The 214238-nt window shown below is 47.0% G+C and overlaps 1 protein-coding gene and 1 long non-coding RNA gene across 5 annotated transcripts; one reads left to right on the forward strand and one right to left on the reverse strand.

The window, feature by feature from the left end:
* Positions 1 to 57521: 57521 nt before the first annotated feature.
* Positions 57522 to 80655, reverse strand: LOC134935062 (uncharacterized). The gene is made up of 7 exons (XR_010179871.1): positions 80516 to 80655; positions 75612 to 75755; positions 71610 to 71753; positions 67606 to 67749; positions 63602 to 63745; positions 62104 to 62153; positions 57522 to 59378 (listed from the first exon to the last, which is right to left on the reverse strand). It is a non-coding gene; the product is annotated as an uncharacterized LOC134935062 (long non-coding RNA).
* Positions 80656 to 87181: 6526 nt separating this feature from the next.
* On the forward strand, positions 87182 to 196434 carry LOC134936741 (PH and SEC7 domain-containing protein 4-like). 4 transcript variants are annotated; one of them, XM_063931959.1, is made up of 16 exons: positions 87182 to 87219; positions 135883 to 136960; positions 149014 to 149086; positions 158475 to 158997; positions 159089 to 159220; positions 160659 to 160739; positions 162141 to 162253; positions 162364 to 162422; positions 168690 to 168779; positions 170612 to 170655; positions 170785 to 170963; positions 172652 to 172722; positions 173000 to 173145; positions 193189 to 193333; positions 194028 to 194171; positions 194311 to 196434. In XM_063931959.1, the coding sequence occupies exons 2-16, from the start codon at positions 136013 to 136015 to the stop codon at positions 194563 to 194565; spliced, it is 3003 nt and encodes a 1000-aa protein (XP_063788029.1). In that variant the 5' UTR covers positions 87182 to 87219; positions 135883 to 136012; the 3' UTR covers positions 194566 to 196434. The 4 variants fall into 4 exon arrangements, with proteins under 4 accessions (XP_063788029.1, XP_063788028.1, XP_063788031.1 ...); XM_063931958.1 differs by lacking the exon at positions 87182 to 87219 and adding an exon at positions 87689 to 88218; XM_063931961.1 differs by lacking the exon at positions 87182 to 87219 and adding an exon at positions 87689 to 87924.
* Positions 196435 to 214238: the final 17804 nt, after the last annotated feature.

A 214238-nucleotide genomic window follows, 5' to 3' on the forward strand; every position in this document is an offset into this window, starting at 1 on the left:
TGCGATCACTTCAGCCTGTCCGGGGCCGGAATTGACGTCAGACACCCGCCCTGCAAACGCTTGGACACGCCTGCGTTTTTCCAAACACTCCCAGAAAACGGTCAGTTGACACCCACAAATGCCCTCTTTCTGTCAATCTCCTTGCGATCAGCTGTGCGAATGGATTCTTCGTTAAATCCATCGCTCAGCAACGATCCGCTTTGTACCTGAGCGACCCGCCTGCGCATTGACCTGATCGCAGCGAATAAACCTTGCGTGCGATCAGGTCTGAATTACCCCCTATGTGCACTGCAGGGGAGGGGGGGGGGGGGCAGATATAACATGTGCAGAGAGAGTAAAGGTGTGTACAGACGGTACGATATACACTTAACTTTCCTTATGATTTTGACTATATAGTCAAAATCGTAAAGAAAGTTAGCGCATATAATAATAATAATAATAATCATTTTATTTATATAGCGCTCTTTCTCCAACAGGACTCAAGGCGCTTTACAGACATCAAAAACAATGCACATAACTGGTCATTCCGAGTTGATCACTAGCTGTTTTCGTTCGCTGCGCAGCGATCAGGCAAAAAAAGGCACTTCTGCGCATGCGTATGCGGCGCAATGCGCACGCGCATCGTACTATTACAACGAACTATGTAGTTTCACACAAGGTCTAGCGAAGCATTTCAGTCGCACTGCTGGCCGCAGAGTGATTGACATGAAGTGGGCGTTTCTAGGTGTCAACTGACCGTTTTCAGGGAGTGTTCGTAAAACTGCAGGTGTGCCAGGAAAAACGCAGGCATGGCTGGCCGAACGCAGGGCGTGTTCGTGATGTCAAAACAGGAACTGAATAGTCTGAAGTGATCGCAAGCGCTGAGTAGGTCTGGAGCTACTCTGAAACTGCACAAAGGGGGTAATTCCAAGTTGATCGCAGCAGGAAAATTTGTAGCAGTTGGGCAAAACCATGTGCACTGCAGGGGGGGGGGGGGGGGCAGATATAACATTTGCAGAGAGAGTTAGATTTGGGTGGGTTATTTTGTTTCTGTGCAGGGTAAATACTGGCTGCTTTATTTTTACACTGCAAATTAGATTGCAGATTGAACACACCCCACCCAAATCTAACTCTCTCTGCACATGTTATATCTGCCTCCCCTGCAGTGCACATGGTTTTGCCCAACTGCTATCAAAATTCCTGCTGCGATCAACTTGGAATTACCCCCAAAATTATTTTGTAGCCGCTGTGCGATACTTTCGTTTGCACTTCTGCTAAGCTAAAATATCTCCCAGTAGGAGGCGGCATAGCGTTTGCACGGCTGCTAAAAACAGCTAGCGAGCGAACAACTCGGAATGACCACCATAATACAGAGGATTTAAGTAATACAGCAAAAGATAAGCCACACAGACATAAAAGAAAACCTTAAGCACACAGAAAGTATAATGCAGGATTGGTGTAGGTATTTTGGGTAGAGATGAGCGGGTTCGGTTCGTTGAGATCCAAACCCCCCCGAACTTCACCTATTTTACACGGTTCCGAGGCAGCCTCGGATCTTCCTGCCTTGCTCGGTTAACCCGAATGCGCCCGAACGTCATCATCCCGCTGTCGGATTCTCGCGAGATTCGTATTCTATATAAAGAGCCGCGCGTCGCCGCCATTTTCACTCGTGCATTGGAGATTGAATGGAGAGGACGTGGCTGCGTTCTCTCCCTGAAAAGCTCCGTATCTGTGCTCAGTGTGCTGCAAATATCTGTGCTCAGTGTGCTGCAAATGTCTGTGCTCAGTGTGCTGAAAATATCTACGTTATCTGCCTGAAAACGCTCCATATCTGTGCTCAGTGTGCTGCAAATATCTGTGCTCAGTGTGCTGCATTGTGGGGAGCACCAGTATATAATTATAGTAGTACAGTACAGTAGGCCATTGCTGTATATTGCAGCTCTGTGTCAAGTATACTATCCATATCTGTGCTGCATTATTGTGAGCAGTATATAGTAGGACAGTGCAGCATTTTGGTTACCAGCAGTATACATATACAGTAGTACAGTACAGTAGGCCATTGCTGTATCTTGCAGCTGTGTCAAGTATATTATCCATATATGTGCTGCATTGTTGTGAGCAGTATATAGTAGGACAGTGCAGCATTTTGGTGTCCAGCAGTATAAATATAGTACAGTACAGTAGGCCATTGCTGTATCTTGCAGCTGTGTCACTTCTAGTATCCTGATCAGTGCTCAATATCTGCTGCATTGTAGTGACCAGTATGTATACTGTACTGTGCGACGTGTTATACACCTGGTGATTTTATACATCCTGTAATCTGTACTGAGCGATGTGTGAGATACACCTGGGGATTATACACCCTGTATACTGTACTGTGCGGCGTGTGATACACCTGGTGATTATACACCCTTTATACTGTACTGTGCAACGTTTGTGATACACCTGGTGATTATACACCCTGTATACTGTACTGAGCGATGTGTGAGATACACCTGGGGATTATACACTCTATATACTGTACTGTGTGATGTGTGAGATACACCTGGGGATTATACACCCTATATACTGTACTGTGCGATGTGTGTGATACACCTGGTAATTAATTATACACCCTGTATACTGTACTGTGCGACATGTGTTATACACCTGGTGATTATACATCCTGTAATCTGTACTGAGTGATGTGTGAGATACACCTGGGGATTATACACCCTATATACTGTACTGAGCGATGTGTGAGATACACCTGGGGATTATACACCCTATATACTGTACTGAGCGATGTGTGAGATACACCTGGGGATTATACACCCTATATACTGTACTGAGGGATGTGTGAGATACACCTGGGGATTATACACCCTATATGCTGTACTGAGCGATGTGTGAGATACACCTGGGGATTATACACCCTATATACTGTACTGTGCAATGTGTGAGATACACCTGGGGATTATACACCCTATATACTGTACTGTGCGATGTGTGTGATAAACCTGGTAATTAATTATACACCCTGTATACTGTACTGTGTGACGTGTGTTATACACCTGGTGATTTTATACATCCTGTAATCTGTATTGAGCGATGTGTGAGATACACCTGGGGATTATACACCCTGTATACTGTACTGTGCGGCGTGTGATACACCTGGTGATTATACACCCTTTATACTGTACTGTGCAACGTTTGTGATACACCTGGTGGTTATACACCCTGTATACTGTACTGAGCGATGTGTGAGATACACCTGGGGATTATACACCCTATATACTGTACTGTGTGATGTGTGAGATACACCTGGGGATTATACACCCTATATACTGTACTGTGCGATGTGTGTGATACACCTGGTAATTAATTATACACCCTGTATACTGTACTGTACGACGTGTGTTATACACCTGGTGATTATACATCCTATAATCTGTACTGAGCGATGTGTGAGATACAAATATCTGTGCTCAGTGTGCTGCAAATGTCTGTGCTCAGTGTGCTGAAAATATCTACGTTATCTGCCTGAGAACGCTCCATATCTGTGCTCAGTGTGCTGCAAATATCTGTGCTCAGTGTGCTGCATTGTGGGGAGCACCAGTATATAATTATAGTAGTACAGTACAGTAGGCCATTGCTGTATATTGCAGCTCTGTGTCAAGTATACTATCCATATCTGTGCTGCATTATTGTGAGCAGTATATAGTAGGACAGTGCAGCATTTTGGTTACCAGCAGTATACATATACAGTAGTACAGTACAGTAGGCCATTGCTGTATCTTGCAGCTGTGTCAAGTATATTATCCATATATGTGCTGCATTGTTGTGAGCAGTATATAGTAGGACAGTGCAGCATTTTGGTGTCCAGCAGTATACATATAGTACAGTACAGTAGGCCATTGCTGTATCTTGCAGCTGTGTCACTTCTAGTATCCTGATCAGTGCTCAATATCTGCTGCATTGTAGTGACCAGTATGTATACTGTACTGTGCGACGTGTTATACACCTGGTGATTTTATACATCCTGTAATCTGTACTGAGCGATGTGTGAGATACACCTGGGGATTATACACCCTGTATACTGTACTGTGCGGCGTGTGATACACCTGGTGATTATACACCCTTTATACTGTACTGTGCAACGTTTGTGATACACCTGGTGATTATACACCCTGTATACTGTACTGAGCGATGTGTGAGATACACCTGGGGATTATACACCCTATATACTGTACTGTGTGATGTGTGAGATACACCTGGGGATTATACACCCTATATACTGTACTGTGCGATGTGTGTGATACACCTGGTAATTAATTATACACCCTGTATACTGTACTGTGCGACATGTGTTATACACCTGGTGATTATACATCCTGTAATCTGTATTGAGTGATGTGTGAGATACACCTGGGGATTATACACCCTATATACTGTACTGAGCGATGTGTGAGATACACCTGGGGATTATACACCCTATATACTGTACTGAGGGATGTGTGAGATACACCTGGGGATTATACACCCTATATGCTGTACTGAGCGATGTGTGAGATACACCTGGGGATTATACACCCTATATACTGTACTGTGCAATGTGTGAGATACACCTGGGGATTATACACCCTATATACTGTACTGTGCGATGTGTGTGATAAACCTGGTAATTAATTATACACCCTGTATACTGTACTGTGTGACGTGTGTTATACACCTGGTGATTTTATACATCCTGTAATCTGTATTGAGCGATGTGTGAGATACACCTGGGGATTATACACCCTGTATACTGTACTGTGCGGCGTGTGATACACCTGGTGATTATACACCCTTTATACTGTACTGTGCAACGTTTGTGATACACCTGGTGGTTATACACCCTGTATACTGTACTGAGCGATGTGTGAGATACACCTGGGGATTATACACCCTATATACTGTACTGTGTGATGTGTGAGATACACCTGGGGATTATACACCCTATATACTGTACTGTGCGATGTGTGTGATACACCTGGTAATTAATTATACACTCTGTATACTGTACTGTACGACGTGTGTTATACACCTGGTGATTATACATCCTATAATCTGTACTGAGCGATGTGTGAGATACACCTGGGGATTATACACCCTATCTACTGTACTGAGCGATGTGTGAGATAGACCTGGTGATTATACATCCTGTAATCTGTACTGAGCGATGTGTGAGATACACCTGGGGATTATACATCCTGTAATCTGTACTGAGCGATGTGTGAGATACACCTATATTATAGTAGTACAGTACAATAGGCCATTGCTGTATCTTGCAGCTCCGTGTCAGACTCAGTTCTAGTATCCTGATCAGTGCTCAATATATGCTGCATTGTTGTGACCAGTATATAGTAGTACAGTGCAGCATTGTGGTGACCACCAGTATATAGTAGTACAGTACAGTAGGCCATTGCTGTATCTTGCAGCTCTGTGTCACTTCTAGTATCCTGATCAGTGCTTAATATCTGTGCTCAGTGTCAGTGCTGCATTGTGGTGACCAGTATACTACAGTACAATAGTCCAGTGCTGTTCTCGCTGCTCAGTGTCAGTTCTCCGTAGTATCATCACTGATCAGTATAATCAGTTCTCAGAATAATCAGTGCACTGTTAGACGTGTGCCCGTTTTTCGCCATTAGTGCAGTGGGATTTAGAAAATTGATGAAGTTATTGTGTCCCCTGTACAAAATCCCATCTAGATTCCACTTCACTAGGCAGGCGATAGCAAGATTTTACCAATTAATATCAGTGATTTATAATTATTAATTACAGTGATCTTGCCAAATAATTCCAGTGATTTTGTCATTTTCTTCCAGTGATTTGGACCAATAACACCATTGATTAGAACAAATAATTCCTGTGATATTGAGGTGTTTGTGACGCTTAGCTTAGCCATCCAGCGACCACAGTGCACCTCTTTTTCTCTTTTCTTTGCATCATGTGCTGTTTGGGGCCAATTTTTTTAAGTACCATCCTGTCTGACACTGCAGTGCCACTCCTAGATGGGCCAGGTGTTTGTGCCGGCCACTTGGGTCGCTTAGCTCAGTCATCCAGCGACCTCGGTGCAAATTTTAGGACTAAAAATAATATTGTGAGGTGTGAGGTGTTCAGAATAGACTGGAAATGAGTGGAAATCATGGTTATTGAGGTTAATAATACTATAGGATCAAAATTACCCCCAAATTCTATGATTTAAGCTGTTTTTGAGGGGTTTTTGAAAAAACACACCCGAATCCGATAAAAAAATCTCAGGGAGGTTTCGCCAAAATGCGTCCGAATCCAAAACACGGCCGCGGAACCGAATCCAAAACCAAAACACAAAACCCGAAAAATTTCCGGTGCACATCTCTAATTTTGGGTAATAACTTCTAAGGGTTGTGTATTCCACCCTCACACGGTACCAGGTGCGGCAGCCATTTTGCACCACGGGATCGGCATCGCAAGGAAAAATAAACTGTGCAGGCAGCCCAACATTAACTATATCGGCGGGGCCAGGCTCCGGCCCCGAGGTATAGTCAATGTCGGGCTTACGGCGCATCGCGCCGTGTGTACACACCATTAGTTTTGGGTGGGTTATATTGTTTATATGCAGGGTAAATACTGGCTGCTTTATTTTTACACTGCAATTTAGATTTCAGTTTGAACACACCCCACCCAATTCTAACTCTCTCTGCACATGTTGTATCTGTCCCCCCTGCAGTGCACATGGTTTTTGCCCAAATTTGCTGCTGCGATCAAGTCTGAATTAGGCCCTTAGACAGATGCACAGTTGAAAAAACGTGAATATCAGCATTGCGCCTGACCCAGAATCATGCCCCAAGTGACAAAATGGGCAAAATAAGAGCTACTGGGGGTAATTCTGAGTTGATCGCAACAGCACGTTTGTCAGCAATTGGGCAAAACCATGTGCACTGCAGGGGGGGCAGATATAACATTTGCAGAGAGAGTTAGATTTGGGTGGGTTATTTTGTTTCTGTGCAGGGTAAATACTGGCTGCTTTATTTTTACACTGCAATTTAGATTGCAGATTGAACACACCCCACCCAAATCTAACTCTCTCTGCACATGTTGTATCTGCCTCCCCCCCTGCAGTGCACATGGTTTTGCCCAATTGCTAACAAATTTGCTGCGATCAACTCAGAATTAGGCCCACTGAGCATGGTATTCCTGCCATGGTACAGGCAACAGCCAGAGCTGTGTATAAGAATTATGGGCCCCCTGTCAAATTTTGATCGTGAACACCCGCACCCCCCCCCCCCCCTTGCCATTTTATCCAAACTGTAGTCATGATGCACCTGTAGAATATTATTTAAAACCATGCATCAACAGGTCTGCATTGTAGCATTGTCCACGTTACCATTCTAGCATCAGGTCCTCCCGCTCTCTAGTGGCAACAGAGCCCCCAGAGTCCATAGGCAGGGGCAGATTTAGGGGTGAGGGTGCTCCTAGGCACAACAGTAACGCCCCTCCCCCCTGCCTAATTGTATTAATTAATTGATTGGTTACAAGCCCTCAAGTCAATTTAATAGAATAATACAATTACTATTTTTTTTTTATATGTATACATACAGTATTTACTAAGTAGAAGAGCTTACAGGGGCAGCATGTGCATGTCTTACCTGTTTACACTCCATTAAAGATGTCACATGGTCCAGTACAGTGACAATATTTTGCAGTTACTGGTACATTTCGGTTTGACAGTGCAAAGACAAGCATATCAGTGCTGCCCCGCCACAGGTGCTGCCCCTAGGCACGTGCCTCACGCCTATAATGGGAAATTCACAACTGTCCATAGGTCCCCATACTAGCATTACTCCTACCAGTGGCTATAGATTTCCACTCCCCAGTGATCACACATCAGCCCGCTCTGGCTGCAGAGATCTGCAGAATAGCGCTCAGAGGGGAATGTCAGATCATTCTTTGCACTTGTTGAAGGAGTGCGCTACTGCGCAGAATCTAGTATCTCTGTTCTCCAGGGAAGCTTCATGCACAATCCTAAGGTTGCACCAAAATCTCTACTGAGCATGTACAGGGGCCATCTTGTCTTTACTGTGCAGTGAGACATGGCGGGAGACAGAAGTCATATGCTTAGCTCATATGAGAAACCTGGTAAATACCTGCTGTAAAGCTGTTCCAGCATCTCTGCCCGGCTACGTGTTTGCAGCATACACTCACTGGCTGGTGAGCTGTATGAAACCTCTGCTCAAGCTCTCCTCCATCACCAGTGTACATGTAACAGTGAGTACGGCTGTACCTGCTATCTGTCAATAAACCAGCATCACTGGTTCAGTAACTGGTCTGTTCGTAGTTTTAATCATCCGCTGGCATCTGCAATATCAACAGCTGCACACATCATTTCCAACAGCACTTTCAATATTTGGCACATGCACTTCAGAATAATGAACGTATGGCATTCTGGTGCGCAAAATGGGCATGTGATGACAGTGGCCACAGCCTCAGAGCAGTCTACATAAGAAAATCAGGGCTGAACCATACCTCCCAACATTTCTAAATCGGTCCACGGGACAAATGCCCGCATGCAAAAAAGGGGTGTGAAAGTGGCGTGGCTTCACAGGAGTGCCATGATCGTGAGCAACGCCCTCTGTTTTCATCACTGAGGGGGCATGCCCAGAGCTCTGTGAGCTGCTTGAATGCCCACATTGTCTCCCGTGAATAGAGGCTATGCGCATGCAGTGACAGAAGCCTCACTACTGCATACCTCCCAACTGTCCCGAATCCAGCGGGACAGTCCCGCTATTCTGATTCTGTCCCTCCTGTGGGCAGCAGTGTCCCGCGGGCAGGGGGCAGATAGGGAGGCTTTGATCACCCGCTGCTATGCTCTGCAATGCAGCGACTGATCACTAAATAGATGCTGTGCGCACAACATCTGTTCAGTGCTGAGAGGTGAGCAGGGGGTTGCCCAAGTGCTCTGGGGGCCCTGCCCCCCCCCCCCCCAAAAAAAATGGCGCACCATGGGTCAGTGCAGCAAGGCCACGTCCACTCTGTCGCCCACTCAAGGTCACATGCGGCTATGCCACGCGAGGGTCCCGACCAGCAAGTCATAGAAGTTGGGAGGTATGCAACTGCCCCCCCTACCGCTGGACACTGTGGCCCATGGGTGGGACAGCGGGACAGTCCTATTAAAACGGGGCTGTCCTGCGAAGATCGGGATACTTGGGAGGTATGCAGAACTTATTTCCTACTCATAAATCTGGGGGTCGGAGGAGTGGGTGCATTTGCATGGGACGCGTTTGAGACAAGTAAAGCCTATCTGGTAACTGTCATACCCCATGCATGGTTAGAGCAACTGATAGAGCCAGCCTTGCGAACCCTGAACTTGCAGGGTCCAGAACATATGTCCACAGCTATGGGCAGGCTGGCCACTACCACACAGTACTGGCCATACCATAATGACTTCTTACAATAGACCCTGGATCATTTTAAGCGCTCATTACTTTGGCCCTGTCCGATGCCTGAGCACTGAGCGTTGTTGTGTACATTGCATTTCACCTTACAGTCCTGATGTGGCAATGATGAAACAATAAAATGGGTTGAGTAATATATATTGCTGTTATGTGGGCATGTAACAAAGTAAGTTATTTCCAAAACATTTTTTTCTTGAAAATAGAATAAGAGGGAAAAGAGCGCTATCTAGTGCTCATAATTGCTAACTACTACTATTATTTATTATTGTTTGCGGGAACCTTCACTACACTGTAATTTGTTAAAGAGACATCTACTGTCACAAAATATGTACTGCAACAGAAAAAAACAGTTACACAATTTACTGTGCTTAGCTGGACATTGCAATAATCCCCAGCAACACACAGCTATTAACTCATCTCATCCCGAAAGCCCCTTCACATGTTCCATAAAAAGACATGTATTTTGTAAATATTTCTGATTGTAACATGCACATTTGTTATTATTGGTAAATATTCACATTTTATTACAATTTTTAATTTTAATGCACTGTAAAATATAGGTGTTTAAACACACGACTTTAGAAAGGTAGGATGTGGGCCTTTTCCTATCCGGATTTATAACTGCACGTATACAGAGCCGGCCACAGGCATAGGCAAACTAGGCAATTGCCTAGGGCATTTGATATGCCTAGGGGCATCAGCAGCTTCTGCTGATTAAAATGATATGCAGCATGCCTATATTCTGTGTGTAGCATTTCATATGCAGATACAGCCACAGTCTCACACAGTATATAGGCATGCTGCATATCAGTTTAATCAGCAGAAGCTGCTTGTGTATCCTAGTCACATAGAAATGCAAAGAAGATGCATTTTCATAAAAAAAGGTGCCCGATGTTAGTACTGAGGCAAGATTTATGAGGACACTGTATCCAAGCAGAGGCAGAAGTCACAGTGTTAGTGGCAGTGTGAGTGCTGTGTGCATGTGAGTGGGTTGGTTGTGCAGTAGTGTTCGGAATATGTGTAAGGAACATTATGTGTGTCATGTAAAAATGCATTAATAATGTGCAACATATGTGTAAAGGGGCACTATGTGTGTCATTATGTGTATAAGGGCATTAATAATGTGCGGCATATGTGTAACCAGGTACTACTGTATGTGTGTCATTATGTGAATAGGGGCACTAATAATGTGCAGCAAATGTGTAGGGGGCACTATGTGTGTCATTATGTGTATAAGGGCATTAATAATGTGCAGCATATGTGTAAGGGACATTATGTGTAAAATGGCATTAATAAAGGTTGTCATAATGTGTAAGGCGCATTATGTTTACAAGGACATTATTGTGTCTCATATGTGTAAGGGGCATTACTGTGTGGAATTGTGTATAAATGCATTACTAATGTGTGGCATTATGTGTATAAGGTGCTCTATGTGGCGTTGCAAATAGAAAGGGCACTACTGTGTCGTGTAATGTGAATAAAGAGCAATAAGGTGTGGTGTAATGTGAATAAGGAGCAATTCAGTGTGATGTAATGTGAATAAGGGGCTCTACTGTGAGGAGTAATGTTTATAAGGTAAAGTAATACTACTGTGGGATGTAATATGAATTATGGACACTATCGCAAGATAAAATGTGAATAAAGTTGCAGTACTGTGTGGCGTAATTGGAATTGGGGTTACTATTATGTGGCCATGCCCCTTGCCAGCAAGAAGATGCCCCTTTTTGGGCTGTGCATCAAATGTGCGAACTGTTCCTATTTAAAATATAGGGGGTACAAGGACTGCTATGGGTGAGGGGTGATGGTGCTGGAAAAGAGGTGCAAGGTCAGAGGCAGAACCAGCGTTGGTGCTAGGGGGCACCAGCCAAAATCTTGCCTAGGGCATCATATTGGTTATGGCCGGCTCTGCACGTATAGCTGTAAATATGCTCATGAGCTCATTCACATGTGCCTTTTGCACGGTTGTAAAGTGCTGATTAATACTAAATTCATGTTTTTCACGAACTGCGACAGACTCTGGGAAATGTCTCTGTTGCATAATGAGCTCTGCTGTCCAGGACGTCAGGAAATGAAACGTCATTGTAACGCAGACTTGTGAGAAGGGAAGTCTCTGCTTACTTCCAGTTACCACATCCCTATAACCCTGTCACCAGTATAGGCGTCTGCTGAGCAGAAAAAATGTATTGCAGCACAAATGTCTCTCTGTGCTAATTATCTGACTTCTACATGTCATCCATTGGCCAACATAATTTCCATCCGATGATTAGGAACCTGTCATATAAACTCTACAGGGCACCCAATAAATATCTCAATATGGGGTCTATTTACTAAGCCTTGGATGGAGATAAAGTCAACGGAGATAAAGTACCAGGCGATCGGCTTCTAACGGCCATGTACCATACTGTGTTTTGATAAATGACAGTTAGGAGCTGGGTGGCTGGTACTTTATCTCTCTCCAAGGCTTCTAAAAAAACACACTTTACATATTCTACAGCAACTAAATTTAAGGGGATGTCCTTAAGAAAGATTATAGGGACTTAAAAAAAAAAGGACATCCAAGGTAATATTCTCTGAAATATTACCAGTGGCAGGCGCTAGCCCAGGGAGACAGAGGGAGATTAGGGAGGTAAATGTGTGGCTTAGGGACTGGTGTAGGAAAGAGGGGGTTTGTGTTCCTGGAACACTGGGCGGACTTCTCAGTCAGGTGCCATCTTTTTTCTCACAATGGATTGCACCTGAATGAGGAAGGGGCTGCGGTGCTGGGGGGAAGGATGATTAGTAGGTTGGAGGAGCTTTTAAACTAGGAGCCTGGGGGGAGGGTTTAGCTAGAGACTATGTGTCATGCAGCGAGAATAGTAGGGATGGTGGTAGAGAGATAAAAGGGGGTGGAGAAGGGGGAGGGAAAGTGCAGCCGGTAAGGGTATTTTATTTACATGGGTTCTTCTAATAAGGGTATCAAGAAAGGTATTGCCAAAGCATTAACTAATAACAATTATGTGTCATCTTTACAGCCTATAGAAAATGATGGGTGTACTATGGTATGCCAGCAGCCGGGCTCCCGGCGACCAGCATACCGACAGCGTGGCAAGCGCAAAAGAGCCCCTTATCTATTCTCCCTCCAGGGGGGTCGTGGATCCCCACGAGGGAGAAAAACTGTCGGTATGCAGGCTGTCGAGATTCCGGCGCCGGTATACTGTGCGCCAGGATTCCGACAGTCGGCAACCTGAAGACCACCCGAAAATTATGTACGGGACATAAGGGAAAATACTCATGTCAGGGTGGTAAATTTAGACTGGAATATTGGGTTCATCAAAGAGAAAAGTAAGGTGGGCAATACTAAGTACGGTAGGGTTGGTGAGGGAGTGAGAAGGACAGTCTGTATCAGTAACTCAAGGGATGCACTAATAAAGGATAGGATATCTTTAAAAAAACAAACGAATAAAGGAACCGCTAAACTAAAATGTATGCTTGCAAACGCCGTAAGTCTAGCAGGTAAAAGGGAAGAATTGGAATTGTTAGCATCAAAGGCTGAGTATGACATCATAGGTATTATGGAAACATGGTGGGACGACTCTCACGACTGGGTTGCAAACTTGGAGGGGTATTCTCTTTTCAGGAGGGACAGGGCAAGAAAAAGAGAAGGAGGTATATGTCTTTATGTTAAACCATCACTTAAACCATACTTAAAGGAGGTTATCTATGAGGAGACTGGCGATAATGTGGAGTCACTATGGGTAGAAATCTCAAGTGGGGGTATTGATGCAAAAAAACTAGTCATAGGCACGTGCTACAAACAGCTGGATATTCGCATATATGAGGAAGAACAACTCTTGCAGCAAATCGAGACGGCTGCGGGATTGGGGGACATCCTTGTGATTGGGGATTTCAATTACCCGGATATAAACTGGAGTAACGATTCATGTGCTAAAACGAGGGGCAACAGGTTCTTAAATATGTTAAAGGATCAGGGGTAAAACTACCTTGGATCTAGTAATTACTAATAATGTGGATATTATATCAAACACTAAAGTTGGGGAGATTTTGGGTAACAGTGATCACTATATAATCACATTCGACATCAGTTTCAGGAAACATAGCTACAGGGGTTCCACCAAAACTTTTAACTTTAGGAAGGCTAATTTCAGTATGCTGAGATGTGCACTTAACAACATAGAATGGGAGATTCTGTTTAATAACAAGAACACTTCGGAAATGTGGGATGTTTTAAAGGGGTTGCTGAATAGCAATATTCATAAATTTATTCCATGGGCAGTAAACGCAGGAGTATTAAACTCAAACCGATGTGGCTTAACAAAAAGGTTAAGGCAGAAATAGATTAAAAAACCCACAAGTACCAGCATGCGGGGGGGGGGGGGGGGGGGGGGAAGCGCTGGTACCTTTAGTTCTACTGCAAAAAAAATACCCAAATAAAAACAGGACACACACACCTTGAAAGTAAAACTTTATTACATACATGCCGACACATACACACTTACCTATGTTGACACGCCGACTCTGTCCACGTCTCCAATGTCGACGTCCGGGGTACCTGAAAATAAAATTATACTCACCTGATCCAGTGTCCGGTTCTTTTATTGTAATCCACGTACTTGGCAAAACAAAAAAACGCATACCGGATCCAGACGGACTGAAAGGGGTCCCATGTTTACACATGGGACCCCTTTCCCCGAATGCAGAGACCCCCTGTGACTACTGTCACAGAGGGTCCCTTCAGCCAATCAGGAAGCGCCACTTTGTGGCACTCTCCTGATTGGCTTTGCGCGTCTGAGCTGGCAGACAGCACATCGCAAAGCACCTCCATTATCTTCAATGGTGGGAACTTTGCGGTCAGCGGTGAGGTCACCCGCGGTCAGCGGCTGACCGCGGGTAACCCCACCGCTGACCGCAAAGTTCCCACCATTGAAACTAATGGAGGTGCTGTGCGATGCGCTGTCTGCCAGCTCAGACGCGCATAGGGAATCAGGAGAGTGTCAGGACGTGGCGCTCCCTGATTGGCTGAAGGGACCCTCTGTGACAGGAGTCACAGGGGGTCTCAGCATTCGGGGAAAAGGGTCCCATGTGTAAACATGGGACCCCTTTCAGTCCGTGTGGATCGGATATGCGTTTTTTTTTGCCAAGTATGTGGATTACAATAAAAGAACCGGACACTGGATCAGGTGAGTATAATTTTATTTTCAGGTACCCCAGACGTCGACATTGGAGACGTGGACAGAGTCGGCGTGTCAACATAGGTAAGTATGTGTGTCGGCATGTATGTAATAAAGTTTTACTTTCACGGTGTCTGTGTCCTGTTTTTATTTGGGTATTTTTTTTGCAGTAGAACTACAGGTACCAGCGGGCCCGTTTTACCCTTGCTGGTTCTCCAAGTACCAGCTTGCGGGGGAGGCTTGCTGCAAAAACAATATTCTTTCATTTCACAAAAGGCTATCAGCCTCCCATCCGCAGCCCATGGATGGGGGGGACAGCCTCGGGCTTCACCCCTGGCCCTTGGGTGGCTGGAGGGGGGGGGGGAGCCCTTGATTGAAGGGGTCCCCACTCCTCCAGGGTATCCTGGCCAGGGGTGATTAGTTGGGGTTTTAATGGCACGGCCGCAGGGACCGATATAAAAGTGTCCCCCGGCTGTGGCATTATCTCCCCAGCTAGTGGAGCCCGATGCTGGTTCCAAAAAATATGGGGGACCCCTACGCTTTTTGTCCCTCGTATTTTTGGCACCAGGACCGGACGCAGAGCCCGGTGCTGGTTCTAAAAATACGGGGGATCCCCTGTCATTCCCCCCCCTTCGTATTTTTACAACCAGGACCGGCTCAAAGAGCCCGAGGCTGGTTATGCTTAGGAGGGGGGACCCCACGCATTTTTTTTCTGATTTTTAACCCATTCCATTAAAAAAAAAAAAAATTAAATATATAAATAATACTTGTGCCTCCTAAATAGACAAACCAAGTACCTAATCCCTTCTAATATAAATAGATATGCTATTAGCAATAAAAAAAACACAAAAAAACATGTTTTTAAAATTTTTTATTAGATTCCGCCAGCAAAGTGAGGCGGATTGAAAATTACGAATTTACTGTCGAAAAGCACTGTTGTCGAATTTACAATCTTCAATTGAATATACTTTTGTCGAAAAGCCGCATTAGTACCATTGCAGAAATGTCGAATTTGTCAAATGTCGAATTTCAAAAAGTCGAATTTGAAAAGTCAGTTTTTTTGACGAAAAGTACTGAATTGCATTGTGGATTATTTTTTTTGGCGAAAATGTCCCGTTTTTCGACATTTTCGGGAATTCGACCGCAATTGCATATACCCCATAAACGGAAAAGGGTTAAAAAAAGGTGAATATAGGTCCATTAAAAGATGAATTTGGAGAATTGATAAATGATGACGAAATAAAAGCGGAAATACTAAAAAAATTGGAAGAACTGATGGTGGGAGTAGAGCATAACAGTTGTGACAGTAATAATTCATGGTTAGATACTTGTTTAAGTGAAGAAGTAATCCGAGAGAGACTAAGCAAAATTAAGGTCCTGATGGACTTCACCTGAGGGTTCTTATGGAGCTTAGGTCACAACTAGCATGACCCCTATACTTTATTTTCAATAGTTCAATTAGATCAGGCATGGTACCGAAGGATTGGCGTAAAGCTGAGGTAGTGCCATTATTTAAAAAGGATCCAAAATTCTTCCGGGTAACTATAGACCAGTTAGTTTGACGTCTATAGTGGGTAAAATATTGGAAGGAATTCTAAGGGACAGCATACAGGAGTATCTACAGACCACTAGGATTATTAGCAAGAACCAGCATGGGTTTGTGAGGGACAGGTCGTGTCAGACTAATTTAATTTAATTAGCTTCTATGATAGAGGTGGGCAAAATACGGCCCGCGGGCCGGATGCGGCCCGCAAACCGATCCTACCCGGCCCACTGCCTCCCACCAGCGAGCAATGACAAGCGGCCCAACCGGCTGAGCTGCTTGTCATTGCTCTGCACTGCAGTACCTCCAAGCTGCCAGCGGCGCCTCTCTCCCCTGCTGCTGCGTTGTAGCAGTCTCCTCCAGAGTCCCCAGTGACAACGGCTGTGTTAAGCCGAGAAGGGGGCGGGCTACGTGCCGGTGAGGGGGCGGGGCTACACGGAACCTCAGGGGGCGGAGCTACATGGGACAAGAGCCAGACTGCTACAGATCCATCCTTCCGGCCACTGCCAGCCAGATCAGTAAGTTAATGGGAAATGTGAAAGAGAGTGTGTGTGTGTGATAGTGTGCATATATTTGTGTGTGCGGGCAGTGGCGTCAGACTGTTTTTAGGTTTGGGGGAGAGATCTTTAGCTCTCGCTGTACCAACCCCTCCCGTGTTCTGTCACCATGTCACCCCCATGTTCTGTCACTATGTCACCCCCCCCGTGTTCTGTCACTGTGTCACCCCCCCGTGTTCTGTCACTGTCACCCCCCGTGTTCTGTTACTGTGTCACCCCCCCGTGTTCTGTCACTGTCACCCCCCGTGTTCTGTTACTGTGTCACCTCCCCGTGTTCTGTCACTATGTCACACCCCCTGTGTTTTGTCACTATGTCACACCCCCCGTGTTCTGTCACTATGTCACACCCCCCGTGTTCTGTCACTGTGTCACCTCCCCGTGTTCTGTCACTGTGTCACCTCCCCGTGTTCTGTCACTGTGTCACCCCCCCATGTTCTGTCACTGTGTCACACACCCCCGTGTTCTGTCACCGTGTCACACATCCGTGTTCTGTCACCCCCACCGTGTTCTGTCACTGTGTCACACCCCCCGTGTTCTGTCACAGTCACCCCCCTCCCCGTGTTCTGTCATCGTGTCACCCCCACCATGTTCTGTCACTGTCACCCCCCCTCCCCGTGTTCTTTCACTGTGTCACCCCCCTGTGTTCTGTCACCGTGTCACACATCCGTGTTCTGTCACTGTCACCCCCCCTCCCCGTGTTCTGTCACTGTGTCACCCCCACCGTTTTCTGTCACTGTGTCACACATCCGTGTTCTGTCACCCCCACCGTGTTCTGTCACTGTCACCCCCCCCGTGTTCTGTCACAGTCACCCCCCTCCCCGTGTTCTGTCACCGTGTCACACATCCGTGTTCTGTCACCCCCACCGTGTTCTGTCACTGTCACACCCCCCGTGTTCTGTCACAGTCACCCCCTCCCCGTGTTCTGTCACCGTGTCACCCCCACCATGTTCTGTCACTGTCACCCCCCCCTCCCCGTGTTCTTTCACTGTGTCACCCCCCCATGTTCTGTCACCGTGTCACACATCCGTGTTCTGTCACTGTCTCCCCCCCTCCCCGTGTTCTGTCACCGTGTCACCACCGTGTTCTGTCACCGTGTCACACATCCGTGTTCTGTCACTGTCACCCCCCCTCCCCGTGTTCTGTCACTGTGTCACCCCCACCGTTTTCTGTCACTGTGTCACACATCCGTGTTCTGTCACCCCCACCGTGTTCTGTCACTGTCACCCCCCCGTGTTCTGTCACAGTCACCCCCCTCCCCGTGTTCTGTCACCGTGTCACACATCCGTGTTCTGTCACCCCCACCGTGTTCTGTCACTGTCACACCCCCCGTGTTCTGTCACAGTCACCCCTTCCCCGTGTTCTGTCACCGTGTCACCCCCACCATGTTCTGTCACTGTCACCCCCCCTCCCCGTGTTCTTTCACTGTCACCCCCCCCGTGTTCTGTCACCGTGTCACACATCCGTGTTCTGTCACTGTCACCCCCCCCTCCCCGTGTTCTGTCACCGTGTCACCCCCACCGTGTTCTGTCACTGTCACCCCCCTCCCCGTGTTCTGTCACCGTGTCACCCCCCCATGTTCTGTCACCGTGTCACCCCCACCGTGTTCTGTCACTGTGTCACACCCCCCCGTGTTCTGTCACCCCCACCGTGTTCTGTCACCGTGTCACCCCCACCGTGTTCTGTCACCGTGTCACACATTTCCCCAGGGGCCATAACACACTGGATAATTTGCTTGCTGCACAATAATTATCCTAAATAAAATGTTAATGTGTAAAAAGGATCTCTACCTGCCGTAGTGTGTGTAAAAGGGGCTCTACCTGGTGTAATGTGTGTAAGTGGCGCTGTGTGGTGCAATTTGAATAATGGAGACTATTGTGCAGCCTAATATGAATCTGTATTATTTTTTGCCCACACCCCTTCCACATGAAGCCACGTCCCTATATTTTTGGCAAGTGGGGTGAGCTGCTATTTTGTATGTGGCCCTCGGATACTGACAGGAAATGTCAAGTGGCCCCTCAGCTGAAATAATTGCCCACCCCTGTTCTATGAGGAAGTGAGCAATAATCTTGATCAGGGAAAAGCAGTGGATGTGGTCTTCCTAGATTTTGCAAAAGCCTTCGATACAGTGCCTCACAGGAGACTGATCATCAAATTAAAGGAGCTTGGCCTAGGAAAAACTATTTGCACATGGATAAGCAACTGGTTGGATAGCAGGGTACAGCGAGTAGTGGTCAACGGGAAGTCCTCAACCTGGTCCCCAGTAGTCAGCGGAATACCACAAGGGTCCGTACTCGGACCACTACTGTTCAACATATTTATCAATGACCTAGAAATAGGCCTGGAAAGCACAGTGTCAATCTTTGCAGATGATACTAAACTGTGTAAGGTAATTAACTCGGAATTGGATGTGGAGTCCTTGCAGAATGATCTAAACTTGAACTCTCGGCGTCTAAATGGAAAATGAGGTTCAATACAGACAAATGCAAGGTTATGCATTTCGGGACTAAAAACAAACTCGCAGATTTGGAAAAAGATTTGGGGGTATCACACCATCACAGGCTTCTATTCTCCAATCCCTTGGCATTTTAAAAAGAAAACACAGGCGCATTCGTGGGAAGCGAGCAGGCCGGAAATGTATTTCCCCCGGTAACCATCTAAGTCCTTTGCCCACCTGCTCACCCCCATACTCAAAGAACAATCAAATAGAAGTGATACCCAAAAGACGGCCCTGTGTTTGGAAGGACAGAACTGTCAACTCTCACTTTGTGACCCCCATACCCAGAGCTCCTGCACTTAACATAAAGAAAACTGAAGGCCCTCTGGTATGCCCAATCAGGTCAGTCCTTTGTAATGCCAGATCTATAAGAAACAAGACTGCAACAATTGCTGACCTTATTGAATCTGCAGATCTAGCCTGTATTACAGAGACCTGGCTAGATGAAAATGCAGCACCTATATTGGAGGCTGCAGTACCAACAAACTACTCTGTCATCCACAACCCAAGACTGGACCGCAGGGGTGGCGGGGTGGCTATCTGCTTCAAAAAAGAACTTAAACTTAGGGTCCAACCTATTGAAACTACTCGCTTATTTGAGTGCATTGCTGCCCGGAGTTCGACAGGATTAGGTTTCAGAGTACTTCTCATTTACCGGCCACCTGGAGATGGAAAGATATTTCTACAAGAAATTGCAGACACTGTTGCTGGCCTGGTTCTGGAACATCAAAGATGGCTCATCCTCGGGGATTTCAATGCATGGGTGGATGATGAGCTCTCACGCCTTGGCCAAGACCTCCTGTGCACAATGAATGGTCTGGGCTTCACACAGGTCATTCCCTCTGCCACACATAAAAGTGGTCACACTCTCGACCTTGTCTTTCAGATTGGATTAGAAGTCACTGACCTAAAAATAAACCCAGTCATCTGGTCAGACCACTACTCCCTCTGGTTCTCAGTTGCAACCCCTCAATTAAGATCTCTGCCAGTGGAGTTGACCAGGTATCGTCCAAGGAGGGGTATGACTCCCCAGGCTCTTGCAGCAAATCTGGATCTCTCTGCTATACTGGGTGCCTGTGAAGATCCCTGTTCCCTAGTCCGTTATTATAATAGGGATGTTATGGCTGCAATTGATATTATCGCCCCTGTGCGTTTAAGACCTCGTAAACCACAACGTCAAGCTCCATGGTTCGACAACAGTGTTAGTGAGCTCAAGAAAAGGGGGCGTAGACTGGAAAGACGATGGAGGAAGACTAACCTAGTGGATGACAAAATAAAACTAATAAAGCATAACGAAGAATATCAATCGACAATCACTCGTAAGAAAGCACAGTTCCTGTCAAATGAGATCACAGCAGCAAACAATAGGCCAGCTCAACTTTTCCGCACAGTGGAGAAGCTTTGCAAGCCAGCATGCCTGCAGACTGATGAGACCCTCTCCCAGGCAAGATGCAACGAGTTTGCAAACTTCTTTGCAGATAAAATATCCACCATCCGGGCTGGAATCTCCACAGTGCCATCAAAGGAGTGTCAAACTACAAAGCCTGCCAAAATAAGCTACCTGCCTTCATGGACCAGCTTTGATCCAGTGGATGTAAAGGACACTGCTGAAATTGCTCGGATTTTGCGTCCCACCACCTGTGATCTGGACCCAGCCTCAACCAAGCTTCTAATAGGTTGTATGGATATAATTGGTCCTGTCTTTACAAAAATTGTTCAATGCTCTTTGCAGACAGGCATTTTTCCTGGACCCCTAAAGGAAGCAATTGTTAAACCGCTTCTTAAAAAACCTAATTTAGATCCCGACTGCATGACCAACTACAGACCGGTATCAAACCTTCCTTTCCTAGGAAAGGTTATTGAGAAAGTCGTTGCAAATCAACTGGAAACCCGCCTGACAACCCATGATATTTATGATCCATTTCAATCAGGATTCAGGAGAAGACATAGCACTGAAACAGCCCTGGTGTGTGTGTTAAATGATCTTCTGATGGCAAAAGACAGAGGTGACTGTTCAATATTAATCCTTCTGGATCTCTCGGCAGCATTTGATACCGTGGACCATGGGCTTCTGATTGAGCGACTGATACATTTCTGTGGTCTGGATGGCACAGTCCTAAGCTGGTTCAAATCATTTCTCACAGGCAGGTCACAGAGAGTATCATCTGGATTATACTCATCACCACCAGTGCCATTGCCATGTGGTGTCCCACAAGGTTCTATACTATCCCCCATGCTTTTTGCAGTATACATGCTCCCATTGGGCGAAATAATCAGGCGCCATGGCCTGGTCTACCACTGCTATGCAGATGATACACAACTGTACTTGTCCTTTGCTCCGGGCACTGATAACCCAATAGCAACCCTAAATGGCTGTCTAGCTGAACTACAGGAGTGGATGAGCGCCAGTTGGCTGCGACTGAACCCGGATAAAACAGAGGTCCTTATGATACGACCGCAACATCAAAGGACAAGACTGCAGCATAGCCAACCAACTGGACTTACACTCGGGGATTCAGAATTACAGACCAGTGATCATGTGCGGAATCTTGGCGTTGTCCTGGATGGTGGCTTGACACTTAAACATCAGATATCAGCCACAATCAAATCCTCATTCTTTCACCTGAGGAACATAGCCTGAATCAAGCACTTAATTCCCTCAGATGATATGCCAAAAGTCATACATGCATTTGTATCATCTCGTTTAGACTACTGTAATGCCCTCTACCTTGGTCTACCAGCAAAAGAATTGCAGCGCTTACAGCTGGTGCAAAACACAGCTGCCAGGCTATTAACCAACCAGTTAAAATATATTTTTCACTGCGCTTGTGTGATTTTTAGCAGCTTCTGTAAAGATAAACAATACTGACTATAAAAAATAGAAGCGCTTGTAATTTGTTTAAAAAATGCTCATACCTAAAAAAAGAAAACTGTTAATTAGTTATAATGAATACAGCCCTTTTGGGTAATATGTGGAGGTATTTTGTAGGTTTTTTAATTGCTGGGGGTTCCGTATTAGTGATCCAGGTTTTACTGTCCAGTAATTGACTGACCCTGGCTCTCCCTACCTTTTGTGAGCCGCCAATCGCGGCTCACTAGTGGCGTCCCGGCTCTGGTTCCCTTCTGCAATGAGTTGCGGTATCCGTTCGTTTTGAGATCGGCGCTTGGTGATGACGTCAGATCCCGCTTCCGCTACTCCTGCCTCCGTCTCTCTCCAACGCGTTTCGGGCCTTCCGCCCTTTGTCAAGGATTGAGATTAGATCAAAGTACTTGCTATTTATTGCTAAAAAAACTTTATTGTTCTCTAATTAAAAAACAGGAAGTGGTCATACGGGAAGTTACTATTCCAGCGGCAACCACATGCTCCATGTTATCCTATACTATAGGTTATTAATCATTTAATATTTTCAGACAAAAATATAGGTATGGCATTTCAGTTGATAAAAATAAATAAAGGTTATATATAAGTATCAATTATAAGAATTTGGTATTTGTTCTAAAAGTTAATTTAAATAGTGTTTACATGTATTAAAATAAAAACATGATTTTTCAGTACAGGTATCACTTATTATGTCACTAAAAAAGAATTAATATCAATTTCTACATTCAAGCCTTGTGGTTGCATCGTTTGCATTAAAAAAATCCATTTTGTTTCCTTTCTTCTTAAGTCCAAACATATATCTCCTCCTCTCCAGTTGTTCCAGATTTTTTGTATCCCCATGAATTTTAACATGGAGGGATTTCGTTGGTGATGGTCTTTGTAGTGCTTTGAAACACTATGGGTTTCCAAACCTCTTTGTATATTATATAGGTGTTCGGAAATCCTAATTTTCAATTTCCTTTTGGTTTGACCGATATATTGATATCCGCAGGGGCACTCCAATAGGTAGATCACTCCTTCAGTATCACAAGAAATTTTCTCTTTTACTGTGTATATCTTGTTTGTCATATTTGATTTAAACTCTATAATTGGTTTAGTAGATTTATTTCCCATATTTTTGCAGGCTTTACAGTTCAAGCAGTAATAATGCCCTTTGTTTTCTGTTCTGTGAGGAAATTCGTCTTGTAGATGACTTGTAACTAGATGTTGCTTTATATTTTTAGCTTTTTTATATATGATTTGAGGTTTCTCTTTAATGTGGGGTACCAGTTGTTTATCCAGTAGTAGAATTGGCCAGTGTTTCTGTAAAATATTTTCCAGTTGGTAATGCTGACTGTTAAATTGAGTAATGAATGCTGTACTGTAATTGTAATCTCTAGGTTTATGTTTATATTGTAGCATGGCCTTTCTGTCCATGGTTGTCACTTTTTCTATTTCTCTGTTTAGTTCTCCTTTATCATATCCTTTCTCCACGAATTGGTCCCTCATATTGGTACTTTGCTGAAGAAATGTATCTTCCTGTGCACAATTTCTTTTAAGGCGTCGGAATTGGCCTCCCGGAATGTTTCGAAGCCAATTCTTATGATGATTACTCGTCCTATCCAGCATGGTGTTTCCGCTGACCTCTTTAACATGGTTCTTTGTTACAATTTTGTTTTCGTGGATGTGGATTTCCAGATCTAAGTACGTTACCATCTGTTTACTGTATGTAAAAGTAAATTCCAGGCCATATGTGTTATTATTCATATATACCAGAAATTCTTGAAGTATTTGTTCAGGACCATTCCAAATAATTAGCAGATCGTCAATATATCTTTTCCATATGACTATGTATTGTCCATATGGATTTGCATTCCAAATTTTTTCCTCCTCCCACCTAGCCACAAATAAATTAGCGTAGCTAGGTGCGAAGGAGGAACCCATAGCAATTCCTTTAGTTTGATTATAGAATACACCCTGATCCCAAAAATAATTTTTGTTCAGTATGTACTCTATGCAACCAATGAGAAAATTGATTTGTGCATTTGGTAGTTGTGTTCCATTAGAGAGAAAGAATCTACTTGCATCGCATCCGATGTCGTGGGCTATGCAAGTATATAACGAGCGGACGTCACAAGTGCATAGGATGTAATCATCCTGCCACTCAACTTCATCTCATATTTGTAGCACATGTATAGTGTCCTTTAAATAACTCTTTTGTTCTTGGACAACATCTTTCAGGAAGAAATCCACATATTTGGATAAATTTGATGACACTGATCCTATTCCTGAAACAATCGGACGTCCCGGTGGAATGGTTGGGTTTTTATGTAACTTAGGGAGTTGGTAGAATGTCGGAATCTTTGGATATTTAATATATAGAAATCTTTCTCTTTCTCTGTTAGAATCCCAACATTCATTCCTTCTTCCAGGAGTTCTTCCAGTTCTCTCTGGTATCTTGCTGTTGGATCTTCTTGGAGGACTGTTGGATCTTCTTGGAGGTCAATTACTGGACAGTAAAACCTGGATCACTAATACGGAACCCCCAGCAATTAAAAAACCTACAAAATACCTCCACATATTACCCAAAAGGGCTGTATTCATTATAACTAATTAACAGTTTTCTTTTTTTAGGTATGAGCATTTTTTTAAACAAATTACAAGCGCTTCTATTTTTTAGAGTCAGTATTAACCAACCAGCCCCGTTCTAGCCACATAACACCCATCCTCTACTCCCTTCACTGGCTGCCTGTACGATGGCGAATCATCTTCAAGATTGGCTTACTGAGTTTCAAAGCATTACATGACCATGCCCAAGGTACCTGAAACAACTTCTGACCCCATACTGCCCCACTCGATTACTGCGATCTGAAGATGAAGGACTTTTAGCAGTACCTAGAATCTACCGTAATTCATCTGGGGGTCGAGCTTTTAGTCATGCGGCTCCGTCTCTATGGAACTCACTTCCCCGCACAGTGCGAGAGGCCCCAACTATAGAATCCTTCAAAAGTAGACTCAAGACTTTTCTGTTTACTCAAGCATTTCCATAATGTCCCTTTTAGTATCTTCATGCTTCTGTATTTTATGAAATTGTACTTTATTATTTTCTGTACTATATTATGCTATGTATCTGTTAAGCGCCTTGAGTCCTATTGGAGAAAGAGCGCTATATAAATAAAATTATTATTATTATTATTATTATTATTACTCATTGATAATAGACTTAATAACCATACACAATGTCAAAGCGCAGTAAAGAAGGCAAGTAAGGTGCTAGCGTGCATAAAACGGGGAATTGAGATAAGGGACGAGGATGTAATTCTGCCGCTGTATAAAGCATTGGTACATCCGCACCTGGAATATTGTTTTCAGTTTTGGGCACCACTGTATAAAAAAGATATCGGTGAACTCGAAAGGGTTCAAAGGCGAGCTACTAAATTGATTAAAGGCTTAGAGGGACTGGATTATGATGAGTAAAGGCTCACTAGGTTGAATATGTATATACTAGAAAAGAGGCGTCTAAGAGGAGATATTATTAATAACTTTAAATATGTAAAGGGACATCACAAAGAGTTATCAGAGGAATTATTTATTAAAAGAACACAGTTTAGAACACGTGGGCACTCGCTGCGGCTGGAGGAGAGAAAGTTCAGAACGTGACGAAGGAAAGGGTTCTTCTTCACTGTTAGGGCAATCAGGATGTGGAATTCCCAGCCAGGGAAGATGGTAATGGCGGACTCTGTAAATGGAGTTAAAAAAGGAATGGATACATTTCTGAATGAAAATGATATCCAAGGTTATAATATTTAAAATATCACCATGGTTAATCCGCGGGTTATATGAGTTATAGTAGTTAACTAGTCATAAAACATTATTCAGTGGGTATATAGAATCATCATAACTTAATACAGGTTGAACACGATGGGCAATTTGCCTCTTTTCAACCTCAGTTACTATGTTAAACAAAATCTTAAGTGGAAGTCTACAGGGCCCTACACATTAATAGATTTTACTAAACGATATGAACGTTCTCGTTCATTAATGAACAGGAACTCATTCATATCGTTCAGTGTGTAGGCACCAATGATGAACGATGCCCGGCCCGCGCTCGTTAATCGTTTGTGCCCAGTCGCTTATGCATGCAGGCAGTGGTGCAAGTAGAAAAAATGTGTTACAGGTACTGTGTGCGCGCGCCTAAATGGGTGTGGCCAAATGCCACATGGTGCGTGGCCAATGAAAATGGGGGTGTGATACACATATGGGGGGGGGGGGGGGGGCAGATACACATATGATCCCAATAGTGCCAGATATACATTGCCCCACAGTGCCAGATATACATTGCCCCACAGTGCCAGATACACATTGGCCCACAGTGTCAGATACACATTGCCCCACAGTGTCAGATATGCCACCAGTGCCAGATACAGAAATGCCCCCAGTGCCAGATACACATGTTCCCCCCAGTGTCAGATATGCCACCAGTGCCAGATACAGAAATGCCCCCAGTGCCAGATACACATGTTCCCCCCAGTGCCAGATATGCCTCCAGTGCCAGATACAGAAATGCCCCCAGTGCCAGATACACATGTTCCCCCCAGTGCCAGATATGCCTCCAGTGCCAGATACAGAAATGCCCCCCCAGTGCCAGATACAGAGATGACCCCAGTGCCAGATACAGACATGCCCCCAGTACCAGATTTGCCCCCAGTGCCAGATATACATGTCCCCGCAGTGCCAGATATGCCCCCAGTGCCAGGTACACATGTCCTCACAGTGCCCCCCCCCCCTTCCCCTGCTGCTTACCGCACTGCTGCTGTCCTGTGTGTTAGGGGAGGAGAGCGCAGCGTACGCCTCTCCTGCCCCTCAATCTCCGGCGGCGGTGCAGGTGTCTACCTTCAATTAGGCGCTGATCCATGAGCCAATCAAAGCTCGCGGCCCCGCAGCCAATTGGGAGCCTTAACTGCCGGTCCGCGAGCTCTGATTGGCTCACAGGCCGGCGCCGAATTGAAGGTAGACACTGAGGGGCAGCAGAGGCGCACGCTGCGCTATCCTCCCCTCAAGCAGCAGCGGTGCGGTGAGCAGCAGTGGAGGGAGGGAGCGGTGACCCGGAGGCGGTGGGTACGGTGTACCCACGGCTAAATTCTTAAGGGTACGCCGTACCCACCCGTACCCGCCCACTTGCACCGCTGCATGCAGGCCAATATGGACGAGATTGTCCATATTAGCATGCACTGCTATGGAGCCGGGTGGCGGGGGGAGTGAAGAAACTTCACTCGCCCCGTCACCTGCCCCTGCTGTAAGGTCACCCAGCGGCCGTATCCGCCATCGGGCAGCTCGGCGGCATATCGCCGGATGTGTAGGGGGCATAACATCGAGGGAATTCTAGGAAAGCCCAGCAGAGACTGTAATTCCTGCATCAGCTTAGGAAGTTCAAACTGCCGCAAGAACTTCTAACCCTCTTCTACTCGGCAATCATTCAATCCATCCTCTGATCCTCGATAAAAGTGTGGTTTAGCTCTGCCTCAATCCACGACAAAAATAGGTAACAGCGGGTTGTAAGGTCTGCTGAAAAAATCATAGGAACAAATCGAAGCTATCTATCGGGCAGGGGTTATGAAGAGGGCGGGGAGGATTATTGACGACCATTCTCATCCTGCTCATGATATGTTCCGACTGCTACCATCTGGCAGACGGTACTGCTCGCAACTAGCGCAAACTGCTAGACACAGGAACAGCTTCTTTCCTCAAGCAATCACACTGTTCAACTCGACACTCGCTTAGCATTACTCTCATATTCAGATCCCTACTTGTATATTCTAGTCATACGTCACATGTTCTTCTTCCTCTATGTTTTTTTGTTGTATATCATATGCTGTATGGGAGCTGTAGCTATTGGAAACCAATTCCTTGTGTACTGTGTATTTTGTACTGATATACTTGCCAATAAACTGATTCTGCTGATAGTACAATATGTAGAGGAAGCTGAGCTCTTTATTTCTATAGTACCTTGGATGTTGGATCAGCTCTGTTTAAGCAGAAAATAATTTATGAGTTGTTTGCTACATGTTGACATATTCACTAAAGCATAGTTGCCGACTTTTGGGCTGCTCTCTCCGGGAGAGAGCAGCCGGTCGGCTCAGCAGGGGGACGGGCAGTGAGGCGGGCAGTGAGGTGAAGTGAAGAGGGGGGCGGGTCGGAGGCAGGGCGGGGGCGGACCAGAGGTGGGACGGGGGCGGACCAGAGACAGGGGTGTGGCTGCTGGATCGAGTCATGTAAGCCACGCCCCCCACTGTGTAATGCAGCAATTACCGGCATTATACAGCGGGGGCATGGCTATGATGACGCGATTCAACAAGAATCGCGTCATCGCCTGCCCGGACCACCCACTTCACTCGCTAAGTGGGCAGCCGGGCAGGGGGTGACCCCTGAAATCGGGAGACTTGCCTGCTCTTCCGGGGTGCCGGGAGGGTCACCCAATTTTCGGGAGCCTCCCGGCCATTCTGGGAGGGTAGGCAAGTATGCACTAAAGTTCATCTGACATCTATAGCAAAATTATGGATGGCGAACAATTGGCCTAATTCAGACCTGGACGCAGCCGTGCGGTCGCTCACAGAGGCGGCATCCAGGTGGTCTGCGCACACACACCGGCTGTTGTGCGTTTATGTGAGCGACCTTACACATTGCGGCCGCATCCAGGAAGGATGCGGCCACAGTGTGATCGACAGCGGTGGCTGTCAGGGGCGGGGGAGGCGCGGGGTCACGGCATGGGGGGCGGGGTGTCCCAAACGGGGCAAGGCAGGACCGTTTTCGAGGCGGCTGTGCGACATCACATGCAGCCGCTCCAAAAAAAAAAAAGCCCGCTGTCCGCCTGACGTACTGTCAGGGGTTCATCTTAGTTCCTATGGGTCCGCAATCTAATTGGGGATGCATCGGGAGGCGGCCTCACACAGATGAACGCAGGTCTGGCTGCGTATACAGCCATCTGCATTCATCTATGAATAACTCCCTTTGTTCTTGTTTTTCTTGCAGCAACATCATCTAGACTGGTCTGACACACAGCCTCAGGTTTCCCAGTTAGAGAGGTTTCCTACTCGGACTTTGCAGCATCTGTGTATTTGCCTTCTGCTGGTATTGCTGCTGTGACTTTATGCAAATACTACTACAAGACCTTCCCTGGTGTACAGCTGTACGTCTGAATGTGTAAGGACTGCGACGCCCACTTTCAGCGTCATTAGATGGTCAAATACCATTTAGTGCATTTTTACCACTAACCATCTTTACTGTATATGGGGCTGCCAGGCTGCTGCCCCTCACCCCGGCAGCGGTCAAGCCCCGATCCACTACTCATGTGTGAAAAAAAAAACCCACACAATCAAAACCCCATGCTGATAAAAAATAACTTATGATAGGGCCTGCATCAGCTGCAGACCCTATAAGCCGAACAAGGCTGTCAAAATAAAAAGAAGAGGCTTCCCATTGGAAGTGCTCTATCTGCCAATGACAGGGGAGAAAACACCTCCCCCTGGGACTGAAGTGTGATTAGCAGAAAGAACTTATGCTGGCCGGGTGTAGTACATACTTGCCTACTCTCCCGGAATGGCCGGGAGGCTCCCGAAAATCGGGTGACCCTCCCGGCCCCCCGGAAGAGCAGGCAAGTCTCCCGGAATCAGGGGTCCCCCTGCCCGTCCGCCCTCTTAGTGTGTAAAGTGGGCGGTCCGGGCAGTTGATGACGCGACCCTTGCTGAATCGCGTCATCATAGCCACGCCCCCCGCAGTGTAATGCCGGGGATCGCGGCATTACAGAGCGGGGGGTGGGGTGGCTTAAAGGATGTGGCACGGTAACTCCGCCCCCGTCCCGCCCCTGCTCCTTCCCCCTCCCGCCTCCGGTCCACCTCCTCCCCACCTCCTCCCCATGTCACAGCCCTCCCCTGCCCCCCTGCTGAACCGACCTGGCTGCTCTCTCCCGCAGAGAGCAGCCAGAATGTCGGCATGTATGGTGTAGTATGGTATGCTGGCGGCCGGGCTCCCGGCAACCAGCAAACTGGCGCCGGCATCCGACAGCTGGGCGAGCGCAAATTAGCCCCTTGCGGGCTCGCTGCGCTCGTCATGCTACGGGCAAGGTGGCGCGTATCTATTCTCCCTCCAAGGGACCCCCAAGAGGGAGAAAAGATGTCGGTATGCCGGTGGTCGGGATTCCGGCGCCGGTATGCTGGTCGTCGGGAGCCCGGCCGCCAGCATACAGTAGATCACCCATGCTGGCCATACACTAGGTCGATATCTTGTACAAATACACAATATTGACCTATCATTCGACCTACTGCATGCACAAACGGTCCGGACACACTTCCGTTGTCCAGACCGCGCCCCCCCCCCCCCCCCAACGCCATCTGAATGCCGCTGGCACGCCCTCTCCAGCCCTGCAACTGCCTCTGCCTGTCAATCAGAATTAGACCCTGGTAAACAGGCAGAGGCGATTGCACCAGCGAGATGCCTTTGCATGCTCATGCGCACACCTCACTGGGCTTCAGCCTGCGACCGCTGTCGCTGCAGCGACCAGGTCTGAATTAGGCCCACAATGCGATGCATTGCCCCATGAGTCGACGTTGCATCACCTGATCATATGTGTGCTGCACATATGATCAGCCGATCCTGGCCCCCGGCAATTGCGGAGGTACGATAGATTGTACTGTGCGAAAGCGTTACCTGTGCTCCAGTGTTCCCATTTTATGATCCTGTGTCTGTCCCAGCCAGTTCCTGATGTTCCCTTTGCTTACTGTTATTGATTCTGTAAACAGATGGCCTCACTCAACTAGCTGGTATACTATAGATCGGAGAGAGGTTACTATATTCATAAGCAACCCGAGGTGTAAGGATATAGTGGCATTGTCAGCGCTTGGCGTAGTTAACGCCCATCTTAGGCCCGCAAAGCCGTTTGTTCTGGCCCACCCACTGCTGTGTGTCAGCGAGACATGCCGCCGCACAGTACAGTCCGGCGGCGGCGGCGTGTCTCAGCTGTCAGGACAGGGAGGAGAGCGCAGCAGCAGCTATGTCTGGTGGCATCGGCGGGTAGGATCTCAAACTAGCCCCCGGTATGTGAGCCAATCAGAGTTTGCGGACCGGCAGCCAATCAGGAGCCGCCGCTGCCGGTCCGTGAGCTCTGATTGGCTCATGAACCGGCGGCTGGTTTGAGGTCCTACACACCATCGCCGCCCTACATAGCTGCTCTCTCCTCCCTGCCCTGACCCCTGACAGCTGAGACACGCCGCAGATGCCAGACGGAGCACTAAGGGGCAGAAGAGGTGCATGCTGCGCTCTCCTCCCCGCATGTGTGGGGGCATTTGTGTATCTGGCACTGTGGTTCAGTGTGATTCAGACCTGATCGCTGCTGTGCATTTGCTGCTGTCCGCAATGCGCACATGTGTCGGACAACAGCAAAGGGCATTGCTGGTAAGCGACAGTATGGTGCGAAAAACAGATCACACAGGCATTCGCAAGGTGATTGACAGGAAGAGGCAATTTTATGGGTGGTAACTGACCATTTATTGGGAGTGTCCGGTAAAACGCAGGCGTTCCCAAGCGTTTTCAAAGAGGGTGTCTGACGTCAGCCCCGGCACCGATCAGAATGTTGTGATCACACTGTAGGAGCAAGTCCTGACCCTTGCAGAGACTGCACAAAGTGAATTTTAGCAGCTCGGCGTACACATAGGATCACACACTTGCAATGCAAATTTACACTCCCCCTGGAGGCGGCAACTATCTGAACGCAGGACAGCAAAGTTTGCAGCCCGGCGATCAGGTCTGAATTACCCCCTATATTTTCTACCACATGTACATGCACACACACTCACACTAGAGTTAATTATTGTTGGGAGCCAATTAACCTACCAGTATATTTTAGGGTTGTGGGAGGAAACCGGAGTATCCGGAGAAAACCCACGCACGAGGAGAATATACAAACTCCACACAGTTAGGGCCATGGTGGGAGTCGAACCCATGACCTCAGTGCTGTGAGGCAGTAATGCTAACCATTACACCGTTCGTGCTGCCCCTGCATATGCCCACTCATACACCTTGCTCTATATGACAGCATGTGTACTTGTTATTATGTAATTAATGGCTGACCTTCCCCCTTATATATCAGAGCCCCCGCATGCACAGCCTTATATGCTATCACTTCCCATTAGAGTGTAGCCCCTGCACCCTTGCCCTTGGCTTACGTTGTATACACATTACTGGCACAGTGACAGAAAGACAATCTGAGGTCTCAGTCTCACTATGACTCAGTATCCTGGGCGGTAGGTCAGTTCTGCAACTACTGAGCAACACTACTGAAGCTCCAGCTCATCCTGCCAGTGTTGAACTAGCGCATAAAGGTCCCACAGAAAGAAAGCAATGGTATGGAAGGGAGACTCTGAAATACTGAATAGGTGTGGCCATCCGATTGACGGTGTGTGGCAGAGAGCGTTGCAATTCCTGCCATATTATATACATAGCATTGCAGTGACCACCATATAAAGCAGAGAGCAGTGCAGTGACCAACATATAATACAGAAACCATAAGTGACTGCTATATAATGCAGGGAGCATTGTAATGCACACCATATAATGCAAGGAGTCACACAATGGGGGTCATTCCGAGTTGATCGCTCACTGCCGATTTTCGCAGTGCAGCGATCAGGTGAAAATAACTGCATTTCTGCACATGCGTATGCCCCGCAATGCGCCCGCGCGACGTACGTGTACAGAGCCCTTTGTGGTTGTGCTCAGGTTCTAGTGAAGTTTTTCTTCATACTAGCGGCCGCTAGAAGATTGACAGGAAGGGGTACGTTACTGGGTATCAACTGACCGTTTCCAGTGAGTGTTTGCAAAAACGCAGGCGTGTCTTAAAAAACGCAGACGTGGCTGGGCGTTCACTGGGTGGGTGTATGACATGAAATCCATACACAAATAGGCTGAAGTGATCGCAAGCGTTGAGTAGGTTCAGAGCTACTCTGAAACTGCACAAACTGTTTTTGCAGAGCTCAGCTGCACATACGTTCGCACTTCTGCTAAGTTAAAATACACTCCCCAGTGGGAGGTGGCATAGCGCTTGCACGGCTGCTAAAAGTAGCTAGCGAGCGATCAACTCGGAATGACCCCCAATGACTGCCATTTAATAAAGAGAGCATGACAGCCATATAATACTGAGAGTGTCACAGTGACCGCTATATAATGCTGAGTGTGTCACATTGACTGCCAAATAATAGAGCATTGCAGTGACCAACATAAAATACAGTGACCAACATATAATAAAAAGAGTGACTACTATATAATGCTATGAGTGTCGCAGTGACCGCCATATAATAAAGAGAATATGGCAGTGGCAGCCATATAATAGAGTGTCACAGTGTTTACCATATAATAAAATGTCACAGTGACTGCTATATACTGCTGAATGTGTCACAGTGACTGCCATATAATACAGAGCATCGCAGTGACCACCATATAGTACAGAGAATGTCACAGTGACTGCTATATAATGCTGATAGTGTTACAGGGATTGCCATATAATAAAGAGAGCATGGCAGTGACTGTCATATTATATATAGAGCTTTGCAGTGACCACCATAGAATACAGAGACTGTCACAGTGACTGCTACATAATGCTGAGTGTTGCCACTACCACCATATAATACAGAGAGCATTGCAGTGACTGCCATATAACACAGAGACCATCAGTGACCCAAATATAACACAGATAATATGTATACACCCCCTCTCCCTGCCACACACACACCATTAATGCATGACCCCCACCAAAGACAGTATTGAGACACGCACCAACCCCACCAGAAAAAGAAAACAAACACACCTCCCCCCATTGTATGTATGTGTGTGTGTGTGTGTGTGTGTGTGTGTATATATATATATATATACACACACAAACACACACACACACACACACACAGCTAGGTTGGCCAATCCTGTGCCATTTTTTCAATCCTGGGCATTGGGGTTAAAAATGGTCAATCCGGGATTCCTGGGCTTGGCTTGTTTCCTGTGTGGACACCCCGCCCCGCACACATAGCTCACCATACCACATGGGCGGGAGGGTGGGTCACTTCCTCCGGGTGCGGCAGGTGACGGGCGGCTGGCTGTGCACACTTCCCAGAGGTTCGGTGATGTCCGTGCGTCGGGTGGTGGGCGGCTGGCTGCGCAGGGGAAGCTGGGCAGCGACTGAGCCTCCTGAGGACGCTCAACGCTGCCTGACACTAAACAAAACAAGCACAGAGCTTTCTAATCCCGAAATCCCCGGAATTGGAAGCTCCAATCCCGGGATTGAATCCCAGTCAATTTTAGGCCTAAATCCCGGAATCCCACCGATCCCAATCCCGGGATTGGCCACCCTATATACAGCATTATGGGGTAAATGTATTAATTCTCGTTATGTATTAATCCTCATTATGTGCACTGATACCGCTTCTCCCCCATGTATTACAGTGGCAGAGTCAGGGCCGGATCTTGCCCTTGTGGCGCCCCGGGCAAAAATAGGGGTGTGGCTTCATATGGGGGCGTGGTCAGTTACGCCCCCATTTGTGCCCCTGTAGCGCAGCTGGAAGAAAAAAAAAAGTATACTTACAATCCCCGCTCCTGATTCCAGACCTCCTCCTCCGCCGGCGCCGCTCTTCTCCTGTCCTCGGATGTATGGGAGAGACGTCATTACGTCTCTCCCATAGCACAGCATTAGACACTAGAGGTCAATTATGACCCCTAGTGTCTGTGCCACTATGCTGTGCGGTGCGCGATGACGTCATCGCGCACCGCACAGCAAAGGTCCTCTCCATGAAGAGAAACTAGACGTAGCGTCTAGTTTCTCTTCATGGAGAGGACCTTTGCTGTGCGGTGCGCGATGGCGTCATCGCGCACCGCACAGCACAGGTCCTCTCCATGAAGGGAAACTAGACGTGTAGCGTCTGGTTCCCTTCAAAGCGGGGGACCAGCGGCGGGCACAGCGGGGGGCACAGTGGCGATCTTGCCATGGTGCGGCGCCCTCCGGAAGGCAAGATCCGCTACTGGGCAGAGTGTGCACCTGTCCATAATGGCGCTGCTATCTAAAAGATAGCAGGCCGATATACGTGCTGGCAATGTATGAACGGTCAGCATCGATTTCGACAGCTGCAGGTGGCGATCCCCATTCACCACAGAGCTGTCCATGCCTGCGGCGGGTGCCGACTCCTGACTGCGCTGGGGATCTCGCATGAGTAGCGAGATCCCGCGTATGCGCAGAGGAGCTGACCGGGACAAGGAGACACAGTGCTTCAGCACTGTGTGCTCAAGGGGACATCACCTAAAAGCTCCTCCGCCTCGGCAGACAAGATGTTCTTACATCTTGTTGATGTCCCTTCCTGCTCATTACCGAGGCGAAGCAGGAAGTGTTACAGCAGCACGATATGTGCCGCTATAATACAGTTATCCCTTTTTAATATATATATGTCACAAAACTGAGGTATTCAGTGCTCCCCAGCCATGCTCTTTCTTACCTGAGCCGCTCTCCAAGGCGCTGCCCATCATCTGCTGGTCCATCAGGCGTCCTGCGCTGTCTGCCGCTACGCTGTGCTTCCATTCCCAGCACTCATAGGTCCGGCATCCATTGCTAGTCTCTACTGCACACACCATGCTGGCAGTTCCCTCCAAAACCAGTCATGGGCGGAGCCATGACAGGTCTGATTAGATGACCGTCCAAAGACCAATCAGGAACAACTTTACAGTCATGTGATCTTCACCACCAATCAGCAGCTAGCCAGGGGTGTAAATCCTGAATCCCAGTACGGTTCGTGATCAGGACCTGGAAGGGACATAACGAGAGGACAGTAGAGAACTTTCGCCCTTACAGCACCTAAATGTTTTCTCCGTTCTCCGTTCGTTTGAGGGTTTTTTTTCTATGAACCATTGGACCCTCGCGGGCTCTGTGTCTAGCTCCGCTTCGCTTGCCACAGGTTACTATTACAAATAGTTTGTGACATGGACCCAGGGGCTTATGGGAAAGGTCATCTCCACAAAGGGAAACTAGACGCTACCATCACAGCAAATGCAAATCGTCAGTGCTTTGTTGTCTATCAGACTGCTGTGAGCTCCTGATTCTCCTGTTGGATATTACACAAAGTGTAGTTTCCATCTCTAGCCCTCCCTGACTCCCTGAGTGATCCTGAAGGACTGCTCTTGCAACTTTATTGCAGCATTTCCTAATTCACTGGTACAGTCAATCCCAGTGATTCAGAAAACCTGCTCCTGCAACCCCATTGCAGCATCTCCTAATTTGCTGGTACAGCCTATCCCAGTGATTCAGAAAACCTGCTCCTGCAACTCCATTGCAGCATCTCCTAATTTGCTGGTACAGCAAATCCCAGTGATTCAGAAAACCTGCTCCTGCAACTTCATTGCAGCATCTCCTAATTCACTGGTACAGTCAATCCCAGTGATTCAGAAAACCTGCTCCTGCAACTCCATTGCGGCATCTCCTAATTTGCTGGTACAGCCAATCCCAGTGATTCAGAAAACCTGCTCCTGCAACTCCATTGCAGCATCTCCTAATTCGCTGGTACAGCCAATCACATGTGATTCAGAAAACCTGCTCCTGCAATTCTGTTGCAGCATCTGGTGTGGCTCATGTTTGTTTGTGTTTCTATGTATTAGCACACCTGTTTGGGAATGCTTCATTAGCTGACTCTAGTCTGTTTCTTGTTAAAGTCAGGAGCCTGGTGGATGTGCAGCAGCACAGCTGCAGAGAGTTGGCAATTAGGGGAGGCTGGCTGTGCTGTGACTATCATTGGCTCTTTTCTCCTATATATGTGTTCTCTGTCTCTCACTCCCTGTTGGTTCTAGTTCTTGGTTGCAGCGGGAGCCCTTGTCTCTAGGTTCTATTACTAGTCGTGGACTACTTTGGTTATTTTGCTACTGTCCTCTGCAGTATTTCTGTGTTCTTTAGCTCTGTGTTAGTTATGTAATTATCAGAATCCAACTCAGTTGTACCTGTATCTAGCTCTGTGTCAGTTATGTAATTATCAGCATCCAACTTAGTATTCGTGTGTCCAGCCCTGTGTCAGTACATACCGTAATCATCAGCTTCCTACTCCTGTGTCAGTTGCATTATCTGTCTTGATTGCTTTTGTTATTTCCGCTTATAGTACTCCTCATCTTTTTCCTATACGGTCTTGTGTTTCCTCAGTTATCTGTCCCACCCGCATACCCTCAGTACTCTCAATGCCAGTGGCTCTGTATTTGTTTTGGTCTAACTTATTTCTGTAGTGTATTGTCTGTGCATGTACTTTATTTTCTCCTCATCTGAAAGCTGTCCAGAGTGTTGGAGAGTTCTCTGTTTAAGTGTCTATTGTTTGTTCTCTAGTCCCTTGTCTTAGAGCAGCTCCTATCCTCTTTTGGTCTTTCACTTCCACCGGCATTGATTCAAGGCACTCAGGGGTTGAGTTCATAATACTGCCAGTGGCGTACGACCTGGTGGGCATCCCAGTACCAGTAGGTGCATCAAGCCTTATGGAAAAAGCGGCTTTTATAGGCATGAAGACCTGCTGGTAGGTTCTATGCGTCTCAAACCCAGGTGTACAGTGGTCACTGCCAGAAGACCTTCAAGAGAGGCAAACCCTTCGGCGAAGAGGATCCTCCAGTTATAACACATCTCCCAATACGCTGGCAGTCAATCCTAGTGTTCCTGAAAGAACTGATTGTCGAATCTCCAGTCACTGGTCACTTCCATCCCAGTGACACTCAGTTACAGGTGATATCCCAGCTATCCTATTGCACAAGTGATACAATTCTCCATTCCAGTTCCCACATAGCTGGTACTCCATCACCATATCTGTTCTCGTGCTATAGCACCTATCCAGATGTTCCCTCAAAGCCAAACTGCCACGTCTGTGAATGAGGGGGGTCTTATAGTAAGCCTGCCCTATTCTGTTCTAAGACCTCTAGCCAGAACCCAGTAGCTGAACCTCGTGCGGATTCACAAATAACTTAAGTCTATCTATCTATCTCTCTATTTCTCCCATAGATAACATTAACATTTTCACACCTCCACTGGCACTTACATGTCCAGAGTGAGGATCTGTCTAGTCGTGCGGAACTCCAGAGTACCCTGTGTCTGCAATGCTCTGTGACAGGAAAGGAATAGGCCTACACAAAAACACTGGCTACAGGAGAGGAGGGGCGAAGAGACAGGAGGGACCCATAGCAGAACATCCAGTTCAGGATCTGGGAGCTGGTTCTTCACAGTAGGAACCAGCTGAAGCTGATTAATCAGTTTACCAGTGGGACTGGCTGCTCCTAGATGCACCCATGTTCTGACACAACCAGAACATGCTGGGCAGCACGCTCCATCCACCCATCCATGGACCGCTAAGATCGACCCTCGCAAAAAAGGAAGGTGCTTTGGAGTGTCAGTCCGAGCCTGTATCCTGCCATCTTCAAACACTTCTTTCTCGTTGACTGGCTCCAGCTTACATCCACCAGCACTCCCCGACACTTCCATAATCCTAGACTAGCGAGTTCTTCACAGCTGGCCACTCTGGTGTGTGATATACAGTATAATCACAGCAACTGCCTAACAGGGGCGAAGGGGGCAGCAATGGCGCCGCAGCAGGATAAGGAGGAGGGGTGCCGGGCGGCCCGAAGGCGCGAACGCCGGGGGAAGAGGGGTTGGCTGCAGGGAGGCGGGACCTCCTCCCCTTTGCATCACCTGCAGGGAGCCTGGGCCAGTAAAACGTGCGGCCCAGAGGCGGGGGGGGGGGGGGGGCTGAGGAGGGAGAGGCAGATAAAAGCAGCAGCCGGGGGGAAGGGAGTTAATAGCTCCATTTTCCCCACACAGGAAAGGAAGTACCTGTGTCTGTCCGGTGGCTGCTGCAATTCCAGGGATCCAGGCATGGCATCCACAGTGACCGGAGGCAGGTCACCATCACAGCAGGGAGCAAGGGTCGGGCAGCGCTTGACAGAGCGGCCAGAGAGGAGAAGGGAGCTTCCAGCACGATACAGAGGCCGGGAGGTCAGCATTTCTGGCCAGCAGCTGCAGGGCCCATCCGTTCGTTCCTCTCCAGAAAGGCAGCACAGGAGCAGTGAAAATGGTGCTGGGGCGCCATCTGGTGGCCGGAGGACACATAAGAAGAAACAACCAGGGGAAAAAAGAAAGAAGGCAGGAAAACCAACTGCTAGATCCGGAAGGCAGCAGCGACCAGCAGCCCTGCGAAAGGAGCAAGGGCAAGAGGTGGGTGAGTACCAGCCGGGGCAAGAAGGCATAGGAGAAAGGGGGAATGGGGCAGCCATTTTAGGCCCAAGGGGGGAGGGGCAGAGCGGCTATGGCCCACTACAGTCCAAGGGAACCCCTATTAACGTTGCAGCACAACGGTTGCAGAATACCCCAACACAGGCTAGGAACGTAGGAGCAGCATGCCAGGAAGGGGGAGTTATTCTCACCGACACAGCTAGCGGGGCAGGGTCACCCGAAGTGAGGGGGAGATGGGTATTCCTGGCAGAGACACAGCAATATAATAGCCCGGCTAGGCAGCCAGAGGGCACTCCTAGGCAAGGGGGTAACTGGGGACAGGGCGCAGGGAGCGCACAGGACAGGGACATTACACTAGGGTTGCGAAACCAGCTTGCCCGCTCCCCTGCGTTTATATCCCCGCCCAGGAGAATGTACCAGCAGACACCAACGCCAGTCACAGGACAGAGCAGGGGCCACGAAACACCGCAAGCAAGCAATCGGGAGCAAGGAGCCACATCGCAAGATTTCACATCACAATCGCAAAATTTCACATCACAAGCGCAAAATTTCACATCACAAGCGCAAGATTTCGCATCACAATCGCAAGATTTCACATCACAACCACAAGCGAGAATCCAAGACAATTACAGCAGTTACAGAGACAGTGCGGTCCTCGCCATGCCCAGCGGCCCGTCAGTGCAGCATCTTGCCGCTGCAAGAGCGGTGGAGAAGAATACAGCGGAGGCCGGTGCCGTGACCAGCCCGGCCAGAGAAGACGTCTCCACAGCATCACTCAGGAACGGTGAGATGAACCATGTGTTTAATATGCAGAATGTGAATGTTATGCCGTTGTATAATAGCAATACACAAAGTGTGAGGGGTGGTACTGAAAAGGGGCAGAGGCAGGGGTTGCACCAAAACAGCGCAAATGGCAGGGGGGCCAACTTAAACGAGGTAGCGAACACACAATGGGAGGGTAACAGCGCCGCAGATAATCAGGCGGGCAAGCGGGGCAATAGCAGCGCGTCCGAGTCAGACGACGACGAGGCATGCAAGGTATTGAAAGAGCTACTGCGGTTGGCCAGGGCCAATCACAAGAAGAAGAAGTTGTCAGCCCCAGGGGCAGATACAGCGTGGAGTAAGCTAGGTCAGACCGGAGCAGCTAAGCCAGTTTTCTTACAGCAGGGAGGCGCATTGGATCACGAGCTAGGCGCATTGGCAGGGCATTTGCCTAAAGAAATTAGGAAGGAAATTGTGAAGGGGGATTTCATCGACATATGCTCCCTTACAGAGGAGGGTCTCAGGGACAAGGAGAGGGGCAGCGAGAAGGGAGTAGGGCGCGGGGAATCCTACAAGACAATTGACAATTGGATGACCGGGATGTTTGCATACTCTGGTTGCTACATAGAAGCTTACCCAAATATGGCAATGAACATGATGAAATACATCAATCTTGTTTATTCAGTGTACAAGGATTATGGGGGAACTGCGTGGCGCAGATACGACGAGTCCTTTAGGTTAAGAGCGCAAGGGCAGCAACCCATCAAGTTTGGGACAAAGGATATCGAGCTGTGGCTCAAGGCGCAGGCAAGAAGGGCTAGCGATAAAGAAGCGACAGCGCAAAGGCAGGGGGCAGGGAGGCCTGGCACGCATAGACAAGATATGCTCAAATGCTACGCCTTCAATGACACCCGGTGCACACGGGCATTCTGCAAATTCAAGCACGCATGCACGCACTGCAGCGGAAGTCACCCGGCAAAAGATTGCTTTAGAAAAAAAGGCCGACAGGGAGAGAGAGGGGAAAAGGTATCCGGAGCGCTTGTGCCTGTCAAAGGCAAGTAGCCCAGTGAGGCTGGAGGGTATGCAGGCATGGCTAGCCAGGTACCCAAAGCGTTTAGAGGCCCAGCGGTTGCAGGAGGGTTTTAGAGTAGGGTTCAAGATCCCAGTAAGACGGGACGTCCTTCCGGGCGACCGCAATAGGAACCTTCATTCCATCAGGGAGCAGCCGCAGGTGGCGCGACAGAAAATTGGAAAAGAATTGGAGATGGGCAGGATGGCCGGGCCATTCGCGGCCCCTCCAATTGAAAATTTGGTAGTGTCACCGCTGGGGTTAGTTCCCAAGAAAGCACCGGGAAAGTTCAGACTTATTCAACACCTATCTTTCCCGGAGGGGGCATCGGTTAATGATGCCCTGGACGTGGAACAGTGCTCGGTGCAATATCAGTCGTTTGACCATGCGATAAAAATGGTTAGGAGGCAAGGGAAAGGGGCCTTGTTGGCGAAGCTGGACATCGAGTCAGCGTTCAGGCTACTCCCCCTGCATCCGGACAGTTTTTACCTTATGGGTTTCCAGTTTGAGGGCCAATATTTCGTGGACAAATGTTTGCCTATGGGATGCGCAATATCTTGCGCGTTATTCGAAATTTTCAGCTCCTTCTTGCACTGGTGCTTGGAAGCACGGACAGGCTGTAGGGCAGTAGCGCACTACCTGGACGATTTCTTGCTGGCAGGCCCAGCTCAGTCTGGGCAGTGCGCGCAGTTGCTGCAAGAGCTTACAAAGATGCTGAACGAGTTCGGAGTCCCCATTGCGGGGGAGAAAACTGAGGGCCCAAAACAGGTCATCTCTTACCTAGGTATAGAGATCGACACAGAGAAGATGGAGTGCCGGTTGCCAACAGAAAAAATCGAAAAGTTGGAGCGAGAGATCAGTGCATGCGCCCAAGCGAAGTCAGTTACCTTGGGCCAGTTGCAGTCATTGCTAGGGTCGCTGAATTTTGCTTGTCGCGTAATCCCTATGGGGCGGACTTTCAAGCGACGTATGGAAAGGGCAACAGCGGGAGTGAGGAAGAAACATCACTTCATCCGCATCAGCGGGGAATTGAAGGAAGATTTGTTAGTATGGCAGGATTTCTTGAAACAGTTTAACGGGGTACGCATGTGGCCGAGCAAGATATCGCCAAACCATGCACTGCAGCTGTTCACAGACGCAGCAGGAGCCATAGGCTTCGGAGCGTACTTGCAGGGAGAGTGGTGCGCAGAAGAATGGCCGCGCAGGTGGAAGGACAGCGGTTTGACTAAGAACTTGGCAGCTTTGGAGTTGTTTCCTATAGTGGTAGCCGTAGAGGTTTGGGGCCGCAGGCTAGAGAATAAGTTCATACAGTTTTGGTGCGACAATATGGGTGTGGTACAGGCCATAAACAGCCAATCTGCCTCGTCCGCACCGGTGATTAGGTTGCTGAGGTGGTTGGTAGCGGCATGCTTGAGGCACAACATCACATTCAGGGCAAAGCATGTGCCAGGAGTCGAGAACGTTATCGCAGACGCACTGTCATGTCAGAAATGGGAGGTGTTTAGGGCGGCAGCGCCGTTCGCGCGGGGCCAAGGTTTAACATGCCCTTCTCATCTTTGGCAGATAGCCGAGCCTGTTTGAACGAGCTGGTGGAAAGGTCCCTGGCGCCAAAGACCTGGAAAGCGTACGTGGCAGCATGGGAGAAATGGCAGCAGTTCCAGGGGAATGTAAGCTCAGAGGGCCAGACGCCCCTGCAGCAATTGTTGGAATTCTTAGGCAAGAGTAAGGAGGAGGGAGCATCAAGGGCAGTGGCAAATACCAGGCTGGCAGGGGTATCTTTCTTTTCAAAGTTGCTAGGGAAAGAGGACCTAACTAAGGCATTCGTAGTGCGCACAGTGATGAAGGGATGGGCCAGAGCGGAGATACGGAGACCGGACTCCCGGGAGCCAGTAACCATAGAGAGGCTTAAGAGCATTATTCACATAGTGGCGAAAGTATGTAGCGGAGAGTACGAGGAAACACTGTTTAAAGCAGCGTTTATCATGGCGTTTAGCGGAGCATTTAGGGTCGGGGAGCTGGTAGCGCAGTCAAAAACGGCCACCGGAACAGGCCTGTTGGTAAAAAACGTAGCGGCCTCGCAGGGCGCGGTCTTGTGCAAAATTCACAAGTCAAAAACGGACCAGATAGGGAAGGGAAGATGGGTCCAGTTGGGCAGGCACCCGGACACAACAGTCTGTCCAATCGAGGCGGTACAAACATTTTTGGAGGTCAGGCCAAAAGGGGGCGAGAATTTCCTTATTCATGTGGATCAGGCGGCACTTACCAGGTTCCAGTTCACAGCCATATTTAAAAAATGCATCAAGGAGTTAGGCTGGAACCCGAGGAAGATCGGCGCGGCAACATCCGCCGCAAGCCAGGGATGCTCAGCCGAAGAGATAAAGGGGAAAGGGGGGTGGAAGTCAAACAGTTACAAATCTTACGTCAGGCCGGTGGCCAGGGCGCCGCCGCAATAGAAGGAATTGACACCTGTCCTAACACCCCCCCCCCCCCCCCCGCTTCCTCTAATCTTCGCAGGGATCGCCGGGAAGCGGTGTTGGATCTTCGGCCATTCATACATATTCTGGGCAGCGGCACGGGCCGCAAAAAGACCATACGGGCGCCAGCTGGGGATGAGGCGAGAAGAGGCAGCAGTTTTTTGGCTGGGCAACAGGGGCATGGTATGGGAGCAGGCCAGGGAGGCCTGGCTCAAAGCCGAGCGGGCATTGGGAAAGCCCGACGTGTTGGTGTTGCACCTTGGGGGAAACGATATCGGGAAAACAAAGTCGCTAGACCTGATCAGGCAGGCCAGGGAGGACATTGCCTGGATAAAAGGGCGGTGGAGCAACGTGCGCATAGTCTGGTCAAAAATTATCCCGCGACTAGCCTGGAGGGGGGCTAGGTCAGGGCACGGAATAGACAGAGCTAGGAAGAAAGTCAATGCGGCCATCGGTAAAGTGGTCACAGCCAACGGGGGAAGCGTTATACACCACAATGACCTTGCAGGGAGATGTGAGGGTTTTTACAGGCACGATGGGGTGCACCTGTCGGACATAGGCCTTGATATCTTCAACAATGCGTTGCAGGATGCGTTGGAGGGTTTGCGGTGGTAGCGCAGGGTGGGGCTTCGGTCCGCAGGTCGCTGGGACCTCGTGTGGCGGGGAAGGAGCGGTGCACAAGGCATGGTAAGGGGGGATTGTCAGAATGCCTCGCATAAGTCACCAATTAGTAGGCCGTACGCTTGGTTCCAGCTAAATGCGGCAGGGGCCATACGGGTTGCGCGCCGTGGTAGGGTGTTATGCGCATGGTAGCTGGTCCCCCAGCGCAGGGGGCGTGGTCCGTCGGCCCACAAGGGCGGGCCGGGTACGCCTCAGGCGGGGAGGGGGCGTGGCCGTTGCCGGTAAGGCGGCGTAAGGCACGCCCCAGGCGTTTCTCTAAACAGCGGGAGAGCCGTGCACCGCTTCCTCTCCTTTTTACCCTGCAATGGTGTGTTTTTGGTATTAGGTGGAAATAAAGCTGTGACCATTTATTCTTTGCACAAAATTACAAGTCTCGTTTCCAGTTATTTGATTAGAGCAAGCCGGTGGGGCACCAGAAGGTCACCCTCTCCATCCTTACAGGGGCGAAGGGGGCAGCAATGGCGCCGCAGCAGGATAAGGAGGAGGGGTGCCGGGCGGCCCAAAGGCGCGAACGCCGGGGGAGGGGGGGTTGGCTGCAGGGAGGCGGGACCCCCTCCCCTTTGCATCACCTGCAGGGAGCCTGGGCCAGTAAAAGGTGCGGCCCAGAGGCGGGGGGGGGGGGGGGGGGTGAGGAGGGAGATGCAGATAAAAGCAGCAGCCGGGGGGGAGGGAGTTAATAGCTCCATTTTCCCCACACAGGAAAGGAAGCCCACCCACCCGCCCTGAGTTGGCAAGGAACAGGGTCGGTAGTAGCTAGGACAGTGGTATGGGCCAAGGGAGCGCAGGACTTAGGCAGTTTTTTTTTTTTTTTCATCACTTGCTTACAAATGACACGTTGTGAAAAGTTATTACGGTGTTTTGTTTTATCGCAATAAACATGGTTTGGTGTAAATCGTTTGTATTTTCTTGTCACAGCGGGTTGCGGGGAAGGAGCGGTGCACAAGGCATGGTAAGGGGGGATTGTCAGAATGCCTCGCATAAGTCACCAATTAGTAGGCCGTACGCCTGGTTCCAGCTAAATGCGGCAGGGGCCATACGGGTTGCGCGCCGTGGTAGGGTGTTATGCGCATGGTAGCTGGTCCCCCAGCGCAGGGGGCGTGGTCCGTCGGCCCACAAGGGCGGGCCGGGTACGCCTCAGGCGGGGAGGGGGCGTGGCCGTTGCCGGTAAGGCGGCGTAAGGCACGCCCCAGGCGTTTCTCTAAACAGCGAGAGAGCCGTGCACCGCTTCCTCTCCTTTTTTCCCTGCAATGGTGTGTTTTTGGTATTAGGTGGAAATAAAGCTGTGACCATTTATTCTTTGCCCAAAATTACAAGTCTCGTCTCCAGTTATTTGATTAGAGCAAGCCGGCGGGGCACCAGAAGGTCACCCTCTCCATCCTTATGCTGCAACACAGGAGGAGGGCAGTGGGCAGAACAGAGCAGACGAGCCACAGCACTCATAATCAGAAGCTAATGGGTGTGGGGGAAATTTTATTCTGGACTCTGCCCATATGGGATAATGTGCACACTGGACAGATCCTGGGCTCAGGGCCTATCGTGACTAGGAACCACTACTTCAAGAATATAAGTCACATGAATTTAATTGAGGCAGTGTCAAAGTCATGTCACGGGTTCCTAGGAAATTGACAGGCTACATACTGCTTGATCAACAAAATGGATGTCATACCTGTGGATGCCTTCACTTTAAGGGGCATATGTATCAAGCCTTTGAGAGTGATAAAGTACCAGCCAATTAGCTCCTGTGATTTTGCAGGCCATGTTTAAAAAAAATGTCTAAAGCTGAATGGTTGGTACTTGATCTCTCTCCAAGGCTTGATGCATCTCCTCCTAAGTCTGTAAAACACAGGTGCCAGTTCACTGAAAAGCAGTCAATTATAGCAATGGTAGAGAAAGTGCTGGAGCACTGTATGCCCTATGGGAGTCATTCCGAGTTGATCGCACGTAGCAACTTTTTGCTGCCCGTGCGATCAACTAGATGCCGCCTATGGGGGAGTGTATCTCTGCATAGCAGGACTGCAAACGCTTGTGCAGCCCTGCTATGTAAAAAAAGTTTCCTGTAAAAAAAACCAGGGTAAGAGTTACTTACACTGTGCGATCGATCCAGCAATGCAGGTCCCGGAATTGACGTCAGACATCCGCCCTCCAAATGCCTGGACACGCCTACGTTGGACTCACCACTCCCTGAAAACGGTGAGTTGCCGCCCGGTTCCGCCTTCCTCCTGTCAATCTTCTTGCAGACACCGCTGCGACCGCTTTCCTCGCTGGCGGTGTCACTGCCTGGCAATGGGCATCGCCACGCCTGCGCAATGTGGCAGCCGCGCATGCGCAGTTCCGACCAGATCGCACGGCTGCGAGGAAGAGCAGCGTGCGATCATGTCAGAATGACCCCCAATATTAGCTGCCAGACATTACCCCTTCTCTAAAACTCTAAAGATGTTTCATTGCTGACGTGAGTCTGTACTGAAACAAAGGACAAATGCTTGTTATTTTCCACTACCACACTCTGGAGGAGGTTTATCAAAACTTGGAGAGAGATAAAGTTATTACCTTGCAGTTATCAATGCATTATCACTTTTCCAAGCTTAATACATCTGCCCCTGTGTTTGAAAAATTACAGGAACTGATTGGTCGGTACTGTAGCTCTATCCAAACTGAAAAAACTCCACCTCTGCAATTTCGACGTGTGAGCTAAATCTCAAAACAGTGTGTGGTTATCATGAAGGGAGTGGTGTGTGTGTGTGTGTGTGTGTGTGTGTGTGTGTGTGTGTGTGTGTGTGTGGGGGGTCTTGTGTTAACTAGGGCAGCCTCATACATTTCAAAATGTATCTGTTATGCTGTGAAACAGAAAGAAAGAAAACAAACAGGACAGCTCTGTCACACAAGCCCACAGAAGTCCTCCATTTTGTAGATACGGTTATTGCTGTTGTTTGTTCATAACAATGGCCCTCATTCCGAGTTGTTCGCTCGCTAGCTGCTTTTAGCAGCTTTGCACACGCTAAGCCGCCGCCTACTGGGAGTGAATATTAGCTGTGCAGAATTGCGAACGAAAGGTTCGCAGAATTGCGAATAGAATAGCGATTCGAAATTTCTTTGCAGTTTCCGAGTAGCTCGGAAAAGTACCTTTTCGTTCCTGGTTTGACGTCACACACACGCCCAGCGTTCGCCCAGCCACTCCCCCGTTTCTCCAGACACTCCTGCGTTTTTCCCTGAAACGCCTGCGTTTTTTGACACACACCCATAAAACGGTCAGTTTCCGCCCAGGAACACCCACTTCCTGTCAATCACACTCCGATCACCAGAACGATGAAAAAACCTCGTTACGCTGTGAGTAAAATTCCAAACTTTTGTGCAAATTTACTTAGCGCAGACGCACTGTGAACATTGCGCATGCGCAGTTTGCGACTTATCGCACCGATGCGAAGAAAAAGAACGAGCGAACAACTCGGAATGAGGGCCAATAAGTGGTATTTTGCTAAGGTTTAACAAGATTACTCTTATCTTAGATAAACAGAAGTGTAGGGTAATTTACCAGCCTATGTAAATAGAAAGTAAATACATGTGCTCAAAAGTAAACATTAATGGTAAGCAATTTATTTGCAATGTTAATATAGTGAAACCCTTAATAAAATGATGCTGACAGGAGAAACTCTACAGTTACACTGACATGAGCTTGGAATGAAGGCCTCAAATGCACAAGAGATTCCTCTCCTCGCAATGGGGACAATGGCCTAGCATGCCGGGACAGAATACAGCAATGATATGCATGGCATCTGCACTATTTTCCTGCAATAATCTCCATGCATGTCACTGCTGACTATGTGAACATCTGTCCTCACAGAATACTGACACATACCCAGGGCTGGCAACAGAAATCTTTGGGCCCGGGTACAGCAGTATCTTTGGGGCCCCCGCACCATCTTTGGCCCACTCCAGGCACAGGGCAGCTCTCCCTCTGGCTCAGAGGGGGTTACAGGGCTCGCCCATCCTTAGAGTGACACTCGGGGCAGCAGACCATCAGGCAGGGGGTAGTACAGTGCTCACGAAGGAATACAACCAAAACACAAGTGAGAATCGCTCCAGGGGGGAGATGTACTAAGCCTGAAAAGTGATAAATATCACTGTGATAAAGCACCAGCCAATCGGCTCCTAACTGCCATGTCACAGGCTGTGTTTGAAAAATGACAGTTAGGAGCCGATTGGCTGGTGCTTTATCACCGTGATATTTATCACTTTTCAAGCTTAGTACATCTGGCCCCAGGTCTCTCTTCTCCAGTGTTCGCCGCTGTTCCTGAGGTGCCAGTGTCTTTCCCAGTATCTGCCGCCACCATGGCTGTCCCCACCCACACTCACAGCCAGGGTGTCTTATTTGTAGGGCGCGGAGGAGCTGCAGGCAATTTTAATCACCCTTCCACTTATATACATTATGCCTTTATGCCAATTACCTTAACCCACCTCTTATATATTCAAAGCTCATGAGGGGAGGTACTGTTTCTACTTTATTTACCTGATTGTGGCTGTTCATCCACAATGTTATCTGCGGCTGTTCCTGCAGGATGTCACATTCCCTGGCAGGCAGCAGCGCTCCTCTCTACTCTGAGCTCTCTTCTTGTAGGGGCAGTAGGCGGAAGCGGTTGGTGTTAATAACACCAGCCGGGTCAACGTGCAATGCTAGCGGTTCACATGGTCCCAGCTCTACCTAGCTCCCTTTTACCTGTATAGCTAAAACAATGGAAAAATGATAGTAAGCAAGTTATTTTCTGCAAACTAAGGAGATTATTCAGAGTTGGTTGCAGATTTTGCTATTCTAGCAAAATTTGCAACCATCAAAATCACACAGGGAAGGCCACCCAGCATGTGTGGTGCCTACCCGTGATGCAATCGCAATTCAAAAAGAGGTTGACCCCTACCTATGCAGCATAACTGCATAAGCAGGGGCACTGCCGCCATGTTTCCAATTGCATAAAATGCAGGCGAAATCATTTACCGCCTGCATTTACCGTGACACTCCCCCACGATGCCGTAACGCTGCCCCCGGACACCCGTCTCCTGTCAATTGTGATGCGATCGCATCGTGATAGCATACGCAGGTGGCTGAAAATCAGTTGTTTGCGATTATTTTTGCACGTCTGTGTCATGGTCTGAGAAAGGCCCATAATGTCTACCACAGACTGGAGGGGATGTAGTTAACCCGGCTGTCGGGTTCCCGGCATTCAGGATCTTGAAGCGAAATCCTGACAGACGGGAATGCTGACAGCACTCACCACGGGTTTTCCCACTCGTGGGTGTCCACAAGACCCAGAGAGTGGGAATAAAACCTGTGGTGAGTGCAGCAAGCCACCGAGCTTGCAAGCGGATTCTTTGCGCTCTCATCGCTGGCTGCCGGGATTCCGCTCTTGGTATATTGACAGCCAGCATCCTGTCCGCCGGGATATCATTATCATCCCGACTGGAGAAACAGATACCAGAAGAAAAAGTTCAAGAAACTGAAAGCTATCCACTTGACTTCAAGTTCCAGAACTTGTCTTCAGTCCATCCAGCAGCACCTGAGATAACACTGAGTAGTAGCTAGACATAGCACTTATAATTATATGTATTTTAATTAGAAAAACGAAAAACTTAAGTTGGGCTTTTTGGGGCGCTTTTTAGGAATGGTTTGTGCTTGTTTTGGGCTTATTTCTCTAACGTCCTAAGTGGATGCTGGGGACTCCGTAAGGACCATGGGGAATAGCGGCTCCGCAGGAGACTGGGCACATCTAAAGAAAGCTTTAGGACTAACTGGTGTGCACTGGCTCCTCCCCCTATGACCCTCCTCCAAGCCTCAGTTAGATTTCTGTGCCCGACGAGAAGGGTGCACACTAGGGGCTCTCCTGAGCTTCTTAGTGAAAGTTTTAGTTTAGGTTTGTTATTTTCAGTGAGACCTGCTGGCAACAGGCTCACTGCATCGAGGGACTAAGGGGAGAAGAAGCGAACTCACCTGAGTGCAGAGTGGATTGGGCTTCTTGGCTACCGGACATTAGCTCCAGAGGGACGATCACAGGCCCAGCCATGGATAGGTCCCAGAGCCGCGCCGCCGGCCCCCTTACAGAGCCAGAAGAGCGAAGAGGTCCGGAAAAATCGGCGGCAGAAGACGTTCCTGTCTTCAATAAGGTAGCATACAGCACTGCAGCTGTGCGCCATTGCTCTCAGCACACTTCATACTCCGGTCACTGAGGGTGCAGGGCGCTGGGGGGGCGCCCTGAGACGCAATAAAACAAGATAAAAATACCTTACATGGCAAAAAAAAATACATCACATATAGCTCCTGGGCTATATGGATGCATTTAACCCCTGCCAGAATATACAAAAAAACGGGTGATGAGGCCGCCGAAAAGGGGGCGGAGCCTATCTCCTCAGCACACTGGCGCCATTTTCCCTCACAGCTCAGTTGGAGGGAAGCTCCCCTGGCTCTTCCCTGCAGTCACTACACTACAGAAAGGGTTAAAAAAAGAGAGGGGGGCACTAATTAGGCGCAGTATTAAAACATACAGCAGCTATAAGGGGAAAAACACTTATATAAGGTTATCCCTGTATATATATATAGCGCTCTGGTGTGTGCTGGCATACTCTCCCTCTGTCTCCCCAAAGGGCTAGTGGGGTCCTGTCCTCTATCAGAGCATTCCCTGTGTGTGTGCTGTGTGTCGGTACGTTTGTGTCGACATGTATGAGGAGAAAAATGATGTGGAGACGGAGCAGAGTGTCTGTAACAGTGATGTCACCACCTAGGGGGTCGACACCTGAGTGGATGTACTGTTGAAAATTACGTGACAGTGTCAGCTCTGTATAAAAAAACAGTGGTTGACATGAGACAGCCGGCTACTCAGCTTGTGCCTGTCCAGACGTCTCATAGGCCGTCAGGGGCTCTAAAGCGCCCGTTACCTCAGATGGCAGATACAGACGCCGACACGGATACTGACTCCTGTGTCGACGGTGAAGAGACAACCGTGATTTCCAGTAGGGCCACACGTTACATGATTGAGACAATGGAAAATGTTTTATACATTTCTGATAATACGAGTACCACCAAAAAAGGGGTATTATGTTCGGTGAGGGAAAAACTACCTGTAGTTTTCCTGAATCTGAGAAATAAAATGAGGTGTGTGATGATGCGTGGGTTTCCCCCCGATAACAAATGTATTCACACACATACTGGTGTTATACTGCGACCAGCAATCGCCTCAGCCCGAAGGTGCAGTGCTGGGTTGGCATGGTCGGATTCCCTGACTGGAAATATTGATATCCTAGATAAGGATAGTATATTATTGCCTATAGAGCATTTAAAAGATGCATTTCTATATATGCATGATGCACAGCGGAATATTTGCCGACTGGCATCAAGTATAAGTGCGTTGTCCAATTCTACCGGTAAAATGGTCAGGTGATGCGGATTCCAAACGGCATTTGGAAGTATTGCCTTTGAAAAGGGACATTTGGGGTCGGTCTTTTAGACCTGGTGGCCACGGCAACAACTGGGAAATCCACGTTTGTACCCCAGGTCGCCTCTCAAAATAAGACGCCGTATTATCAGGCGCAGTCCTTTGTTGGCAAGCGGACAAAAGGTTCCTCTTTTCTGCTCGTGACAGAGGGAGAGGAAAAAGGCTGAAGAGATTAGCCAGTTCCCAGGAATTGAAACCCTTTCCCGCCTCTGCCAAGCCCTCAGTATGACGCTAGGGCCTTACAAGCTCAGGCACGGTGGGGGCCCGTTCTCAATGAATTTCAGTGCGCAGTGGGCTCACTCGCAAGTAGACCCCTGGATCCTTCAGGTAATATCTCAAGGGTACATATTGGAATTCGAGACGTCTCCCCCTCGCCGTTTCCAAAAGTCGGCTTTACCGACGTCTCCCTCTGACAGGGAGGCAGTTTTGGAAGCCATTCACAAGCTGTATTCCCAGCAGGTGATAATCAAGGTACCCCTCCTGCAACAGGGAACGGGGTATTATTCCACACTATTGTGGTACCGAAGCCAGACGGCTCGGTGAGACCGATTCTAAATCTAAATCTAAAATCTAAAATCTTTGAACACTTACATACAGAGGTTCAAATTCAAGATTGAGTCACTCAGAGCAGTGATTGCGAACCTGGAAGAAGGGGACTACATGATGTCTCGGGACATCAAGGATGCTTACCTTCATGTCAAAATTTACCCTTCTCACCAAGGGTACCTCAGGTTATGGTACAGAACTGTCACTATCAGTTCAGACGCTGCCGTAGGGATGGTCCCCGGCACCCCGGGTCTTTACCAAGGTAATGGCCGAAATGATATCCCTTCGAAGGAAGGAAATTTTAGTTATCCCTTACTTGGACGATTCCCTGATAAGGGTAAGATCCAGGGAACAGTTGGAAGTCGGTGTAGCACTATCTCAGGTAGTGTTGCGGTAGCACGATTGGATTCTCAATATTCCAAAATCGCAGCTGGTTCCGACGACTTGTCTTCTGTTTCCTAGGGATGTTCCTGGACACAGTCCAGAAAAAAGGTGTTTCTCCCGGAAGAGAAAGCCAGGGAGTTATCCGAGCTAGTCAGGAACCTCCTAAAACCGAACCAAGTCTCAGTGCATCAATGCACAAGGGTTCTGGGTAAAAATGGTGGCTTCCTACGAAGCAATCCCATTCGTTAGATTCCACGCAAGAACTTTCCAGTGGAACCTACTGGACAAATGGTCCGGGTCGCATTTTCAGATGCATCAGCGGATAACCCTGTCACCAAGGACAAGGGTATCCATCCTGTGGTGGTTGCAGAGTGCTCATCTTCTAGAGGGCCGCAGATTCGGCATTCAGGACTGGGTCCTGGTGACCACGGATGCCAGCCTGCGAGGCTGGGGAGCAGTCACACAGGGAAGGAATATCCAGGGCTTAGGGTCAAGCCTGGATACATCACTTCACATAAATATCCTGAAGCTAAGGGCCATTTACAATGCTCTAAGCTTAGCAAGACCTCTGCTTCAAGGTCAGCCGGTGTTGATCCAGTCGGACAACATCATGGCAGTCACCCACGTAAACAGACAGGGTGGCACAAGAAGCAGGAGGGCAATGGCAGAAGCTGCAGGGATTCTTCGCTGGGCAGAAAATCATGTGATAGCACTGTCAACAGTATTCATTCCGGGAGTGGACAATTGGGAAGCAGACTTCCTCAGCACGACCTCCACCCGGGAGAGTGGGGACTTCACCCAGAAGTCGTCCACATGATTAAAAAACTCGACAGGTATTGCGCCAGGTCAAAAGACCCCCAGGCAATAGTTGTAGACGCTCTGGTAACACCGTGGGTGTACCAGTCAGTGTATGTGTTCCCTCCTCTGCCTCTCATACCCAAGGTACTGAGATTGATAAGATGGAGAGGAGAAAGCACTATATTCGTGGCTCCGGATTGGCCAAGAAGGACTTGGTAACCGGAACTTCAAGAGAGGCTCACGGAGGATCCGTGGCCTCTACCTCTTTGAAGGGACCTGCTCCAGCAAGGACCCTGTCTGTTCCAAGACTTACCGCGGCTGCGTTTGACGGCATGCCGGTTGAACACCGGATCCTGAAGGAAAAAAGGCATTCCGGATGAAGTCATCCATATCCTGATCTAAAGCCAGGAAGGATGTAACCGCAAAAACATTATCACCGCAATTGGCGAAAATATGTTGCGTAGTGCGAGGCCAGTAAGGCCCGACGGAGGAAATTCAACTGGGTCGATTCCTACATTTCCTGCAAACAGGAGTGTCTATGGGCCTGAAATTGGGGTCCATTAAGGTTCAGATTTCGGCCCTGTCAATTTTCTTCCAAAAAAAAAGAACTAGCTTCAGTCCCTGAAGTTTAGACGTTTGTAAAAGGGGTACTGCATATACAGCCTCCTTTTGTGCCTCCAGTGGCAATTTGGGATCTAAATGTAGTTTGGGTTCCAAAAGTCACATTGGTTTGAACCACTTAAATCTGTGGAGTTAAAATATCTCACATGGAAAGTGGTCATGCTGTTGGCCCTGGCCTGGGCCAGGCGCGTGTCAGAATTGGCGGCTTTATCCTGTAAAAGCCCTTATCTGATTTTCCATTCGGACAGGGCGGAATTGAGGACTCGTCCTCAGTTTCTCCCTAAGGTGGTTCCAGCGTTTTCACCTGAACCAACCTATTGTGGGCCTGCGGCTACTAGGGACTTGGAGGAATCCAAGTTGCTGGATGTTGTCAGGGCCCTGAAAATATTTCCAGGACGGCTGGAGTCAGGAAATCTGACTCGCTGTTTATCCTGTATGCACCCAACAAGCTGGGTGCTCCTGCTTCTAAGCAGACTATTGTTCGTTGGATTTGTAGTACAATTCAGCTTGCACATTCTGTGGCAGGCCTGCCACAGCTAAAATCTGTAAAAGCCCGTTCCACAAGGAAAGTGGGCTCATCTTGGGCGGCTGCCCGAGGGGTCTCGGCTTTACAACTTTGCCGAGCAGCTACTTGGTCAGGGGCAAACACGTTTGCTAAATTCTACAAATTTGATACTCTGGCTGAGGAGGACCTGGAGTTCTCTCATTCGGTGCTGCAGAGTCATCCGCACTCTCCCGCCCGTTTGGGAGCTTTGGTATAATCCCCATGGTCCTGACGGAGTCCCCAGCATCCACTTAGGACGTTAGAGAAAATAAGAATTTACTTACCGATAATTCTATTTCTCATAGTCCGTAGTGGATGCTGGGCGCCCATCCCAAGTGCGGATTGTCTGCAATACTTGTACATAGTTATTGTTACAAAAATCGGGTTATTATTGTTGGGAGCCATCTTTTCAGAGGCTCCTCTGTTATCATACTGTTAACTGGGTTCAGATCACAAGTTATACGGTGTGATTGGTGTGGCTGGTATGAGTCTTACCCGGGATTCAAAATCCTTCCTTATTGTGTACGCTCGTCCGGGCACAGTATCCTAACTGAGGCTTGGAGGAGGGTCATAGGGGGAGGAGCCAGTGCACACCAGTTAGTCCTAAAGCTTTCTTTAGATGTGCCCAGTCTCCTGCGGAGCCGCTATTCCCCATGGTCCTTACGGAGTCCCCAGCATCCACTACGGACTATGAGAAATAGAATTATCGGTAAGTAAATTCTTATTTTTTTAGTCATCAGTTGCTTGTTTTTCATTTCATAGTTGGCAACACTGGCCGGGACCATGCGCATTGCTAGCATTGCAATTTTCATAGCAAGCGCCCAGTTTGTGACAACTGGTGGTGGCTAAACATGTTGGCGTGGGGGCAGTGACCGCACCAACCTGACTGAGGGGGACCATGAAGCTCGGTCACCATGGCAGCAGGCAAGCAAAGGGAGGAGGAGGTGACCTAGCAAGCCAGGGAGGAGGGAGTAGACCATGCTGCTGTCTGCCCAGCATGGTACAGACTTCACGAGTCAGGATCAAGTGACGGGGTAATTGACATGTGGGGGAGAGCCTGATCCTTGGGGCCCCCTTGTGCCTCGGGGCTCTGTACGAGTGTCCCCTTTGACACCCCCCCTGTCGCCGGGCCTGCATATACCTCCCAACTTTACCATGGGAGGAAGAGGGGTGTGGTTCCAGAGAAGGGGGCGTGGTTTCACAGTAATGCCGCGATTGCGAGCCACGGCCCCCATATCTGTCACTATGGGGGAATGGCCAGTGCTCTGTGAGCTGCTGGCATGCCCCCTCTACCTCAGTGAATAGAAGCTGTGTGCGCATGTGCACAGCGTTTATTCACCGCTGCTCTACAGCAGAGCAGCGAGTGCGGACCGCGGGTGGGACAGCGTGACAGCCCCAAAAAAATGGGACTGCCCCGCGAAAATCGGGACAGTTGAGAGGTATACTGACAGTGGCATCCTGACACACAGGATCCTGACACCTAGTTGGTGAGGTTAGTAAGCCTAACCTCCTACCTCTCTGACCCTCCCTCCCCGCAGCCTGACCCTAACCCCCCCCAACCTTAACCCTCCCCAGTGGTGCCTAAACCTAACTCCCCCCCCCCTTCCCCCATAGCGGCCTATACCTAACCCTCCCACCCCTGCAGCCTAACCCTCCCTGGTGGTGCCTAACCGTAACCCTCCTTTCCCGCAGCCTAACCCTAACATCCCTCACCCCTGCGGCTTAACCCTATTGAGCCCCGGATGCTTACGTTCAGGATGCCGGTAGTCAGGATTACAGCGCCGACATTGCGATCGATGGGATCCCGGTGTCGGTATTCTGAACAGTATCGGGATTCCAGTGTCAGTATCCCAATACTATCCCCTCTGGGGGCTGCGCAGGCGCTTCATGCTATTATGCCCCGTTCCCTTCGCTGCAAATTGCAATGAAAAGTGGGTACCCATGAAGGGGGCGTGGCTAAAGTTATATAAATCATGTCATATTATCAGGTGAGTTCATGCCCTGGACAGAGTTGCACATCTGGCACAACATGACCAACCGCTCACGGAGGAAGTGTGGCAAAGTCTTATGCTAGCGACCACAACTGAGCATTGCGCCATTGGTCAGCTGGGTACCCTGATGACCTTGATTGACAGTGGTCCTTTTATGGCACGTGTTGCTAGAGGTGCCTAGAGAACCCAGTTATCAACATTTCAGAATAGTGTAACAATGATTAGAACGTATATAACAATGTACAACATCTCATTACAAATGGGCTTGAGCCTAGCACCCTGCTCTTTCCACAGAGACCTTTAAGTGGGTGATATATTTGAATGCACTTTTGGGAGCTGGTCATTGAGGGCAGCATTAGAATAAAGGAGCTATTTCTTGAAGCTGACAATCTAGGTGTAACATTGAATACCTTTGTAGTTTATATTATATTGCTCTCATAAGAATCTCATAATCATCAGCAATGCATGGTCTCCCAAGGCAAAACCATTTGGCATTAAAGGTGTAGAAAATCTTTTAGCCCAGGATGACCTCCATGCTGTTTTATAATATTAATGATTATGATGCTCCTGCCCTGTAATTGGCAGCAGTTGCTTGGTACTGCATGTTCTAGTGCGCTGCTCAGAGTGGTCAACTGGACAAAGTATTACTAATGATCAGCAATTTGTTAGGATGGGAGAGTTCCAAATCTTCACAGTTCTAATAAATGCAACATTACTTCCCGTTTCCCAAGGAAGTTCTACAAAACAAGATTTATATGATTAGGGGTCAGCAGTGAGTTGCCGCAAAAGGAAAAAGTAGACAACTTTTTATACTGTATCATTTATTTTTTTATATTATTTATGTATGGTAAGTCTCTTGCGTGTTATTATAGATACCGTCCAAAACATAAAAGAGTATAAAATGTATAAGCAGCCCTTTTAGAGAGATGAAGCATACCTTTATTTTAACCGATCAGCCTCAATATTAGTTAATGGTTTCAAGGCTGTCCCCTTTCACATGGTACAATCCGCCACTCCCATATCATATGTATAGACCAGTGGTTCTCAAACTGTGTGCCTAGGCACCCTGGGGTGCTTCGGAGCAGTGACGTGCGGTGGGGTGAGGCAGACCCTTTCCTGTCATACTAATATTTGTACCAGAGTTTTGATTGCGTAAAGAATATGAAAAATACAAAGAATATGTTTGAAATATCTTCTTTGCATTATTCTAATAATTTTTATAGCCAAACCTCTAGAGTAAAAAGTCTATGGCAGGTGAGGCAGTGCCTCACCTGTGTATCCTTTCCACACATCTCTGATCAAAACTCACCAGATTTCCAGGAGTTCATACTGCTGCACCTGTGTATCATGACCAGATTTACGATTTGGCTCATATATTGCATGTAAACCTGGCTCTGGTGCTAGCCAGTGCCTCCTGAGCTATTTAGTTCACCTCACGTCCCTGCCTCGGAGTACTTGCAGGGGTGCCTTTGATTGGTGTTCTAGGACCAATTCAAATTATTTACGGTCAATGTAATAGACAAAACCAGTGCTTGTGACTTCCAATCATAAAGTTTGTGGACAAAGTGAATCCTGTCCCTCACCACATAACTGACCCTAAAGGGGGGTACACACCAAGAGATGCATACCTCCCAACTGTCCCGCTTTCAGCGGGACAGTCACGCTATTTGGACCCTGTCCCGCTGTCCCACCCGCGGGCAGCAGTGTCCCGCGGGTGGGGGGGGCAGTTAGGGGAGGCTTTGATCACCCGCTGCTCTGCTCTGCAAAGCAGCCGGTGATCACTGAATACATGCTGTGCGCACGCGCACGGCATGTATTCAGAGCTAGGAGGGGAGCGGAGGCTGCCCAGCTGCTGGGAGAGCGTTGGGCACGCCCCCAAAATGAAAAAACCGGACCATTTGGGGAGGTCACGCCCACTCGAGTGTGGCCACGCCCATCACGATCGAGGCCACGCCCCCTTTTTGGATCCGTGTGTACCCCCTTAAGGATGATATAAAAACACAATTTACTTAATTCAATATATTTTTTTCTGAATTTTTCAATAGGAAACTTGTGGCCTAGGGGTGCCGTGAGAAAAATTCTGATACTCTAGGGCGCAGTTACTCAAAAAAGTTTGGGAACCACTAGTATAGACATTGGATTAATATTTCCTTACTCATTTCCTTTTTATAATTTATTTTATTTATTACCAGTTATGTATATAGCGCACACATATTCCGCAGCGCTTTACAGAGAATATTTGGCCATTCACATTAATCCCTGCCTCAGTGGAGCTTACAATCTATATTCCCTATCACATGTACACAACGACACATTCTCGCTAGGGTTAATTTTGTTGGGAGCCAATTAACCTGCCAGTATTTTTTGGGATTGTAGGAGGAAACCAGAAAGGGCCTGGTGGGAATCAAACCCATGACCTCAGTGCTGTGAGGCAGTAATGCTAACCATTACACCAATAGTGGCCTAAGATCAACCTTTCTGACAGTGTTTAAATCAGTGGAAATGCCAGTAAACTGTATTACTGTACCCATGTACATTGTCAGAAGAGATTGCTAACCAGTTTTCCAAATACTTTTCCTCTCAGTTGGAGAGCAGGTGTATGGATCTGCGGGTACTCCCCACACACCTGGCGGTCATATCCCATAGTAGTCTTTCTGTGGACAGTGGGTCACTGCCTGATTGAGACTGTAACCAGGACACAAATTCTGGACAACCTGCAATGGTAAAGTTGGGAGATATGTGTCAGTATTCTAGATTGTTAAACACACACAAACTTATTTGCTTCATGCTGTAATTCTTCCTGGGAAATATTATTTACATTACCCACTTTACTATTGTAGCAGACAGAGGACATTGCTGAAAGGACCTATCACAAATTGCAATTTTCTGATTGCTGCTAATGATTGGTCCTCTCGCTCACATTCCCCAGGATATTGGATGGGACTGTAACAAGAACTAAAGAAGCCCCAGGAAAATTGTCTGTTTACAGCATCCCCATAGCTTCAGTTAGGGTAAAAGTGTTAGCAAAATTACTAATAGCTGGTTACGGTGTGGTGTTTGTATAGTCTCTCCATGCTTGCGTGGGTTTCCTACTCCGGTTTCCTCCCACACTCCAAAAATATACTTGTAGGTTAATTGGCTCCCACCAAAAATTAGCTAGAGAACTGGCTAACCTTGAGCAAGACCCGGGGAGGGTCGGAACGCATGGGTGCCCCTGGACAGACCCCTTTTTGCAGATGGTGGTATGCTTGGACTGATCCAGTGTGTGAAAGAGTCCTGAGACCAAAGGATCCCCGTGCTGCAGCCGGGAGGAATACTGGAGAAACATGCTTTTAAGAACTGACGATAGCCATACGACTGCCAGTCTTTTTCGGATATTACAAATGGAGGAACAGTATACGAAACAGGAGGAATTGCGTTGTAAATTAAGCCACAGTGATGTACAGCAGTATTTTACGTATTGTCTGTACATGAATTGTGGTGGAGGTGGGAAAAGCCTCTTTTAGAATGACTGCACCTCTAGCAGCTGTGCGCGCTATTGGTATTTCTAACTTGTGTTTTAAATTACACATCTGTATCCTTGCTTTTGTGCTTGCCATTCTGGGGTTTTAAGCAGACCGCTAGATTACGTGCAGCTACGGTGTAGTATTATATATATACTAGCTGAATACCCATGCTTCACTATGGCATGATGATGGTAAATAAGAATTATAGTTGTTCGTTAATTTACGTTGGTTGGAGATCTAGTATATAGGCATATCTTGCTTCCCTGACCCACTTTGTGTAGTGGCCGAACCCCTTTTTGGTCCCCTAGGGACCCTGCTCTTCCCACTATACAACTCTCAGTCTGTAGCTTCTTGTTGCCTCCATTCCCCTCCTCACATCATGTCAGTGCCCCTGTGAAATGATCAATTTATTTACAGTTTCTTATATAGCACAGCACATTATGTATCTCCTGATATACTCTGTGCTGCTGGGGGACCCTGCTACTTCCACTATATAACTCTCAGTGTGTGGGTTCGTGCTACCTCCATTCCCCTCCTCACATCATGTCACTGCCCCTATCACATGCAGCCCTGTCCTCACTGACATATCATGCATCGCCTAATATACTCTGTGCTGCTGGGGACCTTGCTCCTCCCACTATATAATTCTCAGCGTGTGGCTTCCTGCTACCTCCATTCCCCTCCTCACATCATGTCACTGCCCCTATCACATGCAGCCCTGTCCTGCCTGACATATCATGCATCGCCTAATATACTCTGTGCTGCTGGGGACCCTGCTCCTCCCACTATATAATTCTCAGCGTGTGGCTTCCTGCTACCTCCATTCCCCTCCTCACATCATGTCACTGCCACTGTCACATACAGCCCTGTAGTCACTGACATATCATGCATGTCCTAAAATATAGTGTGTGCTGCTGGCCCACCCCTAGGGGTGATAGGGGTGTCTTACGCCCACAGTGTTTGTTCCAAGATTGTAAATCATATGTGTACCAAGTGTGGTGTAAATTGGTCCAGACATTCCGGAGTTATGCTGTCTCCTGATATACTCTGTGCTGCTGCCCTTTCCCCCTCGCTAGGGGTGTCTTACCCCCACAGTGTTTGTTCCCAGATTGTAAATCATATGTGTACCAAGTTTGGTGTAAATTGCTGCAGGCATTCCGGAGTTATGCTGGAACATACATATACACATACATATACATACATACATACTTACATACATACATACACACATACATTTTTGGTGATTTCTGTGGATGGACAGTGACATTTGTAAAACCGGTTCTTAGCAAGCACCTGGAACCTAAGGAGAAGCTAACTGCTAAACTTCAAGATTATAGGCCTTGTGGTAAGAGATTTTGTGATGAGTCAATCTCCTTTTTTGCCTATATCACTATTATATCTAACCAATTAGTGCCAGGAGTGGTAGTGCTGGCCACTACCAATGTTTTTCCCAACAAAAAATAACCCTGGTGTGTAACTGTGTGCCTGTGTATGGGCACAGTGGTTCTTAACTGCTGCCAAATTCTATGTTTCTATGGTAGCGCAGATCTGATCCATGTATACTTACTCATACTTTCATATGCAATCATGTTAGCTGGCTCTTTGGGGTGTATTCAGTTGTTTTTTATTGGATACCTGTAAATAATGGGCAGCCAACGGGGCTTTTAAATTGCTTTTCCGATGGACCCAAGCACCGTGGGCACCCAATACTTATTGAACTTGACGTGCCTAAATGCACTAGGTTTACCGGGTACAGAAGCTAAATCCGTCTAAATTATTGGGCTTGCTGCTGAAACTGCAGTTTGGCCTCCGAAAAGCACAACTTTTTTGCGCGCCACCTAAGGAGTGTGCAAGCAGAATAAATGGGTGAATGCAGCACTCGCGCCTGATCTACAAAGCAATTGGATAGCTCTGCCGGGCACCCATTACTTACCGACATGTAAAAAAAAACTATTAAGTTCTCCCCTTCAGATCTCATGTCCCCTACAATAAAAAAAAAAAAGAAGAGTATTGGTGTCCCTCAAGAGCAGCCATGTCAAACTCAAAATCCCAAATGGGCCGAATTATCGGGGTCAAAGTCTTGTGTGGGCCGTAAGAAAGAGATAGATTTATATATATATATATATATATATATATATAGACGACAGATGGGGGTCCGGCACAGCCACTGAAAACGAATATAGGACTGGGTGCCCTCACAAGAAAATGTATGCACAACGAGTTGGTGCGGCACTCCAATAAACCAGTCGTGAAACCTCCGTAAATATCAACGTTTCAATGCCGTTTATTAGATAGGCATTTTCATCAGGATACAAAGAAAACATAAAAACATCCTACCTTATATATAGCAGATATCACCCTGTGAGGCGCAAACTGCCGCAACGGGACTGCCCACCCGGCGGAGGCGCCTGAAAGATGACGTAATGGCGTCCTGTAAGAGGAAGCCAAGCGTCGTGTGAGAAACCGTCACCATGACAACAGATAATAACGAATTTGCCAGCACCCAAGCGCAGGCGCAATGCGATTACTGACATACAAAACGATACAGATAGCTAAATAACAATGTATCAAAGAGTAGCATATTACAAAAAATAGATCAATGCCTAGATATTAACAGCAATGGACTCATGATCACACAAGCACTGAAAATTGCCAAAGTTGTATTTTTGGTGGCAATTTTCAGTGCTTGTGTGATCATGAGTCCATTGCTGTTAATATCTAGGCATTGATCTATTTTTTGTAATATGCTACTCTTTGATACATTGTTATTTAGCTATCTGTATCGTTTTGTATGTCAGTAATCGCATTGCGCCTGCGCTTGGGTGCTGGCAAATTCATTATTATCTGTTGTCATGGTGACGGTTTCTCACACGACGCTTGGCTTCCTCTTACAGGACGCCATTACGTTATCTTTCAGGCGCCTCCGCCGGGTGGGCAGTCCCGTTGCGGCAGTTTGCGCCTCACAGGGTGATATCTGCTATATAAGGTAGGATGTTTTTATGTTTTCTTTGTATCCTGATGAAAATGCCTATCTAATAAACGGCATTGAAACGTTGATATTTACGGAGGTTTCACGACTGGTTTATTGGAGTGCCGCACCAACTCGTTGTGTATATATATATATATATATATATATATATATACACACATACATATATATATATATATATATAAAACATTTGTACCGGCACTCCAAACTACAATGAGTTACTTAGCTGCGGTGCCCTCCAGGTCAGATGATGACTAAAACAAGCTGGAAATATCGGCGGCACTCAAGCAGGCTGGTAAGAAGATGCAAAATAGTGTCCCTTTATTAGCCTACATGTTTCGGGGAAACTCCCCGTCCTCAGGGCTAAACAACAGTGAAGATCCACATACAAAACATTTATATACATCACAAACAAAGACATCAGTGTAGTAATTGTACTCACCTGTCCTCACGGCGCTGCCGCCCGCCTGCACACGCTGCTCGCTTCCGCGTCGCCGGGCTGTGACGTCACGGTGCGCCGCGGGACGGGGAGGTTGTCATGGTAACGAGTGAAACAAGATCGCAGGCTCCCACATCTCTGTAGAACCTGTAGAAAACATACAGATATGACATTAAGCAGCACATTTAAAATACATAAATATCACCCTCAGGGAGAACATCGTAACAGCCCCTGTCAATCACTATATTAGTGTGTAAATATATCATATGCAAGAACTATCTCACAAACTAGCTAGATTGTTAGCCTCTCTATAACGGTATAATACCCTGATGATGGAGACACAAAATTATACCAGTGTTGCGCTACCTCCCAGGTAAAGAATATGTGCATCATAAAGGCAAAATTAAACAAGTAGGTACTCACCTAATTGGGTTAAAGAAAACACTGTAACCCCAAATTTTCATTGAGACCACCAGGGGACAGTGTTCCCAATCTAAAAATCCAACGTGACTCCTTTTGCAAAAGTAGCTTATCCCTATTGCCACCCCTCAACATGATAGGGGTATGGTCAATAAGGATAGCTCGAATGCTGGCCACCCCATGTTTTGCCAACAGGCAATGGCGAGCGAATGGCTGGTCACTGGATCCCTTCTCAAGCGCTTTTTTGATTGCACTCCTATGGAGTGCCATCCTTTCCCTAAATTGTCGTATGGTCTTGCCCACATAGGCAAGACCACACGGGCATGTAAGCAAATGTATCACGTGAGTAGTGGTACATGTAAGCCGATATCTAATGGGTATTTTCTTGCCTGTTTGTGGATGATTAAAGGTAGTGCCAGTCTGCAAGGTATTGCAGGTGGCACATCCCAGACACCTATAGCACCCCATCTTGGGTCTAAGAAAACGAGCTTGATCAGATCTAGTCATGTTAGTAGCATCAAGACGAACCACATGATCCCCTATATTATTACCCCTAGTGTGGCTAGGTAATAATCTAGTATTTGATAAGCTACCTCCGTTTGTATAATAGGCCACAGTTGTTTAGCTTTTCTAACTGTCCGCTTTGAGCACGTAGTAAATCTACTTACCCATGGTAATCTATCTGTTTTAGTATCCTGGCAGGCCCTGGGGCTTATCAGTAGCTCCCTAGGTATACAAAGTACTGCCTCCTTAGATTTCTCTAGTTCCCTAATCGGGTAACCTCTTTGGGCAAACCTCAACAGCATTTCATCAACGGCCCTAATGGTGTCTTGAGGATCAGACGTAATTCGCCGTACCCGCAAAAACTGTGAGTACGGCAGTCCTTTCTTTAAAGCAAGTGGGTGAAAACTTTGATAGTTCAAAAAGGTGTTCCTATCTGTGGCTTTAACAAATAAGGAGGTACTGAGTTGGCCGGAATTAAGGGTAATAGTAACATCCAGATAGTTAATTTGTTTATCATCAATCACATACGTAAATTTCACCACATGATCTGTCGCATTGTGTTGGTCCCATAGCTGTATAAGATCTTCCCTGGGGCCACTCCAACACACTATAAGATCATCAATATAGCGCCTGTAATAAACCACATAGGGGCTGACTAGAGGATCAAGGTGGAACATAGTATTCTCAAGATGGTACATAAACGCATTAGCGTACGATGGGGCCACAGCGGACCCCATCGCACACCCCGACGTCTGTAAATAAAAGACCCTATTAAATACAAAATAATTTCTTTTCAAAACCAAACTCAACAAATGTAGGAAAAAAGACAACTCTGGGCCCTGATATGTCACGTTGCCTTCAATAAGTGTTCTTACCGCCTCCACACCTGCATCATGTGGGATGCAGGTGTAGAGGCTGGTAACATCAGCACTACATAATAACGTATCAGTGGGTACCGGTCCCAACCGCTGCAATTGCAACAAGAGGGACGACGTGTCCTTTAGGAAGGAGGGCAAAGCCTGAACACAGGGATTAAGATAGGCGTCCAGGTAGACCGCAATAGGTTGATAAAGTGAACCTTTCGCCGACACAGTTGGGCGGCCTGGGGGGTTCACCAAGGTTTTATGCACCTTAGGCAAGGTGTAAAAGAGAGGTGCTACCGGGAAGTCTACCATAAGGGCAGTACAAACTTCTTGTGGTATGATACCTAAACCACTAGACTCCCTTAAATAAGTATCCAACTCTTTCTTAAAGTCCTTAGTAGGATCTTTCTTAAGACATGAATAAACAGTGGAATCACTCAACTGCCGATCACACTCAGCTATATAAGCCCAATATCTTGAACAACTATAGAACCCCCCTTATCCGCTTTACGGATTATAATGTCAGTTCTACTTGACAAGTTCCTGAGGGTGGTGCGCTCTTCCCAGGTAAGATTAAAATGCACCGGCTCATTCATGGCCTGAAGGCCTTCCCTCTCCACCATACGAACAAATGTCCTAATGGACGAGTTCTGACTCGGGGGGTCAAATTTAGATTTAGGGGCTATTTTCGAAAGTTGTAGAGGTATTCCTGTAGGGGTCACCTCCAGAGGTGTCTGCGAAGAAGCTCTACAGTTGAAATATTCCTTTCGCTTCAAAGTCCTGCTAAGGCGATAAACTTCGGCTTTCCATTCCAATGGGTCTGGGATTGTTGTAGGGACAAAAGAAAGTCCCTTGGCTAAAAGTCCATATTCTTGATCAGTAAGAGGAGTTGATGAAAGATTAAATACAAGTTCTTTTAAGGACGTGGCGGTCTTAGCTCGTATGATCCTTTGATTTTGTTGGTACCTCCTCGTCCTCTGCCGCGTCCGCTTGTGGGATTGCGGTTGGGATGTGTTCGTGCACCCGATTTTGGCTGCCCTAAAGGGACCGCTCTCTCCGTTGATGTCGAGGGTGCTGAGGTCGCATCAGAGTCACTGGCAGAAGATGACATGCCTGGCTGGTCCCTACGTCACCAGTTTTGCTGTCGGCGTCTAAATAAATTTTGATGCTGATTGGGTCTTGAACTACCCAACCAAGGGTAAACCTGCCTTTGTGCATAGTCTCTTTGGACTTTAGTAAGTTTGTCCTTCTTAAATCGTATAAGATCTTGTCGATATTTTTCGATCTGGGCATTCAATTTATTCATCCAATCTGCCTGTGTATCAGCACACATGTTAGCTTTGTGCTGCTGCTCAAAGGTTTGGATCTGCTCTTTTACCAAATTCAATTCGCGGGTAGACTCCTCCACCACTAGTAAGATAAGGTCCATCGAGCATTTATTTAAAATAGCCACCCACCGACGACAAAATTGGGCATTGTAGCGGCCTATCGTCGGCGAGTTGGCAATCCTAAAGCCACGGGGAATTAAATTACTGCGGTAGTAGTCAGATAATGTTATACCATGATAGGTATAATCACATTCCCTTTGCTTTAATTTAGTCCATTGTCGATAAAGCTGCTCATTCGTATTGGATACTGATTCATCCATCAATCTCCTATCCACCAGAATGGCATTAGCCTCTGCATCTGAAAAGCTCAGACGTTCACGTGCATCCTGGTGCACTAATTCAAGTGTGGCATCCATATCAGGGTTAGTTTCCATGATCAAACAAACTTGCAATTTTCAATAATGCTGAAGTCAGGTCGGGGCTGCCAACATACTCTCCTAAATCGGTGATATGACTTTAAAAAGCTGCCAGTGAGTACAGCAACAACAGATATCTTAGTCCTGAGTGAAAACTTCTAATAACCGGGTGCCATGATAGGGAAAGTCACTCCAAAGTGTCTATCCAATAATAGATAAAACAGTTGTACCGGCACTCCAAACTACAATGAGTTACTTAGCTGCGGTGCCCTCCAGGTCAGATGATGACTAAAACAAGCTGGAAATATCGGCGGCACTCAAGCAGGCTGGTAAGAAGATGCAAAATAGTGTCCCTTTATTAGCCTACATGTTTCGGGGAAACTCCCCGTCCTCAGGGCTAGACAACAGTGAAGATCCACATACAAAACATTTATATACATCACAAACAAAGACATCAGTGTAGTAATTGTACTCACCTGTCCTCACGGCGCTGCCGCCCGCCTGCACACGCTGCTCGCTTCCGCGTCGCCGGGCTGTGACGTCACGGTGCGCCGCGGGACGGGGAGGTTGTCATGGTAACGAGTGAAACAAGATCGCAGGCTCCCACATCTCTGTAGAGCCTGTAAAAAACATACAGATATGACATTAAACAGCACATTTAAAATACATAAATATCACCCTCAGGGAGAACATCGTAACAGCCCCTGTCAATCACTATATTAGTGTGTAAATATATCATATGCAAGAACTATCTCACAAACTAGCTAGATTGTTAGCCTCTCTATGATGGTATAATACCCTGATGATGGAGACACAAAATTATCCCAGTGTTGCGCTACCTCCCAGGTAAAGAATATGTGCATCATAAAGGCAAAATTAAACAAGTAGGTACTCACCTAATTGGGTTAAAGAAAACACTGTAACCCCAAATTTTCATTGAGACCACCAGGGGACAGTGTTCCCAATCTAAAAATCCAACGTGACTCCTTTTGCAAAAGTAGCTTATCCCTATTGCCACCCCTCAACATGATAGGGGTATGGTCAATAAGGATAGCTCGAATGCTGGCCACCCCATGTTTTGCCAACAGGCAATGGCGAGCGAATGGCTGGTCACTGGATCCCTTCTCAAGCGCTTTTTTGATTGCACTCCTATGGAGTGCCATCCTTTCCCTAAATTGTCGTATGGTCTTGCCCACATAGGCAAGACCACACGGGCATGTAAGCAAATGTATCACGTGAGTAGTGGTATATGTAAGCCGATATCTAATGGGTATTTTCTTGCCTGTTTGTGGATGATTAAAGGTAGTGCCAGTCTGCAAGGTATTGCAGGTGGCACATCCCAGACACCTATAGCACCCCATCTTGGGTCTAAGAAAACGAGCTTGATCAGATCTAGTCATGTTAGTAGCATCAAGACGAACCACATGATCCCCTATATTATTACCCCTAGTGTGGCTAGGTAATAATCTAGTATTTGATAAGCTACCTCCGTTTGTATAATAGGCCACAGTTGTTTAGCTTTTCTAACTGTCCGCTTTGAGCACGTAGTAAATCTACTTACCCATGGTAATCTATCTGTTTTAGTATCCTGGCAGGCCCTGGGGCTTATCAGTAGCTCCCTAGGTATACAAAGTACTGCCTCCTTAGATTTCTCTAGTTCCCTAATCGGGTAACCTCTTTGGGCAAACCTCAACAGCATTTCATCAACGGCCCTAATGGTGTCTTGAGGATCAGACGTAATTCGCCGTACCCGCAAAAACTGCGAGTACGGCAGTCCTTTCTTTAAAGCAAGTGGGTGAAAACTTTGATAGTTCAAAAAGGTGTTCCTATCTGTGGCTTTAACAAATAAGGAGGTACTGAGTTGGCCGGAATTAAGGGTAATAGTAACATCCAGATAGTTAATTTGTTTATCATCAATCACATACGTAAATTTCACCACATGATCTGTCGCATTGTGTTGGTCCCATAGCTGTATAAGATCTTCCCTGGGGCCACTCCAACACACTATAAGATCATCAATATAGCGCCTGTAATAAACCACATAGGGGCTGACTAGAGGATCAAGGTGGAACATAGTATTCTCAAGATGGTACATAAACGCATTAGCGTACGATGGGGCCACAGCGGACCCCATCGCACACCCCGACGTCTGTAAATAAAAGACCCTATTAAATACAAAATAATTTCTTTTCAAAACCAAACTCAACAAATGTAGGAAAAAAGACAACTCTGGGCCCTGATATGTCACGTTGCCTTCAATAAGTGTTCTTACCGCCTCCACACCTGCATCATGTGGGATGCAGGTGTAGAGGCTGGTAACATCAGCACTACATAATAACGTATCAGTGGGTACCGGTCCCAACCGCTGCAATTGCAACAAGAGGGACGACGTGTCCTTTAGGAAGAAGGGCAAAGCCTGAACACAGGGATTAAGATAGGCGTCCAGGTAGACCGCAATAGGTTGATAAAGTGAACCTTTCGCCGACACAGTTGGGCGGCCTGGGGGGTTCACCAAGGTTTTATGCACCTTAGGCAAGGTGTAAAAGAGAGGTGCTACCGGGAAGTCTACCATAAGGGCAGTACAAACTTCTTGTGGTATGATACCTAAACCACTAGACTCCCTTAAATAAGTATCCAACTCTTTCTTAAAGTCCTTAGTAGGATCTTTCTTAAGACATGAATAAACAGTGGAATCACTCAACTGCCGATCACACTCAGCTATATAAGCCCAATATCTTGAACAACTATAGAACCCCCCTTATCCGCTTTACGGATTATAATGTCAGTTCTACTTGACAAGTTCCTGAGGGTGGTGCGCTCTTCCCAGGTAAGATTAAAATGCACCGGCTCATTCATGGCCTGAAGGCCTTCCCTCTCCACCATACGAACAAATGTCCTAATGGACGAGTTCTGACTCGGGGGGTCAAATTTAGATTTAGGGGCTATTTTCGAAAGTTGTAGAGGTATTCCTGTAGGGGTCACCTCCAGAGGTGTCTGCGAAGAAGCTCTACAGTTGAAATATTCCTTTCGCTTCAAAGTCCTGCTAAGGCGATAAACTTCGGCTTTCCATTCCAATGGGTCTGGGATTGTTGTAGGGACAAAAGAAAGTCCCTTGGCTAAAAGTCCATATTCTTGATCAGTAAGAGGAGTTGATGAAAGATTAAATACAAGTTCTTTTAAGGACGTGGCGGTCTTAGCTCGTATGATCCTTTGATTTTGTTGGTACCTCCTCGTCCTCTGCCGCGTCCGCTTGTGGGATTGCGGTTGGGATGTGTTCGTGCACCCGATTTTGGCTGCCCTAAAGGGACCGCTCTCTCCGTTGATGTCGAGGGTGCTGAGGTCGCATCAGAGTCACTGGCAGAAGATGACATGCCTGGCTGGTCCCTACGTCACCAGTTTTGCTGTCGGCGTCTAAATAAATTTTGATGCTGATTGGGTCTTGAACTACCCAACCAAGGGTAAACCTGCCTTTGTGCATAGTCTCTTTGGACTTTAGTAAGTTTGTCCTTCTTAAATCGTATAAGATCTTGTCGATATTTTTCGATCTGGGCATTCAATTTATTCATCCAATCTGCCTGTGTATCAGCACACATGTTAGCTTTGTGCTGCTGCTCAAAGGTTTGGATCTGCTCTTTTACCAAATTCAATTCGCGGGTAGACTCCTCCACCACTAGTAAGATAAGGTCCATCGAGCATTTATTTAAAATAGCCACCCACCGACGACAAAATTGGGCATTGTAGCGGCCTATCGTCGGCGAGTTGGCAATCCTAAAGCCACGGGGAATTAAATTACTGCGGTAGTAGTCAGATAATGTTATACCATGATAGGTATAATCACATTCCCTTTGCTTTAATTTAGTCCATTGTCGATAAAGCTGCTCATTAGTATTGGATACTGATTCATCCATCAATCTCCTATCCACCAGAATGGCATTAGCCTCTGCATCTGAAAAGCTCAGACGTTCACGTGCATCCTGGTGCACTAATTCAAGTGTGGCATCCATATCAGGGTTAGTTTCCATGATCAAACAAACTTGCAATTTTCAATAATGCTGAAGTCAGGTCGGGGCTGCCAACATACTCTCCTAAATCGGTGATATGACTTTAAAAAGCTGCCAGTGAGTACAGCAACAACAGATATCTTAGTCCTGAGTGAAAACTTCTAATAACCGGGTGCCATGATAGGGAAAGTCACTCCAAAGTGTCTATCCAATAATAGATAAAACAGTTGTACCGGCACTCCAAACTACAATGAGTTACTTAGCTGCGGTGCCCTCCAGGTCAGATGATGACTAAAACAAGCTGGAAATATCGGCGGCACTCAAGCAGGCTGGTAAGAAGATGCAAAATAGTGTCCCTTTATTAGCCTACATGTTTCGGGGAAACTCCCCGTCCTCAGGGCTAGACAACAGTGAAGATCCACATACAAAACATTTATATACATCACAAACAAAGACATCAGTGTAGTAATTGTACTCACCTGTCCTCACGGCGCTGCCGCCCGCCTGCACACGCTGCTCGCTTCCGCGTCGCCGGGCTGTGACGTCACGGTGCGCCGCGGGACGGGGAGGTTGTCATGGTAACGAGTGAAACAAGATCGCAGGCTCCCACATCTCTGTAGAGCCTGTAAAAAACATACAGATATGACATTAAACAGCACATTTAAAATACATAAATATCACCCTCAGGGAGAACATCGTAACAGCCCCTGTCAATCACTATATTAGTGTGTAAATATATCATATGCAAGAACTATCTCACAAACTAGCTAGATTGTTAGCCTCTCTATGATGGTATAATACCCTGATGATGGAGACACAAAATTATCCCAGTGTTGCGCTACCTCCCAGGTAAAGAATATGTGCATCATAAAGGCAAAATTAAACAAGTAGGTACTCACCTAATTGGGTTAAAGAAAACACTGTAACCCCAAATTTTCATTGAGACCACCAGGGGACAGTGTTCCCAATCTAAAAATCCAACGTGACTCCTTTTGCAAAAGTAGCTTATCCCTATTGCCACCCCTCAACATGATAGGGGTATGGTCAATAAGGATAGCTCGAATGCTGGCCACCCCATGTTTTGCCAACAGGCAATGGCGAGCGAATGGCTGGTCACTGGATCCCTTCTCAAGCGCTTTTTTGATTGCACTCCTATGGAGTGCCATCCTTTCCCTAAATTGTCGTATGGTCTTGCCCACATAGGCAAGACTACACGGGCATGTAAGCAAATGTATCACGTGAGTAGTGGTACATGTAAGCCGATATCTAATGGGTATTTTCTTGCCTGTTTGTGGATGATTAAAGGTAGTGCCAGTCTGCAAGGTATTGCAGGTGGCACATCCCAGACACCTATAGCACCCCATCTTGGGTCTAAGAAAACGAGCTTGATCAGATCTAGTCATGTTAGTAGCATCAAGACGAACCACATGATCCCCTATATTATTACCCCTAGTGTGGCTAGGTAATAATCTAGTATTTGATAAGCTACCTCCGTTTGTATAATAGGCCACAGTTGTTTAGCTTTTCTAACTGTCCGCTTTGAGCATGTAGTAAATCTACTTACCCATGGTAATCTATCTGTTTTAGTATCCTGGCAGGCCCTGGGGCTTATCAGTAGCTCCCTAGGTATACAAAGTACTGCCTCCTTAGATTTCTCTAGTTCCCTAATCGGGTAACCTCTTTGGGCAAACCTCAACAGCATTTCATCAACGGCCCTAATGGTGTCTTGAGGATCAGACGTAATTCGCCGTACCCGCAAAAACTGCGAGTACGGCAGTCCTTTCTTTAAAGCAAGTGGGTGAAAACTTTGATAGTTCAAAAAGGTGTTCCTATCTGTGGCTTTAACAAATAAGGAGGTACTGAGTTGGCCGGAATTAAGGGTAATAGTAACATCCAGATAGTTAATTTGTTTATCATCAATCACATACGTAAATTTCACCACATGATCTGTCGCATTGTGTTGGTCCCATAGCTGTATAAGATCTTCCCTGGGGCCACTCCAACACACTATAAGATCATCAATATAGCGCCTGTAATAAACCACATAGGGGCTGACTAGAGGATCAAGGTGGAACATAGTATTCTCAAGATGGTACATAAACGCATTAGCGTACGATGGGGCCACAGCGGACCCCATCGCACACCCCGACATCTGTAAATAAAAGACCCCATTAAATACAAAATAATTTCTTTTCAAAACCAAACTCAACAAATGTAGGAAAAAAGACAACTCTGGGCCCTGATATGTCACGTTGCCTTCAATAAGTGTTCTTACCGCCTCCACACCTGCATCATGTGGGATGCAGGTGTAGAGGCTGGTAACATCAGCACTACATAATAACGTATCAGTGGGTACCGGTCCCAACCGCTGCAATTGCAACAAGAGGGACGACGTGTCCTTTAGGAAAGAGGGCAAAGCCTGAACACAGGGATTAAGATAGGCGTCCAGGTAGACCGCAATAGGTTGATAAAGTGAACCTTTCGCCGACACAGTTGGGCGGCCTGGGGGGTTCACCAAGGTTTTATGCACCTTAGGCAAGGTGTAAAAGAGAGGTGCTACCGGGAAGTCTACCATAAGGGCAGTACAAACTTCTTGAGGTATGATACCTAAACCACTAGACTCCCTTAAATAAGTATCCAACTCTTTCTTAAAGTCCTTAGTAGGATCTTTCTTAAGACATGAATAAACAGTGGAATCACTCAACTGCCGATCACACTCAGCTATATAAGCCCAATATCTTGAACAACTATAGAACCCCCCATATCCGCTTTACGGATTATAATGTCAGTTCTACTTGACAAGTTCCTGAGGGTGGTGCGCTCTTCCCAGGTAAGATTAAAATGCACCGGCTCATTCATGGCCTGAAGGCCTTCCCTCTCCACCATACGAACAAATGTCCTAATGGACGAGTTCTGACTCGGGGGGTCAAATTTAGATTTAGGGGCTATTTTCGAAAGTTGTAGAGGTATTCCTGTAGGGGTCACCTCCAGAGGTGTCTGCGAAGAAGCTCTACAGTTGAAATATTCCTTTCGCTTCAAAGTCCTGTTAAGGCGATAAACTTCGGCTTTCCATTCCAATGGGTCTGGGATTGTTGTAGGGACAAAAGAAAGTCCCTTGGCTAAAAGTCCATATTCTTGATCAGTAAGAGGAGTTGATGAAAGATTAAATACAAGTTCTTTTAAGGACGTGGCGGTCTTAGCTCGTATGATCCTTTGATTTTGTCGGTACCTCCTCGTCCTTTGCCGCGTCCGCTTGTGGGATTGCGGTTGGGATGTGTTCGTGCACCCGATTTTGGCTGCCCTAAAGGGACCGCTCTCTCCGTTGATGTCGAGGGTGCTGAGGTCGCATCAGAGTCACTGGCAGAAGATGACATGCCTGGCTGGTCCCTACGTCACCAGTTTTGCTGTCGGCGTCTAAATAAATTTTGATGCTGATTGGGTCTTGAACTACCCAACCAAGGGTAAACCTGCCTTTGTGCATAGTCTCTTTGGACTTTAGTAAGTTTGTCCTTCTTAAATCGTATAAGATCTTGTCGATATTTTTCGATCTGGGCATTCAATTTATTCATCCAATCTGCCTGTGTATCAGCACACGTTAGCTTTGTGCTGCTGCTCAAAGGTTTGGATCTGCTCTTTTACCAAATTCAATTCGCGGGTAGACTCCTCCACCACTAGTAAGATAAGGTCCATCGAGCATTTATTTAAAATAGCCACCCACCGACGACAAAATTGGGCATTGTAGCGGCCTATCGTCGGCGAGTTGGCAATCCTAAAGCCACGGGGAATTAAATTACTGCGGTAGTAGTCAGATAATGTTATACCATGATAGGTATAATCACATTCCCTTTGCTTTAATTTAGTCCATTGTCGATAAAGCTGCTCATTAGTATTGGATACTGATTCATCCATCAATCTCCTATCCACCAGAATGGCATTAGCCTCTGCATCTGAAAAGCTCAGACGTTCACGTGCATCCTGGTGCACTAATTCAAGTGTGGCATCCATATCAGGGTTAGTTTCCATGATCAAACAAACTTGCAATTTTCAATAATGCTGAAGTCAGGTCGGGGCTGCCAACATACTCTCCTAAATCGGTGATATGACTTTAAAAAGCTGCCAGTGAGTACAGCAACAACAGATATCTTAGTCCTGAGTGAAAACTTCTAATAACCGGGTGCCATGATAGGGAAAGTCACTCCAAAGTGTCTATCCAATAATAGATAAAACAGTTGTACCGGCACTCCAAACTACAATGAGTTACTTAGCTGCGGTGCCCTCCAGGTCAGATGATGACTAAAACAAGCTGGAAATATCGGCGGCACTCAAGCAGGCTGGTAAGAAGATGCAAAATAGTGTCCCTTTATTAGCCTACATGTTTCGGGGAAACTCCCCGTCCTCAGGGCTAGACAACAGTGAAGATCCACATACAAAACATTTATATACATCACAAACAAAGACATCAGTGTAGTAATTGTACTCACCTGTCCTCACGGCGCTGCCGCCCGCCTGCACACGCTGCTCGCTTCCGCGTCGCCGGGCTGTGACGTCACGGTGCGCCGCGGGACGGGGAGGTTGTCATGGTAACGAGTGAAACAAGATCGCAGGCTCCCACATCTCTGTAGAGCCTGTAAAAAACATACAGATATGACATTAAACAGCACATTTAAAATACATAAATATCACCCTCAGGGAGAACATCGTAACAGCCCCTGTCAATCACTATATTAGTGTGTAAATATATCATATGCAAGAACTATCTCACAAACTAGCTAGATTGTTAGCCTCTCTATGATGGTATAATACCCTGATGATGGAGACACAAAATTATCCCAGTGTTGCGCTACCTCCCAGGTAAAGAATATGTGCATCATTATGTTATGCACACCAGTGCCAGCAGGAATGTACTGGTGTCTGAACGGAGAGGGATGCAAAACAAATTAACTCACAGACAGACTGGGGAATATGACATTACATACACAGAAGGTGATAGGGTAACAAAATTAACACAAGGTGAACAGAGAAGCCCAAAGGCTAAGAAACTGGGTGTCTCCCTAGTATTAGGAATGCTCAGATGAAAAGAAGCGAAATGTAGTGATTTAATACGTAGAGAACCCGAAATGCTGTTGCTAAGGGCAACAGCAAAACCCTAAAGGGTTACCAACGGGTGTGGCAGTAAACTCCTTGGTCAGAGATGGAATAATAGACACAAGGAGAGTCTCCACAATCCTAGTCCTCACTTGCAGTGCACTGGTTCAGCTTACTGCCACTAAACTGACACCTGAACACCTTGCACAGTGAGAAAGGATTTTGGCAGGCAAGTCTGAGAATACAGCCGCAAACTTGCTAGGTTCACAGAGTAGCAAAAGAACCCCAGCAGGTTAAACGACTGACTCCAGTCTTACTGCTAGGTCTGGATTGGCAGAGTGTAATACCAAATCCCAAGGCCTATTTGCAGTAAGCAACAAACAAATACAAGTTTACACAGTACTAGCTAGCTTTCAGGAACTGACTAACCAACAAAGATTTAGCAGCATCTGCCTAACCTGAGAAGAGGGTTTATATAGCAGGTGCTGTCCACGCCCCACTCAGACCTCACAAACTGTGAGCACAAAAACCAGCACCGGATCCCCTGCCGTGCACAGAGCCTGTAACCACTGCACAGCAAAAGACCCGAACCGGAGTATCAGCTACGCTCACGTTACTCCGCTAGCACTTGTCTCCCGGTTGCCATGACGACGTGGCAGCACAGAGCAGGAGACCCTAACACATAAAGGCAAAATTAAACAAGTAGGTACTCACCTAATTGGGTTAAAGAAAACACTGTAACCCCAAATTTTCATTGAGACCACTAGGGGACAGTGTTCCCAATCTAAAAATCCAATGTGACTCCTTTTGCAAAAGTAGCTTATCCCTATTGCCACCCCTCAACATGATAGGGGTATGGTCAATAAGGATAGCTCGAATGCTGGCCACCCCATGTTTTGCCAACAGGCAATGGCGAGCGAATGGCTGGTCACTGGATACCTTCTCAAGCGCTTTTTTGATTGCACTCCTATGGAGTGCCATCCTTTCCCTAAATTGTCGTATGGTCTTGCCCACATAGGCAAGACCACACGGGCATGTAAGCAAATATATCACGTGAGTAGTGGTACATGTAAGCCGATATCTAATGGGTATTTTCTTGCCTGTTTGTGGATGATTAAAGGTAGTGCCAGTCTGCAAGGTATTGCAGGTGGCACATCCCAGACACCTATAGCACCCCATCTTGGGTCTAAGAAAACGAGCTTGATCAGATCTAGTCATGTTAGTAGCATCAAGACGAACCACATGATCCCCTATATTATTACCCCTAGTGTGGCTAGGTAATAATCTAGTATTTGATAAGCTACCTCCGTTTGTATAATAGGCCACAGTTGTTTAGCTTTTCTAACTGTCCGCTTTGAGCACGTAGTAAATCTACTTACCCATGGTAATCTATCTGTTTTAGTATCCTGGCAGGCCCTGGGGCTTAACAGTAGCTCCCTAGGTATACAAAGTACTGCCTCCTTAGATTTCTCTAGTTCCCTAATCGGGTAACCTCTTTGGGCAAACCTCAACAGCATTTCATCAACGGCCCTAATGGTGTCTTGAGGATCAGACGTAATTCGCCGTACCCGCAAAAACTGCGAGTACGGCAGTCCTTTCTTTAAAGCAAGTGGGTGAAAACTTTGATAGTTCAAAAAGGTGTTCCTATCTGTGGCTTTAACAATTAAGGAGGTACTGAGTTGGCCGGAATTAAGGGTAATAGTAACATCCAGATAGTTAATTTGTTTATCATCAATCACATACGTAAATTTCACCACATGATCTTTCGCATTGTGTTGGTCCCATAGCTGTATAAGATCTTCCCTGGGGCCACTCCAACACACTATAAGATCATCAATATAGCGCCTGTAATAAACCACATAGGGGCTGACTAGAGGATCAAGGTGGAACATAGTATTCTCAAGATGGTACATAAACGCATTAGCGTACGATGGGGCCACAGCGGACCCCATCGCACACCCCGACGTCTGTAAATAAAAGACCCCATTAAATACAAAATAATTTCTTTTCAAAACCAAACTCAACAAATGTAGGAAAAAAGACAACTCTGGGCCCTGATATGTCACGTTGCCTTCAATAAGTGTTCTTACCGCCTCCACACCTGCATCATGTGGGATGCAGGTGTAGAGGCTGGTAACATCAGCACTACATAATAACGTATCAGTGGGTACCGGTCCCAACCGCTGCAATTGCAACAAGAGGGACGACGTGTCCTTTAGGAAGGAGGGCAAAGCCTGAACACAGGGATTAAGATAGGCGTCCAGGTAGACCGCAATAGGTTGATAAAGTGAACCTTTTGCCGACACAATTGGGCGGCCTGGGGGGTTCACCAAGGTTTTATGCACCTTAGGCAAGGTGTAAAAGAGAGGTGCTACCGGGAAGTCTACCATAAGGGCAGTACAAACTTCTTGTGGTATGATACCTAAACCACTAGACTCCCTTAAATAAGTATCCAACTCTTTCTTAAAGTCCTTAGTAGGATCTTTCTTAAGACATGAATAAACAGTGGAATCACTCAACTGCCGATTACACTCAGCTATATAAGCCCCAATATCTTGAACAACTATAGAACCCCCCTTATCCGCTTTACGGATTATAATGTCAGTTCTACTTGACAAGTTCCTGAGGGTGGTGCGCTCTTCCCAGGTAAGATTAAAATGCACCGGCTCATTCATGGCCTGAAGGCCTTCCCTCTCCACCATACGAACAAATGTCCTAATGGACGAGTTCTGACTCGGGGGGGTCAAATTTAGATTTAGGGGCTATTTTCGAAAGTTGTAGAGGTATTCCTGTAGGGGTCACCTCCAGAGGTGTCTGCGAAGAAGCTCTACAGTTGAAATATTCCTTTCGCTTCAAAGTCCTGTTAAGGCGATAAACTTCGGCTTTCCATTCCAATGGGTCTGGGATTGTTGTAGGGACAAAAGAAAGTCCCTTGGCTAAAAGTCCATATTCTTGATCAGTAAGAGGAGTTGATGAAAGATTAAATACAAGTTCTTTTAAGGACGTGGCGGTCTTAGCTCGTATGATCCTTTGATTTTGTTGGTACCTCCTCGTCCTCTGCCGCGTCCGCTTGTGGGATTGCGGTTGAGATGTGTTCGTGCACCCGATTTTGGCTGCCCTAAAGGGATCGCTCTCTCCGTTGATGTCGAGGGTGCTGAAGTCGCATCAGAGTCACTGGCAGAAGATGACATGCCTGGCTGGTCCCTACGTCACCAGTTTTGCTGTCGGCGTCTAAATAAATTTTGAGGCTGATTGGGTCTTGGACTACCCAACCAAGGGTAAACCTGCCTTTGTGCATAGTCTCTTTGGACTTTAGTAAGTTTGTCCTTCTTAAATTGTATAAGATCTTGTCGATATTTTTCGATCTGGGCATTCAATTTATTCATCCAATCTGCCTGTGTATCAGCACACATGTTAGCTTTGTGCTGCTGCTCAAAGGTTTGGATCTGCTCTTTTACCAAATTCAATTCGCGGGTAGACTCCTCCACCACTAGTAAGATAAGGTCCATCGAGCATTTATTTAAAATAGCCACCCACCGACGACAAAATTGGGCATTGTAGCGGCCTATCGTCGTCGAGTTGGCAATCCTAAAGCCACGGGGAATTAAATTACTGCGGTAGTAGTCAGATAATGTTATACCATGATAGGTATAATCACATTCCCTTTGCTTTAATTTAGTCCATTGTCGATAAAGCTGCTCATTAGTATTGGATACTGATTCATCCATCAATCTCCTATCCACCAGAATGGCATTAGCCTCTGCATCTGAAAAGCTCAGATGTTCACGTGCATCCTGGTGCACTAATTCAAGTGTGGCATCCATATCAGGGTTAGTTTCCATGATCAAACAAACTTGCAATTTTCAATAATGCTGAAGTCAGGTCGGGGCTGCCAACATACTCTCCTAAATCGGTGATATGACTTTAAAAAGCTGCCAGTGAGTACAGCAACAACAGATATCTTAGTCCTGAGTGAAAACTTCTAATAACCGGGTGCCATGATAGGGAAAGTCACTCCAAAGTGTCTATCCAATAATAGATAAAACAGTTGTACCGGCACTCCAAACTACAATGAGTTACTTAGCTGCGGTGCCCTCCAGGTCAGATGATGACTAAAACAAGCTGGAAATATCGGCGGCACTCAAGCAGGCTGGTAAGAAGATGCAAAATAGTGTCCCTTTATTAGCCTATATGTTTCGGGGAAACTCCCCGTCCTCAGGGCTAGACAACAGTGAAGATCCACATACAAAACATTTATATACATCACAAACAAAGACATCAGTGTAGTAATTGTACTCACCTGTCCTCACGGCGCTGCCGCCCGCCTGCACACGCTGCTCGCTTCCGCGTCGCCGGGCTGTGACGTCACGGTGCGCCGCGGGACGGGGAGGTTGTCATGGTAACGAGTGAAACAAGATCACAGGCTCCCACATCTCTGTAGAGCCTGTAAAAAACATACAGATATGACATTAAACAGCACATTTAAAGTACATAAATATCACCCTCAGGGAGAACATCGTAACAGCCCCTGTCAATCACTATATTAGTGTGTAAATATATCATATGCAAGAACTATCTCACAAACTAGCTAGATTGTTAGCCTCTCTATAACGGTATAATACCCTGATGATGGAGACACAAAATTATCCAAGTGTTGCGCTACCTCCCAGGTAAAGAATATGTGCATCATAAAGGCAAAATTAAACAAGTAGGTACTCACCTAATTGGGTTAAAGAAAACACTGTAACCCCAAATTTTCATTGAGACCACCAGGGGACAGTGTTCCCAATCTAAAAATCCAACGTGACTCCTTTTGCAAAAGTAGCTTATCCCTATTGCCACCCCTCAACATGATAGGGGTATGGTCAATAAGGATAGCTCGAATGCTGGCCACCCCATGTTTTGCCAACAGGCAATGGCGAGCGAATGGCTGGTCACTGGATCCCTTCTCAAGCGCTTTTTTGATTGCACTCCTATGGAGTGCCATCCTTTCCCTAAATTGTCGTATGGTCTTGCCCACATAGGCAAGACCACACGGGCATGTAAGCAAATATATCACGTGAGTAGTGGTACATGTAAGCCGATATCTAATGGGTATTTTCTTGGCTGTTTGTGGATGATTAAAGGTAGTGCCAGTCTGCAAGGTATTGCAGGTGGCACATCCCAGACACCTATAGCACCCCATCTTGGGTCTAAGAAAACGAGCTTGATCAGATCTAGTCATGTTAGTAGCATCAAGACGAACCACATGATCCCCTATATTATTACCCCTAGTGTGGCTAGGTAATAATCTAGTATTTGATAAGCTACCTCCGTTTGTATAACAGGCCACAGTTGTTTAGCTTTTCTAACTGTCCGCTTTGAGCACGTAGTAAATCTACTTACCCATGGTAATCTATCTGTTTTAGTATCCTGGCAGGCCCTGGGGCTTAACAGTTGCTCCCTAGGTATACAAAGTACTGCCTCCTTAGATTTCTCTAGTTCCCTAATCGGGTAACCTCTTTGGGCAAACCTCAACAGCATTTCATCAAGGGCCCTAATGGTGTCTTGAGAATCAGGTTGGGGTCATTCAAAGAACCATGGGATATAGACGGATCCGCAGGAGACATGGGCACTTTAAGACTTTACAAGGAGGCGTGACCTGGCTCCTCCCTCTATATCCCTCCCCAGACTCTGCGAGATGGCTGGCACTGAGAGGAGCTCCTAGAGTTTCTCTGAAAAGACTTAATGTTAGGTTTTTTATTTTTGGGAGATCTGTTGGCTACAGACTCCCTGCTACGTGGGAAAGAGGGGAGAGCAGTCTAGACCCACTTCTATTGAGTTTAAGGGCTCTGCTGCTGCTGACAGGATGCCTTCAGCTCCTGAGGGGAGACGATCGCCGGGCGCTCCTGGATGCTCCCTCCCACAGTCTGCCGTCCCCCCTCTTCAGCCAGAAGTCAGAAGACAGGTGAGTATAAGAAGAAAAGAAAACTTATCTTCAGAAAGACGGCATACAAGAGGTACCACGCAGCATCTGTGTGCATTGCGCGCCTGGCTCCCGGAATGTGTACACCGCTGGGTGCAGGGCGCTGGGGGGGGGCACACTGGGGAGCAATAAGGACATCAAAATGTTGGCTGGCATGAATGGGTACAGTGCCCGGGCACTGTACAATACCACCGCCAGGATAAATATATGAAAAAATGCGGGACGGAGCCGCGCCATTTTGGGGGCGGAGCTTCGTCCACTCAGCTCACTTGGCGCCATTTCCTCCTCCACACTGCACCGTTGGGTCCTTCTTCAAGCAGCAAGTACCAGGGGATTGCTAACACGCAGGGGGAGGCACAATTGTTATTTATTTGCTTAGCGCTGCAGCTCTACAATATCTAAGGATATTTTAGACCTGCTTATTTGGCGCTGGGGTGTGAGCTGGCTATCTCCCTTTTGTTTTGCTGACAGGCTGTGTGTTGTGAGCTGTCTGGGGGTTATGGATATGTCTGAGGCAGAGTTTTCCTCCCCGGGGGATAACTTGTTGGGGACACCTCCGATGTTGGGGGACCCGTTGTCGGCACAGCCGACTACCGACTGGGTGTCTACATTAAGGGGGTAATTCCAAGTTGATCGCAGCAGGAAATCTTTTAGCAGTTGGGCAAAACCATGTGCACTGCAGGGGGCGCAGATATAACGTGCAGAGAGTTAGATTTGGGTGGGTTATTTTGTTTCTGTGCAGGGTAAATACTGGCTGCTTTATTTTTACACTGCAAATTAGATTGCAGATTGAACACACCCCACCCAAATATAACTCTCTCTGAACATGTTAAATCTGCCCCCCCTGCAGTGCACATGGTTTTGCCCAACTGCTAACATATTTGCTGCTGCGATCAACTCAGAATTAGGCCCTAAGTGTTTTAAATGCAAATGTCTCTCTATTAAGTCAGCAATTTGCTCAATCACAGTCAGAAATGCAGATACTAAAGGATGCTTTATTACAGGACCCTGCGGGATCCCTTAAACGTAATATTGACCAGTTAGCCGACACTGGTACCGACACGGACTCAGATGCCGATGTCGACTATGCGGATTCTATATTAGATCCTAAGTTGGCTAAAAGTATTCAGTATATGATTGTGGCAATTAAAGATGTTTTGAACATTACACCTGAAACTAGGTTCCTCATGTACGGCGAGAAGAAACGCGCTGTTACATTTCCTCCCAGTTTTGAGTTGAACTCTCTGTGTGAGAGCATTTGGAATACCCCTGATAAGAAATTCTTGATCCCTAAAAGAATTCCTGTAGCGTACCCCTTTCCCGCTGCTGACAGGGAAGAGTGGGAGACGCCACCCACGGTTGACAAAGCCCTGGCGCGCTTATCCACACAGGTAGCTCTCCCTGCGGCTCAGTCGACTACCCTTAAGGAGCCGGCTGACCGTAGGCAGGAGGCTACTTTAAAAGCTATTTTTACTACTACAGGGACGCTATTCAGACCAGTAATTGCGTCTGCGTGGGTGGGTAGCGCCATTGAGAAGTGGGCTGATGATTTATCTGCCGGTTGGGATACCATAGATAAAGATACTGCCCAGATGACACTGGGTTATGTCAGAGATGCAGCTGCGTACTTAAAGGAGGCTGCTAGAGATGCTACCTTGCTATGTGCTAAAGCGAATGCTATGTCCATTGCAGCTAGGCGAGCCCTTTGGACTAACCAGTGGAATGCTGACGTGGATTCCAAGAGAAATATGGAGTCATTACCCTTTAAGGGTGGTGAACTCTTTGGTGACGGTCTTACTGAGTTAGTGTCGGCAGCTACCGCCGGCAAGCTCTAGTCTGTGGGGCGATACAAAAATTAAGCCAAAATCTGGTCATTATACCGGTTCCCCCGGAACAACACGGGGAGGGTTTTTATTCAAGCCTGTTTGTAGTACCAAAACCGGACGGATCGGTGAGACCCATCCTCAACCTGAAGTCTCTGAATTTTTTCCTGAGAAAATTAAAATTCAAAATGGAGTCTCTCAGAGTAGGGATCTCCAGTCTAGAGGAGGGGGAGTTTATGGTATCGTTGGACATAAAGGATGCTTACCTCCATGTCCCCATTTTTCCCCTTCATCAGAAGTACCTGAGATTTGCAATTCAGGATGCTCACTACCAATTTCAGACGTTGCCGTTTGGCCTGGCCACGGCTCCGAGGATTTTTATCAAGGTCCTGGTAGAAATGCTGGTACTCCTCAGAAAGCAAGGAGTTACAATTATCCCGTACTTGGACGATCTCCTGATAAAGGCGAAGTCCAAGGACAAATTGCTACTGGACATTGCACTGTCGCTGTCCATCCTGCAGCGTCACGGCTGGCTTTTAAACCTGCCAAAGTCACAGTTAACCCCAACAATGCGGTTGGCGTTTTTGGGCATGATTCTGGACACTGTCCAGCAGCGAGTGTTCCTCCCCTTGGAAAAGGCGTTGGAACTTCAGAGTCTAGTAAAACTCCTACTAAGACCAAAATCTGTCTCCATTCATCAATGCATTCGATTACTGGGGAAGATGGTTGCGGCATACGAAGCCCTCCAATTCGGGAGGTTTCATGCCAGGGTTTTTCTGGGGGACCTATTGGACCAATGGTCGGGGTCCCACCTTCATATACACAGAAAGATAGTTCTTTCTCCCAACACCAGGATATCACTCCTGTGGTGGCTCAGCAGCTCCCACCTCCTAGCGGGACGCAGGTTCGGGATCAAGGAGTGGATCCTAGCGACCACGGATGCAAGTCTCCGGGGGTGGGGGGCGGTCACTCAGGGGGTGACCTTCCAGGGAAGATGGTCAGCTCAAGAGACTCATCTTCACATAAACATTCTGGAACTAAGGGCCATTTACAACGGCCTTCTACAAGCAGATCATCTGCTTCACAACCTGCAGGTCCTGATCTAGTCAGGCAACGTCACGGCAGTAGCTTACATAAACCGCCAAGGCGGCACAAAGAGCAGAGCGGCGATGGCAGAAGCCACAAAGATTCTTCGCTGGGCGGAGAAGCACGTAAGCGCTCTGACAGCAATATACATTCCGGATGTGGACAACTGGGAAGCAGACTTCCTCAGCAGACACGATCTGAATCGAGGAGAGTGGAGCCTCCACTCAGAGGTATACACACTGGTGACAAGTCTCTGGGGTGTTCCCCACATAGACATGATGGCTTCTCACTTCAACAAGAAGATTCTGAAGTATTGTTCCCGGTCCAGGGACCCTCAAGCAGCGGCAGTGGACGCCCTGTCGACACCTTGGGTGTTTCCATCAGTATACATATTCCCTCCGCTGCCTCTCATTCCAAGAGTGCTGAGAATTCTAAAAAGAACAAAAGTTCCAGCGCTCCTTGTGGTCCCAGACTGGCCAAGGAGAATTTGGTACCCAGATCTTCAGTCCTTACTGTTAGAAGATCCTTGTTCTCTTCCTCTTCGCGAGGACCTGCTACGGCAGGGGCCGTTCGTCTATCAAGACTTACAGCGGCTACGTTTGACGGCATGGCGGTTGAACGCCAGATTTTAAGCCGAAAAGGTATTCCTGATGAAGTCATCCCTACCCTTATTCTTGCTCGGAAGGTTGTGATGTCAAAGCACTATAACCGTATTTGGAGGAAATATATTTCCTGGTGCGAGTCCAAGTCAGCTCCTGTGGAGAAATTTGACCTTGGACGTTTCCTCCATTTTCTACAAAATGGAGTGGATGCGGGCCTTAAATTAGGCTCCATAAAGGTGCAGATTTCTGCATTGTCAATTTTCTTTCAGAAACAATTGGCCTCATTTCCTGAGGTGCAGACCTTTGTGAAAGGGGTCCTGCATATACAACCTCCCTTTGTGCCCCCAGTGGCACCCTGGGACCTAAATGTGGTTCTAGCTTTCCTTCAATCACATTGGTTTGAACCTTTGCGTAAAGTGGAATTGAAATTCCTCACGTGGAAGGTTGCTATTTTATTAGCCTTAGCATCCGCAAGGCTGGTGTCTGAGTTGGCGGCCTTGTCTCACAAGAGCCCTTATTTAATCTTTCATGAAGATAGAGCAGAATTGAGAACTAGACAACAATTTCTGCCAAACGTGGTTTCCTCCTTTCATATCAATCAGCCTATTGTGGTGCCAGTGGCTACTGGCGCTTTGGCTGAGGACAAGGCTCTGGATGTGGTCAGAGCTTTGAAGATTTATGTTGCCAGAACGGCTCCAATCAGGAAAACAGAGTCTATGTTTGTCCTCTATGCTCCCAACAAGATTGGGTGTCCTGCTTCCAAGCAGACCATTGCCCGCTGGATATGTCAGACTATTCAGCAGGCTCATTCTACGGCAGGATTGCCGTTACCGAAATCGGTAAAGGCCCATTCCACTAGGAAGGTGGGCTCGTCCTGGGCGGCTGCCCGAGGTGTCTCGGCTTTACAACTTTGCCGAGCTGCTACCTGGTCGGGGTCAAACACGTTTGCTAAGTTTTACAAGTTTGATACCTTGGCCGATGAAGACCTTAAGTTTGGTCAATCGGTGCTGCAGAGTCATCCGCACTCTCCCGCCTGTTACTGAGCTTTGGTACATCCCATTGTTCTTTGAATGACCCCAACATCCTCAAGGACGTAATAGAAAACAGGATTTTAATACCTACCGGTAAATCCTTTTCTATAAGTCCGTAGAGGATGTTGGGCGCCCGTCCCAGTGCATACTGTATCTGCTGTTAGTTCTGGTTACACACAAGTTGTGTTGGTTTCTTCAGCTTGTTGCTGAAGTTTTGTTCATGTCCGTTGACAGTGGTTTCTGTTGAATGCCATGTTCTCGGCATGTTATATGGCGTGAGCTGGTAGTGCTCACCTTGTTAATAATTCCTCTCCTCGTAATGTCCATCTCTCCGGGCAGTTCCAAACTGAGTCTGGGGAGGGATATAGAGGGAGGAGCCAGGTCACGCCCCCTTGTAAAGTCTTAAAGTGCCCATGTCTCCTGCGGATCTGTCTATATCCCATGGTTCTTTGAATGATCCCAACATCCTCTACGGACTTATAGAAAAGGATTTACCGGTAGGTATTAAAATCCTGTTTTTTAAAATACACAGCGGGATGTAATAGTGTCTGAGTTTGCCGGAGGTGCGGGATGCCGGACAAACTCTGACTTTTTTAATGGGGGCAATCATTTACAAAGCATGTTTTTGCCTTGTAAGCGATTACCGCTTTAAAAAAAGAGTTTGTTGGGCATCCAGCACCTCCGGCAAACTTGGACGCTATTACATCCTGTAACATGACACTTAGGAGCTGGTTTGTCCACTTTATCTCTCTCCACAGCTGCTTTAGTACACAGACCTGATAAAGAGGGGACATTAATTGATACTATGGTCTGTTTAATGAAAGTGGGCAACTCCTAACTTAGCTACTAAGACTTTTTTTCCATATAGGAAATAAAATGTCATAATAAAATCAGTGTACAGCAGGGGAACATCAGAAATGAATAGGTCTAGTGTGTAATGAGCTGGGTCAGTCACAGGGAAACACTGACTGTGTAGGAAGCTGTGAGCAGTCACAGCAGGTAGACAGGATCTGGGAGGAGGGACATATATGTTACTGCCTTATTTTCATGACCTCGCAAACACTGAGTCCCAGGCAGGCCTGCCATTAGTTACAGTAGGTGCAGGGCCGGGGTTACTCCCACATCTCCAGGCTCTGGGAGCAGTGACCTGGAGGTCAGGAGCTGACATGTGAGGCCGGCAGCGTGTTGCTCTGTTATTTCCGGTAAGCGGACTGCACCAGGATCTCTCCCGCAGCGGTTCACTGTCACTGTGTGTGCACCAGGGGATCACAGCGATCACTTTCTGCTCTGCACCAGGGGATCACTGCTTTAGTTTGCAAGTGCACCAGATCATTTTCTGCTGTGCACCGCGCACAGTGACCGGGGGACCCTGACCCCCGCGCAGATTACAGTGCGGAGAGCGCCACGCACAGGAGGGAGGGAGAAATGATCCTGTGTAAGAGCGCAGCAGCAGCAGCAGCGTCCTGGTGGAGCTCAGACTGGACGGATCAGAGCGGGTAAGTGTCATACTCTATCTGCCTATGTCTGTGTACTGACACATTGCAGCTCATTATCATTCACAGTCTACACTAGTAATAAGGAGGACCAGGGCAGATGACCCCAGTACTGTATGCTCCCTGAGTACTGTAGGCAGCTGTGCGCTAGTATTACTATATACTCCCTGTGTACTGTGTGCCCCCTGTGTACTGTAGGCAGCTGCCCTGTGCCCTAGTATTACTCACTCATCATTAGTGGCAGGAATGCAAATGTTGCAGAGTTACTAATTTCCCTCCCCAGGTGCAGTCAGTGTAATGGTTACTATTCCTGTAATATCAGTTCCTGGAAATAATAATGTGGTTGGGAAAACTGCTGACCCTGTGCCACAGTGGGGGTAACGCTGCCTTACATGACCTTACAATGTAGTGTTATTATTTGGGACACGTATGTAGAAAGGCTGCTACACGTTATTGTGGTGGAAGACCCTACTATACCTCTGCAAATGTGTGTGATCAGGAAGATGTATCTGTTTGCCAAATAAAAATTCTGTTTAGTTGCATGTCTGCCTGGATTACTGGTTTTGTAATATAGCTATACAATGGGAGATTTTTTCACACAGAAGTGACCGTCTGTACAGAGGGTAGAGGGAACTCCTGTGCCAAGGATTGTATACAAGTGACAGCGATTCAGGAAATGGGATATACCTTTAGAGCTATGTTGGTAAAATGATTGGGGATTACTCTAATTATTCCTCTCCTATATCACTGAGAAATGTCATGCATAGACATGGTTACCGGCAGCAGAAACTGGGGGTACTGAAGTCCTCACAGAACTGGCACCTACTGGATGTTACTGTCTGTGTTCACACTTTCCAGTGTCTTACTAGTTTTCCCCCAAAAATGTCCTTCAACCACCTTTTATGAGGTAGCCTGCTGCTTTCTGAAGTGATTGACTTTCTTGTAGGTACTGTACGAGGCTGGCCTACCTGTGCAAAGCAGCGGGGTGCAGGTATGATGTGGGTAGATGGAGGGTGTGCGGGGGTATCTATGAAGTGATTGACTCTTATAGGTAGTGTATGAGGCTGGTCTACCTGTGCAGTGGGGCACAGGTATGATGTGGATGGTTGGCGGGTGGTATCTCTGAAATGGTTGATTCTCATTGTAGGTAGAAGGCTGGCATACCTGTGCATTGCAGCAGGGCACAGGTATGAAGTGGATGGTTGGAGAGGGTATCTCTGAAATAATCGTCTCTTGTAGGTACTGTAGGAGCCTGGTCTACCTGTGCAATGGAGCGGGGCACAGGTATGATTTGGATAGTTGGAGGGGGATATCTCTGAAGTGATTGGCTCTCTTGTAGGTACTGTAGGAGCCTGGTCTACCTGTGCAATGGAGCGGGGCACAGGTATTATTATTATCCTTTATTTATGTGGCGCCACAAGGGTTCCGCAGCGCCCAATTACAGAGTACATAAACAAATAATCAAACAGGAAACTTACAGTTGACGACAATATAGGACAAGTACAGGGTAAATAAACATAGCTACATCTGCAGATGACACTGGAATAAGTATCAGGTGGCAGAAGACTGCTGGATTTGGTGCAGCTGAAGATTATTAAAGTAAGAAAAGGGTAAGCACATGAGGGAAGAGGACCCTGCTCGTGAGAGCTTACATTCTAAAGGGGAGGGGTAGACAGATAGGGGTGAGATTGATGGGGTACATAGAGAGCGTGGAACAGAGGTTTAGGATGAGATTTGGCTGGGTTTGGTGAAGAAGTGGGTCTTGAGAGCCCGTTTGAAGTTTTGTGGAGAGTCTGAGGGGGAGAGATAGGGAATTCCAGAGAAGTGGTGCAGCACGTGAAAAATCTTGGAGGTAGGAGTGGGAGGAAGTAATCCGTAGGCAGGAGAGTCAGCGTGCATTAGCAGAGCGAAGAGGACGGGTGGGAGTGTAAAGCGAGATAAGGTCAGAGATGTAGATGGGAGAGGAGTGGGTGAGGGCTTTGTAAGCAAGTGTGAGAAGCTTGAAATGGATTCTGAAAGGGAAGGGGAGCCAGTGAAGGTCTAGTAAAAGAGGAGAGGTGGACGTAGTGCGTTTGGTGAGGAAAATGAGCCGGGCAGCAGCATTGAGGATAGATTGGAGTGGAGAGAGGTATTTGTCAGGAATGACAGTCAGGAGGAGAATACAGTAGTCCAGTCTGGAGATGACCAGTGAGTGGATAAGAGTCTTAGTAGCATCCTGGGTCAGAAAGGGTCTGATCCTGGAAATATTTTTTAGATGAAAACTGCAGGTTTGTGAGAGGTGCTGAATGCGTGGTTTGAAGGAGAGGGAGAAGTCAAGGATTACTCCAAGACAGCGCACTTGGGGGGTAAAGGAGATAGTAGTGCCATCAATAGATAATGAGATTGTAGGAGGTGAGGTTATGCGGGAGGGAGGGAAGATGATCAGCTCGGTCTCAGACATGTTAAGTTTAAGAAAGCGCTGGGACATCCAGGAAGAGGTAGCAGAGAGACAGTTGGAGATACGAGTGAGGAGAGCAGGGGAGAGGTCTGGAGAGGAAAGATAGATTTGAGTGTCATCAGCTTAGAGATGATATTGGAAACCAAAAGAACTAATGAGCTTACCTAGTGAGGACGTATAGAGAGAGAAGAGGACCAAGGACAGAACCTTGGGGTACCCCTACAGTTAGTGGAAGTGAGGGGGAGGTGGAGTCATGAGAGGAGACAGAGAATGAACGGTCAGAAAGGTAGGACGACAACCAAGAAAGGGCAGTGTCACGCAGACCAATGGAGTGAAGGATTTGCAGTAGGAGAGGATGGTCCACAGTGTCAAAAGCAGCAGAGAGATTAAGTAGAGAGTAGTGTCCCTTAGATTTAGCAGCATGGAGGTCATTGCATACTTTTGTAAGGGGAGTTTCAGTGGAGTGGAGAGGACGGAAGCCAGACTGGAATGGGTCAAGTAGTGAGTGTGAGGAAAGAAAGGCAGTAAGGCGGTTGTAGACAATACGCTCAAGGAGTTTGGAGGCAAAAGGGAGGAGAGAGATGGGTGGGTAGTTGGAGAGAGTGTTTGGATCAAGGGTAGGTTTTTTAAGAATAGGAGAGATGAGTGCGTGCTTGAAGGCAGAGGGGACAGTGCCTGATGAGAGGGAGAGATTGAGAAGATGGGAACAAGCAGAAGGAGAGAGGGGTAGCAGAGGAGGTGGGATGGGATAGGGTCAAGTGGGGAGGTGGTGAGGGGACAGGAACGAATGAGGGCCATGACTTCCTCTCCAGATGCATGGGAGAAAGATAACAGAGTTGGTGCGAGGGTTGGTAAGGGATGGGAGAAGGCTGGTTACTGATGGTCTGGTGTGATGTGATGTCCTGACGTATGGAGTAAATTTTGGATGTGAAGTAAGTGGCAAAGTCAAGAGCAGAGAGTGAGGAGGGGAGACGAGGTGGAGGTGGGCAGAGGAGTGAGTTGAGAGTGGCAAAGAGGCGCCGGGGGTTGGAAGACTGGGAGGAGATGAGGTTCTTGAAGTATGACTGTTTAGCAAGAGAAAGGGCAGCACTGAAGGATGAGAGCATAAGTTTGAAATGGAGGAAGTCTGCCTTAGAGCGTGATTTCCTCCAGTGTCGCTCAGCAGTACGTGAGCATTTTTGCAGATATCTGGTGCATTTGGTGTGCCAGGGTTGAGGTGTTGATCTGCGAGGGTGAATAGTGGTTGGTGGAGCAACAGAGTCAAGAGCAGAAGTAAGGGATGCATTGTATGTGGAAGTGGCTTGTTCAGGGCATGAGAGAGAGAGAATAGGAGAGAGAAGTGAGTCAAACAGGGAGGAAAGGAATGTGGTGTCAATAGCCTCAATGTTACGCTTAGTGATGGTAGCCTTGGGAGGTAGAGATGGGGAAGTCGAGAGAGATAGGTGAAAGGAGAGCAGGTGGTGGTCAGAGAGGGGAAATGGGGAGTTGGAAAAATCAGAAATATCACAGCGGTGAGTGAAGACCAGATCCAGTGAGCTCCCATTCACATGGGAGGGTGAGGAGGTATGATGTGGGTAGTTGGAGGGGGATATCTCTGAAGTGATTGGCTCTCTTGTAGGTACTGTAGGAGCCTAGTCTACCTGTGCAGTGCAGTGGGGCACAGATGTGATGTGGATGGTTGGAGGGGCGAGCTGTCTCTGAAGTGATTAACTCTCTTATAGGTAGGAGGCTGGCGTACATGTGCAATGGAGCAGGGCACATGTATGATGTGGATGGCTGGAGGGGGTTATCTTTGAAGTGATTGGCTCTCTTGTAGGTACTGTAGGAGTCTGGCCTACCTGTGCTAGGGAGCGTGACAGAGGTATGAAGTGGATGGTCTCTGAAGTGTCTCACTTTCATGTAGGAAGGGGGCTGTCTTGGCCTGCATGTTTTGTTGCATTTGAAAAGGTGATGTAATGAGGAACACATGTTATGATTGTCCCTAGGTTCTAGCAATCTAGTTGTAAGATTAAATAGCTCACATCAGTACACATGGTCTATAATAATCTCATCGTAGACTTTAGAGTATAATTATTAGTATTGTAGTCTCTACGACAAACTCACTTGGCATTTGGTGTATACTGTATATAGTCTTTTTACTTTGAAAAATAACATGTGCAGCTCTACCGTTCTAGATTTAACTTTAAAGCAGGTACAGATGTGGGCGCTTACATCTAGCCTCCCTGTTACGTTAAACAGCCATTTTAGTCACGCCATGTCGTGGCGTGACTTGGTAGAGCCGAGCGTCTTTATGTGTGATTTTTCCATTAAAATGTCTCTTATTTGCAAAACAATGTGAAGAGGACACACAAGCAGCTTCTGCTGATTTAAATGCTATGTGGCATGCCTATATTCTGTGTGCGACCGTGGCTGTATCTGCATACAAAATGGTACATGACAGTGTTTTCCTAGCTACAGTTACAGGCGCAGATGCACACAGAATATAGACGTGCCGCATATCATTTTAATCAGCATAGTCTGCGTGTTTGTCCTATCCACATAGTGATGCGAGTAAGACGCATTTTCGGCAAAAAAGACGCCCGGCGCTAGCAAATTTGAATGGGATCTCCTGCTACATGGCGTATTGACTAAAAATGTATGAGTACACACTGTATGTTTTCTTTTTTATTTGGGGCAGATTATTCGGCTAGGGGAAGGTCCCGATGTTTGTGTTACATACTTGTTATTGTTATTTATAAAAATCAGCTGATTTCTCATTACATTGGCTGAGGGGGAAAAAAATACCTGATTTTTACAGATTATTGAGAATGCTCATAGGGTCCGACTCAGACCTGATTGCTGCTGTGCATTTTCGCACAGCAGGTGATTATCTATTGACTGCGCATGTGTACGCACCGCAATGTGCACGTGCGTCGCTAAACATCGACAAGCTGGTGCGAAAATTTCGATCGCACAGCCATTTGCAAGCTGACTGACAGGAAGAAGGCGTTTGTGGGTGGTAACTGCCCGTTTTTGGGGAGTGTCAGGAAACACGCAGGCGTTCCCAAGCGTTTTCATGGAGGGTGTGTGACGTCTGCTCCGGACCCGATCAGCCTGTTATTTTCATACTGTAGGAGTAAGTCCTGGGCTGCGCACAGACTGTACACGCTGGAAAAAACATTTGATGGTGAGTAAGTTGAGAATGGATTTGCAGTTGTCCGCTGACTGAAGGACATTTTTGCACGGCGTACACATGCGATCACACACTTGCATGGGGCGAATTTACACTCCCCCCTTGAGCTGCGACTATCTGATCGCAGGATAACACGCGATGGGTTTGTGTGAAGGATCCATTCGCACGGGCGTTTGCAAGGAGATTGACAGGAAGAGGGCGTTTGTGGGTGGCAACTGACCGTTTTCAGGGAGTGTCTGGAAAAATGCAGGTGTGTCCAAGTGTTTGAAGGGAGGGTGTCTGACATTAAATCCGGCCCCGAAACAGGCTGAAGTGATCGCAGCAGCTGAGTAAGTCCTAGGCTGTGCAGAGACTGCACAAAATCAGTTTGTGCAGCTATGCTACACATGCGTTCGCACACTTGCACGGCAAAAAAACACTCCCCCCTGTAGGCAGCGACTATATGAACGCCGGACAGCAAAAACGATGCCTAGTGATCAGATCTGAATTACCCCCAAAATTAGCAGCACAGTGATCAGGTCTGAATTAGGCCTATAGACGGGAGATTGAGGCTGAGACTGACCGATCAGATAATCGTAGCTGCATGTATGTAGGCAAGATTTCTCAAATTTATTGGCAGATGCCTAAACGATCATCAATACACACTATACAATAAACCGGGCCGATCACCCGATTACTGTATAGTGTGTATCTAGCTTTAGAGAATAAGGGATAGGTTTCTGCTGAATATATGGCAATTCTTTAAAACACTGGGGGGAGATACTTAGCCTCGAAAAGTGATAAATGTCATGGTGATAAAGTACCACCCAATCAGCTCCTAACTGCCATGTTACAGGCTGGGTTTGAAAAATGACAGGAGCTGGTTGGTTGGTACTTTGAAAAGTGATACATTTCAGGGTGATAAAGTACCAACCAACCAGCTCCTGTCATTTTTCAAACCCAGCCTGTAACATGGCAGTTAGGAGCTGATTGGGTGGTACTTTATCACCATGACATTTATCACTTTTCAAGGCAAAGCACATCTGGCCCATTGTGCCTTATTCAGGTTTAACAAACCAGAAAAGCAAGCAACTGGACAAAACTATGTTGTACTGTAGGTGGTGCAGATGTAACGTGCAGAGAGAGTTAAGGGCCCTACACACTTAAAGATTTCCCTTAACGATATGAACATTCTCGTTCATTAATGAACGAGAACTCGTTCATATCGTTCAGTGTGTAGGCACCAACGATGAAAGATGCGCGGCCCCGCGCTCGTTCATTGTTGGTGCCGAGTCGCTTATGCATGCAGGACATAATGGACAATCTCGGCCATATTAGCATGCACTGCTATGGAGCTGGGTGACGGGAGGAGTGAAGACACTTGACTTCCCCCGTGACCTCCCTCCCCCCCCCCCCCCCCCCACACCCACCCGGCGCCGGGTCGCCCATACCCACCGTCGGGCAGTGTGTAGGGGGCATAAGATTTGGGTGGGGTGTAAGCAAACTGAAATCTAAATTGCAGTGCAAAAAAATTAAGCCGCCACTATTTACGCTGCACAGAAACAATATATCCCACCCAAATCTAAATCTCTCTGCACTTGTTCCATCTGCCCCACCTGCAGTGCAACATGGTTTTGCCCAGTTGTGAGCTTTGTTTGGTTGGCTAATGCTGAATAACTACTAATGTCCACCAAATTAGATGTGCGCTGTACATCGAGAGTCCTGAGCTTTGAAAGGAAGCCATGTTGCAAGTTGTATAAAGAAGAATAAAATAAGGTATATTGGCCCTCATTCCGAGTTGATCGCTACTCGGCGAACAACGGCAGCTAGCGATCAGTTAAAACAGCAAATGTGCGCATGCACCGCAATGCGCACGCACTGCGTACGGGTACAAAGAGCACCGTGGTTTTGCACAGGTTCTAGCGACGCTTTCAGTCGCACAGCCGGTCGCAAGGAGATTGACAGGAAGAGGGCGTTTCTGGGTGGCAACTGACCGTTTTCTGGGAGTGTTTGGAAAAACGCAGGCGTGGCCGGGCGTTTGCTGGGCGGGTATCTGACGTCATTATCGTGTCACTCGTCGCAGCAAACATCGCACAGGATAAGTAACTACAGGGCTGGCCTTGTTTTGCACAAAATGTGTTTGCAGCCGCTCTGCTGCACAGGCGTTCGCACACTTGAAAAGCAAAAATACCCTCCCCCGTGGGCGGCGACTATGCGTTTGCACGGCTGCTAAAAGTAGCTAGCGAGCGATTAACCTTGAATGAGGGCCAATATACAAATATGTTAGTGTTTAAATAAGGTTACCATCTGTGCACTTGGATGCTCCCTGTAATTGGCAGCAATTGCAGTGCATGGTGTGTTCTGTAACCAACTTCAGAATGGACAGTGGAACAAAGGATTACTTGTACCCAGCGATGTTTTACAGTGTGAGAGTTCCAAATCCTCCCAAGTCTAAAGGCACCATAGCTTCCTGCTTTACACAGGAGACATACCGAATTATGGGCCTAATTCAGACCTGGGTTTTGCAGCACTGTGAACAGATAGTCGCCGCCTACAGGGGGAGTGTATTTTAGCTGTGCAAGTGTGCGAACGCATGTGTAGCAGAGCTGTAGAAACAAATCTTGTGCAGTCTCTGCACAGCCCAGGACTTACTCAGCCACTGCGAACACTTCAGCCTGTCCGGGACTGGAATTGAGGTAGGGAACCCTCCCTGCAAATGCTTGGACACGCCTGCGTTTTTCCAAACACTTCCAGAAAATGGTCAGTTGCCACCCACAAACACCTTCTTCCTGTCAATCTCCTTGCGAACGCCCGTGCGAATGGATTCTTCGCACAAATCCATCACTGAGCGGCGATCCGCTTTGTACCTGTGCGACGAGTCTGCGCATTGCAGTGCATGCGCAATTTTTATCTGATTGCAGCACTGCAAAAAAAGCTAGCAAGCAATCAGGTCTGAATTACCCCCTTGTCATGTGTGCACTTAGTCATTGCAAATACTTAAATTAAATATTACTTTCTGTTATTTTCTAACAAGTACTTATTATATAAACTTTACAATTCAGATAACATGCTCCGAATCCCTGAACGAATTTGTACTTGGCTGCTGGTTTATATATGTCCCTTAGAAAACTAACTCGCCTCAGCGGTTTTTTGTTTTTTATTGCGACGTTTCTGCTCATGTGTCCCAGCTGTACTGCGCACATACGGCGATTCACTAGCGATAGCGGATGCAGTAAGGAATTATCCACAAAGTGCGTGACGGGTAAGGACCATTTGGTGAAGGTAATGGGGGTGGTTTAGAAAACGCAGGTGGTGTCACACCCGTTTCCTGGGCACATCCTAGCCAGGGGAGGCACTCGATATCCCGGCTGTCTGGATCCTGGCACTGCATACCGGTGTCGGGATACCAACAACTATTCTACCTCTTGGGGTGTCCACGGAGGGAGAATTGGGGTGTCCATGGATGGAGAATAAAAACCGTGCCCGCAGCATGGTGAACGCAGTGAGCCCGCAAGGGGCTCTTTTGCACTTGCACCGCTGCCGGAATTGCAACGGTCGGGATCCCGTCGCTGGGATCCTGAACGCCAGTATATCGTTGTACACCCCCTAGTCTGCCATTGCGAATTCGTACACAGTTGGACTGGCCCTGGCGTCTTAGTAGAGACAGACGTTCTGAGACACTGTAGGGTTGATGCGACTGATATTCCCCATGTCACGTGTTATGTACATAAGAGGTGGTTCTGAGACGCCATGGGGTCGGCCCATGTGGTCAGGTCAGGACCTCTCCTGTAGAATCTATCTGTTTTCTTAAGTGACTGTCCTGTAATCCCTGGAACGAGCAATGTTGCATCAACCCAGAATGTTAAACCCTGGATAGAAGTAATATGTGGCCGCTTGCCAGTGCTGGAAGGCACAAACTGCAGGAACATATTAAAACCTTTGTTGCAGGAGTTGTGTTTGTATTCCAAGCACTCTATGGGGGTGGTGGGATGAAATGGGAAGGGGGGGGGGGTTTGAATTCCTGATGTTTTAGAGACAAATTGAAGTTTGGATACGGCCATTCAGAAAGGTCATTGCAGTGTGCATAATCAAATCATAAGTGTTTATAAATTACAACATTCAGACCTCAATCCTTGTCTGTGATTAATGATCCAGGGATCTGTTCTGTTTCAGTATGCTGTACATGTGGTCACACGATATCCGGTCTGTAGGTCGACAGGTTTAAAAAGTAGACATAACAGGGTTTTTTTTTCTCCATACTTTACCATCCACGTGGACTACGATTGGGAATAGTAACCTGCGGTATAAGAATATAATCTCTGCGCTAATGGTACAAAAGCTGCTCCGCTTAGAAATTGAATTTTAAAAAGTAAGCGGGAGCGCTTGAAAAAGTATGGCTGAATAAAGTATATGAACGCTAGTACCTGTGGAAAAAATGGGGGGTAATAGAATTGTGTACAGCCCTTTATTGAATAATTGTTGGAGGAGTCAGTGATGGTAGTGTATGGGTTCCTATAATTGCTGTCTGTGAAAGCTGCACAGTATAGAAGGTAGTTCCGGATACTAATACCCCTTTCACATCGCACAAATAACCCGGTATCGACACGGCATATTGCCGTGTGGAAACGGGTCAGTGTGCGATGTGAAAGCACCTTTGCCAAATTAGCGGGTCGCCTGACCAGGTAATTCAACCCGGTTAAAAAGAAGGTTTATTACCGGGTTGAATACCGGGTCAGGTGCAGTGTGAATGGGAGCCGTTCCGATGCGACACGGTTCCCATTCACAGCATAGGGAGAGGCGGCGCAGGAGATGAGCTTATCTCCCAGCGCCGCCTCCACCCCCGCCCCTGCTGCTGCTGCGCCCCCCCCGCTGCTATGGCAACCGACCCGGTATATTGCTGGGTCGGAAAGCCAGCAAAGGAGAGCAAATGCCGGATCCTACCCGGTAAGGACACGTTTCTCTTACCGGGTGGGATCCGTCATTTGCGATCTGAAAGCGGCATAAGTAACTGCCTACCAGCCATGCTTTCTTCGCTCTCGGTCGTACCCGGCTATAAGCTGGCCATACACCTAAAGATTTTACAGTAATTTTGTAAGTGTATGGCCAGCTTTAATCTGCTGATTCCTAGTCACACTTGTGATAGTGTCTTGTTATCTACTGCATTTGTAACTACACATGCTTCTGACAGTCATTGCTGTGTCACTGCTGCTTAGTTGTATGGCAAAAATAATAATAAAAATACACAATTTTGTAATAGATGATGTGTAACTACACATTAACTAAAAGAGAAAAAAGTGTACTGCTAAGCTTCAATATGGTATTTCAAAGCACCTATTGGGTCCTGCGACCCTTTTTCCATAAGCCAGGAAATGGCTGTCATTTTTCCAGAGTAGCGCCTAGATCCCCTTCGCTGAAAGGACCTTTCCCATCAGGCACTTGGGCATCATCTATCGGGAATAGTCTCCTGTGGCGAGCAACACGAGCCCACAAGGGTACAATGGAGGCCAAATAAAAGGGAGAAAAAAGTAGGAAACATCTAGATTTGGAACCAAAAAAAAAAACACCTTTAAAGCAGACTTGCCTACTCTCCTGGAATGGCCGGGAGGCTCCCGAAAATCGGGTGACCCTCCCGGCCCCCCGGAAGAGCAGGCAAGTCTCCCGATTACAGTGGTCCCCCCTGCCCGGCCGCCACTTAGCGAGTAAAGTGGGCGGTCCGGGCAAGTGATGACGCGATTCTTGTTGAATCGCGTCATCATAGCCACGCCCCCTGCTGTATAATGCCGGTAATTGCGGCATTACACAGCGGGGGCGAGGCTTACACGGGACGATCCCGTAGTCACGCCCCCGGCCCACCTCTGACACGCCCCCGGCCTGCCTACGCCACACCTCCGGTCCGCCCCCCTCTGCACTCACATCGCAGCCCGCCCCCCTGCCGAACCAACCTGGCTGCTCTCTCCCGGAGAGAGCAGCCAAAAAGTCGGTAAGTATGCTTTAAAGGCATGAAAGCACTTCTGCCCTCACTACACATCACGCCCGGGTCCTTACGGAGAAGGGGATCTAGGCTCAACCATTTTTCCAGGATATTTATCTGTTACTTCATGCCCAGGCAGTATGTAAGTATTTTATTCTCCCTCCAGGGGGGTCGTGGACCCCCACGAGGGAGAATAAGTGTCGGTATGCCAGCTGTCGGGATTCCGGCGCCGGTATACTGTGCGCCGGGATCCCGACAGCCGGCATACTGAAGACCACCCGTACTAAGGGGTCTCTTCATGAAGCAGTGAAAAGTGTTGAGAAGTTGCCCATGCAACCACTCAGCATTGAAGTAACATTTATTATTTGCATACTGTACAATTGTACGGAGCAGCTGATTGGTTGCCATGGGCAACTTCTCCACAGGCTCACTTCTCCACTCTTATCACTGCTTCATGAATACACACACTACAGTTCTGTAGAAACATCACAAGGCGGGAAAGCCATAACATACAAATGCAGCTATAAACTAAATGTTCAAAACAAATTGTTCTGCACTATTTTGTGGCCAATTGTTTTTTTATTATTTTTATTATGTAATTCGCTTTACAAAATGTCTGCGTAGCCTGTCTCAAGAGATTTGTTTCAAAGTGCAGGTAGAGTGCCAACAGATGGCTAGCGATAGTGGTAACATTGCACAATTGCCGGTGTAGCCACAATAATATGTACTGTAGGGAAGGAGATGGAAAGTTAATAATAAGGAAGTTTTTTTCCTTTTTCTAAATGAGGTAATGCAGACGTGATGAGGACTAGTACAAATAAAAATAGCATGGGGAAACTGAGGTGCCAACCTCTATATTCACCGTGCGTTTGTAAGCAGGTGGGTCTGAGGTGCAGCAGATGCCTGTGAGCCTTGGGGTACATATCCAGAAAGTCCAACATTTCTCATACACCGTCCTGCCAACATATAACGTGTGCATTTCATTGCCGATAATATAGGGAAAAGTCGGTGTGCACATATTTTGTTTATGCAAATGTCCAATTTGTGCCGCTGCTTTTTCCTTTTTATCATGTGCTAAAAGAAAGTATTTTTCTCTGACGTCCTAGTGGATGCTGGGGACTCCGTAAGGACCATGGGGAATAGACGGGCTCCGCAGGAGACTGGGCACTCTAAAAGAAAGATTAGGTACTATCTGGTGTGCACTGGCTCCTCCCTCTATGCCCCTCCTCCAGACCTCAGTTAGAATCTGTGCCCGGCCAGAGCTGGATGCACCTAGTGGGCTCTCCTGAGCCTGCTAGTAAAGAAAGTAATGTTAGGTTTTTTATTTTCGGTGAGATCTGCTGGCAACAGACTCACTGCTACGTGGGACCGAGGGGAGAGAAGCAAACGTACCTGTTCACAGCTAGGTTGCGCTTCTTAGGCTACTGGACACCATTAGCTCCAGAGGGTTCGAACACAGGCAAAGGTCCTCGGTCGTCCGTTCCCGGAGCCGCGCCGCCGTCCCCCTCGCAGAGCCAGAAGATCAGAAGTTGGTGATGAAATCGGCGGCTGAAGACTCCTGTCTTCATTAAGGTAGCACACAGCACTGCAGCTGTGCGCCATTGCTCCCACTGCACACCACACACTCCGGTCACTGTAGGGTGCAGGGCGCTGGGGGGGGGGGGGGGGGGGGGGGCGCCCTGGGCAGCAATAAGAATACCTTTGGCATAAAAAAGACACATAATACAGTCTGTGACTGTATATGTGTAAAACCCCCGCCATTTTTTAGTCAGAAACAGCGGGACAGAAGCCCGCCGCTGAGGGGGCGGTGCCTTCTTCCTCAGCACACCAGCGCCATTTCTCTTCACAGCTCCGCTGGAAGGACGCTCCCCAGGCTCTCCCCTGCAGTCTCCTGGAACTAAGAGGGTAAAAAGAGAGGGGGGGCACATAAATTTAGGCAAAAGGTGTATTGATACAGCAGCTATTGGGAAAAATTCACTTCTGGTAGTGTGTATCCCTGTGCATATAGCGCTGTGGTGTGTGCTGGCATACTCTTCTCTGTCTCCCCAAAGACCTTGTGGGGTCCTGTCCTCCGTTAGAGCATTCCCTGTGTGTGTGCTGTGTGTCGGTACGGCTGTGTTGACATGTTTGATGAGGGTTACGTGGAGGCGGAGCAAGTGCAGATAAATGTGGTGTCACCCCCGTCGGTGCCGACACCTGATTGGATGGATATGTGGAAGGTCTTAAATGACAATGTAAACTCATTACATAAGAGATTTGATTATGTTGCTGCCGGGAGACAGCCGGGCTCTCAACCCGGGCCTGCCCAGGCGCCTCAGAGGCCGTCAGCGTCTCAAAAACGCCCACTATCTCAGTTGGTTGACACAGATGTCGACACGGAGTCCGACTCCAGCGTCGACGAGGATGAGGCACTATTACAGCCCAAAATGACTAAGGCCATCCGATACATGATTATTGCAATGAAAAATGTATTACACATTTCAGAGGCTGACCCTGTCCCTGACAAGAGGGTAAATATGTTTGGGGAGAAAAAGCAGCCAGTGACTTTTCCCCCGTCACATGAATTAAATGAGTTATGTGAAGAAGCGTGGTCTTCCCCTGATAAGAAAGTGGTGATTCCCAAGAGAATACTAATGGCGTACCCTTTCCCGCCAACGGATAGGTTACGCTGGGAATCCTCCCCTAGGGTTGACAAGGCCCTGACGCGCTTATCTAAAAGAGTGGCCCTGCCGTCTCAGGATACGGCCGCCCTAAAGGAACCTGCGGATAGGAAGCAGGAAGGTATCTTGAAGTCTGTGTATACACATTCTGGTACTCTACTGAGACCGGCTATTGCTTCAGCTTGGATGTGCAGTGCTGTTGCAGCATGGACAGATACTCTGTCAGAGGGGTTGGATACCCTGGACAGGGATACCGTATTGCTAACACTTAGCCATATTAAAGACGTCGTCTTATATATGCGGGATGCCCAGAGGGACATTTGCCTGCTGGGCTCTCGAATAAATGCAATGTCCATTTCTGCCAGGAGGGTCTTATCCCCTGTCCATTGCCGAGTCCATGCCGACTCTAAAAAACACATGGAGGTTTTGCCTTATAAGGGTGAGGAATTGTTTGGGGACGGTCTCTCGGACCTCGTATCCACAGCGACAGCTGGAAAGTCGACTTTCTTGCCACAGGTTTCCTCACAGCCTAAGAAAGCACCGTATTACCAAATGCAGTCCTTTCGTTCTCAAAAAAGCAAGAGAGTCAGAGGTGCATCCTTTCTTGCCAGAGGCAGGGGTAGAGGAAAGAAGCTGCACCATGCAGCCAGTTCTCAGGAACAAAAGTCCTCCCCTGCTTCCACTAAGTCCACCGCATGACGCTGGGGCTCCACAGGCGGAGCCAGGAGCGGTGGGGGCGCGTCTCCGAAATTTCTGCAACCAGTGGGTTCGCTCACAAGTGGATCCTTGGGCTATACAAATTGTATCTCAGGGATACAAGCTGGAATTCGAAGTGACGCCCCCTCACCGTTACCTAAAATCCGCCTTGCCAGCTTCTCCCACGGGGAGGGAGATAGTCCTGACGGCTATTCACAAGCTGTACCTCCAGCAAGTGATAATAATGGTACCCCCCCTTCAGCAGGGAAGAAGTTACTATTCCACACTGTTTGTGGTACCGAAACCGGACGGTTCGGTAAGACCCATTCTAAATTTAAAATCCTTGAACATTTACATGAAAAAGTTCAGGTTCAAAATGGAATCGCTCAGAGCGGTCATTGCCAGCCTGGAAGAGGGGGATTTCATGGTGTCTCTGGACATCAAGGATGCGTACTTGCATGCCCCCATTTATCCGCCTCACCAGGAGTACCTCAGGTTTGTGGTACAGGACTGTCATTACCAATTCCAGACGTTGCCGTTTGGTCTATCCACGGCACCGAGAGTCTTTACCAAGGTAATGGCGGAGATGATGGTACTTCTCCGGAAGCAAGGAGTTACAGTTATCCCGTACTTGGACGATCTCCTCATAAAGGCGAGGTCCAGAGAGCAGTTGTTGGTCAGCGTAGCGCACTCTCAGGAACTGTTGCTACGGCACGGCTGGATTCTGAATATTCCAAAGTCGCAGCTGATTCTTACGACGCGTCTGCCCTTCCTGGGCCTGATTCTGGACACAGAACAGAAGAAGGTATTTCTACCGGAGGAGAAGGCTCAGGAGTTAGTGACCATGGTCAGGGATCTCCTGAAACCAAAGCAGGTGTCGGTGCATCACTGCATGCGAGTCCTGGGAAAGATGGTAGCGTCATACGAAGCCATTTCTTTCGGCAGGTTCCATGCCAGGATCTTTCAGTGGGATCTGTTGGACAAGTGGTCCGGATCGCATCTTCAGATGCATCGGCTGATCGCCCTGTCCCCGAGGGCCAGGGTGTCTCTTCTGTGGTGGCTGCAGAGTGCTCATCTTCTCGAGGGCCGCAGGTTCGGCATACAGGACTGGGTCCTGGTGACCACGGATGCAAGCCTCCGCGGATGGGGGGCAGTCACTCAGGGAAGAAACTTCCAGGGGCTGTGGTCAAGTCAGGAGACTCGTCTGCACATAAACATACTGGAATTAAGGGCCATATACAACGCCCTGAGTCAAGCGGAGCCCCTGCTTCGAGACCAACCAGTGCTGATTCAGTCAGACAACATCACGGCAGTCGCCCATGTAAACCGACAGGGCGGCACAAGAAGCAGGGTGGCGATGGCGGAAGCCACAAGGATTCTTCGTTGGGCGGAGAATCACGTACAAGCACTGTCAGCAGTGTTCATTCCGGGAGTGGACAACTGGGAAGCAGACTTCCTCAGCAGGCACGACCTCCACCCGGGAGAGTGGGGACTTCATCAAGAAGTCTTCGAGCAGATTGCAAATCGGTGGGAGCGGCCACAGGTGGACATGATGGCGTCCCGCCTAAACAAAAAGCTAAAAAAATATTGCGCCAGGTCAAGGGACCCTCAGGCGATAGCTGTGGACGCACTGGTAACTCCGTGGGTGTTCCAGTCGGTATATGTGTTTCCTCCTCTTCCTCTCATACACAAGGTACTGAGAATAGTAAGAAAAAGAGGAGTGAGAACAATACTCATTGTTCCGGATTGGCCAAGAAGGACTTGGTACCCAGAACTTCAAGAGATGGTCACAGAGGACCCATGGCCTCTGCCTCTCAGACAGGACCTGTTGCAGCAGGGGCCCTGTCTGTTCCAAGACTTACCGCGGCTGCGTTTGACGGCATGGCGGTTGAACGCCGGATCCTAGCGGAAAAGGGTATACCGGATGAAGTAATTCCTACGCTGATGAGAGCTAGGAAGGATGTGACAGCAAAGCATTATCACCGCATATGGCGGAAATATGTTGCTTGGTGTGAGGCCAGGAAGGCCCCTACAGAGGACTTCCAGTTGGGTCGTTTTCTGCATTTCCTACAGTCAGGTGTGACTATGGGCCTCAAATTAGGGTCCATAAAGGTTCAGATCTCGGCCCTATCCATTTTCTATCAAAAAGAACTGGCTTCACTGCCTGAGGTTCAGACGTTTGTAAAGGGAGTGCTGCATATTCAGCCTCCTTTTGTGCCACCAGTGGCACCTTGGGATCTTAACGTTGTGTTGGATTTCCTGAAATCCCACTGGTTTGAGCCACTTAAGACCGTGGAGCTAAAATATCTCACGTGGAAAGTGGTCATGCTATTGGCCTTAGCTTCGGCTAGGCGTGTGTCATAATTGGCGGCTTTGTCATGTAAAAGCCCCTATCTGATCTTCCATATGGACAGGGCAGAATTGAGGACTCGTCCCCAATTTCTCCCTAAGGTGGTATCATCGTTTCTCTATCGTCCTAGTGGATGCTGGGGTTCCTGAAAGGACCATGGGGGGAATAGCGGCTCCGCAGGAGACAGGGCACAAAAAGTAAAGCTTTAGGATCAGGTGGTGTGCACTGGCTGCTCCCCCTATGACCCTCCTCCAAGCCTCAGTTAGATTTTTGTGCCCGGCCGAGAAGGGTGCAATCTAGGTGGCTCTCCTAAAGAGCTGCTTAGAAAAGTTTAGCTTAGGTTTTTTATTTTACAGTGAGTCCTGCTGACAACAGGATCACTGCAACGAGGGACTTAGGGGAGAAGAAGTGAACTCACCTGCGTGCAGGGTGGATTGGCTTCTTGGCTACTGGACATTAGCTCCAGAGGGACGATCACAGGTACAGCCTGGATGGTCACCGGAGCCTCGCCGCCGGCCCCCTTGCAGATGCTGAAACGAGAAGAGGTCCAGAATCGGCGGCAGAAGACTCCTCAGTCTTCTTAAGGTAGCGCACAGCACTGCAGCTGTGCGCCATTTTCCTCTCAGCACACTTCACACGGCAGTCACTGAGGGTGCAGGGCGCTGGGAGGGGGGCGCCCTGGGAGGCAAATGAAAACCTTTTTTTGGCTAAAAATACCTCACATATAGCCTCCGGGGGCTATATGGAGATATTTAACCCCTGCCAGAATCCGTTAAGAGCGGGAGACGAGGCCGCCGAAAAAGGGGCGGGGCCTATCTCCTCAGCACACAGCGCCATTTTCCCTCACAGAAAGGCTGGAGGGAAGGCTCCCAGGCTCTCCCCTGCACTGCACTACAGAAACAGGGTTAAAACAGAGAGGGGGGGCACTAATTTGGCGTTAGAAATATATAAAAAAGATGCTATAAGGGAAAACACTTATATAAGGTTGTCCCTATATAATTATAGCGTTTTTGGTGTGTGCTGGCAAACTCTCCCTCTGTCTCTCCAAAGGGCTAGTAGGTCCTGTCCTCTATCAGAGCATTCCCTGTGTGTGTGCTGTGTGTCGGTACGTGTGTGTCGACATGTATGAGGACGATGTTGGTGAGGAGGCGGAGCAATTGCCTGTAATGGTGATGTCACTCTCTAGGGAGTCGACACCGGAATGGATGGCTTATTTATGGAATTACGTGATAATGTCAACACGCGCCAAGGTCGGTTGACGACATGAGACGGCCGACAAACAATTAGTACCGGTCCAGACGTCTCAAAAACACCGTCAGGGGTTTTAAAACGCCCGTTTACTTTAGTCGGTCGACACAGACAGGGACACTGAATCCAGTGTCGACGGTGAATAAACAAACGTATTCCTTATTAGGGCCACACGTTAAGGGCAATGAAGGAGGTGTTACATATTTCTGATACTACAAGTACCACAAAAGAGGGTATTATGTGGGATGTGAAAAAACTACCGTAGTTTTTCCTGTATCAGATAAATTAAATGAAGTGTGTGATGATGCGTGGGTTCCCCCCGATAGAAAATATGGGCGGTATACCCTTTCCCGCCAGAAGTTAGGGCGCGTTGGGAAACACCCCTTAGGGTGGATAAGGCGCTCACACGTTTATCAGAACAAGTGGCGGTACCGTCTATAGATAGGGCCGTCCTCAAGGAGCCAGCTGACAGGAGGCTGGAAAAATATCATAAAAAGTATATACACACATACTGGTGTTATACTGCGACCAGCGATCGCCTCAGCCTGGATGTGCAGAGCTGGGGTGGCTTGGTCGGATTCCCTGACTAAAAATATTGATACCCTTGACAGGGACCGTATTTTATTGACTATAGAGCATTTAAAGGATGTATTTCTATATATGCGAGATGCACAGAGGGATATTTGCACTCTGGCATCAAGAGTAAGTGCGATGTCCATATCTGCCAGAAGATGTTTATGGACACGACAGTGGTCAGGTGATGCAGATTCCAAACGGCACAAAGGTGTATTGCCGTATAAAGGAAGAGGAGTTATTTGGGGTCGGTCCATCGGACCTGGTGGCCAGGGCAACTGCTGGAAAATCCACCGTTTTTACCCTAAGTCACATCTCTGCAGAAAAAGACACCGTCTTTTCAGCTTCAGTCCTTTCGTCCCTATAAGAGTCATATCTGCCCAGGGATAGAGGAAAGGGAAGAAGACTGCAGCAGGCAGCCCATTCCCAGGAACAGAAGCGTTCCACCGCTTCTGACAAGCTCTCAGCATGACGCTGAGACCATACAGGACCCCTGGATCCTACAAGTAGTATCCCAGGGGTACAGTTTGGAATGTCGAGACGTTTCCCCTGCGCAGGCTCCTGAAGTCTGCTTTACCAAGGTCTCCCTCCGACAAGGAGGCAGTATGGGAAAAAATTCACGAGCTGTATTCCCAGCAGGTGATAATTAAATTACCCCTCCTACAACAAGAAAAGGGGTATTATTCCACACTATATTGTGGTACTGAAGCCAGAAGGCTAGGTGAGACCTATTCTAAATCTAAAAAAATTTGAACACTTACAAAGGTTCAAATCAAGATGGAGTCACTCAGAGCAGTGATAACGAACCGGGAAGAAGGGGACTATCTGGTGTCCCGAGACATCAGGGATGCTTACCTACATGTCCCAAATTTGCCCTTATCACTAAGGGTACCTCAGGTTCGTGGTACAGAACTGTCACTATCAGTTTCTGACGCTGCCGTTTGGATTGTCTACGGCACACCGGGTCTTTACCAAGGTAATGGCCGAAATGATGGTTCTTCTTCGAAGAAAAGGCGTCTTAATTATCCCTTACTTGGACGATCTCCTGATAAGGGCAAAGTCCAGGAAACAGTTGGAGGTCGGAGTAGCACTATCTCGGATACTGTTACAACAGCAGGGGTGGATTCTAAATATTCCAAAATCGCAGCTGATCCCGACAACAAGTCTCCTGTGCTTAGGGATGATTCTGGACACAGTCCAGAAAAAGGTGTTTCTCCCGGAAGAGAAAGCCAGGGAGTTATCCGAGCTAGTCAGGAACCTCCTAAAATCAGTGCATCATTGCACAAGGGCCATGGTAAAAAAATGGTGACTTCCTTCGAAGCAATTCCAGTCGGCAGATTTCATGCAAGAACTTTTCAGTGGGATCTGCTGGACAAATGGTCCGGATCGCATCTTCAGATGCATCAGCGGATAACCCTATATCCAAGGACAAGGGTGTCTCTCCTGTGGTGGTTACAGAGTGCTCATCTTCTAGAGGGCCGCAGATTCGGCATTCAGTTTTGGATGTTGGTGACCACGGAGGCCAGCCCGAGAGGCTGGGGAGCAGTCACACAAGGAAAAAATTCCCAGGGAGTGTGATCAAGTCTGGAGATTTTTCTCCACATAAATATAGCTAAGGGTAAATTTATAATGCTCTAAGCTTAGCAAGACCTCTGCTTCAAGGTCAGCCGGTATTGATCCAGTGGGATAAAACATCACGGCAGTCGCCCACGTAAATAGACAGGGCGGCACAAGAAGCAGGAGGGCAGTGGCAAAAACTGCAAGGACTTTTCGCTGGGCGGAAAATCATGTGATAGCACTGTCAGCAGTGTTTCATTCCGGGAATGGAAACTGGGAAGCAGACTTCCTCAGTAGGCACGACCTCCACCCGGCAGAGTGGGAACTTCATGGGAAAGTTTTCCACATAATTGTAAACCGTTGGGAATTACCAAAGGTGGACATGATGGCGTCCCGTCTGAACAAAAAATGGGACAGGTATTGCGCCAGGTTAAGAGACCCTCAGGCAATAGCTGTGGACGTTCTGGTAACACCGTGGGTGTACCAGTCGGTGTATGTGTTCCATCCTCTGCTTTTCATACCTAAGGTACTGAGAATTATAAGACGTAGAGGAGTAAGAACTATACTCATGGCTCCGGATTGGCCAAGAAGGACTTGGTACCCGGAACTTCAAGAGATGCTCACAGAGGACTTATGGCCTCTGCCGCTAAGAAGGGACTTGTTTCAGCAAGTACCATGTCTGTTCCAAGACTTACCGCAGCTGCGTTTGACGGCATGGCGGTGGAACGCCAGATCCTAAGGGAAAAGGCATTCAGGAAGAGGTCATTCCTACCCTGGTCAAAGCCAGAAAGGAGGTGACCGCACAACATTATCACCACATGTGGCGAAAATATGTTGCGTGGTGTGAGGCCAGGAAGGCCCCACGAAGAAATTTCAACTCGGTCGATTCCTGCATTTCTTGCAAACAGGAGTGTTTATGGGCCTCAAATTGGGGTCCATTAAGGTTCAAATTTCGGCCCTGTCGATTTTTCTTCCAGAAAGAATTGGCTTCAGTTCCTGAAGTCCAGAAGTTTGTCAAGGGAGTATTGCATATACAACCCCCTTTTGTGCCTCCAGTGGCACTGTGGGATCTCAACGTAGTTCTGGGATTCCTCAAAACACATTGGTTTAAAACCAGTCAAATCTGTGGATTTGAAGCATCTCACATGAAAAGTGAATATGCTCTTGGACCTGGCCTGGACCAGGCGAGTGTCAAATTGGTGGTTTTTTTCTCAAAAAAGCCCATATCTGTTTGTCCATTCGGACAGGGCAGAGCTGCGGACTCGTCCCCAGTTCTCTCCCTAAGGTGGTGTCAGTGTTTCACCTGAACCAGCTTATTGTGGTGTCTTGCGCCTACTAGGGACTTGGAGGACTCCAAGTTGCTAGATGTGGTCAGGGCCCTGAAAATATAGGTTCCAGGACGGCTGGAGTCAGGAAAACTGACTTGCTGTTATCCTGTATGCACCCAACAAACTGGGTGCTCTTGCTTTTAAGCAGACTTTTGCTAGTTGGATGTGTAATACAATTCAGCTTGCACATTCTGTGGCAGGCCTGCCACAGCCAAAATATGTAAATGCCCATTCCACAAGGAAGGTGGGCTCATCTTGGGCGGCTGCCCGAGGGGTCTCGGCTTTACAACTTTGCCGAGCGGCTATTTAGTCAGGGGCAAACACGTTTGTAAAATCCTACAAATTTGATACCCTGGCTAAGGAGGACCTGGAGTTCTCTCATTCGGTGCTGCAGAGTCATCCGCACTCTCCCGCCCGTTTGGGAGCTTTGGTATAATCCCCATGGTCCTTTCAGGAACCCCAGCATCCACTAGGACGATAGAGAAAATAAGAATTTACTTACCGATAATTCTATTTCTCGGAGTCCGTAGTGGATGCTGGGCGCCCATCCCAAGTGCGGATTATCTGCATTACTTGTACATAGTTACAAAAATCGGGTTATTATTGTTGTGAGCCATCTTTTCAGAGGCTCCGCTGTTATCATACTGTTAACTGGGTTCAGATCACAGGTTGTACAGTGTGATTGGTGTGGCTGGTATGAGTCTTACCCGGGATTCATAAATCCTTCCTTATTGTGTACGCTCGTCCGGGCACAGTACCTAACTGAGGCTTGGAGGAGGGTCATAGGGGGAGGAGCCAGTGCACACCACCTGATCCTAAAGCTTTACTTTTTGTGCCCTGTCTCCTGCGGAGCCGCTATTCCCCCCATGGTCCTTTCAGGAACCCCAGCATCCACTACGGACTCCGAGAAATAGAATTATCGGTAAGTAAATTCTTATTTTCATTTGAACCAACCTATTGTGGTGCCTGCGGCTACTCGGGACTTGGAGGATTCCAAGTTGCTGGACGTAGTCCGGGCTTTGAAAATTTATGTTTCCAGAACGGCGGGAGTCAGAAAGTCTGACTCGCTGTTTATTCTGTATGCAGCCAACAAGGTTGGCGCTCCTGCTTCGAAGCAGATTATTGCTCGCTGGATCTGTAGCACGATTTAGCTGGCTCACTCTGCGGCTGGATTGCCGCATCCAAAATCAGTAAAAGCCCATTCCACAAGGAAGGTGGGCTCTTCTTGGGCGGCTGCCCGAGGGGTCTCGGCTTTACAGCTTTGCCGAGCTGCTACTTGGTCGAGTTCAAACACATTTGCTAAGTTCTACAAGTTTGATACCCTGGCTGAGGAGGACCTTGAGTTTGCTCATTCGGTGCTGCAGAGTCGTCCGCACTCTCCCGCCCGTTTGGGAGCTTTGGTATAATCCCCATGGTCCTTACGGAGTCCCCAGCATCCACTAGGACGTCAGAGAAAATAAGAATTTACTCACCGGTAATTCTATTTCTCGTAGTCCGTAGTGGATGCTGGGCGCCCGTCCCAAGTGCGGACTTCTTCTGCAATAAGTGTATATAGTTATTGCTTACTAAAGGGTTATTGTTATGAGCCATCCGTTGATTGAGGCTCAGTTGTTTTTCATACTGTTAACTGGGTATGGTTATCACAAGTTATACGGTGTGATTGGTGTGGCTGGTATGAGTCTTACCCTGGATTCCAAATCCTTTCCTTGTAGTGTCAGCTCTTCCGGGCACAGTTTCCCTAACTGAGGTCTGGAGGAGGGGCATAGAGGGAGGAGCCAGTGCACACCAGATAGTACCTAATCTTTCTTTTAGAGTGCCCAGTCTCCTGCGGAGCCCGTCTATTCCCCATGGTCCTTACGGAGTCCCCAGCATCCACTACGGACTACGAGAAATAGAATTACCGGTAAATTCTTATTTTTTTTTATCACTTACAATAGAAAATAAGATAATTTAAACAAATTGAAAAAAAATAATCTGCCTGAAGTAGGAATAGTAGAGTCACTGTACGTTTACGGGATGCCGCTAGTAAACTCGGAAGAACAGACAGACTCTGAATTATACATGACAGGTATAATGTTGTATCTTGTTCTTGGCGCTTACTGTACAAAAGGTTTAATGTAGTGACGCACTGAGATCGGATAAAGTGTCTGCAGAGTCATTGCACAACAGGTCAGAAATACTGTACATGTAGCATTTGCTGAAACAATGTCAAACAAGGTTGAATGCTACGTTCTGGTATTTAAGGAATGAAAAGTAAACAGTTGTCACAAGATTCCACTGAAATACAAAGAAAGATGGCTAGGTGTATGTACAGTATAAGCCGATGGTGGCTTGGTAACCTCTGTAAAGAACTGGTAAGTCGCACTGCAGGCCTTACAGTTAAGCAGTGCCATTGTACGAGTATTTCTCATGTCACTGAGGCCCTGTAATCCTTACACTAACATACACAGCAACACATCTTTAGCGCATACTTATGAAATTACTTGGTTTTACCGTCTGACTTTTTTTTCTTTTTTAAAGATTTTATTTTTGAAAGGAGATTACAGCAATACAGAAGAGCATTAGCAGTTGTCAAAATATACCATGACAGACTGAACTAATAAGGCAGCATTGTATAATGCACAGGAAAGAGAAACGAACAAGAAAAATATTGAACATGTCTTAGGCTGGATAGGACCGATGGTACAATATATTTCACTTACGTCCTAGAGGATGCTGGGGACTCCGTAAGGACCATGGGGGTATAGACGGGCTCCGCAGGAGACATGGGCACTATAAAGAACTTTTAGTATGGGTGTGCACTGGCTCCTCCCTCTATGCTCCTCCTCCAGACCTCAGTTAGATCCTGTGCCCAGAGGAGATTGGGTGCATTACAGGGGAGCTCTCCTGAGTTTCTCTGAAAAGAATTTTGTTAGGTTTTTTATTTTCAGGGAGCACTGCTGGCAACAGGCTCCCTGCATCGTGGGACTGAGGAGAGAGAAGCAGACCTACTTCAGTGATAGCCTCTGCTTCTTAGGCTACTGGACACCATTATCTCCAGAGGGAGTCGGAACGCGGGTCCCCCCCGCTGTTCGTCCCAGAGCTGCGCCGCCATCCTCCTCTCAGAGCCGGAAGATAGAAGCCGGGTGAGTATGAGAAGAAAAGAAGACTTCAAGGCGGCAGAAGACAGCGGTTCTTCACTGAGGTAAGCTGCTGCGCGCCATTGCTCCCACACGTTACACACACTGAGGGCACTGATGGGTGCAGGGCGCAAGGGGGGCGCCCTGGGCTGCAATAAACCTCTGACCTGGATTTAATAGGGGCATTAAGCTGCGGAGGCAGTAAATGTAGAGACCCCCGCCATTTTTTTAATATTGAAGCGGGACCGAAGCCCGCCGCTGGAGGGGGCGGAGCTTGATCCCTCAGCACTAACAAGCGCCATTTTCTCCTCATAACTCTGCAGAGAAGCTGGCTCCCCGGACTCTCCCCTGCTGTACTCGGTGACAGAGGGCTGGAAAGAGGGGGGGGCACATTTATTGGCGCAGTGAGTGTATAACATTGATTATATATATATATATATATATATATATATATATATATACATACATACATACATACATACATACATACATACATACATACATACACGCACGCGCGCTGTCTGGGATTTATTCCAGTGTCAGTTGGCGCTGGGTGTGTGCTGGCATACTCTCTCTCTGTCTCTCCAAAGGGCCTTGTTGGGAAATTGTCCCCTTTTAGATATATCCCTGTGTGTGTGGGGTGTCGGTACGTGTGTGTCGGCATGTCTGAAGCGGAAGGCTCGTCTAAGGAGGAGGTGGAGCAGATGTGTGGTGTGTCTCCGTCGGCAACGCCGACACATGATTGGATGGACATGTGGCATATGTTGAATGCAAGTGTGGCCTCTTTACATAAAAGACTGGACAAAACAGAGTCCAGGGAGAAAACAGGGAGTCAATCCACGGATTGCACTGGGTCACAGGGCCCTGCAGGGTCTCAAAAACGTCCCCTACAATTGGTTGACACAGGTACCGACACGGATTCTGACTCCAGTGTCGACTACAATGATGCAAAATTGCACCCAAGGGTGTCAAAAAGTATTCAGTGTATGATTATTGCAATAAAAGATGTTTTACATATCACTGATGACCCCTCTGTCCCTGACATGAGGGTGCGCATGTATAAGGAAAAGAAGCCTGAGGTAACTTTTCCCCCATCCCATGAGCTTAACGAGTTATTTGAAAAAGCTTGGGAAACTCCAGATAAAAACTGCAGATTCCCAAAAGAGTGCTTATGGCGTATCTTTTCCCTGCACAGGACAGGGTACGTTGGGAATCCTCTCCCAGGGTGGATAAGGCTTTAACACGCCTGTCTAAAAAGGTGGCGCTACCATCTCCGGACACGGCAGCCCTCAAGGATCCTGCTGATCGCAGACAGGAGACTACTTTGAAGTCTATCTATGCGCATACAGGTGCTTTGCTCAGACCGGCAATTGCATCGGCATGGGTTTGTAGCGCAGTTGCAGCGTGGACAGATACCTTGTCAGCTGACCTTGATACCCTAGACAGGGATACCATTTTATTAACCTTAGCCCACATTAAAGACGCAGTCTTATATATGAGTGACGCTCAAAGAGACGTTGGGCTGCTGGGTTCCAGGGCCAATGCCATGGCTATTTCTGTGAGACGAGCTCTATGGACCCGCCAATGGACGGGTGATGCAGACTCAAAGAAGCATATGGAGGTTTTACCTTACAAGGGTGAAGTGTTGTTTGGGGACGGGCTCGCGGACCTGGTTTCCACAGCTACCGCGGGTAAGTCTACCTTTTTACCTTTTGTTCCCCAACAGCAAAAGAAAACTCCACAGTTTCAGATGCAGTCCTTTCAGTCGCATAAGTCCAGAAGAGGTCGGGGCTCCTCCTTCCTTGCCAGAGGTAAGGGTAGAGGAAAGAGAACACCTGCTTCGGCTAGTTCCCAGGAGCAGAAGTCCTCCCCGGCTTCTACAAAATCCACCGCATGACGCTGGGGCTCCCCTAAGGGAGTCCGCGCCAGTGGGGGCACGCCTTCGACTTTTCAGCCAGATCTGGGTTCTTTCAGACGTGGATCCTTGGGTGATAGAAATTGTTTCCCAAGGCTACAAGCTGGAATTCGAGTAAGTGCCCCCTCGCCGATTTTTCAAGTCTGCTTTGCCAGCTTCACCCCCGGAGAGGGATGTGGAGTTAGCTGCACTTCAAAAGCTGTGTCAACAGCAAGTGGTTGTCAAGGTTCCCCTGGTCCAACAGGGAAAAGGGTACTATTCAACCCTGTTCGTGGTCCCGAAGCCGGATGGTTTGGTCAGACCCATTTTAAATCTCAAATCCCTAAACTTGTACTTGCAAAAGTTCAAATTGTGATATCCAGCGTCACGCCTCAACAAGAAGCTTCGGAGGTATTGTGCCAGGTCTCGGGACCCTCAGGCAGTAGCGATAGACGCCCCGGTGACACCTTGGGTGTTTCGGTCGGTCTATGTGTTCCCTCCTCTTCCTCTCATCTCAAAAATATTGAGAATCGTAAGACAAACAGGAGTACGGACTATACTCATTGTTCCAGATTGGCCTCGAAGGTCCTGGTACTCAGATCTTCAGAATCTGCTCACAGAAGAACCGTGGCCTCTTTCTCTCAGGGAGGACCTGCTACAACAGGGGCCTTGCGTGTTCCACGACTTACCGCGGTTGCGTTTGACGGCATGGAGGTTGAACAACGAATCCTAGCTGGGAAAGGTATTCCAGAAGAAGTCATCCCTACTCTGATAAAGGCTAGGAAGGAGGTGACGACGAAGCATTATCACCGTATCTGGAGGAAGTATGTCTCTTGGTGTGAAGCCAAGAATGCTCCTACAGAAGATTTCCATCTGGGCCGATTTCTCCACTTTCTACAGACAGGAGTGTATATGGGCCTGAAGTTAGGCTCCATTAAGGTACAGATTTCGTCCCTCTCTATTCTTTCAGAAGGAATTGGCTTCTCTCCCAGAAGTCCAGACGTTTGTGAAGGGAGTGCTGCACATCCAGCCTCCTTTTGTGCCCCCAGTGGCACCGTGGGACCTTTAACGTGGTGTTAAGTTTCCTGAAATCTCACTGGTTCGAGCCTCTTCAAAAGGTTGAACTCAAATTTCTCACGTGGAAGGTGATCATGTTATTGGCCTTGGCATCTGCAAGGCGGGTGTCCGAATTGGCGGCCTTGTCTCACAAGAGCCCCTATTTGATTTTCCATGTGGATAGAGCGGAGTTGAGGACTCGTCCTCAATTTTTACCTAAAGTGGTTTCTTCGTTTCATATGAACCAACCTATTGTGGTGCCTGTAGCTTCGGGGGACTTGGAGCGCTCCAAGTCCCTGGATGTAGTCAGGGCCTTAAAGATTTATGTGGCCAGGACGGCTAAGATTAGGAAAACAGAGGCTCTGTTTGTCCTGTATGCAGCCAACAAGATTGGCGCTCCTGCTTCTAAGCAGACTATTGCTCGCTGGATCTGTAACACGATTCAGCAGGCTCATTCTACGGCTGGATTGCCGTTACCTAAATCGGTAAAGGCCCATTCCACTAGGAAGGTGGGCTCTTCTTGGGCGGCTGCCTGAGGCGTCTCGGCATTACAGCTTTGCCGGGCAGCTACTTTGTCGGGTTCAAACACTTTTGCAAAGTTCTACAAGTTTGATACCCTGGCTGATGAGGACCTTGAGTTTGCTCAGACGGTGCTGCAGAGTTATCCGCACTCTCCCGCCCGGTTGGGAGCTTTGGTATAAACCCCATGGTCCTTACGGAGTCCCCAGCATCCTCTAGGACGTAAGTGAAAATAAGATTTAAACCTACCGGTAAATCTTTTTCACCTAGTCCGTAGAGGATGCTGGGCGCCCTGTCCCAGTGCGGACTTATTCTGCAAGACTTGTATATAGTTGTTGCTTACATAAGGGTTATGTTACAGTTGGCATCGGTCTTTGACTGATACTGTTTTGTTCATACTGTTAACTGGTTGCGTATTTTCCAGGTTATATGGTTTGATTGGTGTGGGCTGGTATGAATCTTGCCCTTAGATTTACAAAATCCTTTACTCGTGTTGTCCATCTCCTCTGGGCAGTTTCTCTAACTGAGGTCTGGAGGAGGGGCATAGAGGGAGGAGCCAGTGCACACCCATACTAAAAGTTCTTTATAGTGCCCATGTCTCCTGCGGATCCCGTCTATACCTCCATGGTCCTTACGGAGTCCCCAGCATCCTCTACGGACTAGGTGAAAAAGATTTACCGCTAGGTTTAAAATCTTATTATCGCATGGCTGCACAATGTACCATTACCTGCCTCACTCACCTGCATGCCTTAGTCAGAGGGGTCAGCCCATCTGACGTGCAGCACCTCAGAAAGGGCGACCTCGCAATCAAGAGTACACACTATGCCATATAGACGATATATCCTTTCCGATCTACGTCAGAATTATATATTGTCCATTATATTACCTGATGTGTACCCAGCCTAAAGCATGACTACAGGGATTTGTGGTTTAACTGGTTTAGGGAAAAGGGGTCACTCCCAAAAGGGCTATGTTAGGGAGTGGGGTATAGGGGGAAAAAAAATCTCAACCAGGGCCACCTTGTGTCATTCAGTCCACAATTTTCTTGTGCTGTTTGCATTAAATGTCTGTAGCATTCACACTTAAAGGTACCCAAGCTCCACTGTCAAGGATCCCTAACAGTCCAGATTTAAGGATATCCATGCAGAAGCACAGGTGGTTTAATTAGTACCTCAGTCAGTTTGATTATGCCATCTGTGCACAAGCATGGGTATCCTTAAAACTAGCATTGGGTGCCTTGAGAACCAAGTTGGATTATCCGTTACATAGGGTGAACCAATACATATGAGAATACAGCCAGCTCAACAGGAGAGGTAGTAGAGGAGCAGGATTAGAAGAGTGTTGACACTTCATCTTCATTTGTGGGATCAAATGAAGAGAAGGTGTTAGAGGGTTCAGGAAGGGAATTGAGCAGGTCACTGGCTGTAGAAGAGCATACCATTTCATCTTGTATCTTATCAGTCTTGCCCTTGAAGTAGGAAACAAGATCCTGCGCCTTGATAGTGACCAGTGGGTTGGGTGATGGAGGGTTCAGAAGTGATTTAAATGTATTAAAAAGTCATTTGGGTTAGAGGATTGAGCAGAGATGAGTTTGGAAATATCTTTGTTTGGCAGTGTCCAGGGCATTACGATAAGAGTGGTAGACAGACTTAATATGTGAGGAAGTCGCTTGGAACACGAGATTTACGCCACTGACGTTCAACTTTCTGTGAGCGTTTTTGTAGGTGTCTTGTTAATTTAGAGTGCCATGGTTGATACAATGATCACACAATAAACAGGATTCAACTCCCATTTTATTGTAAGATGAATCAACTGACACATAACAATAAGACACTATAGCAACTTCACTTTCCCTCCAAAAGAGATTTCTTTCAGCATTTACAATACAGAAACATTAGGAATTAAGGAAGCTGTCAGAGGGGATGTAGCTCAGGGAAGGTGCAGCGCCTGGGCTATGAAGGAGTTGCCGGCTTTTGTATACAAGGGGCTACTTATCCTGTAATGATGGATGAGCTGGGAAAGTGCTATGTAATTGTAATCTTACACATACTAGCAGGGGAATAATAACAGAGGAGGAGGCCCGTGTAAAGCCACCTCCATCCGGACCCCCTCTTCTCAAGCCAGCAGTGCAGTAATGTCTGAGCACTAGAGGCATAGACTCGGTAGCGCATGCACAGAACTCAGAGGAAATGGCGTGGCGACCGTTTACCAAGAGATTTCCCCACTGCGCAGAATGCTAGGAAAATGTCCGCCACTCAGTTTTCCTGGTGATTTGTGGAGAGGTTCTGCCGCCAACCGGGGACTCCGGAGAGGTGAGTATTGAAAGAATGAGTGCAGGGTGTGTGGGGTGGGCCCCCTGGATTCAGGGACCCCTGTGCACTGCACACCCTGCACCCATTATAGATATGCCAGTGCCCACTAGGAGGAGTATAAGACTATACTGAGCTGTAGTAGGAGAAAGGCAAAACAACCTCAAAGCGAGTCCTATGGGTAGATAGAGGAAATAAGAGCAGAATACGTTAAACTATTTCTGCTGGAAATTTCTGAATCTACTAGGGACATAGTTATTGTGATCGCCTTTTATAAGACCCCTTTGGGGTCCTGGTGGGCTCCTTCACTGGGTGTCCCCTTAGTGCTTGGTTGCAATTCCTCCTAAATGGCTCATGGACCAAAGAGAGAAAGTATTCCCTATTGCGAGCATACATGGATTGCTGGAGCACCTCCCGAATAATACATGAAAGTTTTAAAAAATAATAAGTAATGGGAAAAGACTTATACATGATATATAGGAACATTTATTAAGACTATAGGTGTCTGTGCGGCCTCTTCCATTTCCTCCTAAATGGCGGCAGCAGTTCCCATGGTGATCTGCGACCGCATCGATCTATAGCAGATCCAGTACGGCGATCCACCAGCAATCTTCCTCTGTGGACACCAGCTCCCTGGGTCCTGCTCTGTATCCACCGCTTCCCCTGCAGTACACTCAGACTCTCCTCTGGATTACATGGTTGCTCCTGAACAGGTACACGTCCCACCTGTGTGATGCTCCTCGGCTGCCGGTCTTATCCCTCTCCTGCTGGGCGTTCCGCCTCTCCTCTGGGTCTCTGGCATGTTACTGGCCTGGGATCCCCTGGAGACAGCCAGCCCCCAGGCTCCTTTACCCTGCAACCTGAGACCCCAATCAGCTGGGGGATATTTCCCTAGGGATTTTTGTTGCTGGCCTGCTCAGGGACATTGCCAGACTCTCCTGCACATGCTCAGTACAGGCCAGGAGGGAAGAGTCCAACAGTTCACCTGCACACAGCTATGGGGCTCCATGTATAACCCCGATAGCTAGACCTATACTCGGGATCTTTAAAAAATCGAAACAAAAGTATGCTGACAAAAGGGGCTGCTGACTTCTATGTAAACCCTGGATTTTAACAAAGGGGACAGTTACTGATTAAAGGGGTGACCCCAGATTTATGGGGTAGCACATACACTGGATAAAAATCTTGGGTTGGCTGTAGTAGTTTGTGATTTATTTATTATTTATTACCAGTTATTTATATAGCGCACACATATTCCGCAGCGCTTTACAGAGAATGGCCATTCATATCGGTCCTTGCCCCAGTGGAGCTTACAATCTATATTCCCTACTGCATGTACACCCACACACATTCATGCTAGGGTTAGTTTTTGGTGGGATCTAATTAACCTACCAGTATATTTTTAGATTGTGGGAGGAAACCGGAGTACCCGGAGGAAACCCACGCAAGTACAGGGAGAATATACAAACTCCACACAGTTAGGGCCATGGTTGGCATCGAACCCATGACCTCAGTGCTGTGAGGCAGTAATGCTAACCATTACACCGTCCTTACTACGTACTGTGATGGAGGGTGGCGTAAGTACTTAATATTTACTTTGTGGAAAGAACTACATTGTACACAGGGGCAGTGGCGGTTTTCGGGGCAATTACCCATTATAACACAATCACTCTCTTTCGGGCAGCCACAGCCTCCCTCTCCTCCCCCGAGCAGAGCTCTTATCTGACTCGAAGACAAAGCTGTCTGAGAGCAGGCCCAAGGGAGGAGAGGGAGTTCTGAAATAGAGGGTGTGTTTGTTATGGGGGGTGATAGCCCTTATCGTCATCCCCCTTCCTGGATCCGCCTCTGAATAGGGGGACAAGTGGAGAAGTCGGTCACCGCAACCAGTCACCTTCTAGCTAACTCTATGTTATGATATTGCACATCCTATAGCTTGACTCAAAGGCTGCCTGTCAGCAGATGCTATGCCCTCTCCAATACCTCATCTGTCCCAACGCACCGCTACTGTTTGGTGTATTTTGCCCTAATGCTTCATATACGGATGTGCCTGATACACTTTTCCCTTTTTACTTCATTAGCATGGGTAGCGATTGGATGGATTCCCAATTTGTTTTTCCTGCGGCGTGTCTTATTAGCAGATTAGACTGCATGGCTAATTTGGGGAAAGGTGTATGTGGACACATCTGCATGGACATCGCACTTTTTACATTTAGTTGGTCTTTTGAAGATTATTTTATTGTTATTTATTATAAAACACATTAAAGCTGTCAAAAAGACAAAAAAAAAAAAAACAAATAGGAAAATACTGTGGAAGATTATGAGGCAGAATGTGACCGGACTATGGAGCTGTTTCGTGATGAACATTAATGTTGTGAGACACAAACAGGAAACTGCAGTGACAGGAAGCTGATGTTGGTGCGGGAGGAAGTGACTGCTCCGCTAGCTGCATCTGCAGTCAGTGCTTCTGGTGCTCACAAAGGTGGAAAGTAAAACCTTTCTGAATTCACTTTCAAAGCTTAGAGTAGAAGTTGATCCGGTCAGGTGTGCAGCTTTCTTTACCCAATCAAAAAGTGTGTTTTATTTCTGTAAAACTTAATATAGTTTGATATTCTAAAAGTTTCATGGATAATGCTGTTGGTTTGGGTGTCTGTGTATTTTAGCTTTGTGGTATCCAATGCTATAAATTGCATTGAGTTATAATTAACTTTTAATTAACTGTAATGCCATGCAAATAGTAGGCAGTGTAAGCGCCAGTTTCTTGGCACATTAAGGCTCTGGACACACTGGCATTTACAATGTGTTTCATACATATTAAAAGCTAAGCATGCATTAAAATTTCATTGTGTTAATGTGTGGGTTTAATATGCGTTTGATGTGCATGTTTGTTTTTAAGCACACGTCTATAGCAAAACAGGAAGTTACTTTGTCCAAACTGAACACATGGCTCTAGCTCATTGCACTTAAAATGCGCTCTGTTTCAAGATAAATGTAAGATTATTTTATTGTTTAGTGTATCAGATGCACCAAAATTGGGCAAGACAATTAAAAAAAAAATAAAAAATGCATCGCAACGCAAGTAAAATGCAAATGTGCCCTCTCAAGTGGTACAATTTCACAACCAGCAACATTGTGTTAATATACAGATTTTTGATGGCAGCATGTAAATGGCTTAAAGTCAAATGTCTGGCCATTCAAGTGAGGGGCTATAGTTATACAATTGTAACATGCGCAAATTATCTAGCTTGCCATAACAATGTTCCTTATCAGACTTACTACTCACCATTGGCATGTATTCAGCCATGCAGTGTGCAGATGCAGACAGTAACCAGGAGGCCCAAGCGGTTTCAATGCAATAATGTCCCGGATTTCCATACGTCATGATTGTTTGGTGCTATTCTTAGTGAATGTACCGATCTCCCGACAGCTAGGTTGTGGAATCGGGAATGTTAAACATGTTTTAAAATCTTGATTCCCCGATCTCGACAGTTTTTAACATGTTTCATTTCCCTGATACCCGGACAAAACGCTGATCTGCAGATCGACAGCTTGGGGAATTGGGAAATTGCGACAGCTGATATATGAGCAGTGTGGTTAACAACGATTGGGCCGCCTTATTTTTTCAGTCCTTTCTTCCTATATTAATGAATTCTCTGCTCTAGTTTCTTGCTTGTTTCTATATTTGGCTGACTTCTCCTAGACTGTGAGTGAGATGTATCAAGCCTTGGAGAGAGATAAATTGGACCAGCTGCCCAAAGAAACCTTCTGTCATTTAAAAAATTGCAATATAACAGTTAGAGCTGATTGGCTGCTATGGGCCACTTCTCCACTTTATCTCTATCCAAAGCTTGAGACATCTTGCCCTGTATCTCTTCACTAGGGATAACAAGTTGGTTTAATCTTGTGTGGTATAAACACAGACTAAACAGACATCAAAAATAAAGAACATTTGTTCTGATCCAAATGTGGTTGGAGGCAATGCTGTAACTAGACATTTTAGCGCTGTGTGCAAGAAACAGCATCGACAAAAAAATGGGAAAATCCACTGATAGTGGATGTGTCAGTCTCCAGGCTCTCGCGTAAAATTGAACTACCTATGCCTGGTGCAGCCTCCCTAAAAGATGCGGCTGATCGCAAGATTGAGACTACACTCAAATCTTTGTATACTGATGCCGGGGTGGCCCAGAGACCCACTATAGCATGTGGGTGGATTACAAGAGCCATTGCTAAATGGTCAGGTAATTTAATTAAGGGGTTAGACACCTTGCCTCAAGAGGAAATTATTTTGCTCTTGCAATATATACAAGACTCTGCAAACTTTATGGTGGAATCACTAAAAGAAATAGGTTTGCTTAATGTACGCACTACAGCTATGGCAGTGTCTGCACGCAGAGGATTATGGCTACGTCAGTGGACTGCTGACTCGGATTCCAGGAAAGGAGTGGAAGGCCTACCTTTCACAGGAGAGGCCTTGTTTGGAGATGAACTCGACAAATGGATCTCCCGAGCTACTGCGGGTAAGTCCACATACCTACCTTCTGCAGCTCCGCCAGCTAGAAAGGCCTACTCGGGACCTAATCTACAGTCCTTTCGGACTGCCAAGTTTAGGGGCAAGGCCAGAGGTTCCTATACCGCCGCCAAAGGTGCTAGAGGTAAATCATGCAAACCAGCGACTGCTGGTTCACAGAAACAGGGCTCAGGCTCTGCTTCCTCAAAACCTTCCGCATGACGGTGGACTACGATGCCTGGAAGACAGGAGGGTGGGAGCCCGGCTAAGATTCTACAGTCACATCTGGACAGGATCGAGCCAGGATCCCTGGGTCATAGACCTTATATTGCAGGACTACACACTGGAGTTCCAGGAGCTCTCGCCTCACAGATTCTTCAAATCAGGCTTACCAGTTTCACAAGAGGCGAAAACAAACTTACACAACGCCATTCAAAAACTGTTACAGACCCAGGTCATTATTCCAGTTCCACCTCATCTACACAACAAGGGTTACTATTCCAGCTTGTTTGTAGTACCAAAATCGGACGGTTCGGTAAGACTGATTCTGAACCTCAAGTCATTGAACCCGTACTTACTAGTGTTCAAATTCAAGATGGAGTCGTTGAGAGCGGTAATCTCAGGTCTGGAGGAGGGGGAATTTCTAGCGTCTCTGGATGTCAAGGATGCGTACCTTCACATTCCGATCTGGCCGCCTCATCAGGCTTATCTACGGTTTGCATTGCAGGACTGCCATTTGGTCTCTCCACGGCACCGAGGGTGTTCACCAAAGTGATGGCAGGGATGATAATGTTGCTCCGCAGACCGGGGGTGAACATAGTTCCGTACTTTGATGATCTTCTGATAAAGGCACCGTCCAGGGAACACCGTCCAGAGAATTGCCCTCTCAACCAGACTACTCCTGGATCATGGGTGGATTCTGGACCTGCCAAAATCTTACCTAGAACCAACGCAGAGGCTTCAGTTCCTGGGAATGCTACTGGACACAGTCTCAAAGTGTTCCTTCCCTTGGAAAAGGCAATGGTAATCCAGTCGATGGTTCAGGCCGTCTTGAAGCCGACCCGAATTTCAGTGCATCTCTGCATACGCCTTCGGGAGAAAAGGGTGGCTTCTTATGAAGCAATTCAGTACGGAAGGTTTCAGTCAAGGCCCTTCCAGCTGGATCTATTGGACAAATGGTCCGGATCGCATCTTCACATGCACCAGAGAATTTGTCTGTCACCAAAAGCCAGGATCTCCCTCCTGTGGTGGCTACAGACTTCTCACCTAGTCGAGGGTCGGAGGTTCGGGATTCAGAATTGGATTCTGCTAACCACAGATGCAAGCCTCAGAGGTTGGGGCGCAGTCACACACGGGGTGCAGTTTCAGGGAAGATGGTCAAGTCAGGACGTCGTCCTTTCAATAAACATTCTGGAACTCAGGGCTATCTACAACGCCCTTCTGCAGGCCTCATCTCTTCAGAATCAGTCCATTCAGGTCCAGTCGGACAATGTGATGTACAGGCGGATTGAAAAGCAGAGCCGTAATGTCTGAGGTGTCAAGAATTCTACTTTGGGCAGAAAGACTCGCCGTGGCATTGTCGGCGATCTTCATTTCAGGAGTAGGCAACTGGGAAGCAGACTTCCTCAGTATAACACATCGGTGGGGGTATCCACAAATCAATATGATGGCCTCTCATCTCAACAAGAAGCTCAAGCGGTATTGTTCCAGGTTGAGTGACCCACAGGTAGTAGTGGTAGATGCCCTGACAACTCCGTGGGTTTACCAGCTGGTGTATTTGTTTCCTCCCATTCCTCTGATCACAAGAATTAAAAAAATAATAAATAAAGGTTCAAGCAATCTTCATTTCTCCGGACTGGCCAAGAAGGGTATGCGGATCTTCTCGAGATGCTGATCGAAGATCCGTGGCCTCTGCCTCTTCGAGAGGATCTTCTGCAGCAGGGCCCATTCGCCTATCAAGGCTTACCACGGCTATGTTTAACGGCATGGAAGTTGAACGGTTGATTCTAGCCAGGAGAGGGGGGTCATTCAGAGTTGATTGCTCGCTAGCAACTTTTTGCAGCGCTTCGATCAGGTTAAAACTCGGCAAAACTGTGTATGCACCACAATGCGCAGGCGCGTCCTACGGGTACAAAGAGGATCGGTGCTGGGCGATGGATTTAACGAAGCATCCATTCGCACAGTCGATCGCAAGGAGATTGACGGAAAGAGGGCATTTATGGGTGTCAACTGACCGTTTTCTGGGAGTGTTTGGGAATACGCAGGCGTGTCCAAGCATTTGCAGGGCTGGTGTCTGACGTCAATTCCGGAACCAAAAAGACTGGAGTGATCGCAGCGACTGAGTAAGTCCAGAGCTACTCAGAAACTGCACAAACTGTTTTTGTACCGCTCGGCTGCAAAGGCGTTCGCACACTTGCAAAGTGAAAATACACTCCCCCATAGGCGGCGACTATCTGATCGCAGCTCTGCAAAACGTTGCTAGCGAGCGATCAACTCGGAAATGACCCCCAATGATCCAAGCCAGAAAGGGGATAACGTCTAAACATTACCATCGTATTTGGAAGAAATATGTCTCTTGGTGTGAGAGCAGACAATATTCTGCAGTGGAATTTCATCTAGGGACGTTTCCTGCTTTTTCTGCAGTCGGGAGTTGACGAGGGCCTACGCCTAGGCTCCATTAAAGTTCAGATTTTGGCCTGGTCTATTTTCTTTCAGAAACAATTGGCTTCTATCCCTGAGGTCCAGACGTTCTCCGCAGCAGGAGCTGTGGGGGATAGGAACAGGGCAGCTGAACTGCGGCACGTCCTTCAGGGAGAGGCTGGCGGTGCTGGTACCTGTGATAGTGCCGGGAAGCTGGTCCCCTGGGCGGCTGTCACGGCGGCATCAGCAAGAAACCAGTAGAAGCCACTCAGCTATCTGGTGAGCTGAGGTGGAGCAGAGAGCAGAGCACAACACTCGAAAGTGCAAGCAGTATTGAGAGACCAGCCAATCCTGGGCCAGCTCTAAGTGACCAATTGGGGGAATGACAGCCTGAGGCTGGGACTAAGCAGCAGTCAGGAGTTTCCGAGACAGTAAGTGTGATCTACGGCAGGTGGACAATACTAGTGAGGCGTGTGTGGCCCCACGGGTGTTGCCAGCGGTTCTGCGCCCACAGTGCATATGCGCTGTGTGCCAGGCACCGCTGGCACACACCTAGTTACGGCCCTGGTTGGAGGAGACATCGCTGCACCTTCCTTGGAAGCAGCAGAAGTAATGCACTAGTATGGTAATGCAGCAGAAGGCGTCTGTTATAAGTAGACGCCTCCTGCTTGCATTAGTGGTCCGTGCTGCATCTGAGGACGCAGCATCAAATCACCTGCGACATCATTGGACGGCTGTGTAACCCTTGGGTTCGCACAGGCTGGCCACCTCTTTAGAGGCCAGGAAATCTCAGTCTTCTAACAGAGGCCTTGGCATTCCCCCAAATGTAATCCTTCGTCACCCCCTCCCTGCCCCCAACGGCATCCTGACAGTCTTCAACTGTAGTGAGTCCATCGATGCAGGACCCTTACTGCACATGTGCAGTATGGGTCTGACGCATGGGCAAAGTACCGACTATCGTAACCTTGCGCTATGCTCCGCAATACCTGAATCAGGCCTGTTATCACTAATGGAATGTAGAGATGTATATATATTTCTCTAACGTCCCTACGAAATGATCCGTATGCAATTATTTCTGCTGGTTTCAGTTAGAAGGCATTCTAGTCCCTGAGCTTCTTCCTGTAGTATCCTTTGATAGACTTACACGAATTCCCGCACGTACGGAATAACCCAACAGTTCCTGCAATTACAGTATATGCATATTTGTGGATGTTATTTTTAATCTTTCAGGTGGCCTTCTGCATATCTGTATATAATGCTGAAAGCATGTTCATTCCAGCATAAGCCAACCGCACATTCTGTTAGGAGATCAGATTGCAGCTGCTTCAAGCCCTATCTGCTGGTGTCTGAAACCACCCTTGTATCTGAATTTCCTCTACAGCAATATGTAATGTAAGGGGCCCATACAGCAGCAGTCAATAGGGGCAGTTCTGTGTTCTGCAGATGATTGTGTAAAAGAATCGGCAATGTATGGCGTTCTCCTATCTCCGATTCTGACCAAACAGTGATCGGAATTGGTATATCAGGCTGTCCAGCATCTTGGATTTAACCGACCAATCGGGGCTGTAGATTGTTACCGTGTGGTAATCTAGATCAGCTGGTGAGCCAGCCATTACTGGTATTTTACTAGTAAAGTGGGCACTTTCATGATTTGTAGATGTGATCTTTGAATGAAAATGATCTGCAAATGACTATAAAATATCTGCAATGTGTGGGCGCATATTGGTGGATTGGGGAATCATTAAAACACAGAATTGGTGAATGGTCTTCTTGTGATTGCTGATGCATGAGCCCCATTACCCAGCACTGAGTAGCCAGCTCTATGCATGGGCAGAATGACCAGAGCACAGGCCCAGACACTGTCTGTAATGCAAGTCCTGCACTGTGCTGCCAGAACAGTAATGATATGAAGAGGGGCACAAATATGTTGCAAGTATGGCCTAGGACCCCAAATGCTATTAAAAGAATTGTTACTTATAATAGAGATGTGTTTGGGGGGGTATACGTTCAAGATCTTGGCTGTTGGGATCCCAGCAGTCGAAATACTGACGCAGGAATCCTGACATCCGCTGGAAGACATTGACACTGGAATACTGACAACCGGGATCCCGCAGGAATATATAGTGACAGGGCTAGGGTATGGCCGTGTGTGTGGGTGGGGGTGGGATTAGCATTAGGTCTAGGTGCCACCCGGGGGGGGGCTTAGGGTTAGGCTGCAGGGCGGGAGGGGGGGAGGGGGGGGGGTTAGGCACTAAGGGGGAGGGTTAGGCTGTGGAAAAGGGGGAAAGGGGTAGGTTTAGGCAGTAAGGGGGAGTTTAGTTAGGCCATGGTACCGGTGGGATAATGGGGTAGGGGTGGTTGAGGTATAATACCTCACTCTTAGCGGGATCGTGACCATCTGGATGCCAGCGTTGGTATTATGAACCGCCAGCATCCCGTCCGCCGGGATCGCATACCGATCCCGTTTGGGGATGTAGGGCCACTACAGGCTAGGCAACATCTAGCCCACAGGCCACCCTGCTGTACTGTATCTCCATCTGGCATCCATACTGATATTCCATATAATGTTTTGGGGTTTTTTGTTTGTTTTTTCGTTTTGACTTTTCCCTCAAATGTTTATAATCACTGCTTTTTTCTTTGTTATGAGTTTATTATTTTTTACCTATGTTTGATCATTGAGGGAGCAAACAATTGAGAAAATGAATTGATTGTAATGTGTACATCATGGTCCCTATATGTACAGCCACAAAAAGTCAGTATTGGATTATTGCGGATTGACCTCGCCAGCTGTATTATTATAAGTTGCGGCCTTCTACTCGCGCCACTGAGTTGATAGTTCCATTTGAACTATGGCAGAAAAGGGCTTTAATTAGAGAAAATAAGATACTTTAACGATCATTTTAAATTTCACACAAGTGAGTTTATACAAATATTTATATAACTACGACCTTCGCATTTATTAAATTCATTGTCAAGAACATATTTTATCCCTGCGTGTGCTGCTCACCCATCCCGCCCCCACCCCCAGCATTGACAGAAGGGAAACTACAAATGCCCTGTTTAACATAAGCACATATGTGGTACAGTTATTTTCTGAATATGGGGGTCATTCCGAGTTGTTCGCTCGTTGCCGATTTTCGCAACGGAGCGATTAAGGCTAAAATGCGCATGGTACGCAGTGCGCATGCGCTAAATATTTTAACACAAAACTTAGTAGATTTACTCACGTCCGAACGAAGAATTTTCATCGTTGAAGTGATCGGAGTGTGATTGACAGGAAGTGGGTGTTTCTGGGCAGAAACTGGCCGTTTTCTGGGAGTGTGCGGAAAAATGCAGGCGTTCCAGGATAAAACGCGGGAGTCTCTGAAGAAACGGGGGAGTGGCTGGCCGAACGCAGGGCGTGTTTGTGACGTCAGACCAGGAACGAAACGGGCTGAGCTGATCGCAGTGTAGGAGTAAGTCTGGAGCTACTCAGAAACTGCTAAGAATTTTCTATTCGCAATTCTGCTAATCTTTCGTTCGCTATTCTGCTAAGCTAAGATACACTCCCAGAGGGCGGCGGCCTAGCGTGTGCAATGCTGCTAAAATCTGCTAGCGAGCGAACAACTCGGAATGACCCCCTATATTGGATGATATCTGTGTTATAAATGGTCTTTGCTTTTTATTATGCATTTTGTGGTAACATGTTATTTGCTTTTTAAAGCTCTATCTTAAAACCGTGCCTTTACACCCTAGAGCATTATTTTGAAATCTAATAGAAAAGAAAAATGCTACTTCCCTTTTTACCTTGAAGATTGTGCTGGGCCTTGAGCCTGTCTGTCACTATCTGCAGAGCGGCCGCTAACTTCCTGCCCACAAGTCAGGAGCTGGGCAGCCTCTCACCACCTGCGTCCCAGCTGTTCACCCCTGGCCTTACAGCTTTGGACTTTCTAAGCATCCCACCGCTGTATCAGCGTGACTCCATTAGGGGAAAGTACTGGACAAGAACCATGGTTGAGTTTTCATTGAGGTAGGAGGACACTTCTATTTTCAGTCTATTTAGTTATATGAAAATAAAAAGTGAGTCAAAGCCACTGAAGGAAGTTCCTACAGGTTAGGAATGTACATGAGAACCAGGATCTGACTCAGCCTATACAACAGGGTAATTGTCACTTCTTTAAAGAGAAGCTTAACCTGATCCAGTATGAAAGGACCTCTCGCAACAGTAACACAAGTGTATACATAAAACACTCCCATAGCTTGACAGGTGGTAAGAAGTTGGGAATTACAGTGTGCTGTTTATCGGTGCTTTTGTTTTCAGTTTTCCTCATTTACAGCTCTGAAAAAGCAGTATCCGACAGGAAGCCTATGGATAGTAAATCTGGGCTGCTTCTCTTAATAGTACAGTTTTAGTGATTTTCTGGATATTTGTGCATGCTGTTCTGTTACGTATTGCATTTCAGATGGAGACCGAAAATTGCACATTTCTAAAATCTGACTGCAAATTGTTTTATTTGCTGTACTGCTTTCCAGAACATGATTTGATGATAGCTGGGTGTAGGAAATAAAATTCCTTCAACACCTGCAATATGTAATACTGTCATGGGAGGGGTGATGACTTCATATTTATTTATTTATTAGCAGTTTCTTATATAGCGCAGCATATTCCGTTGAGCTTTACAATTAGAGTTCATATGGGGAGTACAGCATTCATTTATTTTTTTTATTGCTTAATTAGCGATGTGTGCTGTTTATGATGAATGTTCAGACCTGTGCAAGCTTAATTTTTAAGGAACATTGAAAAAACTAGGAGTCATTTTTTGGGGCGCTGTGCAGTTGTTATTGGCTTTTTCAGGTTTTTTATTTATTTATTTTTTATGTTGTATCTCCTAAATGTCTGTATGTGACCTCAGTCTATGTTATTTTGTAGTTACGCAAGTTTCGTAGTAAAAAGTTGTGCAACACAATCTTATACTTAATTGAGAATTATTAATAGTTTTTTATAGTATTTTTATAGTTTTTTCGTAGTTTTATATTTTATATCTCTCCATCTCGCTGTAGTGTATGTATATTTACTTTATTTTAAGTTGTACAATGTTCTTTCTCATTTTAAAGTTATATCCAATTGTTCAATATACAAAAAATGGGCTCTAATGTTGCATCCATTGCAAATCTTGTCCTTATTGCCAATTTCATGTTATCCAGTGGTGAGTGGATGTTCCGGCCTTATGTTTCACCGTGTCACTGGAGTAATTGGCAGGAGAGAGGCAGTGCTGTACGGAGTGTGGAAATGTGATGTCTGTTGCGCTGTGCACTCTGTGTAACTTCATAGACTTCCTGTACCTGGCAGAAGAGTGTGCATTGCGTTCTGACGCACTTCCCCTTGAGGTGATCTGATTTCCTGTCAGCCTGGTAATGACAGATCTGAGCCTTGTTACTTCTGTTCCATTAGCAGGTCCTCTGTAACTGGGAGAGACTATGATACAGACTACAGACCGCTTTCTGGTTCCTCAGTGATCACACCGTTCCTTTTATACCAGGCTACACTCCTTCCACAGCTGTAGACATGTAACCTATACAGACTGCAGGACCACAAACACTGCTGCAGCGAGTGTGGGGATGAGAGTAAGAGGTGTGGGCTTTCCTACCACGCTGTCTGCACTTGCCATAAGTTCTTGTAGGAAGGAAGTGTGGGACAGAGCCATCAGTCACTGTTGGGTTCTATGGTGTGTGGTGATGGATAGAGATAGATACCAGTGCTGGACTCTGTGATGCCACCTTCCTGCAGGCAGGGACATTTCCTGTGGTAAGCTTCATTTCCCCTATGTCTGTACAGAACAGCTATCGCACGCTGTATTGCTTGCTGTCCACTTTGTTCTATGTGGATTGTGGAGGTCCTGCCATCCTGCAGGTGTAGCTGTCTTTTGTGCTCCGGATCTGGTTGTGGTACGTTGCATGCAGTGGGGTTGCTGATTGTTTTATTGTCTTTTATACAGTCCTTACAGATGCTGATAATTCCCGTCATTGCCAGTTGTGCCTGTTTGAGAGACATGATAAATACCTCTTTGCTTTTTTTGTGTATATTCTGAAACTAATTATTCCGATGCAAGATGGCATCGTTACCATACCTCTGTCTTGTTGATGTCCTGATTTACTAGAACCACAAGTAATATATTAAGGGTTAAAATTCTGACACGTCTCTGCCAAAAGTACCTACAAAATGGGGGCGGGGGTGTGACAGTACAGTATCTCATACTACAAATTAAAGGGGCACTCCTCTCTGCTCCTCTGCATAGGATAACATCTGTTCTGCATAATGTGTGTTTAACCTTGTTTGATTTTTCCCTATGTGAGGTATAGACCTCCTGAAGTTTCTGTAGCTTTTGTGGGACTACAGTTCCCAGCATGCTGCACCATCCTCTGTATAAGGGGAGTGAAGGCTCCTGTCATAAATGATGTCTGTTTGCTGTGTTTGGTGCTGTGGAAAGATGGCGTACATCAGTTTATACTGGTGCACACCTGTACTCTGGCCTTACGGATTTGCATGTGTAATGATGAAGATATTTATAATATGAGGTCTGCTGAGGTTTCCTGTCTGTCTGTGTACAGTAGTCTGGGCGGGACAGCTCTGTGTTCTATAAATGTGTTGTACCTTTGCATGGATGAAAATTGCATTTATGAACCTTCTATCCCTCCACCTGCCAAACCGAAAGTTAGCCACATTTTTCTTTGTGCTTGATCTGTGTCTTGCATACCTATTATATTTTATATATTACAAAGCCTATGTTGCTATATAATGGGTAAATGTACCTAACACCTAGTAAGACTGGAATATAACATGAGACAAAAGGTGTGAGGGCCAAGTTAGATTTCTACTTCTCTTGCTGGTGCCCATCTTCACTTCATAACAGGTGAAGGCTATGGGCCTGATTCCGAGTAGCTAGAAGGTCTGTATCTATTGAGTTACCTGCTCTGCCACTGTGGCTAACATATGCATCTTTGCATACTGCACTGCCACTGCAGCTAACATACGCATCTTTGCATACTGCTCAGCCACTGCAGCTAACGTATGCATCTTTGCATACTGAGCTGCCACTGCGGCCAATATACGCATCTTTGCATACTGCGCTGCCACTGCGGCCAATGGGGGTAATTCCAAGTTGATCGCAGCAGGATTTTTTTTAGCAGTTGGGCAAAACCATGTGCACTGCAGGGGAGGCAGATGTAACATGTGCAGAGAGAGATAGATTTGGGTGTGATGCGTTCAATCTGCAATATAATTTGCAGTGTAAAAATAAAGCAGCCAGTATTTACCCTGCACAGAAATAAAATAACCCACCCAAATCTAACTCTCTCTGCACATTTTATATCTGCCTCCCCTGCAGTGCACATGGTTTTACCCAACTGCTAAAAAAAAATCCTGCTGCATCTTTGCATTCTGCGCTGCCAGTGCAGCTAACATATGCATTTTTGCATACTGCACTGCCAGTGCAGCTAACATATGCATCTTTGCATACTGCGCTGCCACTGCAGCTAATATATGCATCTTTGCATACTTTTGAGCGACTTGCGAGTCCAAAAAATAAAGATAAAATAGGTGGACAGTAATCTTGTGGAGGCACAAGTGGATAAAAACATAGAATTTGACATCAGACAGGAACCATTTGGCCCATATATGGGCCGTAGTCCTGTGTGGAAGTAGAAATGGACAGATAGTAGTCTTTTGTAAGCACATGTGGGTGGGCAGTAGTCTTATGGTGCTAACAGCCAGTGGGCAGTTCATTATCTCTGGGGCATAAGCTGGTGGTAATGTACTTATTATGTAATGTTTTGATCAATGGTTTGATGGGCATTAATGGGTGTGACTCTTTTGCTGGCCCACCCTTAAAAACCTATATTTGTTCCCCTTGTTACGTCCTTCCAACTTTTGGATACTTTTGTCCACACTTGGTATAGGTTCTTGGCAGATGGGAGAGCACATGTCGGTAGATTGAGTAGAGGCGGGTGCAGAGTTATTGTGGATTGGGGGCTTTGAAGGTTAGGTAGGGAGCTGTAGTAAAACAGTAAATCAGTCACATTTCCTTTCTCATGCCTCAGTGATGTCACTTGTTTGGTATACGTAAACATTTTATTTTCTCTTATGGAATACATTATCTTTTGGCCTATGGTTGTCACTTATACATTGATGTCTGTAAATAAGTGTTCTCTACAATGATATGGCACCACACTTTCTTACAGTAGGGTTGCCGGCTCTGGCTCCATTAGCCGAGCTGGTGCTCCAGACTGCCTGCAGCGCTGAGACGGACTGTCAACCCCAGGCTGCTTTCTTGTTTCGTTTTTAGGTGCACCCCTACTGTCCTCTTTCTCCGGGTAGCAGAGTGCAGCTATATATGTGCAGGGAAACTTGCACTTTTCGATAGTGTAACATCAGTATGACATGAAAAGACCGCTCCTTACAGTTTAGTAGCATTCCTATTATTAAATAAAACCCTTCCTCCAGTCTCGTACAGTACCATATGGTGTAGCAAGTCACGAGAATGAAGGGACACCAGGGCTATGTTATATTAGATCTGTAACTTTTTTTTTTTCTTTGTGTGTGAAAACTTATTACGTTGCTTTCAGTGCACTTAGGAAAACATAATTTTACCAAAACATGAAAACCTTGTAAACATGTTACCAGCTCTGGAGACCATCAGCTCTGACATGATGTAAAATGTAAGTCTTTCATTCCAGAGTGAAAATGGTTGTGCACAGGTGCAAGAGCAGCTCCCAATCCTGCTGCCATTTCACTTTCCTTTGCTTTACCTCTGCATCAAACCCAGTGAGAGTTGTAGTTCTACATATCCACATGTTATTCTTAATTTGCGCTTGCTGTTGTACTGTGTCAGCGTTATGTGACATACTGTAGTTCAGCCATTCTCTGTGAGCCAGCCAGCTGTGGTGCTAATCATTGCTGTTTGTCTGCCCCTTCAGCACTGAATCCTTTTCAGGTTGTGTAAGAAGTGTTGATATCCCGCATAATGCTTGTAAAATATGATCTTTTTCCATGACAGACGATAGTCACTCCCCTCTAACATGGCCCCAAGGCTGTAGGTCTCAACACAAGAAATAAACCATACTCTACATGGCCAAGGTTTCCAGTTTAGCAAGTGCTCCTGTCATCCAGGGCGGGAGCTGCTGCAACAAGTTGAGGCAGAAGTGACAGGTGCCTAGGGATACAGGCTAAGAACAGAGTTTTCTGTGGTGAATCTGTTGTATATCGTTTGTGGATCTTGTCATATTTACAATAGGCCATAAAGAATCGGCCTTGTGGTTATTCTATCCACTTTCTTTAGTGTTCAGTTTTTTTACTTAAGTACAATGATACCAATTATTTCATATATGTCTTTCAGCTCTGAAACATATAGCCTTTAATGTATATTTTTATCAAATAGTGGCTTTGCTTTTAAAGCATGTCATTATATTTAAGGTTTGTAGGTTATTTTGTGTATTTTATTTTTGTTTGTTGCATGTGCCATTTTTTTCATTAAAAAAACTTTATTAATCTATGTATGCACTACATATATAATTATATTTGGCCACTGCCTGTTTAAACCACTTGAAGTGTTGAGTATTTTGGTATACAAAGATCAACCATTAAATGTCCTCCTCTGTTTTTTTTTTCTGTGTTTTCCAGGGCAGATGTTAATGAGGATAAGCCTTTCTCTGAATCACTGGTGTAATATGGAGTTATCCGGGAGAGGAATTTAGGATTCCGTGTTTTCATTGCCAGACCAGAGACCCCAAAGTCAAATGAAAGGGGTGAAATGGAAAAGCAGCAGCTCTCGGTGGATGACGATCTCTTACCTATTTATTATGTTAGTCCTGATAGAGGACCTGGTACGTTTTCTAGGGTTTGGCAGGAACATGAGGTTTCCTCCTCTGCCTCAAATCTTAATCTATTGGCCTCATTGGATCATGGCGGTTTAGCTGCAGCTCGTCCCAACACTGAGAGGTCCAGGTTCTATACACATGGCCACAAAGATCAAGAAGGGACCAGAGCAGTCTGTTTAATTTCAGGTACTAATGGTGAGGCCTCTTGTGCGGACAAAGCTTATTCCAGCCTACAAAAGGAAGTGTTCCCTGACCTCCAGCAGTTGTTACCCAAAGCCACCGATACAAGGACCCAGGTCAATCCCATGGCAAAGAGCAGCTCAGCACAGGATGTTATCTTGGCCAGTTTACTTCAAGTTCAACTGTGCGTGCTGGACCTCCAAGATCAGATCGATATTTCCGAGACCTGTCGCCTCAGAGCCAGGGAGCCACAGTCTGAGGCAGGCCCACCTTACGTTGAGTTTAATGATGCTTTAAGGGAAAATCCACATCAAGATCGGGAAGAGGACCAGGAGAGTGATGACACTTTTTACTCAGAAGTAGAAGATGAGCGCTTATTCTGTGATAACCCTTTATTTAATAACTCCAAACCTTTATACCCCGTGGGTCACAGCATGCAGCAGCCTGTTCCTGCAGTGGCCAGTGAAAATGGACATAGCACTGGTCAAAGGATAGAGACTCAGGGAAACGAGCTGCTTTTAGCACAGAATGTTTGGGATAGGAATGGAACAGGTACAAGAAACGTTGTTTGGCATCAGATGACACGTGAAGAATCACTGGAAGAGCTCCAGATATACGAGGATGAGTGGGAGGAGAAACAGGCGTTGTCTGCTAGGACCAGGAAGTGGCATCTTACTGACAGTCTACAGTATACCCAGGAGGTACGTGGCACACTTATGTACAGTCAATGGTCTGGGTGTAGTGCACTTTAGATGTTCTGTGCATTCCTTTGCACTGGAATTCATTAGCATTAACTCATTGAAGGGGTAATTACCTATGATTTATTAGATCACTTACTCGTGCATCATTTGAAGTAGGTCATCCTGTTGTTAGTCCTATTGTTCAACAGACTGTACCCTGATTGCATGGTGACTGAGGGATGTCACAGTTTACTTACTGTCAGTATAGACACAAAGGCTGATTGGCTGCATCTGCTTTTAGGGCCTAATCAGTCATGAAAGCAAAATCTTTCTCTAATGGGCAAAACCATGTGCACTGCAGGTGGGGCAGATATAACGTGCAGAGAGAGTTAGATTTGGGTGTGTTATTTTGTTTCTGTGCAGGGTAAATACTGGCTGCTTTATTTTTTCACTGCAATTCAGTTTTCAGTTTGAATACACCCCACCCAAATCTAATCTCTCTGCACATGTTATATCTGCCCCACCTGCACTGCACATGGTTTTGCCCATTAGAGAAAAAATTTGCTGTTGCGATCACGTCTGAATTAGGCCCTTAATTCCTGCATATATCGCACTTCAGAAGCCATTAACACACTTTGGCACTGATTTGCCCAGAGTAAATTGTACATCCAAAGGTGCCAGGCTTTGCTGTGAAATGTAATCCACAGTCATTAACTGGGGGTCACTGCTCATGATGGTAGAATGGGTTAACTACAGATAAAGCTGTCCCTTGCACCATTTCATATGGCTGTGGCAGTGCCGTAACTAGACATTTTAGCGCCGTGTGTAAGAAACAGCATCAGCACCCCCCATATACAAAACAGGGCCAGTGCGTGCCGTAGGCGTGTGCAAAATATACGGGGGCATGGCTTCATGGGGAAGGGGCGAAGTCACAAAATAATACCAATTCATATTACGCTGTACAGAAGTCTCCATTATTCAACTTAGGCCACACAGTAGTGCCACTTACACACATTACGCCAGGTAGAGCCCCTTACACAGATTACACCAGTTGTCTCTCAGCCACACCATCATCTCCTGCCTGCATCTCTCACCATCACCCACTCTGTGTCTCTCAGCCTGCCCCCATTCACTGTGTGTATCTCTGCATCAAACCCTTCACTGTCTTTCAGCCTGTCCCCTTAATCTGTATCTCTCAGCCTGCTCCCCCTTCATTATGTCTCTCATACTCTAGTCTTCACCATCTCTCAGCTTGCCACCCCCTCACTCTGAGTCTCTCAGCAACACCCACCTGTCACTGTGTCTTTCAGCAACATCCCCGGTCACTGTCTTTCAGCAAACCCCCACCCCATCACTCTGTGTGTCTCAGCATCACTTACATCATCCCTTTACTCTGTGTCTCTCAGCAAAACCCCCACCCCATCCCTCTGTGTCAGAAGTTGTTGAATACAAAGTTTGGATAAAGTACCCCAATGACTGGAAGCCAGACTGGACAGGCAGGCAGTAAAAACCAGGCTGAGCAGAAAGCAACACTAATGTAGCACTGGGGCAAATGGTTGTAGAAAACTGTATACATTTCAGAACTGCAACAGATCTGGCAGCAGCAGTTCTGGCACTGACAGTGATAGGAATAGGATGTGCATTGGTGACAGGGCTGAAATAACTGGATCCCCCCACCCCCATCACTCTGTGGGAGGGATGTACTAAAGGAAAAATGCGGTAAAACCCCCAAAAACGGGGGTTTTACCGCATTTTCAAATTTACAAAGATCCTACCGCCGCGTTTTCGCCGTCCACGGTATCGCCATCTTTGGATGGTGATACCCTATAGAAGCCTATGGGCTTCTAATCGCCGACCGCTGCAACCCGCCGACACCGCCGCAGACGCCGACCCCCCTTAACCCCCAGCTGATTTTCCTCCAGGCTGCCCTGGACCCAGAAGGTTATCTCCTCCCCCTAGCAACGCAGCCGGAGGTCCTTCCGGCTGCAGGGGGAGGAGGCGGCGCCGTGGGTAGCCTACTGCTGCTTCCCGACATCCAGGCAGTGTGGGGACCCATGGGAGGTGACTGAGACCCCCCGCAGACCAGTTCACAGGTATCGCGGGTGGCCTCCGATACCGCATTGTGATATTGATAGCATATGTTAGTACATATGCGATCAACATCTCTTCGGTAAGCGGTGAGGGGCGGCGATGTATCTTTACACATCCCGCCCTCAGTCTCTTAGCAACCCTCTTACCCCTATTCACTGGCAGCAGACCTCATCTGTGTTTCCTGGAAAGTGAGGCCAGGTGGACATCACACAGTCATGCTAGTGTTGCGCTCTCCGGCTCCCGCCTCCCGGAAGTCTGGCACAGTGGGAGGCAGCAGCATACTTGTACCACTGACTGCTCTCCCACCCAACCACCCGCCTGAACGCTGCGCCTCCTCGTGCGTCGGAAACAGGTTTAAGATGGGAGGGGGCGGAATTTACAGTGGGAAGCTGAGCTGCTGCAGCGCTGTCTGTTGTCTTCTATGCAGTAGTGGTGTGCTCGGCAGAGAAAGAGCCAAGCGCACCAATACATACATGACAGCGGGCAGCGCTGGTGAGCGGACCTGCATAAGCGCTGTTGGCAAGGCACCTCAGGCACACACCTAGTTACGGCCTTGGGCTGTGGAGACTTGATCGTTTAAAATATTGCAGAGACTCTTATTTGCTGCATAATGCCATCACATTGCACTCACAGACCCCCCCCCCCCCCCCACACACACACACACACACATGTACCAAATCACTCCACCAGGGGAGTGCCAATGACCTCCCATTGCTGCTAATTACTAATAAACTCTGGTTGTATAATAATAATAATTAACAATAAAAAAAACTATAAACATTGAGTTAGTAGGACTTATGGTGACACGAAGAAAGGCATGTGGTTAAGATGTGAGTAATGGCCCATACACACTGGCCGAGTTTGAGCTCAAAGTAGCTCACCTTTGGCGTTTCTGAGCTACTTTGAGCTCAAACACTGCCAGTGTGTATGGCCAGACGATGAGCACTGCTGAGCACTGCCGCATCATCGCCAGCCGCCGCCATCCGTCGGGCTGTTTGTACAGCCGAGTGAGGCACTTTCCACAGACTTCTACTGTGGAAAGTGCTTCACTACCCCCCATGAATATCGCTGGGAACAGGGAAAATAGCTCAGTGTGTATGCAGCGATGTTCACGATCATTGCTGTGCATACACGCTGAGCAAAAACGCGGTCCTGACAACCACAGGACAGGAATGAGCATGCTGGCTCCTCCCTCTATGCTCCTCCTACCAGACTCTGTTTAGAAAATGTTCCCAGAGGAGCCGGTCACGCTTATGGAAGCTCCTGAAGAGTTTTCTACATTTATTGTATATGTTTGTTATTTTCAGGCAGGGCTGGATTGCACCAGCCTACCTGCTTCGTGGGACTTAGGGGGGGAAACGGCCCAACCTCTTGAAGGGTTAATGGTCCCATTCCCCGCTGACAGGATACTGAGCTCCTGATGGAATTATTCACAAGCCCCACCACGGCGAGCATACATTCCCGCAGCACGCCGCCACCCCTAACAGAGCCAGAAGAATGAAGAGTGGTGAGTACGGAATGAGGGTACGGAGACGCACGGCTTCTAACTGGGGCGGAATGCGTCTCCAGACACAGTACACAGCTGCGTCTCAGTACACTGTACACAGTACCCACACTGTGTACAATTCTCCATAATGGCCGGCGCCCGCTAAATGGCACTTGTGAGCTGCTGGATCCGCTCATAGTGAAGGCCATGCCCCTTCCATGGCACGTGGTCTTCCCGCTTTTTTATACTGGCTGAGGTAATCTGGTACTTTAAAATGGAGAACACTGGCAAAATCATCCTTAGAACTGTTTTCTCTCCATTTTAAGTACCAGATTACCTCAGCCAGTATAAAAAAGGGGGAAGACAGTGTGCCATAGAAGGGGCGTGGCCTTCACTATGAGCGGATCCAGCAGCTTACCAGCGCCATTTTCCCTCTGCAGTGGACGCAGGCGCTGACTGACAGGGATGCGCGGCTCCTCCGGAGAGACTCCAGATTACCTCAGTGGTACCGGGGGGTCATAGCAGGGGGGGAGCGACTATTAGTTTACTAAGTCCCCTATCAGGGTACTTAGTCTGCGACCCAGCTAAGCTTGGCATTAGCTATAAGGGCGCGGTGGGGGCTGGCTTCAAATAACTCTGTGTCTCCCTAAAGGGCTCTTTGTGGGTTAATTGTGCTTAACCTTTTACTGTGTGTGTGTGTGCTGTCACATTTTACATGATGTCAGGCAAAGAGTGTTTCTTGTACAGCGGAGTGTTCCTCTTCACCAGGGGGCTCATTACTGGGTACTCAGGGCAGTGCACTTTCCCAGAATAGCGGGACTGAACTGGAGTGGGTTAATTCCATTAAATTAATGATCTCCAATAAAAAATTATCCCACAATGAGAAAGAGACGCAATACTTAAGACAGACTGTGGATGTGTTTATGAATAGAGAGACAGTCCCCAAACCAGTGTCTCAATCCCCTCCCATTTGTCCGCAAAAACAATCTCTGGCCCATATCCTGCAGTCTGACTCTGGCGCTTATGGATCAGACATGGAGGAAGGCGAGGTGTATTTGGAGGGGGGGATGCTACTCTGGGATTAGAGGCTCTTATAGAGGCTATCCAAACAAAGAAAACAGCGCTAATAGGTATATGTAAAATATTTTATTACCATTAATAACACAGTATATTATTTAAAATGAATTAAAACTGTTAAAGACGTGCCGGTTAGTAACAACATGCAAATTAACTGCACAAAGGAAGTTATGCAAACGCACATATATTTCAATTAAGCTTTAGTGCAAATTATGAATATGCCATTAGTTCATTAGTCCCAAATATTTGAACTCTGTGCAATTCAGATGGGCTGTTTTGCTAGCATTTATGCCCAGATGGTAACCATCAAATTGATCCAACTGAATACCGGTTTTGTTAGTGGGTTAATAAGAGAGATATCGTCTCTGAGGAAGCCGCCGAGCTGCTAAGAGGCGGAGAAACGCGTAAGACGTCTACATTGTGTCCGGTACCGGCAATTTGGACTTTGCAACAGCCTTATTAAAGCCCCAATTTGGACACTCCGGATATGGCACCTCTAATGTGCTGAATGCACCAGGAGCCGGGAGGCACTTTTCCATGCATTGTTGGAAGTGGGGCTTATTGTACAGGTGACACAAACATCTACTGTGCTCATATGCTATAGAAACTACTAATTGCTAGACTTGTGCTTATTAACCCACTAACAAAACCGGTATTCAGTTGGATCAATTTGATAGTTACCATCTGGGCATAAATGCTAGCAAAACAGCCCATCTGAATTGCACGGAGTTCAAATATTTGGGACTAATGAACTAATGGCATATTCATAATTTGCACTAAAGCTTAATTGAAATATATGTGCGTTTGCATAAGTTCCTTTGTGCAGTTAATTTGCATGTTGTTACTAACCAGCACGTCTTTAACAGTTTTAATTCATTTTAAATAATATACTGTGTTATTAATGGTAATAAAATATTTTACATATACCTATTAGCGCTGTTTTCTTTGTTTGGATTGTGTTTTGTTAAGGGCTGAGTAACCCCTTTAACAGCTGCTAGATATGTATGTGTAAGTAATAAATTATTCATTGGCTTATTAATTAACAGCCTATTTGTCTGGAGGTGCCGATTTTTCCCCTTGTATCTTATAGAGGCTTTCAGAGATGTTCTGCAAATTCCTGATAAGGTGTCAGAGGAGTAGGAGGAATCTTATTTAAATGTAAAAAATAAGTCCTCAGTCACTTTTCCTGCGTCAAAGGAATTGAATACCCTGTTTGAAGAACCGTGGGTAAATCCTGATAAGAAATTTCAAATCCCTAAAAGGTTGCTCTCATCTTTTTCTTTTCTTTTTCCTCTGGAGGATAAGAAAAAATGGGAAAATCCACCGATAGTGGACGCATTAGTCTGTAGGCTGTCCCGAAAAATTGTATTGCCTATCCCTGGTGCAGCCTCCCTAATAGACACGGCTGATCGTAAAATTTAGACTACACTCAAATCATTGTACCCAGCTGCTGGGGTGGCCCAGAGACCCACTATTACATGTGTTTGGATTACAAAAGCCCTTGCGAAATGGTCAGGTAACCTAATTAAGGGGTTAGATTCCTTGCCTAGGGGGGATGTTGTTTTACTCCCGCAGCTTATACAGGACTCTGCAAACTTTATGGTGAAATCCATAAAAGAGATAGGCTTGCTTAATGCACGCACCACCGCTATGGCAGGGTCAGCACGCAGGGGCTGTGGCTTCGCCAGTGGACTGCTGATGCAGACTCCAGGAAAGGCGTGGAAGGCCTATCATTCACAGGAGAGGCCTTGTTTGGAGATGAACTAGACAAATGGATGTCCACATATCTTCCTTCCGCAGCTCCCCAGGCAGGAAAGCTTATTCAGCTTCTAATTTACAGTCCTTTCGGACGGCCAAGTTTAAGGGCAAATCCAGAGGTGCTTCTACAGCCCCCAGAGGTGCAAAAGGTAAACCATGCAAACTAGCAACTGCAGGTGCTCAGGAACAGAGCTCAGGCTCTGCTTCCTCAAAGCCTTCAGCATGGCGGTGGACCGCGATGCCTGGAGGGCTGTCAGGTGGAGGCCGACTAAAGTTCTTCAGTCACATCTGGTCAAGTTTGTGCCGGGATCCCTGAGTCATAGATCTTATTTCCCAGGGCTGCAGACTGGAGTTCCAAGAGCTCCCACCTCACAGATTCTTCAAATCAGGCTTACCAGCTTCACAAGAGGCAAGTATAACTTTATAGCATGCTATCCAAAAACTGGTACAGACTCAAGTCATTGTTCCAGTTCCACCTCATCTGCACAACAAGGGGTGCTATTCCAACTTGTTTGTAGTACCGAAACCGGACGGTTCGGTAGGCCGATTCTGAACCCGTTCTTAAGAGTGTTCAAGATGCAGTTTCTGAGAGCGGTGATCTCAGGTCTGGAGGAAGGGGAATTCCTAGTGTCTCTGGATATCAAGGATGCGTACCTTCACATTCCGATCTGGCCGCCTCATTAGGCTTATCTACGGTTTGCACTGCAGGACTGTCACTACCAGTTCTAGGCCCTGCCATTTGGTCTCTCCACGGCACCGAGGGTATTCACCAAAGTGATGGCAGAGATGATGTTTATACTCCGCAAACAGGGAGTGTGAATATAATTCCGTACCTGGACGATCTTCTGATAAAGGCGCCGTCCAGGGAGAGGTTGCTGGACAGCATTGCTCTCTCAACTAAACTTCTCCAGGATCACGGGTGGATTCTGAACCTTCCGAAATCTCACCCAGAGCCAACATGGAGGCTTCCATTTCTGGAATGATACTGGACACAGAGTCGCAGAAAGTGTTCCTTCCCTTGGAAAAGGCATTGGTGATCCAGTCGATGGTTCGGGATGTCCTGAAGCCAACCTGGATATCGGGGCATCTATGCTTCACCTTCTGGGGAAAATGGTGGCCTCTTACAAGGCGCTTCAATACGGAAGGTTTCACGCAAGACCATTCCAGCTCGATCTGTTGGACAAATGGTCCGGATAGCATCTTCACATGCACCAGAGTATCCGTCTGTCGCCAAAAGCCAGGATCTCCCTCCTGTGGTGGCTACAGACTTCTCACCTCGTCAAGGGTCGGAGGTTCGGGATTCAGAACTGGATTCTATTAATCATGGACGCAAGCCTCAGAGGTTGGGGAGCAGTCACCTAGGGGGTGCAGTTTCAAGGAAGATGGTCAAGTCAGGAAGTCATCCTTCCAATCAACATTCTAGAACTCAGGGCTATATACAACGCCCTTCAACAATCCTCATATCTTCTTCAAGATCAGGCCATTCAGTTCAGTCGGACAATGTGACGTACATAAACGAAAAGCAGAGCAGCAATGTCAGAGGTGTCAAGAATTCACCTCTGGGCAGAAAAAAATGCTGTGGCGTTATCAGCGGTCTTCATTCCGGGAGTAGACAACTGGGAAGCAGACTTCCTCAGCAGACACGACCTGCACCCGGGGAGTGGTGCATTCACCCGGATGTGTTCAGGTGGTTGACATGTCGATGGGGATATCCACAAATCAACATGATGGCCTCTCGTCTCCACAAGAAGCTCAAGCGGTATTGTTCCAGGTCGAGAGACCCACAGGCAGTTGCGGTAGACGCTCTGACGACTCCATGGGGTCTATCAGATGGTGTACGTGTTTCCTCCACTTCCTCTGATTCCAAGAATTCTAAAAAGAATAAAAAGGGAAAAGGTTCATTGCTCCGGACTGACCAAGAAGGGCCTGGTACACGGACCTTCTGGAAATGCTCCTCGAAGATCTGTGGCCTCTACCTCGAGGATCTTCTGCAACAGGGCCCGTTCGTCTATCAGGACTTACCGCTGCTACGTTTGACGGCATGGAAGTTGAACGGCTGATTCTAGCCAGAAGAGGGATCCCTAACAAAGTTATCCCGACTATGGGGGTAATTCTGAGTTGATCGCAGCAGGAACTTTGTTAGCAGTTGGGCAAAACCATGTGCAGTGCAGGGGAGACAGATATAACATGTGCAGAGAGAGTTAGATTTGGGTGTGGTGTGTTCAATCTGCAATCTAAATTGCAGTGTAAAAATAAAGCAGACAGTATTTATCCTGCACAGAAACAACATAACCCACCGAAATCTAACTCTCTGCACATGTTATATCTCTCCCCCCTGCAGTGCCCATGGTTTTGCCCAACTGCTAACAAAGTTCCTGCTGCGATCAACTCAGAATTAGCCCCTATGATCCAAGCCAGGAAGGGGGTAGCGTCTAAACATTACCACAGTATTTGGAAGACAAATGTCTCTTGGTGTGAGAGCAGAAAGTATTCTGCGGTGGAATTTCATCTGGGACGTTTCCTCCTTTTTCTGCAGTCACCGACACCTCTGCTACTTCAAAGTCTTTGCTTGTTGTGAGGGCTTTGAAGGTATACGTAAAGAGGACAGCTCGTCACGGGAAATCCGACTCTCTGTTCGTTCTCTATGATCCCAATAAAATAGGGGGTCCTGCTTCAAAGCAGACAATTGCACGCTGGATCAGGCTCACTATCAAGCATGCTTATTTCACGGCAGATTTGCCTGTTCAAAAATCTGTACAGGCCCTCTCTACTAGGTCAGTGGGTTCTTCCTGAGCGGCTGCCCGGGTGTCTCGGCTTTACAGTTCTGCCAAGCTGTTACTTGGTCTGGTTCGAACACGTTTGCTAAGTTCTACAAGTTCTATACTTTGGCCTCTGAGGACCTTCAGTTTGGTCAATCAGTTCAGAACCTCAGCACTCTCCCACCCGGTTTGGGAGCTTTGGTGCATCCCCATGGTACTAAATGGAACCCCAGTATCCTCTAGGACGTAAGAGAAATTAGGGTTTTAATTAACTACCGGTAAATCCTTTTCTCGTAATCCGTAGAGGACACTGGGCGCCCCCCCGGTGCTTCGTTCTTCCTGCACTGTCACTTGGTTAAGTATTGTTGGTTCAGCTGGTGCTGTTCCTGTTTAAAGTTGGGTTAGCATAGCTTTCCTCTGGTTTGTGTGTGCTGGTTCGGAATCTCACCACTATCCTTTATAGCCTTCTCTCAAAGTATGTCCGTCTCCTCGGGCACAGTTTCCTAGACTAAGTCTGGTATAGTCTGGCATAGAGGGAGGAGCTAGCCCACACTATCAAATTCTTAAAATGCCCATGGCTCCTAGTGGACCCGTCTATGCGGGTCATTCCGAGTTGATCGCTCGCTAGCTGTTTTTAGCAGCCGTGCAAATGCTATGCCGCCTCCCACTAGGAGTGTATTTTAGCTTAGCAGAAATGCGAACGAAAGGATCGCACAGCGGCTACAAAATTTTGTGTAGTTTGAGTAGCTTCAGACCTACTCAGCGCTTGCAATCACTTCAGACTGTTCAGTTCCTGTTTTGACGTCACGAACATGCCCTGCGTTCGGCCAGCCACGCCTGTGTTTTTCCTGGCACGTCTGCGTTTTTCCGAACACTCCCTGAAACCGGTCAGTTGACACCCAGAAACGCCCACTTCCTGTCAATCATTCTGCGGCCAGCAGTGCGACTGAAAAGCTTCGCTAGACCATGTGTGAAACTACATCGGCCGTTGTGAAAGTACGTCGCGTGTGCACATTGCGCCGCATGCGCAGAAGTGCCTTTTTTTGCATCATCGCTGCGCTGCGAACATTTTCAGCTAGCGATCAACTCGGAATGTCCCCCTATACCCCATGGTACTAAATGGAACGCCAGTATCCTCTACGGACTACGAGAAAAGTATTTACCGGTAGGTAATTCAAATCCTATTTTATTTTATTACTAATTCTAGTTTATAAGGGACCTGATCTCTGCTCTGTATAAATGAGGGTCATTACTAAACCCCGAGCTCAGTAAATATATTCCTATTATCCCATGGCTTTTCGGCATGTGGATACATTTAGGGCCTTAAATCATGTTTGTAAATAAAGCAAAAAACCAAGCAACTGAACAAAACCATGTTGCACTGCAGGTGGGACAAATGTAAAGGCCCGTACACACTGGCCGATATATCGGCTGCTCTCTTGTATGCTCAACACACTGCCCGATCCGTCCATAGATATATCTGCCGATCAATTGATCTGCAGATATATCTATTAGTGTGTACCCACCTTTAACATGTGCAGTGAGATTTAGTTTGGGCATGCTCAAACAGAAAGCTCTCCCCCCTAGTGCTCTCCTCCTACATGCGCAAAGTTACAACTTGCTAAAATGCACTCATTAAATGATGTGCACAGGCATGGGAACAAGGACCTACCAGTTTCAGAGGTGAGACAATTTGTGTCCTGAGCAAACATGCCTAGCTCTGAAGCCATATCTGCCTCGTATCCACCAGTGTTCAGAGACCTAATAAATGACTATGGTTAGTGCATAACGTTAGCACCATAATCCTGCATTTCATTTACAAGCTGGCTGTAAAATTGATTGGATTCCTCTTTATACCAGAAATGAGGCCTGCAAGTATAATTAGTAAATGACATTATTATGGTAACTGATCAGAGCAGAAGTTCCATTGCTGAGATGGGCGCAAATAATTTTTGTTTACCCTCTGAGGTTAAATTTTCAGCTGCTCTTTTCTGGACTTTGTTTTATCTTCCTCTGATTCAGCACAGCAACCTGTTAGAAAGGGTTTAACTCAGCAGAAAGTATTTTTTTTTTTTTTTTTTTTCCTCTCCAATTACTGAGTAACTTAGACCAGTCCTAGATTCAGTATTTTCTCCCTTGGCAACTGTGCTTCATGTCTGTCAGCGGCAGGAATTGCTGCACGGAAGAGAAGGCAGTGAGTCACATGGTCTGCACTCTTTGTGCTTCATTGCGCGGTAACCGCGTCCTGTTTCTATACTGACATCCTTCATAGTGCACACTAGAAGCCAGGGCTGTGCACACTTCATTCTGCAAATGAAAACTATATCGCACAATTCTATGAAAGGGATTAACTTTTTGCATTTGTTTTATATACATATTAAGGGATGACTGTATATGAAATAATCTGGGTATACGTCATTACTTGGTAACTGTTATTTGCTTTCCCTGCCTGACGATCCGTAGAACCTCCTCCCTGAGCTCTCTTGTCCACCTGTCTGAGACAGTCTGGTCCTTTTACAGAATAGTTGCTTGAGGGCTTGCCCAGATGTCATTGGTTATATGTGACCTCAGTAGATGCCAGTTATGACATCATTAGTGCAATAGCATTTCTGGATAGGACCAACAATATGACAGGGGGCAAAAAGGTGGCAGACAAAGCTCTCCTAGTTTAACGGCCTGCTCAGGGCATAAACTCTCTAACAAACTACATCTGTCTCTGGTTACTGGTATACTGTAGGTAAAGTTAAGCGCAGAACATTATTTAGGTTATTTACCCTTTACATTCAGCATGGATTGCAAGGTTATCTGTGAACAAAGGGCATTTACATTTCTTGGTTCAAATAATAATTCTTTATCAAATTGGAAAAAATAAAAATCTGATTGTTATTATCCACCTTTTTTAGGCCTTTGCTTGTGCAGAAGACGCTCCGAGAAATGTGACTGCCTGCATCTTGGCTCCTGAAGCGCCTGAAGTCTGTGAGTGAGAATTTCCTCAGAACTAAATCACCATGCAGCGTGCTCGTTCACTGCACTGTACAGCTAGATCCTCCAGGAAATGCCCATTACAATTGTCTCATTCATCCATAGGAGTGTGCAGTTGTGTTTGAATGAAAGTTTGCATAAAGTCATATCCTTTTCTCTTTTTATTGGGGCTGCCGCTGTTCTGCATTGGTGCTCTTGTAAGATAACCCAATGGTTTTTCTTTTTCTCTTACGTCCTAGAGGATGCTGGGGACTCCAAATGGACCATGGGGTATAGACGGATCCGCAGGAGCTTGGTCACACTATAAAGACTTAAACTGGGTGTGAACTGGCTCCTCCCTCTATGCTCCTTCTCCAGACCTCAGTTAGACTTTGTGCCCAGGAGTGAAGGGACACACACTAGGGGAGCTCTCCTGAGTTTCTCTAAAGACTTTGTTAGGTTTTTTATTTTCAGGGAGACCGGCTGGCTACAGGCTCCCTGCATCGTGGGACTGAGGGGAGAGAAGTCAGACCTACTTCTTCTTAGTTTAAGGGCTCTGCTTCTTAGGCTACTGGACACCATTAGCTCCAGAGGGTTCGATCACTTGGTTCGCCTAGCTGCTTGTTCCCGGAGCCGCGCCGTCACCCCCCTCACAGAAGACAGAAGCCGAGTGAGTATTAGAAGAACAGAAGACTTCAGTGACGGCAGAAGACTTCAGTAACGGAGGTAACATGCGGCGGTCATGCTGCGCTCCATGCTCCCACACACCAACGGCACTCACAGGGTGCAGGGCGCTGGGGGGGGAGCGCCCTGGGCAGCAAGTTACTTGCTCTTTAAACAAGAAAAGGCTGGCTTGAGTTTGTTGTTTGGTGCCTGGGCACCGTGTCCGCTACCCCCGCCAGCATATCGCAGCGGTCCCGCTGCGCGCCATTTGCTCCCACACACCAACGGCTGGTATCGGGTGCAGGGCGCAGGAAGGGGGGGCGCCCTGGGCATTATGTTTACTTTATTTTTACACTCCCAGTATACATATACAGTGGGTAGCCACTGTATACGGTCCCCTGCCTGCATATAACGGGTTAAATATAGTGGGCTACCGCGTACCGATAAGGGGCGGGGCTTAGCCCTCACAGAAAGAGACAGCACCATTTTAAGCAATGTCCCTGCCAAAACGTGTGTACAGCACAGACAAGGGGGGGCACATATATGTTAGTGTTATGTAGGAATATATAACGCTATTTAAGTTGAAAATGGGCATGTACTATTGGTTGTATATACTCTCTGTGTGCTCCCTGTCAGAAATACACTTGTGTCGACATGTGTGAATGTTCTGTTGCTAACGCCTCTGGAGTTCATTGTCGGCATCGCCGACACCTGTTTGGTACTTGATACAGTAGATACTGAGTCATCAGATCGGTTGTGTTATACTTGTTCATAGTAAACACGGTATGGGAGACACAGTAGTACGTGGGTGACCCTGTCGGCACCAACTGTTATTACCGGGTGTAAATTGACATGCTGTAACTAACTTATATCTGTATATATATTTATATGATTTGGTTCCGTGACTCTGTAGCTCGAGCACAGACATGGTTATTAAAATTATATATGTATTATTCCCTCGGATCCCTCAGGGTCACAAGTATGTTATTTTGCCTGGTTGCTACTCCCTGCTGTCGACGATTACTAGGGTTTCTGTTGACTATAATGTTTCCTGGTAGAGCCACAACTGCGGATTCAGTACATGGTCATACACATTCAGAACACATTAATGTCACTTGGGTCCCGAAGGTTCCGGACAATCCGCTTATATGTATGTTATATGTATATATAGGTGGGATATGTGTGTATATGTGTATTACAATATGTATATTCATCTTATGATTTATAATGAATGCTGGAGTAATAGTATTCTTTCTCATGTGCTGGTCGCTCTGTTGATAAAGCTTTAGGTCGTGACGAGTGGGTCTCCCGTCCTCTCAAGGAGTCCGAATGTTTATTCTTTTCCCGCGGCGGAAAGAATACTGTGAAAGTCAACTCCTGGTCGACACGGGGTCCTGTCATAAAGGATCGGATACAGGAAGCTAAGTGATATTTTATTTCTATTCTTTGGACTTATTTCCATTACATGCACATGAAGGAGTGTTTATATTAGGAGGGACATCCGATAGAATTATCCTGCAGAGATAGGGGATTTTCCTTATGTTGGGTCTTCTCTATACATCGCGGCAGGCTGCAGTGCGTATACAGGAGGTGGCCGAGGAAATGTTGAGGCTGACTCCGAGAGATACTGGAGTTTTTTCCCTGGGGCAGTGTGCCGCTGTTTGGGGATGCCTTAGTTCAGTAACTCTCGGCGGATACTGCTGGTAAATCTAACTTAGTGAGTTAGATTCCCTCACAACGGTTGGTGACATATTCATTTGTGGGATGCAGTCGCTTTAACTAGTTCGATACCGTTCTTTTCTTTTCCTTTTCTGTGCAGATGGAAGGTGAAAAGGTAAGTGTTCTGCAGCCTTGTTAGGTTCGCAGAAGCGGAGGTCGTTTTCTGTTTCTCACACATCCACCACATGGTGCTGAGTCTACCTGCCTGGACCCCACTCCGGTGGGGACTCGTCTACTACCTTTCAGTTAGTCCGGGAATAGACCAGGACCCGTGAGTTAGTTATAGAATCCGGAGTGTGACTGTCTAGAGTTACAGATGTTTCCCCTCACTGATTTTCTAATACATCTTACCGTTTCCCCTCTGGAAGGGGAGGTAATACGCGAAGCCACTCCAGAGGTGCGTCAGATTCAGGGCCTTGTCCTCCTGTCCCGGTTATAAAAAAAAATAAAAACATAAAGAAAAAGGTTTACATGCGTCGTTCTACGCATTCGGATTACCTGGAGGGATAGCCAGGATGGTCTTTGCCATTTCACTGGAGTGATGGTAGTATGATGGTTTTCTTTCAATAGTAAGAGCCATTGTTATTCTGTAATGAGATGTTCGCCTGATTGATGCGAGATCAAGAAACAAGTGGAGCAAATCATTGTTACTTTCTCTGACTGTTCTTCAACACAGGGAAGGACTGTTGTTCCCAACGACGCAGATGTCGGAGGTGGTGTCAGGGTAGATACTGAACGGTTGAGGTTCTGTGTTTTCCTGTGGAAAGAGGTCTGAGGATCCTGAGTCGGATCAGATTTGCAGTGCAAATCCTTCTGTATGTTCCGTTAATGAAGAAGTTGGGTGCGGCCTAAGAGGCCTTTTCGGTGAGCAGGTCAAATGCCAGAGTGGTTTTCACGGGACCTGTTGGGTATGTGGTCCGGGTCTCACCGGCACATGCACCGGAATATAATTCTAATGGCCAGGATATCGCTCCTGTGGTGTCTGCTCAGTTCTCACCTCCTAGAGGGACAGAGGTTCGCGATCCAGGCTAAGATCCTGGTGTCCATGTATGCAGATCTCCGAGGCTGGGGAGCAGTCCTTGCATGGGAAGTATTTCCAGAGGAAAAGGTCAATCTGCGAAGCTTGTCTACAATAAGCTTTCTTGAAGTAAGAGCTGTTTTCAACTAACAGATTCTTTGTGATCTGCCCGTGTTAATTCTGTCGGACGACTTGGCGGCAGTGGCGTAAGTAAGCCGCTAGCACGGAACAACGAGCAAAGCGGCAATGGCAGAAGCTGAAATAGTTTTCCGCTGGGTGGAAGGACTGGTAAACGTTATATTAGCAGTCTTCGTTGCAGACGTAAACGACAGAGAAATAGATTTCCTCTGCAGACGCGCTCTTCATCCGGGAGAAATACTGTCGTCATCGAGAAGTTTTACAGAAGTGATAAGTCTTTGAGGAGTGCCTCAATTGGGCATGTTGGCGTCTCGCCTCAACTAGAGACCTCAGGAATATGGTTCCAGGTCAAGGGACACTCAAGCTATAGCAGTGGACGCTCTCGTGACACCTTGGGTGTTTTCAGTCGGTCTATGTGTCCCCTCCGCTTTCACTCTGCTGAAGGTGATAAACGTAAGAAGAACAGAGGTTCCGGCGATCCTCATAGTTTCGGTCTAGCCAAGGAGGGCTTGGTATCCAGTTCTTCAAGATTTATTCATAGAAGATCCTTGGTCTCTTCCTCTATGGGAGGAACTGTTACAGCAAGATCCGGGCGTGTATCAGGACTTACCGCGGCTGCGTTTGATGGCGTAGCGGTTGAATGCCTTATCCTAGTCCGATCGGGTATTCCCAGTGAGGTTATTTCCACACTTCTTCAGGCTAAAAAAGAAGTAACGGCGAAGCTTTAACACCGTATTTGGCGTGAATATGTGTCTTGGTGTAAATCTAAGGCGCTTCCTATGGCAGACTTTCAGCTGAGTTGTTCTTCTCCATTCTTTGCAAGCAGGTGTGGATGCAGGCCTACGGTTAGGCTCCGTTTCAGGGCAGTTTTCCTTGTAAATTTTCTTTAAAAAAAAAAAAGAATTGGCCACCTTTCCAGAAGTTCAGACTTTCGTGAAAGGAGTACTGCACATCCAACCTCCATTTGTGCCCCATTGGCACAGTGGGCTCTTGACGTGGTGTGGCGTTTCGTGTGTCTCACTGATTGGAACCTTTATTAAAGGTTGTGTTAAAATTTCTCTCTTGGAGAGTGGTCATGCTTTTGCTTTTTGGGCGACCGCAAGGCGGTTGTCGCAAGTAGCGGCTTTGTCTCACAAGAGCCCCTGTGTGATCTTCCAAGTGGATAGAATTGAGAACTCGGATAGTAGTTCTGCCGAAAAGGGTTTTCGGGGTTTATCAAAAACCTGCCTAGTTTGATGCCTGTGGTAACTTCAGCATTGGCTGATTCAATGTCTCTCGATGTAGTCAGGGCTTTGAAGATTTATGTCGCCCATCTGGCTCAGTTTGGGGAAACAGAGGCTCTGTTTGTCCGGTATGCTCCCAGCGTGCTTGGGGGCGCCTGTGTCTCTGCAGTCTATTACACGCTGGATCTGTGATACGTTCCGGTGTGCTAGTTCTATGGCTGGATTGCCGTTATCGAAGTAGGGGGAGACCCATTCTACTAGGAAGATGGGCTCTTCTTGGGCGGATGCCCGAGGTGTCTCGGTGGGTTAACTTTGCCGAGCGGATACTTGGTCGGGTTCAAACACTTTGGCTAAGCTCTACAAGTTTGATACCCTGGCTGTTGGGGACCTCATGTTTGCTCAATCGGTGCTGCAGAGTCGTCCGCACTCTCCCGCCCGTTGTGGAGCTTTGGTATAGACCCCATGGTCCTTTTGGAGTCCCCAGCATCCTCTAGGACGTATGAGAAAATAGGATTTTAGTACCTACCGGTAAATCCTTTTCTCCTAGTCCGTAGAGGATGCTGGGCGACCGTCCCAGTGCGTACTGTGTCTGCAGTTATTGATTTTGGTTGCACTTTGTGGTGTTTCTTCTCTGTCAGGATATCGCTGACGTTGTTCATGCCATGGCATGTGGTTTCTTATTATTGGTTGGGTTGACACACAGGTTGTGTTCCATATTCTCTCAGCATATGGCTGTATGGTTTCATACCGTGGGCTGGTATTCTGTTGAAGGCCATGTTTTGCAGTATGTTCGTGGTGTGAGCTGGTATGACACTCACTGTGTTTAAATTATAAATTCTTTCCTCGAAATGTCAGTCTCTCCTGGGCACAGTTTTCTAACTGAGGTCTGGAGGAGGGGCATAGAGGGAGGAGCCAGTTCACACCCAGTTTAAGTCTTTATAGTGTGCCCAAGCTCCTGTGGATCCGTCTATACCCCATGTTCCTTTTGGAGTCCCCAGCATCCTCTACGGACTAGGAGAAAAGGATTTACCGGTAGGTACTAAAATCCTATTTTTTATTTTTATTTTATTATGCTGCAACCAAAACACTATCTGGTGTTAAGTCACTGGGCTAAGCCTAAAACTGGCTTGTGTGTTTATGCCTTGCCTGTGTTTCACCAATTATAAGACACAGGACACATTATTGTATGGACCTAGGAGTACTACCTGATCGACTACCTGAATTACCCCCCCCCCCCCCTTGTTAAAAATGATTAACAATACAGCTACCAGTCCTTAGAGAAGACCAAGGATAGATAGAATTCATAAAACTGAGAAACCACAGCTCTAATCAAATAGTTACAGCAGAAGAGATGTATTAAACTTTGTAAAATAGAATAAGGGGTCTATTTATGAAGCAGTGAAAAGTGTGGAGAAGTTGTAAATACCAAATTGCTTTCTAACAAATATTTAAAATGCAGCTCTAATATATACTGCAGACGCCAGGCGCATCTTATTACCATATACGATAAAAGTGTGCTGTACATCTCAAAACACTACATCCCTTAAGAGAAAAGAATACACCCACACATTATCTGAGTTCCAAAGCTCATTGATGTATATATTTGTTATTAAAAGGATATGTATTCAATATATCACAATATATAGTATACATATAGTTACATGGTTACAATTTATTCAGTAATCAGTTAATACAAAATACATACAGTTACAGGCCAGCGATACAATTACCATTCCCTCAATGCATCCTCCTCTTAATATATCTCTCTCAGCAAATAAATACAGGAACTGGTCTGGCAACATCTCCACCATCGTCTGGGATAAAACAGCAACTAACTCCTGTGTGTCTCTGTAATGTGTTATCTAGTTTGGGGGAGTGCACACATCTAGTCTAAGGGAGGGAACTTTCTCATTCATGATGAGTCACTGGTTTGTTCGTATGCTAACCAGGTTCGGCCTTGAAGACATCAAGAGGGCTGGCGTGAGTTTCCTGTCCATTGTCCTAATAAGAGTGATTTTAGCTTTCATACATTTAATCATAACTACTTGTTGCAATGTCCTACAACTTAATAACAAGTATCAAATGAATCTACACATTAATCTGGTTGTTTTAATACCAAATATGACATGTCTATCTGGCTCCGCTCCAATAATACGCATACATGACGTTACTCCATTATATAATTTTAAATCATTATGATGTCTGGCGCTTGATATGTTATAATTATGTGCTGTTGAAATAAGTGTTGAATCCATCTCTGTGACATGTCCGTGTAAATGCGTGTGTTACCATATATTGCTGTGCTCGCTGCGAGTATTTGCAAGCATAGCGACTCATAATGTGTGTAGTCTGTATGTTCTCTCTATGTAATATTTTTGACTTCGACAAGTGAGCCAATGGAGAAGTTGACCATGGCAACCAATTAGCATTGAAGTAACATTTATAATTTGCATACTATACAATTGTACAGAGCAGCTGATTGGTTGCCATGGGCAACTTCTCCACAGGCTCACTTCTCCAATCTTTTCACTGTTTCATGAATAGACCTGTATGGGAGGAAGTTACACACAGCAATAATTGTAGCTATCCTTTTATATAGTACAGTCTATATCATTTCGTTCCACCTCTTTAGAAGGTTGATACATCTCCCCTTTTGTGTTAATACAATATCGGTTAGTGTGAATATTAGTGTGGGGTAGACTAGCACATGGAATTAGAACTGCTAGTAACTGGATAGGGTGTCCTGACCTTGTATTTAAATCAGAAATAATGGCACAGTAATTGCAGGAGGAACTTTATCTTGCTGGAAATGTGCTTCCTCTCAGATTCATAGGCCATTGCTCATACGCTTCCAATGAGGAATAATGTGGGTGTGTCCTGCTCTGTAGTACCCTGCCATAAGCATTCTGTGCTGCATTCCTGTCACTCAGTCATTTTATGACCAGTTATTGGTGCTCTTGCAAGAATTTTTATAGCCTAGAAATGCTTTGTGTGTGTGATTCACCTGCACGTGTCTCTTTCTGTGACTCTACAATTGCAAGGATTTGTTGTTTATGTTAGGGGGGTTCTTGTATTTTAATTGAAGAGCGCACGAGCCAGACCTGGAACCAGCGTTTATAGGCTTCTACTGACAATAAGCCTGATGGTTTGCATACAGCTCCAGTGGTGGGAGGACAGTGCCCACTAATCCGCAGTCTTATTGGCAGGCTGTGCCCGTTTGATTCCACATAAATAATGAATAGAAATTGTGAAATTAAATTACTAACTTAACTGTAGTGTGTGTATGTATATGTGTGTGTGTATCTATATATATATATATATATATATATATATATACATATATATAGTCCATTTGAAAACGTGAGTCTGCTGAGTGCCGCCATTACCAAACACACTATATATATATATATATATATATATATATATATATATATATATATATATATATACACACACCGTATATACTCGAGTATAAGTCGACCCGAATATAAGCCGAGGGCCCTAATTTTACCACAAAAACCTGGGAAAACTTATTGACTCGAGTATAAGCCTAGGGTGGGAAATGCAGCTCTAGCCGTACACAGCCCCCACAGTGCCAGATATGCCCCCACAGTGCCAGATATGCCCTCATACTGCCAGATATGCCTTCATACTGCCAGATATGCATGCCCCCTCAGTGCCAGATATGCCCTCACGCTGCCAGATATGCCCTCACACTGCCAGATATGCCCTCACACAGTGCCAGTTATACCCCCACACAGTGCCAGTTATACCCACAGTGCCAGATATGCATGCCCCCTCAGTGCCAGATATGCATGCCCCCTCAGTGCCAGATATGCCCTCACACTGCCAGATAAGCCCCCACACAGTGCCAGTTATACCCTCACGCTGCCAGATAAGCCCCCACACAGTGCCAGTTATACCCTCACGCTGCCAGATAAGCCCCCACACAGTGCCAGTTATACCCTCATGCTGCCGGATATGCATGCCCCCTCAGTGCCACATATGCCCCCCTCCCCCCCCCCCCCCCCCCAAGTGCCAAATATGCTCCCCCAGTGCCTGCTATAACTTACCTTCCGCCGCTCCCGCGTTGTCTTGTGAAGGAGGGACACGGAGGGCACAGCGCGCGCCTCTTCTGTGTCCCTCCTGCGTCTCCAGCGGCCGCTGCGGATCTGTTAAATGAAGTGCCGGTTCATGAGCCAATCAGAGCTCACGAATGGGTACTTCCTTTAATAGACACGCAGGAGGGACACAGGAGAGGCGCGCGCTGTGCCCTCCGTGTCCCTCCTTCCCGCTGCACTGCATTGCCAGCACTGACTCGAGTATAAGCCGAGGGGGCTTTTTCAGCACAAAAAAAAGTGCTGAAAAAGTCGGCTTATATTCGAGTATATACGGTATATTATAAAATAAACACACACATCATATATCGTATATCTGCAGCTCCTCTGTAGTCTTCAAAAGCTCCACTTCTGCCACTCCTGAGCAGACTAATATCACAGTGAGATATAATTCCAGATCTGAGAAGGAGTTGTTGGTCCCTGGATGCCCAGGACTATAAAGCTGCCTTTAATGAGTGGGTCTCTTAGTTAGGTAGTACTAGGGTTGGTAAATGGTAATGTGACGTTTCTGTATCTTCTTATAGCTCCGTGCCAGGAGGCGGCTGTGGAAGAAGATGAAGGGTTACTGTTTTCAGAGCCTGGTTTATGGGCATTGTTACTAGCGGATGAGGAATCTGAGCACAAACTCCCAACTTCCTTGACTTCTGTAGACCATTCATCCACTTCTCAAATGCAGGAGCAGCCAGGTGAAGAAGGCTTATTCATATCGTGCCATAACCAAGACGTACCCCTGGAGGAGAAGCATGAAGAAAGCATTCATCTGTTCTGCCAGGGTTGCCAAGGCAAGGAACATGTAGGCAGAGGGTTGCCATTGGAGGGCAGAACTGAGGAATTAGCTATACAGCAGAGCACCCAGGAGATTGTCCCAGATCAGTCGGAGGGCAGGACAGGAGAGTTACAGATGAAGTCACAGCAGAGTACCCAGGATATTGTCACAGATCAGTCGGAGGGCAGGACAGAAGAGTTACAGATGAAGTCACAGCAAGATACCCCGGAGATTGTCATAGATCAATGTGATGATGTGTCCACGGATTTTGAGACTTCTGGGTGAGCTAAGTTAACACCAGGGTGACCATGCACATATACTTGCAGACCATTACAAAATGTAACGCTATGCACATATATTTTCATTCCACAGCTCAGAAGAGGTGACCTACGTGGATGCTGTGGCCATCACTCAGGATGCTGAGGCAGCTCGCTGTTTGGCAGTAAAGCTGTTCCATCTGGATGGCTTTAAAAGGTCGCAGGTTGCTGCATATCTTCAGAAAAAGTAAGTATTAAGCCACTGAGGCGTGACATCAGCTCTTATCGCTTGCAAGGCGTTTCCTGCTGTCCTGGTCTCGTTTTCATTAAATAAGCAGGATAGCGCTTTGTTTCAGGAGCCTCACATCACTGCCCTGTTATGCTGTAATGTTTAGCGTTGGACAGTCTACATGTTGGCCTAGACCCCTAAACCTTCCCACTTCAAACTTACCAGCACATAGACAGACTGGAATAGCTGGGTTTCTGTTAATATTCTGATGCTCTGATTAGCTACAGATTTTTCTAACGGGATGTAGTTGGCATCCCGACATACGGGATGCTGGCGGTCTGGAGACCGGTGCTGGAATCCCAACATGTGCCGGAATGCTGATGCCGGAATCCTGAACATAAGTATACCAGGGCGGGTTAGGGTTAGGCTGCGGGGAGGGGAGGGTTAGAGTTAGGCTACGTGAAGGGATGGTTAGGTTTAGGCTGCGTAAAGGGATGGTTAGGGTTAGGCTGCGGGGGGCGGACTAGGGTTAGGTTGTTGGGGAGGGGAGGGTTAGAGTTAGGCTACGTGAAGGGATGGCTAGGTTTAGGTTGCGTGAAGGGATGGTTAGGGTTAGGCTGCGGTGTGAGGGTTAGGCTGCAGGAGGATGGTTAGAGTTAGGCTGCAGAGGGTAGGTTAAGGTTAGGCTGCAGAGGGGAGGGTTAAGGTTAGAATGTGGGGGGGAGGGTTTCGGGTTAGTTTACTTGAGTGCCCCTGACCGCCGACATCCTATCGGCCAACATCCCGTACCCAACCCTGCCACCTTCATCTCCTGCTCGCCTGCATGTGCTATGTTTTACCAAATAAATACAGTAGGGGCGCAAGCGCTAGTCTACTGCACATAGCATCACCTGATCACCACGTGGCTGGACCCTTCCAGGATTCAGTAATAATTAGGAGAATACCTCCATGTGGCTTTTTAGTTTTGCTGATATTACAATATAACACATTGATTAAATAATTAATACTAAATGACTATTTTCATAAGTGCAAAACAATGTACAGTGCAGGGGAGGAATAGGTAAGAGGTCACATGTCCATGGCTGGAGGTTGCTAAATACTGTGTGGAAACGAGTGAGACTTCCTGTTTAGTGAATATAACCCATATGTTTGCTTAGTGGCAAAAGAGTTTTTTTCTGAGACTTTTTTTCTTTTCATAATTATTGTAACTTGTGTTTACTCACTGACATTGGCTTGTCACCTGCTGTACAGCGAGCTGCAATGAGGGCTGTGCACTGTAGGAGAGAGAAAGTGGAGTAATTGCCCGAAGCAACAGACTATGCTAGATAAATGACAGAAGCTGCTTTGGGCAACTTCTCTACTTTATCTCTTTCCAAGGCTTGATACGTCTCCCCCTGTCTGTGTGGTTTGTACTGTGGTCCAATTGCTGACTTGTGTGTCTACCGCTTCCTTGCAGTAATGATTTCAGCGCCATGGTGGCTGAGGAATACCTGTCTCTCTTTGACTTCACAGGGAAGAGCTTGGATGTGGCTCTTAGGTAAGTGAGCAAGAACAGTATTCCTAATCCATGCACTGAGAGAATGGGATGTCTCATGTAACCACACAGGGTGTGATTCTGAGGTGGATGCCGATGTTTGGACAGTTGTGTGATTATTCGCCACTGAAAACGATTATGGCATGTGAGTTCCTCTGAGTGTACGAGCGCTGGCATTAGGGATGGCGAGGCAAAACCATGGGCGTTCCTAGGTGGTGACTAGGAGGCGGCCTGTAGTGAACACAAAAAAAGCCTTTCTCACGGGCAGGCTATGGGTGATACAATGCAAGCAGCCGCGTTCTCAGACTTGGTACCACAGCCACATTGGCTATGCTTAGCCGGAGGTGAGAATGAGACAACACAGCTACATAGGCCATGCTTAGCCGGAGGTGAGTATGAGATAACGAGCCACATAGCCATGCTTAGCCGGAGGTGAGAAGGAGACGCTGAGCCTTCCATAGACAGGTGCAAGGATGGTGAGAGCGATGACGCGCCGAATATCAAATTTTTCCAACCGCTGGCAGACTTACCTTCCATGGTAAATGGGCATTTAGCATATGTTGCCGCATGCAAGTATACAAGGGGAAGGCTTAAATTAGGATTTGCATATTACCGCAACTGTGAATCCGGGTAAAAATCACAATAGCAAATGTCCACCTCCTGAAGCAGGCCCACAATGATGAGCAGTCTCAGTCCTTTATCCCTTCCTAGTTGTGAAATATAATATTAATAACTAACAAACTGTATTTTCAGGATCATTTGTGTGATAAAACAGAAAGAAAGAGAAAAACCACTTGTATTTACTATTTTTATTTTCTTCACCAGTCACAATGGGTAGAACCCTACTCCTCCTTAGGGTGCCGCTACAGTGTGGAATCTGTCTCCTTCCTCTAATTTATTATTACTGTATAGTATAGGCACTAGTACTTAGCAGGGAATAACTTAATGGGAAATAAATGAAATAGCAATCTGGGAACAAATATATTAGCATCTATACAGCAAATGGGAATTCTGCCACCCTTTACCTCCCTCTGCTACTGCATGTTACATCTTCCCTGATGGGGACAAAGACCGGGAACGTGACCTGATATCTTGCAGTACAGGGAATGATGTAAAGAGAAGCTGCCCTCTCCAAACCATGGATTCATTTACTTAAACTAGTGTTCCTGAGGATGTAGCACATTATTATATAAATTCACTGGGAACCGGGGACATCACTGAGGCACTTCATGACTAATATTTATGGGACATTAGTTCTTATTGAATACGTATGCTGTGTATTCAGGAATATTGGTTCAGCCTACAAATCGTCTCCCTTCATTGTGGGTATACAGTAGGTGCTCTTTAAGCTCTGTAGAACGCTGTTGCCTGAGGCTTCAGTGTAATGCATCTGCAATGTTTCAGGTCTCTGTTACAAGAGCTGGTGCTGACCGGGGAAACTCAGGAACGAGAACGGGTCCTGTTCCATTTCTCCACACGTTTCCACAGCTGCAACCCTAAGGACTTCAGATCTGCTGGTGAGCGATTGTTACTTATCCGATGGTTATGCTTGATGTGCCATTTCCTTGCATCATTTGTTAGACTGCACAGGGCTAGAACTCAAACCAGAATGTTGTGCCTGTTTCAGATGCTGTTCATACTCTTACCTGCGCCCTCATGCTGCTTAATTCAGACCTACACGGACAGGTAACATTTTGCCTATCTTTGTATAAGCTTCACCAGATGCTTCTTGTAATTTCAGTATGATGGTAATTAGCAATCTCTGAGTTATACCCTCTTTATCCCACCTGAGCATAGACATGTGCAGGGGTTGTGCCCACACACCATTTATGCAGCACCAACCCAAAAACACAGTCACTAAGCTGGGATCAGCAGACACAGATCCGGCCGTGTACCTGGGGGCGGGGCAGCAAGGCAGTAACGTTGGCTGGTGCTCCGCTGTAAGAAGTGAGGGGGCCTAGTTTAGGGGTGTGGCATGGTAGGGGCACGACTACACCATGCACACCCATAAGGAAAACCTGCACACACCTATACCCCTGAATGGACACTTTCTGTCGTATCTAACGTACATGCTGCTGTTACTGCTCACCACTGACAATAGTCTCCTGAGGGGTCTATTTACTAAGCCTTGGATGGAGATAAAGTACCAGCCAATCAGCTCCCAACTGTCATTTCTCTATCGTCCTAAGTGGATGCTGGGGTTCCTGAAAGGACCATGGGGAATAGCGGCTCCGCAGGAGACAGGGCACAAAAAAGTAAAGCTTTTACCAGATCAGGTGGTGTGCACTGGCTCCTCCCCCTATGACCCTCCTCCAGACTCCAGTTAGATTTTGTGCCCGAACGAGAAGGGTGCAATCTAGGTGGCTCTCCTAAAGAGCTGCTTAGAGAAAGTTTAGCTTAGGTTTTTTACTTTACAGTGAGTCCTGCTGGCAACAGGATCACTGCAACGAGGGACTTAGGGGAGAAGTAGTGAACTCACCTGCGTGCAGAGTGGATTTGCTGCTTGGCTACTGGACACTAGCTCCAGAGGGACGATCACAGGTACAGCCTGGATGGTCACCGGAGCCGCGCCGCCGGCCCCCTTGCAGACGCTGAAGAGAGAAGAGGTCCAAAATCGGCGGCTGAAGACTCCTGAGTCTTCATAAAGGTAGCGCACAGCACTGCAGCTGTGCGCCATTTTCCTCTCAGCACACTTCACACAACAGTCACTGAGGGTGCAGAGCGCTGGGGGGGGCGCTCTGAGAGGCAAATAAAAACCTTATTAGAGGCAAAAAAATACCTCACATATAGCCCACAGAGGCTATATGGAGATATTTAACCCCTGCCTAACTTCAAAAATAGCGGGAGACGAGCCCGCCGAAAAAGGGGCGGGGCCTATCTCCTCAGCACACAGCGCCATTTTCTCTCACAGAAAAGCTGGAGAGAAGGCTCCCAGGCTCTCCCCTGCACTGCACTACAGAAACAGGGTTAAAACAGAGAGGGGGGGCACTGATTTTGGCGATATTGTATATATATAAAAGATGCTATAAGGGAGAAACACTTATATAAGGTTGTCCCTATATAATTATAGCGTTTTTGGTGTGTGCTGGCAGACTCTCCCTCTGTCTCCCCAAAGGGCTAGTGGGTCCTGTCCTCTGTCAGAGCATTCCCGGTGTGTGTGCTGTGTGTCGGTACGTGTGTGTCGACATGTATGAGGACGATGTTGGTGAGGAGGCGGAGAAATTGCCTGTAATGGTGATGTCACTCTCTAGGGAGTCGACACCGGAATGGATGGCTTATTTAGAGAATTACGTGAGAATGTCAACACGCTGCAAGGTCGGTTGACGACATGAGACGGCCGACAATCTATTAGGACCGGTCCAGGCGTCTCAGAAACACCGTCAGGGGTTTTTAAAAACGCCCATTTACCTCAGTCGGTCGACACAGACACAGACACGGACACTGAATACAGTGTCGACGGTGAATAAACAAACGTATTTCTCATTAGGGCCACACGTTAAGGGCAATGAAGGAGGTGTTACGTGTTTCTGATACTACAAGTACCACAAGAAAGGGTATTATGTGGGAGTGAAAAAACTACCTGTAGTTTTTCCTGAATCAGATAAAATAAAATGAAGTGTGTGATGATGCGTAGGGTTACCCCGATAGCAAATATTGGCGTTATACCCTTTCCCGCCAGAAATTAGGGTACGTTGGGAAACACCCCTTAGGGTGATAAGGCGCTCACACGCTTATCAAGTGGCGTTACCGTCTCCAGATACGGCCGCCCTCAAGGAGCCAGCTGATAGGAAGCTGGAAAAATATCCTAAAAAGTATATACACACATACGGTGGTTATACTGCGACCAGCGATCGCCATCAGCCTGGAGATGCAGTGCTGGGTTGGCTTGGTCGGATTCCCTGACTGAAAATATTTTATTCATGTAGAGCATTTAATAGGATGCATTCTATATATATGTATGTGAGATGCACAGAGGGATATTTGCTCTCTGGCATCAAGATAAGTGCGTTGTCCATATCTCCCAGAAGATGTCAGGGACACGACAGTGGTCAGGTGATACAGATCCCATACGGCAGATGGAAGTATTGCTGTATAAAGGGAAGGAGTTATTTGGGGGTCGGTCCATCGGACCTGGGGACCACAGCAACAGCTGGGAAATCCAACCTTTTTTACCCCAAGTTACATCTCAGCTAAAAAAGACACCGTCTTTTCAGCCTCAATCTTTCCTTTCCCATGAGGGCATGCAGGCAAAAGGCCAGTCATATCTGCCCAGACATAGAGATAAGGGAAGTAGACTGCAGCAGGCAGCCCTTTCCCAGGAAAAGAAGCCCTCCACCGCGTCTGCCAAGTCCTCAGCATGACGCTGGGGCCGTGCAAGCGGACTCAAGGTGGGGGGGTAGTCTCAAGAGTCTCAGGGCGCAGTGGGATCACTCGCAAGTTGACCCCTAGATCGTACGAGTATTATCCCAGGGGTAAAGATTGGAGAGTCGAGACATCTTCTCCTCGCAGGTTCCTGAAGTCTGCTTTACCAACGGCTCCCTCCGACAGGGAGGCAGCATTGGAAACAATTCACAAGCTGTATATCCAGCAGGTGATAATCAAAGTACCCCTCCTACGACAAGGAAAAGGGTATTATTTTTCCACACTATATTGTGGTACTGAAGCCAGACGGCTTGGTGACACATAGTCTAAATCTAAAATGTTTGAACACTTACATAAAAGGTTCAAATCGAGATAAAGTCACTCAGAGCAGTGATAGCGAACCGGAAAAAAGGGGACTATATGGTGTCCCTGGACATCAAGGATTACCTCCATGTCCAAATTTTGTCCTTCTCATCAAGGGTACCTCTGGTTCGTGGTACAGAACTGTCAATATCAGTTTCAGACGATGCCGTTTGAATTATCCACGGCACCCCGGGCCTTTTTACCAAGGTAATGGCCGAAAAGATGTTTCTTCAAAGAAAAAAGGCATCTAAATTATCCCTTACTTGCACGACCTAAAAAGGGCAAGTTCCAGAGAACAGTTGGAGGTCGGAAGAGCACTATCTAAAGTAGTTCTTCGACGGCACGACTGGATTCTAAATATTCCAAGAATCGCAGCTGTTTTCCGACGATACGTCTGCTGTTCCTAGGGATGATTCTGGACACGGTTCAGAAAAAGGTTTTTCTTCCCGAGGAAAAAGCCAAGGAGTTATCCGACCTGTCAGGAACCTCCTAAAACCAGGAAAGGTGTCTGTACATCAATGCACAAGAGTCCTGGGAAAAATGGTGGCTTTTTACGAAGCAATTCCATTCGGCAGATTCCATGCAAGAATTTTCCAAAGGGATCTGTTGGACAAATGGTCAGGGTCGCATCCTCAGATGCACCTGCGAATAACCCTGTCGCCAAGGACAAGGGTATATCTTCTGTGGTGGTTGCAAAAGGCTCATCTATTGGAGGGCCGCAGATTCGGCATACAGGATTTGATCCTGGTGACCACGGACGCCAGCCTGAGAGGTTGGGGAGCAGTCACACAAGGAAGAAACTTCCAGGGGGTATGGACGAACCTGGAAAAGTCTCTTCACATAAACATTCTGGTACTAAGAGCAATCTAAAATGCTCTAAGCCAGGCGGAACCACTCCTGCAAGGAAAACCGGTGTTGATTCAGTCGGACAACATCACGGCGGTCGCCCATGTAAACAGACAGGGCGGCACAAGAAGCAGGAGTGCAATGGCAGAAGCTGCCAAGATTCTTCGCTGGGCGGAGAATCACGTAATAGCACTGTCAGCAGTGTTCTTCCCGGGCGTGGACAACTGGGAAGCAGACTTCCTCAGCAGACACGATATTCACCCGGGAGAGGGGGGTCTTCATCCAGAAGTCTTCCACATGCTAATAAACTGTTGGGAAAGACCAATGGTAGACATGATGGCGTCTCGCCTCAACAAGAAACTGGACAAGTATTGCGCCAGGTCAAGAGATCCACAGGCAATAGCTGTGGACGCACTGGTAACACCTTGGGTGTACAAATCAGTATATGTGTTTCCTCCTCTGCCTCTCATACCAAAGGTATTGAAGATTATACGGTGAAGAGGAGTAAGAACAATACTAGTGGCTCCGGATTGGCCAAGAAGGACTTGGTACCCGGAACTTCAAGAGTTGGTCACGGACGACCCGTGCCCTCTACTTCTGAGAAGGGACCTGCTACAACAGGGTCCCTGTCTCTTTCAAGACTTACCGCGGCTGCGTTTGACGGCATGGCGTTTGAACGCCAGATCCTAAAAGGGAAAGGCATTCCAGAAGAAGTCATTCCTACCTTGATTAAGGCAAGGAAGGAAGTCACCGCGAAACATTATCACCGCATTTGGCGAAAATATGTCGCGTGGTGCGAGGATCGGAGTGTTCCGACGGAGGAATTTCAACTGGGTCGTTTCCTACATTTCCTACAATCAGGATTGTCTATGGGTCTCAAATTGAGATCTATTAAGGTTCAAATTTCGGCCCTGTCAATATTCTTCCAAAAAGAATTGGCCTCAGTTCCTGAGGTACAGACTTTTGTTAAAGGAGTACTGCATATACAGCCTCCTGTGGTGCCTCCGGTGGCACCGTGGGATCTAAATGTAGTTTTAGATTTCCTCAAATCCCATTGGTTTGAACCATTGAAAAAGGTGGATTTTAAATATCTCACATGGAAAGTGACTATGTTACTGGCCCTGGCTTCCGCCAGGAAAGTATCTGAATTGGCGGCTTTATCTTATAAAAGCCCTTATCTAATCTTCCATTCGGATAGGGCAGAACTGAGGACTCGTCCGCATTTTCTCCCTAAGGTGGTATCAGCGTTTCACCTGAACCAACCTATTGTGGTGCCTGCGGCCACTGGCGACTTGGAGGACTCCAAGTTGTTGGACGTTGTCAGAGCCTTAAAAATATACATTTCAAGGACGGCTGAAGTCAGAAAATCTGACTCGCTGTTGATACTATATGCACCCAACAAGTTGGGTGCCCCTGCTTCTAAGCAGACGATTGCTCGTTGGATTTGTAACACAATTCAACTTGCTCATTCTGTGGCAGGCCTGCCACAGCCTAAATCTGTTAAGGCCCATTCCACAAGGAAGGTGGGCTCATCTTGGGCGGCTGCCCAAGGGGTCTCGGCATTACAATTCTGCCGAGCAGCTACGTGGTCGGGGGAAAACACATTTGTAAAATTCTACAAATTTGATACCCTGGCAAAAGAGGACTTGGAATTCTCTCATTCGGTGCTGCAGAGTCATCCGCACTCTCCCGCCCGTTTGGGAGCTTTGGTATAATCCCCATGGTCCTTTCAGGAACCCCAGCATCCACTTAGGACGATAGAGAAAATAAGAATTTACTTACCGATAATTCTATTTCTCGGAGTCCGTAGTGGATGCTGGGCGCCCATCCCAAGTGCGGATTATCTGCAATACTGTACATAGTTATTGTTAACAAATTCGGGTTATATTGTTAAGGAGCCATCTTTAAGAGGCTCTTTCTGTTATCATACTGTTAACTGGGTTTAGATCACAAGTTGTACGGTGTGATTGGTGTGGCTGGTATGAGTCTTACCCGGGATTCAAATTGCCTCCCTTATTGTGTACGCTCGTCCGGGCACAGTACCTAACTGGAGTCTGGAGGAGGGTCATAGGGGGAGGAGCCAGTGCACACCACCTGATCTGGTAAAAGCTTTACTTTTTTGTGCCCTGTCTCCTGCGGAGCCGCTATTCCCCATGGTCCTTTCAGGAACCCCAGCATCCACTACGGACTCCGAGAAATAGAATTATCGGTAAGTAAATTCTTATTTTTTCAAACACAGTCTGTGACATGGCAGTTAGGAGCTGATTGGCTGGTACTTTATCTCCGCCCACTTTATCTCCATCCAAGGCTTAGTAAATAGACCCCTTAGTCTGCTATCTTCTTATATTCTGTTTTTAAATAAATTGCACCTTCCTCCTGCAGAATATAGGGAAGAGCATGACCGCACAGGAGTTCATTAATAATCTGGATGGTATGAATGATGATGGCAATTTTCCCCGGGAGCTACTGAAGGTACGTTATTATTCCATGATGTCCAGTGTTTGATGTGTGAGTACAATGGACAGGACAGTAGTGGAGAAAATGGCCGTCATTCACTAAAGACAGAAAGGTTGTGGTACATTGCAAAGTAGAAGGAGATAGGAAGAGAGCTGGCATTCCTGCACAGTACGGACTGGATGTACCGCATTGCATACCAGGAGGAGATAGGGAGAGCCATGGTGTTTCCTGCACAGTACGGACTGGATGTACCGCATTGCATACCAGGAGGAGATAGGGAGAGCCATGGTTTTCCTGCACAGTACGGACTGGATGTACCGCATTGCATACCAGGAGGAGATAAGGAGAGCCATGGTGTTCCTGCACAGTACGGACTGGATGTACCGCATTGCATACCAGGAGGAGATAGGGAGAGCCATGGTGTTCCTGCACAGTACGGACTGGATGTACCGCATTGCATACCAGGAGGAGATAGGGAGAGCCATGGTGTTCCTGCACAGTACGGACTGGATGTACCGCATTGCATACCAGGAGGAGATAGGGAGAGCCATGGTGTTCCTGCACAGTACGGACTGGATGTACCGCATTGCATACCAGGAGGAGATAGGGAGAGCCATGGTGTTCCTGCACAGTACGGACTGGATGTACCGCATTGCATACCAGGAGGAGATAGGGAGAGCCATGGTGTTCCTGCACAGTACGGACTGGATGTACCGCATTGCATACCAGGAGGAGATAGGGAGAGCCATGGTGTTCCTGCACAGTACGGACTGGATGTACCGCATTGCATACCAGGAGGAGATAGGGAGAGCCATGGTGTTCCTGCACAGTACGGACTGGATGTACCGCATTGCATACCAGGAGGAGATAGGGAGAGCCATGGTGTTCCTGCACAGTACGGACTGGATGTACCGCATTGCATACCAGGAGGAGATAGGGTGAGCCATGGTGTTCCTGCACAGTACGGACTGGATGTACCGCATTGCATACCAGGAGGAGATAGGGAGAGCCATGGTGTTCCTGCACAGTACGGACTGGATGTACCGCATTGCATACCAGGAGGAGATAGGGAGAGCCATGGTGTTCCTGCACAGTACAGACTGGATGTACCGCATTGCATACCAGAAGGAGTTAGGGAGAGCCATGGTGTTCCTGCACAGTACGGACTGGATGTACCGCATTGCATACCAGGAGGAGATAGGAAATGATGGCATTCCTTGCACAGTACAGACTGCATGCATCAGTGCACCTAGGCTTAATTAGAAAAATTAGTTTCAATTAGATTTAATCTTGTAGGCAAGTCTACTGAAATGAGGAAATGGTGTAGAGAGCATATATTTGTTGGGCCGTCGGCCGCACGGTCGTCATCTCTGCAGAAGGATTCGCGTTTTTTTAAACCAGCTTTGTGTTGACAGATTGAATCCAGAAAAGTAGATCCTAGGTTCACTTAACCAATGAAAAAAAATCATAATAAAATACAGTATCGTCCGCAGGCAAAATAACTAAATAATAGAAGCATCCCCACTTTCCTGCTTACACCCATAATTAATTTAAAATCTAAAGGATCCTAAATGGAACTCTTATTTTAGCAAAAAAAGAAAACCATAACATGTTCTATAATGCTGCTTTCTGTGGTATTTACAAAGTAGTAGGAGGTTGTGACACGTGGCACCTCCTAACCTCCTACAACGTCTCAGCCTTCCTACCGATAGTGGAGTGTAATGTAGGGACAGTGTAGGTGCACCAGTGCAAAATGTGTGTTTGTTGTGCAGGTTCCATTTTAATGTTTGTATCTGTTATATTGCATTGTGAAATGGTATTATACCATTCTGATTTACTCTTTGTAGGGATTGTACCAGGCGATCCGTGTTGAGAAACTGGAATGGGCTGTGTAAGTAGTAGGACAGGAAAGAGACCTATCATTCTGGAAACTCACCTGCAACGTTAATTTTCCTTTGCCATTCACCCCCAAGGATCATACTGTGTTTTCCTAATACACAGTTTACTATTTCCATACCAGGAGTGAAGAGAAACTAGCAAATGTCAATGAGAAACTGCTGTCAAGGCCAGAAAATCTTCTCTCTGTTCGGAAAAAAAGCTCCCCCTTCTTGGACATACCCGCTCCTGACCCGCAGGCTCCAATTTACAAGCAAGGAACACTTTGCCGAAAAGTACATGCGTACATTGACGGCAAGAAAAGTGAGTGTGTGTGTGGAGGTTATACATATGTGCGTGTGTGTGTATGTGTGCAGCATACCAGTACGGGATCCAGTGCCGGGGTCATCATAGAGGTGAAAATACCTACATAACAAGTTAAAATAACCATAGTACCAGTAAAATGTCTCTGTGGGCGGAATTCAAATGTTTATCCACCGGCAGTCACCAGATGGCGCCCACCAAACGGAATTATTCAATTGTAGGTCTGTTCGAATGCAATGGCTGCCGGCATCTGCATTTCAGCTCACACGCCCCGGGGGTGACACCATCTGTAGCCCCAACACCAACCTCTCCTCACTGCACTGCTCAGAGCACTGTGGGGCCGACTGGTGGTGACCAGTAACCTGTGGTTGAAGCATACTCATATGGAGGAAGGTATGCACAGGTATTCAATATATAGCGGGAGCAGTATATGGAGGAGGGTGGTGTCCTGTATATAGGGGACACTATGTGGAGGGATATGGGAGTGCAGTGTGTATTTTGGGGCAGTATATGATGGGTGGTGCAGTGTACATAGGTGTGTGTGTCCCGAACGGAGCTCCGTCGCGTTCCCTCCAGTAGCAGCTAGCGGCACCACAGAGGTGAGTGGCAGCGTTGGCCTTATTTTTATATATTTAAATATATATTATAATATAGAATACCAGCGGCACTCCCACGGACTTGTAGAAACGTAATATTATATTATCAAATGATCTGCAATTCATCTTATGCCAGCTAAATGTCACCGACACTTCGGGGCCATGCCAGACCTTTTTTTCACGGTGTTAGCACGCAGTTGAGTAAATACAGGAATGAAGCTTCATTCATACTCGACTGCGTGCTAACGCCGTGAAAAAAGGGCTGGCATGGCCCCGAAGTGTCGGTGACATTTAGCTGGCATAAGATGTATTGCAGATATTTGATAATATAATATTACATTTGTACAAGTCGGTGGGAGGGCCGCTGTTTTTCTTTCCATATCCACATCTATCGAGAAGGCACCCAAGAAAGTTATTCCCTTCAAGGAGAGTGCCGGTTCACCACTTAGATATATAGATATGTAATACCATATTGAAAAATTCTGCATCCCTCTCGACACTGTCCCTATCTTCCCATACCACTCCACTCTCTCCCAACCCCTTCTCCCTCTGTCTTCCTCAAGTCCCTATCTGACCCAACCCCTCCCCATTCCCTACCTGTCCATATAGCCACGATCTTTCTCCCCAGCCCCTTCTCAGTATTGTTATTATTATTAGCAGCAGCAGGTTAAGAGGCTGTAACATCTCCCTGCAGTATCACTTTCACCTGTGACAGCTTGCAGTACACAAAGGAGTCATTTGGTCTGTTTGGCACCCTCTAGTGATTGCCGACACACATAGCAGAGGTGATGAGCAGCATTAGCCATTTATTGTGTAGGATAAGCTCTTCAGTTGCAGACTGTGGTCTTGACGCTCCATACTAGTCCTCAGCTTAATCCATGTGTACTGATTCTTCATAAAAATCCTAAAATATGCTTGTAATGGAGACACATTTCATTGCCTATTATTTCATCAGAGTTAATTACTTTCTCCTGATTTAATGAATTAATACAAACAGGAATTACTGTGCATGTTGATTTTATATACATATATGTACTAAATCTCAATGCTGCTTCTTACTGTTTGCTAACCTTTCCCCTTTTACTACTGAAGCTCCATGGGGAAAGCGAGGCTGGAAGGCGTTCCACACTGTGCTTAAAGGGATGCTGCTCTTCTTCCTAAAGGTATGGTCACTTCCATAGAGCATAGGAAAACTGTCACAATGGGAAATATTAAGGCCTGCAGTGTACACTTCTCTTAGAGACATTGTAACCTATTATCCAACAGTTATACAGCCTCTGATGCATCAACCCTTCCCCTTATTTAGCACGTGCATGATTATTAGGTTAAGCTTGTCACCATATTAAAAGAAAATAAAAACCTTCTTTTCTGTTTTATGTACAAGACTTAGAACTAGCCTGTTTTACACTCCGCTGTGTCTTGCTTTTGTCACCTGAGCAGGATGAGTACAGGTCTGACTTCCAGTTCCCGGAGGAAGTGATCAGTGTACACCATGCTCTGGCTGAGAAGGCGAGAGAATACACCAAGAGACCCCATGTCTTCCGGCTGCAGACTGCTGATTGGCGCGTCTTCCTTTTTCAAGCTCAGTGAGTAACAATGTGTATATGCTTTGTTTATCCAGGTTTGGTCTGTGGTGTAACAATACAGCATATCCCTGTAGGGCAGCGGCATCTAGCAATTTATTCTTTCGCATGTTTCGCTGTCTGCATATGCATCTTTGTGAACGTATGCACAATTTAGTGTCATACGCATTTCTGCCATTTCTCTTTAGCCACTAAATGGGAATTTCCGGGCAGCAACATTGCGAATACATACAAGAGAACCGTTTCATGTGTGTGTGGTGGGCATGTAGCCAGAGTTATTTGCCATTCTGAGTTATGCAAAGCATTCTGGATGCCAAATCCAGTAGCATATCTTGCACCTCTCATGGGGTAGGTGTAAGTACTGATGATGAGGATAATGATGATGGCTGCTCTTGCGTGCAGAAGAGTGGGGAGCTGCAATCGCAGTATTCGTACAACTCTCAGCGTATGTATAGTCATATTAGCACTCCAGTCTCAATGCGTTCTGTTTGTAAAATGACCAAGCTGATTGGTTGATACTTTATCTCTCTCCACTTTACCTTGCTCTAAGCTTTGACACATCTCTCCATAGTGTTTATGATTTGTGTTAAGCGGATTCACAACAACAGCGGTATGCCTACTTTGTCATATTCTGTTGTGGTTTTTCTGTACACCTTATGTGATTGTTTCTCCTTATCTGTGTATATACTATTTTCGTGTATATTTACAAGGAGGTAGGTATCTGATGGAGAAGGTAGAGCTTAGTCTGTAGGGGCTAGGGGGACCCACTATGTACATATAGGGCTTTACCTGGTAGAACATGCAGAGGTAGTAGAATCAGATGGGGGTAGCATATGTTATTGTGGTGAGATGGGTTTTAGAGAATGCTGATCAGGTTGGGCAGGGAGTGAGGAGCAATGGGAGAGGAGGGAGGAAAAATAAGAATTTACTTACCGATAATTCTATTTCTCTAACGTCCTAGTGGATGCTGGGGACTCCGAAAGGACCATGGGGAATAGCGGCTCCGCAGGAGACTGGGCACAAAGTAAAAGCTTTAGGACTAGCTGGTGTGCACTGGCTCCTCCCCCTATGACCCTCCTCCAAGCCTCAGTTAAGATTTTGTGCCCGAACGAGAAGGGTGCAATCTAGGTGGCTCTCCTGAGCTGCTTAGAGTAAAAGTTTAAATAGGTTTTTTATTTTCAGTGAGACCTGCTGGCAACAGGCTCACTGCATCGAGGGACTAAGGGGAGAAGAAGCGAACTCACCTGCGTGCAGAGTGGATTGGGCTTCTTAGGCTACTGGACATTAGCTCCAGAGGGACGATCACAGGCCCAGCCATGGATGGGTCCCGGAGCCGCGCCGCCGGCCCCCTTACAGTTGCTGAAGCAAGAAGAGGTCCATAAATCGGTGGCAGAAGACTTTCCTGTCTTCATAAGGTAGCGCACAGCACTGCAGCTGTGCCCATTGCTCTCAGCACACTTCACACTTCAGTCACTGAGGGTGCAGGGCGCTGGGGGGGGGCGCCCTGGGAAGCAATGAATTTACCTTATTTGGCAAAAAAATACATCACATATAGCTCCTGGGCTATATGGATGTATTTAACCCCTGCCAGTTTTCCAGAAAAAAGCGGGAGAAGAGCCCGCCGTGAAGGGGGCGGGGCCTATCTCCTCGGCACACAGCGCCATTTTTCCCACACAGCTCCGCTGGTAGGAAGGCTCCCAGAATCTCCCCTGCATCCTGCAACTACAGAAACAGGGTAAAAAAGAGAGGGGGGCACTTATTTGGCAAAATAACAGATATAAGCAGCTATAAGGGATAGACACTTATTGTAAGGTTGTCCCTATACATATATAGCGCTCTGGTGTGTGCTGGCAAACTCTCCCTCTGTCTCCCCAAGGGGCTAAGTGGGTCCTGTCCTCTATCAGAGCATTCCCTGTGTGTGTGCTGGGTGTCGGTACGTGTGTGTCGACATGTATGAGGAGGAAAATGATGTGGAGGCGGAGCAATTGCCTATAATGGTGATGTCACCCCCTAGGGAGTCGACACCTGAATGGATGGCCGTAATTAAGGAATTACGTGACAGTGTCGGCACGTTACAGAAAACTGTTGACGACATGAGACAGCCGGCAGCTCAGTTAGTGCCTGTCCAGGCGTCTCAAACACCGTCAGGGGCTATTAAACGCCCGTTACCTCAGTGGGTCGACACGGAGCCAGACACTGACTCCAGTGTCGACGGTGAAGAAACAAACGTATTTTCCAGTAGGGCCACACGTTACATGATCACGGCAATGAAGGAGGTTTTGCACATCTCTGATACTGCAAGTACCACAAAAAGGGGTATTATGTGGGGTGTGAAAAAACTACCCGTAGTTTTTCCTGAATCAGATGAATTGAATGAAGTGTGTGATGAAGCGTGGGTTACCCCCGACAAAAAACTGCTAATTTCTAAAAAATTATTGGCACTATATCCCTTCCCACCAGAGGTTAGGGCTCGTTGGGAAACACCCCCTAGGGTGGATAAGGCGCTCACACGCTTATCAAAACAAGTGGCGTTACCGTCTCCAGAAACGGCTGCCCTTAAGGAGCCAGCAGATAGGAGGCTGGAAAATATCTTTAAAAGTATATACACTCATACTGGTGTTATACTGCGACCAGCAATCGCCTCAGCCTGGATGTGCAGTGCTGGGGTGGCTTGGTCGGATTCCCTGACTGAAAATATTGATACCCTGGACAGGGACAATATATTATTGACTATAGAGCATTTAAAGGATGCATTCCTATATATGCGAGATGCACAGAGAGACATTTGCACTCTGGCATCAAGAGTAAGTGCGATGTCCATTTCTGCCAGAAGAGGATTATGGACGCGACAGTGGTCAGGGGATGCGGATTCCAAACGGCATATGGAAGTATTGCCGTATAAAGGGGAGGAGTTATTTTGGGGCGGTCTATCGGACCTGGTGGCCACGGCAACGGCTGGGAAATCCACCTTTTTACCCCAAGTCACCTCGCAGCAGAAAAAGATACCGTCTTTTCAGGCTCAGTCCTTTCGTCCCCATAAGGGCAAGCGGGCAAAAGGCCACTCATATCTGCCCCGGGGCAGAGGAAGGGGAAAAAGACTGCAACAGACAGCTTCTTCCCACGAACAGAAGCCCTCCCCCGCTTCTGCCAAGTCCTCAGCATGACGCTGGGGCCTTACAAGCGGACTCAGGCACGGTGGGGGCCCGTCTCAAGAATTTCAGCGCGCAGTGGGCTCACTCGCAAGTGGACCCCTGGATCCTGCAGGTAGTATCTCAGGGGTACAAATTGGAATTCGAGACGTCTCCCCCTCGCCGGTTCCTGAAGTCTGCTTTACCAACGTCTACCCCCGACAGGGAGGCGGTATTGGAAGCCATTCACAAGCTGTATTCCCAGCAAGTGATAATCAAGGTACCCCTCCTACAACAGGGAAAGGGGTATTACTCCACGCTGTTTGTGGTACCGAAGCCGGACGGCTTGGTGAGACCCATTTTAAATCTGAAAGCCTTGAACACTTACATAAAAAGGTTCAAGTTCAAGATGGTCACTCAGAGCAGTGATAGCGAACCTGGAAGAAGGGGACTACATGGTGTCTCTGGACATCAAGGATGCTTACCTCCATGTCCCAATTTGCCCTTCTCACCAAGGGTACCTCAGGTTTGTGGTACAGAACTGTCACTATCAGTTTCAGACGCTGCCGTTTGGATTGTCCACGGCACCCCGGGTCTTTACCAAGGTAATGGCCGAAATGATGATTCTTCTTCGAAGAAAAGGCGTCTTAATTATCCCTTACTTGGACGATCTCCTGATAAGGGCACGGTCCAGAGAACAGTTAGAGGTCGGAGTAGCACTATCTCAAATAGTACTACGACAGCACGGATGGATTCTAAATATTCCAAAATCGCAGCTGATTCCGACGACACGTCTGCTGTTCCTAGGGATGATTCTGGACACAGTACAGAAAAAGGTGTTTCTCCCGGAAGAGAAAGCCAGGGAGTTATCCGACCTAGTCAGGAAACTCCTAAGACCAGGCCAGGTGTCAGTGCATCAGTGCACAAGGGTCCTGGGAAAGATGGTGGCTTCTTACGAAGCGTTTCCATTCGGCAGATTCCACGCAAGAACTTTTCAGTTGGATCTGCTAGACAAATGGTCCGGATCGCATCTTCAAATGCATCAGCGGATAACCCTGTCTCCAAGGACAAGGGTGTCTCTCCTGTGGTGGTTACAGAGTGCTCATCTCCTAGAGGGCCGCAGATTCGGCATTCAGGATAGGGTCCTGGTGACCACGGATGCCAGCCTGAGAGGCTGGGGAGCAGTCACACAGGGAAAAAATTTCCAGGGCTTGTGGTCAAGCATGGAAACGTCACTTCACATAAATATCCTGGAACTAAGGGCCATTTACAATGCCCTAAGTCAGGCAAGGCCTCTGCTTCAGGGTCAGCCAGTATTGATCCAGTCGGACAACATCACGGCAGTCGCCCACGTAAACAGACAGGGCGGCACAAGAAGCAGGAGGGCAATGACGGAAGTGGCAAGGATTCTTCGCTGGGCGGAAAATCATGTGATAGCACTGTCAGCAGTGTTCATTCCGGGAGTGGACAACTGGGAAGCAGACTTCCTCAGCAGACACGATCTTCACCCGGGGGAGTGGGGACTTCACCCAGAAGTCTTCCACATGATTGTAAACCGTTGGGAAAAACCAAAGGTGGACATGATGGCGTCTCGCCTCAACAAAAAACTGGACAGATATTGCTCCAGGTCAAGGGACCCTCAGGCAATAGCTGTGGACGCTCTGGTAACACCGTGGGTGTACCGGTCAGTGTATGTGTTCCCTCCTCTTCCTCTCATACCAAAAGTACTGAGAATCATAAGAAGGAGAGGAGTAAAGACTATACTCGTGGCTCCGGATTGGCCAAGAAGGACTTGGTACCCGGAAATTCAAGAGATGCTCACGGAAGACCCGTGGCCTCTACCTCTAAGACAGGACCTGCTCCAGCAGGGACCATGTCTGTTCCAAGACTTACCGCGGCTGCGTTTGACGGCATGGCGGTTGAACGCCGGATCCTGAAGGAAAAAGGCATTCCGGATGAAGTCATCCCTACCCTGATCAAAGCCAGGAAGGATGTAACCGTACAACATTATCACCGTATTTGGCGTAAATATGTTGCGTGGTGCGAGGCCAGGAAGGCCCCTACGGAGGAATTTCAACTGGGTCGATTCCTGCATTTCCTGCAAACAGGACTGTCTATGGGCCTCAAATTAGGGTCCATTAAGGTTCAAATTTCGGCCCTGTCGATATTCTTCCAAAAAGAACTAGCTTCTGTTCCTGAAGTTCAGACGTTTGTCAAGGGAGTACTGCATATACAGCCTCCTTTTGTGCCTCCAGTGGCACCTTGGGATCTCAATGTAGTGTTGGGATTCCTAAAATCACATTGGTTTGAACCACTCACCACTGTGGACTTGAAATATCTCATAAAAGCCCTTACCTAATTTTTCATACGGACAGGGCAGAATTGAGGACTCGTCCTCAATTTCTCCCTAAGGTGGTTTCAGCATTTCACTTAAACCAACCTATTGTGGTGCCTGCGGCTACTAGGGACTTGGAGGATTCCAAGTTGCTGGACGTAGTCAGGGCCCTGAAAATATATGTTTCCAGGACGGCTGGAGTCAGAAAATCTGACTCGCTGTTTATTCTGTATGCACCCAACAAGCTGGGTGCTCCTGCTTCTAAGCAGACGATTGCTCGTTGGATTTGTAGTACAATTCAGCTTGCACATTCTGTGGCAGGCCTGCCACAGCCAAAATCTGTAAAAGCCCATTCCACACGGAAAGTGGGCTCATCTTGGGCGGCTGCCCGAGGGGTCTCGGCTTTACAACTTTGCCGAGCAGCTACTTGGTCAGGGGCAAACACGTTTGCTAAATTCTACAAATTTGATACCCTGGCTGAGGAGGACCTGGAGTTCTCTCATTCGGTGCTGCAGAGTCATCCGCACTCTCCCGCCCGTTTGGGAGCTTTGGTATAATCCCCATGGTCCTTTCGGAGTCCCCAGCATCCACTAGGACGTTAGAGAAAATAAGAATTTACTTACCGATAATTCTATTTCTCATAGTCCGTAGTGGATGCTGGGCGCCCATCCCAAGTGCGGATTGTCTGCATTACTTGTACATAGTTATTGTTACAAAAATCGGGTTATTGTTGTTGTGAGCCATCTTTTCAGAGGCTCCTTCTGTTATCATGCTGTTAACTGGGTTCAGATCACAAGTTGTACGGTGTGATTGGTGTGGCTGGTATGAGTCTTACCCGGGATTCAAAATCCTTCCTTATTGTGTACGCTCGTCCGGGCACAGTATCCTAACTGAGGCTTGGAGGAGGGTCATAGGGGGAGGAGCCAGTGCACACCAGCTAGTCCTAAAGCTTTTACTTTGTGCCCAGTCTCCTGCGGAGCCGCTATTCCCCATGGTCCTTTCGGAGTCCCCAGCATCCACTACGGACTATGAGAAATAGAATTATCGGTAAGTAAATTCTTATTTTCTCATAGTCCGTAGTGGATGCTGGGGACTCCGTAAGGACCATGGGGAATAGCGGCTCCGCAGGAGACTGGGCACATCTAAAGAAAGCTTTAGGACTATCTGGTGTGCACTGGCTCCTCCCCCTATGACCCTCCTCCAAGCCTCAGTTAGGATACTGTGCCCGGACGAGCGTACACAATAAGGAAGGATTTTGAATCCCGGGTAAGACTCATACCAGCCACACCAATCACACCGTATAACCTGTGATCTGAACCCAGTTAACAGCATGATAACAGAGGAGCCTCTGAAAGATGGCTCACAACAATAATAACCCGATTTTTGTAACAATAACTATGTACAAGTATTGCAGACAATCCGCACTTGGGATGGGCGCCCAGCATCCACTACGGACTATGAGAAATAGAATTATCGGTAAGTAAATTCTTATTTTCTCTAACGTCCTAAATGGATGCTGGGGACTCCGTAAGGACCATGGGGATTATACCAAAGCTCCCAAACGGGCGGGAGAGTGCGGATGACTCTGCAGCACCAAATGAGAGAACTCCAGGTCCTCCTCAGCCAGGATATCAATTTTGTATAATTTTACAAACGTATTTGCTCCTGACCAAGTAGCTGCTCGGCAAAGTTGTAAAGCCGAGACTCCTCGGGCAGCCTCCCAAGATGAGCCCACCTTCCTTGTGGAGTGGGCATTTACAGATTTTTGGCTGTGGCAGGCCTGCCACAGAATGTGCAAGCTGAATTGTACTACAAATCCAACGAGCAATAGTCTGCTTAGAAGCAGGAGCACCCAGCTTGTTGGGTGCACACAGGATAAACAGCGAGTCAGATTTCCTGACTCCAGCCGTCCTGGAAACATATATTTTCAGGGCACTGACAACGTCTAGCAACTTGGAGGCCTCCAAGTCCCTAGTAGCCGCAGGCACCACCAATAGGTTGGTTCAGGTGAGACGCTGAAACCACCTTGGGGAGAAACTGAGGACGAGTCCTCAATTCCGCCCTGTCCGAATGGAAAATCAGATAAGGGCTTTTTCAGGATAAAGCCGCCAATTCTGACACGCGCCTGGCCCAGGCCAGGGCCAACAGCATGACCACTTTCCATGTGAGATATTTTAACTCCACAGATTTAAGTGGTTCAAACCAATGTGACTTTTGGAACCCAAAACTACATTGAGATCCCAAAGTGCCACTGGAGGCACAAAAGGAGGCTGTATATGCAGTACCCCTTTTACAAACGTCTGAACTTCAGGGACTGAAGCTAGTTCTTTTTGGAAGAAAATTGACAGGGCCGAAATTTGAACCTTAATGGACCCCAATTTCAGGCCCATAGACACTCCTGTTTGCAGGAAATGTAGGAATCGACCCAGTTGAATTTCCTCCGTCGGGCCTTACTGGCCTCGCACCACGCAACATATTTTCGCCAATTGCGGTGATAATGTTTTTGCGGTTACATCCTTCCTGGCTTTAATCAGGATAGGGATGACTTCATCCGGAATGCCTTTTTTCCTTCAGGATCCGGCGTTCAACCGCCATGCCGTCAAACGCAGCCGCGGTAAGTCTTGGAACAGACAGGGTCCTTGCTGGAGCAGGTCCCTTCTTAGAGGTAGAGGCCACGGATCCTCCGTGAGCATCTCTTGAAGTTCCGGTTACCAAGTCCTTCTTGGCCAATCCGGAACCACGAATATAGTGCTTACTCCTCTCCATCTTATCAATCTCAGTACCTTGGGTATGAGAGGCAAAGGAGGGAACACATACCCTGACTGGTACACCCACGGTGTTACCAGAGCGTCTACAGCTTATTGCCTGAGGGTCCCTGGACCTGGCGCAATACCTGTCGAGTTTTTAATCATGTGGAAGACTTCTGGGTGAAGTCCCAACTCTCCCGGGTGGAGGTCGTGCTGAGGAAGTCTGCTTCCCAGTTGTCCACTCCCGGAATGAATACTGCTGACAGTGCTATCACATGATTTTCCGCCCAGCGAAGAATCCTTGCAGCTTCTGCCATTGCCCTCCTGCTTCTTGTGCCACCCTGTCTGTTTACGTGGGTGACTGCCGTGATGTTGTCCTACTGGATCAACACCGGCTGACCTTGAAGCAGAGGTCTTGCTAAGCTTAGAGCATTGTAAATGTCCCTTATCTTCAGGATATTTATGTGAAGTGATGTCTCCAGGCTTGACCATAAGCCCTGGATATTCCTTCCCTGTGTGACTGCTCCCCAGCCTCGCAGGCTGGCATCAGTGGTCACCAGGACCCAGTCCTGAATGCCTAATCTGCGGCCCTCTAGAAGATGAGCACTCTGCAACCACCACAGGAGGGACACCCTTGTCCTTGGTGACAGGGTTATCCGCTGATGCATCTGAAGATGCGATCCGGACCATTTGTCCAGCAGGTCCCACTGGAAAGTTCTTGCGTGGAATCTGCCGAATGGGATTGCTTCGTAGGAAGCCACCATTTTACCCAGAACCCTTGTGCATTGATGCACTGAGACTTGGCTCGGTTTTAGGAGGTTCCTGACTAGCTCGGATAACTCCCTGGCTTTCTCCTCCGGGAGAAACACCTTTTTCTGGACTGTGTCCAGGATCATCCCTAGGAACAGAAGACACGTCGTCGGAACCAGGTGCGATTTTGGAATATTGAGAATCCAATCGTGCTGCCGCAACACTACCTGAGATAGTGCTACACCGACCTCCAACTGTTCCCTGGATCTTACCCTTATCAGGGAATTGTCCAAGGAAGGGATAACTAAAATTCCCTTCCTTCGAAGGAATATCATCATTTCGGCCATTACCTTGGTAAAGACCCGGGGTGCCGTGTACCATCCATACGGCAGCGTCTGAACTGATAGTGACAGTTCTGTACCATAAACCTGAGGTACCCTTGGTGAGAAGGGTAAATTTTGACATGAAGGTAAGCATCCTTGATGTCCCGAGACATCATGTAGTCCCCTTCTTCCAGGTTCGCAATCACTGCTCTGAGTGACTTAATCTTGAATTTGAACCTCTGTACGTAAGTGTTCAAAGATTTTAGATTTAGAATCGGTCTCACCGAGCCGTCCGGCTTCGGTACCACAACAGTGTGGAATAATACCCCGTTCCCTGTTGCAGGAGGGGTATCTTGATTATCACCTGCTGGGAATACAGCTTGTGAATGGCTTCCAAAACTGTCTCCCTGTCAGAAGGAGACATCGGTAAAGCCGACTTTAGGAAACGGCGAGGGGGAGACGTCTCGAATTCTAATTTGTACCCCTGAGATATCACCTGAAGGATCCAGGGGTCTACTTGCAAGTGAGCCCACTGCGCGCTGAAATTCATTGAGACGGGCCCCCCACCGTGCCTGATTCTGCTTGTAAAGCCCCAGCGTATACTGAGGGCTTGGCAGAGGCGGGAGAGGGTTCCTGGGAACTGGCTGATTTCTGCAGCCTTTTTCCTCTCCCTCTGTCACGGGGCAGAAATGAGGAACCTTTTGCCCGCTTGTCCACGAAAAGACTGCGCCTGATAATACGGCGTCTTCTCATGTTGAGAGGCGACCTGGGGTACAAACGTGGAATTCCCAGCTGTTTCCGTGGCCACCAGGTCTGAAAGACCGACCCCAAATAACTCCTCCCTTAATAAAGCAATACTTCCAAATGCCGTTTGGAATACGCATCACCTGACCACTGACGTGTCCATAACCCTCTACTGGTAGAAATGGACAACGCGCTTAGACTTGATGCCAGTCGGCAAATATTCCGCTGTGCATCACGCATATATAAAAATGCATCTTTTAAATGCTCTATAGGCAAAAATATACTGTCCCTATCTAGGGTATCAATATTTTCAGTCAGGGAATCCGACCACGCCAACCCAGCACTGCACATCCAGGCTGAGGCGATTGCTGGTCGCAGTATAACACCAGTATGTGTGTAAATACCTTTTAGGATACCCTCCTGCTTTCTATCAGCAGGATCCTTAAGGGCGGCCATCTCAGGTGAAGGTAGAGCCCTTACAAGCGTGTGAGCGCTTTATCCCCCCTAGGGGGTGTTTCCCAACGCACCCTAACCTCTGGCGGGAAAGGATATAAGGCCAATAACATTTTAGAAATTATCCGTGGTTATCGGGGGAAACCCACGCATCATCACACACCTCATTTAATTTCTCAGATTCAGGAAAACTACAGGTAGTTTTTCCTCACCGAACATAATACCCCTTTTTTTGGTGGTACTCGTATTATCAGAAATGTGTAAAACATTTTTCATTGCCTCAATCATGTAACGTGTGGCCCTACTGGAAGTCACATTCGTCTCTTCACCGTCGACACTGGAGTCAGTATCCGTGTCGGCGTCTATATCTGCCATCTGAGGTAACGGGCGCTTTAGAGCCCCTGACGGCCTATGAGACGTCTGGACAGGCACAAGCTGAGTAGCCGGCTGTCTCATGTCAACCACTGTCTTTTATACAGAGCTGACACTGTCACGTAATTCCTTCCAACAGTTCATCCACTCAGGTGTCGACCCCCTAGGGGGTGACATCACTATTACAGGCAATCTGCTCCGTCTCCACATCATTTTTCTCCTCATACATGTCGACACAAAAGTACCGACATACAGCACACACACAGGGAATGCTCTGATAGAGGACAGGACCCCACTAGCCCTTTGGGGAGACAGAGGGAGAGTTTGCCAGCACACACCAGAGCGCTATATATATACAGGGATAACCTTATATAAGTGTTTTTCCCCTTATAGCTGCTGTATAGTTAATACTGCGCCTAATTAGTGCCCCCCTCTCTTTTTTTTAACCCTTTCTGTAGTGTATGGACTGCAGGGGAGAGACAGGGAGCTTCCCTCCAACGGAGCTGTGAGGGAAAATGGCGCCAGTGTGCTGAGGAGATAGGCTCCGCCCCTTTTTCGCTGACTTTTCTCCTGCTTTTTTATGGATTCTGGCAGGGGTTAAATGCATCCATATAGCCCAGGAGCTATATGTGATGCATTTTTTTTGCCATCCAAGGTGTTTTTATTGCGTCTCAGGGCGCCCCCCCCCAGCGCCCTGCACCCTCAGTGACCGAAGTGTGCTGAGAGCAATGGCGCACAGCTGCAGTGCTGTGCGCTACCTTGTTGAAGACAGGACGTCTTCTGCCGCCGATTTTCTGGACCTCTTCTGCCTTCTGGCTCTGTAAGGGGGCCGGCGGCGCGGCTCTGGGACCCATCCAAGCTGGGCCTGTGATCGTCCCTCTAGAGCTAATGTCCAGTAGCCTAAGAAGCCCAATCCACTCTGCACACAGGTGAGTTCGCTTCTTCTCCCCTTAGTCCCTCGATGCAGTGAGCCTGTTGCCAGCAGGTCTCACTGAAAATAAAAAACCTAATCTAAAACTTTCACTAAGAAGCTCAGGAGAGCCCCTAGTGTGCACCCTTCTCGTTCGGGCACAGAGATCTAACTGAGGCTTGGAGGAGGGTCATAGGGGGAGGAGCCAGTGCACACCAGATAGTCCTAAAGCTTTCTTTAGATGTGCCCAGTCTCCTGCGGAGCCGCTATTCCCCATGGTCCTTACGGAGTCCCCAGCATCCACTTAGGACGTTAGAGAAATGTAGTTACCAGAAAGGAAGTGGTTTGTGGATCAGCGGAAAATGGTGACTGAGTGAATCTCGTGACAAGAGCATAGGTTCCTGAAGGGAGGACTTTGGTGAGCCATTGTAGGAATTTGCAGAGTGGCGCAGCAACATAAAATGATCCATCATGGATTTTTGGATGGATTGTAGATGGGGAAGGCTAGATAGACAGAAGTCGCAGTAGTCACTTTGGGAGAAAATAGATTAGAGAATGCATAAGGGGTTTGGTAAAGTTCTGAGAGAATGGATAAGGGTTTTGGTGGTGATCTGAGGGAGATAATGGATCAGGGTTTTGGTAATCTCCTGAGAGAGAGAATGGGTCAGTGTTTTGGTAATGGTATTGAGGGAGAATGGATAAGTGTTATAGTAATGTTCAGAGAGAAGGAATGGATAAGGATCTTAGTACTGTTCTGAGGAATTTGCAGAGTGGTGCAGCAACATAAGATGATCCATCTTGCATTGGACTTTAGGATGGATTGTAGATGGGGAAGTCTAGATAGAAAGAAGTTGCAGTAGTCAATGGGGGAGAATGTAGATAAGGGTATTGGTAATGTTCTAAGAAAAATAATGGATAAGGATTTTAGTAATGTTCTGTGGTAGATACAGCATACGGGTTTTAGTAATGTTGTGAGGTATAGAGTGGATGAGATTATTTTTAATGCTCTCAGAGAATAGATAAGGGTTATGGTAATTTTCTGAGAGAATGGATAAGGGTTTTAGTGGTGATCTGAGGGAGAGAATGGATAAGGATTTTGGTAATGTTCTGAGAGAATGGATAAGGGTTTTGGTAATTTTCTGAGAAAAATAATGGATAAGGATTTTGGTAATGTTCTGAGGGAAAAAATGGATTAGGGTTTTGGTAATGATCTGAGGGAAAGAATAGATAAGGATTTTAGTAATGTTCTGTGGTAGATACAGCATATGGGTTTTAGTAATGTTGTGAGGTATAGAGTGGATGAGATTTTTTTTTTTAATGCTCTCAGAGAATAGATAAGGGTTATGGTAATTTTCTGAGAGAATGGATAAGTGATATGGTAATGTGAGAGAATGGATAAGGGTTTTAGTGGTGATCTGAGGGAGAGAATGGATAAGGATTTTGGTAATGGTATTGAAGGAGAATCGATAAGGATTTTGGTAATGGTATTGAAGGAGAATGGATAAGGATTTTGGTAATATTCTGAGAGAATGGATAAGGGTTTTGGTAATGTTCAGAGAAAATGGGTAATGGTTTATGTAATGTTCTGAGAAAATGGATAATGGTTTTGGTAATGTTTTGAGAAAGAGAATGGAAAAGGGTTTTGGTAAAGTTCTGAGGGAGAGAATGAATACAGGTTTTGGTAATGGTATTGAGGGAGAATGGATAATTGTTTTCGTGGTGTTCTGAAGGTCAGAATGAATACGGGTTTTGGTGATGTACTAAGGGAGAGAGTGGATACAGGTTTTGGCGGTGATCTGAGGGAGAGAATGGATAAAGGGGTTTGGTAATGTCCTGAGGGCGAGAATGGAGTAGGGTTTTGGTAGTATCTGGAGTGTGAAAAGAGTATATTCAGTTAATTTTCTAAGAATGAGGCAAGGGACTGAATGTTTGGAGCGGAACGTGGAGTCTAGGATGGCACCAAAGTTTTCGACTGTGGGGAAGAGTAGAGGAGCATAAGTGACCCAAGGAAGAAGGGAAGAGGATGAGCTCAGTTTTGGATATGTTGAGCTATAAATACCATTGGAATATACAAGTGGAGATCTGATCAAGAATCTGGAGCTAACATCTCCTCACAATTGTATTGAAAGTATTATATTTCTGCAGCGGGGTACACTGGTATTCAACAGGGAATAACATCGGTGTAGAGTTGGCTCTTGATCTGAGGCACCAACAGGCTAAAGCTTTGACTGTTCCCAGGATGCACTGCACCGCCTCCTCTAAATTCCCCACCTCTAGGCACTGGAGCTCAGTTTGTAAATTGGTACCTGCAGAGCTTTTCTAAGAAGAAAGAAGACTTCAAGGCCGCAGCATAGGCACCTGATGCTATATGTCATACTGATATCGTGCTGCGGCTTCTCACCTCTCCCAGCGGCGCTGTATACTCCCGCGCCCTGGTTGCCGGGTACTTACAGCGGAGGCGCTCTGGTCTTCTCAGGCACACACCGCCGCTGCTCTCCAGGATCGCGTGTCCGCACGATAGGGAGGAGGTAAGAGGGTCCCCCAGGCGGGACCCGCTGAAATCTCGATCCGGGACGCGGTCTCCGGAGACGGACCGCACTGCTTGTGTGGACACTGTGGCCGTGCAGGGACGCCACTATATCCACCAGGGCAGGAAGCACAGGTCGGATTTACTAAAATCCGTTTACTACAGGCTCCATAGTACCCGGTGGTGAAGTCCAGCAGAGGGGATAAGGCGCTGACCTGTATCCCCTCTCCCAGCCCCAGGCGCCATCTACAGCAGATGTTCCCACCCTGGGGCTGCATCTCTCTCCCTCTCTCTCTCTCTCCCTCACTCCCTGTCAGCATTTTGGCGCCATTACACAGAGCTGCGCTGATTCTGGGACTGCGGGGCACTGTCTCCTCTGTAAAGCCGCCTGCCTTATCAGCGCTGTGCATTTACAGGACACTTAAGTATTCTACATGTCGTTTAGACAGTGTTAGTTAAGAACAAGTGCATACCTACAGGAATATTTAGTACAAGTATTCTGTGATAGACATCCAGTGTTTTCTGTGCATTGTTATATCTGTATACATACATAGTTAAATGTAGTATTACTGGTCCAGTGCAGTCTTATTGTTGTGTGTAATAATTTCTACATTGTACATGTGACTGTGTGTGCCTATAGCTGCTGGATATACTGTTGTTGCATTTTTCTCTATGTATTTCAGTCACCATATACCGCTTAAATCCTCTGTTTGTGTTCTGCATTTGCAGTCACACTCCACAGGGGTTTTTTGTCAGGTACTGTGTCTGGTTATATTGTACTGTTAAGCCCTAAGGCTACTTTTACATATAATGTCTGCTACACAGGGTGGGAGATCCGTGGCTGATCCTGCATCTTGCAGTGCTAACGTCGCGGATTTATCTGAGGAAAATATTCCAGCTGAGGGTCCAGGTATCGGGGGTTCTGTACCCCTCAGTCAGTCTGCAGCACCGGTGGCACACCAAAACCCACCTTGGGCTGTTTTTTCTAATTTACTGACTATGCTTGTAACAAGAATTGCGCCCCATGTGGGACCGCCTGTGCCATTACAGCCACATATTGTCCCTGTAATTAATCCGCCATGGGCGGATACTCCGTCAACTCAGTTATAGCAGTTAAATCAGTCTTTGGTTAAACAAAATCCTAACCCTCGCCCTACTAGGACCAAAGGGTCATCTAAGCAGGCCATTTCTTCCTCACAATCCACTCATGTCTCGGATACTTAATCCGCTAAAAATGGGGTATATACTGACCCATCACACACTGATGCAGATGCTTCTGATGAAGAATCTACAACGCAGGTTGACGTTCCTGACCTACTGGAGGCCATCAAACTGATTCTTCAGATTTATGATGAAACTGAATTTCCAGATACGTCTAAGAAACCTGATAAGTTCAAACGTTAGAAGGTTATTAAATTAGTTTGCCATATTCTGACAATTTAGTTGACATACGTCAGGTATCCTGGGAGTCTCCAGGAAAGAAATTCTCCCTGTCTAAAAAGATGCTAGCTCGTTATCCCCTCTCTGCAGAGTTAAGTAAGAATTGGGAAACACCACCACCGGTGGACTCACATGTAGTGCGTCTTGTGGTGTCTTCTACTCTGCCTGTCACTACCGTCACCTCTCTGGAGGGTTGCTTGAAGTCTATTTACACTGTTGCGGATGCCGTACATAGACCCACTAATAGCAGCTTCTTGGGCTGCAAAAGGTATTGAAGCCTGGGTTCAAACTGTTGAGGCAGAGCTACCTCTGAATTTTTTGATAATGCCAGACAGTGTCTTTCATATATTACCACAGCCTCTCATTACATTCAGGAAGTGGCCTCTGATGCCGGTGTTATGGCGGCCAAAGCGTCTACTACGTCCATTCTGGCTCGCCAGATTCTGTGGTTGCGGTCCTGGTTGGTGGACCTGGACTCTAAAAAGACCTTGAAGGTGATCCCTTTTAAGGGAGATATACTATTCGGGGAAAATTTGAACAAGATTGTTGCTGACCTAGCGTCTGCTAAGACTGCATGTCTACCAAATACTAATCTTCGGCTCCGAAGGCTAAAAGTACCTCTTTTCGTTCCTTTCGACCTCCAAGTAAAGCAAAGGGTCAGGAGCACCCGAAACAGGCTCGCACTTAAAAAACCTCTAAGCCCAAGCCTAAATGTTCTTGGGCTGCCCGTCGGACTGCTTCCAAACCAGACAAGACTGCTGCATGATGGGGCGTGCCTCCCTCTGGGGAAACCCAGGGTGGGAGGCCGACTTCTGCGGTTCACCCAGGTATGGTTACAGACCACTTCAGATGCCTGGGTGAGGGAAGTCATCACTGGCGGATACGCCATCTCTTTCAAGACACGTCCCGCTTACCAGTTTTGCTCGACAGTTATCCCTTCGGATCCGTTAAAAGCAAAAACTCTACATTTGGTGGTACAATCCCTCCTGGACACGGGAGTGATCGTGCCGGTGCCTCTGTCTCAGAGGGGCAGGGGGTACTATTCAACGCTGTTCCTAGTTCTGAAGCCGAATGGATCCTCTCGTCCTATTCTCAACCTCAAGTCTTTGAACAAATTTGTGAAGGTATCCAAATTCCGTATGGAAACTCTTCGCGCTATTGTTCTGACTTTGGAGCCCAGGGACTATATGGAATCCCTGGACATACAGGATGCTTACCTACACATACCTATTGCCATATCGCATCAGCGGTATCTGCGGTTTGCTATTGGCAACCTACATTATCAATTCCAAGCCTTGGCTTTTGGACTGACCCCAGCTCCTAGGATCTTCACCAAGGTCATGGCAGTTATGATGGCCGTTCTCCGTCGTCGAGGCATCAGGATTCTGCCGTATCTGGACTACTTGCTGATCCTGGCAAACTCCCCAGAAGTTCTCTTCCGTCATCTAGAACTGACGTCCAATTCCGTCAAGCCCACGGATGGCTCATCAATAGGAAAAAATCCTCGCTGGTCCCTGCTCAGAACATGGTGCACCTGTGGGCACTCTTGGACACACACAACCAACGTTTGTTCTTGTCTCCGGAGAAGGTCCTGAAACTTCAGGACAGGATAAGATGCTTCCTCTCTCGCCCGAGAGTGTTGATACACTTGGCGATGTAAGTACTAGGCCTCATGGTTTCGGCTTTCGACATGGTAGAGTACGCTCCATTTCATTCCTGCCCTTTGCAGAGGTTAATCCTTTCCAAGTGGGATGGCCTGCCTCACCGGATCAGATCTCATATGATCTCCTTGATTCCGGAGGTTCGTCTGTCACTGAGCTGGTGGCTACAGGAACAAACAATTGAGCAGGGGTCGTCCCTTCTGGATCTCCAACTGGGTCCTCCTAACGACGGATGCCAGTCTGCGGGGTTGGGGCGCAGTGTCGTAGCAACACCCTCTTCAGGATTGGTGGACTAGGGAGGAATCTCTCCTCCCGATAAATATTCTGGAGTTGCGGGCAGTGTTCAATGCTCTGAAACTTGCCCTGACTCTGGTACAGAACAGGCCTGTTCAAGTACAGTTGGAATATGCCACCATGGTGGCGTACATAAATCATCAAGGCGGCACGCAAAGCCGCATAACAATGTTGGAATTGTCGAAGATTCTTCAATGGGCGGAACTCCATCTGCCAGCCAGATCAGCAGGGTTCTTTCTGGGGGTCCCCAACTGGGAAGCGGACTTCCTCAGTCGTCAGGACGTACACGCAGGAGAGTGGAGCCTTCATCCAGAAGTCTTTCAACTCCTAGTGGACAAGTGGGGCCAACCAGATGTAGACCTGATGGCGTCTCGACACAATCACAAGGTTCCGGTCTTCAGAGCAAGGACAAGGGATCCTCAATCAGCGTTCGTGGACGCACTGGCAATTCCGTGGAACTTTCGGCTGCCGTACGTGTTCCCTCCGGTGTCACTCCTGCCCAGGGTAATAAGGAAGTTCAAGCAAGAAGGAGGAATGCTACTTCTAGTCGCTCCAGCGTGGCCCAGATGGCATTGGTTCTCAGACCTGCAGGGTCTCTTGATAAAGCATCCTATTCTGCTTCCCCAACGCCCAGACTTCCTCGTTCAGGGCCCTTGTGTCTACCAGGATCTGGCCCGACTGGCTTTGACGGCATGGCTCTTGAAGCTTCAGTTCTGAGGGCCAAAGGATCTTCTGAGGCTGTCAGTGAAAATATGTTGAAAGCCCGTAAACCAGCTTCAGCTCAGATTTATTATAGGGTCTGGAATTCTTACTTCACCTGGTGTGCGGCTAAGAATTACAATGCATACAAGTTCAGTACTGCCAAACTTTTGGCTTTTCTGCAACAGGGCCTGGACTTAGGCCTTCATCTGTCCTCCCTCAAGGTTTATATTTCAGCCTTGTCTGTGTGGGTTCAGAGAAAAATTGCGTCTCTGCCTGACGTTCATGCTTTCACTCGGGGTGTTTTACGGATTCAGCCTCCCTATGTCCCTCCTGTGGCTCCTTGGGATTTGTCCATTGTTCTGAATCCCTTACAGGAGTCTCCATTTGAACCTCTTAACACTTAAGGTATTTATTTTTTGCTGGCTATTGCTTCTGCTCGACGGGTTTCAGACTTGGGCGCCTTATCCTGTCGGTCAGCCTTTCTGATTTTTTCACCGTGACCGTGCGGTTCTTAGAACCTTGCCCTGGTTAGCTACCTAAGGTGGTGTCCTCTTTCCACCTTAACCAAGAGATTGTGGTTCCGGCCTTTATCTCTCCTGGTTTGTCCTCCAAAGAGCGGTCTTTGGATGTGGTACGGGCTTTCCGTATCTATGTGAAGAGAACCGCCTCTCTGAGATCTGATTCTCTTTATCCTTTTTGATTTTCACAAACGTGGCTGGCCTGCAAATAAGCAAACTTTGGCCAGATGGATTAGAATGGTGATTGTACAAGCTTGTGCGCAGGCTGGACTCCCAGCTCCTGCTGCTATCAAGGCCCATTACACTCAGTCTGTTGGACCTTCTTGGGCGGCCTGCCGTGGCGCGTCCCTCGAACAATTGTGCAAGGCGGCTACTTGGTCCTCAGTGAACACGTTCATTAGGTTCTATGTCTTTGATACTTCTGCCACTAAGGATGCTTCCTTTGGACGCCGGGTTCTTGTGCCCGCTTCAGTGCATCCCCTCCCATGAGGAACTGCTTTAGGACATCCCCGATGTTATTCCCTGTGGAATACCAGTGTACCCCGCTGCAGAAAAGGAGATTATGGTAAGATTTACCATTGTTAAATCTCTTTCTGCGAGGTACACTGGATTCCACTGGGCGCTCACCCTGATACACTTAGCTTCTTTGGGTTTGTATGGCATTAGCCGCTTGTACTTCTCCTGTCGTGAAAATGTGGTTCTATGTGGCTAACTACTATCGTCTCTTTTACCTGCAACGGCATTGGACTGGTTAACAAAACTGAGCTCCAGTGCCTGGAGGCAGTGATATAGAGGAGGCGGTGCAGTGCATCCTGGGAACAGTCAAAGCTTTAGCCAGTTGGTACCTAAGATCAAGATCCAGCTCTACACCGATGTTATTCCCTGTGGAATCCAGTGTACCTCACAGAAAGAGATTTAACAATGGTAAGTCTTACCATAAATCTCCTTATTTAGCTGATGCAGTCATGTCTGGCTAATATAAATTGAGCCAGATTAATTCCTGCTGTCCTAATTGTGGTTGTGTAGGGTGTATAAAAAATATCAACAATGAAAAAGCACAGGGTGCAGTTTACATGCAGACAGTACAGAGGAGACACTGAGCATCAGCAGAAAGAATATTCCTGTAATTTTGTTTTCATCAGGACATCTGATGAAATGAATTCATGGATCTCTCGAATTAACTTGGTGGCCGCCATGTTTTCGTCACCACCTTTCCCCGCCGCTGTGGGCTCTCAGAAGAGGTTTTATAGGCCGATCCTCCCCACCGCTCAGTGCAAGCTAGACCTGGTAGGTGTTCTGTATTAAAGCTTTTGTTCTGCTTTAAAGCTTTTAACTTGTTCAGACCACAGCTTTCACAGATACAAACTAGTGGCGCTGAGAAAAAACTGTGGCTAAATCCAGGTAAACAATGGTGTGATTGAAACCTAAGGGGTAATCTTATAGTGCATGTGTTGCTGGCATAACCATTTTGTAGGAAGAGGCAATATTCCTAATATTGTGGCCTATCTGTTCATAAAATTGCTTCAGTGATGATAGTTTGTATAGTCCGCAAAATGGCTGCCAACACTATATCTAAATACCGGGTTCTTGTTAACGGTCTTTAATATCTTGGTGACTGAACTTCCATTTGAATAAAACATTGCTGACCTAACAGTGTTAGGTTCTTCAATGTATAATGTTTGAATGGCTTCGATTCATACACTACTTAATGTATCTGTTCTTCATTTCACTTTTTTTCACCACAAATGTGGTGTCTAAGAATAAGCCTTACCACTGCCTTGCTGATTCTTCTCCTATCACATTGTATGCATGTAAATCTCTTAAGAAGGTATCCATCTGCTTTGCTGCCACCACATGAGCCATTTTTTTTTACTGCATATGTTTAGCACTATTTTCCACGTGGCGGATGGATATGGATTCAGCACAACAGATTTGCTTTGTGCTTGTACTGTTGTCATAACGTTCCCTGGTGTCCACTTAGGAGGAGCAACTTCAGTCCCATGAGGGTTTGATGGACAGCTTTACAGACGACCTGACAGAGCATCAGCGAAACCTTCCAGACTCAAAAAGCAAAACACGAGATTGGGAGGACTATCACCTGCGAGAGGAGTATTTACGCTATGAGGTAAGGAGCAGCCTTTGTCCAGTGGTCTGTCTATGGGGTTATCTGAGAAGTCACATGTGTAGGCATCAGACATTTTGTCCTAATGCAGAGTTCAGGTTTGTCTAACAGTTTCCCTTTTTTTTCTCGATACCCCTCCTAGAAATTGAGGTACGAAACCTATGTGAAAATTCTAGCCTTACGGATGGAGAGCAGCTGTGAGGACCTCCACACCTTCGAGCCTCGTATAATGGAATCTGATGGTGGGCAGGAAGAGGGCAGTGGATTAAAGAGGTCATACTCAAGCCCTTCGCTCAACCCTGAAATATATCCTGTGGCAGTGAAGGTCAAACGCAACATATCGGAACGCCGGACTTACCGCAGGATTATCCCTAAACGCAATAAAAACTTGGTGTGACAAGATCACCTAAATCCAAGCAAAATATGAGCACTTTTTACGGTACCTCACCATGTGCCTAATCTCTGCGGGGAAGTTTGGGAAACCCCTTTCAGAGGTTGTTGTGCATTGTCCATCTATGTATAAAAGGAATTCTAAATTCCTATCATAGCTAAGCAAATAGAACCCTATGGGATTCTAAATCATTGAGCAAGGAACAATGTTCCCTTGTAAATTAGAGAATATATCTTCTTAGATGACTATTATTATGTTTACTACCTTCTTTAGGTATGTAAGATTATGTTTATTTTAAAACTCCTTTATTGGTTTCTAGAACCTGGTTACTGCTCATTCTCAGGCTGCACTTTCTATTTTTGCCACTAGCTGGCACTATTGCACCATCAAACCTGAGAGCGGCCGTAGCGTTTTGGTAAAAGGCAATTTAGCGGTTGAATTTTCACCTGCAAATGAAGGATGTCAATGACCAGTCTTTCTTTTCAGGTTTATTTCTCAGTCTTTTCCCAAATACAAAATAAAAAAATTGCGTGCTAGAGAACATACCACATAGATTGTTATCCAGGACCTCTGATGTCAATGTGCGCTATTTGAGTAAGTCTGGAGACTACAGATTGCTGACCATGGTATGAATGTTAGTAGACAAGTAGGGTAGTCTTCTACTGCTCAGCCTCCATAATGACAGGGACATTTATAGGAACATCTGGTTATTGTACAGGAGTGATGGCAATAAGTGGAAGGCTGGTGTACATATTGGGTGCAGTGCCACTCAGATGAGCAGCTTTGTAATGAGTGTGCGTGTGTTTGGGGTTGGGGCAGTGCCAGTCACATGTAACTCAGGATACTTATTAAACATTTGTGAGGCTTTCGGATGGGCGACTGGTTATATGGCCATTGTGAGTCAATGTAACTTGCCCTCCCTATTATAAACATGTGAATGGTTACAGTAAACATGCTGGTTATAATGTATATTTGGTACTATTTCTATGGAATGAGAACTATTTTTTAATGTCATTTATGTTTACAGATTTGCTCCCTTTTAGGTATATAAAATTGTCTTTAGTATAATGTGTTAGATGCTTCTAAAGACCAGTGTGTTTGCTTGGTTATGCTTTAGCAAGCTGTTTCTTGCCAGCTGTTGTTGACGGATGGCATGCTTGGCAGGTCATGCTGAGTCTTCTAGTTCCACAGCCGCTGGTGAATCACAGCATCCTTAAGTCTGATCCAAGCCATGCCCATTATATATTTATTGGGGCAGTCATAGTATAAACTGACCCCTTTGGAGCTGAACATCTCATGTTTGTTTTGTTTTCCTTTTTATTTTTTGCCAGCCGGCGAGAAGTTTGTATTTTCTGAGTATTTCAATGTTTTATTTGGTCTGTACTCTAAGAAACAATGCACGGTCTTCAGAGTCTTACCAAGTTGGATTCCATGCATCGCTAGCCTTAAATATTGTGTTAAATTACCACATGCTGTATTTCGTATTATAAAAGTGTATCTTGGATTTGTTTCATTCAGTATACATGGTTATTATGTCATTCCCCAGCTTCCATGCTGTCCCCACACTGTCTGTGGCTGGTTGCTGTCCTGGATAACCATCTGTATACAGCGAGGTCTCTTTGGCCTAACTACTTGTAATGTGGCAACAAGCGGCCTATTTCTGTTCCAGCTCTCACAGACCAGTAATCTGTGGATGTGTTTTGGGGGATTCTTCTTGTGCTGGAGTAGAATACCAAGTGATGTCTGATCATGCTCCAGAATGATGGTCTACAGCCATCTGGTACTAAATGGAGGTTTTAATACCGGCAGTGGGTCATGGCCTTATTGCAACTTGCATTTTGCACTGGAAAAAACAATAAAGCCTTTTAAAGTGTTGCAATGTGTCATTGTGTGGTGTAACCAGGGCATGAGAGTCACAAAATATTTGTAAATCAAGGGGCTGCAATTCTAGTTACTAGTGAAAATGCACAGCCAATGCAGTCATATCCACCAGCAAGGAGAAGGGTATTAGGGTACTGTAAGAGCTATCAATGGGGAGAAGAAGTGAGCTGGTAAAAGGAAGACACCTTAACTTAATATAGTGTTTCTCCAAAGTCCTAGAGGATGCTGGGGACACTTCAAGAACCATAGGGTATAGACGGGATCCGCAGGAGACATGGGCACTTTAAGACTTTAAAAGGGGTGTGAACTGGCTCCTCCCTCTATGCCCCTCCTCCAGACTCCAGTTTAGAATCTGTGCCCAGTGAGACTGGATGCACACTGAGGAGCTATCCTGAGTTTCTCTGAAAAAAGACTTGTTAGGTTTATTATTTTCAGGGAGACCTGCTGGCAACAGGCTCCCTACATCGTGGGACTGAGGGGAGAGAAGCAGACCTACTTCTGTGAGTTTCAAGGCTCTGCTTCTTAGGCTACAGGACACCATTAGCTCCTGAGGGTCTGAACGCTAGGTACGCCTAAATGCTCGTTCCCGGAGCCCGCCGTCACCCCTTTTGCAGAGCCAGAAGTCAGAAGACGGGTGAGTAGAAGAAGATCAGAAGACTTCAGTGACGGCTTTGAGGTAACGCACAGCGGCCGTGCTGCGCGCCATGCTCCCACACACACAGCGGCACTACAGGGTGCAGGGCGCGGAGGGGGGGGGGGGGCACGCCCTGGGCAGCATAAAATCCTCATTTTGAGACTGGCTATGTGGTATTTAAGTGCTTAGGCCAGAGGTTCCCAAACTGTGTGCCGTGGCTCCCTAGGGTGCCTCGGGACACTTGCAGGGGTGCCCTGGGTTGGTGGTCCAGGACCAATTCAAATTATTCATGGTCAATATAGTAGGCAAAACCAGTGCTGGTGGCTGCCAGTCATAAAACATGTGGTCAAACAGAAGCAAATCTTGTCCCTCACCACACAACTGACCCTAAGGATGACATATAAACGCGATCTACTTAATGTAATATTTCTTTCTAAATTTCTCAATAAGAAATTTTTGGCCTAGGGGTGCCGTGAAAAAAATTCTGATATTCTGGGGCGCCGTGATTCAAAAAAGTTTGGAAACCACTGGCTTAGGCACTAAATCCGGACCCACACCAGTATAAATAATTTAAAAAATAGCGGGGCTGAAGCGCGCCATTAAGGGGGCGTGGCTTAGCCCTCACAGCTCTTGATAAAGATGGAAACCATCTTTGTTCATAGACTCCATATTGCTAAGCTGTTAATAATTGTTTATCAGATCAGAGTTGATATTGGAAAGAACTGCAAGGCGTTGCACTTTGAGTGAACTATATTGAAACCTTCTTATGATCTATTTTTTATTACTTTTCTGAGTAAAATATAAATGTCAGCAGCTAGACATATAGGCTTCACAGGTGTCCAGTAGTTTGCGGTATGAGAGTTGTGAAAACATAACTAGACATAGCATGTCTCACTGTTAGCAAAATTCCCTTAACTAACCCATTTAAAAGCACATACAGTATAAAAAATATAGGCGTTGGCAAATATATTACGTATAAGATAAGAGTTTTATTAGCCAATAGGATTAAGCTTCGTGTCGGGAATCGACGACACGATATGTTAATTTGTATCACTTTATAATGTACTGCTGGTAGGAAATAAAGCTCTCTCTGCTCTATTACTTTCCACTTTATACACGTGTGGCTAGTTATTACAAAGGTTATTTTGTTGACTGGTCACTGGCTGCAGCCGTGTATGAACCTGATGCTGACTGACTGAATGCGTGCTTGAACGTGGTTAAGCAAAGGGTGCCCTTTCCTGGGGTTACCTTTATCACTCTCATCAGTGCCATTTTCTCTTCACAGAGCTGCAGAGACGCTGGTCCTTCCTCAACACTGCTGTATCAAGTAATGGTGCAAAACAGGGGGGGCACAGTTAATTTGGTGTTGGATTAATGATATAAAAGCGCTAACAGGTCTGAGGCATTATATAAAAAGTTTCAGGATCGGGATAGGCGCTGGGTTGTGAGCTGGCACACTCCCTCTGTGTTTCTCTGACAGGCTTTACTGTGGGGCTGTCCCCTATATGCCGAGTGTGTTTGTGGTGTCGGTACACGTGTGTCGGCATGTCTGAGGCTGAGTGCTCTTCCCTGGAGGAGACTGGATTAGGGAAAGAAACGACTGAGGGAGTGACCATGTCGGCACCACCGACGCCTGATTGGGTAAATGTTTTGAGTGCTTTGAATGCGAATGTGGCTCTATTAAATAAGAGATTGGATAAGTCTGAGTCTCAGGAAGAAATCCGTGGAGGATGTGTTGTCACAAGTTCAGACCCCCACGGGGTCACAAAAGCGTTCTTTTACCCAGATAGCAGATACAGATACCGACACGGACTCTGACTCCAGTGTCGACTATAGTGATGCCAGATTAAATCCAAAACTGGCTAAAAGCATTCAGTACATGATTGTGGCGATAAAAGACGTGTTACATATCACGGAGGGCCCTGCTGTTCCTGATACAAGGGTCTGTATGTTTAAAGGAAAGAAACCTGAGGTAATGTTCCCTCCCTCTCATGAACTGAACGCTCTTTTTGAAAAGATTTGGGAAAATCCTGACAAGAAGTTTCAGATTCCCAAGAGAATTCCGGTGGCATATCCATTCCCCTCTGGGGATAGGGAAAAGTGGGAGTCACCCACCACTGTGGACAAAGCTCTATCACGACTGTCCAAAAAGGTGGCGCTTCCGTCTCCTGACACGGCAGCCCTAAAGGAACCTGTGGATCGTAAGCAGGAAAATACATTGAAATCCATTTATGTCACTACGGGTACGCTACTCAGACCTGCAGTTGCTTCGGCGTGGGTGAGTAGCGCTATTGAAAAGTGGGCAGATAACTTGTCATCTGAGTTAGATATCCTGGATAGGGATAGCATTCTTTTGACACTGGGTCATATCAGGGATGCTGCAGCCTACCTTAAGGAAGCTGCGAGGGACATTTGCCTTTTGGGATCAAGGGCCAATGCTATGGCAGTCTCAGCTAGGAGAGCATTGTGGATTCATCAATGGAATGCTGATGCTGACTCTAAGAAGGCGATGGAGTCTCTGCCGTAAAAGGTGGTGTCTTGTTTGGGGACGGCCTCGCTGACCTGGTATCTATGGCTACCGCGGGTAAGTCATCCTTTTTACCTTATGTTCCTGCACAACAAAAGAAAACGCCCCACTATCAGATGCAGTCCTTTCGGCCCAATAAATACAAAAGAGGACGAGGGTCTTCCTTCCTTGCTTCTAGAGGAAGAGGAAAGGGAAAAAGGTCACCGGCTGTGGCAGGTTCCCAAGAGCAGAAGTCCTCTCTGGCTTCTACCAAATCCACCGCATGACGCTGGGACTCCTCTGCGGGAGTCCGCACCAGTGGGGGCACGTCTCCGACTCTTCAGTCATTTCTGGGTTCGTTCGGCCCTAGACCTATGGGTATTAGAAATAGTGTCCCAAGGGTACAAGCTGGAATTTCAAGATGTGCCCCCTCGACGATTTTTCAAATAGGCCTTACCAGCTTCTCTTCAGGACAGGGAGGTGGTATGCGGTGCCATACAAAAGCTATGTCAAAATCAAGTCATTGTCACGGTATCCCCGTTACAACAGGGAGAAGGCTTTTATTCAAGTCTGTTCGTGGTCCCGAAGCCGGACGGCTCGGTCAGACCAATTCTGAATTTAAAATCCCTCAATTTCTATCTAAGAAAATTCAAATTCAAGATGGAGTCTCTCCGAGCAGTGATCTCCAGTCTGGAGGAAGGGGATTTTATGGTGTCGGTCGACATAAAGGATGCCTACTTACACGTCCCCATATATCCTCCACATCAGGCTTACCTGAGGTTTGCTGTTCAGGATTGTCATTACCAATTTCAGACGTTGCCGTTTGGTCTGTCCACGGCTCTGAGGGTTTTCACCAAAGTTATGGCGGAAATGATGGTTCTCCTGCGCAAGCATGGAGTCACAATTATCCCGTACTTGGACGATCTCCTGATAAAAGCGAGGTCCAAGGAACAATTACTGCAGAGCATAACGCTCTCCCTGACAATTCTGCAACAACATGGTTGGCTCCTAAACTTGCCAAAATCACAGTTGGTTCCAACGACAAGGCTGTCGTTCTTGGGTATGATTCTGGACACGGAATTACAGAGAGTTTTTCTTCCAGTGGAAAAGGCTCTGGAAATTCAGAACCTGGTCAAACAGATTCTGAAGCCAGCAAGAGTGTCGATTCATCAATGCACTCGGTTGCTAGGGAAGATGGTGGCGGCCTACGAGGCCATTCAGTTTGGCAGATTCCATGCCAGTGTGTTTCAGTGGGACCTGTTGGACAAATGGTCCGGATCCCATCTGCACATGCACCGACAGATAATCCTGTCTTCCAAGACCAGAATCTCACTCCTGTGGTGGCTGCACAGCTCTCACCTCCTAGAGGGATGCAGATTCGGGATCCAGGACTGGATCCTGGTAACCACGGATGCGAGTCTCTGAGGCTGGGGTGCAGTCACACAGGGGGAAAATTTCCAGGGAAAATGGTCAAGCCAGGAAGCTTGTCTACACATAAACATTCTGGAATTAAGGGCCATTTACAACGGCCTTCTACAAGCGGAACATCTTCGTGATCTGCCCGTCTTGATTCAGTCGGACAACATAACAGCAGTTGCATACGTAAACCGCCAGGGCGGAACGAAGAGCGGCAGTGACAGAAGCTACAAAAGTTCTCCGCTGGGCGGAAAGGCATGTAAGCGCTCTGTCAGCGGTCTTCATTCCAGGTGTGGACAACTGGGAAGCAGACTTCCTCAGCAGACACGATCTCCATCCTGGAGAGTGGGGTCTTCATCAAGAGGTATTTGCAGAAGTGACAAGTCATCGGGGAATTCCTCAAATAGACATGATGGCGTCTCGCCTCAACAAGAAACTTCTGAGATATTGTTCCAGGTCGAGGGACCCTCAAGCAATAGCGGTGGACGCCCTAGTGACACTGTGGGTATTTCAGTCGGTATATGTGTTCCCTCCGCTTCCACTCATTCCAAAAGTGATAAAGATCATAAGAAGAACAAGGGTTCATGTAATCCTCATTGTTCCAGACTAGCCAAGGAGGGCCTGATATCCAGATCTTCAGGAATTGCTCATGGGAGATCCCTGGCCTCTTCCTCTACGAGAGGATCTGTTACAGTAGGGGCCGTGCGTGTACCAAGACTTACCGCGGCTTCGTTTGGCGGCTTGGAGGTTGAATGCAGGATCCTAGCCCGAAAGGGTATTCCCGGTGAAGTAATTCCCACACTGCTTCAGGCTAGAAAAGAGGTAATGGCGAAACATTACCACCGTATTTGAAGAAAATATGTGTCTTGGTGTGAATCCAAGGAGGCTCCTACGGAAGAATTTCAGCTGGGCCGTTTTCTCCATTTTCTGCAAGCAGGGGTGGATGCGGGCCTAAAATTAGGCTCAATTAAAGTACAAATTTCGGCCTTATCAATTTTCTTTCAAAAAGAATTGGCTTACCTTCCAGAAGTTCAGACTTTCGTGAAAGGCGTGCTGCACATCCAACCTCCCTTTGTGCCCCCGGTGGCACCATGGGATCTTAACGTGGTGTTGCAGTTCCTGCAATCTCATTGGTTTGAACTTTTACGTAAGGTAGAGTTGAAATTCGTCACTTGGAAAGTGATCATGCTGTTGGCCTTGGCCTCTGCAAGGCGGGTGTCTGAATTGGCGGCTTTGTCTCACAAGAGCCCCTATTTGATCTTCCATGAAGATAGAGCGGAGTTGAGAACTCATCAGCAATTTCTGCCAAAAGTGGTGTCATCATTTCACATGAACAAACCTATTGTGGTGCCAGTGGCTACTGACGCCTTAGAGGAATCGAAGTCTCTAGATGGGGTCAGAGCTTTGAAAATTTATGTAGCCAGAATGGCTCAGATTAGGAAAACGGAGGCTCTGTTTATCCTGTATGATCCCAACAAGATTGGGGCTCCTGGTTCCAAGCAGACTATTGCACTATTCGGCAGGCTCATTCTACGGCTGGATTGCCGTTACCGAAATCGGTGAAGGCCCATGTCTACCAGAAAGGTGGGCTCATCCTGGGCGACTGCCCGGGGGGTCTCGGCATTACAGCTTTGCCGAGCAGCTACTTGGTCGGGTTCCAACACTTTTTTGCAAAGTTTTACAAGTTTGATACCGTGGCTAAGGAAGACCTCTTGTTTGGTCAATCGGTGCTGCAGAGTCATCCGCACTCTCCCGCCCGTTCTTTCAGCTTTGGTATAGACCCCATGGTTCTTGAAGTGTCCCCAGCATCCTCTAGGACGTAGGAGAAAATAGGATTTTAATACCTACCGGTAAATCCTTTTCTCTTAGTCCGTAGAGGATGCGTACTGTATCTGCAGTTATTGGTTATGGTTACACACGTGTTGTGTTGCGTTTATAGGCAGCCTGTTGCTGTCATTATTCATGCCGTTGCATGTGTTGGGTTGAATGCCATGTTGTACGGCATGCTTGAGGTGTGAGCTGGTATGTATCTCACCTGAGTTTAAATCAAAATAAATCCTTTTCCTCGAAATGTCCGTCTCCCTGGGCACAGTTCCTATAACTGGAGTCTGGAGGAGGGGCATAGAGGGAGGAGCCAGTTCACACCCCTTTTAAAGTCTTAAAGTGCCCATGTCTCCAGCGGATCCCGTCTATACCCCATGGTTATTGAAGTGTCCCCAGCATCCTCTACGGACTAAGAGAAAAGGATTTACCGGTAGGTATTAAAATCCTATTTTTTCCCCACAGTAGGGATTTTATGTCCTTTCATAAATGTCATGACCCCGAATGTTCCTACATTCCACTGTCTCTAGACCTGACCTGTTAGATATTAAAGGTCAAAATAAAGAATAATTTAATGAACCCTGTGTTAATTATAATTTTTTTTATTATGGCAATAGAATGATTATTCATTGCTATTTATCAAAAAGTTCAATAGAAAGTGAGCGTACCTCCGTCACCAGGAATACGTCAGTAAAAATGGAAACAAAGCAGCCACACTAACGAAAGAAGAGTCCATGGGGGTAATTCAGAGTTGACCGCAGCAGCAAATTTGTTAGCAGTTGGGCAAAACCATGTGCACTGCAGGGGGTGCTGATGCAACATGTGCAGAGTGTTAGATTTACTCTGAATTACCCCCCATGTGCCTTAAATATGTATGTGTATATATATATATATATATATATATATATATATATATATATATATATATATATATATATATATATATGTATGCATGTATGTATGTATGTATGTTTCTATGTATATAATGTATATATATACTGTGTATATGTGTATGTATATATATGTGTGTGTATGTGTGTATATATGTGTATATATATATATATATATATATAAAACACTGCTCAAAAAAATAAAGGGAACACTTAAACAACACAATGTAACTCCAAGTTAATCACACTTCTGTGAAATCAAACTGTCCACTTAGGAAGCAACACTGATTGACAATCAATTTCACATTCTGTTGTGCAAATGGAATAGACAACAGGTGGAAATTATAGGCAATTAGCAAGACACCCCCAATGAAGGAGTTGTTCTGCAGGTGGTGACCACAGACTACTTCTCAGCTCCTATGCTTTCTGGCTGATGTTTTGGTCACTTTTTAAAGCTGGCGGTGCTTTCACTCTAGTGTTAGCATGAGACGGAGTCTACAACCCACACAAGTGGCTCAGGTAGTGCAGCTCATCCAGGATGGCACATCAATGCGAGCTGTGGCAAGAAGGTTTGCTGTGTCTGTCAGCGTAGTGTCCAGAGCATGGAGGCGCTACCAGGAGACAGGCCAGTACATCAGGAGATGTGGAGGAGGCCGTAGGAGGGCAACAACCCAGCAGCAGGACCGCTACCTCCGCCTTTGTGCAAGGAGAAACAGGAGGAGCACTGCCAGAGCCCTTACAGCCCAAAACCGTGCAGGACGTTTGGCATTTGCCAGAGAACACCAAGATTGGCAAATTCGCCACTGGCGCCCTGTGCTCTTCACAGATGAAAGCAGGTTCTCACTGAGCACATGTGACAGAGTCTGGAGACGCAAAGGAGAACGATCTGCTGCCTGCAACATCCTCCAGCATGACCGGTTTGGCAGTAGGTCAGTAATGGTGTGGGGTGCCATTTCTTTGGGGGGCCGCACAGCCCTCCATGTGCTCGCCAGAGGTAGCCTGACTGCTATTAGTGTCAAAGTCAGAAAAATGTTTCTATGCACGTTGCCATATTTGCACCGCACACTGGTCTGCGCTGCGCATGCGTACACTCTCCCGTGAAGGCGCATACCCGCAATAGCGTGCACCCGCGGGCGCACGGTATGCGTATTTACGGTAGAGTTTATGTAATCGTAGCGTGCGACTCATTCGTTACATATTTTCACAATTAATGTAGTTTATAGATCATGATCCCTTTGATAGTTTCTGAAAGTTTGGTTAATATAGAATGTCCCTGAGCTGAGGAATCCCTCTTTGTATCGTAGGAAGGGTCTAACAGGAGTCATGCAGTAGTGTTTGGTACCCATCGGAAGAGTATTTAAATAGCAATATTCCGGTGTTGGTTTGGAGCGTATTAATCGCTCGTGCGAATAGTTATGGACATAAGAAGTTTATGTCCATTTCTACTATTTACTCATACTCAGGTATGCGGCGGGAAACCTAGTTCCCCACCCACCTGAGCTGTTTGAAATCGTCACAGCCCACCTGTATGAATCAACCTATGACCTTTTGTTATGATGCAGGGCCGAATTCCGACGTCCAATGGACAATGGGATTGTAGGGACTGTAGGATTGCATTGTGTGTGGGGCATAAATAGGCAGGCCGACCACATCCAGCTCTCACTCTTCAACGGTTCTCATTGCTGAAAATCGGGTGCTGGATGTCCAGGCGCATGCGATCGTTTACCCTTGTGCGTAAGTTTCACTCCGTAATCATATTGTCTTACTGTGAGCCAATCTCTCTCTCTCCGTCCGTCTCTCTCTCTCTCTCTCTCTCTCTCTCTCTCTCTCTTCTCTTTCTCTCGTATCTCCCATTGACTAGTATTGTATTGTATTAGATCAGCATAGTATTGTAGTGTATTTCTTGTATAGTTATTTGGTTAGGAAGTCTCTGTTATATTGTAGTGTATCATTTGTACTGTGATTCTTTTTGCAAGTATAATAGTTATAATACAGATAATAGGCTTTGGACCCTAAACAGGTATCTGTGTATTTTCTCATAGTGTTGTGTTCACTTGAGCGTCGGTGACGCTCAAGCAGCTTTGTAGTTAGTCAGGTTACACAAGGTTGCACTTACACCCTGTATTCACATTAAGGTATTCTGTGTATTACATTGATAAAAGGTTTAGACATAAAGGTATAGCGTTGTGAGCGTCTGCGCCGCTGGTGATCTCCTCGTGGTCTCGAGCGTCCGCTACGCCGTAGCGAATCATTACTCTAGTCATAGCCAATAACGTGCTGTCCTGTAATCTCTGGGCCGTGAGCGAACGTGACGCTTGAGCGTCTCGCCTACGGCTGAGCGATCGTTACGCAACTAGCGTACCTTTACGGTACTTCTTAAGTAAACAGCGCACTGTGTTCTTAGACTTCATTAAGGGTTGTTTATACGACAAAGGAATTTAACATTGTCAATTGGGGACTCGTCCTGTCCTTCTCATATCTGCACTAGGTAGATCAGCAGACATTATCCCCCAGCAAAGGGTGGGAGGTTGTCTCGCAGTGCTGACGGGATAAGCGTCTGCTTCGCTTAGATAAAGAGTGCTGAAGGAATCCGGGAACCGGAAGTAAGAACAAAACGCTCGTGTCTTTTAAAACTGTATTTCTCTTCTGTCTTGCGTATACACGCACGCATACATATATATCTGCATTTCTTTTTCAAATTTCGTATATCACTATTCCTGTTTGCCAATTTTTATAGCTGATAGAAAGTACTAAAAGAGATTTGCTGTTATTTCATAGTAGAGGTAATAGTTAAAATATAGACCAACACACGGCTTGTCTGGGAGATAAGGCAGTCAGTGTGGTGTGCGGTAGATGATCAGGGATCATCTACATTGATAAAGGTAGAAATTGTGTTACGGTGGATCTTTGTTTTGCGTACACGTGTCTCTAACAAAGACTAGCGTACGCAATCCAGAGGCAGACGCACGCAGCGTACATTACGCAACGTAGCGTCCGGTTACGCCCACGTAGCTCAAGTCACGAAAAGTTGGATTTTAGCGCAAAGCGATAAATAACGCACAGCGGTAGATAACGCGACGCGGTAAATAACGCAAATCTATTTTTGGAAAAATCTGAAATTTAGTTTAACAGATCCTGCTCCTAATTGGTAACACAGCTGGGCTGAAGACAATTTCTGCGCAGAAATAGATATAGAAACAAAGTGTACATGTGTTGAGTGAGTGTGTTTTTATCACATAAGTTTATATAACTTAGAGGTTGAACCAAAAGGAAAGTCGGGTACTCGTCAAGGAACATACGTGTAAGTGACATATACGGTGGCTAGGGAGGCATCCCTGGTTAAATAATATTTGAGCATTAGAGTATAGCGGACCATAAGGTAACAGACCAGGAGGTCATAAGGTAACAGACCAGGAGGTCATAAGGTAACAGGTAAAATAGACAAAGAGGTCCGCTATAAAGGTACAAGAGGCACAACGCCAGGGGTGTTGGTGCAGAACCCATATAGGCCATACAAGCTCATGCTGAAGGAATTCGCAGCCGAAATTTTCGATTCCATTGATCTTTCAGTACACTAACAAGTAGTGCTTATGTACTGAACGATTGTACCGCACGTAATTGTGTGCAGTAGTTAGTAATCTGACCTAATACCATTAGAGTAAAGTGGTCACAAACGCTATTTGTACATTCTGACGTGATTTGTGTAATTTTTTATTTTTGGAAGGGAAGTTCGCTGGTCACTCAGGAACTATCTAACAACCCCACCTTTACTGGAAAGAGTAAGTGTCCTGCGGGTAACCCTCATATGTTCCAGTAAACAGAAGGTTCCATAGGGGCCCTGTATCGAGTACGCCAGCACCATATCGGTGTGATCAGGTCGTATTGGTCGAGGTGGGCGAGTGAGTGGGGTACTCGGTAAACCGCCACCGCCGGCCTATTGTGAATAATTTGGTTTGCTGTAAGGGTTCGCTGAAGACCGTGATATAAAGATCACAGGAGTAGTAAGCAACACCTGCAGATTATGGGGGCCAATTGTTCAGGTAGGGGGCGATCAACCTCGGTTCGGGTTGATTCAGAGAACCGACCAGTTGGGTCGGCAAGGTACATCATGTGTGAAAAATACGGAAGTCACACAGAATCTTTATGTGATGAATGGGAGAGAATGACTGTACAAGACAGGGAGAAATTCCCAAGAATAGGTAGCTTCAGTCCAGAAGTGTTACAAAATATAAGGAGGAGGATATGTCTCATAAAATCAACAAAGAGACGAATTCAGCATCATGATTATTTACAGTTGTGGCAGCAGGAAGGTGAGATACAGAGAGGTTTGGCTCTGGCGGCGGGATCTGGGGCAGTCAGGAAGCTGATAGCCACAGCCCCTCCTCCACCATACATTGCAGGAGAGAAGTTGATTGCGGAGAGAAACGCACTGGGTTGTAAAACACAAACTCTTAGTAACCCTGTAAATGTCAATGATGTTAACCAAGTAACCCAGGCAATTATTAACCCGTGCAAGTTGTACCCTGTTTTGAACTTTCCTCAGGAGTGTGATCAAGAAGACGATTCGACAACAATTTCAGCGCTCTCTCTAGCGGCCACCATATCAGAAACCACAGTAGGAACTGCACCTCTCACGAGATTAGTGAAGGCCCCTAGCGGAGGGATAGGCGAGGTCGTGTCAACGGGTAAGTATGGCACCATGCATTACACTGAAACAATTTCACCACAAGCTGTAGAATCTACACAGAATGAAGTTGTTAGAGTTAATCCAGTTAAGGTGATAGTAGTTCCCAATGGGAAAACAGATGCATCAGGAGCCACACCCGTTAGGAACATTGCCATGTATTGCCCGTTTACTAGAATGGAATTGAGGACTATAGTGTCTGAATTCCCAGACCCCAGAAAAGATTTAGTGGCAAGCCAAAAATACATCAGGGATCTAGGAAACACTTTAGAGCCCAATAATAAGGATTGGCAGATAGTGCTAAGAGCTTGCTTACCTTCCAATGTCGACTCAGTTCAATTCTTGACTGATTGTGGACTAGATAAAGATGTACCGCTTACAGATGTGTACGACAAGGATAATGTAAAAAGGATAAATTTGCAGCTAAAAGAGTATTTCCCAGCCGTGGTTAAATGGAATAAAATATTTTCCATTAAGCAAAAGGAGTCCGAAACGGCAACAGAATATTTTCACCGGGCACTATTAGAAATGGCAAAATACACTGGTATAGAAGACATTAGGACCAACCCAAACCATCAAGAAGTAGCAGTATCTGTACTGATGGATGGTTTAAAGGAAACATTAAAAGCTAGGGTACAGACCACGCAACCATGTTGGCGAGGTCTGTCGGTGTCCACTTTGAGAGAGGCTGCTATTGATCACGACAGAAACATCACCAGGCACAGAGAGTCGCAAAGTGATAAGTTGATGTCAGTAAGTATACAGGCGCTGACCACAAAGCAGCCTGCGTATGTACCATCGAATCCTGTAAGTAAGTCAACTGTAATAACTTGTTATTCCTGTAACAGACCGGGACACTATGCACGAGAATGTAGAGTAAGAAATGTACCAAAATCTTTTCAACCCCCTAGACAACGACACGACACACGACATTGGGAGCAGGGTCCACAAAAGCGGAGTTTTGAGCCACATACAGGGGAAACAAAAAGATATCCCCCGAACAGAGACTGGCATGCCTCTGGTAGTTCCCAGCTAACTCCCTCACAAGTAGTCGCTGCCAGCGGGGTACAGGCAGGTCACCATACCCAATAGGGGTGTGGCCATACCTGTAATCTGCAGCCAGTTAAGTTGATTGCCAGTCTTGGAAGCGAACCAGAGATTGCAATCAATGTAGCTGGTAAAACTTTAAACTTTCTTGTAGACACAGGGGCGGCCAAGTCAGTGATAAATTCGACAGTGGGCATGAGAACCACTGGTAGGACAATTCCAGCCATGGGAGTAACAGGAGTAGTCCAGCACTACCCTGTTAGCAAACCAGCCGAGATTACAATAGGGCCTTTGCATACCAAGCATTCCTTTTTGCTGGCTGCATCTGCACCAACTAATCTCCTGGGTAGAGACTTACTATGTAAAATGGGTTGCGTCATTTATTGTACGCCTGAAGGTGTATTCTTGGACATTCCTGAGAATCACGCTCAGGAAGTACGAGACATGTTAGACTCCCCATCAAAATTAATGTCACATTCCATTATGACAAATAGGAATCCATCCCAAGTAGAAGAGATGACATCTCAGATACCAGAGTCACTTTGGACAAAAGATGGACAGGACACTGGATTAATGGCAAATGTAGCTCCAGTAGTTGTACAAGTAAAAGATGGTAGGATAGCTCCAAAAATCCCACAGTATCCTCTAAAGCCAGAGGTGGAGTTAGGAGTTTTCCCAGTAATAGAACGCTTGCTGCAACAGGGCATTCTGGTAAGAACGTCCAGCACAGCCAATAGTCCCATCTTCCCTGTTAAAAAGAGTGGGGGGAGGGGTTACAGACTAGTGCAGGATCTAAGGGGGATTAACAAAATAGTTGAGAGTCAGTTCCCCGTAGTGCCTAATCCAGCTGTCATCCTAATGCAAATTCCTCCCACTGCCAAATTTTTCACTGTTATTGACCTCTGCTCCGCTTTCTTTTCGGTACCTCTGCACCCTGACAGCCAATATTTGTTTGCTTTTACATACAGAGGAGTCCAATACACATGGACTCGGTTACCCCAAGGTTTCATAGATAGTCCAAGTATATTTTCTCAGGCTTTGCATGATTGTTTACAGTCTTTCCAACCAGAGAGTGGATCAGTATTGATACAGTACGTGGACGATTTACTGCTGTGTTCAGATTCACTGGAAGCCTCTCTGAAGGATACGAAACAACTCCTGTTTCATCTTTCAGACACAGGTCACAAGGTTTCCAAAGACAAGTTACAATTATGCGAAACTAAGGTAAAATATTTGGGACACTGTCTAACACAAGGACTGAGACACCTGACCGCTGATAGAATCCAAGCCATTAGAGACATGACACTGCCACAAACCCAGCAACAGATCAGGACGTTTTTAGGAATGTGTGGGTATTGCCGTAATTGGATCCCAGGGTTTTCCATATTGGCGTTACCTTTGCAGGAAATGGTCTCCTCAAACAAACCTGATAGGATCTCGCATACAGACGAATCCGAAACAGCATTTGAGAGACTTAAGCAATGCCTAACGCAGGCACCAGCACTAGGTATGCCAGACTATGGGAAACCCTTTGAACTATACGGAACAGAAAGTGCTGGGTGCGCAGCAGGTGTACTAACCCAAAAACACGGTGATGCCAGCAGGCCAGTTGCATACTACAGCGCTCAGCTAGATACGGTAGCGCGATCCCTCCCCACATGCTTGCGAAGCGTTGCTGCGATAGCATTGCTAGTGACAAAAAGCGAAGATGTCGTGCTAGGCCACAACCTCACAATCCATACACCACATGCGGTATCTGCCTTATTGAATTCTGCCCAAACCAGACACGTCTCATCAGCAAGGTTCACAAGATGGGAATTGGCATTAATGGCCCCAGTAAACATCACCATAAGGAGATGCAGCGCATTAAATCCTGCAACATTTCTCCCAGGTGTGTCTGGTCAGACACAAAGGGTGGAAGGTGAGAGTGATGGGGAAGGAGGATTTAATGCAAAGGAAGATGCACATGATTGTATGGAATATTTGACCCAAAATTTTACCGCAAGGCCTGACATCAGTGACAATCCACTGGAAGACGCAGAACTCACGTTCTACACTGACGGTAGTTGTCATAGACAGTCAGACTCGGGAGACTTGTGTACTGGATACGCAGTCGTAGATGACCAAGACACCATAGAAGCGGAACCGCTAGGCCCACCTCACTCAGCCCAGGTTGCTGAACTGGTCGCCCTAACCAGAGCATGTGAATTGGCTAAGGGCAAGTCAGCCAATATCTACACCGATTCTAGATACGCCTTCGGGGTAGTACATGATTTCGGAGCCCTATGGCGCCTCAGAAATTTCATGACGGCAGCTGGTACACCGATAGCGCATGCAGCTCACATAAAAAGGCTTCTAACAGCGATACAGGAACCCGACAGAGTGGCTGTTATCAAATGTAAAGCACATACATATAGTCAAGACCCAGTGTCACTTGGTAACAGCCGAGCAGACGAAGCCGCAAAGCTTGCAGCTGCTACCCCCATACAGACAGACACCACACAACTGATGGTATTTAATACCATCAACACACAGAAGTTGTGTGAGATGCAGAATTTGTGTTCCACACAGGAAAGAGCAGTCTGGAAGGCAAAGGGATATGGCCAGGAGTCCTCAGGGCTCTGGACGGATGGACATGGTAAACCAGTGGCCCCCAGAGCATATCTTCCATGTCTGGCTGAAGCAGCTCATGGGTTGACTCATCTAGGCAAGGAGGGAATGTGCAAATTGGTAAGAGCATACTGGTGCGCCCCAGGATTCTCCTCTCATGCGAGTAAAAGAGCAATGTCATGCCTTACCTGTCTGAGAAAGAATATTGGAAAGGCAATACCTACAGAACCATCCCATATCCCACCTGCCGGCGGCCCTTTCCAGGTAATACAAATTGACTTCATTCAATTACCCCCATGTCGAAATTTGAAATATGTACTTGTTTGTATAGATGTTTTCTCGAATTGGGTCGAAGCATTTCCAGCAGCTACAAATACCGCTATGTTTACAGCTAAGAAAATTGTACAGGAATTTGTATGTAGATATGGTATCCCTAGAATCATTGAAAGTGATAGGGGTACCCATTTTACCGGTGATGTCTTTCAAGGAATGTGTAAATTAATGGGTATTGATAGCAAGCTGCACACTCCGTACCGTCCACAGGCGAGTGCGAAGGTCGAAAGAGTGAACAGCACTATTAAAAATAAATTGAGTAAAGTAATGGCAGAGACAGGATTGACGTGGCCAGAAGCTTTACCCATTGTTTTGTATAGCATCAGAACCACTCCCAGGTCCCCTCTTAATCTGTCTCCTTTTGAAATCTTGTTTGGTCGACAACCGCATGTCATGATTAACCCTCAGGATGATTTGAAATGTAACAATGAAGTAACTGTAAAATACTTGATTAACATGAGTAAACAGTTGAGGAATCAAAATGATAATCTGAAATTGGTGATTCCTGATTTACCAGATAGTAATTGTCATGACATTGAACCTGGGGATTATGTAATGATACGAAATTTTCTACGCTCAGGTTGTCTTATTGATAGATGGGAAGGACCATACCAGGTCTTATTGACTAGCACCACAGCATTGAAGGTTGCTGAGAGAGAGACTTGGGTCCATTCATCCCACTGCAAAAAGGTTGCTGACCCAGAGAGGTCCCGTGATAAGGAACAGACGGTAGAGGTTGTATCACTGGAGTGTCTGTTCCAGGAGGACTGAGGCGGCACCTGAGCCTTGAAGACCGAAAGCAGCTGTCGACTCCCCACTCCCTTTTATTGTTTTCCTCCACTTCCCATCCCCTCTCCCTTAAAATTTCTTTTTCCCCCTTCTCACTCTTCTCCATTTCCTCCTCAAAGATGGACTTGCCCCAAGAGACTGTGATCCGGATTTTGATGTTAACTATGATGTTGACCAGAGCAGTCTGTTCCGGCGAGAGTACCATGGAGGTCGAGAGAGGTTCTGGAATGGGTTCCGATTATGATGATGGAGGCGTAGTTTTCCAAGATCAACCAAACCAACAAGCAAAGGCGAGTATCAGAAAACGATCCGATAGAAGAAATTGTGATGGATTGTTAGCTGAAGAAAACTGTATCTGTAGGCTTTGTGACAATTTGGTTGAAGATGGATGCATAAAGAAATGCCAATCCAGTTTTAATATCCATATGGACCGGCATCCATTGAGTGACTATCACTCCTTAGTGGGTAACGTGTTAAACCAAACAGATTGTTGGGTATGCTCTCAAGTACCTCAGGGTCATAGCAAATCAGGGCTAGTACCATTTCCTTTAACGTTAGGGGAGGTACTTGAGCTAAGTGGTGGGAGACCGGTGGACCGGAGGTTTAATATCTCCAGCCCTCCTAGTTTGAAGCTCCACCAATACCATGTGGATAGGTCCCTCTTATGTTTTAATATCTCCAATCCCCGTAAGCCGGGAAATTGGGAAGTGTCATGGAGCAACCTTACCATGACCTTTTCACACAGAGCAGATAGAATGCCTACAGATACAGAGCTTGTACGCCACATAGCCAGTAGAGGAAAATCTTTCCGGTATCGATATACCTTAGGAAATAGGATTACTAGAGTTGGAGAGGTATCACCAGGATACTGTGCACATATCGTACAAACTGATACGTGCCTTAAACAGATGGAAGAATTAGGGTCAGGAGATTTCACCTGGAAGGTTTGTAATATGGTCATGTCCTTCTCCGTCCCATATGTTCTCCCCGATGATGCATATTTCATATGCGGGAGAAAGGCGTACAAGTGGCTTGCCCCAAACTCTGAAGGATTGTGTTATATTGGAA

Source organism: Pseudophryne corroboree, chromosome 6 (genome assembly GCF_028390025.1).
Source record: "Pseudophryne corroboree isolate aPseCor3 chromosome 6, aPseCor3.hap2, whole genome shotgun sequence".
In the NCBI taxonomy this organism is placed as follows: Eukaryota; Metazoa; Chordata; class Amphibia; order Anura; family Myobatrachidae; genus Pseudophryne; species Pseudophryne corroboree.

Bases quoted from the DNA above. Each gene is read 5' to 3' on its own strand.
- LOC134936741 (XM_063931959.1), top strand. From the start codon at position 136,013: ATGGAAAAGCAGCAGCTCTCGGTGGATGACGATCTCTTACCTATTTAT. The intron at 136,961-149,013 runs GTACGTGGCACA...CACCTTTTTTAG, and splicing joins GTCTACAGTATACCCAGGAG to GCCTTTGCTTGTGCAGAAGA. The intron at 168,780-170,611 runs GTACGTTATTAT...TACTCTTTGTAG, and splicing joins TTCCCCGGGAGCTACTGAAG to GGATTGTACCAGGCGATCCG.